The sequence below is a fragment of the Peromyscus leucopus genome, chromosome 19 (genome assembly GCF_004664715.2).
Source record: "Peromyscus leucopus breed LL Stock chromosome 19, UCI_PerLeu_2.1, whole genome shotgun sequence".
NCBI lineage: Eukaryota > Metazoa > Chordata > Mammalia > Rodentia > Cricetidae > Peromyscus > Peromyscus leucopus.
The window spans coordinates 45,321,965-45,610,322 of NC_051079.1; the positions used below are offsets into that span (position 1 = coordinate 45,321,965).

At 41.0% G+C, this 288,358-nt stretch overlaps 1 protein-coding gene and 1 long non-coding RNA gene across 2 annotated transcripts; one reads left to right on the forward strand and one right to left on the reverse strand.

The window, feature by feature from the left end:
• Positions 1 to 13,208: 13,208 nt before the first annotated feature.
• Fbn2 (fibrillin 2) lies at positions 13,209 to 225,001 on the reverse strand. The gene is given in 66 exon segments (XM_028891611.2): positions 13,209 to 15,160; positions 16,957 to 17,131; positions 18,435 to 18,666; positions 23,824 to 23,943; positions 25,482 to 25,610; positions 26,205 to 26,321; positions 28,254 to 28,376; positions 30,030 to 30,155; positions 31,278 to 31,484; positions 32,707 to 32,832; positions 40,911 to 41,042; positions 41,755 to 41,877; positions 42,898 to 43,017; positions 43,665 to 43,790; positions 44,069 to 44,134; positions 45,005 to 45,157; positions 45,778 to 45,903; positions 48,658 to 48,777; positions 49,210 to 49,338; positions 51,225 to 51,341; positions 52,922 to 53,047; positions 53,533 to 53,658; positions 53,852 to 53,977; positions 55,305 to 55,373; positions 58,074 to 58,226; positions 58,817 to 58,942; positions 59,989 to 60,114; positions 60,721 to 60,789; positions 61,472 to 61,633; positions 63,778 to 63,900; positions 64,770 to 64,892; positions 67,852 to 67,977; positions 69,695 to 69,817; positions 72,009 to 72,131; positions 74,559 to 74,573; positions 74,576 to 74,683; positions 75,412 to 75,537; positions 75,689 to 75,811; positions 76,188 to 76,313; positions 78,022 to 78,147; positions 78,929 to 79,057; positions 80,561 to 80,686; positions 81,194 to 81,421; positions 84,138 to 84,263; positions 84,715 to 84,765; positions 85,676 to 85,813; positions 92,557 to 92,676; positions 97,351 to 97,476; positions 100,261 to 100,386; positions 102,351 to 102,404; positions 104,327 to 104,479; positions 108,932 to 109,054; positions 110,699 to 110,821; positions 111,923 to 112,048; positions 112,965 to 113,084; positions 120,004 to 120,141; positions 121,203 to 121,415; positions 122,530 to 122,682; positions 131,933 to 132,058; positions 161,003 to 161,128; positions 170,016 to 170,213; positions 210,249 to 210,344; positions 215,707 to 215,802; positions 218,724 to 218,822; positions 223,383 to 223,465; positions 224,326 to 225,001. Coding segments are annotated over 66 exon segments (8,721 nt in total). The 5' UTR covers positions 224,583 to 225,001; the 3' UTR covers positions 13,209 to 14,785.
• LOC119086274 lies at positions 92,411 to 92,915 on the forward strand. The gene is made up of 2 exons (XR_005089521.1): positions 92,411 to 92,623; positions 92,795 to 92,915. It is a non-coding gene; the product is annotated as an uncharacterized LOC119086274 (long non-coding RNA).
• Positions 225,002 to 288,358: the final 63,357 nt, after the last annotated feature.

Sequence of the window (288,358 nt, forward strand, 5' to 3'; positions counted from 1 at the left end):
TTTTTAATGAACCACTTTGGCTACCGAGGGGTGGACAAACTGGAGGGGCATTTAAAACAGATGCAGAAAGGGTCAAGTTCCTGGGAGGCTACTCCAGTAACTTGAGTGAAAGTGGTTTTTTTGCTACAGCATTGACAATGGAAGGGGTAGGGTGTGGTCACATGCCCATGTGTAATGAAAACAGTGTCCTCATGATGTAATGTAGAGCGTGAGAGAAAGGAGCCAGGATGATGCCTTGAGTTTAGGATTGGATGGTTTCAGAGGCTCCATTCAGACCCCAAACTTCATTGGCATCAGAAACATAATAGGAACAAGCAACAGAATGTTTCTCTGTTTTTGAGACATAGACATAGCAAAGACTCATGAGAAATGGAATGGGCACCAGGATTTGTAAGCAAGTTTACTCATCTGGACCACAGGGCTTAGCTTGAAGAACATAAGAAGTTACACACCCTCTTGGGTTCTCTCCAGCAATTGCTTTTTAGTTGTGTAAATCACTAGATTTCCTTTTTCATGTTGGCTGCTGAAAGCTTAATGCTATATTTAGCTAGTCCGTGTTAAATAATAAAATCCTAAAGTGATTGTCATAAATAGCAAAAACATGAACAACTAATTGCTTATGGGTCAGCTGTTTGAGCTGGGCTTAGTTGAGAGGTTTTTCTCGACTGGTTTTCTTATGTGGCTACTGTCATCTGGTAGCTCAGCTGTCACTGGCTATTGGCTAGGTCAAAGTCTTCAGTGGCTTTGCCTAGTGTTCATCACATGGAGGCTGGGATCCAAGAGAGAGCAAGCAGTAACTGCAAAATCTCATGGACGTCCACCTTTAGAAACTACACAAAGTGACACTGATGCTCAAGACAAATCCACAAGGCATCCTGTTAAGTTTATTTTGGTAGAAAGGGCTACAGAGAACTTGTGATCAGTTTAATCCACCTTATGCGGCGGGGGTGGGGTGGGGGGTTGGGTAGGGGTTGGAGAAGGTGTATAGAAATTGATTATACAAATTTTGCATTAGCTTCACACACACACCAGAGCATTTTGTTTCAGTGTCCGCTTCTTTTTTTTTTTTTTTACATCACCTTGTCCCTTCTAAACACTAGAAAACTATCTCAAAAGTTATTACTTATCACACCATATTATAATTCCACTGGAAAAGTTTCCCTTGATATCTGGGAAATCTTGCCTTAAAGGACTTTCTGTTAAGTTGGAATTACTCTAGGGTTGCAGAGCATCATACAAATTCAAAGTTAGCAGACATTTCAATGAGCCTAGATAGACCTCTACCCCAGAGATATTTTTAATACTCACTCAGTGGAAGGAGAACTCCCCAGTGCATTAAGTGTCAGAGCATCACAGATGTCTTGACCACTTTTGTAGTTCTCTATTCCAGTTTCCTTTCTGTGAATTTCCGGCCTCGAGACAGACCATTGGAAATAACAGAAACTTCCAAGCAAGAGGATTTGGGAAAAAACTCTACCTTGATTTGGGTTTACTTCTTCTCCCAAGTAGCTGGAGACTGGAATAGATCTCAACCATATTGATGGCCTTACTAGCTGGGAGTTGTCATTACCCAGACATGTAAAGACTTCACCTTATGTCTGTCTACTGAGTCAGATTCAAGGAGATCTATTATTTTGCTGAAGACCAGTTTCCTGGGGACTCAGCTGGCTCTGCCTGTCATGGGGGATGCTGCAAAAAGTTCTTTCTCTAATCATTTAGAAGGAAATGTACTTTCGCTTGAAAATATCGTATTAAAATGGCAAGACTTGGATCAGATCAAAGTAAGTCAAACCATGAGCATAAAAAGGGACTCCAGAGACAGGGAGAATAACTACTTCCCTCAATTCTTCCTCCTGATCAACAAGAAGACGCTTGCTTGGCTTACAGAGAGCTCCTGGAGGGATGAGAAGGGCTCACTCGTGGGGCTTCAGTAAGTTTGAAAACCAAGCAGCAAGAGATAATGACGGTGGACACAATTTGACTAAGAAGTGACAGTGGCTTTATCCACTGGCTGTGGAAGGGGTGACAGGTGATTTCATCTCATATACGATGAGACAGTTCCTCAGGATCTGATGTTGATTAGCTATGAGAGGATTCAGGGTGACTCAACTCATTTTTATAGGTAAGAACAATGATGGGGCAGTGCATTTTCTTCCTTGAAAGATCTCCACAAGGCTAACAATGACCGATAGTAAATGCCCAATGATATGTTATGATGCTGTTGAGATGAGAAAAATACTGTTTTCACTCTATGAACAATGTAATAGAAAAGGAATGATGGGAAAAAAAAACTGAGGTTGCAATGATGTATTAAAGTGCAGGACTAGGCTCATAGGTATAGTCCATCAATATTTTATTATGAAAAATCTAGAATCTTCTGATCCATAGTCAGATGTGTTATCTATTGCACCACTAATTGAAAATAAAAAAAATTCTTTGCAGTGAATATCTGTGCCAAGGCTAGTTTTCTTTATGTTGCTTATGATAAAATATCCTACAAAACCCAACTTATGTGAGGAAGCACTTATTTGTCTTAAATTCCAGGTTACAGTCTATCTCTGAGTCACTGCAGAAACTCAGACCACATCACCTCCATAATCAGTAACAGAGAGAAATAAATGCATTCAATCCTATTTGTTTATCTGCTAGCTTTTCCCCTCTCTATTCTGTTTAGGAATCCCCACCTAGGGAATGGTGGGCTTAATCTCCCTATACAAATTAACAATCAGCACAATCCTGCACAGATATGCCCATGACACAACCACAATGATGATGTAGATAATTCATCATTCAGACTTTCCTATCAGGGGGTTCTAAGTTGTATTAACTGAACACCACAGTGCCCACATGTAAAATATTTACCTTTACAATAGAATAAAGCTTGCCTTTATAATGCTTTTTCAAATCTATCAGTCAATTTATCCTTGAACTAACCTATCAAACTATCTTCTATTAAAAACCCTCCATAGAAAGAATATGGCTGGCCAGGCGTTGGTGGCGCATGCCTTTAATCCCAGCACCTGGGAGGCAGAGGCAGGTGGATCTCTGTGAGTTCGAGGCCAGCCTGGGCTACCAAGTGAGTTCCAGGAAAGGCGCAAAGCTACACAGAGAAACCCTGTCTCGAAAAACCAAAAAAGAAAAAAAAAATAATATGGCTTATAGTTGCTAGGAGATGGAGACCAGGTTTAGAAAACAATCAAGAGGAAAGCAGGGGCAGAAAAGAATAATTTCAGGCCACATCATGTCACGGAAGCACTATGACAAGGAGCCCCTTTCTCCCAACCAAGACATTGCAAGTTACTCCAAGTACACTGCAGCTCTGGGAATCAGCTGTTGTAGTCACACCTAGAATGAGTTCACTGCTTTCTGGTGGGTGCAGATGACTGGCTGAGCTTATTAACTATGTGACTATCAGCAGCTTAAACATGCCTAAAATTTCCATGACAGTCCAGTTGAGGCTATGGTATAGTCTACATTAGATACTGAATCCTTCAAAAACTACCTTTCAAATATCCACAAAAAGAATAGGAGGCAGGAAGGGATGGCCAGGTGGATGAGGAAATGGGTAAGTACAGAGATGGGTGAAAAAAAGTAGGCTCGAAGAGCCTGTCCCAAACACACATAGCAGAGCTCTGTAATCTTCAAGACTGTTTCTTCCTCTGTTCCAATGGATCAGATTGTACCACAGTGTTTGGTTTGTAAATTTCTTTGCTGCTTTTGGTGATGAAAGTGACCTTATTGAGAAATAGAATCTTGGTGAACGTAATTAAGATGTAAGTTAAGGGGAAATCAAACCACTCTGGAATGGTGGCTCAGGCTTGCAATGCCAGCATCCAGAAGGCTGAGGTAGGAAGATGTGTTTGGTTTAAAAGAAAAAAAAATGGGCCCCAAAGAGAGTGGAACTATTAGGGGGTGTAGCTTTGTTGGAGGAGGTGTGACCTTGATGGAAGAACTGTGTCACTGGGGGTAGGGCTTTGAGGTCTCTTTTGCTCAAGCTATGCTCAGTGGGACACACAGTTCTTTCTGCTGCTTGTGGATCAAGATGTAGGACTCTCAGTTCCTTCTCCAGTACCATGTCTCCCTGCACGCCACCATTGCCACCCACCATGATGATAATGGACTAAACCTCTGAGCTATAAGTGAGCCCCAATTAAATGTTCTGCTTTATAAGAGTTGTCTCAGTCATGGTGTCTATTCATAGCAACAGAAACCCTAACTAGACAGAAGATCACCAAATTCAAGGCCAGCCTGGGCTGGTGCACTTGAAGCCAGACAAGGCTACAACATGAGACCTGGTCTCAAAACTAACAAAAATGAAGTCACACTGGACTACAGCAGTTCCTTAATCCAATCTGACTGGTGTCATGACCATGACCATGGAGTCAAAAACTGAAGTGTGGGTCATGAGAGTCAACAGATGATCTGGCAAACCAGTCAAGAAGGAGAAGTCTACATTACAGGTTGCTTAGTGAGCATGAGACCCCAACTACCTTGATTTCAGAGTTTAGAACTTCGAGATAATTTATTTCTTTTATTTAAGGCACTTGATTTATGAGACTTTGGCATAGCATCTTAGGAAACTGATGCAGCTTGCTTTCCATGTCCTCTAAACAAGTAATCATGGTCTGTTGAACCCTACTGTGGTAGACTATTTCAAAGCAAAGGTCCACTACAAATTTTACTAGTAGGATATTTGTTGAGTATACATATTACCTGCATATTTATTTGAAATTCTGATAATCATATCTGGTCATTAAAACTAAAAAGGGGCATATTTCAAACAATTTAGGTAATAATAGAAATAGCATGTTTTAGGATCTGTGTTAAATGATTTTAGGTCAAAACACACCTAAACCAAAGATATACATTATAAACTTAAAGTCAATTTACAAAGTATAAGAGTGCAAAATTAAAAGATCTTGAATAGTGATCTTAGTTTAGATAAGTAATTTTAAAATAGATATACAATTTAATTGATTAAAAACAAATATTATCTTATATAATCTTTTAAGTTTACAGCTTTATTCTGACCTTATACTCCTCTTGTCTCTCTCCCTCTCTCTGAATAGTTTCAGTTAGGAAAATGGGAGGAGACTTGGGTTGTCTCCCACTTAGGGTTTTATGTTACATCAGAAGGCGTGACTTCTTGAAGGCTAGTAATCAGGGCAGGGCATAGAAAACACCACTGTCAGCTGGGCGGTGGTGGTGCACGTCTTTAATCCCAGAACTGGGGAGGCAGAGGCAGGTGGATCTCTGTGAGTTCGAGGCCAGCCTGCCCTACAGAGCGAGTTCCAGGACAGGCACCAAAACGACACAGAGAAACCCTGTCTCTGAAAAAAAAAAAAAGAAAGGAAGGAAGGAAGAAAGAAAAGAAAAAAGAAAATACCGCTGTCCATACCGTCTCTCACTGATCCAAGTATGAATTCAAAGGGTGAGTAGGTGACCAGAGGCAGCTGTGGACCCACGGACAGACTACATTCGCAGAAGCCATTTAGGACCTTGAAGGGATGCACAAGTCACTGTCTAATCCTTCATCTACACTCAAAAGAGACGGGAAGCCAGTGAGGGAACTGGATGTTTGCAGATTATGGATGAGATCAACATTATAAAACAGAACTGCTTTTATTATCAACAGCAAAAAGGAACTTATATAAACTTGGGGGGGGACACGGTTGATATCTTCCCTCTGTTTTGTTTTTGTTGTAAAACAAATATGAGGACAAAGTCAGACGCACAATGCAGACAAAAACCAGATTTAAAACAGATGCCAGAAAGCACTTTTTTCCCCCTCCCACTCCGAGAACCATTTGTGTGTAGTGAGGCCAGAAAGACAAAGGAGAAGAGTTAAACTGCCAGGTTGTTGGAGAAATAGTGGACAAATCTGGCATCTGTAAGAGCTGGCTACTTAATATTTGAAAGTAGCCTTGTTTGGCCAAATGCATTTATTCTTTCAAAGAGCTCAGGCAACGCTTCACATACATAATATTCTCAACCAGCCCATTGAACAGTTTAACACAATATTAAAGGGAGACCAAAGAGTGACAGCCTGGAGAGAAATACAATTAAAGTGGCTGACACAGGTACAGTGTTAGATGTATGCCCCTTCTACGAGCTGGGTACTTTCCACCACAGTGGACTATAAATTGAGATTCTTGAGACTGCATGGCTCCTCTCTGCTGTTTTCTTGGTCTTGTGTGAAATGCCAACCACTAGCTCTTGGGTAGCGCAGACTCCACCGCTCTCCAGCATGTGTTTTAGAACAAGGAAGACAGGCTGTGGTTTGCTGTGCAGGGACTGAGCCCATCCTTTTACTCTTAGGCAGTGCCTATCACTAAAGCTGAGATGGGTTTCTTCCGGACAACAAATCGGTGGACTCTGTTTCTTGATCCATTCAGCCAGTCTGTGTCTTTTGACTGGAGAATTGAGTTCATTTATAGTTAAAGTTGTTACTGAAATGCATGAGCTGATGGTGGTCATAGTTGATTTTTGTTTTTGTTGTTTGTGTTCTCAGTGGAACTTTTGTGTTTTAGTAATAATGGCTACTTATTTCTTCTCAGTCTCTTGGATAGGCTCCTTCCTCTCTTCAGCCTGGAATACTGCTTCCTGTATTTTCTTTAGGTTTGGTTTGTTGAGTATAAATATTTTTAGGCTATTTATATTGTGCAAAGCTTTTCTTTCTTCTTCAGCAATATCAGATAATTTTGCTGGGTACATTAGTCTAGGTTGGCCGTTGTGGTATTTTTGGACTTTCAACTCACTGCTCCAGGCTCTTCTGGCTTTCAAAGATTCTATTGAGAAATCAGCAGTTACTCTGATGGGTTTCCTTTTATTTGTGACTTGAGTTTTTCTTCTTGGTCTTTCAATACCCTTTTTTTTGTCCTGTATACTTAATGTTTTAACTATGATATGCTGGGGAGATGGTCTTTTCTGGTCTTGCCTATTTGGTGTTCTGTATGGGTGTATCATTTTGTAGTTTTGGGAAGTTTTCTTCTATGATTTTATGTGGTGTTCCACATTTCCCCTATATTCCTTTCCTGTGTTTTAAGATTCTCTTTTATTTTCAAGTCCTGATAGTCTGTCTTCTGCTGGTTTTATTCTACTTATCTGCCTTTCTTTTGAGTTTTCTAGTTGGGTTATTGGTTCTTTCAGTTCTAGTTAACCTCACTTGAGTCTTCGTCAATGTTTCTATCCATTTACAGAATTCTGTTTTCAGATCCTGGATTGTCTTCATCATTTCCGCTCAGCCTCATGCTTTCTCCTGTATCATTCTGGTGTTTAGTCTCTAAGTTTTTTCCCCTTTAATTTCACTGAGCTTCTTTGGGTCTTCCTTAAACCCCCTGAATTCTTGGATGAAGTTTATGATTTTTCTTTAAATTCTCTATCCTGAGTGTATTTAGATAACATTCATGGGCAAACATTTCTAAAGGACTTGTAGGTTTTGGAGAGGGGATTCTAGCCTGATCTTTCATATTGTTTGTGCTCTTCCAGTGAGATCTGGGCATGTGGACTTTTCGTTGTTTTTGTTGTTAGTTCTGTGTCTGATATGGATAGAGGAGGCTGTGGCAGAATTGAGCCTGTGTGAATGGAGCAGGCCTAGAAGTAGGAAATGGCTTAGGTTAAATGACGTCAGGTGAACACAGGAAAGTGGGATGGTATGCAGGATGTGCATTCTAGTCCAAGCCTGGAGTGAGGGCTTAGATCTGGGAATAGGGAGACTTTGGAGGGGAGGATCAGGCAGAGTCACCTGGCTGGAGCCTGGAGCAGAACATGTAGCATCTTACAGGGCAGAGAGACTGTATGTGGCATAGGTGGGTCCTGTAGGTCAGTGGCAGGCAGGACACATCCTGGAAGGGGTTGGTTGTGGCATAGACAGGGATAGGCAGACTAGATTGGGGCACTGTATGTGAAGTACTTGGGGAGGGTCCATGGGGAAGAAGATCAGGCAGTCTCCCCAGGCTAGACCCTGGAGAAGAATGTCTTTGAGAGGTTTTAAACATGAATATGTTTTACATTTTAGAATTTTGTCATGTGGTACATGTTATATGGTCAGTGTGTTGCTTTGATCCATCCATATGATGTGTAATGGTCAATTTTGAGTAATTGATATCTCACCTCATCTATTGATCATCCTCTGTGGTGAAAAAAAAATCTCACCTTTTATTCCGGGTGGCGCCATGATTCAACTCCCAAGGGCTCTTCTCTTCTTTGTGTTTCAGTAGGCCATGCACAGCACAGTTTCTAACACTTGTTCATACTGCTGTGTCCCCAGAAAACTCTGTGTCATGTATCAAAATCTGCCTCTTCAAGGATGATCTCATTCCCATCATCTCTAGGAAACCTCATCTAGACATGTTGCAATTCATTGACTACTCTTTCCCCAAGATTCTGGGCCATTTGTGCGAGACAGTCAGTATGGCCTTTGAGTAAATACCACTGTGCAGCCATAGATGGTTGTCTTGCTTTTCTAAATTGTTTCAGTCTTGGAAGGAAAATTATTTTGTGTCTGGATTACAGTGAGGTAGCAAATGCCAAATGCTCTTCTGAGCAACTTACTCAAAATAAAACTGTGTAATAGCTCCCTTGCAATAAAGACCAGTGGGCCCATTCCCCTGACTGTAACAGTAACAGTATCAACAGCTTCAGTGGATCAGGGGACCATCATGGAACAAAACTTGTAGTTAGCCTGCTCCAGATGCCCCAGCATTCTATTCTTATTTTGGGAAAGTCCACAGGGCTCCCTAGAAAGGTACAGAAAGGAGTGTGAATCAAGAAAGTCTTTCTAAATTAAAGAAGGTGTTACCAGATGATCCTCAGAAACCTGTTCAGATGTTTTCTGGTAAACTCTCTGTCATGGAATTGCCTACTGTCTGCACAAGATTCAAATCCAGGAGGCAGTCCACATAAAACCGACTGTACAGTCAGAACCTCTCCTTCCTTCAGTCATTATGGAGGGTGATCCACGAAACTGACTGTATAGTCAGAACCTCTCCTTCCTTCATTCATTATGGAGGGTGGTCCATGAAACTGACTGTACAGTCAGAACCTCTCCTTCATTCATTCATTCATTATGGAGGGTGGTCCATGAGACTGACTCTGTATATTCATCATTCTTCCTTCACTGAAAAATTTCTAGACTTGGTTCTGTGAGTTCAGTAGAATGATGAAGACATGTGTGGTCACTGATGGTTAGAAGTTCTAGGTGCTACTCTATAGTCAAGGGTCAAACTTGCCTTAGCTCTGAGGTTCATAAATGCATTGGCCAGGGGGTTAAAAATGCCCTTATCTTTTTTTTACAAGAGTAGGTTGCCTAAGTGCAGGGTGTTTGGATCAGGAAAAAAAGGTAGGCAGGAGGAACCCCTGGGGCAGAAATGTAGGCACCTAGGACAGGTCAACATGCTGCTTTTTCCGACACAGTGTTAGGAATTGGTTGTTCACAGCTCTTACTGTTATTTCGTGTATGAAGCAGTAGTTGTCAGCGGAAGGCTATTCATGTTAGTGTTCGTTACAGTTTGCTCAAAATTCATGTAACATGTTTTCCGTTTCCCTTGGAAAACATTTACACTACATCCTGACATTTAATCTGTGGCCTTAATGGGGGTGACTAATGTAAGCTGTAGGTTCTTGGCAATTTCGAAAGAAAGTCAACTTAATCTACTAATATCTTTTTTAGGCTCACAGGAAAAGGGGGAAAAGACAATTAAGAAACACAAGTAACTAGTGTACTTTCCTTGAGCATTCTTAGTGAAAAGAAGTGTGTATGTGTTTTTAAAATATGAAAGTCTGGTTTAAATAAAACGTTTAACCCTTCGAAAGGCAGGACTTTAATATGCATTTAAAGGTACAGGGTTTGGGGTGGGGTCTGCTGTCTTGCGGCCAATATCTTAGCATGTTAGTGCCTACACAAGTCTCTGGTTTATGAGACACTGGGAGCAGTTATCCAGAGGGTGGGGCAGACAAAGCAAAGGCAGTGTTTAAATCGTGCTTGGAAAACATTTTGGATTCAGCAGAAGCCAAAACCATGGGAACTGGCCTATATCCTCAGGGCTTAAAAGAGATCCAAATAGGCTTACCATAGAGTGGAAGTATGCAGAGCACCAGAGTTTAGCCAGACAACCAGAGTTCTGGTCTCACTTGTGTGTAAATTGGCTGTGCACGCAACTCTTATAAATCTGGGCCTCAGTTCCTTTACCTGTAAATATGAGTAGGTTTCTAGCTCTAGCTTTCATGGTGATAAATCATTCTAACAGGGGTTATTGGTGTGCACGGTCTCTTTACTCACTTTCTTGGGGACTCTGTAGCATGAGGGCTCTGGCTGTGTTTGTGGCTTAGAATTCTGGGCTCTCACCCATAATTCCAATAAACAAGGGGTAGTGTGGCAACTGTAAATGTTGGTGGCAATCTAAATGTTAGGGCATCTAAAAATCTCACAGGTGTGGACCATTTGGGAGACTGGTTCATCCGGGTGCTGAATGTTTGGACAGGATTTACAGTTTAGTGGTTGTATCAGTAGTCAAAGAAACATGCTTAGGAGGAAGTCTTGGATCAGTATGTGGTCTCGTTTATCCTCTAGTGATGGCCAGGGCATGGACGCAGGGTCAGAAAAAGCTGGCCTTCCTGAGTTCCTGCTGCTACCTGCTGGGGCCTCCACAACCAGGAAGCTCCTCTTACCTCATGAAACCCTTGGAGCCACACAGTGAGATCAAATTGGGGAAGTGATCAAGTCTGAGATGTCACACAATTTGTTCCAGGAGGCAGAATTCAATTGTTCTGCCCGATTTAAAGGAGGGTTGCTTGTTTTTGTTGCTGTTTATTACGAGGCCATACTGTCTCAATGGTTGGATTACAGAATGAGTTTTACATTGTATGTTAAGATTCTATTGAAAGGGTTTTTCAAAGACAAAGTCAGCAAAACATACTTCTTATTAAGAAATCATGGATTTGAATGTATTGAGAAAATGAGCATGCTTTAAAAAAAAAAAAAACCCAACCATCATGTAGCAAATGTCTCATTTCCTATGAGGCAACAGCGGGTTTCTTATCTTTCCTTTCATCTTTTCTTGTCTTTAAAAGCTCCTGGAATATGCCAGGGAGTGGTGGTGCACGCCTTTAATCCCAGCACTCAGGAGGCAGAGCCAGGTGAGTTCGAGGCCAGCCAGGTCTACAGAGCGAGAGCCAGGACAAGCACTAAAACTACACAGAGAAACCCTCTCTCGAAAAACAACAAAAAAGTTGCTTCCTTTTAAAAAAAATTTCCTATATTCATTCCCCCCCCCAATAAACTTGTTTTTGAACAGCTTCCAATTAACCTATCAAAGTCCCAAAGATGAGTACATCAGTCTCTTTCCATGGCAGTAGAGGAGAAGAGAAAGAGCTTGCTTGAATAAGTGATGTCGTCCTCCACTGGACTATTGTAAAGCAGGAGCACAGATGAGCCATGAGCAGCATGCAGAGCAGTGGAGTTTTTTGTTTTCTGAAGAGAAAGGAACTTTCATATTTCCCGCATATTCTTAAAAGAGCATGAGTATTTCTGAATGGTCAAGATTCATATGTCAAATGTGTTTCTTTCATTTCAATTTCATAAATTAATTCCATTGTTCCCTAAAATTTTAACGGACTCAATCAAACCAATGTTTCAGAATTTTCAGTTGTGTGTTTCACCTTTAACATGATCTATTCTGCAAACCAAGGTAATTAAAGCCAAATGAAGCCTCAGAGAATGGACAGTGTGATCGGCACTGTCCCCTACCCTAAGATAATAAAAAAGAGTAGCTGTTTGAATTAATTGTCATTGATATGCTTCTCTGAATTAAGTTTAGATGCAAATGCGACTAACGTCCATATGTAAGCTGCAGCAACATGGAAAATAACAGGATAAAAGTCTCAAAAGCTCCAAATCACAAAGCGAGTAGAGAGAGAATCCCTGTCATCTGAAGATCATTATTACCAGTGCAAATAGTCACTGGGTTTGGTTTAGATCCCCGAGTCAACATTATACTTTTATGTAAATTTAAAAAAAAAGAATTAGGCTGAGTAAATTTCTGAGAAAAGTGAGGATGCGAATACAATGTTCTACCTAAACATCCTCAGTGGTGGTGGTTAGTTCTGAGAAAGACGACATCAGTTAAAGTTGTAATAAAGCAGCCAGGGATGCCCATAAGGATCTTCCTTGGTAAAAGCTTTTTGGAATCATTTTCTTCTAGCACATTCTCCAGGCAGCGTGCCTAATGCCTTTTATCTTTTGCATGAAGCTCTCAACTGTGTAGGTTTTCCAACTTCCTCATGAGCAGACTTAAGGTAAACTGAGAGCCTTGTTGCTTGATATCCAGAGCTAGAGTCAAATTTGGTTCCAGGTCATTTGACATTACAGAGCTCACGCTGTACCATTAATAGACGCCAGATGAAGCTGCATGTGCATGTTAAGTTTTAAAGGATGCCCCGAGGCAAATACTTTTCTTATTCCACACAGCTAATTTCTGGTTGGCAAAGAACAGAATTAAAATCAGTCATAATATTCCCTTGTTTTCTTATTCCTTGGATGAAAAATTTAAGCACACAAATCCTACCATGGATTGAATTAACTTGGAGATCTTGGAAACGTGTGTGTGTGTGTGTGTGTGTGTGTGTGTGTGTGTGTGTGTGCACACGAGCGAGTGCCATTTTAACAACATATCAAAGGAGGGTTCAAGTTAAACTCCATTAAGTCTATTCACTTCTCAGCGTATAGTGCACGGCATTGTATAGTGCATGGCATTGTAAGCGACACGCTTTGGGTTGCTTTTGGGTGCAGATGCCACTTGTATTGAGATATGCCGGCTGTTTACTTTTGCTTAAAGTTTTGGCTCCAGTAAACTTTGCTCTTTAAGCTCTTATAGATACTTCAGGATGCTTTATTACGATAGCTTCCACAAATATACTGGTGGAAGAAGTGTAATTCTCTGAGGTCACTGGAAAACCGGGTCCTCGGAAGCTGAGGATTTATGCAGAATTGAACAATCCCCCTGCTTTCATTATATTCTTCCGTGTGAATGTGACACGGAAGCAAACCCTAACTGCTTGCTTGTCGTGTGTGTCACCGAATCCCTTTACTTTCCTGTGGGTGTGCCCTGCCCTCCTTCTAGTTCTTCAGTACATGTCCCTGTAAGCCAAGGCCCCAGTGCCTCCCACAAACGCACCAGCCACTGTAGACTCAGGAAACTCAGCCAGAAAACTACCCCAAAATAAGCTTTATTGCAAGACAAGTGTCATATTTGATACATAGACCTACAAAAACAAACACAACCAAAATCCATAAGTTTTTTCCTCACAAACACTTGATTACAAATTTACATTGTTTTTCTTTTTAGTTATTAAAAACAAACGAACAAAACGAGAAAAGCCCTCAAACACTGAATATAACTGGTTACTACTCTTTGGTCGACACAGGGTGTGAGAGGAATGATTGGCAGTCTGTGTGCACTTTGGCCATTTCACTTAGGAGGTTTCGTCACTGGTCCAGGGATGGGTTCCTGGAGAGAAGAGCATGGAGATGTGCCCTTATTAGTACCTCCTGGTGTAGCATCTTTCCAAATGGCTAAAGCAAACTAAATATCAATTCATTTTACAAAGGTACTTCATACACAATAAGCTATGATAAAATGAGGCATATGGTGTATAACTACAGTATTAATGAAAAATTCTAAAAAAAAACAACATGGGTTAAAAAAAAACAACAACATCAACATATATTCCTTGGCTGCGTGGCATGATTGTTTGCACATATGGCAATCCTGAAATAGCTTGAACATAATAAATGCACCATTGATCTACGACAGCACCAAACGCGACGAGACGCCAGGTGTTCCTATTCACAGGAACAGCGGTTCTTCAGCTGCCTAGGGGACCACAAGTGTGCAGCGCGCCCTGGTAAGAATGAGGTGTTGTGGGCAGCACCTGTGGTTCCTTGAGGTTATGAGAAGGAAATACAGTACAGTTTGGCCTGCAACGCTAACGGTCTCACGAGCAGTCAAGGTATTTTGCTACAGTGGTTTGAGTTTCCTCTACGGTGGCCTGGTGAATCTGGTGATGTGAAATATTGTCACGTGAGCTGCTCTGGCTTTGATCTCCTTTAGATGGGATCAGACGACACGTACGTCTTCTAAATTATTGATTACACTGCCCATTCAGCTCCGTAAGACTTTCTCTCAAATAGTCAGGTGCGTACCAGTTGGAGGGCTGGCAGAGAAACCAAAGGAGACATCTCTGGAATGTACTGGACTTTTTTTTTTTTTTTTTAAAGCACCTCTAAAAGAAATACCTCAAATTTATAAATCTAAAGAAAAACAAGCAAGTTTCCCTTTTTGTTTACATAGTTTGTTCTTTTCTCCATATATTACTGCATTAAAATAAATAAACATCTATATTTTTTTTTAATTAGCAACTATAGCAAAATACCCAAAGTGTTACAGACTGCTAACAGGAAGAAAGCTCACATTATTTTTGTGCATTTAGTGCCATATGCTGATCTCTCGAACATTTAGGTTTTTTTTTTTTAATATATTTTAAAATGAAGTTATATAAAAAATACAGTAACTATGTTTGCCTTTGCACTCAAATCTTTGGCCGTACTGGAGTCTAAGTTATCCCTCCCTGTGAGGGTCAACATCCCAAAGTCTGAATCAGGGAGGAAAGGAACAGAAGTCATTTTTTTTTTTTCCTCTTTTAAAATTAGTCACTGACATTCCAAACACTTCTGAAGGCTGGCAGTGCTGGGATCTGAGCTGGGTGTGGGACCCAAGTCTGCAAAGGGCTAGTACAGCTGAATCTGAAGCCTCATCCTCAGGGCTTCCCCCAGCACCCCTAGGAGGTAGTTATCCTCATTGTATTCCTCCAGTTTCCTAAGCTCCTTCTTCCCATAGAGAGGGATGCTGGTGATTTCCAGTGTGTAAGTGCCGGGGGTGAGCTTCTTCTTGGCTGTGTGCAGGTAGCTGAGCCCATTCCTTTGGTGGATTCGGAAGAGGCCACCGTCATTCCCTTGGGAGATGACGTAACGGATGTGGTTGTTGAGGGGCTCAATGGCAGGTACCAGTTCTAGGATGTGCTCCTTGGAGCCAAGGCCAGAGAGGTTGAACTTCATGTTGACCGGGCTGTCCATGGCGACGCTGCCTAGGCTGATTTGCTCCACCTGGGGAAAGAGCAGGCACACACTTGAGATGGATTTCTACAGGGCACACAGTGGACCCACAAGCCACCTGTGGTCGGGGGTTACAGTCACAGTGGCAGGCTGAGGCTGTTTCCTGTTTGGCCATCAGCTGTCTGTGGAAGAGGTTACTGTAAATAGAGGCGGGGCAAAGCTTCATCCCATGTAAATCTTTCTGACTCTCACCCAGACCCAACAAGATCATTCGAGTTATAGGACTAACTAAGGCCACAGAGAATCCGTCACGTATCTAGCTATTTTGATGAGTTTAAGCACCCCGTGGTGCTTATTAGTAATTTTAAAATGAGAGAGTGGTTTTTCTCTGGTGGTGTGGCCACTCATAGTTTGTCCATGTTTCAGTGCCTATGGGCAGCACAAAGTGTATCCAATGGGGCGTTAGCTAAAGAAGTCGGAAGGGGGATATGTTGTGTTGGGAGGTTCTCTTCAGCGAGCCGGAGGGGGGGAGTGGGGGCCAATAGGATCAGCATGGTCCCACACCCAGGGAAATCATCACCCTCAAGGCTGGGCTCTGAGTTGACTAGGAGCCTTAGTACATGCAGAGTCAGATGCAGAGTGAGCCAAGATGAGTGAGAGCCAGCGGGTAGGGCCCAGATAATATGATCCGAATTTGTCAGTCGGGGTGTGAGGTAGGAATACACTTTAGTTAGACATGCCCCCAAACCATAATGCTTTGATGTGGGTATGTGCTTAAGTGAGGTTGTGGCTACAGTAGCTTAGAGGAACTCATCATTATTTTTAGACAGAATTATGTTTCATGCACCACAATGGGAAGGCTTTATATCTTGATGAATGAGTTGTCATGATTAAACATCTGTTGGATACTTCAGTTTACTGAAAAGGAAATGTGACATTAACTTGTTATTTTAAAATACTACCAGAGATTTTGGGTCTAAATTAATATGGTCCTATAGATAAGGAAAGGTTCTGGGGCCCAGAAAAATAAAGCAAGCTGCCAATTGACATAGCCAGGCAGTTGGTGATGATATTCTTTTGGGGTGGGGTGGGGGCAATTCTCAGCAATATTAATTGAAACTAGAAGTGACTTGTGAAATCATACAGCTTCTGGCCTCAGTGAAAATCACCAACCTCCCTATATGTGGGTTATTAGTCAATGAGTGTTAGGTGTACCTGTCCTGTGAGACCCATTATTGGTGGACGGGCCTGAGGAACAGATCCCAAACCAGGCAGTCTTTGGCCCAGCCTCCTAACTACGCTGCTAAAATGCCCCTGGGAGAGAGAAAAATACCAGAGGCTGCAAAGTCAGACCTCTAGTTCTTTACAAAAGGCAAGTTAACTGGAAAGAAAATTTTATGATGGGCAAGACTTATAAGCACAGAACACGTGACCTGGCTGGCGGACCCACTGAAAAGCTAAAATTGTCAGTGTCTTCTTGTATGTCTGGGATAGAACTGTAAGAATTCAAAATCATTTCAGTTTTGAATAATTTTCAAATAATTATTTCTCAGGTGAGCATCTTCCACTCTGGGGCACAAATACAAACTAAATCAAACTAAATCAAAATGACTTGAAACTGAATCATCGTCTCCCACAGGGCTTTGTGTTTTAGACATCATTCCAACTAATTTTAATTTGCTTATCTTTACCACACTTGACCTGCCAATTGAATGACTAAATGTCCAGATAGACTTCACTGTGCTGGAGCTGAAAGCATATTAATGGCACTGTGACAAGATGTGGATAACCTTTTGCTTTTGTTTTTTGTTTTGGCAAAGCAGGATTTCTACTCCGGATCTACTCACAGCCGAGGCTGGCCCAGGCTCCTGCAAGCTCCTCTTCTGCCTGCCATCTTTCTTGGGGTAGCCATTGATTTTGCATTCGTAGCACGCTTCTGGGGACAGAGCATTTTCCTCATCCACCTCCGTGTCCACCGAGAGGTACTGTCCTTTGTTGAAGCCCATCCCCGAGACACAGTGGCTGTTCGTGAGAAGGAACACTGTTAGACATTATCATCATTAGCCTGGGCAGTCTAAAGATCTTTCAAAACATGGGAACAGCAGAGCAAGCTCTAAACCACTGTTTCTCAACCTGGGGCAGGGGGGGAGGTTTGACCCTTGGGGGGTATCAAATGTCCCTTTCACAGGGGCTGCCTAAGCCAATCAGAAATCACAGATATTTACAGTACAATTCATAACAGTAGCAAAGTTACAGTTATGAAGTAGCAGCAAAAGTAATTGTATGGTTGGGGGTCACCGCAACATGAGGACCTGCATTAAAGGGTCACAGAATTAGGAAGGCTAAGAGAACTGCTCTTAATCACAATACCCGATCACTGTAGTTCTGTCCTTCCCCACACAGAGGGAGAGATTTCTGACTAGCCCTGGGCTTCCTCGGCTTTCAATCCTAATTAGACTGAGCCACTGAAAGGTAGTTTATTAAGGAGGAAAAAGCAGCTCTGAAAGTCAAAACACAATGGTAAGAGAAACTCCATTGCTTCATGAGCCTGAGGCTGCTTCCTACTAAGGAAAAGATCTGTGCTTCAGTCATTGGTGTTTCTGAATCCTATTTTAGTTAGCAAAAAGAGGCAATGCGTCCGCTCTAAAGTGACCTGTGCAAGGCCCAATCTGTTCTGTTCCGTGGGATTGTATGGCTGTCGGGTGGGGGTGGGGGGAGAGACTGGTCCATGTCTCTTAGTGCCTGCCTGATCACCGACTGTGCCTTTCAAAGAAGTTCATCCCTATTCACCCTCTGGGTGGAAGGGTTCATGGGGCTAAGACTCAGCCACAAGTGGTTAAGACCTGAGAAAGTTGAGTCGCCCAAGAGAAGTCAGCCTTAGGGAGAAGGATTGTTCCCTTTCTGGGCAACATAAAACCCGATGCACGAAGAAAGACAAAGTCCTCCCTTCCTTGGGGATTACTGGGTCAGCCCCTGTAGAAATGGGCAGAACAATGCAGGTCGTTTCCACACTGACCTCCCTCTCGCAGTGACATGCAAGCTACATAAGCCTTAATCTGGCCATGGGTTCAGCCATTACAAGGAGCAAAGGGTGACACCACCACGGGAAGGAAGCTCAAGCCTTAGGCTCTCCGCAAAGGAAGCGACCCTATACTTCAGGGTGCCTAAGTCCCAACACTTTCATCTCTCAGGCCTTACACGTTGGTTGTGAGGGTCCCCGCTCCTTCCCCACAGTGGCGGGAAAGCGAGGTGGCTGCCTCCACTCCCCAGACAGAGGGAGAGTCACACCGTGCTGTTGCTGGGGGCCGGCCGCGGGCTGCCTTACCCCTGTCCCACTCTGAAGTACCCCGGCGGGCAGCCGCAGAGGTAGCCGCCTTCCGTGTTGGAGCAGCCGTAGCTGCACGGGTTGTTGGAGGAGGAGCACTCGTTCACGTCGTGGCAGGCGCTGGAGAACTGGTCGAAGGAGAAGCCCGAGGGGCAGGCGCACTTGTAACTGCCCAGGGTGTTGTAGCAGGACGCAGAGCCACAGGCGCTGGGGTTGGAACATTCGTTCTCATCTGTTGGAAGGAAGAAAGCAGGCCTTACACAGGGAACGGGCGGGGCCGGGGAAGATGAGGCTGGGGAGTGGTCTCCCAGGGCCAGTCAGTTTATAGGGGCGATAGATAGCTTAAAAGAAACACTGTTGCGACCGACTTCAAAGCAGCCAGGGAGTTAATTAAAGAAATATTTCAAAAATACATCTTTAGAGGCAAATACCCCCCAAATCCAAACAAAACAACAACTCTCGTCACCCTTTTCTAGTCTATTTGTACTACTTCCGAGTATGCGGGCGGCCCTTAGGGACAGATATTTGCAGCTTACCCAATGAATAATTCTCTTCTTCTCTTAACAAAGGGTTATTTCAAAAGCCTATATTTTAGGCAAATCCAGGGGGAGCAGATTGGCGGTTGCCGGGGTTTGGGGGAGAGAAGAGGCGGGAATAATGGCTGCTAGGTGTGGGGCTTCTCTTGGGGCGGGGCCAAATGAGACTATTGGGGTAGGTGCATTGCATACCCTTGGAAGAACACACCGAAATCATTCAGCTGACACTTAAAAAGGATGAATTTTCTGGTATGTGAATCATGTGGATTTTTTTTTTTGAAAGCTCATTTCTCTATCAGCATTTGTGTCAATGGCCCCTCAGCACTTCCCCACACCTTCATGTCTATGAAACATTCAGAGCCTTTTATGAGAATGTTGGAAAAAAACCCTGCTGTACTATACCGAACTGAGTGGTTTTAACGGCTGTAGAGCCTGCCTGGTGCGGACTGTGCCTTCTGCGAGCGTTGTGTCCCACCCTGAGCCGACACTGAGCCCTTACTGTTAAACGCTCAGCTCTGGCCCGTGGAAGCCCCGCAGGAGTAAGATCACAGGTCTGTTTTCAGTTGCTGTTATCACAGATCCAAGGCCCCATGGTGCTTTTGACTTTGGAAATTATGAGTTTGCTTTTAACTGTTTGGTTGATAGATAGCCCTGGGTTTGACTCCTTTGAGCTTTATTATAACCCAAATTTCACCCTGGGCACAAATCACATCTGGTCCATGGAATTCTTTCCATTCTTGTGACTGTATATGGAGTGTAGAGTGTCTGTGGACATATTTCAGGCCATGTGGGGAAGCAGGCACATCTGTGAGTGTGCGTACCCAGGGAACACGATGGTGATTACAGGGTGTGGGGCAGGGACCTGCAGGGGTTCGGGAGATTTCCTAGATGAAGATGGGGCTCAGCAGAGGCCTCTAGACAGGAAATTGAACTTCGTTTAAGCACAGGATAGAGGCTACTAAAAGGGCAGATAGGAGGTACATTTAATGTAATGAACATAGTTTGAGAATTAAATGAGAGAGCTAAATGTTGAACTATTAAGTCATTGAATATAAAATATGCTCAGATTACCTAATATGTGAAATCCCCTGGCCTTTATTATATGCAGAGAAAATACATAAATTCTCAGTAACTTGGCTCCATGAGACCTGAATGTACCCAGTGTTTCGTTTATCCATTTGAGAGACATGGGGCTGTGCCCCCAAGCTTCATCCACTTTTATAATTAATTCTCACATTAGCATGCAGGATTTCTCTCTTCTAACATAGGATCTAAATTAGATTATAACTTAATGGCATGTTCCCACTATGATTTATTCAGGCATTGTGTTAGGTAGAAAAATTACCAAGAAAGCCAATTAATTGAGTAAATTGAATTTGAACATTCCACTTACAAGAACATTTTAAAACAAGATAATGTTTCTGGAAGCACCATAAGATCTCATATTTATACGCTACAAATATATAGCATGGTGACATTGTATGAATTCAGTTAAGCATGGCCTTGTTTGAGATACACTGTGAATTAAAATGCCTTGCTAGGCTATGTTAGAATTATTTTTTGGAAAGCTTATAATATAGAAAAAATGCAAACTGAAACATTTTCTTCATGTGCAATGTTCATAAGAGTCCCACATTTTCAATTTTAAACAATCACAATAGTCAGTGGCTGAGGTACTCCCGACATCTGGATATCCAATGTCCTAAAACGGTCTCTTGATTCCCTGTGGTAACTCACTGGAAACTTATTAAAGCGAGAGTTTGGATGGAAAGTTTTTTTCAAAATGAACCCTTTCAGGGAACTTTTGCTTTTCTTGAACTGGTGGCAACATGAATAGTATCATAAACTTACAATTTTGTCTACATGACAAGAATCTGGTGCACTGACTGACAGCTGTGACTGTTTCACTCTGAGAAAACTGCTTCAGAGTCTTCTCTATGTGCCCCCACCACTCATAGAGTATTTATACTAGCAGTCACAGATAATCTGGACTATATCATAATTTTATTTTTGCGCTAACAGCTTCCTGGTTGGAGCAATGTCACTCATTTCTGCCATGTATTTGAGCTAAAATTCCAAACTGCGTTAAGGTTTCAAGGCAAGAATAGCATTGGTTTTATTAGAGACCAGCTGAATCCCTGGAAGGATCCAGAACCTTTGAGATCAGTCTCTGTTCTCTACCAAGGGAGGGGCTGCTTAGAGATAACCATTTTAGGAAAGAAAAGCTCCTACACCACTCTTGCAACTGGGGAGACCTGCTTATGTACTTTTGATCCCCTTTATTGGATGGCTTGTTTTTGAGACAGGGTCTCACTGGCTTTGGATTCTCCTGCTTTAGTTTGTGGGTGCTGGGACTGCACGCACATGTCTGTGGCTGAAGTTTTCCTGGTCCTGCTCGGCCCCTGTGGCCCTGCGGCCACTTGGATCCAAGTAAACACAATGAGGCTTATATTAATTAAAATTGCTTGGTCATTAGCTCAGGTTTACTATTGATTAGTTCTTACACTTGAATTAACCCATAATTCTTATTTATGTTTAGCAACATGGCTTGGTACCTTTACTCAGTTCTGTCTTTACATCTTACTTCCTCTGTGTCTGGCTGGTGACTCCTGACTCTTCCCACATTTCTCCTCTCTACTTTTACCTACCGCCTATATGTCCTGCCTGTCTACTGACCAATTAGCATTTTATTTATCAACTAATGAGAGCAATACATTCATAGCATATAGAGCGATATCCACAGCACCTGTCCTCACACCCCATCCTTGAAAAGCATTGCTGCCCTCCTCAAGGTGTTTCTCTCATCAGAAGGCACCCAGGCCTGGGTCTGGATCTGGCAGCCTAGGCTAAAGCACTATACTCAAGGAACTCATGAAAAGGAAACAGGAATGGTAACTTACCATTTCAAACTTCATTCAGTTTCAAACAGAAACTCCAAAGTGACCAAAAGACAGTTTTTGCATTGGATGTTCACAGGTCAAAACTTTAAGAAGTGTAAAAACTTGAATTGATGACTTATACATGTTCTCGTTTCTACTTAAATTCTCTTTAAAACCAAGAATTCGGTGTGAGTTAACTACTAGAGAATGATTCTTTTTGCCTTAAGTTTTGCAGAGCTCATGAGAAGCATGCAGTCCTTACTAAAATGATGGCCGAGTTTAGAAACACCATAATATAATAAAGTTCTACATCATTGCTAATGGTAAAAAAAAAAAAAAAATCACTATTGTCTGTATTCTATAGAGCTTGCCAGGACTTGGCCTCAGTATATGAATGAATATATCAGGCCCTAGGGAATTCTAATATATATATATATAGTAGAATTTATATATATGAATATATATGTATATATATAATAGAAAAAGGAAGTGGATCAAATTTATGAAATAGTTTTGACTGACAACTTAATTCATGGCTTTGGTAATCATTTAAAGATTTAGCCTTACCTTTATTTCCTAGCTGCACGTTTTTAAAGTTTTTTACTAATTTTTTAAGGTAGTATGTAAAACAATGGGCTTCATTTGTGACATTTCCCATCATTATCCCTTGCTCTAGACCACAGGGTATAGAGACTTTCTTCCCCGTGATGGGCATTTCTGGTGTGGCATTTCTGGCCTGGCAGGGGGGCCACAGTCCAGATAAGAACTTCATAGACCTCATGTCCCTTCTGAAACACTTGGGTTTTCTTCTCAGCTCACTGAGCTGTCATTAGAAAATTCTTTTGAGAAGAACATAAAAGATCAAATCAAGTCAGTTCATCACTACACTACTTTTGAACAACATGTGTAGTAGCTTAATTCACTTCAGAGACAAGGAAGCATCCTGCTCGTCTCTAGGGGTGGGGGCGGGGCAGGGCTCCGCTGCCCTTCTGTTTGGCAAGGCGAGCTTCTCCTCTCAAGATGTGCAGCTGTGGAGTGTGTTCAGACACAGCCAAGAAATTGGGCATATGCTAAGTGAGCCTACTCAAGACCAGTAACGGTCTCTTTGATCAGTGGTTTCTCATGAGGAGAATGTCCGTGATTATTATCAATGCAAAGAATAGAACGGAATGCCCGCGTGTTTTCTTTTATAAACATTCTTGTCTGGAGTTGTCAGGCGCATTTGCTGTGACTAGCTGCCTCTTCCATGGTAAAACACCATCACAATGCTTATTAAAGCTGTGTGACAGGAGAGCCCAGATGGCCTGGCCTCAGTTCTTAGGATTCCTAACCAGGCACGGTGGTGCATGCATGCCTGCTATCCCAAGTCCTGGGAAGCAGAGGTTACAGGATCTAGATGAGTTCAAGGCCAGCCTGAGGCTACAGACAAGCCTGGGCTATAGGAAGCCCCGTCTCAAAAAGGAGGGCAAAGGTCCTTTCGATGTATAAGAGGGTAATGGAAGAGTACCTCCACAACCCAAATCTGTCAGATTACTGATGAAAAGCAGCAAAGCATGGCTAACGAACATGCTGCTTTTGATGCCGTCCTCAGAAACCTCACAGTACACCACAAAGTGAAAATGTCTACACCTCTAGTCCATGGGCCTTTCTTTAAAAACTGAAAAAACATGTTCATTATGGATTTTGTCACACGCATAAGTGCAGAATCTAGTAGACTAAAACCCCAGTGTGCATCCATGTTTTTATGCAGATTTCCCCTGTCCAGAGTTGGGGTGGGACGGAAGGAACCCTGGACCCTCCATGTGCTCTGCTCCTGAGCTAACTCTAGCCCTCCCCCACGCCAGCCCCAAACGCCGTTTTTTTTTTTTTTAGGTTCTAGCACACTGCACTACCACTACCACTTCCGTTATTTATTCCGTTGACTCAGACACTGAAGTGAGAAAAGCACGCGCCGGGCCACCAAGGAATGCTCACCGACACACTGATTCCACTGGTAATGCTGCACATATCCCTGGGGGCAGCCGCACCTATAACCTCCCAGGATGTTCTGGCAGCCATGTTGGCACCTGTGGTTTCCATCGCATTCATCAACATCTGCAAGACAACAACCCAAGTCCCGGCTTTACTTTCCCTTGTGAAATGCATTCCTGACACAACCTTTAAGGGAACAAATAAACAAGGCATGGCGTGTCGAGGACGGCTGAGATAAGAAACCACCTTATTCTTAATGTCGTCCACCAGACCATGGCACACCAGTGCTCTGAATAATAGTTTAATTTCAGCAAATCAACCATAGTAACCACAAATATGGTGCATTTTGAATTGATTAGCTCCATATGGTATGATTTAGTTGGTAAATTTGTGTGTGTGTGTGTGTGTGTGTGTGTGTGTGTGCGTGTGTGCGCATTACAGTTTCTGGCTAATTCAAAACTGACTCACATGTAATCCTCATTGTGGGGAAGATAGGAAAACCATGGAGATATCTATAAAGTATAATGGTTTCGCATGCAAAGTTTTTTTTTTTTTTTTTTGTTGGTCAAGACTAATTAGATGCAAATCCTTTTTAAGTATTTGAATATGTTGTTATTTTTAGGCAAGATGTGGTATGATACATATGGAATAATTTCTTTGTTAATATATGCATACACTTTTGGAATGACAACTAAGGCTTTGAAATCTACCCCAAAAGAGTGAAATGAAATTGGCATGTCTGATGTGTGTGTAACAAATTTACATGGATAATTAATAAATGGTATCTTATGTGGATGGGCATGAGCTGAATTCACACATGGCAAGCAGCTGGTAGGTTCAGAATGTTTTCAATGGCTATTGATTTCAAACACAAAAAAAAATTAAAAATTTTTAAAGCAAAAAAAAATGGGCTGAAAAACACACACAAAAGTCCTATAATTCTTACAAAGAGCATGTTTAAAATTCTGAATGTTTCTAGAGTTGAAAGTCACCTATTTCTAGGAATAGCTTTAAAAAGGATGACTGACTCAATAATATAAATTGCAACCCAATATAAAGATGTAAAGGGGATGAGGCATTCAACACTAACATATTCATCTTCCTGAACCTGAGCCCTTGCCAAGGAAACACTGAAGAGTCATGTGATAGTCTTCAGACTGCAGGCAGATTCTCACTTACCTCCCAATCAGCTGTTCCCTTGGATTTTGTAAGAGAAAAACACTTATTTCATGGGATGCACTCAGTATATGAAAAGGGCAACAGCCATCAGCCTCCTGCTCCGGTTATTATTGTTGTGCGTGTATTTGTATATGGTGTGCATGCATGTGCATATGTACGTTCTTATGTGTGCAGGTACGTGTGTATGTGCCGAGAGGTGTGTGTGCATGTTCCTCTAGTGTGCTCCACCTCGGATATTGAGACAGGGCCTTTTGCTGAACTCAGAGAGTGCTGATTCTTGTAGTCTAGCTATCCACCTTGCTCCACAGAACCTACTCTGGCCTCCAGAGCACTGGGATTATAGCAGAGGTACCATGCCTATTTGGCCTTTCCTTGGGTTCTGGGGATCTGAACTCCGGTCCTCAGCCTGACATGGAAATGCTTTATGTATTAGGCCATTTCTACAGCCCTAACATCAAGGGTTCTTGCGCACATGAACTCACCTTCACAGTTCAGCCCAGAGGCGTCCAGAGAGAACCCTCTTTGGCATTCGCAGCTGAAGCTCCCAGGAGTGTTCTGACAGATCCCCTTCGTGCCACAGAGTGAGGGCTGAGACCCACATTCGTTGTTGTCTAGGGAAGCAACAAGATGGAGGGAGAGAGTCAAGCTTCCTGGTGTGTAGTATGTGAACTCAATCTCACTGCGTGAAATACGCGGATAGATACAAGCTCGAGCTTTCAGGATAGGGAGAAAGCATTTTAGACAAAGCTAAATCTGAATTTATTAGCAAGAGTAGCATAAAAAGTGTGTTTTTGCAGTGACTTGAAAACAGGATGTATTTTAGAGTCACTAGAGGCACCACTTTAGATAATACAGACTAAGAATCTTTTAACATGTGCCTTCTAAAGTAAAACTTGAATATTCCAGTGTGGCTATTAGCCTTTAATCCTATTTTATCTGAGCATATGTCACAGCAGTATGGAATATGAAACGGAGGCATTGCCTATGGTACAATGTGTGATCACAGCTGTGCTGACACTGAGGGGGTCATGCTGAAGCACCACACAATGTCCCCACGGCACAAACGCATGTCCAGGCCTCCTTCCCGTGGATGCTGTTCTTGTACGGAAACGTCCCCGTTACCTACGACTTCTTTAGGCCAGGCTGAGCCATAGTTATGCACCTACCCGACATCTGCAAACTACCCCAACTCTGATGTGCCTTACCAATGCAAGCAGTGTGATGCTGGGTGAACCCAGGAGGGCATTTACAGGTGAACCCCCCCAGGGTGTTGACACAGAGGAACTGGCAGTTGTGCTGTTTGGTTTGACATTCATCGAGGTCTGAAATGACAGAGAAATCCAGGGGAATCAGGAGGGCTATCCGCTTACGCATGTGTTCTCACGCATCCACAGGAGCCGTGCATTTTCTATGGGAGCATTTGGTTTACATTTTGGCTCTAGTTTATAAAGGCACACATATGCTTATGAGGAAGGGCTTGAGTGTGCATATTAAATAGTCTAAGTATGGAAGGCTACCAATCAGGACAGGGTGGCTAAAAGTTTTAGGGCAAAGTCTTCTTAAAGTAAGAACTGGATGGCCAAAACATAGCAAGTTCACCCTTTTCAAAGCTAACCTGGAAAAGTAGTCCTGCTTGTACTTAATGTGATTTAGAACACGGATGGCGACTTATTACAGGGAATATTAAATAAAAATAAAACAGAGTTTGGAAATGGAGGAAGGTTTACCAGATCTAAATGGAAACACCGTCACTAACATGAGAGAAGCAAAAACTTCGCCTCTGCTGGGCATGTGGTGCATGACCGTCAAAAAGACAGTAACAAACCCCAAACCAATGCAAAACCAACAAAACCAAACAACCATAAATTTAGAATTGACCTCTGGACTATTCTAATAGAAAACTCAAAATTTGATCTTGGTTTGAGTGAAGCTTAATTTGGAAAAAATACATTCAAACTAAGTTCACTGCACAGTGGAAGGTATGCGTTCCACACATTTTATAAACACCATGCAAAAGTCAGGTCATATGAACCATTTCTCTAAACGGGGTTAAGAAAATTCCAGAACTTGCTACTTTTTATGCACTCATTTCTTAATATAGGTTGGAAATGAAACCTTGCTTCACAGAGAATACAGGTAAACCATCTGCTCAATCCATTAGTGTCGTGCTTAGGATGGTTCGTATAAAATCAAACATGGTATGGCATGGAAGCCATTTTAATGATCAAATTTAGCCTGGTAATTACTTTTAATACACAAAAAGTAATGCACACACTGACTTCCCACCTTTCTACAGTAAATGCAGATGTATGTAAGACTGCTGAGAGATGAAGTCTGAGGTAGACAGCAACAAAAACTCTAATTTCTCATGGTTTGTTGCAATTCTTGCCTCAACATTTTTTTAATTAAAAAGTTACCATATGAATGAATGGATTATGATATTTTCATATACAAACATCATTGTAATTTTCTCAAATTTACCCCCATTATCTCTTCTTGTTTCTCCTTCTTGCCTCTGACCATCTCCCCAAAAGTGTTCTTCAACTTTCAAGTCAGTCATAAACATTTCCTTTTAAATTTTTAGTTTAAAAGTTTTTAAAATTAATATTTTAAGACAGCAGACAATGTAGTAGGTTTGATTATGGCATTTTTACACTTCTTGAAAAAAAAGTCTAGAATCTGTGTATGTCGGAAAACATGATATTTGCATTCCTGAGGTGGGCTTATTTTGCTTAATGTGATGACATCTAGTTCCATTCATTTTCCTTTGGTGTAATTTTGAGTTTCCCGGCTTGGAAAAAAAAAAACCCTCCATTATATGTGTGTGTGTGTGTGTGTGTGTGTGTGTGTGTGTGTGTGTGTGTGTGAACATGTATAGACACTGTGTGTATGTGTGAACATGTGCAGACATTTTGTGTGTGTACATGTATAGACATTGTGTGTGCATGTATGTGTGTATGTGAACATGTGCAGACATTGTGTGTGTGTACATGTACAGACATTGTGTGTGTGTGAACATGTGTAGACATTTTGTGTGTGTGTGCACGCGCGCGCATATGTGTTTAATTTCTAAGGAGTGAAACAGCGTGACTTAGATTTTGAAGTCCCTCTTCCTTCTATAATGGGAGCCCTGGTGCAGCTTCTGTGAAGCAGTGTTTTAACACAGGGGAAGCCTGGCTTACAACTCTGATCGCTAATGTGCAAACGTAACTGAAGAAAGAGACCAGGGCGGCGGCCACTGAGATTCCCCTCACCTTTGCACGTCTTTCCGTCCTCCTGCAGGACGTACCCCCGGGGACAGGAGCACTGGTAACTGCCCTCGGTGTTCTTGCAGATGAAGTTGCACGGTTTTGGAGACTGTGAGCATTCATCGAGGTCTGAGCGGAAGTAACACGAGCATGAGAGCCCTGGTTACAAGAAACGGCCAGCCCCTCTCCCCTCTCCACATTCTTATTTCCACCTTCTGGCTCCTCTGCAACTTTCAGTGGAATCCAGCCCGAGAGAAACGATGCTTAGAGCAGTTTTCTCTAAAGTAGCAGACTGGCTTATGTGGTGATATATTGTGTACCCCAATAAAGCTTACCTGAGGATCAGAGGACAGAGCCAGCCACTAGATTAGACATAGAGAGTCCAGACAGTGGTGGCACACACCCTTAATCCTATCACCTGGGAGGCAGAGACCCATCTGGATCTCTGTGAGTTCAAGTCCACACTCGAAACAGAGCCAGGCAAAGGAATTCCGGACTGTAGAGAGCCCACTGGCTGAGTTACCTTGTTAATCGCTCTTAGACCTGTTACCATTTTCCATTTACTTTGAAGATCAATGTACAGATTGTGGCTACATCTTGTAATGTCTAGACAACTGTCTGGGCTCAAAAAAATTACTCTTCAGATCAATTAGGCTGGATTAGACCTTGGAGGCTTCATCAGTGGAATCTCCCACCTCCAGCCGTGTGAACACTCCTAGTTCTTCTTCATTGTCTCTCCGGTGTGGGTTTAGTCTGAGCCACAGGCTCCCGTTGCTGCCTCTCATGGATGCTCTCTGAGCACTCCATACACCTAGGAGGCTCCCAACACTTTTCCCTCTTTATTTCATTTTATTTTTGGGCCCAGGGTGATGTTCCGTGTGGCCTTTCTACGCTCTCCATTTACAGACTCTCCCTGTTAAGCCGTACTGAAGGTCCTCACAGGGATGAGCCACCTCTTTACTGCCAGGTCTATGACCGCCAGCAGGCCATCTCCGTTTCCTCCACAGAGCTCACTGGATGGATGCCTACTGCATGCAGAAAGCTCTTGGTTAACAACCTACTCCTGGCTACTCCCCTGTCTGCTCGTTCTACTGTGTGAGTCACATGCTTATGAAGGGTCAGTCGGTTGGTTTTTCTTAATGTTTTTACGCCAGGTACTTGTTACTAAAACAGGCAATTTAAGAGGATACAGCCGAAGCTGAGGAAATACCAAGAAACTAAGAAATGTTTGAGAGACAAGGAAAAAAAAAAGCTACTCTCCAGCCTTCTGTTTGCCACCAACATGGATCAGATGATAAAAAAAAAAAATTAAAGAAGAAAAATATGTTGCAAAACAGCCAAAAGACGCTGTAGCGAGACTGCTCCACAAGGAGAGAGTTTACATGATGCCCCGACTTGCTTCTTTTCATGAAAAATTATAGAAATGCATTCTGTTTCACACACACACACACACACACACACACACACACACACACACACATGCACACACCAGATTCACAAGAAAAGTCTATTTTTTTCCACCGACGAAATGCACACTTGTAAATTTTAAATTAAAATAGAAAATGTTGAAAGCGCATGTGTCGATTTTTATGTTTCCCTGACTGCACAGAATTCGAGATGAACTGGACCCTGAATCCCACACAGTTAAGGGAAAGGCAAGAACTCCATCGTTCAGAACAGCATCACCGGCAAGTGTGGCATCCTCCAGGGAGAGCCTCACAGACAAGCGCTTCTGGAGGAAGCAGGGGATCACCAGATGGTGCGCGCGCAGCCTCATCTTACCTACGCAGGCCGTCCCGCTGATGTCGGTGGTATAGCCAACCTTGCAGAAGCAGCGGAAGGTGCCCATGGTGTTGACGCACTGGCCGTTCGTGCAGAGGCTCGGCATCACCTTACACTCGTCGATGTCTGTGCAGGAAGGGAAGAGAGAGGAGAAAGAACAGAAGTCAACGTCTGCACAGTGGAGATGGCCGGAAGTGAGGAGGGACGAAGGGACTGGCGTGAGATGGCAGTGGACACCCACAGAACCTCCAGAGCCCTTTCTCACTGTTCAGGGAACGGCAACGTGGGAGGGGGAGGGGAACAAAACCAACTGAGGAGGGGGGGGGAGACAAACAGGGGAGGGCTGTGCCGCAAGGCACACGCTGGACTGTACATTTTGCGTGCTAAGTGAGAGTTACTACCTTTATATAAATATATATATATATATATATATATATATATATATATAAGGAAGCTACCTCTTTGAAGCATGACTCTTCTGAAATATGTGGTAATTGACTCTATAAATCTACCGGCCTTAGATTCTAAAGGAAGGCTTCTTTCTGTTAGCAGTCAGGCTAACAGAAATGTGAAAAAGTAATCCTATCATAATTCCATCTAAAACACTGCTGCACTTATATGTGCTCTGTACATGAATCACAAGAACATTGTGTAATAATGCGTTATAAAGGTGTGTGTGTGTGTGTGTGTGTGTGTGTGTGTGTGTGTGTGTGTGTGTTTGGAAGCCAGGGGAATCCCCGCAAGTGGGCCAGGCTGGCCGGCCAGGGGACCTTAGGGACCCACCTGTTTTCATCTCCCTACCACTCCTGGCCTTTTAAAATGCAGGTCCTGGGAATTTAACTCATGCCTTCAGGCTTGCAAGGCACTTGACCCAGCCAGCTATCCCTCCAGGCCATGCTTCACAAAACTGAAGAGATCTGTTCCTACATCAAACCCTCAGGAAGACTTTATGATCCTCACTTAGAAGATGAGGAGATAGCAGCACAAGACTATGGTAACAGTAAAGACTGTCCTCCAGAAAATGGCACAGACCTACCTGATCCCAAAGGCCACGGGGGTTAGTAACCTCTGAACTACCCTCGCCTTGTTCAAAGAAATGTTGCTCACCTGAGTGTAGGTAGGGATTCGTTCTATTTTCTGGATACTTCCACTCTAGCAAGTTGAATAGTGAGGATTACCTTTTCACATTTCTTTTAAACTAATTTGGATGTATGAAAACACAATCCCCGAAGCCCCCCAGCATATCACCTCTTCCATCAGTGGCGTATCCTGGCCCATGAGGACATATCTTCTTGTACTGGGCAGTTCCGGGAAGTGGGCAGAGCTCACACTGGTGGCCCCAACCCCGGCCACCGTCACAGCAGCACTCTGACTTCGTGACGAGGTTGCGGCTGCTGGACGCCATTTGGCACATGGTCTGCAACACCTCTGCAAAGCACAGGCCCTGCCGGTTGTCTGCAACAAACACCAGGGAGACCAGAGTCAAGGTCGAGGAGCCGTCAGCCTGGTTCTCAGTGGACACTCAGGCTCTCCTCCTCAGCCACAACCTTCAACACTGAAAGTATTCTTCTTACGTGAGCAGTCTACACTTAGTGATTGTAAGGTCTTGTTGATATTATACCCTCATGATACTTAGACCACCAACAGATGATTAAACCTGACAAAAGTTATACAATATTCATTCTTTTCAATACAGTGAAAGTCATGACTGTCAGGACCCCCAAAGAAAGAAACACCACATACATTTATTTCCTTTTAGATAAAATAATGACAGGTAAGAATTACTGAAAAACAAATTCAAGACTATGTCATGAACGTGGTACTTATTCCATTATTTTCTACAGTGAAAGGACTGAGTACATTATAGACAGTGTATTAATGTAAGTTCAGGGGTTTCTTCTTCAGTATGGCTTAATAAGCCAAGTGTGCTAGTAAAATCGTAATATGAACAGAAAACCGTATTCTTTTTAGGGCATCTTTGCTATTTCTTCAAAGACTCATTACCAGGGAAGGTCTAGATTGGAGACAACAGGACATAAAATACACTATGTTGAGTATAAAAATCTTCCTAGGATTGGAAGCAGCATGTTGATGCACCTCTGATGTCTGGCCCTATCAAGCCACTGACTGGTTGATCGCTCTTCTTTATCTGGTTCCTTCAAATTCGACCATACCCTATTAACTGCAACAGCGCCAGGAATGCCCACACTGCAGCATTGGTTTCTTGTGATGGAGTGCCCATGGGTTTTATATTTCCCCCTAGAAAATACTTTGTAGAACATTTTTCTGGACCATAATATAAAAATTAATCTCCCTTGCACTTTGGAAAGTGGCGTTTGCTTTGCATTAATATTGGCAGAGCCTACCTCACACTGCAAATATTTTCTTTTGGAATTAAGTCATTTCCTCGTGTAAGCCTTACTAAAGTCACATTTTCCATGGAGCTTAATTAATCGTAATTTTGGAAAGACTATTTCAGGTTGTTATTTACATTACATGTGCATGTATGACAGGCATATAAATATATCATTTTAATAGACGTATGCCCGTGGGCAGAGGCATGGAGAGTACTGTGCTTAGGAGGCTCACCAGACAAGAATACATGTGCGGAGCTCTCCTCTGATGACATCATAAACATGTTTTGCTTACCAAAGAAAATATTCCTATACTCGCTTACCGAGGCATTCGGTGCCGGAGGAGCTTGACTGGAATCCTTCATTGCACTCACATCTGTAGCTCCCGATGATGTTAACACAACGTCCATTTTCACAGATACCTGGCTTGGTTCTGCATTCATTTTCATCTTCATAGAAAAAAATAATAATAATATGAGCAATAAGCGGCTTGTAAAACCACACATTTTTTTTAACCTATCTTCCAGTGGTTACACCTTACTTAAAATTCCTTGACAACATACCAGTAAGATGGGATACAACACATCCCATATGACTACGGCATATGACTATGGCACCCTCTGTACCTCGTCCATCGAGGGGGTTCCTTTTTTGTTAAGGTTTCCTTCTTGACCCTACCCCTGTGGAAGAGGGATGGTGTTCTCACAGAGTCACAAGGGAAGGGAGGGCTCTTCCCCGAGACACCGGACCAGCAGGGAAGAATTCTGTGGGAGGGGGACTGAAGTCACGCGGAAGAGGGATGGTCTGTTGAGATGGTGGTAACCAGGGATGAAAGCTTTTTGCATGAAACCACAGGGCCAGCCGTGGTCTCTGAGGGCAGTTGATGGGACAGAGAATGTAGGGAGCAGTGCTCTTTGGCTTGGCAACAGATCGGTAACAAAGACAAACCCAAACTTATTTATAAAAGTTCCTGATATCCTTACTCCGTTTGTACGGCATTTTGTCAATTGTACTGGATGATTTCTCAAAGCTGTTTTCAACATAAGGGGCTCACTCATGACAGCTTCATCTTTTTGATAAATTGCTTCTTTTATACATTTTAGTTTTTTCAGTCTTCAGTTTTCTGACATCTTTTTTTTTGTGTGTTTTCTTTTTATTAACATTTGCCTTGAATAACTTTCCCATCTCTTTATTTTCAAACCATCATCTCACTCTTTGATTTAGGTAGGTTTCTTACAAAAAAAAATCATTTAGCTGAACTTAAAAAGGATTGTAAAAATGCATTTGCCTTTCATCTAGCAATTGAAACCATTTACACTTACGATTGTACTCTTACCTGCCATTTCATATGTTTCAAATTATTTCATATTTACTATGCTGTTGCTCCATCCTCTTAACATCTATCAAGTCAATCTACTTTTTATGCTTTCCTTGCATCTCCAACCCAGGTTTGGAAATTACCATGTTCTTGCCACTCTTCTAAGCAGCGGCCTTTAAATGATTTTAAAATGTTCCTCTCTTGATTTTCTGCCAGAGTCAAGTAGAACTTTGCATCTTTTTGATACTATATATTGGCTCTAGCACCCTGTGCGTGCTAGGTAAACTTTCTACTGCTGGGCTGTTGTCTCTAGGCCCCTTTATATTTTGAGACGAAGTCTTACTAAATTGCCCAGACTGGCTTAACCTGACTCTGTAGTCTAGGATGGATTTGAACTTGCCATCTTCTTGCCTCGGCCTTCTCAGGTCCTACCCCAATGGTGGGATCTGTTCCAAAGTTTTAAACCAGAACTTTGCATGCTTGTGAGAGGCTGTGTTACTACATACATGTAATGGCTGTCTCTTGGATTAGATTATATAGTTTGTTAACTAGTTCAGAGAGGGCACGTGAATATGAAATAAATTCCCAAACAGACTTTTGACGATGCCTTATTTTGATTGTTCTTAAACTCCATTGAGTTTAAAATTTTAGTCCAAGATTATTTCACCTTGAAGAGAATCTAGTTTTTTTTTTTTTTTTTTTTTTTTTTTTCTGGAAGAGCTGAGTATTTATTTGAGTATTTTCATTTTGTTTTTAGTCTTTTGAAACTTACAATGATGCAAATTTATGTAGATAATCAGTTTTAGGGAAAAAAAACCTCATGGAAATTTTAAAGTACCTAAAAAATGATGAGCTAAATTATGAATTTTGCATGTCTTAGTTTGTTGTTTCTAGAATCTGAGGGCTCAGGTCTGCCATCCTAGAACTGATCCTTTCTTTCATGCTATGACTTCTCTCTCTCTCTCTCTCCATACACACACACACACACACACACACACTTTTTTTTTTTTTTTTTTTTTTTTTTGAGACAAGGTTTCTCTGTGTAGCCCTGGCTGTCCCAGAACTTGCTCTGTAGACCACACTGGCCTTGAACTCAGATCTGCCTGCCTCTGTCTCCCCTGCCCCCGCCCCCAGTCTTCCTCCTTTGTACTCTCCTTCCCTTGGTCCCTTGGTGCTGGAATCAAAGGCGTGTGCTGCCACCACCCAGCTTAATGTATTTATATTGATTCATAATTTAACAGCAGAAATTAATTTCTTCAGTAAAGCTTTAGCTGGATGGACTGCCTAACCTAAGCTCTGATATTTGATGGGCCTCAAGTTCTACTGTTACTTTACTGTCACTGGTAATGAGAATTAAAAAAACAAAGAAAAAAAGGGCAAAAACCCGAATTCTCCATCGCTGCCAGACTCTGCAGCTTTCATAGGGTGTGTCTTAGTATGGCCCTCCATCACCCAGGGCGTTTGATTCCCAGCATCCACTGTCTCTCCTTGGACAGTTTCTGCACCAACTACTCCCATTTCCGTGCCCATGACTCTCCCTGTGCTCATGCCCTCTTCCCATTCTGTGTCTAACCCACAGCAGTACCACCCAGAGGGGTGCGGCGCTCCAGACAGTGCTCAATTCATTCATGAGCTGGGCACCACGGAACTTGGGACTTCTGGGGACCATCCCACCACATCATGAGTCTGGGCACCACGGAACTTGGGACTTCTGGGGACCATCCCACTACATCATGAGTCTGGGCATCATGGAACTTGGGACTTCTGGGGACCATCCCACTACATCACGAGTCTGGGCACCACGGAACTTGGGACTTCTGGGGACCATCCCACTACAGTCCCTAGAGCGTCTATGCGGCCGCAGTACTGAGAAGGGTATGTGACTGTCCTACTGGGGACTGCCTTGGACTTCACTCTCAGCTTTTTGTCCCTTTCCACAAGACGAGGCCTTCGCTGTGTTCCAAGGCCAGCACTTCGTTTTGTCTTCCAAAAGACCTCACCGTTCTCCCTTCTTAGGAAATCACACCCAGTAACTTCTACCTCGAAAACCCAAAGCGGAACGCAACACTTCCCAGTCGCACCTGACGACTGCGGTTATGTCACACCGTCACATTCTCTACGGGGGACAAAAGCGGAAGGAAGGCTTCTGTAATGGCCCGTCCCACTTCCGAACCTCTGATTCTTCGCTTTGCGCCCCTGCTCTGTCTCCCTCCACTGACACTTCCTGAAAGGCCACCAAATCCAACTGTCACGTTGCTGTCGGCATCTGACTCTTTTTTTTTTTTTTTTTTTGGTTTTTCGAGACAGGGTTTCTCTGTGTACTTTGCGCTTTCCTGAACTCACTTGTACCAGTTGGCCTCGAACTCACAGAGATCCGCCTGGCTCTGCCTCCCGAGTGCTGGGATTAAAGGCGTGCGCCACCACCGCCCAGCTTGCATCTAACTCTTCTGCTCCGTAACACCTTGCAAAACGGACTCCCTGACTACCTACCCAATGACCAGCTCTCCATATTCTCAGGACAGCACGGCACCCCACAGGGTCTCCTTTCCTGCTGGCCACTCTGTTTCCATTTTCCCGTGGGTTTTCAGCTGCCCTAAATAGTGGAGTTCCCAGAGCTCAGTTGCTGCCCCTTCCCTTCCCTATGACCCCTTCCCAGTGTCCATGCCAATTCCACTTAAATAATACGTATGTCAGCAATTTAAACCTCTGCCTCATGAATGTTTGTATGTGTAATAATACCAGCGGGATGTGAAATATATCCACCTACCTCTGCCTCCTGAGTGCTGGGATTAAAGGTGTGCACCATCACGCTCGGCTAGTTTTCCTTTTTAAAAGGAATTTTATTTATAAACATATTGTGGCTACCTGTCTTCCACTTGATCATTTTATTGACCCATTCTATATCCACATTTCTAATTGTATTTTCTGTCATTTCTATTTTGTGAATACACACACACACACACACACACACACACACACACACACACACACACGTCTTCGAGCACGTGCCGATGTGCGTAGACTGGAGGTCACCCTGGGAATCTCCCTGTTTTGTGCTCTCTTTAGTTTTTGAGACAGATCTCTCACTAAACCTAGCTTCCACCATTTTGGCTGGTCTGGCTAGTCAGCACATCCCGAGAACCCTGCTTCTGCCTCTCTAGTGCTGGGATTCCCAGTGCCCACTGCAGAGCCAGACTCCACCTGGGTGCTGAGAGCTGGACTCGGGTCCTATGCTACACAGTCCGCACTCCATCTCGACTAACCGAGCCATCTTCCCAGCCCTTCGTTTCTACTCTGCTACTTCCAAAGTGATGTTTAACTCCTGTAACAGGTGCAATTCTTTTCTGAGCTTTGCTAGATTACCATTACATTGTCTTTTCTTCTGCATTACAGTAGCTTTTAAACCAAGTTTGGGTCTTTAACAGTCTTTCTCACAGATGATTGAAGTGATTTTTTTCTAAATCATTTTCTCTCTCCCGTTGTCTTAAGTTTATTTATTATCTTGCTCCCTCTCTCCCCTCTACTCTGCACACATGACCTGCATATTTGTGTAAACTGTTTGGCCTTGAATAGGTTTTCTCCAGTTTGACTTTATTTATTTACTTGTTGAAAAAGGTAGCCCAGCAGGTCACTGTGGGAAAGCCGGCATCATCTGTGGTTTCTGTGCACCTATTTCCTTACGAACATCTTCAACGAATCTGTCATGCCTTGTGTCCCTGGGGCACTGCGCTGCATCAGATGACCGTTGCCGTCTGGGTCACACTGCGCACAAAACCTTAGGCTCTCTAGTGACTGCTTTGTCCCTCTGCCCTTGGACTGGTCTCTAGAAAGCTCCACATCTAGACCAGCCTGTTGACAATTAAACAGCATGGTGCCAGTCTATCTCTCACATCTACCTTTCCCCGAGACCATAGAACAACGGAGCCTCCGGGAAAAGGCTGTCACGTCTCTCATTCACTGTGCCCCTGATCTGCTAATCAAGCTTTTGAAAACTGAGATGGTTGGCTAAAGTCTGCAGGAGAACGTGTCACCAGACACCCGTGTTGTGTTTGGAACCTGACACTGTCTAACAGCACCCTTCGAAGTCTGCGGTGACTGGGTCTTTGTTTAAGTCGAGAGAGTCCAGTACTCATCTTCTCCCACGACATTTCGAAAGTCTTCAAGGTTGAGAAGGACATATCTTTATTCCATCATCTTTAAAATAAACTGCCTTCTCCTAAATTTACAGTCTCAGATGCTTATGAATCCATTTTCAACCAAATGTAACGATCTTGGTATATTTTTTCTATTTATTAGGTTTCGGAATTTGTGATTTGTTCAAGAAATGATTGCTTGATTATAATATATTGCAGGATCAAGTTTCCACCTCTGGTTAATTTTATAGTTTTCTTTCTGTTTTCTTCTATGTCCTATACAATGTCCTCAGCTTGCCATGTTTTATATTTTTATTAAAATTGACTTTTTTTTTGAGAAATTTTCTTGGACTCCAAGGTCATGCACATACATTTTTCATTTTTCAAATGACTTTATTTTCCACCCTGAATTTTGCAAATGCTTTTTATTTTTATAATATTATGTTATTTGAATGGGATTTCTAATTGCAAAAATCATACTGCCTGCATCAAATGGACTTTTCCATAGTGTTTTTCTGGTGGTCCAAAAAGCTTTTGTCTACTGTTCCACTACCAGCGTGTTATAATGAAAAGCTTGAGGGTTTGATAAACTTCAAAACCTGATTCTTATGATGTAGCCCAGGCTGGCTTTGAACACGTGGTCCCAAGCACTAGTGTCACAAGCTTGAGCCACTGTGCCAGGCCTTGGGGCTTACATCTTTTATTGTATATTTTAACCACAAAAAGTACAGAATTTTCCCAAAATGCTGCCCATCAACAAGATTATAAAATATTAGGATTAGAGGAGATGCTTTTATTCCCACACCCCCCAAAAAAGAAAATGAGGGACTAAGAATGAAACCCTTTTTGGAGTTATTCAGCTCATTTGCAACAGTTTTATGGGAAGGCTCATCCTGGTGTCTAGACCCTGGCCCCCAGGAAACAGACAGATAAATGGACTGGCATTATAACGAGAGAGCCTGACAGTAATAAAGAATGGGAAATTTCCATGTCAATAAAGCAAAACATATTTCTAGCCAGATAGAATTAGACTAATAGCTTACAGTCTGACTTAAAACAAAGAAAAAGTGTCTCAGGTGCAGTAATCAGGACGGTTATTGCCTCCTTCCCACATGTTAGAATTAGGTCATGTGCTAGATTTGAGGAACACATGTTTTGCCTTAGAAGATTAGGTTAATCCCCTGAATGGATGGATCTTGGATAATAGTGATTTTGAAACAGCCACGGAATAATTAAACACTTAATGTAGGACTTAAAAACAAAACAAACAAACAAAAACCCTGTCATTAAAAAAAAAAAGTTTGCTAAATCACAAGATATTGCACGCTGTAGTGTGGATACTCAATGTTCCCTAAAGGCTGATATGCTGAAGGTTAGCCACCATGCGGTACTAGTGGGTTGTAGTGAAACCTTGAGGAGGTGGAGGTGCCAGGGTCAAGGAATACTTGTTCCCTACAGGGACTATAAGACCCCAGTCCCTGCCTCATTTCTTTGGCTTGGATTTTGTGGTCTTGATGAGCACTTTTCCTCTTGTGACGTAATTCTTGGATGTAAGTTCAAAGTGTGGGGCCATCGGTCAGGGTCTAGAACATCTATAGCTACGAACCAAAACACTCTTTTTCTCTTTAGACATAATCTCAAACATCTTGTTGCCATGACAGAAAGAGACAATGCATATATGTTAGAAATTCATGCAGAATTTAGTAGGGAGCTGCATTTCTATAGGAATTCACTCTTGTCAAAATCAAATATCAGATAGAGATAAAGTCACTCTAGCTTATTAACCTTTAATCTACATATCTTTTTTTGATGGTTAATTCCTGAATCACGATTTCTCTTTTTAAAACTTATCCTATGTATTCATTTGCTTGCAGAAAACATATGACTTTCAATTTCCCATAAAGTGACATGTTTGTTATTTTATATTGCTTCATTCTGTGTGTTTATGGTTATCTCAGTATCTATGTACATACATTTATCATACTCATTTTAACAGCTATGCATTTTCTAGCATGGAATATGCCAAATGGATTTATCTATGTATCCATGATGCATATATTGGTGGTTTCATTCATTTATTTATTTATTTTTTTGTTAGTACAAACAGTACCCTGTTCTACATCCTGTATCTCTTTCCCTGGGGTAGCTTCATTTTTTTAAAAAACTGAACTTTACTGAGGTATAATTTGCATGCCATAAAATTTGTCAGTATACAATTCAATGGTTTTTGGTCAATTACGGGCTGGCGGAACAGTCACCACAATGTAGTCTTCTAACATTTCCATCCCCAAAAGGCATCTCTGGTGTCCACTGGCAGCCTCTCTCTGTTCTAACTTTGAACAACTGTGTGTAGATTCATTCTTAAGAATTCTTATTCTTTATTTTGGTCTTCTTTTTGCAGGAATGGGAAATTATTAATAATGATTGTTTCTCTAAAAATAACTCAGTTGCTCTAGGTAGCGGAGGTTGTAAGGGAGTAGCGGTTCTCAGTTACATAGTCCCTGTTCTCAGGGAGGAGAAAGCTCATGCAGGGAGCTGCTGTGGCTCAGGGGCCCAGATAGCACTTCAGGAAAGAAGGACCTGGATGATGCATGCTTGCACAAGGCAAGACTCGCACGTGTCACGAAGTCATACCTCTATGCCCCGCCCCCTTAAATGTGAATGCACTGAGGCTCAAACATGATGAGCGACCAGGGAAGAGGCAATGTTGCAGCTGGACTGCCCCTTAAGTGCTCCCGTCACTCATGGGAGGACACAGGGGTGAGACTGTTAACCTCAAAGCTTTCATTTTGCTTCAGGAGCAGAGGTATTTCACGGATGTTTTCTATACTTCAAAGTTTGATGTTTTAGACTCACAGAAGCTCACACACAACAAGTGGACACAATTCCCAGCAGCATAAACCACCACTGCACGCTCCAGAGCCTCATGGGCTGCCTTGGACCCTGAGATGGTCAACACTGGCCTAGGCACAATCTGGAAAAGATCTGGCTTCCATTTAGTTTATCTGGGAAGCGGTGTTAGATCTGGCTTGGAGCAAGAGTGCCACTCACACAGAGAGTGCTCTTGGGAGCTTACCTACACAGCCCTCTCCATCGGGCCTGCGGGCCATGCCAGGGGGGCAGATGCACATGAAGGTGCCAATCAGATTCTTACACATCATGCCTCGAGATTCACAGTCGTGTAGCCCTTCGGCACATTCATCCAGATCTAGAAGACATTTGTTAAAATAGGTATCAAAAGGAAAAAGAAAAGTAGAAATAGCACATTCTGTTTAGTGGGCTATACGTTAGTAATTTTCAGTCATTATTTCTGGTCTTCTGATCCATATCATGCTGTCATTTGGTATGACAGAGGAAGAAGTAGCCCAGTCTTCTGAACAGCTGGCTCTAGTCCAGATGTATTACATTCTTAGGAGTGGTCCTTACAGTGAGTTCTGGGAAGGGTAACCTTTGCTTTTAGTAAGAGTCCAGGGGTATGACAACAATGGGGTGCTAAGCCACCACATCCATAGACTTTTAAGTATACTGTTATCCAGGTAAGTGAATGTACAGCAAAGCTGCCACATTTCTTCCTGCCATGCCCTGGAAGAAAACTGCTCAGAAGATGACAATAACCAAAGTATGATACATCTCAATGGGGCAAGTCAAGACAATGACCAAAGTATGATACATCTCCAATGGGGCAAGTCAAGACAATGACCAAAGTATGATACATTCCAATGGGGCAAGTCAAGACAATGACCAAAGTATGATACATCTCAACGGGGCAAGTCAAGACAATGACCAAAGTATTATACATCTCAATGGGGCAAGTCAAGACAATGACCAAAGTATGATACATCTCAATGGGGCAAGTCAAGACAATGACCAAAGTATGATACATCTCAATGGGGCACGTCAAGCTGCGGCTCTTCCCTTACCTTTACACATCTTTTGGTCTTCCCTGAGGGCATAGCCAACTGGGCACGTGCATTCATAAGATCCAAAAGTGTTCATGCAGCGGAAGGCACACAGCAGTGGGTTCTGGGCGCATTCATTGATGTCTGATCAAAGAAATGGGCGCGAGCTCAGCGGGAGACTCTTCATGATATCCGCCCCCTCCTCCCTCCCTCCCCAAATCATTTCTTAACAGAAACACTAGTGTGTTTACTTGCAGATCATATAGGAAGCAACAAGGTAATAAAACTTTCACTTCCGGTATATAAAACACAGTACCTAGCAAACTCCTCTTCCAGCAAGATAACAGCCTAGGCTGGGAGAACTGCAAAGGTTCCCCGAGATTGAGTGATGAGTGAAAACTCAGAGCTGAGAACCCGCAGGAACTAACATTAATCACCATATTGGCTAACCTCCCTCCCTCTTCCTTTCCTCCAGTCTACCCCACAGGTGATCATTATCCTGGCAGTGGCAGTCTAAGAGCTAAATCTCAACTTCTTAATATCCTTTCCAGGGGGCAGGACCTTGAGGCCACCATGGTGCTAAAGGCTGAATGGAATTCTGGAAAGGAGTGCCAGAAAAGAGAAGTGATATACTTTCTTCCTTTCCATGCCCTCGGCCTAGGCTGTTGACTGTGCCACACATATGTGGGGCAAAACTCAGAGGCTAGCTTCTTGGTTCCAAGAGTTGAACTGAAATCTGAGCCTTCACAAGTCCGACCCAGGCTGCCCTTGTGCCTACACCAGTTAACTCTGCTAAGACAAAAAAGCATCAACATTCCTCAAAGCAAGGTAACCGAGCCCAGAATGTATCATTCCCAATATCTAGAGTAGAAACTGAAAAATTAAGCAATACATTGAAAAGCCACAAAATGTGGCAAATGTAACCAGATCTTAAAGAAAGGAAAAATAACAGATGCCAGCCCCGAACCACTCAGGTGCTGCTGCCAACAGACGAGTGTGGAGGACAGTGACAGAGACCACTGCATGAGGTAAAGGACAATGTACTCGTGAAGAAGAGTATAAACAGAAGAAGAACACGGTGACTCAAGATGGCAATAATTCTCTACAACACGTCCTGCATATCGGAGGAAGATAACAGGCCATCCCCAAGGCAGCATGACTTGCCTTCACAGTTCATCATGGGTCCTGGCTCAAAGCCTTCGTTGCAATTGCACTCGAAGCTTCCGATCACGTTGGTGCACGTGCCATTCCCACAGGGGTTGCCAATAGAACACTCGTCAGTGTCTGGAAAACGAGGGAAGGGGTACGGGGTCCTACAGGGTCCCACACACATTCCAAGGATCCTAAGAAAGCACAGTGACCGCCCCCTGGGAACCCCTCCCCCTCGCTGGCCTTGGCCAGCCTTTAAGTGTATAGAGGATCTGAAGGGTCACTGTGCAAGGCTCTGACTCCCAGAGGATAATGCTTTCTGCAATGGTTGCAAATCCAGAGGCTGTATGTGGATGTCTGCCTCAAGAAGAAACGTGCAAAGACATGAAATAAAATGAACAATTCTCCTAGTTAGGCTTTTTTCAATTGAATAATTTTTTTTTTTTGTTTTTTTTTTTTTTTTTTTTTTTTGCTTGTTTTTAATGCTAAGGACCAAACCCAGGCCTTGTGCACACAAGGCATATATAATCTATCATTGGATGACATCCCAGGGCCTTCGAGTTGGTACATTTGGTTAAAGGCAGAGATACTGAGAAACTCAGTTACTTGGTTCACTTGAACCAAGCTGCATGGGAAAATGCAGAAGTAAAGGTACTGTTATTCGCTCATCTTGGTTTTCTAAATCTTAGCACCAACACCACCGAGGCTGCTCGAGCACCCTTTGGGCTCACAGGAGAATAAAACAGGGCTTTCAAACTCCATCAACTAGAGCCAATACTCACCCACACACCGGACTCCAGTATAATCCAGGTTGTAGCCCATTGGACACTCACAACGGAAAGATCCATCGGTGTTGATGCACTGACCGTTTGAGCAAATGCCTGGGCTCTCAAGACACTCATTGACATCTAAAATATAAAAATGCCCATGAACTTTCTCATAATAAAAGATATGCTAATACATCCACATCTACTAAACACACATTTAACATGAATGGAATATAAATCTCTCTTTTGTTAGAAAAATAGATATTTCACACATAAGTACAGTCATATGATACACACATATAATACATGGTCCATAAACTATTACATACATACTTTAAATATAATACACTATCGGACATACTAAAATTAGCATGATTTATAAAACAAATGAAAAAATCCACCTATTTGTCAAAGCTCACCTTCTCGTGTATCATGAAGACTAGGGACTGTCCCATGGCCATATGGACACAGATCCTGGAATGCAACTACAAAGAAACAGGTTTTCCAATTACTGAAGTGCCTCATTTTAAAAACCAGTTAATACTGTACAAATTCATCTTTAACACTTTTCCTCTTTTTTCTTTTCTTTTCTTTTTTCCTGGTCTGCTGTTTGGAAACAGAGTCTGAAACTTGCTACATAGACCAGGCTGGCCTTGTACTCAGAGACTGGCCTGCTTTCTGCCTCCTGAGTGCTGGGAGTAAAGGTGCACACCACTGCACCTGGCCATGTGGCTGTGACTTATTTTTAAAACCAACACTGAGCTTCTCCTAGGAAGTCCAAAAAGGTCCCTGTCCTTTACACACAGAAGCCACCCCTAAGATAAAAATCCACTGCGGGTTGATCTTGCTGGGAATTAAACTCTACAATTCACTGGTGCTGATGGGAAACTGTTGGGCCAAGGTGCTGATTTCACTTCTCAGAATTTAATGTAATCGTCTGAGAATCACAGCCCATGATACTACAGCAACATAGGATTTCACTTATCGCTGTGCATTTATTTTTGGTGGTAGGGAATCAAACTCCCAGCCTTGTAGGCGTTAGGCCTATATTCTCTCGCCAAGATATACGTCTGCACCCCCAACTTGGGACTTGTGGCGTCATGTGACGTTTAATTTCCACCCTCTTCTGGCATCTTCTGCCCCTGCCTCTGTGGTTCAGTCTTCAGAACACAAGTGATGCCAATGCTTTGGAAGGAAAGGTAAGCGGGCAATCTCAGAGTACATGCTGCATGTGTGTAAACGCTGGCGGAGGTCTCGCCAAGCAGCGGCTTCTGGAACAATGGACAGCTCTATCTGAAGGTATAACCTTGCCCTCCACGTAGTCACAGCAGAGTTCTCTCTGCCGTTATTCTCACCTTCATCGTCTTTGGGGCACAGCTCACACGGGTCCCCCCAGCCCTCGCCTGGCATCTTACTGCAACAGCACTTTGCTTTGGTGGTGTTGAAGGCCTTGGGGACAGAACACTTTCCGTTTTCGAAGTTGGTGAAGCAGAAACTCTGACGTGTATCTAATCAGGGAAGCAAATGATGTGGATACAACTGGTTCTGACGGAACATTTCTCACGAGCAGGACACAAGGCACGGGCTAGATCAGTAAGTAGTTAAGACACAGGCCTGGACCGTCTCCACGGGTCATGTTCATTTGCTAGTTTAAATTGATCTGCATATAAAATGTTATTATATCTAAAGTATTTTTACGATGTGTTTAGGGATTTGTAAAATCAGCCTTAGTTGGGAAAATATCCCCACAGTCTCCTTTTTTTTTTCCTTCACTGTCACATTAAAGCTGTCCAAAAACAACGAATTTAAGTTTCAGTAAGTTAAACGTTGCCTGAGGCAACTAGTGTACTGATAAATAACAACCCATGCCAGCAGCAAAATGAAAATGGTAAACCAAGACAATTTCTCTTGTAGCCTAAAATCTAAACATATGTCTGAACAATGTTAACAGAGTGTTCTAAAAGCTGTCCATTTGAGACACTCTTGATAAGCCTGTGTTGTACTTGCAGACTGTCTATTGCTAATAGACAAATATTTTATGTAATGAAGCCCTGGCATGATGGTTGACGGTCCGTGTTCAAACCGTCTAGAGGAGAGTCGTGACGGAGAAGTCAACGCCACAGCTTACCGAAGCATCTCCGTCCATTATCAGACAGGACAAAGCCAGGAGGGCAGATGCACTGGAAGCCCCCTGGGGTGTTGGTGCAGGAACCAAAGAGGCAAATGTTGGGGTCTTCGTCACATTCATTTATATCTGCAGAACAGCAGAGTTTGTTAGTCAAACCAATGTTCTCTTTGATAGCTGAAAATATCTACTTGTCCATACGGCCAACAGCCATTAGTTAATGGATATTTAATAATGGAGTTAGAGATGATGCTGTTTACATAGCTAATTTACTCTTTTAAGATAAATTATTCTTCTTAAAGGTGAAAGATTTCAGCCAGCTACATGCCAGAGCTTCCCACGTCCACCTCCAAGTCCTGACCCTGGATCATTAGGAGTGAGGTTCACTTGCCTACGTGATGTGACCAACTTACATGCCTCAAAGATCCAGGGTGCTCAGACGGCTTCTACTCATGGGCCCCCTCCCAAACGCTTCTTTTGGAAATCCACTAGGGGACACCTCTGGCTTTTTAATGCCCGTACACAATTAGCATGTAGCTAATATCCTGCTCCTCGGCACCTTCTACCCACCCTCAGTTGGCATCCAATTACTTTACACCTCTTCGCCAGCTTTCAGAGGAAGATAATAGTTGCACAACGAACAGGGTTTAAAGAAAGGCAATATAAAAGAAATGAAATCACAGACGCAGGTGCTTCCAATAAGGCAGAGGTTGCTAGGATGCTACAGTGCCTGAAAACATCTGTAATTCTATTCCCATATGGCTCTCTATCGTGTGGCTGATGTGATCACTCCAGACAAGGATGGGCTATGGACACAATGAAGAACTACAATTGATTATGCAAAATGATGGCTCAGTGGGTAGACATGCTCATTGTGCAAGCATGAAGACCTATGTTTAAATCCCCAGACCATATGTTAAAAGCCGGGGTTGGTCACACGTGCTTGTAGCCCCCCGCCCTGGGAAGCAGAGACAGAGGGTCAGGTCACTGCGGCTTGCTGCCTGCCAGGCTCACTCCAGGTTCAGGGAGAGTCTGTCTCAAAGGAACAAGGGGAATGACATCTATACATACATACATGTACACATACACCATATACACCACATACAGACACAAATATACTATACACACACATAACACACACATACTTCCCACCATGTACACATATACTACACACACATATTTATACCCAAATTAGACACAACATAGATACACATATACACATATATCCCCTCCACCACACACATACACATACACACACACACACACATACACACACACTCTAACACACATTCATCACATGCACATATATACCACATACATACTTCTCCCCACATATACATACTCAATACACATCACATACACACATATACACCATTATCCAACATACCCCCATATACCACACACATGCATCAAACACATGTGTTCATACTACACATATAATACACCACATATACATACTTGTATACCACACATATACACACACACACACACACACACACACGTACATTTCACACACATATTCTCCCCATGTATTACCCCCACACATATACCACACACACACACACACACACACACACACAAACCCCCTACATAAACACATATATACTATGTAGCCAATACTGATAGTTTTAAAGGAAGGGATTGATGGACTATAGAATTTCCTTGATACTTTGTTGTGAACTCATCCATATGTACACATACACAAATTAAAAAAAAATCCTCTCCCATATTACCAAAACAAAATTAAAAAATGGCAGATAATCGTAAGCTTTCAAAAAACTTTCTACCAAGATGATTCAACCATGTTCACTATTATTTTGGCTAGGAAAGTAAGATCTAATCTGATAATAAACTGTACACACCAACCAGATACATACTATCTAATCATGTGGTCTGAAATATAACTCGGTTCTATGATGCCAACAGCCCTTTTCCCTCTGTCACTGCCTTGAATATGAACAGCAGAACTATCATCTTTAGGAACATGCCAAGGGTGAGAGAATGAAAAACCTCAAAGACAAACATATCCTTAGCAATCCTTCTGTGCTAGCCAAGTGTCCCCGAGACACTGCTGTTTCTGAATGTCAATCATGCTGTAAAAATGATCCACAAGAAGTGAAATGAAGCGAGCTGTACAAAGGTCACCTCCCTCATGCCTGTCAGGCATTCCGAGGTTGTACAGTGTTCCCCTGTGCCGAAAGCACCAGCAGGAGACATCTGCTGTGGCAAAGGGGGGTTCATAGTTTCTATCTTGACATAACTAAAGCCTTCCCAAGAGGGGACGTGTCAAGAGAATCATCACGGTTTCTGGTTCATATTTTTTTTGTTTGTTTGTTTGTTTTCGAGACAGGGTTTCTTTGTGTAGCTTTGCACCTTTCCTGGAGCTCACTTGGTAGCCCAGGCTGGCCTCGAACTCACAGAGATCCGCCTGGCTCTGCCTCCTGAGTGCTGGGATTAAAGGCGTGCGCCACCAACGCCCGGCTTTCTGGTTCATATTTTCAGGAGCCTGGACACCTTTAGTAACTATTTTAGAATCGTGTGCCAAAGATTACATTGTAGACATTTTAAAAATTCAACGGGTAGTCTCTATTGACATTTAGGACACAGATACTGAGCATAATGAAAAAAAAGCCTTGACTAGCAATATGATTTCTGTCAATGAAAACAAGCCCTCATCCCTAAGCTTTTACTGCCAACACTTGGCAAACCAACCATTTGTGACAGTTCGGTGAAACATGCAGGCAGCTATATGTTTAAGTCCTGAGGCCAGCATGCACACACGGGCTGGGTCTGAGGGTCTGAGGTCTCCGTACAGCCTCTACTAAGCCTATCCCCGCCCTGCCCCCACACACCCCGAGACCTCCGAATGAACTCAAGCCTCACCAATGCAGTTCTCGCTTTTCACTTCATATCCGGGGGGACAGATGCACCTGAATGATCCCTCCAGATTCTGACAGGTCCCAGGAGAACAAGACCCAGGAAGTGCGACACACTCGTTGGTATCTTCGGAGAAAAAGAAGACCCAAAAATGTAACCCAGACACAAGACAATCATTGCAGACTTATCTGTTTGCGGAATGAGTAACACAGATTCCACTCGGGCCCTTTGGTCTGCTGGGTCACCGTGGACAGAGATGCTCTGCACTCCTCCAATATTGTAGATGGTTCTTAGGAGGAAGGCTGCCAATTCTTTTGATTTGTTTCTTCATGTCCTTTTAATGAGACATAGCCTCAAGCACTGTCCCCAATAAAAACTCTCCCTGTGATACATTCCCGGCTGGTGGTTAATACCTTAGACTGAAATAAATGTCCCTGTCACAGGTCCCTGCAGCCCTGTGATTTGGCGATGAAATGTGGATAAGCGAAGTGAGTCTGCGGGGTTCATGCTGTCTCACAGAACAAAAGGCCATCAAGATGACCCTGTTTAGTTTCTTACCGATGCAGTTTTTGCCGTCTGTTGTGAGTTCATAACCTTCATTGCACAGACACTTGAAGGAGCCAATTTCATTGAAGCACCGGCCATTTCTGCACACTTGGCCGAAAAATGAGCTGCACTCGTCTATGTCTGTAAGCAGAGAGCGGTCAGTGTCTCAGCAGGAGCATCTACACCATACCGTTTCACCAGGTGAAACTTAAAAACACGTTTGTTGGCACCCATTTACCAAAGGTCTACACTGTACTTTACTAACAAGCGAAGAAAATGGCACATTTTAAGGACTGAACCACTAAAAGTTCACACAGGGCCTCCTCGCTTTTTAAAAGACATGAGATATAAGTCAGGAAATTTATAAACAGGTAAATTTGATGGTTTAAGGTGAATCTTTGGATTTTTTTTTTTTCTCCAATTGAAAAGTCTTTCTTTTGACAGTGGAGAGGGGAGTATGGATGCAACTTGACTGAATGATTTGCAGATCCTTTACCTGGACACAGGATCCGATGCAAAGCACAGAAGAGTGAGCATACTAGACACAGGAATCCGTCCTGCTAGGAAGTGTAAAATGGCTGACAACATGCACCATTCACAAAGAAGACCGCACGGGCTGGTTTTTCAGGGAAGCCACGGGCTGAACACAAGTGTGTTTTCTGAAGACTGCATTTTGATTATGGCATCAGTGATGCCTCCTGGGTCTCCCTATCTACAACAGCGACTGAGAAGCCAGCAGAAGAACCCACCAAAAGTGGAATAAAATACCCATTTAGCTGCAAATCCTTTTCAGGACTGCAGAATTCCGAAGGATAAGAAGATCAATAGGGAAGCTGGGATAATTAAGAGGTGGAGCTGAGCTGGGGCGATCCTACAGTGGTGGGCGGCCTCCTGGACTCTTCCCTCACACCTGCCAGTCATGAGCTATGGTTGTACAATGCTGCGAAGCACCCCCCAGCACCAGGCTCCTTGCAAACAGGGAATACACAAGTGTGGCCAGTGCTGCCCTTTTCCTTCTGTTTACTCCACTTCCTCAGGGAACTTCTCTGGCATCAATTCCCATATTCTACTGGTATGTCAGGGTGAGGCAAGAGCTGAAATCCTGTATTTAGCACAGGTGTGGTCTGAGGGGCCATCTCAAGACCTGTTCACTGTGCTTTTTTCGTTGGTGGAAGGGAAAGGCATACATGATGGGTTCACAACACGCCCCCACGGTTGGGCGTGTTTGCACATGCCCGGCGGACCTGGACACTTCTGCCTAGCCAGTTCCAGGTCCAAATAGCCATTTCCGGGTCAAGGCGTCTCGAGTGACCAGGATCCGTGACTTTGCATGGTTGTGTAAGAGCGCGCAACTGCAACCATGTGATCTACGCACATGCGTGAAGTTATGCTGACCTGTGCACGCCCAGCCTTTGTAAGCCAGCACCATATTCCCGGCTGCTCTCCTCTTCTTCTTCTTCTTCTCTACACACGTGTCTTTCCCACAGGCCTGGGCACTCGTCTGTCCCTTTCATCTTAATAAAACTCTTGTTAGAGGATTCTGTCGTGTTTCGTGATTTTTCCTCACAGGGTAAGAGCGCCGCGAAATAACTAACAATATAGGCTTTTGGAGCTGATGGATAAGGAAATTTTAAGACATGGACACGGGTATGCTGGTGCTCAAGTGTAAATTAGGAATGAACTCATAAAATCTGTGTGGTGACATGAGGATAACAGAGGGTCTCTCCCCGTCTCACCTAGAGGGGACAAAGCCTAAACTATCAATCAGTCCTGATCCATTTATGGGTGTCTCAATGACCTTTCTCCCTGACAGACAGGATTCTTGAGGAAGGTCTCAAAACAGTAGGCGGCCTTGCGATTGCTGAGGGAAATGAATGGCTGGTGGTGACTAGAGAGTGCTCAGTGGCTTTGCCATCTTCTGGCATGTGTGCGAGTTCAACAACAGAAGTCCTCTGTGCTCTTTGGTTTTATTTCCGTACGTCCCACTGGGATAGAAGAACCAAGGCTGAACCGGGAGGAGGACTTACCGAGGCAATCGTTGTTGTGAGTGAGCTCAAACCCTGGGTAGCACAGACAGTTGTAGGAGCCGACAGTATTCTTACAGGTCCCGTTTCCACACGGATGCCGCTCACACTCATCCACATCTACCAAGAAGAACTCAACTGTTATCTAGAACCAGACAGTCACCTTTAACGTTTCCTCGCTGTCACTACGTCATTAATCCGACTCTTCCCGGGGTAGCGGTAGGGACCCATGTTTATTTGAGGAAGTCAAGAATGTGAAAAAGAGGGAACAAACCCAAACTGCAAACGTCCAAGAGAGAGAACAGTTTAACTTACTGGTCGATACAGTTCTCAGAAGCAATGGGTAGAAAAGACATTGGCAACGAACAGGCTTGCTTATCAAGGATAAAGCATTATTAACACTTGTTCAAGAATTTATAAACCTTAATTTCATAACAAAAACTTTAGTCCCTTGAATAAAGTAATGAAATCCAAATAGGGGTTTACTTAGTTACTTTGTCATGAGCATTCCAAAAATCCTGGTGAGAACAGTTAGCAAGGTCATCTGTGACAGGGGACAGTCACAGGAATGGACACAGCTCCTTAGGAGAACTATGTCCAAGAGGTCTGAGGCTCAGATCTGACTTTATCATGGAAGAATAATATAGGGACATATATTTTAATATAGGGACATATATTTTCCCATATGAATTTCTGAGTCATAAATATCACAGGTTTTTTTTTTTTTGTGGCAGATTATACTCTCTGAGAGAATATAAAGAGAGGCCCCTTTGTCTCCTGTAAGCCAACCTTCCCAGAAAGTCCATGCACATGGGGCCAGAACCCGTGATATACTTTGCATAAACACTAGAGATTTTTTTTTCTTGTCATTCTGGGGCAGCCCATGGTGGGAAAGTGCTCTCAAGGTGCATTGGGTAAACTGAGGCTTCTCCCATATGCTCCTTGTTGCACAGATATTCCATGAAGGGGACGATTTTACATTATTGAAAGCTGATTTTAACACTCCACTAGCAATTATCTTGAATCCCTATAGAGCGGGTGCACAAAAAATCTCCTGGCTTTTCTACACAGAGAACATGCTACTTACAAATAATCACGTTTTAAACTTAGTTTTCCTCCTTCAAATATGAAGCACAGAGAGGAACTTTGGCAGGGGCACAGACCTCTGCTGACATCAGAGTTAAGGCATTCGGTGCAGTTCCAGCCTCAAGGCATCCTGCCCACCTGCCTTTGCAAACATATTAACCAACACTCTCATCAATTAACCAGCCATTATGTTGGTTACTGGGAAATTTTAAAGACTCTGCTTATATTTACGTCTGCAATTATTTTAAGAGCTAAAGCTTAAATGATGCCATTAAATCCCAAGCTATCGTTTGCATAAAAGGATGCATATTTGCATATGCGTTTGTTGTTAATATTGTCATCCTTTCTACGCCATTGCATTTCAAAATGCATTGTGTGGGTAAATGCCACGTAGCCCTGAGTTCCTCTGAATGAACGTCATGCCACATGAACTTCTGGAGCGAAACGTTGAGAATCACTGGGCAGAAGAACCTACTATGGTACGTCCCTGCTTGCAACTTTTACCCCAAAGCCTTAGGCTGTTCAGCATGGCAGAGACATGGTAGCTGCCCTGAGAATCACTGTCCTTAAGACTCGACCTCCTGTCACTCCCTGGATTGGAATATCTTTCTTACCCATGCACATGGTCTGGTCCTGAGAAGCCTTAAAGCCATTGTTGCAGATGCACTGGTAACTCCCTTGCAAATCAACACACAGGCCATGACTGCACACATTAGGAATTTCCAAACATTCATTGCGATCTACAACAGAAAAAGCAAAACAAAATGAAAGAAAAAGACACATGTTATACATATCTGATGTTTATTAAGATTCCTCCATTTTTTCACAGATGCACTTCTCTAACCTGCTATTAATTATTATAGACAGGCTGAGAACGAACCAGAAGAACAGCTGAATCAAAATATGCAGAGCCTTTCAAGTGCCCAAGGCTCTCTTTTCAGTCATGCATTTTTTTTTTTTTTTTTTTTTTTTTTTTTTTTTTTGTAGACTGACTGGGACCTCAAGGATTGTATTTCAGACCAGAGAAGTCCACCAAAGGAACACCGTTTCTCAACAGAATCATCTGAAAGTTACGGTGGAAGTGTTTCAGCATGACGACACAGATTGAGTTAGACAGTCTTTCTAGAATCATCCTTAAAGTATTCTGTGGGGAGAAAGGAAGGAACCCCTCGAGAACAGGGAACCCAGGGACTGCTGTGCTGGTGACTGCTAGCCCCTTGCTTACCTACACAGGCCCCGTTGGGAGAGAGTTTGAAGCCAGCGGCACACTCGCAGCGGTAGCTGCCGGGGCTGTTGATGCAGTCTGCATTGCGCTGGCAGAGGTTGTCGCCGTTGCTGCACTCGTCGATGTCTGGAAAGGCAATGGGGTCCAGGTAAGCAAGTCTTTTCACTACCGCTCTGGGATCAGATTCAGTCCACCAACGTCCACACTCAACTCTTAACCGCTGCCGAAGAGGTGGTACAAAACCCAGAGGCCCACCTAAAAGCCACTTAGGCAGAGACAGCAAAGTCTCTGGAGGACGGACACAGACGTCCCAGGTTACCTTCGCAGACCAAGAGCAGGTCATTGTAGCTGAAGCCTGTCGGGCATTCGCAGCGGAAACTGCCGATCTGGTTAATGCACACACCGTTTGCACAGATGCCTGGAATCTCTTTGCATTCGTCGATGTCTGAAATCGAATGGATTTGGTAAAATGCATGTGTTTCTGCTAAACATATTTACCATCTTACCTGAAAACAATGCCATGGGTAGCCTGAAGTAAAAAGATGTACTCTCTGTTCAAGTCAGACGCAAACTGGCATGAATGGTCTTATAACTTATGAAGAACTAGAGACCGCAGTTCCAGTTTAGAGACCATTAGTTCCTCTAAAGAGCTTTGGAAAGATGGAGGTGGATGGCAAACCAAACACAGAAAGTGATTTTATGTGGTAATAAATCAAGGGCATCTCTTAAGGAATCAAGACCCACCCACCAGTTGTGTCAGGTGACCCCAACAGCTGCCATTCATCGGAGAAAGCTATGTTCCCTTAAGTTAATGTATTTTGTTACACACACACACACACACACACACACACACACACACACACACACACAAAGTAGATTCCTTCAAAGAGACTTAAAATTATATTGCTTAAACTAGGAAGGAAAAAATAGAGTTCACAACTGAAATTCCACTCAGAAGGAAGCAATTTATCTGAAAAGGAATTCTGTACATTCATAATGAGATCAAATGAAAGGGATGGTATTAAAATATACAACAAAAACCTTAAGATGTATTTTTGAAAATAGTAACTAGCAGTTAAAATAAGATGAAGGGGGGTATAGAGAGGGGTGGTTCAGTGGGTTAGTGCTTGCCATGTGAGCATAAGGACCCGAGTTCAGATCCCTAACGTCCACATAAAAGTTGGACACAGTGGCATGCATCTGTAACCCCAGGGCTGAGAGGGGAGGGATCAGAGATGAGTGGATCCCTGGAGCTCCTGGCCAGCTTGCTTAGCTGAGTAAGAGACCTTTAGGTTCAGTGAGAGAGCCTGTCTCAGGAAATAATGTGGAAAGTGTTGAGGGAAGACATCAGGTATCAGTCTCTGGCCTTTAGAAATACTGGCACACAAATGCATATGCACCCACACAAACACATCTGAGGCAATCCACCCCCACAAACACAAAATAAGGTTTAGACTTGTAAGACAATATGCATGGCAAGAGAAATTTGATTTTTTTGCATGGTATGCATGGGATTTGATTGTCAAGTAATCATCATAATTAAATTGCTAGGCAATGCTGATGAAATATAATACTATCATTAACACTTGATCATAGTCTGCAAGCATGGTTTCTTGATTAATTAATTAACTAATCACATTAGCCTGGAATCCAGATTATTAGATTTTGTGTTACTGTTACATTGTGAGACACTTGCGTACAAACTGTGACATATAAATGCATATGTTTACATATGTATGTGTGCATCACAAATATAATGGGAATAAACTCACCAACGGCTTTCCCTGTGTGGATGTCAAAGGTGAATCCGGGAATATTTCCACATATAGTTTTAAAGTCAGCTTTAAAACAGAAACAAAGACAGGCACTCTTAACATTCTCAGACACATTCAAATTAACTTTACACCATAATTTTCATACCATGATTATACCATAATTTATACCATCATTTTCAGCAAAAAGAGCATTTTCATAATATTCACAACCAGTCTTTCAAATTGTAATTGTATACATTTGCTAATAACATCTGCTTCTGCAAACGATCTGGGCATCCTCTATCATTGCCATCTCTGTCATCAACTTTTCATTGACTGATAGCAGGAGAAAGTAAGCAAAGTACGAAAGAAGACAAAATTTCTTTGGCAATTAAATTATTTCCCCCTTGTGATACAAAGGGTGTTAATAATGGTTCAATTCGGGCTTCTTAGGGGGCTCAGCTGTGGAAGTTCTCATGGAGTAAGCCTGACACCTGAGCTGGATCCCTGGAGTTCTCATCCAAGTGTGAGGAGAGAACCAACTTCACAAAGCTGTCTTCTGACCTACACACACACACACACACACACACACACACACACACACTAATAAGTAGAAATTTGAAATCGTAACAAAAATATCCAATTGATAAAGATTGAGAAACTGAATTTAAAGAGGCCACGATTGCACAAGGCACAGATGTGCAGAGAGGTTGTGCAGGGAGACACGGGCTAGAGGTGGCCCAAGAGTGAGGCCCGAATTTTGTTCCGTTTTTTTGTTTTTTTTTTAATGGTCTACCTATTGGGCAGTGAAATCTGAGAAATAAAATAGAGACTACGAGGGCTCTTTCCTATGACTCACCAAACCAACAGAAATGTAAAGAAACACCGATTTGTTAGAGCAAAGTGTTTTGGATGGCGGTCATGACGCAAGTGTGTGACTGAGACTGTAGTGGTAAAATGCATATGGCACGCGACTCTCGGTGACATCAGTGTGAGGGTTTTGTGGTTTTCTTCCATCAGTAAACACAGAGTTTTCCATTCATTGTTTTCTAATAGCTTGGTCACCTTCAGATATGCATCTTTATTTATCTCTCTCTCATCCATCTACCCATCGATCCATCCACCTCCCTATCATCCATCTATCTATCCATCCATCCATCCATCCATCTACCTACCTATCTACTCACCCATCCATCCATCCACCTATCCATTTAATCTATCTATCTATCTATCTATCTATCTATCTATCTATCTATCTATCTACCTACCTACCTACCTACCTATCATCTATCTAACTACCTAACTACCTACTTACCTTCCTACCCCACCCATTTATCTGTCTTCCTATCTGTCTCTAGCTGTCGTCACTCATCTTAGTTCTTAGTTCGGAGACGCCCCTGCCCAGCTCACCCTTTGAACACTTGGCCTCTGGCTTTTTAACCGAGGTTGCAGTGTTTGAGGCTGATGGAGCATTCAGCGGCTGGGCATGCCTGGTGCAATCAGTCTGGAAGGGTTGGTCTTTAAAGGTCACATCTGCTTCTGCCTCCTGCCTCTGTCCCCTGCCTCCTGGTCTACCCTCGGTGAACAAGCTGGAACCTCAAGCCCCCCTCCCCCTGCTACCCTGGGCCAAACTGCTCCACTCAACTTTCCCTGCCGTGATGGGTCCTGACTTTTGGAACACAGGAGACAAAATACATCTGTCATCCCCGAGACGGGTCCGTCAGGTGTTCGTCACGTGATGAGGAAAGTGACACACTGCTGGATTTGAGTCCCTGTACCACCTGTCCACACCTCCTCCCTGAATTCATTTTAGCATCCTCTTAAAAAATGTTTGACCGTGTGCCGAGTCAGTATTTGGTAACCAATGCACATCCTGCCTCCTATTGGTTCTCTGAGGTCAGCTTTCAGGATCTGTAACTATGAAAAATTTTTATTCTCTAGGCCTCATAGGGTCTAGACGAAGAATAATTTAAAGACAAATGGTTGCTATTCTTGTCTCTGTGAGGTTTCTTTTTTTTTTTTTTCCTTTCAATGGAATTTGCACTTGTGAAAAATCCTTCCATGAAAGGCTGGAGACATGTTCTTCTGGGTCCCATTCCCAGCATGCACGTGGCACATCACAACCATCTATAATTCCCAATTCCTGGAGATTCGGTGCCCTCCTCTGGCCTCTGCAGGCACCAGGCACAGATACATACAAAGGAAAACATCTGTACACATACAATAATAACATAATTTAAAATGTATTGTCCTGTAAAGATCCCTTCTGTGTTGTGGGAGGAGCTACACAAGGAACACATTAACAAGCTGGTTTCTGCAGTCTTTTCATGAAATTCCTTTTTAAACGTATTTTTCAAGCAACGTTTCTTCAGCAAATACTTTTTTAAACCTATTTTTCAAGATGTAATTTAAACAATTATTACTGAAGTTGCTAGCTTTTAAGTTACATTACCAAAATACTACACCTTCTATGATAAACCCAGTGACAAACAGTAGTTGCTCAATAAATTCACTTGATGAATAAATAAATGGCCAGTCTTATTTGATGGTGGTTGCATGTAGACCAATGCTATAAATTCTAGCAACGGTGCTTGCCTCCTTTTGAGATTTGGAGCTTATGCGGCTTATGTCTCAAGAGTTGGTGTTTGGCTCAGGTCATTTGGGAAATGAAGCCATAGCATGCATGCTTTGGGGATCTCTGGAACTGAGCCCCTCAGGCTATAGTCACACACACTGTGACTGTGTGTCAGACAAAGCCTCGAGCGGAGCGTGAACTGTGTTACCTACCTGTTCCTGGCGTAGGGCACGGCTCACAAGGTTTGTTCCAGGCTTTGCCGACATTGTATGTACAGCAGCACATCCTCTTGGTCACGTTAAAAGGTAACTCGTTTTCACAAGTGGTCCCATTATAGCTTCGGTAGCAAAAGCTTTTCCTCATGTCTACATGGAGAGAAATGGGTCAGCTGGGCATCGGGAGCAGTGAGACCAGGGTGCTTGGTCAGCTGACTTTCCTGAGGTGATACAACTCTGGAAAAGGTCTGTCTTGTTCAGCTATCTTAACTCTCTGGACTGCTCCATCATTTCCAGATGGACAGCCTCTGCTTTTAGGCAAGGCATTTATGGGCAAATGAGCATGCATTTCCTCTTCTACTAAACTATCCATTTAATTAACAACATTAATTTAATTGAAAAAATAATTAAGTATTGAAATTTAAATATCCCCTTGTCTATACAAAGTGCATTTTATATACATGGAGAATCAAAATTATCCAAGATCTGTAACTCCAATGCTCCTTTTTTTAAAACCTCAGATTTACAGACTATGTAACCATGTGGTGGAAGATTAAAAGCTTGAGGGACAGCAGCAGTTCATAGGACTCTGACACACTTCCTCACTCATAACGATTACTCATTCACTAAATTACATTTCCGGGGGCTCTGAACAGTAAGTAATTCTGAGAAGAGAGGTGTCCTGGCTGCAATGCCAGCAGCCTGGACTCCCGCAGTGCATCTCGGCGATGGCTACTGACCCATGCAGTTGTGCCCGCCGTTGACTTGCATGTACTCGGGTGGGCAGATGCAAGTGTAATTCCCCAGGGTGTTGTAGCAGGTGCCAGGTCCACACACGCCGGGGTGGGCAAAACATTCGTCAATATCTAGAGGAGGTGAGAATGTCCAGGAGTTAGGTTGGCTCTATGAGTGTATATAGTATAGTTTACTGAACAGACGGCAGGTGATTCCCTAATTCCGTGTTTATAAGATTCAGAAATAAAAAATACCCTCAAAGGATGTGTTTACATTTACACGCCACAAGAACGTATTTCTTAAAAAGAACAACAAAAGATAAAAAGCTCCCAATCCTAAAAATTCTGAACTATATATAAAAAAAAATCGCCTCATGCCTGTATACATTTGGGGAAATTCACATTCTTCAAGAGGAATTTCTTTGAAGTCTGCTTTTTCCTTATGCCATTCAAATTAAATTTTAACAGCAACTTTAAACTGAGTGTAGGCTATGTGATCCTTCTTTCAAATTAGAAGTCCCCTCAAAGGTTCTCAATGGAGGGTAGGTCACATTTCAGATGCCTTTGGCTAGTAAGTTCAAAACTAAAGGCTGTAATGAAATAATGTTTCATTCTTAATGTTCAGTTTTAGAAACAGTCCCTCATCCGACACACCAACGCTGAAGTTATACTGCTAGCCAGAACTTGAAGCAATAAGGACAAGGATGGACCTCGCCTCCAGAGGCAAGACGGTTCCCTAAAAATAAAATTATAACTGCCATGTGACAAAGGGGAGGGAGAAAGAATCCATACAACATTTCAACGTCTTTATATTATATCCAACGTTCAGAAATTAGTGACCAATATTGATTTGCAGTCACATTTACGTTTACAGGTTCCTACTTAAATTGATTGTCAACATTTACATGTAACTAACTTCATCTTCAAAATTCCATTTTCAATTATTCTTAGCCAATCATCTTACTCTTTTTTTTTTTTTTTTTTTTTTTTTTTTTTTTTTTTTTTTTTTAGTAAATCATTGCAGAGGAACTGCAAACTGAGTTCATCACTATACAAAGGACCAACATTGTTATGAAAAGATGAAAGCTATCAGTCTCAACAGAGCCCTATGGTAGGATGCAGGGTCCAGGGCCATGAGAGGCGACACTGTGGCAGGGAATAGCACCAGTTTCCCTCACCTTCACAGATGCGGGTCTCCTCACTGAGGTAGTAGCCCTGTGGGCACTCACACTGGAAACTCCCAAAAGTGTTGATACAGTTCCCGCCCTGGCAGAGCCCGGGCAACTCCTGACATTCGTCAATGTCTACAAGAGGAGACAGTCCATTAACAACAAACATCACGACCAAAGAGTCAGTATTTGCAGCTTTCAAACATGACGGCTCTTCTGGACCACAGACATCTGTGCACCTAACGGGGAGGCCGGTAAGTGCTGCATTTCTTCTGACTGAGATTCTCTTGCCTTTGTTGCTGTTTGCTGAGGAGAGTAATGGAAGCAAGCTGCGTGTAATTTGTTGGGGACAATGTAACACAAAGTTTCTCTGCATAACAACTGTACGCCAGATGCCGGCAATGGATGGCTACTCCTCAGTTAAATTGTTGCATGCGGATGACTACTTCTCAGTTAAATTGTTGCATGCGGATGACTACTTCTCAGTTAAATTGTTGCATGCGGATGGATACTTCTCAGTTAAATTGTTGCATGCAGATGGATACTTCTCAGCTAAATTGTTGCATGTGGATGGATACTTCTCAGTTAAATTGTTGCTTCACGTGTGTGACAGACTGTCTACCTGCAATTCCACCCTAGAATCCTGCTGGCCTGGCTTCACACTGACTTTTGTACCCGCTTCCCTCTAAACTAGGACATTTACCTTATTAAAAATGACATGACAACTAGGGATGAACTCACCCTCTAAGATGATCGTGATGGGGTTTGGTCTAAAGCCTTCACCTCCAGGACACAGGGTATAATATTCAGCTGGGGGAGGGGGGAGGAAAACAAAGTTTGATTCTTGGATCGCAGTGGTAAAAACAATCAGCAAACATTCAGCAACTGCCAAACTCAAATCCTCAGGGGATGTCCACGTGTCCTTTCAAATGCATGTGCAATAATGTATATCACATTTTACTCCCAAATATCATTACTTCATCAATGACAATGCAGTGGGATAACAAAAACCTTTTTTTTTGTTGTTTTTATTTTAAAGAAAACACTTCCTTTTAGATAATTCATATCACAAATGACTTGGCAAGTCAATAAAAAACGTCAGGAGTCTATGACACAAAGGCTTGGGTTTTGAGCATATCAGAACACATGTTTCCATTTAAAGTGCCCTGTGACTGACTTCAGGATACACTCCACCTATGGGCTTGAACTAACAACCTCCGAGAAGACCCGGGAGTGGTCTTCATGTGTGATACCATGGAGAATTGACATTATCACCATTTAGATAAAAAAAAATTTTTTTTAGAGAAACATAATGAAAAAATATAGGAAGAAAGGAACTGAAATTCCTTTTCTATAAAAACATTCTTGGCAGATTTCAGCAGAACCACTGACAACAGTCCAAAGACCCCCCCCCCTCCAAGAATGCAATAGCAACTTGTTTCTATCCTGGACTAGGAATGTTCCATTCCTCTTCTCCCGGTTCCATACTTACTGCTATTTACAGGGGGACACGTCTCGCAGGGGTTTCCCCAGGCCTTCCCCAGGGAGCAGCAGCAGGAGGAGCGACTGACGCCCACCCCGATCTCTGTGTTGCAGGACAGACTCCCATCTCCTCGAGGACCAAACTTCAAGTAACAGTTGCCCACGCGGTTGTCTGCAGAACAACAGAAGAGCTTAAAGTGGTCCTTGCTATGGAGAGAACCCCTCAGGAAGGCGTTTGAAAGACTAAGTTCAAGATTTTGCACACTGATGTGGAGGGCACATCCTAGTCCCCTGCACAATACACTCCTTTGCTTTTAAACTTCTCAGAAGATTGAGTCAACCACAAGACATGATGACAGATGGTGGTCACTAGAAACCATAGACCGTTTTCCATATATCCAGGGAATAAACAACACAGGGAGGCATTCCTTATTTGGGGGTACTCTGGACATTTCAAATAAGGTGAACATAATAAGACTGGGCAGAACTAATCTGTATCTTGAGTTTGTAAAGACGTGGAAACATACCTAGGAGAAGTTAACTAAGCTTGGGACATGTTAACAATCTCATTCTGCTCCTTTCATCTGCATCCCCCAATGGCTTGACTTCAATCTTCACAGCAACATTCGCAGATTGTCAAAAGGTTGTCAAACTAAACTCTTCAGCCACAGGTTCCAGTGACCGGGAAGACCGTCTCATCTCTGTAGTTACCATCTTGAACCACAGCTTTAAACAGTATTTTCTTTTTCCCTCGAGTGATCTCAAGTTCAGAATTCTCTCTCACCTTTCTTCTGAGTTCTAAACCTTTCTGCTTATTTTTTCTCAAGTATTATTAGTTATTTCCAAGTTAACACTTCCAAAAAATTAAACTGGATACTCTTTGTTCCCCATACAGATCTGTTCTACTTGTCCTTGAGTCTTAGGGGTTTTCAGTCTATGGAAGTTTCCACTTTTCTCAGCTGTCCAGGCTTGCTGCCATTTCGGGTATCTTACTCTCATTCCTTTTTCATACCAGTAATAACAAGGCTTGATAACTTTATCTTCAAAATGTATCTGGCAACTGACGTCACTGATGCCTTTCCCCCTTGGTCTGAATTCCAGACACCAGCATCTTCTTTAACCTAGACTACTACAATGGCCTCCTAACTCATCTCTTAGCTTCGATCCTCGGCCCAGGTCCAGTCTGTCTTGGCCTTTGGAGCCAGAGTAATCCTTCCGAAAGAACTGCTTTAGGCCAGGTCACCCCTAAGAGGTCTCATCCTAACCAGAGTGTTCTGAAAGTCTTTATGAGTCCACAAAGTACCTTTCACTTTCAGCTGCCTACAGCGCAACCATCTGGCTGCCTCTCACTGTTACACTGAGATATTTTCATTTGTTTCTGATGCCAAACCTTCGGTGCAGAGAACTGAGTTAGCTCATGGTCTCTCCCTTGCTAGCTCTGAATTCCTTTGGCATCCCTTCCTTCCTCATCCCCCCTTTTACCTTTATACTCCCTTCCTGTCTTGTCCTACTTGACTGTTCAAATTCCCAGCTAGTAGCTTTTGCATGTGTTCTCATAAAACAGTTTTAATGCACTAATTTAAAACTTAGATAAATGACTTTTTTGTCATGCAAAACACTGACTTTCAGCATCTAATTGCACTTGCTTTGTGGAGCAACTGTGTATGAGTTCTACGATGTCCAAATGCTTATATTTCTCGTTTATCTGTTTTGAGATATGGCTTTATTCTGCAGCACAGATCAGACTCCAATGTGCAATCCTCCTGACTCAGCTTCCTGAGAGTTTTGGATTGCATTTAAAAAATCTGTACAGTTTGTTAAATCGGTTTCTAAGTCTGTGTCACCACAAGTAATATAATGAACATCTTATGTATATAAACACATCATTGAAAGAGTCAGTACGTCAACATCGTAGGCATATAAAATTGGTATAGAAATTTATGGTTCATAGATCCTTCAGAAGTAAAGAGCACTGTCCTTTATTATCTGCATTCAATGGTTCCTCTTCAATGTTTTAAAATAATTTTTAATGGAGTTTATAGAAAATAAAAATCTATACTGAAAAAAATTATCACTTATTTTAGTAAGGATTTGGTCCCTGCTAACTCAAATATCTACTTCCCCCTTTCTTGGTTTTGTACTCCAAACTGCCCTTCAGATTATAAACTTAGAATCATCTAGAGTGTCTCTTAAGTGAACAGGCTGTTTTTCTTTAAATGAATTATATCAAATACACATTACAGTTAACTACCAAGAGAATCTAAACATTCAGCTTTGTCCAGATGACTCTATATATTTCATTTATCTTTCACTTACCAACACAACCCACGCCAGTGGGGTTCAGCTGAAAGTCAGGTGGGCAGTTACACTCATAGCGACCAGGCGTGTTCACACATAGGCCGTTGACACAGTTTATGGGATCTGCACACTCATCAATATCTATGAACATGTAAGATGCCCATGTTAACATCTTTACTTCTACATATGAAGTGCTAGTTTAAGGAATTGGGTGGACCTTTTCCCCAAGTTATTAAAGATTGTTGTAGAAGACTCAGCAAAATGAAAATAAAAGATTCAATATAAACAAAACAGGTTCTGTAATGGTGCAGATTTTATATGTGTATGTTTGTATATGTGTGTGTGTGCGTGTGTGCGTGTGTGCGCGCGCGCGTGTGTGTGTGTGTGTGTGTGTGTGTGTGTGTGTGTGTATTTTTGAGTGTGTAGGGGGAGATAATAGGGTTATACTTTATAGTCCTGACTGGTCTGAAATTTACTATGTAGACCAGAAAGGCCTGGAACTCATAGAAAATGACATTTTCAACAATGCCACTTAATATCCTAATATATATGCAATAATCAAATTTTGCAATTCTGAGGAAGAAAAATTACCTGCTTAAGAAAAACCAAGAATCCAGTGAGAAGCTCCGCAGGCTCAGAATTGCTATCCAGCCTGTGTAGAGGTTCACCGTATGCTTTGGGTCTGGTTAATTTTGTTATATGATGGTTTTTATTTGCAAGAATTGTTTATAATACATTTTGTTAAAAATTAAGGAAAAATGAAATATATGTACAAATTCACATATGTTCCCACATGTATATGAATACTTACTGGTTTTGTATTAAATAATGAAGTTGTTTATCTAAATGCAAATAAATTCCATAGTAGAAAGCAAATGTATCAGAATGTACTTTTTCTTTTTTGCAAACATGCACAGCCTAATGTACATGTCAGTTTTGAAAAGTTTATGTAGTTAGCCTAGAACATTAATGCCAAGCAATGAGAACACAGTTGCCCTGACTCACAATACCTGTGCAGTTTCCTCCTGTCCTGTCCAGCTCGTAACCATCATCACAGATACAGTGAAACATCCCAGGCAAATTGTTGCAGGTTCCAAAGACACAGATGTTTTGGAAAGAGCATTCATCAATATCTGAGGACATGAAAAATAAGGTCACCTCTTGTTGACAAAGATATTTAAAGTGTTTAACATGGAACAATGGATTTTTCTAAATTCTAAGATATTTATGAGCAGTAATCTTTTTTCTTTCTTTTTTTTTTTAACTTCGTCTTTGGCTAGATAAACAGTCCAAATGGTAAGTAAGACTTGCTTAATCTATAGTATAAGATATAAAACAAATCCTATTTTGGTTCAATGGGTGTCTTATACCTTTTCCCCTTTCTGCAGTGCTAGGAATATGACATAGAGACCCATGCATGTGAGCCAAGGGCTTTACCACTGCGCTACACCCTAGACCCAAATGTCTAATGTTATAACTGTTTTGGATTACAATATACTCTAATAGCAAGTGTCAGCTTAGGTAGTGTAAGTAGAATACAAAAATTAAATGCAAACTCATCAAATTAGTGAAATTTTAAAAAGCAAAAACAAAGGAAAGATTCTACCTAATTCATACAAACATTATGTAGTTTGTAATTGGCATACTGAAATATAAAATGACATAACACTACATATTAAATATATTGGTAAAAGTCTTTAACACTTAATTTTAGTTCATTTTATAATGTGACTTATTACCATAAAATCATTTATAAACATGTATACTGTTCCTTATACCATGAAATAACATGATCCATACCCATAAATTTCTCTCTATTTTGCTAAAATACAGCTACTAACAGACCTGGAGGGGTGGCTCAGTAGTTCAGAGCGCACACTGCTCTTCCAGAAGACCTGAGTTTGATTCCTCATAGCCACATTCAACGGCTCACAACCATCTGCAAATCCAGCTTCAGGAACTTGATACCCTCTTCTGGGCTCCATGAGCACTCACATTCACACGTACACATGCCACCCTACTCCACAACACACATACCCTTGTAAAATCTTAACATAAAATATTTGTACTAAAATCAGAAACTCAGTTTATAAAACCATTTCATGAGGCTGCAGTCAAAGGGCAATAAATACAAAGTAGTCACACTTTACAAGTGAAAACAAGGCACAGAAACAGTAGAGGCAGAATTGCAGAAATAATGTACTTGCACCCACAAAAAGAAGGTGGACACTTTAATATGTAAATTGTCCAGTACTGTGAGAATGAAGCCCACATGTAACATGTAGGTTAGACTAGAAAAGTCATTCTTTTTTAAGAAAACAATTCTTTAAAAATGATTCTTAAAAATTACATTTATTTATTTATTTATTTATTTATTTATTTATTTATTTAGTGTGTGTGTGTGCGTGTGTACATCACAGCTTACATGTGGATGGCAGAGGGTGATTTGTGGATATTAGCCCTCTTTCTCCACCATGTGGGTCCCGGGACAGACCTCATGTCATCAGGCTTGGTGGCAAGCACCTTCCCTTGCTGAGTCATTGAGCAGGCTCTGTAGGTAAGTCATTTCAAACACTACCTTGCAACAGTTGTATCTTAAATTTAAGAGGGTCTCCTGGCCATTTAAAATAGTTACACTCCTTTGCTTTTAATTATCGTAGGTCTAAGGGGCTGTTCAAATTATGTTAAATGTTCAGCTAATATTCAAATGTGCGTTGCCCTTTGTTGGGACAAGAGAGCTGTCTTCTAAGGAAAGAGAGCAAAGGTTTCTTCATGTAGGTTGCAAATAAACTGTTGGTAGTCTGCCAATGGAGAGAGAATGGCCTCATCTTTGCGAGCACACATTTCACTCTTAAATGAATGACCAAAAGCTTCCCATTTATACTAATGCAGCAGTTGTGTAAGACAGGATGAAAACACAGCCTTTATATTACTGGTGCTCAACAATTCTAATGATACAGAATGCACTGGTAACAGATCAAAAAAGAATGTCATCTTCCCCTAGGGCCTTCATCGACCACCATGCACAGATGCAATCCACACTGCAGACTAGTTACTCAGACATCACTGTCTCTCAGGCGTAATTTCTCTCTTAAGGTCTACTTTCTGATGGTGGGGTGGGGTGAGGTTTCGCTGTGAGTCTCCCCAGTACAATTTGTCTGGGTCTGGTTGATATTGGTGTGTGTGTGTGTGTGTGTGTGTGTGTGTCTGTGCTGGTACTCGCCATTTCTTTCACACTACAGTAGGGAAAGGGACTGAGATTTGTTTCATTTTATCATCTTTGCCTGAGAGTTAGCTTGACGGGTTGGAGGAGAAGGAAGAGGAGGAGCCAGATTTGGAGTTGAGGGAGTCACTTTTTTAAGAAAAAAATTTGTAGCATTTCTATGAATGGCAAATTTGGTTGAAGTTCCATGGTCTCACAACAAAACTAAATTCTTTTCATTCTTCAATCATATTGTATTTCCTATAGCATGCTGATGGCCCAAACTACGTGTACGTGTACTATGAATTGAATCTCTAACTTGAGAGAAAATCCATTCCCCCCACCCAGACAGATAGCATACCAGACACAAAGCCCCATTTTTAGGAGAGAGATGATGTATTTCCCCCCCTCTTGAGCAGAGGTAAACAAGTCCTTGGTGGACTTAGGAGGCTTCTAGTCTCAGACATACACATCGCAGACTTAAACAGGAAAGGAAATGCCAGAAACAATCTGCTTTGACTTTACTAAGTGTAATAAATACAGATGGCTGAGGGGGGCAATAGATCACCATTTAAAAACTGAAGAGGTGTGTCATATGTCATTCATTTAGTGACACAAAAGGGAAAAAAAAAGAAACAGTTTTTTAAAAAAGGAATAAGCTAAATTTCCAACTATTGGATCTTAGCCAGAAATATTTCATAAGAGATGAAAGCCAGCCTTCCTCATTATTCATTCCACAAAATAATCCATGCTCAAACGGGCGGCTTTTATATGTGCAGCGTGCACTGTGTGTATTCTGCTTCCAGGTGGAGCCCGTTCCAGCCTTTTCCGTGGTTTCATTTGCTGTAGCTGATCCAACTTGAAAACGAATTGGAAGCCTGGCGACCCACCTTGGCAGGACCTGCTGTCTGAGGCTGGGGTGAAGCCCATTTCGCACTCGCAGCGGTAAGCTCCCGGCACGTTCAGGCACTGGCCATTCTCACAAAGGTTTATGTTCTCTGCACACTCGTCAACGTCTGCAGGGTAAAAAGACATCCCTGTGAAGTTCCAAATTTCATGACACATGTATGTCCTTGCTCGGAAATGAAATCGGTTTTAGTGGCTGGAGTTGGTGTTCATTAATATGAAGCAAGGATTAATCCCATTCATAGAGTTAGCGTCTGAGGCCTGGAGATGGAAGCTCCCCTAACTTACACCCCGACACTCAGCTATAATGTAGATTGATGGGGTTTCTTTCAGTTCTCTTTAATACCCACTGATGAATTAGTATTCAAAGCAGTATTAGTAGATATGACCAAGAGCTCTGGAATTACGTTCATTCATTTGAAAGCACAGCAACGCACTGCCCTGTTTCCCTAGCTGAGGCATCTTGAAGGAAATTGGAGACACCATGGAAACAAAGCTTCCTCCTTACTACTAAAGTCTCACTAAAATTACACAGACAGACACTTTTCAAAGACCTTCAAGGTGATTTACTTAACTCTATAAAGCAGAAAAGGGGAGGAGGGCAGATGTCAGCATGCCCTGAGCCAGGTGCTGTGGCGGTCTCCAGGCACGCAGTTTCCATCGAGTTCACTAGAAAGATCTGGGCTGAGAGCAGCCAAAAGAGCTGCAAGGGTCCCACTGAGCCCCACTGTGATTGCAGACGTGTTTTCCTGCACGTCTTTCTTTGACACTACATCACAGGCAAAGTCCGGGAAATATAGAATAGCCAAGACTCTAAAGAGAGGGAGTCTAAGTCGGCACTGTGTGTGAATAATTATAGACTTAGTCTTAGGAGTTTAAAGTGTGAATGAGTATCAGCTGAGAGACACCTCGCTTGTAAAGTGAAAAGTGATTTTATTGCCCAAAAGGATGATCTAGTCTTGCACATGGGTCTAATGAGACAAGGCGTCATCCTTGAGCCCTGGGGAGCAGCAGGAGTGAAATAGCAACCGGTGTGTACTAACTCTTAGTGATGCTCTTAGTGATGCTGACTCTTAGTGATGCTGACTCTTAGTGATGCTGACCCTTTTAGTGATGCTGACTCTTAGTGATGCTGACTCTTAGTGATGCTGACCCTTTTAGTGATGCTGACTCTTACTGATGTTGACTCTTAGTGATGCTGACTCTTAGTGCTGCTGACTCTTAGCGGCGCTTTCCTAAGTTCTTTGCTTCTGTCATTCCATTTAATCCTTTTGAAACTGTGAGGAAAGCTAGTAAAACTCCGAGGAAGATAATAAGCACCTCCGGTGATATAACTTAGAAAGAGATACTATGCATCCCATCTTCAAGAACTGAGAAGTTCCCCCCACATCATCCATTTAGTGATTAAAAAAAAAATGCTGCTGTGGTCACTATGCCTATTCTAAAATGAGAAGAGCTGAGGTCAGCCAGGCTACTCATGGACTTAGGTTTATAGTAGAGTAGGCAGCATATACACTGTGAACCCAGGTACCTTATCCAAAGCCCGCATTTTCCTGATCAGCACTTTATCAAGTAGTAAGAGTTAACAGTAGTCTTTTATAGGACAGGAAGAGATATGTCATTACTTTAGAACACCAACCAATACTCTGAAAGCGTTTTCAGGCTTCTGTATTTAATGGATGAAAGGGTGTGTGCTCACTCATAAGTCAAGTAGAAGCACAGATAGAATCATTTCAGTCTTCTTCATAGTTTTTTTAAAACTTTCGGAAAGCATGTTTGGTGTCCTGAGATGGACCTAACAGAGCACTGCTCAGGCCTGTTACTCACCTGAGCAAGTGAAGCCATCCCCTGTGAAGCCCTCAGAGCAGGCACATCGGTAGGAGCCCGGGGTGTTGACACACTGAGCGTTTATGCTGCATTGGTGGGTTCCGTTCGAGCACTCATCCAGATCTGCGTGAGGAGTGAGCACAAGAAAGAAGATGACGGACAGAGATGGGACATTCTAATGCACGGGGAGGCTGTGACTTGTCAAATCCATGAGCTTGCCCCAACCGACTTTGTGTTGGTTTATCTGGAAGAACACTGCTCTATATCCCCAAGATTTTAGGTTCATAATCCAAAATGTTCATGTCATAACGGTGGCCCCAGCTACCAATTCAAGCAAGAATTGTGTGAAGTGTTCATAAAACAAAGGAAAACAGGAGTCAGATTCACTCTGACCTCCACCTCAGGTGGCTCTTTCTACTGGTTCTCTTATCGTGGTACGTGGCTCTGTTTGGGAGGTAGCCCCGATCTTCACAAGAGAGAAGCAGCATGGGGTTCTAAATGTATTTTATAAGAAGGGAAGAGAGGCGTGTTTCTTGAGCTCCTGGAATTAACAGCCTATTGGAAAGGACGGGTGTCAAACACAGAAAAGAAAGAAGTATGTATTTTGCTATGAACTATGAAAAAATGTTACAGATATAACCTAGTTGGAAATGCAGGGATTGAGGCAGATCCCATCGAAGAGGTAACTTTTAATCAACTCCAGACCTCCTCCTACAAGGATGGAGGAGCAGAACTTCACGGAGTAGAAAAAGGACAGAGGGTGTTTCTCAGAGAGTGGCACAGACAGGACCACCGGAGAGAAAACCTACAGAATGTGGCATTAAAGGCAGGTGGAGGGGCACAACCTGGGGGCCAGGGCCGTGGAAGGCGAAGCCAGAAAATGCTGCAGAGACTTGAAAACCACGGAGAGGAAGCAGGTTTCTCCTAAATGTAAAGAGGCTGGAGATTTCTAGGACTGCTAGCTGAAGTTACTAACTAAGTTGCAGGAGGGTCAGGGAGGGAACCCGGGGGGGAGGAAAAAAGAGAAAGGGAAGAGAGAGAGGGGTCAGAAGGGGGGAAAGGAGAGGGAGAGGGGGAGATTGAGAGGGAAGAGGGTGAGAGAAGAGGAGGAAGAGAGGGGACAGGGGTGCCAGGAGGAGAGAGGGAAGGAAGGAAATGACTGAGAATGATGGACCGCTGGTGACTGATCTCATCCTGGGACTGTCAGTCTTGTGACGGCTGGCCAGACCGACAGACGGACATGAAGCTGCACCTAAAATGGAAACTGAGAGAAAACCAGAAGGCACATGGGACAAGAACGATGGGAACAAGGCCAGGCCTGCCTGTTAGGCCGTGAGATGGACGCTGGTGGACATCACTGGCCTGGAAACAGGCCTGCAGTCGACCGGAGGAAACCGACACAGGTTGTTACCCAGCAAAGTCATTTGGAAACTATGATTACGTACATTCAGTAATTGGCTTTAAATATTTGACAAGTATGAAACATTTGGCCAGATAGGCAAGCCTTACTTAAATTAATTTACATTATTGGTAAGAGATAGTAAAGTTTTTTTTTTTTATTATTTAATTCTTACTAGGGGTCTATAAGCTTTAATGAGAAGTCATCATGGGAATCTCAGATGGTTTTTCTTCTTTTTCTATTTTAAATTGACCTGGGTAATTCTTACCAGCTGGAAATAGTCTTTATTGTCACAGCATGGACATATTAAACAGCTTTATGAATGACACCCAGAGTATAATCCAGTCCCCTGCCTCAGGGCTATATAATATTATTAGGCTTGGGCTCAAGAGGAACTCGGGGGGAAAAAGAGTTCTCTAGTCTCTTTTTCAAGTTAGACTTCTTGGGATTCAACAAAACACTCAGCTTTGCCTGTGAGGACAATTCTAACACTAAGCCATCCACTGGCTCCCGTCTTGAGGCCATGTGAAAAGCCCCTTTGTTCCACCATTGGTTTCCCTGGCTTTCAAATCGCACTGATTACTCTAGGAAAAGACTGGGAAAACACATTAGCCGTTTTTCATGTTACAGCTGTTTAGATCACTGGCTGCACATCAAATAATTTTTTTACTGAGCAACATGCATGGAAAGGCAGATGCCAGAGCATCCTGTTGTAATTTGACCATTTATATTAAAGCTAAGGAAACACTCAGGCAGGAATTATCCCTGCCACCAAAGACAGCTTTGATTTACGAGAGAGTAAATAAAAAGTGAAGAGGATGTTCCCGCTGGAGTATGTCGGCGAACACGTGTGCAAGGAAGAGCCGCTAAGAACGCTGGCCCCCAGAGAAGGGTCTTTCTTGTTTGCGAACTCACCAATACATTTGATGCCGTTCCCCACCCAGCCTTCTCGGCAGCTGCATTTGAAGCTCCCGGGGACATTCAGACAGGAGGCGTGCATGTCACAGTTGTGGGCACCGATTTCACACTCGTCCACGTCTGAGAAACCAGAGTCGGAAAGGAAAAGATAAAGCATGAGCTAATTAGGTCTGCTTCCAGTGTGTTTCTGAAAAGACGACAATTTAGGGTGAACACGGGGCTTTCCAGAGAAAGCACTAACACCGCCTTTGTCTTTCATTCGTTTCTCACTCAGGTAAGATGTAAAACTTCGTGATCGTGACCCAACAAGCCCTTCTCTATACAAGAGCTTGCTGGCCACTTCCTGCTGGAACGGGACATTGAAGCTGTTGTCCCCTGGGGACGTGAGTGGCAGCCCCCACGTGCTGCCAAGGCCCAGACAAAACTCTGTGGGAAGGGTATGGAGACACACGTTTCAAGAGAGGTTTTTGAGAAAGGCTGTGCTGTTCCTTCCAATTAACATTTATCACATACTTTTCATGAAGATAAGAATGAGCTTGATGTTAAAAAAAAAAAAATCCATCCTTCATTTTACAAGTCAATGCCCCAATGTAGTTCAGGGGCAAAAGGTTTGCTTGCTTATCTGTAAGCACCTAGGATTAACTCTCCCCCATCTCTCTCTCTCTCTCTCTCTCTCTCTCTCTCTCTCTCTCTCTCTCTCTCTCTCTCTCTCACACACACACACACACACACACACACACTGCTACATTCATATTTAGAGTTTCTGTAAACTGTCACTTACGTGTGCCCTTTTGCTTTTTATTTCTTATCTAAGAATATGTGAAGAATGTTCTCTTCTAAACATTCCTGGAAGGGGACCAATGCTTACGAGTGTGTGTTTCTGTTCACAGATATTCCACAGAGACACATATGTGTGATCTATTCAGATATATACAGTCATGTGCAGCCTAATGACAGTTTGGTCAGCTGCACACCATTGACGGTGGCCCTATAAGCTGATAACGCCTAGACTTGCAGCTGTGCTGGAATAGGTATGTTTTTTTGATTTAGCATGCTGGTAAATTCATCTAAGGACGCATTTCTTGCGACGTATCCCTATTGCAAAGCAATACACATGTGTGTGAATATGTGCATACATAACACGTACACTTGTACTATGCACAACTATGTATATTTGGTTTCCAAAACTTTCTAGACTATGATTCATCTGTTCTAGCAGCTCAATGACTTCAAGCTGCCACCGTTGAACTGATACTGTGCACACATGACTGGCTTCTATCACCTTTACTAGGGGTAAAGTCCTGCCCTCATCCCTCTTCCTCTCTGCCTTTTCCTGGATGGTCAGCTAAAGCGTTTCCTGCAGCCTGAGCTCCTCAATGCTGTCTTGAACAAAATGCCATACTGAAGCATTATTCTAATTAATCTTATCAATAAAAAACCAGGAGTCAAATATCGGGGTAAACATCTGAAAGTTCAGAGCAGCAGGGGAGCAGCCACAGTCGCTTCGCCCCTTTCCAGTTCCTCCAAACAAAAGGATTCAGATCCTCTCTTAGCCCCACCTTACTACTTCCTGTCTCCTCTTTCTACAGTCCTCCAAACCTCTATGGTTAGCTAGTGGCTAGCTCTGCCCTCTAACTCTAAGCAAGCTTTATTTGTCAGAACACAATCAAAATATCACACAACACCACATGGGGACCTTAAAGTGAACATCAGGAGACAACTCGCCAGACCTTATCATGACGTTTCCTAGTCCTATCTGTATGCAAAGGGAGAAAAATAAACAGCAAAAAGAGGAGTCAGAAGATAAAGTGCATGGGTTAAGCAAGAACAGTGAAGAGAGAGAGAGGGGTGGGAGAGAGAGAGAGAGAGAGAGAGAGAGAGAGAGAGAGAGAGAGAGAGAGAGAGAGAGAGAGAGAAGAAAGCATGGCATGGGGGTAAGACAGTAAAAGTCTAAATAGGATCTAAGTGCATTACCAGTTTCACATTGAGAATCAAATGAACACTTGGATGCTTTAGGACAGTGGTTGTTAACCTGTGGGCCACACTCCCTTTTGTGGTAGGATGGCCCTTTCATGGGGGTTGCCTAAGACTATCGGAAAACACAGCTATTTACATCACGATTCATAACAGTAGCAAAATTACAGGTACGAAGGAGCAACAAAAATAATTGTATGGTTGGGGGCCACACCACATGAGGAACCGCATTAAAGGGTCACAGCATGAGGAAGGTTGAGAACCACTGCTGTGACTTTCCCTTCTTTACGTGGCCCCTCCATTTGGGCTGTACTCAAGCTGAGCACCTGAACGACGATGTTACAAGATCCACCAGAAGCAGGGCAGGCTTGACCCCACTGCTTCCTCCTTACTGGGTGGCTCAGTCAGAGATAAGGCAAGGTATAGCTAAGAGCAAGTTACTCATCACACGGCAGTCACAGCCCGGTGGACCGGCCCTAGGATGCATGGGTCCCGGGATGGTGAACGCTGAAATGATGTCAGCTTTTGAAACCCGTGAGGCCGAAGTCTAGCAGACATGGGGTTGAGTCCTACCTGTGCATCCTGTGGTCCCTTCTTCACCGAATAGCCCAGCTGACAGTGGCAGATGAAAGAGCCCTTTGTGTTCTCACATTCCCCAAACATGCAGATGTTGGGATTCAAGTCACATTCATTCACATCTGGAAAAGACATTTTCCGGTTACTGTTGTTCATCACCGTAATTTAAAAGCCACCTTTTAAGCTGAATAGTATAGTACTGAAATAAACAGATAAAACTTAAAATACAGCTCCCTTGAAAGATTCGTGTTGCAGGTAAGTACCTACCTGCCTTTAAGAACTTCTTAATTCTTCTTTTTCACATTTTATGGTTTTAGCAAAATGGCTCAGATTTTCAAAGAAACAGTGAAACAAGTCTTCTTTCCGTGTATGTGTGTTGATACACATGTATCAGACTCTCATTTGCTGGGGAGGGAGTGCTGTGACATGCTGTCTTCTGGACATGACATGGTTATCGAATGCATGAACTCACAGCAGCCATGGTTACCATGCAAGATCAACCCAACTAAAATTGGACCACTGGCGTGGTAGGTGATTTCCAGGTCCTGGCCCCGACGGAGGAGGAGTGGTCAGTGGAAAGTGAGGGAGGGAAAACCATTCTTTTTGAAGGGTGTGACCACTGGTAGGGTTCCTAAGCTCCTGTGGATGGCCCTACACCTATGCACATAAGGGGGGCACTAACTGGACTCAATGGGTGATAAAAAGAAACAAACCTGAAGCTGAGCGAGAGACACATATGAGGAGATATGGGAAGAGAGGAAGACGGAGGCAGACATTCTATTTCACTCAGGTATGATGGCCTCAATAATAGAGAACAATAAAAACATTATCACTTGCTCCTGATACCCACCGATGCATGTTTTCATGTCCATTGAAGCCATGAAGCCATCATAACAGAGGCAGCGATACTCCCCAGGAATGTTGGTGCACTGACCACCATCGCAGACATCAGGGTGATCTTCACATTCATCAATATCTGACGACGCAAAGTTAATGGTCAGTGAGAGCAAGAATGTTTTTCATTGGTCTCAAATAAAATGTCTCCATTCAGCTCTACTTGATACAGTCTGGAGCCACATTTCTAATAGAAGAATCATAGCATGCATATATTTTTATCTTTTCTGTACCTGCACACGATCTCCCATCAGGCATCAGTGCATACCCCTCACTACAGCTGCATTCGTAGCTCCCTTCTGAATTGGTGCACTGGGTGTCGCAGCCTCCATTCATTATCATACATTCATCGATATCTGTGTAGACATTACAAGCACATTAAGCGCCAAATTTACATCCATGCAAAGGAATGGTTACTGCATCTTCTTTTTAAACAGATAATATATGACTAGCTTTAAATTTGTCTTTATATTGTTGGTACTGATTTAGGATTACACCATTGATATAATCCCTTTCACTTCCTTTTATATAGCATTCTGTTTAGTTCACTGTCTGAGGAGGAAAGAACCCAGAAATATAACAGCTATGAAGTTTGGAGCACTTTTTATGAAAAGACCAGTGAGTTTTCTGCAAAGCCAACAAACCATCTGGCTCCTGCTTACATTCATTTATAGTACAAAGGATTCCCATAGGCTTTAGGATATAGTGCAGACCTGTGTGGCCCACTCTTACCTGTACAGCCCTGGCGGTCTGGCGTGGCCTGGTACCCAGGACTGCAAGAACACTGGTAGGTTCCAATCATGTTCACACATTTGCCATTTCTACAGAGATTGTCGCTCAAGGAGCACTCATTAATATCTAGAAAAGACAAACAGAATTATGCTTTACACCACAGCAAACTTAGAAGAGCCTTTAAGAGATGGCTTCACCAAAGAGGTGTCGCCCGAGTGGGAAACAGGACAATCTGGGATGTTTGGTAAAAATGCTGGTCTCTATTCCCTTATTGCTGACACAACAACTTTCTGCTGTGTTGGAAGCATTCCCTTCTCTGTCTATAGTTTCCAAAATGGAACTGCATGTTCTACTAGCCCTTGAAATGTGTATAATATGACTGAGCAATTGTATGTATTTAATTTTAATTACAATTAGATAGCCACATGTAGCTAGTCATTGCCACCACAAAGTACACAGACATATTGTATGCCATAAGTAAATCTCATTGTTCTTTACTTTATGGGTTTACACTGGTGTGCCCACATAGTCTTCAAAAGCTGTTCAGGTGCTGCCTACAGAACTTGGATTATCCTGAAGGAAGATGCCGGTTCCAGAGAACAGAGTCATGGCAGTTAAGATCTCATATGTTTGTGTTCATCAAGCTGTTTATGTGCCTGGCTATGTGGATCTTCAGCCTGCCACTGTTAATTTAAAACAATCTGGCCTTTAAAAGATGGACAAATGCCTTAAAAAAAAAAACTCATGCAAAAATATGTGGAATACATCATAAAGTTCCCAGAGAATACCCTGTGACAACAGAGTGATCCATTTCCATATGCAAAATACTCATCAGAAGGAATATAAGTTAAGACTCAGTGACCACTGGATATAATGAGAAATTATCTCAGACTCACACAACAACCTAGAAGAATATGCTACATAGATTTATGGTTATAGTCATTGAGTATACATATCACAAAACATTTATTTTATAATACATATTGCCCTTTTGAGGGGCCGTTTTCTCAGCTGTAGGGCTGGTGAACTCTAAGCTGTTACAGATAGACTCAGGAACAGGTTCCCGAATCACTATATTGCAGCACGTCCAGCCATGAATTCTTCAGTCCCCAGTGTAAAGTCATTTTTTTTGCACTGTTACTAAAATAAAAATATCTAAAAGTTTAAATTCACCCTACTGAAAAATGTCTGTTTTGCTTAAGGTTCATTTCATGTACCGGCAGAGAAATCTATCTGGCTTATAAATAAAGGTGTGTGCGTTGGTGAGCTGTGCTCAAACAGTTCTGAGGAAAAGGTGTGCTGAGGAAGGTGCTTCCTGGCTAAGCCGGTGCAGGACAGCACATGTACTAGACATGTACTAGACATGTACTAGACATGGTAACCCTGTGTGGATTTCAAGGGAACAGCTGAAGTGGGAAATGCCTCCAGCACTCTGCTGTGATCTCTGCCGTCATTCTGGACTTGATGCTAGCGGAAGACCTTGAGGTGTGAGGTGTCAAGGGAGCTCTCACGGCCTTATGTGGGTGGGTGTGTAGACCTGGGTGAGGTGTGGACTCTGACACACTAGTCGAATGGGTGTGTGGACAGAAAAACAACCAGGAGGTGTCCTGGGCAGCTCACTCACCACCCTTTCTGGACAACGGAACCTATGAACCTTGCATAGAGGTCTTTCCATGGAAGGGAGCCCAAGTGCCCAACATTCTAGAAACTAGATATGGGGAATTGGGATATCCAGGTTGACATGAGCCACAAAAGTCATAGATCCATTAGAACTGACTCGATCTTTACCCATTGTGCTCACTGGATTTCTATACAAAGGGGAAAAAAAACTCACCCACACAGTCCTCACGGGACGGTGACAGCTCATGCCCCAGGGGGCAGTCACACTGAAAGCTGCCCTCAGTGTTCACACAGGTGCCACCCCTACAAAGGAGAGGGTTACGTTCACATTCGTCAATGTCTGAAAGGTAAAAACGTGAGATCCATTAAAGAACTCGGAGGAAAATATATTTACATATACAGTATGGGAGAAGGGACAGTAGGAGGCAGGTGTGTGGCTCAAACATAAAGACACATCCAAACAGAAGAGGGATAAGTCTCACTTGTTATTTCAATATGAAAAACATGAAACTTCTGCTCTCAATACAGCAAACCCCTGGAAAATTTTCATGTACAAAATAATCTGGATCATACAACATTTACTTTTATATCTCCATAGGCTAAGGGTTCATAGGTTGTTGTCAGTCAATTCAGTGTTTGTAGCTTGAATCTAAGATTCCTAAAAGATTACAGTAAGGAGGGCCTAATCTGTGGCCTGTGGCTGCATGCAGCCCGTGAGTGCAGACCAGTACATTATGGACAACAATGCTCTTTTGTAACGGGAAAAGGTTGAACCCATGAGAGTGGCAACATCTTATGTGGTAAGTTCTATAAGTCACTCATAGTGGCCTAAACATTTTTCAGTTTCACAACTACAAGGCATAGCTCTCATGGGACTGGCAAGCCAGAACATAAATCGGGGGTCACCACAATGTTATCGATTAAAAAAAAATTGATCCCGGGTAGTCTGTGTGTTGCTTCCAGTTCAAGGAAGGAATTTTTGTCTGTCCCTGACAGCTCTCAGTCCTCAGCAAACTTCCGGTCAAGGGTGCTGCCGCAGCTCTGAAGGCAGCCGAGGTGCAACAGACTGGCCTGCACCAGGCTGCTTTCCTAGCCAGCCAGGGGGGTCTGACCCAGCTTACCCATGCAATTCTTCATCATCATGAAGCCGCTCTCGTATCCTTCAAAGCACTCGCATTCGAAGCTGCCCGGGGTGTTCACACAGATGCCACTCCCGCAGAGGTCAGGAGAGATCCTGCACTCATCGATGTCTACTCCCCACGTTCAAGAAAAGGAGAAAAATACAGAAGGAGAATAAGAGGGTGCTGGAGCGACGGGGCTTTCCACGGGAGGGTGCCGCACTTTTGAGACTCGGGGAAACCAGGGCTGAGAGAAGGAAGAAATGTTCTGAGGAGATCGGGTGGAGGGGACGTCTCCTTCCTAAGGCACATTCCTTTTTCCAACTGCCAAAACTGTCATGGTCAACCGGCAGGTGGGGCCTGGGTGTCTTTGAGTTCTGAAATGTGGCTTAGTTGTAGTGATGGAGAATGGACCCAGCCACTCCCCTGTATGATCCGAGTGGGGAGGCCGCGTGCTCACACGGGAGGAAGGCCCAGCAATGTGCAGAGACAGTTCATTCTGCTACCCCAGCCAAGGCAGCATGTGGCCATGGAACGCTAATGCCGAGAGGGTCGGCTGGCTGGCATCCAAGGCAGACCCAGCACACCCCTCAAGTCAGAGTGTGCGGACACAGCTGGTTCGTGGAGTGAACCCACATATGATCTGTGCTGCCCTTGGAAGACAAGTGCTTACTTACCAAGTTTTAAAAGATAAAGAGAAATTATGTGTTGTGTTTCTCTCACACAGTAATAATATCTGTACTCTCCAAAAGTTCTTGAGAACTCCCTCACACCTGTAATGCATTTTCAGTACCGAAGTCGGATCTACATTAAATATGTTTAAGAAAACATGAGCCATTAAAAAAAAGTCACAATGAATGAAATGTTTCTGCCACTGTCTTATTTTATTTTAAAATATTTGCTAATGCGTCGAGTCTCTGACTGTCCTGGAGTACTCTGTATAGACCAGGAACTCACAGATATTCCCCAGCCTCCGCCTGCCAAAGGCTGGCATGGAGGTACACGCCAGCACACCAGGCTCATTGTGACTTTGGATGAGCTGAAATTTGAAGTCTTGCTGTGTGATCACTGGACAACTTCTGCATTTCTGGTCAAGCCTTTGTAATCCATTGCATGCCACCAAACAGAAACATTTCTAAATTCATCTCTTTTCAATCTCACGGGGTTAAGAATGCTGTTTGCAGGGGTTGGGGATTTAGCTCAGTGGTAGAGCACTTGCCTAGCAAGCGCAAGGCCCTGGGTTCGGTCCTTAGCTCCAGAAAATAAAAAAAAAGAATGCTGTTTGCAGAGGAGGAAAGCAAGTCAAAACATGTCTATCACAAACTAAAACAATTACTAGAATATTCTTCAGGTTGAAATAACAGACACAAACTCTTAATGGCTATATTCTTTAGTCCTCATATATTTTGAAGATCATATTTTCACATCAAAACAACGGCATTTTGGGCTATTTTGTAGCTCTCAAAAGAACTGGCTTTTAAGTTCAGTAAAAGAAAATAATAATAGTGTGTGTGTGAGAGAGGGGGGAGTAGAAAGAGAGAGAGATTCTCATTGAGAAGATGGGCTTTTGAAGGCAGTGTACTCACTGTAAAGGCAAGAAAGCGAGGTTTCATTAATGGAGAAAACCCATCTTACCGGTACAGTTCCTCTCCTCCATGTCCAGGGCGAAGCCATTATTGCAACGGCACTTGAAGCTTCCAATTGTGTTTCTGCACTTCCCATAGGTGCACATCCCGGGAAAGGCTTTGCACTCGTTGATATCTGCAAACACAGCGAGGCCCAACTGTGGAGCTGGTTGGCAGGAATGAGTCCCCCCATTGCCTTAACTTAAAAGTCTATCTCCATAGACAATAATCGTGCAGCTACGGACAGGGACCGCTCCTGGGGTCTGGAATGACTACAGAGATGGTAAGGGAAACGTTTCCACTGTTGAAGAGGTTCTTCACCCTCAACTGAGCCTCCCTCCTGTATACCTAGCGGTTGCTTATGAAGAACAGTGGGGGCAGAGATCTCTCTGCTACTGAGGACATGGGCAGGGCTACCTCTCCTCACGCTCTGTCAAAGAAAATACAGGACAGTAGAAGGAGAGGAAGAGAATGATTAGCATTCTGTTTTCCCAGCTTTCTACCAATACTGTCTTTTGCATGTAATTTAGAGTTTCGGTCCTTAGGCTGACCACAAATCACAGGCTGAAAACAAAACCCCTTCTCAAAGAGTGCAGAGAGTGCCCTGGAATGTGTGATGGGCCAGGGACCAGCTCGCAGTTACCTTTGTAAAACGGACGCCCCGTGAGGATGTCCCCTCTGTTAGCAAAGCCTGGGCCCCGGGGGCACAGGGTCTCATATTCCTTGGTGCCAGGTTTGGGGCATTCTTCACACTCTGTGCCCCAAGCTGCCCCAACTGCACAGCAGCAGGCGTCCATGCGGAATTTCCCAGGAACGGGGTGGACGCATTCATCCTCATCCCATGTCAGAAAGCACTGTTCCACGCGGATATCTGCACCGACAAGCAGAGTCTGAGCCTAGGTCGGGAGATTCATTCAACATCCCTATCCCACATCTGTTCAGTGACTCTCACACTGGGGGCCTCAGGCTACCTGGACTTAGCTAAAACTGCACATCTCCTAAAGGATTCTTTCCTCATCAATGGCAGTGCTGTGTGAAGCCCGACTCAAGAAAGCAGTCAGTGCATGATGGTGGGCCTGGAGACAGACTGAAAATGAGAAACCAGTCTGTCACCACCTTGAATGGTCTCCATAGTAACAGTCATTTAGCGGGAGTGAAGGTGGGTTCTTAGCAGATTATTTAACTCTCACAAGGAATCCTGAAACACTCTCCTGAGGACATGGCTCTTCCATGTCCTAGCCCACGATCATGGTCTTGCATTTTCCTTATCAGAAAAAAATAATTTCAGTGGTGGCCCCTTCTTTTTCATCTGCTTAAAGTCATCTTACAGGAGTCCTGTTAGGGTCTAGCATTGGTCAGCTGCTTCACTGCTGCACCCCATTTGAAACTTGGCAAAAATCTACTGAGTCTGCTTGACTAAAACATTATGTTTTTACTTCAAATGGGTTTTGTTCTGTTGTTACAAATTGTGGATCTGGGTTTTCTCCTGAACTAGGTAGAACCATCTTCACCATGAAGGGGCCAAATTATTTATTTAAATGAATGAGCATTTTCCAAACTGTATGTTAATGCCCAGCTTGAGTGATTCAGGGACTCAGCACAGTGATGAACAGCCACACGACAGGGTGAGATAGTACCATAGGTCTATGGACAACATGCTCATGTGCTGGTCAACAGAAAGATGGCAGAACTCCAGTCACACACTGCTTAATGACAGAAAGGAATAACAGGTTCAGAGAAAAATTTTCTTAGCTAAACAAAATGATATTTGTGGCAAAAGCATTCTGAGACGTGACATCATGAGTGAACTTGAAACCTGGTTCACAAGGGGAAGGTCTTCCCTGATGGAGAGGTCACCATGGCAAAAAGACAAGTTTACTGAGTCAGTTATTGTTGGTCCTGAGTCTTCCGAGCTCTCAACCAAACCATATCTGCGTCCGTCTTTAACCTTGAGTTACATACATTTCCCAGAATCGAAACTGAGAAGAAGCATTTTATAAGAGCAAGCACGGTAAAGTTTCATTTTGAGTCTTCCATGCAGGGTGTCTACATGAACATGAAAGTCACACACTACACCGCTTCCCCGAGTCTAATGACAGAACTTCCCAAATACTGGTCTCTGAGTTGACTTGACCCAACACGGCCACTAGGGAAGGAAGGATCTTTATAAGATGTGAAGGATTTAGTTAGGTCCAGCTATGAAAATATTGAGGTCCAGCAATCAAAAACCCCCTTTTGGCACTCCAGTTAACATGCCCAGTTAAAATAAACCAACTCATCCTAACACAGGGTTCCCATTTTCCACCTATAAACTGCCATTTGTCTATGGGTCATGTCTATCTCCTCTCTATCCAGAGGCCTCCAGGTCAAATATTCCTTCTCCCTCTCCCTCCCCCCTTTCTCCCCTCTCCCTTGTCTCTTAGCCCCTATCTTTGTTCCTCAGGGGCAAATAAATCTCCTTTGAGCTGAGAACTTGGTCTTGGTGTGTCTTGTGCCAACTCTAGTCCTTTCAAAAACTTTAAGCCGGCGTGTGGCGCACGCTTAATCCAGCACTGGAGCAAGCCAGCGGATCTCTGTGAATTCAGCAGCTGGCTACAATGAGTCCAGGAAAAGGCGCAAAGCTACACAGAGAAACCCTGTCTCGAAAAAAAAAAAAAAAAAAAAAAAAAAAAAAAAAACCAAAAAACAAAACTTTACTACTCCACAGCTAATTGGGAAAAGTTATCTTTAAAAGAAAAAGTTTTGGTTACATATAACACAAAATAAATGAAAGCTTCTCTTTCCATAATGAAATTCAAATTCTGTCAGCTATGGCATCGATAAAGACTAAGGTGAAACCACCATCACCACAGTGTTGACAAGGAGTCTGAGCATTTTAGATCTTTAGAAAACAAAGCATTAAGAAAATGTGCAGCTGGGTGGGTGGTGGCACACGCCTTTAAACCCAGCACTTGGGAGGCAGAGGCAGACAGATCTTTGTGAGTTTGAGGCCCAGCCTGGTCCAGCCTGGCCTCTAGAGTGAGTTCCAGGACAGCCAAAGCTACTCAGAGAAAGCTCATTTTGAAAAAACAAAACAAAAAAACAAACCCAAGAACAAAAAAAAAAACAAAAAACAAAAAAAACAAATAAATAAATAAATAAATTCCTTTTAAAAGAAGAAGGAGAAAATTTGCACTTTAATGGTGGTAGAGGAGGGAGCAGTATGATTGACATACCTTTATCCCTCCCTTCCTCCTTTTATCTGGAAAGTACGGTTGCAGTGAGCTGGTACATGCTAACTTTTAAAATTCTAGGTTAAAATATGTCTAGTTTCCTTTTGTGAATATAGTGAGAGTAACTCAACTTGTCTAAAGTATCAGAAACTAAAGCTTAAATGACAGTTTTTTCTTTTTTCTTGTAAAAGTATGTTTTAAACAGAAACTATTTTAATAAAGCACATATTTTAATATCTTGGAGTGATTTTCCCCTCAAACTGTATCTCATTTAAAGCAAATTTCTCCAGTACAGACTCTGGTTTTGGACTGGCCCAGAGGACAAGTCCATGATGGTTAACTTCATGCATGTAGACAGGAAAGCATGCATCTTACCCAAACACACACGGCCCGTTCCATCCAGCGTAAGGCCTTCAGGGCATTCACAGTGGAAAGAGCCTTTGCTGTTGACACAGCGTCCATTTGGACAGACGCCAGGAAACACCTCGCATTCATTAACATCTGTGGGGAAATGCAGTAAGCAGAAGGGTAAAGACGTTACTAATAGAAAAAGCAGGTGTAGCCTCATTTCCTGTGTAGAGTATTCAATCTGCAACAGCATGGTGTGGATTATTACTTTAGTTAAAGCAAAAATATTCCACAGCGCAGCCACCAGCTTTCCTGGGCACCAGCTGTGCAGACGGCCACAGCCATGCTGTCCATAAAAGTGCAGCCCAGACATGCTCCTTTGCCAGCTGTTCTGGGCCTTGAAGGCTGGGGACTTCCTTGGGAACTGTAGAAAGAGGAGAAATGGGAACCTCAAAGCTATTTCCTAAGAGCACTGTGTTGATTACACTGAGTGTATTTTAATTGAAATTTCAAGGGTCTGGAAAAGAGTGACTAGCTCCTTGAGAGGGAATGGGAATTCTGAGCTCTTCTTTAAGGACTTGTTTCACTCAAGAATCACACCCACCTTCACAAGTCACACCTTTGATCCTGGCAAACCCTCTTGGGCAAGCTGCATCTGGAAGCACAACAGGGCAGAATTTTACTTCGTTACAGAAGAAGAATACATTTGTCAGGCTCAGTATGAAGGAATTAAAACTTGAAGCTGGGTCACCCAGGCCAAGGGACCAGTTGTCTCCAATTCAGAAAACTCCCCACTTGCTGTGCTGCTGACACCATCCCTGTTGACCCAGACTGAAATGATTTCCCCGTCAATTGCTCTCTGCTCAAACTGACAAATGAATTAAAAGCAAACAAATCAAAGCCTCAAGGACAAGGCCATCCTGTCCCCCGGGACACATCCAAACGAGGACACCACGTTTGAGCCAATTCTCTTTCCACATCTAAGAGACTTAGGTGGTCTGCTCACACTTAATGGAAAACGCAAATATAAATTTCTAAAGAATGAATTTCACCTGTGCTGTGGATATCACTCTGTATAAACAAAATGCTGATTGGCCAGTAGCCAGGTAGGAAGTATAGGCAGGATAAGCAGAGAAGAGAATTCTGGGAAGTGGAAGGCTGAGGCAGAGAGACGCTGCCAGCCTCCACAATGAGAAGCAGATGTTAAGATACCGTTAAGCCATGAGCCACGTGGCAACTTATAGATTAATAGAAACAGAGTTGATTTAAGATATAAGAACAGTTAGCAAGAAGCCTGCCAAGGCTATACAGTTTATAAGTAATATAAGTCTCTGTGTGTTTACTTGGTTGGGTCTGAGCAGCTGTGGAACTGGCTGGTGAGAGAGATTTGTCCTGACCTTGGGCCAGGCAAGACCAGAAAAACTCAGCTACACACCTAGGAAGACAATTTTGGAGAGACTACAACATAGTGGTCTTCCTCACTAAAGATACACTGTGAGAAGGAATGTCTGTTGACCCAGATGACATTCTAATCAACAGGTCTGGGGGCCTGGTCAGGCTCCTACCTAGCTCACAGCGCTCACAGGGACTCCCCCAGGCAGCTCCAAGAGTGGCACAGCATTCGGATTTCAGGGTGGCCCCATTAATGTTCACTTCACAGCGGTTGTCCTGGATGTTGAGCCAGCATGTCCCTTTCAAGCTGTCTGAAAAGGAAGAGGAGAGGTTGGGAAGCTCTTATCTCGTAAGAAAATGAACTCTGTGTACACCAAAGGGATTTGTTACAGTGTAAAAAGGATACAAGAATATTAATTCTTGAAATCATTTTTACATCATATTCTTTGAGCGTATGAACATGTGCCTGCATTTAAATATGGCAAAAATCAAATATTGAACTGCACTATCCCACACGATGTGGCCGTTTGTACAATTGTATCTGCTAATAAGCTCTAGAGAAATAATCACTATTGCCCAAGGGTTTATTCTGGTACTAGGAGTATGGTGCATTGCCATGATAATACCATAACACAGGTGGAGTGAGACAATCTTTATGATACGTGCTTTGATAGTTAAGAACAAATATATGTTGTTTCTATTCTTCCCTCATTCTTCACCGAACAAGGCCATCAAGATCTACATTCTATTTGAGAAGATCCAATATTCCCCTAACTGAAGACATTTATTTGATGACTAGCTTGGAAAAAACAATCTTAAAAAACAAAACAAAACAAAGATAACAAACATATGATAATAACACATAAAATAAATCCACCAGTCATCCCTGGGTCATACCAGGGCTGCTTTCTTTTAGTATTTTGTCCTGTGTGCTTATGTGTAATTTTAGCTCTACCTTAAAAACTAACACGTTTATTTATCATCAATGACTTGAGGGCACAGAGCAATATAAAGACAATATAAAAATGTCCTAGCAATCTGACCACCTGAGATAGCCACTCCCAAGTTTTAAAATGTTTCCATATCTCATTTAACTTTTCCTTTTTAAACAGTGACATCTTCGTGAGCTACCACGGGCATCTTGCTTTTGAGTCCACGTGTGCTGTAGGGTATGGCCAGTGGTGAGTGGAGCTTTTGATACAACAACAGACTTTAGTTGAACAAGGAGTAAATGACAACTGATTCTGAAGTAGTGGCAACGAATTTATTTCAAGTGATAGGGCCAGTATTGACTGCCTATACAACTACATGCTTAATTTTCTTTGTAGAACTGTGGCTCTCAGTTGAGTGTGCATGACATTGGCAATATTCCTGATTAATTGCAGATGCATAGCTCTGGGTGTACAGCTAAGAAATCTGCATTCTTGATCATCTCAGATGATTCGATTCTGATAACAAACACTAGAACATATTTGATAGAAATTCCCACCACACCCCCATGGTCAGGCATGGTCAAGCATGCCCAGCAGGACAATCAGTCATTTCCAGTTCATACGTCCTGCGTGACCCATGACCCCGTGGCTGAGTGGTTGGGTAAAGCATGCAGTGCAACCACATGATCTATGCACATGTGTGGAGTAGCCACGCGTGTGTGCAGGTGTGGCTTGGCCTTTAAAAGCTGGCCCTCATGTTCCCCTGCCCCCTTCACACACGTGTCCTTCCAGGAGGCCTGATCACTTCTATCCTTTTCTCTTCATCTTAATAAAACTCTTGTTAGTGGATTCTGTCATGTTTCATGACTTTTCCTCTCAGTGTAAGAGCGCCGCTAAAAAAATAACAATAGTGCTGCACACAATTGAGGAATATCAAAGTATATTCCCATAGAACTTATTGCAATCTCATTTAATTCTATGTGCAAAGCTTTACTTCTAAATTCAACAATAAAATATAAACAAAAGTGACTTCATAAACACAGAGAGGGAACTATGAGAGAATGATGATGCCTGGGCATATCACAAGAAGTTGATATGGCCTAAATCCTGTGGGGGTAGAGATTAAACTAAAGCAACAATTCTTTCCTTGACCTAATACAAAAAGTTGTGGGCAAGAGTGTGGGAGGAGCTGGGTGAGGATGTAGGAGGAATTGAGTGTGGGCGGAACTGGATGAGAGTGTAGGAGGAGCTGAGGGCCTGGGAGGAACTGAGGGTCTGGGAGCAGCTGAGGGTCTGGGAGGAGCTGAGGGTGCTGGAAGAGCTAGGTGTGGGTATGGGAGGATCTGAGGGTGTGGGAGGAGCTGGGTGAAGGTGTAGGAGGAGCTGAGGGTGTTGGAGTAGCTGCATGAGGGTGATGGAGGAGCTGCTGGTGTTGGAAGAGCTAGGTGTGGGTGTGTGGGAGGAGCTAGGCAGTTGCTGTGCTTTTTCCTATGGGGCAAGTTTTGGTTTGGGAAAAATCTCTATGTACTCCAGAAAGACTGACACATGAGCCAGCATCTGTCCCTTCTCCAATGAAACACTCTTTACAGGTTTATACTTGTAAGTGCCATGACACAAAGAAAACAGACCCTTCCAGAAGATGGAATTTAAATCTTCAATTATCCATATAACAACTGGTTTATCGCTCTGGCTTTTGTTATTCAGAGTAAGATAAACTGTGATAGCAATTGCTACTATTCACAGGGCTAGCAACCAGAGTCATTCCAGACCCTCTTTACTTACTCAGTATACCTAAGGCCAATCAAGTATTTGGGTGCCGGCATCAAGATTCAAGTCAGTGAAGTCAGATTCTAGGCCCTCACCATGCAATACTTCACTTCTTAGGGTGGCACTGTGCACTAAGACGCAGGTTAGGGACTCGCTGATACTCTCCCTCATGATTTTTGCATCTACACAGATATATAGGTATAGAGATTTGATTATGGGTTAATTAAAATCTCTGAATAAAATAAATCAGGTTTAACATCGTGGGAGGAAGGAAAGACAGACAGACAGAGAGACTTTATTCAGGATGCTCAGAGAAGCACCAACTCTGACAGCTTAATAGAAACAGGAAGAGGACAAGACACAGAACCTGGATGAGGACCATTCTAGCCACAGCGATCAAGAACAGTGGGTGCATGCTGGACATGCATGAGCGAAGGCCAGTGTGGCTCAGGGTGGAGGGCAGCAGGCAGGGCTGTAGGGGATGGGCACAGGAGGAGGGGGTCATGAAAGTGACCAAAGCTTTGGCAAGGATGGCCGCCCTTGCTCTGAAGAAATGGAGGAGCCACCGTGTTTACAACTCCAGTTCCCACAAAGGAATGTCATGCTGACTTCTCTCTCCAAGGATAAGCTGAGGCCAGTGCAGAAATACTGTAGGCAACATGTTTGGGAGTAAAAGGAAAATGGAATCAATAGTATTAAGAGGAGAACTGGACAACAAAGATTAAGCTTCTTCACGGGAAAGGAAATGGTCACCAGAGTGAGAACTAGACTACAGAAGGGAGAAATCTTTACCCGCTCTGCATCACACAGGGTTTAAAATCCAGTACACACATAAATTTACAAAAGTTACCCCTCTCCCCTGGAAAAAAAAAATCCCAAGTCATCAAATGAATACACGGACTAACGCACTGAACAGTTAGTTCTCAAAGAAGAAATACAAACAGCCAATAAACACTTCGAAATGTGTTCAACAGCCCTAGCCACCAGGGAAGTGCAAATGTAAACTGCTTTGACATTCCATCTCACCCTAGTCAGAACGGCTATCATCAAGAAGGCTAAAGACAGCACAGGCTGGCCAGGGTGTGGGAAAGAGGGACCTTGTCCACTGTCACCAGGAGTGGAACTTAGCACAGGACCACTCAAAATCAGTGTGGAGGCTTCTCAAGAAACTGAAAACGGAATTACAACAGATGACTCAGTAATATCACTCCTTGGTATACGCCCAAAGGACAAAAGACTGGGTCAACATATGACAGCGATACCTACACATCCGTGTTTATAGCTTCACAACTCATAAACACCAAGAAATGGAACCAGGTTAGATGTGCATCTACATACAAACACATACAGAAAATATGTCCGTAGACATAATGGAATCTTGGGTAGTCATGAAGAAAAATCAAATGATGACTTTCATAGGAAAATTGACCCAACTGGAAATGGCTATGTTAAGTGAAAATAAGCAAGACTCAGAATGACAAATATTGTATGTAGAACATAGATTTAAATCTCTCTCTGTGTGTGTTCTTGTGGGTATTCATACATACATGTTTGCATATCACAACTAGAAAGGGGATGATGAGTGGAGAATAAGAGATTTTTAAGGGAGGTAGCAAATAGACACAATAATGGAATATATATACATTAGGAAAGCTGAAAGGGTACCAATTAGGGAAAGAGAATGAATTGGTTTGTGTAGAGACAGTCACAGACGGGGCCTAATGGAGGAGGACAGGGTGGTGATGAATCAGAACTCAGTAAAACAGGATGTGTGTGTGTGAAGATGCTGTGATGAAATCTATTACTACGGGAAGCTAACCTAAAAGAATTAATTTTAAAATCAGAGGGGAAATAATGGGTGGAGGATGAAAAGTGGCTGAAATACGGGTAACCAGGAAACAAAATCAATAGATCCTGTTTATAGATTCAACGGAAAGCTTGAGAGTAAGGGATCAGGGCTAAGGAGGAGAATTTGGGAGTGACAATTGAGAGAATGGAGCTGCCATTGGCCAAGATAAATATGTGTCCAGGAAACAGAGCTGAGTTAGAAAATCAGAACCTGGTTTTAGACATGTTCTGTTGAGATGTCACGAGACATCCCAATGGAAAAGTTGCAGCCGGGTGGAAACATAGGCTTGGAATTCATGGAAAGGTGAGGATGGATCCACAGAATTGAGAAACAGGGGTGAGTGCACACAGGGAGGCCAAGAGATTAAGGACCAACTGGTGATATACTTCAGGTTGGATGTCAGGTGGGTAAAAATGACACAGCAAAAGATATTTTAAAAAAAGAAGTCAGGAAATAGTTGCACTTGGGATGCCCACAATGCAGATCCTGAGAGAGCGAGTGACAGACTTCTTTGCTAATAGTCTACCATAAGGAATAGACCTGGCATCCAATAGCGGGAAAGCTGCTGTTCTTTTATGTCCCTGGGAGTTAGGGACATAAGGCCAGAGTGCATGCAGACCCAGGACGAAGACAAGGGACATAGGTCTGGATTATATGGCACTATGGCACTAGAGCTGTACCACCCAGGAAAAGTGAATCAAGTGTGTTGTTCTGTCAAGGTTAACAACACTAACCAGAATACGATAGTCTTTTAAACACTTACAAAACCACTTAGGATCATCTTTGGTATATCGATGGATTAACTCGAACTCTGCAACTATTCTTAGTATACAATGAAGTCCCAGATGCTCTTAACTTCAAATTAGTAACCAAAAAGTAGAATATTCATTCCTTAATGACTTAGACCTTGTGACTAGAAGTGGTGGGGTAGTCACTGATTAGAGTCACTGACAGCCCCATTGAAAACACATTCAAGGCAGGTTGGAGAGGTGTCTCAGTGGGTAAGCATGCTTGCCAACAAGCCTGGTGAGTTCTATTCCTGGGATTCACATGGTGGCAAGAGAAAACCAACGGAAACACATTTTATCATAACGAATGAAAAACTTAAGACACTGGCCCGGGAAATGTGGTGGTGTTTAGTTGTTGGCAAATGGAAGAATGATTTAATGATTTGGGAATAGGACGTCTTTGTTTCATTAATAACTATAAGGACAAAAGGCCAGGATGATAAAAGTCTGTATAATGAATCAGAAAGGAAGATGTCTTTGATGCTCAAGTGGCATACAGATCGCTTTCTCAGACTATTAATTAACTGATGCTGAGTTCATTTCCTTTATATAATATAAATAATTCCATCTTAGTTGTAAATCGTGCCTTAGCAAAAATATTTCTGCTTTACAGATCTAGTACCCATACCTCCAAACACTAGTAATTAGGTTTAAAAAAAATGAAGCCCTACCCCAGGTGTGTGGCAACTGATTTTTGAAAGGAAAGCTGAGCAGTGCTAAGATTTCAGTGGCCATGTTTCACTAGGAAATGAACACATGACTCCAAAGAGGGTTCCATTGATAATCTGGGTCTTGGTCATTTCGAATTAAAAACAAGTAGGTACGCTAGCATCCAACTCTCTATGGAGACAATGATAAAAATACTTGTGTCTTTACTTAACTATTAAATCACTAATGCATTTTGGCTAGACAACAAACAAGGACTAGCCCATTTATATGACACCATGGAAAGCTCCCTTTAAAGGTGGATGTTAGGTATCCATGGGGACTGTGGCATGCTGCTAGATGTACAGAGAAATGTCTGGGGCAGACTTTCCCTGACACATGACATTTTTTCCTAGATCAGACTATCTTGCTCTGTATACATTCTGTGTCATTACCAAGACCTGGTCTTAAGCAGGCATGGTGGCTCATGCCTGCAATCTCAGGATCTTTGAAGCTGAGACAGAGGAATTGTGAATTCCCAATCAGCCAGCTCTGAATCAGGTCCTAGGCCAGGCTGGACTATACATCAAAAACTTATCTTGGAACAAAACTTGGAATAAAAGAACTGGCCTTAGACATTTTGAGTCATAGTATTATCCCTAGAGATTTTCCAAAGCAAAAGAACACTTATCTTCTTTTCTCTGGAGCCTATCAACTTGTGATGGATGAGAGAAAGGAAAATACTAAACTCCCTCTGTGTGTTCATGTTTAAAAATCTTCAAATTCTTGTTCTGTGAACTGAATCCAAATCCCATCATGTCTTTGATTACGAAAGAAGGTTTAAAGATCTGTGACAGGATTCAACTGTACCCGTGCCTAAAGCATTTGAAGGGTACAACGAAATGTGTATGTAGAGAAGCGCGTACAACCACAGCGTCACGTATCTATTGACGTGAAAAGGGGGGCGTTCTAGAATGGAACAGCCTGCCTAACTTCTGTTCTTGTTCTGTTTCCACCACAGGAAGGCTGAGGTGTGGGAAGACCTTCCCAGGGACTCCCTGTAGGAATCTCACCGATGCAGACGAATCCCGTGGAGCTGAGCTTGCTGCCGGGCGAACACTCACAATGGAAGGAGCCGAGGTTGTTCCTGCAGGCCCCATTGACACATGGGTTGCTCTCACATTCATTTACATCTACAATGCAGAAGGAAAAGATTCCGTTAGAGCTGCCATGGGTTTCTGGAAAATATTATCCCAGCAAGCCTCGCTATGCCAGAATGTCTGGTAAACTTGGCTCTTATACTTTTAATAGGGATCTACAAGGCCTGAAGTGAATGGGGAACGAAGACATGTGGTCTACAGCGTAGATGCACATCTACATGACTAAAGACTCGGTAGGACCATCAGGAACAGCCTATTTGGAAAAGGGTTCAGTATGTGTTCCTTCTATGACTCTAAGTACATAGAGTTGATTTGGTTAGCTCCTTAATAGGCTGTAATCGTTTGGCATAACAAAGGCTGACTGTTTTTTGTCTCTCATAGTTCTGTGAAGCTTGAAGAGAAAAGCATGCCAACATTGGCTTTAATTCTGAACTCCTAGAGGGAAATCAGGAAACAGGGACTGGGATATTCATCCTGGCTCCAGAATTTTCCCCAGTCACTATCCACCGTTCTTTCTTGAGCCCTTTACAGTTACATGAATTACTTTGGTAAGGCATAAATTAGGAAAACTAGAGCTGGGGTAGGGTGGGGGAATTGTTCAGTGGCAGAGCACATAACTTGGGCCCTAAATCTAATCTCTAGAACCATTAAAAATAGAAAGAAAGTACTAGCTTTGATTGCACTCAGTAGGACTCCAATGATTACGGCTCTCAGTCTTAAGTCAAATGATATACTAGTAATGTAAGTAAGTCTTGTTGATGTCAAAAGCAAATAGAATCATAGTACTCCTACGTTTTCAAGAGGCGTCTAAGAAATTCTCAAAGTTATAAAGTTAAATACCTTAACACGTGAGTTAATAAAAGGTAAACATGGGTTAAAATATGAACAATAACATCAAGGAGACTTTCCATTCAATCCAGTTACTCAGCTACAAAAGCTGCCACTCAATCCCATCTCTCCTTGCTTAAGTACTCCAAACATAGCAATGTACGTCAATACTTTTAGGTTAAATAATAGGGACTCTGAAATCCCAAGGAGACATGCCCTTCAATACCTATCTTTGGATTTAGTATAGACACTTTTTTATTTAAAATATTGGAGAAGATTTGTAAGTAAAGCTAGAAGGCTCTAATGCTTGATCCCGATTAACTCAAGTAAATATAAATAAACTAGTCCTGAAAGGGGCAGGCTCAGAGCTGAACTGCCAGCCAATGGGTTAAAAATATCAACTCAAAAATCTATGTACAAAGACCAAAGATGTGCTAACATGGGAGGGAGAAAGCTCATGCCAGCTTAAACCCTAAACAAAGAACTATAGGCAAGTAAGGAATGTTGAGAGCAGGGAAGATCCCCCAATTGGTTATTCAGTAGCAAGTGGTCAACCCTAAAAACATATCCATACAAGTAACATTATGTGGACTGAGCAGGTTAGATTTATATATTTAGACTCACATATGTAACAACAACTAGAGAAACAGAGGCCATGAACTTGAAAGATGAGTGCATGGGAAGAGTGGGAGAGAGAGAAGAGATGAGGAGAGAATTATATAATTATATTTTAATTAAAAAAACCTGTGCAGAGAGCAATTACCGCCACTTCAGAATGTCTGAAGATGTGCGCAGGTATTAATTTAGCTCTTGAACTATAAATTTTTTGGGGAAATATGAGTGCATTTTGCTTTCAGGTTGCTTGCAATGGAAAAAGATTTCTTAAAAGAGAAATGCAAGTATTTATAATACACTAATTCAAATGGAAGGTTTTTTAATGAAAGCAAATATTCTACAATATTGAAATCCTTTCATGAAAATGTAAGCGCACACACACACACATACAAAAAAATACTAGGGAGAGCGGGAAGTAGGCATTCCATCAGAGGACAGTCCACATTTAATTCTCCAATTAATTTATTTGTGAGAAGACTCCCCCCAAAGATAAAGTGCTGATACCATAGTTTTACAAATATCCATTTTGAATTAAGCAATGGCCAACTCAAAAACATGTCCAGCAACAACTACAAATATCAACTATTTAGTTTTCCCTTAAATACAATGTTTTTATGGCATAAATGTCATGGAACCAGAAATTGAAACAGTTCACTGTACATTTCTGGAAATGAACTTCAAAGCACATCTGGTTTACATTTAACTAGTTATGTCACTGGGAACACAATCTAAACCACAGTACTTGATGTCAAAATTTTAACATTCGCAGACTCTCTAAGCTCAAGCAAAATGAAATAATTTTTTTGTAACCTCAGCCTAAAAAATACAGAGGAACTTCCTGCTTATTGGTACTGTTGTTTATTATATATTTAAATTAATCTATTGAAAACATAAACTACAAATAGAATGAGTGAACAGAGAAAATACATATACAGAAAGCTGAAATTTGCAAAGAACCCAGTCCTAATTCTCTGTCTAGTCCTTGGAAATTAATAAGGAAGACTAGAGTGGATAGAGCTCAGGCTGACAAATTGACTGTGCCCAATGGTAGAGGTAGGGATGCCAAGGAGACAAGAGATGAGTGACTTCTGGTCTGCACATACGTAGTCGTGAGGAAAACTTTAAATGAAACGCAAATAATTTAACAATGGGTAAAAAAGTTATTTGGGAAAGTTTCCTGTGTAAATCATTTTAATTTTTTTTTTTTTAAATTTCACCAACATCGTAAGGTTGGAGCCCAAATATTTTTCTATCGTTTCATTTTTATTCATACACCATGAACGTCTTTCCTGTGAATAACAGATAAAGGTCATTTCCATTCAAAGGAAGGACTAAGGTTTATTAAGAACAAGTGCCCCTTGAACAAAGTAAGTCAAGAAGTTTCTCCACCATTCCTTGTTGACTGATTTGCCACTGAAGTGCCTTAAAATTTATGTGACCATCCAACATTTTGCTACTAAATGTCATTTGGTCTTTTACATGCTTGTTAGTTTACCTATCGGTACCTTTCAACACTGTCTTACTTGTTTTGACAATTCAGGGTACATACCACAGAACCAGAGCCCAGCCATGTAGTTCCCACTCTTTTGCTCATGTGATCACCAGAGGTTATAGTTGCATATGACAGATGGGAAACCAGACCTTAATCATCAATAGCTCTGAGTTAATCAAGATGGCATTTCATCTACTCTTGCTTTTTAAGTTTCCTGGAATTTAGACAAACTTACCTTTTTAATAGAGAACTGAATTGGTAAAATGGATAAATGCAGCAGCAGAAGAAGGAATACCCACGAAAAACACAAATGCTAGAAACTCCCTATTTCATCCCTCTGAAAAAAAACAATATAGGCAAATCTACTAGACAATCTTTTCTCGGAGAATGTTGAAGAACAATGAGTGTGAGGAGTGAGAATGGAAGCCAGAAAATCGAAAATGTCACACGTATAGTTGAGGTGCCTGAGCTGAGTTTACCAACAAATGCCCCTCACTCTTAGGGAACCTCTAGCCATCTGTGAAGAGAAGCCAAGTACTCCAATCTGGGACGGATGGGTGTGTCCTGTCAGACAATAAGGGAAACAATTACCTCAGCTAAGTTTAGGAAAATGTGATTTTATGTAAATGGTTATCCACCCCCTCCTTGGTTAATTACTGTTCTTCAGGCGTCCCTCCGACTCAATCCAAACTTAGTACTGTGCTTTGCAATTGCATTCCACTGGCTTCAGCGGAGACATTTGTGTTCTGGCATCTTGTTCAATAGTCCTAACTTGCTTCTGTCCACAAGAATGCTTTGAAGTTAAAGAAGAAGATGAGGAGAGAATGCTAACATCTTTTCTTTTCTTTTTTGGCTATAATATAGTGCTATTGCATTTTTCCTGGGTGTGGAGTCATTAAGGAACAATTACGCCCCCAGAAAAGGAAAGGGTCATTCTGCATTAATTAATATTAACTTTCTTAAAACAAGCTACTATTTGGAAGCAGTAACTGGATTCAAGCATAGGATAGGAATCCTCCACAGGTCCACCTCGTAGAAACTAAAGGACGAAATGAACGGTAGTGAAGAGACAGACTATTCTGAAACAGAACTCTGATTAAGATATCAAATCATCACTGAATGCACTTATTAACAGCCTGAGCCTCACTGAAAACAGAGACCTCCTCCACCATTTAATTTGTTCAAGCAACTTGCCCCGCAGAAACTCATGGCATAAAAGAAGAAGTTTTAAAATCCTGACCTAATTTGGGTCTATAAACCCAAATGATAGCCTTCAACTTGTCAAATGGAAAGGATAATTTTCATAGACTACATATTTCCGTGAGGACTTTGTTTCACATCGGTTCCAAACATGTTCCTGGGTTGACACTGTGAACCATCCATTTCATAATGAAGAGGCTGGCAGCTGAGTGCTTTTGGAATGTAGGTTTGTAGGTTAATGTGTCACAGTGATTTTTTTTTTAAAGGGTAAACCAAGTGAACAAAATTAAATATTTTATTTTAACAAGTAAAATAACATGGCTCTTTGTGTTAGTTTTTCCAAGTGCTTGTTGATATTCTATGTGAACAGAACAAACCAACAGTGTTTACAAATTGTGTTTATGTGAATACCTTTTCCAGAACTTCCAAATCAGTGGACAGAGATCATAAAACAGGGAAGATATTCACACACGTGTTTTGACGACACCCCCTCGCTGTGACTGCTGTTGATATAGCTTGAGAGGCTTCCTGGGCGCGGACATGCCAAGTGAAGGAAGACAGACAGCCCTTACCTTCGCAGGTCTCCGTCTCCGTCCGGAACACATAGCCAGGGGGACAGGTGCAGCTGTAACTTCCCGGGGTGTTTCTGCACAGGCCATTGTCACACAGCAGTCTGTTTACCAAGCACTCATCAATGTCTGCAAGCAGTCAGCGGAAGACAGGAGGTGGGAATGGTTAAAGGCATATCACACGGACCACCTACGTTTTATTTTTATTGGGTTTTGTCCCCCACTCTCCTCTCTGGCTCCGTATCTTTATGCCACACTAGAGCAAATATACCCATGCTATTCACACAGTACATTCTTACACTGGTGGATGCTTTTAAAGATCTTCTGAAATCCTTTGGCAATATGTAAGACATAGCCAGGGCTCTTTCTTTCTTTTTCTTCAGTTACCTTTTTTTTTTCCCCTAAATGGGATTATGTTAGGTTTATTTTTACATTTAAAGCACTGATAAAATATATGAGAAAGTTAAACTCATTTGCCAGTAAACTTATATATAATAAGAATATGGTATTTTTCATTTTTTTTTTTTCTGGTTACAATTCCAAGAATGCGTTAAGTGTTGGTTAAGGAAAACATTCCCATTGTGTTTTCAGCGAAGGAAGAAGAGTTACTAGGGGAACACTGTTGATGCATTTTGTACATTCCTCTCGCCATCCGGCGTGGCCCAGAGAAGAGGGTTTAAAACCTGCAGTTGGTTCAAAAGTTCACCTCAACTTTATCTCACTTTATTTTATTTGGAACAGATCTCACCGTGTAGCTCAGGCTGGCATCAAATTCACTCACTGTGGGCTGAGATTATAGGCAACGACTGTTTATCAGCAAGCAGAGTTACCAAGAGGAAGAAATAGTAACTATACTTGGGGATAAGGAGGGCCTTTGGCTTCACGTTACACGTTTCATCTTGCACACAGCTGCCCCCCTTTGTCAGAGGACATGGTGTCACCCTGACGATACTGAAAATGGGGATCAGAAAATGATTTCACATATCACCGCCATCGGTAGTTTTTATCTTTCCCCACTCTGGATGCAATGTTTTGCTCTGATTCCGACTTTTTAACTGATTTAACTGAGAATTGTCTAAACCCAGTCACTTTTCGTTAGGGTGTGGCCCCCCGTAGGTTGACCGAGCTCGAGTGAGTGGTGATACATGTATGCTTATATGTGCGGCCCAAATCGGACTCAACTGGTCATTTTTTTTAAAGGGATGAAGTTGGAAGGGGTGGGAGAGTAGAAGATGGAGAGGTGGGTGTAGAAGGCGCTGGGGGAGAGGCAGGAGATGTATGATGAAAATGCTTTGTGTGCACATATGAACTTCTCAAAAAAAAATCAGACACACATTAAAAAAAAAATCTAATCCCAATGAGGTCACATACTGTGTTACTAAGGTTGAGGATGTTGATGTATGTTTACTGAGGGACACAGTTCAATTCCATGAGAAATGGGTAAGAAAGTGGTAAGTCAAACACTTGATAAGACTTACATGTTTTTTATGTTATCTCTGGGTGTGTGTTTGTCTGCATGCATGCGTGCACACAATGTCTGTGGAGAGCAACAGAGGGCATCACATTTCCTGACAACTGGGGTCACAGATAGTTATGAACCACCATGTGGGTGCTGGGAACTGAATCCTGGTCCACGGGGAGGGCAGCCAATGCTCTCAACTGCTGCAACATCTCTCCAATTCCTCCATCTATAAATTTTAACAAGCATTACATGTATGTAAAGTGTCCGAGCTGAGTTCTGAGTGGGAATGTTCACAAAATTTTTCTTGGTTTTAAAAGGGCCCCACCCACACGCTCATTTGGAAGTGCCCTTGCTTCTGCTGAATAAAAGATGGCTTGGTTTGTATTTATTTATTTATTGAGACAGGATTTCCAGCCTGGCTGGTCTGGGACTATGACAGCTGTTGAACTTGAATTCCTGATCCTCTGACTCCCAAATTCTGGGATTATGGGTGGGCCGCCACCCTTGGTTTATGTAGTGCTGAGGATTGAACCCATGGCTTCCATAGTTCTAGGCAAGCTCCTAGCCACGGTCCCAAACTCCTGGCTCATCTGCATGCTTTTAGAACTGTTCAGTGACCTTTGGCTGGTACCCTTTCCTGTATGTGTACAATCTATTTAAGTAGATAATAATAAGAAAGCAATTTAAGTCCATCTGTATACATCTTAAACTCAAGATCAAATGGGTATGTTAAGTAATAAAACCATTAGCAGAAACACAGAATATTAAGTTTCCTACTCATAACCATCAACTGCTGGCTTGTAAAAGGCATTATAGATAATTTGTAAGTATTCTATATAATGATAGCTCCAATAATTCTCATTTTATGAAAATGACTCAATTGTTCTTCCAGACAGTGTTGATTCTATCCAGTCTCTTAAATATATAAACTAATAAAGCACTGGACTGGAGGCATCCTGATCGTCCTCCTTTTCCTTCTGCTGAATATAAGTTACACATGAGGTTTTTATTTACATAGTTTTTATAAGTTAGTTATTTCAGCTATCATATTTAGGCATGCAGCAGCAACTAGCGGTTTTTTGATAAGGTCAAGGTTCTGCCAACCTGGAACACTGCACTTTCCCAACTTATCATTATCAAGGGTATTAGCTTTTGAAGTCCACGCCTCACTGAAAACATTTAGGATTAAGATAACTACAGAGAAGCAGGGGGTGAATAATTCAGTCATATTCACTCATTTGGGAAAAGATTATCTAAATACACAAGTACCCCAACAGGTTGGATGCTGTGTTGTGGAACTCAATTCTAATACTTTTGTATCAATGTACAATACAAAGGCAATAAGAGAAGCTAGGGAATTTCTAGTTTTCATCATTAATGGCTGTTTCTTCTCTTACCCATGGAATTAAAGAATGTGAGTGGCTCTTGTCCATATACCACCAGGAACTTACCAATGCAGTTTCTTCCAGAAGTATCTGGCTCATAGCCACTATTGCAGTTACAGCGGTAGCTTCCCCTCAAGTTTTCACAGATCCCATTGGCACAAATGTCAGGGTCCAAAGCACACTCGTTGATATCTGCAGGAAATATAGCATGCTTAACACCTACAGACACCTGTTTGTTGACAAATGAGGGTCTAATAAGGAGCGTTTGATGCCTGGAGTATCTAACCTTGAAAACCTACAATTTGCCTTTTAGAAAGAAAAAGGAAAGATAATAAGAAAATAAAACTGAAGGACACAAGACACTTCACTGGTAAGTCAAGAGAAAAAAAAATGAAAGGAGTTGGCAGCACCTAAATAATTAAGTCATGTAGTATGTCTATATTTTCGACAAAATTAATAAAGAACATTTATAGGCTGTTGGCTCAAAATCTAAAGGAAAACTCAATTTAATGGGTATTATAGCCATCTAATTAAAACACAGAGATTTATTAGGAAGGCCTGTATGATTTTATAGTCACAGGATGTTCTTGCTTTCTTCTCATATTTAGCATTTATTTAAATAATAGGACACAGTGCTTCTCATTGTTCATGCGTTAGAATGAATCCAGAAAACACTCCAACACAGCTACTTGACAACACAATGCTTTATAATAAGCCAGGGACATGACAACTGCCATGCTGCCCAGGGACAGTGGCACTTGGACTCCAGTGAAGCAAACATACAGTTCCCAACAGGCAGGGGTCTCTGGTAGGAGGTCACTGACAGGGAAGAAACCAAAACAAAAATAAAACAAAATAACAACAACAAAATACTGTGGTACAAAACTCCCATTTTCTTCACTGTGATCCAATTCTGATGATTGTTTATAGGAACTGGAAAGGATCAGGCAGCCAGAACTTGCCTATAATTCTAGCACCTGGGACAGGGAAGGAGAATCAGGAAGTAAAGGCCAGCCTGGGCTTCGAGCACTGTCTTAAAAAAGAAAAAAGAAAAAAAAAATAGGAACTAAAAGGAACTCCTTAGAAACTCTCTGATTATTTACCTAACTTTTCATTTTATATTTGGGAAAAATATCCCAGTAAAATTCTGCCTCTTTCTTTGATTTCAGATATTTAAAACTCACCAACAGTGCCTGAAGATTTACAAACTCCTCAAACACAGCCACAAGCCTATACACATGCAAACACAGATGCACTTGCTTCTCTGTCAGGGTTTTGTTAAAAGATAATGCCAAATTTGAAATAAGAAAACTTGAATAAATTTTACTTCTGCAGTTAGACTGAAACATGTTGGTGGTTTTTCAGCATAAACCATCTTAGTTATTTTGGGACAGTATATTTCAGACCTGATCAACATCAAATATCCTTAAAGATGGGTATTTTTCTAGCTCTATCTGTATAATTATTTGGTGTAGTGCTGTCTTCAATAAAATCATGGGCATGGTGCTGTGGGATGTCTATCTGTACCCTGTGAATATATGTTGTTCCCACTGGTTAATAAATAGGCTTCTGTGGTCTATGGCAAGGCAGCTTGGAGTCAGGTGGGAAATCCAAGGAGACAGGAAAGAGAAAGGTGGGATGAGAGAGATGAGAGCCTCCTGCCGAAGGAGCAACAAGATGCCAGCAGACCAATAATGTCATGGCCACGTGGCAAAACACAGATTAATAGGAATAGATAGAGTTAAGTTATAAGAGCTAGCTAGCAAAAAGCCTGAGCCATAGACCAAACAGTTTGTAATTAATAGTAAGCCCCCGAGTAATTATTTTATAAGTGGCTACAGGACCATGGGTGGAAGAGATTCCTCCAGACCGCAAGGCCAGGCAAGACCGGAGAAAATTCCAAATACAATGCGGCTTGGTAGTAAGGTTCTCAGTGAAGTACTTTTAATGAATAAATATCTACCTGTAATGAAAAGTTGCCACATGTGAAATGCCATTTAACGTCATCTAAGTTAACAACTATTTCTCCGGAAGATGGTTCACCCTCTCATTCTCCATCTGTGTACCTTCACGGTAAATATAGCCATATTCATATGCTGATCAGAGTTATATATTTATATTTTACAGTCGTGAGACTGAGCGTTGAGCAGAATTACCTCTTCCATCCACGGTGATACCCACTCCACTGCTACAGAGGCCATGGAACTCAGCTGTGGGAACAAAACAAACAGAAATGTTAAGCCATGCCCACTCCACAAGTCATTAATATAACGATGGAAATAGGAAATTTAAAACAGGCTTACTCCACACTCGGTCATTAACATAACAATTTTATGTAAATTCACTTTAATACTAAAAAAAATCACTGTTTTCTAGAACATAATTATTTCAAGAATTCTAAAAATCATAGAAAAGTCTAAGTAGTAGAATTGCTTGTAACCATGGTTCAGGATGATCTCGATACATTGATAAATGTTAGAATACTTTTCACATGCAACTTTAATCTAAGACATGTCATCATATTGTTTTTGTCTTTTTTCCTCCATGATAACATGACAAGGGTCAAAACTTACATCATCATGTTTACCCAATACCAGGTAGTCTCCATTTTAGAACTAATAATCTACTTGTCCTAATACCACCAACTAGAAACGTTTTTTCCTTCTTACAAGAGAGAAAACTGAAGAAGAGTAACACAGTAGTTTGTCCAAAGTCACTAAGATGAGCAGAGTAACAGGCTTGGGTCCTGAGAATTGTCACAGACATGTCATGTCAATGCCCCATTTACTGGAGCATCAGTATTTTATTCACAGAGATATGGAGGGACTCAATTTCTGTATCAGTCTCTTACTGATGTAGTTGGGTCTTTCCAACTTGGCGAAACTTAGACAAGTAATGATAACTTGAGCTGTGCTATCTGAATAATTAATTTTTTTAGAAGTAAAACTTCTCTGAGTGAATGCTTCTTTTGAGGTTAGCATCCCTTCCCTGTTCCTAGAATACTCATCCATCTGCTATTTGAAAGTATTTGTTTTGGCATAGCTTCCCATCACAGGAAAAATTAATTGCCTGTAGCTTCCTCAATCTGGCAAATAAAATTGTCATCTCATTATAATTTTAATAGGAGACTTTTTTCTTTCACATGGAAAGCTACCATTTATGTTCTCCCTTGCAAAACTCTGTGTGTACTACACTTTTTTCAGCAGAGCATTTTGACTTTCCTTACTAATTAATTTATGTTCCTTGAAGAGTAAAGGATGATATAGGAAATGCTTTCCTTCAGTTTAAATCTGTGTTTTGATACCTGATATGTAGTTTAGTATATTTTATTTCCCCTCTTTAATAAAAAAGAAAATGTCATATTCAGTAATTCAAGATGTATCAAATATTTTTCCAAGGTTTGAACAAGCCATTTAAGACTTTCAACAGAACTCAAAGCACATCAACTTTGTCAGAAGTTTTCTCCCATCTTCCACACAGAAAGAGAACTATAAGCATCTCTCTCCTCACTGCCCCAGGTAACTGCTGCTTCGGCCTTTGTGCTTTTCCTGCTTTCTGTTCCTGACCCTTTTTGGTGCTGATCATACTACATTGTAATTCATGTTTGCTGCCTGTGATCTCAAGTATCTTCAACCTGAAGAAGAAGTAGCAGCAGGGAATTTATTTTTGAACCCTCTGTGCTTACTTATATATCACAGAGGCTCATTGAATGCGTGAATGAACAAGAGTCAACTTGGATGGACCTTGGGCTTGACATTATAAGGTATTAAGATTTTTCAAAAGTCAATCAGATTGTCTTGTATACTATAAATTCAATAATGGCAAGTGCATATCAAGGTATTTTATATTCTCAATAACAACACTGACCAAGGGAACTGAGGGTAACACTTGAATATAAAATCTGTGCCACAATCACAGTTGCATGAGCAAATAGTTGCTGTTCACTGTGATGATTGTGGGTCCAGCGAAAGCATGCACACATTCTGCAAATTCTGACCACACGCCTCACAGACCGATGCAAACTCGGCTTTTTCTCCTTCGATTCAGAGTAAGGACAACACACTTCAGAGTGAATATGATCTATGGGCAAATTCTACTACTGAGCTTCTAGTTTCTTACTACAAGGGAATACCTGAATTTTTAGCAGGGCAAGGCTGGCAGGGCTCTCCAAAGCCGTAGTCGGGATTAGCACAGCAGCACTCAGACTTGGTCACTGCTCCGGGGAAAGGACGCACACACACTCCCTTCTTGATTCCGCCATAGCAGGTACTACGCATGTGAGTGTCTACCGGAAACAGACGCATGATAAGAGAGACAGAGAATGTAAAATGGAAAGCTTCTTTAACCTAAGAGGTGACTACATTGGGGACTTCCAGAGAACACCTGCCACTCCCTCTTACTCATCTTTAGCCTCTTCAAAGTTGGGAAATGAACAAATACGCTTGTAGACTAAGGGGACGACTAAAAACATGCCAACAACCGCGGTCCCCAGCTCCACCCTGTGACACACAGGTACCCACCTTCCCACCTATTCTTACAGGTCTTCATTGGGTAAGGATATAGAGACAGTTAAAAGCACCACCTTGAGCTTTAATCTTGGAGTTGTCCTAGCCTCAGCCTGGCACTTAACTCTTGTTTCTGCTGGAGCAGTTCTAAGGAGCAGTGAGGATAAAGTGCTTTGAAATGATTAGAGCGTTGTCTAGCAGACTGCTTGCTTTGACCTTTAAAATGAGGACATCTTTCTTTTCAACTCTCAGGATGCTGGTGGTGACCATGTTTTTGTCTTTGATGCTCAACTAATAGTTAGGGGAAAAAAATGAGCTGAGTATGGCGGCGCTCAACTCTAATCCCAGCACTCAGGAGGCATGATCTCCGTGAGTTTGAGGCTAGCCTGGTCTACAGAGTGAGTTCTAGGCCAGCTACATAGTGAAACCCTGTTTCAAATTGGAAGAAAAAGACAAGGGACCACTGTCTCTGGCACTGTATTGGGTGGCTATGCAAACAAGATCTCATGAAACAGTCAGGTCACCAACTCTAGAGCCAAGGAAGAATATGTAAATAGGTCAAAGTCACAAGCCCAGGCTGGGATTGACTGTAGGCTGTGTGGCTTCCAAGGTAACTCCTCTTGCCACTGTACCCATCCATGCCCCTAAAAACCTCACTCTGCTTGATTCTCTCATTCCTGAGCCTTATGAAATATATTACGGCTTTATGAGGCAGTACATAATGAACTATTTAAAAAAAAATAGACTATCTTAAAAGTCAGAGAAGCAGCATAGTTTCTTAGTAGTAGAGCATGGTAATTTCATCAGGGAATAGCCCCCATTATAAGTATCTCAAATTGTTCACAAGTTGTTGGAAATGATTGTAACTATTTCTTAGAGGGTGTCTTCTAATGTTTTCTTAGGTCCTAGCAGTTTTGACCATGAAAGGAATCAGACTTACAGCTCTGTTAAACAAGGAGATGTTTGTGTTTTCACATGGAATAGGGCCCCAAGTTTATCATCACCATAACCCCGAGGAACACAGCCTGGATTTACAATAGGATTTCTGTCAGGGTTCTAGAGATTACCGATAATCTTGCAAGAGATCAGAGTATGGTCAAAGTAACTGCTGTTTTCAGGACAAGAACATACAATGGACAGTTTTCAAAAGCAAGTTGACTGGGCTGGGGAGAGGGTTCAGTGGCTTAAAGTGCTTTCTGCTTTTGTGGAGGACCCAGGTTCAGTTCCTAGAACACACATGGAAAATCACAACCACCTATAACTCCAGTTCCAGGGATCTGACACTTTCTCTGCACATACATGGTGCACATAAACTCACCCAGGTACACATACATGAGGGTAAAAATAATAAATGAATAAACTTAAATTAGTAAAAAAAATAAAAGCAAGTAGACAGAAAGCTGTGGAACCAATTACAGGAGCAATATTTAATCAACAGAGCTAATGAGGAAAAGGGTTTCTGGGAGGTGATGTGTCCTGTCCAACACTACATACCTGGTAGATAACAGAACCAGTGAAGAAAAGAACGTAACTTTTTAGAAACAAAAATGCTGGTGTTTGGAAACATGATGCAATGTTCTAAAGCTAGTGTTTAAAAAAGGCTGCTGAAAAAGAAAATTTAGCTGAAAAATTTCTAAAAGCAAGGCAAATTTTGAGATCCCATCCTGAAGATAGAAAGAAATTAATAACTGATTAATAACTGATCCTTCATATCTGTCCAACATCAAGAATATCTATCTATCTATCTATCTATCTATCTATCTATCTATCTATCTATCTATCTATCTATCTATCTATCTATCTATCTTTATCTATTTATCTCTCTATCTAATGCTTAAAAGAACAGTTATTAAAAGAGGGGTTTTGTGCATAATCTGGGTTATAAATTGAGGTTCTTCTTCTTTAAATCTGTTCAAGACTTAAAGAGTCCCATGGTATCCCTGGAAGGACTTTTCAATCAGTCCTGATTGGGAGGTATAACAGGCAAGTCCAGGGCCATGATGTGTGCTGGGTGAGTAGGAACAGATGGTGGCAGTGTGAGCCTCGGGTCACAGTGGGCAGTGGATAGGATGTCTTTGGGGTGGGTCACATAAAGAGAGGGCCTTTGTAGCAAGCACACAGGAAGAAGGTGGCTGTAAATGTTTGCAAAGACGGGAAATCTTGAAGCCACCCTAGGGCAGTTCCAGTACCACAAAGAATTCTAACTTCCACCGGGCCGGCCTCTCTCCCTGCACTCCAAAACCCTCCCTCCCTGAAGAGTGGAGCTTGGAAGGGAATTTGTTATTTAAAACCCAGCTAGGAATATTAATTAATATATGCTAGTGAACATTCTAATTTCTAAATTCAGATTATTCTCATTATATAAAATCTTCATAGAATTTTCTTGTTACCTAAAAGTTAAGTTATAGAATAGACGGAGTTTTCTTCCTTCATTACAGGATCCATTTTGTCTACTGAAAAAAAAAAAAACCTAAAAAATAAAATTTAAAAGGATGGGGAAGGTATGGAAACATAAGTTTTGTCTGTTTGTGAATCATGGTTCTTCAGTACGCTAATTAAAACCATAGCTTAATTTTATGAAAGTTAAAAAAACTCAATTATTATAGAAACAAAGATATAAATAAGAAACCTAAGTTAAAGAGCCAATTCAAATAACTCATGGGAGTGACTTCTTCCTAACATAGTAGGGAATGGTTCCCATTGTTTATTGGGTGGACTGAAGAAATCTACCACAGTATGAGAATAGCAATATATAATTTCCCACTCAAACAATGTGCTCTTATTTTAAAAAGCTGAAATCCATGAGGAAAAATTTCACAAAGGCATTCCAATGATTTCTGATGTGTTCCCTGAATGTGGATAAAAGAAAGAATCCTTGGATTTGAACCTCAATTTCATGAAAAATATTCATAAATTGGCTGCTTGAAATAAAAATCATCTCTCCTTCCTAAACCAGCTCACTTTAGATTTCAATGGAATCACGTAAGTGTAGACAAAATGCAACTAAGTGTTTTAAGGCAACTGAAAATACTTCAGCTCTCCGCACAGGAAGGAGCTACATTCTTCTGGCTGCTATATTTGAAATTCCCCTGGATAAGTTGCTGACAACCTGCAGGCTGAAATGCAGCCTGGGCTGGACACAGGATGAGTCTGAGAGAACAGATGATTTCCATCTGCCGGCCCTTCCCTGTCTCTCCTAACCCCTCCTGAGATTCAAGAGTTAGAAGTAAAGTATTAACAACTAGGGCTAAAGAATTTCCTTTCTCTCAAAAATACACTTTCAAACCAGCCTTGCCGTTTTCCTGCCTAAGCTGAAAATCAGAGGGTGCAAAACGACCAGCTCATCCTTCAGCTTCACAGAAGCACTCGGAAGGGAAAACCCCGTGAATGTGCTTTTCCTAACTTCTCCACTCCCAGTATCACTGCAGCACGGTGGCTTAGGTCTCGAGGTGCCCACAGCATCTTACACATTCTTGCCTGCCTTTTGAAAGGCACTGCATGATCATTTTGATTCATTTTCATGGCATCCATTCAGCAGATATTTCCAAAGGAATTCAGAATGGCTTACAGTAAAATGTACATTCAGTCTCCTATTTTCCCTTTAGTAGTTGATTGTGGTGAGGAATAAACTTAAAAACTTGAGGCTTTAGAAATCAGTACACTTCTACTGAACAAGTCACTTACGATTCAAGCTTTGTTCAGATAAAAGTAAGAGTTTACATGAATGTAACTATAATCATATCTGTTATTAATAATAACACGAATGCCCACTGAATTCAAGACTCTGTTTCTTTGTATATCATCAGAAGCTTTGAAAGGAGACTGTGTGGGGGTCTCATTTTTATAATAGTTATATTAAGATACAATGCACAAGCTATAGAATTTACCCATCGAAACTACGTTTTAAGAGCACTCACAATTGGATTTTAGAACATTTGCATGTCCTTCAGTTATCATTTTCTTCCCCTGCCACCCCGTCCTTTCTGCTATAAGCCATCACAATGAATGAATGCAGACTGGCCTATCCTGGGCCCTTCCTATAAATGACACCATACACAATATGGCCTTTTTGAAATGGATCCCTTTCACTTGGCATATGGTTAAGCCTTCCCTGTGTTTCAGCATGCATTCGGTTGTGGTTGAGTATCACTATTCCTCTATGTAGATATATCCTATTTTATGTTTTCAGAGATCACTTGGGACCATCGGGCCATTACAGAATGCTCACTTACCAACACATACACGTCCATCCACTCCCACAGCCAGGCCAGGGGGACAGTCACAGCGGAAGGATCCCTCCTTGTTGATGCAGTGCCCGTTCATGCAAATGCCTGGGGTCTGGCATTCGTCAACATCTGCCCAAAGGGGGACAGAAGCTGGTCCATTACAGAGTAGTAGACAGTGCTGGCTGAACTGGTCTATCCTACCAGCCTTTCAACTGAGTAACTTGCAGGAAAATATATAAAAATGGCAACTGACCAACTATAAAAATATAGTCCTCTCAAGCACATTTTGTAGAAGGCAGAATAAGAGCTGCTGCACGCATTGAGGAAAAGAGTCTAATAATGTCTATTGTTTATTGGATTACCTTGTTTACTACTAATAATATTTAATTCAAATTAAGTGAAGTAAAATATACAAATCTATGATCAATTTTTGCAATATTTTTCCACACAGAAATAGATGTTTTTTGACATTAATCTCAACATTTCATTAACAAAATAAGCTGAGATATTCCTTGATATCTTCAGTTTTCTGGCATTTATCGCATGCTGCCAATATGAAGTGGCATTCTCAACAGCAGAAACACACCTCAGACACAGAACTGAGAAGTGATGGCCATTTCAAGTCATCTAGAGTCTGACATTTGTAGTGAGAAAATTGATGAAAAATAATTTCCAGAAGAGAAATTCCCACAGAGGAAGCCAAAGTCATCTATATACATGCATTTAAATTTGCTAGGAAACCCTGAAACCATGAAGTTCCAGACTGTCATGCAATGCTGCATGATGAAATGCATGATGTCATGCAATGCAGAGAAATGCTGGTCACCTATCCTGTGTTAAATCTCAGTCAAAGATATCTGATACCTGAGAGATTAGGTCAAAGCAATAGCTTTTCCACTTCATCCTGTATTCCCTTTCTTTTCTTTTCTTTTTCTATTTTTTTCCAAAGTCAAAGTTACTTGTTACACATGAACTTAGTCCTACTTTGTATCCCTACTGTCCTGGAATTTCAGTGAAATCACAGGAATTGGTAGCAAATCTTATTTTATTCCGGTAGATTGGTGAAATTGGAGGCAGAAAGCATTCATTGAGTTGATTTCCTCTAAGGTAGGAAACCGAAGTAAAAATAAAAGGTTGCTTCCAAGATGAAACAAAGTGCTGCTTGTGAGTATGAACATCATACAGTGTCACAGATTTCCAGGAGGACTCTAATTTGATTATTAAAATTATCACTAGAATTCGGTCACCAAAATGGCTTCATAAACAAAATGGCTAACGAAAACATTCAAATTATGTCTTCACTTAATTAAATTAAGATTATAAAATCATGATGTGTTTCCTAACAACCTGTAGATTAGTGCTATGGAAAAGATGTGATACTGTGTCAAAAAAAAATGTGACCCTGGAAAATCCAAGCCTGGGAATATATATATAAATGACGATTTTTCAAGGTTTCTGCTTACTCTTATTCATTTAGCCAACAAGCCACAAGAAATTATTCCGTATTGCTTTCTTCAGACTTGATAAAATCAATCTACCACACCCTTAGTGTCTCCTATACCATTGTTACTTTGCAAAGATGTTATTGTTTCTCACTTCACAGTGTATCTTTCCCCAGGAAGCTTTAGACATCTATCTGCCTTGCTGATCTGGCAGGAGATGTGAAAAACATGAAATTGAAGGAAGGAAAATGGAATTATTCCTGCATGACCCACAGACCAGGAAAGGATGGTTCCAATCACGGCGACTCTCTTATCTCAGAGCGGTACATACCTGTGCAGTAGCGGCCGTTTGGTGCCAGAACAAAGCCTGGCTTGCATATGCATTTGAAGCTACCGTCCTCATTGATGCACATTCCATTCAAACACATGTTGGTAGTTGTGCATTCATCATGGTCTGCGGCAGAAGACAGAGTGACTTGGACCCCTGGCCTCAAAAGAACCGTCTCTCTCTCTCTCTCTCTCTCTCTCTCTCTCTCTCTCTCTCTCTCTCTCTCTCTCTCTCCCTCCTTCCATGATCTCCAGTCGAAACCACCTCACAGACGAATCCTGTCCTTGTGGGTCCTATTTCACTTTTTTTGCCTCATTTAGCTTTTACTTTGAAATTATGATAGCGTGACATCATTTCTCCCTTCCTCTGCCTCTCTCCAAACCCTCTCATGTACCTTCTTTGCTGTCTTTCACATTCATGGCCTCTTTCCCACTGGTTGCTGAACACATAAACACAACCTGCTCGGTCTGTATAATGTGGCCTGTGTGGAAGTGTTTTCAGGACTGGGCATTTGTTCACTTCACCTTTCAAAACAAGAAAGCCTCATGTGTGAAGACAATGGTGTGTGGAGACCGGAAGGGAGCTTCCATATGAATGGAAAGGCAAGGAATACATCTTACGTTTAGTTGCCTTTGAAACCATATAAACATCAGTGTTGCTTTGTTTTCTTGAAAAGGTAACAAGGTTTTGGTGGGCGTTAGGTTAGCAATGGAATTAATGGTAAGCCTCATTGCTGGAGAAGTGACCTGGGCTTCCCTTAGTGAATGTGCGAGTTCCACATCTCTTTTGGCATCTATTGCTCAGCCAAGCATGCCAGCCAAAGACAACCAGCATGCCAAGCATGCCAATTGGTGACTGTGGATACCAACATTGCTGTATTCTCCCAAATTCAGAAGGAGGCTGCCTCTTCTCTATCCTATCAGTGTTATGACCCTAGCATCTAAAATACAGCACACTGCCGAGGAATAACTGTTACTTATACTTAAATATGTACTGCATAGGAAAAAGATGAGCAGTCATAAATCATGAGTTGTTGTGACATTACTAATTAGCTATCGCTTTTCTCCTATACTCAATGTTAAATGCATCTGTATTTTATTTACCTAAGTTACGTGACCAGCTTTCTTTCACCCATGAGGTGTGGAAGCCTTTGTAAAAATCATCTATGTGGTTCTAAATCAAAGGACTATCCTCTAAAAACCGTCTTTTTAGAAACAAATTCCATACCGACACAGTTTTTCCCATCTGTGGTTAACTCAAAGCCAGCATTGCAAATGCACTGGAAACTTCCGTCAGTGTTCACGCAGCGGCCATTTTTACAAAGAACTCCATTCTGGATGCACTCATCGATATCTGAGGTGATTAAAGAGAGCCAGACAGTGTTCCTCTGTAGTGCTTGTCAATGAAAACAGTAAGACAATGCATGCCACTTGAAATACTCTCTGTGTTTTCACACATGATACCCAAGATTGTGTTGCTTTCTCAGCAACATTTTCGTCCCTCACTAGCTTTTCTTCTTACACAGAAAGTGTGAGCAATTCTACAGACCAGATAGTAGGTGAAGAGGGAGCAAAAGCAAGAAGGAAATGGGGTGCAGTGAGCTTAGGAGTGGGGAGGAGAAGGCTGGAATTATGGATGCAGCCATTTGGGGCATAATGGACGAAGACCTGAAAAGTCGGAACCCGAAGTCAGGGTAGTGAAAGAGGCTGCAGGGTTCCTGGGTGAAGAGCAACATAATAATTGCAGGAGAGAGTCGATTCAGACAACCAAGTGACCGTGGGGGAGGAGGAAATGAAAAGACAAGTGAAGCTGTCTGGTAAATGGATTCTGAGATGAGTCAGCAGTGAGGTAGGTTTTGGATGATGATGGTGGCGGCTGAAGCGATGAGGCTGTGACTACAGACAAGGCGTGATGTGGTGTTGGATTGTGAGTGGGGCTCAAAGAAAACAGTCGTTGAAAAGGACTATAAATCTGAAGCTCAGTGAAGGGGAAATGCTGGCATTGCCGGGAGGAAGGAAGCTGTGCTGTCGAGGCAAAGAAGGCAGACTACAGGTTTCTGAAGCCAGATAACTACATTGCCTGGGTTATACGTGCACACACAGTGCTTATGTTTAAAGGGAGATTCTCCAAGGGCATTATAAAACAAACCCACACCGTAACAGCGCCTAAGTAATTCGTGTCTCTATTTAAATAAGTTTCCTTTGACTTCGACAGCCTTGCTGACTCGATTTCATTGCCCTGTTCTCTGTGTGCAGAAACCCTGCTTTACCAATGCATGCTTGCTTCGTAGGAGTCCTCTGGAATCCAGCGTGACATTTACAGTAATAGGATCCAGGTGTGTTAACACAATCTCCATTAGTGCAGGGATTTGATGTGCATTCGTCAACATCTGTGAGGAGCAAAAGAAACCATTACAGACGTCACTCAATTTGTAGAAATGTTTGTTTAAAGTGCATTTAGCCTCCCCAAACTTGAGAGAGGGCCAGCCCGTGGTAATAGTCTAAATAGTGGAGTATTTATAAATGAATGGAAATTCCTTTCTTCAAATATACAGTCCAATGTGAAGATTTACAAAAATAATACTTATTGGAGAGTACTAGAGAATTTGCTTTAATTAGGAAATAATGATTTTTTTTTTCCAACTGGAATAATGCCCAGTGATTAAGGGCACAGGCCTTGAAAAGCAACAATGTGAGTTCCAACAGACTATAACACTCAGTAACTACAGCAATCTAGGTAAGATAATAGCTTAAGGCCTTAGACAATGTCATGAGAACATGAATGGTTTCTAAAGATACACATGCACGCACGCACGCACACATGCACGCACGCACACACACGTACACATACACGCACACATATGAACACTACATGTGGTCAATACTGTTAGTTTTAAAGACTGGACTATGGACTTTCTTTGTTACTGTGTTGTGGACTCATCTATATAAGCACAACTACGTATTCACCGAGGCTTTATTTTGTAGTTTAAAAAACCATAAAGTACGCAGACAATGAAAACTGATTAAAAAATCTATTTCCCCCCCATTAACTTCAGATTTTGTGCAGGCCTTAAAGTTGGCACTGAGGATTTTTCTCACAGAAAATAAAATCTGATGCAATTACTCTCTGATTTGAAAGACAAGAAAGCTGAAGGTTTCATGTAAGGTCTCCTAAGGATCAATTAAATGTGACTCCATTACAGAGCTTTGGGTGTATAAAACCAAGGACTAGACTGACAATTCAGACCAGGGAAATCACTTGTGCCAGTGGAAGCTGAATTTGTCTTCCCTTAGCAATGCTCACTAAATAACATAATGAACGCTGGCAAGTCAAAAAGCTGGTGTCATGGTTAGCTATCACAGGTACACGGAAAAAGCCGTTAGCCTTGCAATTTTGGTTAAACTGGAGAAAGCTACAAGGTCATCAACTCGCAGGGTGACCGTTTCAATAAAGAGACTGCTCTTTCCACAGATGTTCCTGCCCCAGGACTGCACTCCCTCAAACACACCAGCCTCGTTTATATAAACTTTCAGAGGGAGTGCAATTAAACCCTTTCTGGTAAAAAGAAGTGGGGGCGGGGGGCAGCAAAACAAAACCTCACGGTGAATAAAATGAAGACAACAGAGTATAACAGGATTAAATGCTTTTTCGATTCATGTAAAGGCCCTTGCAGCCCATTAAGACTCACTTACATTGACACTTTGGGTTGATAACATCAATGCTACTGAGCCAAAGGAATGAAGCAGAACGGGAAAGAGAGAGTTCAGAGCATTAGCAAGCACGTAAGGCACAATGAGCACTTTCCACTGTGCAGTGATTCTCCAGTCTGCACTGTGGAAAACCGCTTCATTTATCCAGACGGACATTACTGAAGTCCAACTATTAAACAGGATCCACAGATGGATCTTGATGGAAGTCCCACTGTAAAACTGCTTACATGAAGCATTTGAGAGACCACACACCTAACACCCTCTTTCCAGGTAATGGTCTGGGAAGCCACGGCAAACTGGAAGAGTCTACAGTGTCACATCAGCATTTCTTTCTCCCTTAAGGACCTATACCCATGGCTTATTGTTGCCATGACGACTCTTCTGACCACCCTGCCATTCAGTGATACAAGAGCTATCTCCTTAGTCTTCAAGGGTCCAGCCAACAGACAGGCTGTATCTGTTCATTTATTTTTATTTTTTCATTGGCAAATTTATCAAGTTGCTTTATAATTCCAAGTGCCTTTTAAACCTCATTTGTTGCTTTTTTGTTTGTTTAACAGGATTATGATTTTGGTTTGTTTTGTTTTTGAGGCAGGGTTTCTCTATATATAGCCTTGGCTGTCCTGAAACTCACTCTGTAGACCAGGCTGGCCTCAAACTCAGAGATCTGTCTGTTTCTCCTGGGTGCTGGGATTAAAGGCATGCACCATCATGCCCAGTTGAATTGTGATATTTAACTGAATCATTTTTATCTATTTTTTATAGTTCTGGGGATCAAATTCATGGCCTTATGCATGCAGACAAGCACTTCATCATTAAGCTCCACCCGGAGCTGCTAGAGATTTGGCTTTAGGACAACCACAAGTCACTATCACTGTCTTCTGAATCATGCATTTTCTGTCTCTTCTCTATTATGTGTCTCACACTCCAGTAATGCAAAGTGACCACATTTATCTTTCTTAAAGGGGCAGAGGTAAACAACTACCATAGTCACTACACTGTGGCTTTTTCTAAGACTCCATTAAGAACTGAGTAATATTAAGAAGAATTCATGGGAATCTTAGACTCCTAAAACAAAGGAAAGAATTGTGAAAGTATTGATTATTGAAGTTGTTGAATTTTCAGACACGATTTGAGTTTAAAAGTTTATCCTTGAAAAAAATATTTTATATATCAGTTTAGAAAATACTTAATTTGAAGAGCTCTGTATTACCCATGGCAGAAAAGGAATGCATTTATTTCCTATTTTCCTATCATGAAATGATATGAAGTAAAATGATTTTAACAACCGTGTGAATCAGACAGGCACTAGGAGGCATTACAGAATTTCATGGTAAGAGTCAAACAAGAAAATAAGAGGAACATGATGAATAAATGTAACTGCTTTCAGGCTATGAGGGTAATTCTCCAAGAGGCAAAAAGGGCCAAAGGTTGTTTTTTTTTTTTTTTTTTTAAATGTTTAACATAGTGATTTCTTTATGCTTTAGCAAGTATCTAACAGAAGTTCCTAAATATAAATGGCAATTTGTCACACCTCAAAACACTGGCACATTTTAAGGAGGCACCATTCTTATTCTGACTACTAGGAATATTAAATATTAGTTAACTATTCAGTCAGTTTTTTTTCTAAAATGCTAATTTGTTCACGAACTCCAAATGATTAAAAGCTGACACCAGAAAGAGAATAGTAGGTTTAGAAAGACCAAAAACTTATGTTTTTCCTGAAAATGTGCCTGTGTGCATTATAATAGTGTGAAAGAGAACCTTGATGGGGTTTTTCATTGTTGATGGATTGAACGATGATATCTGTCTATACTGTAAATGTGTATATCTGGGCAAACTGTAGAAGATCTAGGTTCCCCTAACATATTAAACCATGAGGATATATAATTCCAACACCACATTAGGCAGTGGTGATAAAAAGTATGACAAGAATCCTTCCTTCCTGGGGCTTAACACATCAGGCCTTCAACGTTAAACTTGAAACAAAACTCATCTCCTGGGCATCTGGCTGAGTGTGGTTTATGGACCATCTTTGGGTGAGGTGAGCAACACTCATGCCAATGGCTTTCTGAGGGATGAAGTTCAAGGAGTGTCATCTGCAAAGAGAAGTCAACTTGGACAAATCAAAGCCTTTAGCAAGGCTCTATCTGGCCTTTCTAGGCGTGAGTCTAAAGATGGGCAAACAGGCACATCAGTGACTCTTATCTAAAAGTATAGTATATTTCTACAGATCATGACCATGTGCTTCAGGACTCAAGACCTGGAAGCCCAAATGAGGAACCTAAACAACATGTTCAGATGGAATTTTCAGTATCTGTACAACACCATCTGGAGTGGGTTGTGTTTGTCTCCAGTAGCTCAGAACTTAGCAGGGAAGAGGAGATGTGCTGATTATGGCATTCCTTAACCCCTCCAAGGAAATTCTGATTTATCTAGCTCCCAAGGGAGCAGCTCCTGTGGAACCTGCTTCTGAGTCGGAGATCTCTCATTGTCTTCCTTTCCACCGTCATTGTCACATGACTCTAAATCAAATAGATAGAATGTAGGGACTCAGCCCTTCTGCGACTACCTTTTAAGTCTGTGAGAAAATGACTTCTAGCCAAGCATGGTAGCAAATGCCATTAATCACAGCACTCGGGAGGCAGAGGCAGGTGGAGCTTTATGAGCTTGAGGCCAGCCTGGTCAAAATAGTGAGTTCCAGGAATAGCCAGAGGTACACAGTGAGACTCTGTCATAAAAAAGATGGAAAACAAAAAAGAAAGAAAATGTGTGTGTGTGTGTGTGTGTGTGTGTGTGTGTGTGTGAGAGAGAGAGAGAGAGAGAGAGAGAGAGAGAGAGAGAGAGAGAGAGAGAGAGAATGAGAGAATGAGAGAATGGTCTCTGAGTTCATACATGGCTCAGGACCAAGTTGAGGATTCTCTATAATAACCACTGTCAAAATCTAGTGTAAGGGTTCCTGGAGCCACTGAGATTTCAGGATCATGATGAAAAAGTTTTTGCACAATAACTTGAAGATGCCACTGCCTTCTTCACTGTGTGGACATTTTCAGTGACAGGGCAAAGCAATGCTTATGCCTGAGCTCAAATGAAAGCCACATTGCCAAGGACACACAGCGCAGTAGAGCAAAGACAAGCCATATTGAACAAAGAGTATCATTTGTGACAGTAAAAACTGACCATACTAAATCCTGAGCTGTGAGTACACTTGCTAAAATCTCTGAGGAAAGTAACACCTATGACACACCTTTGCTGACTGAAGGACCACAATGGTCTCAGAAAAAAATGGCGGTAACAGTCTTTGTAAGCCATGTTTTGTCACAGAATACTATTGTTACTTGAAGATGAGCTCACATGAAAATTACAGTTCTTCAAATGTGTGAGTATGTAAGACATTTTCTTGACAAAGAAAAACAAGACCCTGTCCCTTTAAGGAAACAAAAAAAAAGTCTAGTTGATGTTAAAGCTAAAATCCCAGGCTTAAAGTGGCAAAATTAAAAAGAAATATGGCCAATTTTTTAAAATTTAACAGAGTTTCTAATGAGCCTGAAGGTGTAATATCAAATGTGTTTTTTGTTTTTAAATAATGGTGAAATATCTTGACTATGGAACAACTTGTAACACAGAGAGCCATTATGGCCATTATATTTCTGGTTACACCTGATGTACACTTCAAAATTCACCCAACATACAAAACAGGCCATTGGACTCAGCAAAGCACTCAGTTTGTCGATGTTTCCACTTTGCAGGCAAGCTCTAAGAATTACTGCTTACTAGCTTTGAATAGGATAGCAGAAAAGATCCACAATTATCTAACAACAACAAAAAAAAAAACCCTTCAAGTCATCCCTCTCCTTTCTCAATTATTTGTATGACTTAAAATTGAGTTTATTGTATTTTCAGCTATAACAACTTATCACAGCTGACTAATACAGACACAGAGAATCTTGCTTTTCATTTTTACTTTAGAAAATATTCTTTCATTTATTTTAGAATACATAATTTTTATATATGTGGTACTTACATTAGTATGGCTATTTAAATTTGCTTTAAAATTTATATTTATATCAAATTACGTGTGTGTATACATCTGTGTGAATGTGTGTGTGTGTCTGTGTGTGTGTGTGTGTGTGTATGTGTGCATGTGTGTGTCTGTATGAATGTCTGTCACCTGTATATGAGTGGTTGTAGAGGATTGAAGAGGGTGTCAGATCCCCTGGGACTGGCATTGTAGACAGACTGGAAGCCCCTTGACAAGAATGCTGGGCACCAAATGCAGGCCCTCTGCAAAAGTAGGAAGTACTCTAAACTGCTGAGACATCTCTCCAGCTCCTGTCATTATATTATCAAAGATTTTATTTATGGCTATTCTCTGTGTGTCCATTCATGTGTGCAGGTGTGTGTAGAAGCCAGAGGTTGACACCTGTGGTGGTTTGAGTGAAAATGGCCCCCACAGGCCCATAGGGAGTGGCACTATTAGGAGGTGTGGCCTTGTGGGAGGAAGTGTGTCACTAGGGGCGGGCTTTGAGGTTCTAGAAGTTCAAACCAGGTCCAGTGTCACTCTCTCTTCCCACTGCCTGCATATCCAGATCTAGAACTCTTAGCTACCTCTCTAGGACCATGTCTGCCTGCATGCCACCATGCTTCCTGCCATGATGATGATGGACTAAACCTCTGTAAGCCAGCCCTACTTAAATGTTTTCCTTTATAAGAGTTGCCGTGGTCATGGTGTCTCTTCACAGCAATAGAAACCTTACTAAGACAACATCCCTGTCTTCCACAATTACTCTCCTCCTTCTTCTTCTTCTTATTTTTACTTTGGAGAGACAGGAAATCTTCCTGAACCTGAATGTCCCTGACTGGCTAGACTCATTGCTCAATAGGTCTCAGGGATCCTCCTGTGTCTGCCTCCCCATTGCTGGGGTTACAAGCCCATACTCCTCTGAACTCTACTTCTCATACTTATACAGTTAACACTTTACCTGCTGAGTCATCCCCACAGCCCTCTGTATTTGTTAGGCAGAGGCAGGTGGATCTGCGTGGAGTTTGAAGCCATTTTGGTCTACATAGTGAGTTCTAGGACAGCCAGGACTACAGAGTTTGCCTACATACCAGGACTCATACCTTGTCTCAAAAAACTAAAAGAAGGAAGAGGAGGAAGAATTAGTTAACGATTACAGTCATATAGTCATAGCCAGCACTTTTTAAGAGTTTATATCATCCAGGGACCAAAATATTTGCAAATTTATAGTTAGCACTCGTCACTTCCAAAGGACTGATGACTGCTGTTTTCAAAATACATTCCCTTTAAAAACTTAATTCAGAGTAGGATAATCAACTCTATAAAGAAAGGAGAGTCAAATTATATTTAGGGAAAGAGAGAACGGGGAATTCTTCACAAGATTTAGGTCAACAACCAGTTAAGGGGTCCTGGGATATAGACAGCATAGACAGCGGCATGCACACCAGAGAGACAGCACACAAATTAGTTTTACTTCAACCGACCTTTAAAAAAAAAATCACATTCTGTTCCATTTGTTCTCATAGTCTAGCAGCTAGGTGAAAAACTCAGGAAGGGTGAAGGAATTTCGAACTTACCTATGCAATCTCCATTTGCATCCTGCTTATAGCCCATGTTGCATTCACATCTGTAGCTAGAGACAGTAGGTATGCAGCGTCCATTCAAACACAGGTTGGCATGGTGCTTACATATGTCTATTGTCTGGTTGAGAATTGCTACGGAAAATTATGAGGTAATCAGACTTGGCTGTCACAACACGCATTATTTACTTGAACTGATTTTTTTTAGAAGTTTAATATAAATTAATTAAGTGTATATCAGAAGCCTGCATTACCCTGTATTTTATTGTATTACATTTTCCATTTTGGAGGTGTTTGAAATGTGTGTGTTTGTGTTTGTGTTTGTGTTTGTGTGTGTGTGTGTGTGTGTGTGTGTGTGTACTTTGTTCATAGTCATTCTCTGTTACTCTCACATTTTTATTAAATTTTAATATGGAAGATCTTAAAAAACAAATACTTGAGACACATGGCCACAAGTTGTGCTTGTTAAGTCACACATCTGGAAATTCTGCTCATGTCTTTTTTTAAAAAAATTTCAGGAATGTTCTACCATACATTTGAGAGTGCTCCATTTCTTTTTCTTTTTTGGTGACTTGCTGAATATTTAGATGTAGCAAATAGGCAGTGTGCCAGAAAGAATAAACATAACACCGTGGGACATTATTAAATATTATTATCAAGAACAGAGCTTTTAAAGAGCAAGCTTAAATGTCAAGAAATGGACGCCAACTCTGGTCTGAAGCCCACACTTCTCAATTTCAAGCAATTTGACAACAATGGCAAAGCATAAGGGAAGAGAGATGTGTGCATTAGGCTATCTGGAGAGGCTCCGTTTAGGGCTGGCTTTATCTCATCTCAGATACGGTGTTGGAAAATAATCCAAGCAGCACATGAGTAGGGCATTGGAACAGGCTAGATGAATGAGAATCCAAAACATGCTTCCAGTGACATCATATAGGATGGTTTTGGACTCTCATTTGTATTTTCAAAGAGCCTAGGTCACATGCATTCTTTTGTTCCAATTTATCAAAAGGGTTGAAGAACAGATGAAATGCTTTCCTATCACATTTTCTTAAATTTAGTATTAGTGTACTTTAGATACACACAGACGTGCAAGCACACACACACACACACACACACACACACACACACGTTTGTTAATGTAGTATCACTTGAGGCTGATAACTCAGGAATCTATAGGACATGTGAGCACTTACTTAGTCCAGTGATGATGGGTCCCTGTCCCCCTGCACCTACTCCAGCTCCACCAACACCAGGAGAAAAGCCATTGCCTCCAGGGATGGGGAGGAAGCCTGTTCCTCCTGGGCCATAGCCATTCCCATTGCCCCCAGGGCCTCCAGGTCTAGAAACTGAACTCCCGGGAACACCGCCCATTGGAAGGCCATCCAGGCACAGTCTGCGATATTCCTCTATAAGAAAAAAAAAAAAAAAGAGTGTGGTTAAACACAGAGTTCTTGCTGCATCATAAAAGCAGTTGTCATAGATCATTTTTAGTTTACTTTTTCTATACAATATGAGTAACAAGATTATTTTCTTGTTAAATAGTTTCAATGTTGTATATTAACAAGAACAAGGCATGGGTGTTTCAAAAATATTTAAAATTCACGTTCCTCATTATTTTAACTAACTTACACAAAGGGCCCTTTGTGTATACTTTTTACTTTACACCCTAAGGATAACTCACAACATTCTAGGCATAATTGTTATTGCAAGAAGTCTACTTGAGCAGGTGGGAACCTTTAGGTAACTCATTCTACATGTTGGGTTTTCCTTGAATTCTCATCAGGATTGTGTCCGCCCAAATTTGTATCTGTTTTCTTCATTTTTAAGGAATTATATATTAAGATAGGTTCGGAATAATGTTTTTAAAATAAATTCTAGCACTAGACAGTATCCAGGTAGCCTTCAAATCTTTACTTAGTTGCGTGGGTATCAAAACCGAATAAGAGGCAAGGCTATAGCAACTGCCTTATTTTGCTAATTATTCTCGGAATTAGGGCAGCATGTTAGAGATCAAGCTTGGGAGTGTATTATGGCTTCATGTTTTTGAAGGAATGAAGAATGTGTCTCATTTTTTTTTCTCTGTAACTGCATATATAATATGCCTTTATAAGTAAATTTCAGGAGCTTTAATTATTTTTGAGTTTTAGAGTTCCACATGGAAAAGATAACAGAAAATGTCAACATATTTATTTGTGGAGCCTTAATCATGCTTTCCTGTTTGTGCTCTATCTAACAAGAGGACCTTTTTGTGCATCCTAAGGGGATTTTTTTTACAATAGAAACTCACTGATAAGGCACAGGATATGAGAGGGATTAATTCTCAGGTCACGAGAGAGGAAAGAAATGATTCTAAAGGACTGATAAGCTACAAGGTGACGGCAATCCAAACACACACATGATTTTCTTCAAGAAGAAGGGCAGAGAGCACTTTACTGTCTCTTTAACGTGGTAAAATTTTAACTTCACCATGTTACTGTCTTAATACTGTTGGTGCCAAGGTGACAGCAGCCTGACACTCACCAGAACCTCTGACAGGACAGGCCTCAGGAAGGGTCCCGACGCCCCAGCAGCGGCCGGGCTCACAGCAACACTGGGCTTTTGCCATTCGGCCTGGGAGTTCTTGTGCACAGCGGCCATTCACCAGGCCGGAGAAGCACGTGCCTGTCCTCTGATCTGAAGACGCAAAGGGAAAACAGAAGACATGGCGAAGTTACCTCGGGTTCCTACAGCAACCATTTGCCATGTTAGGCGGATACAGGAGAGGTGAATTGCATTGACTTAATCCTTCTTATTCCAGCTCATTCCCTTGTCTTTTAATTTTTACACATCTGGTCATTGCTTGATTCATGGATTCAGCAAAGATTTCTTCAAATACTGATTCTGTGATATTTTTCTTGAATATGAAAGAAAGACATGCAAATCTGAGGCAAGCTTCAGTGATAAGCCAAACAGGTCCGGTGCTGGATGAACAGTGACAACTTAACCCCATTCTTCACAACCTTGTTTGGACTTGATCAAAACACTTTTTTAAACAAGAAAAGAATGGGGATTGTGTCATGTAGCCGAGGCTGGCCTAGAGCTTTCTATGTATTTCAGGCCAGTATCAAACTTGACCTACACATGTTCTGCTGTGTACTACTGAGATCTATGTAGCTATGTGCTTCACAACAACATCTAACTGATGGAGATGCTGATTTAAAGATCAATCAGGAGCCAGGTCGTGGTGGCACATGCCTTTAATCCTAGCACTCGGGAGGCAAAGCCATGTGGATCTGATTCGAGGCCAGCCTGGTCTACAGAGTGAGATCCAGGACAGGCACTAAAAAACTACACAGAGAAACCCTGTCTCGAAAAAAAAAAAAACAAAAAAAACAAAAACAAAACAAAAGGATCAATCAGAAGCCACCACAGAGGCCGACGTCTGAGTACATGGGATGCTACCGTAAAAAGAACAGGGTCCCAATTGACAAAAGAAGAAGAAATTGCAGAGGCCACTGTCACAGGAGCCCTAAGGTCACCATGAAAGGACTTGAATGGGATTTGAACGCAGTGTTGTGAGGGTTTGTGGCTGTGATGGTTTGAATTAGAGAAAAGATAATGGCTGACATTTTTAAGATCTTGACTGTGGTGGGAACTATCAGGAGAGAAGGAGGAGCCATTCAGGTGAGCAATGACTTTGATGAGGGCAGTAGCCAGGGCCATGCTGTGAATAGGTGTTGCTCTGATTGGTTGATAAATAAAGCTGTTTGGCCAATGGTGAGGCAGAATAAGATTAGGCGGGACATTCCAACTAAAGAGAGAGAAGAAAGGAGATTAGGAGAGACACCAGCCTGCCACTCAAGGAGCAACAAGATGCCTGCAGACATGTAGTGCCACAGACATGTGGCAACATATAGATTAATAGAAACTGGTTAAGTTAAGTAATAAGAGAGGGGGATCTGTGGTTGGTATGTAAATGAATAGAAAATTTCTTAATAATAATAAAAAAGAAAAAAGTATCATTGTGTTTGGCAATTCAGATATGGTAAGGCATGGTATGCTATCTGGAGGATTTGGGGTACAAAAGTAACAAATCAAATTTGAGTCTACTAGAGGTCACTTTGTCAGCTGAACTGAGACAGAATCAGGGTGGCAGGTAACACAGGAAGACAAGTTTTAGTGGTCACAAAAGACGGTCAACTCACAATCACAAAGAGATCATCAGCAAACTTGATGTACAATTACCCGAATGAAAAAGTTATGTCCAGTTAATTATGTGCACTGACATCTGATCAAGATCCTTTGTCAAACAAATAAACAAACAAAAAAGCACCCAGGGTTATAAATAGACAGCTCAGGCAGCCCTAGAGCGTACTGTGGAGCCCAAGGCAGCTTCGTGAAACCATCCTTCCCCAGCCTCTGAAGTGCTAGATTATGGATGTTTACCACCGTGCCTGGTTATCAAGATGTATTCAAAGACATTTTCTCCATGACTGAAAAAAAATACAGAACAATACACAGGAGCATCACACCAATGATGCAAACAGAGAGGGAGAATCAGTTTTCTCCACGGACAAGCTTCTTGACAAGCTATCCAGTCTCAAGTGGTCAATCCTAAACACAAATAAATACAAGCAACACTAAATGGACTCAATATGCTGCACACACATGCATATATGTAACAATACTAATTAAAGAAAAAGAGGTCATCAATCTGAGGGGGCCATGGGGGGAGTTGGAGGAGAAGGAAGAAGAGATAAAAATGGTGTAAATACAGTGCTCATGAAATTATAAAAAAAAATCATTGCAAATAATTCCAATCATATATACAGCTGACATTCTTGGCATTAATTACATAGTCTAACATAAATACACCATTTCCGCGAATGGTCCATAGTAATCTCGGATGGCTTCCAAGCCAGCTTGAAACAAATGAGTTGGCTTTCAGATAGCCAGCAGGAAGTGAAATGTATCCCTTTGATTTCCAATAGAGGCTCAGCTCGCTGCAAAGCAAAGCACCGGATCTGCTGTATGCATGTATGCTTACAGCCATGGGAGACACTAAAAATCTTAGGAGCTGGGTTTGAACAGTTTGTAGCTGGGAGTAATAGCCCAGGTTAATTTCTATTGTAAAGTGAGTCATGGGAACACATTTTAAAATATTCATTCTAGGAGCCAAAGTCCATATGCTTAGCTCCAGTTGATTGTTGTACTTCTCATGAACAAGATGTAAATTAAGATAAGTAAGCCCTGAACTCTTAAAAATAATCTCTCGAACTATAGAATAGAACCAATGTTACAAGGTAGGATGGAAACATGAAATTTGGCAAGTCTTCTGCCCGAAGAGCTTGTGGCATGTTTGAAAACAAAACCAAAATCACAGCCTTGAGTCAGGAGACCTAGATTTACTTCCATAACTGTATTTAACTCTTCTTACTCATGGAGTGCAGCTGGTGGGAAAATGAAATAAAACAATAGGCCCCCTGGCCAAGTGGTAGAATGTCTACCTCAAATGTCCCTCTTAATGAAATTATCCTGAAGAGTACCAAAAAACGTATGGATAAACATCACCCTGCTGACATGAAAGCCAAGATGAAAAGGAGCCCCCAAATGAAGTGAAGATGGGCGTCTTGGGAATTAAGTGTGCAGTTGGGTTTCACTTTTCAGCTTCTATTAAACTACAGATTTGCCAAACCTCTGTTACAGCTTCACAAGGCACAAAGCATCCAGAACAGGAAGTCTAGATCCCACCCACCATGGTGTGACTAGGTGCCTCGAAGACTAGTGTCCTGAGGGCATGATTGACAGAGTGAGGGAAGTGAGGAAACATGCTGGAGCTGTGGGAGAAGGAAGCAGCTGCCTCTTGAGAATTTATAATCATAGACTCTGCGCACACACCTTTAATCCTATCACTCGGGAGGCAGAGATCCATCTAGATCTCTATGAGTTCAAGGCCACACTGGGAACAGAGCCAGGCAGTGGTGGCACACACCTTTAATTCCAGCACTTGAGATCTCATGTCTTTGCTTGGGAAGGACACACGCCTTTAATCCCAGGAAGTGATGGTAGGAAGCAGAAAGGTATATAAGGCATGAGGACCAGGAACTAGAGGCTTTTAAGCAGTTCAATTGAGACCATCAGGGGTGAGGTCTCAGAGGCTTTCAGTCTGAGGATTTGTGGAAACAGGATCTGCTGAGGAGTTGGTGAGGTGAAGTTGGCTTTGGCTTGTCCTGTCTCTCTGATCTTTCAGAATTCACCCCAATGTCTGGCTCTGGGTTTTTCTATTAAGACCTTTTAAGATTCGTGTTACTCACTAGTCTACAGTTTGGAAATCTCAAGCTAGTGTTGTAACATGCACCTAGGATACTAGGCCATCTGTGAGAGGGCAGAGGCAGAGAGGGAGGACTATAAAGAAAATAATAACTGTTTTCACAAACAACATGATTACTCTCCTCTAATAACAGCATAGAGATGGCAGACTCAGTTCTAATCCCTTGAATCAAAACACACAGAATATTCTAACATGAGGTACAGAACAGTGGCATCCATGGTTCAGGTCCACAAAAAGATATACTGTAAAGGAAGCCAGTTCAGTTCGGTCCAGTGTGTGTCTGTAATTCCATGGTCCTTACAAAGTGCCACAGGAAAGCATTTTATCAAGAGAGAAGACATTCAGAGGAGCTCTGTCAGAAATGAAAGCTGCCCAGGAACATTATTCCTTGAAGCAAGGACTTATTGGGGCCAAAGTCAAAGAAAATCCATAATAACAGCGTCCTAACACCTAGTGTGCACTCAACTAGACTGACATGTTGTAAGTAAGAAGAGTACATTGTCTGCTTGTCTAGGCATCACCATACTTGTTAAATTCCCAAGCAGGCTTTGTATGTCTTATTTACCACTGTTCCCAGAAAGAGGAAACAATTGACCTCCTCTGAATAAAATATAAATCTTTATTGAAACAAACTCGTGGTACGATCATCAGAATGTGCCTCATGGTTTGGCATTTAGTCTAAATTTGGTTGAAGAGAACTAGCGACCAATGACAGAGTGTGATGGACGATGAATTCTTAGTTAGATTTGGGGATGGCAACCTAACGTATGTATATCCGTGTTGAGTGATCTCTACTCATTAAAACACAGAGCAGAGAATGTTGGCCCTGGTCAGAACACTCATGACAGTTGGTGTCCTGACACTGGATAAACATCCACATCTCTGATGGCCTAGCTCCAGCTTGGGTTATTGTGGATTAACTCCACAGAGCTGTCTTGTCCCAGGATACTTTTATGCAAACTACCTGTTAACATTATTCAATAGGAACTGAAGTAAGAGCAAAGGAAGAAATTGAACCACAGTGGGAACCAAGTTCACTGCTTCCCTTGAGGTAGTTAAGGTTCCTCCTTGTCTCATTTCATCTTTGGGCCCTCTTTCTTAATCATTGGTTTGCTTTTATACAGCTGTGAACTAGTTACCACACTAGTCATCCTTGACCTGCCATCTAGCTTTTATAAAGAAAAAATCTTTAGGTATTTCAGGTTCTTCCTCAAGTGTTTTCTTGCAAATGTACCAGAAATTAGCACAAAACATAACACAGAGTGCTACACCTTATACATACCATTGCTACATGCTGCATTCTGAGTTTTAAAGAGCATTCGATAGCCATCAAACTAGGTCACTGAATAATGATCTTTCCTTTGACTGACAGAGGACTCCTGGCCCATTGATTTTCATGTCTTAGCCTGCTTTGAACTCTTGATGGACCCTCATTACATTCAGGATCTACCTGCAGTCAACTCTAGCATCAGACTTAGTCTCAACCCATCCTTTTAATTTTATTGCCAACCAGTCTCTTACTCAGTTCTTTCCCAACTAAGCTCTGCTCAGTGTCTCCTGAGCCCATATGGGACACTTTCAGCACCCAGTTGCTCACAGCATTCCCTTGTTTGGCCAATCTTATTCCTCCCATGGGTCTAGCTCTACGCACTTACTAAAGATCTACACTGGTGCTCAGCTCCTTGAGGATTTTCCTTTCAATGGTGTGCGTGCGTGCGTGCGTGCGTGCATGCGTGCATGTGTGTTGCACATGTGTGTGGGGGTACAGGTGCATGAGTGTGAACATATGGATGGAAGCTCAAAATTGATAATGAGTGCCTTCCTTGGTTGCCTCCACTTTTTTGAGCAGAGTTTCTCACTGAACCTGGGGATGGCTATTTCTGGCTAGTCTGACTAACCTGTTTACTCAGGGATCTCCTGTTTCTGCCCTCTGAGTGCTGGGATTACATACAGCTATCACACCTGCCTGGCTTCTATGTGGGTTGTGGGGAGCTAATCTCTGGTCCTCATGCTTGCAGAGCAAGTACTTAATTCATGGAGGTGTCCCTCCAGTGTTTTCCTTTAGCGTTTTAACTTTATCAACATTTAAACCATTTTTTTGTTATTATTCTGTACGTGTGGTGGTTAGAAGACAACTGGGTGGACTTGGTTCTCTCCTCCCATCTTTATGTGGGTTCTGGGGATCAAACTCAGGTCACAAGGTTTGCATAAGTACTTTACTTCTGGGCCATCTTGCCAGCGTTAGTCTTTTCTTTTACTTAATAGTACACATTACTATGAAAGTATTTAGCAGTGAGTTACTTCCTCCCTCAAATGTTCTCTCTCTCTCTCTCTCTCTCTCTCTCTCTCTCTCTCTCTCTCTCTCTCTCTCACACACACACACACACACACACACACACACACACACACACTTCACACTGTATTTTCAGGTTTGTATCCTCAGGACATTCCAGGTGACACCATGTAACAAAAATGTGTAAAGCTGGAGGAAAATGCATTAGAATGTTTTGTCACAACATGACTTTCTGCAAGAGTTTCTAATCTCTTTTTTCTAAACTTTTCTTGCCTCTGATGGCCTGGCCCTAGCCAGTCCCTGTTGAGGGCGGATGCTAGCTAAGCCGTGTGAGCACAAAGAGTCAGCCAGCCTCCTTAGCCTGCATCCAGCCTGCTCTCTGCGGCTTAAACATTCATTACTTATTACTCCTTGTGCCAGTCATTCTTCAGTGCCTGGATTAAATTGTGGAAATTGGGTATTAATGATGCCCGAGGGGAGCAAATTCCAAAATGACATAAGGTTCATTAAATAACACTATGAAAATGCTTTTAAGGAAAAGACTATTGGCGACACGACACTTTAACTCTTTTTAGAGGTGGCATATGTTAGTTTCTACATTAAAGTTTTTTATCCTGGATTTAAAAAAAAATTAACACACTAGGTAAAATTAAGTTAGGATTTATCTTCCTAATTTAGCATTAATGAAATGGGAGGGCTAAACTATTTGAAAATTAAAATGACTAGCGAAACTCTTCTCTTGTCTGTGGGAGAAAAAGGCTCGGTCTCCTGACGCTTTCTACTGTGCTTTAGGCCCAGCATCCTGACTCTGGCAGTTTTCCTATGACCCTGGAGGAGAGCCGTGTTAACTAGGACAAGGCAGCAGGGCCGATGCAGCAAGCGTCGCTCTCAGAACAGAGCTGCGATAGCATGAAGCTGCCTACTAAAGACTGTTCTGAGTTCGTCCCCGCTCAACATCATGAGCAGGTGCACTGTGCACTTACAAAACGAACAACCGAGGGGCATCCATATCTTCATGACGTAAGAGTCTATCATAAGTAAATTCAATCTAAGAAAATAGACACTCAAGATTTTTAAAACTCAAAAACCTCTTACATGTTAAAATGCTGTATTTGTTTTTTCTCTCATACATGGAAACATATACTTATTCAAAATATAATGTGTGTATTTTTTTAATTAAGCTGTTTACTTAACTTTAGCACTAGCTTTGTAGTTTCTGGGAGTCATTTTTCACTTTTCTATTTTTGGGGTGCCCTCCCTCTGTCCACTGGGATAGAATGTTTCCTCTTAAATGAGGGGGATTTCTGGAGGCTCAGGACTCAGCATCTGGAGTCAACCTGTGAAGTATCCAGGACCATGAGTCAGTCCTGCATCATCGTGTCCATCAGACAGCCAAATGACACAAAGACGTCATCGACCAAATGAGACTCCTACACCTACTATCATCCCATTCACACATTTGGTGGCTTTCCCATTCATTCAAATGCACTGACTCCAGGAAATGCATATGATGACGTATGACAGGAAGCCTGAGATCCATGAGGCCGACTAAGTCAGGAGCCCAAAGTCTGGCTGGTGGGAAGAGCAGGGACACCTGTGAGAGGACAATAGACCCCCCCAGCTACGGGACGTGGGTCTTGTAGGAGGGGCTCATTCATGAGGGGCTCATTCATTTCATCTAAGAAGAAAATTGAGATTACGTAGGAGTGGCTGTTAAAAAACATTCCCAATTTAATCCTCAAAGAATGAGTGAGCTTTGATGAGTACGGAAAAGAAAAAACACAATAATACAGAGGTGTCTGTAGGCAAACAAGGCAATGCTACCACACTTCACGACGAGAGATGTGCATGTAAGGTCAGACAGAGGTGGTTACAGATGAGCCCTGAATAGGAGCTCAGTGAAGACATGCAAGAGACAAATAAGCTATTATTAATTTACTGGGGAAACAAAGAGAAGAAAGATAATGAGTCCATAAACCTTGTGGTGAAGTGTAGACATATCTACCATTCCTTGTTTCTTTTAATAATAACAGTGAGCATAATGGGACTATTCTATTGACTACTTTCTTTAATGGAGGTGGAGAGAGACCAGCCACTTGCCTGAGTCCTAACAGATCTGCAGGTGAGACTGAGGGTGTGCAGTGCCTCCCACGTCATGTACAACTGGTGATAGCTGTGACTGTCACTGTCATTGACATGTCTATCCTGTGATCCTATTATCTGTGATAACAGCCCTCCGATGGCAGGACATACACCTTTCATACTCACTGATGGATGGCCATAGTTAGTTTAGTGCCTGGTAGATAAGATATTCACCAAATGGTTTCAAGCCATAGTCCTTTATTGATGGTATGAGATTTTGAGTTTATCTTCCTAACTCTGTAGTTCTAGATCGTAAACTGATTTACTTGGTACTTTGACTAATCCATAGCGCCCCCGCCCTCCCCAGGGAGCTACTGATACATTAACTGCCAGACTGGGGGAAAGCCTCATTATCCCACTTGTTCCTTTCACTGGACCATGAAACTCTGTTCTTTGGGCACTAGACTAATTTCTCTAATTCATCATTACATAAATCTTGAGTGTTGCTATAGAGATTGTACATCCTTTTCCCTCTCTTTGCAGCTAGTATTAGCTCAATATTGGAACTGACCAGGATGAATACTCAAGGCAAGGAATGAGAAGATAACTATAACATGATTGTACATCAAAGGGCATTTCATAATCTCTGGGCTCACACAACAGAAGCCTAAGGCATGCTTCCTGATGGATGACCTACACCATGGCTGCAAAGTACATCTTCATCTTTTTAAACAGGGCAGACTGTGTAAATATATTTGGCTTTAATTTGAATACACTTGAAACACAAAATTAGGGGTGCCAGCTCCTCCTTTGTAATAAGTACTTTTTACCAGAATAAACAAGCTTAAGTAAATAAGATGCTCTCTGTGTTCATGATTCATAGCAACAAAAGAATCTTTAATTACTATATTCCAGTTCCCCAAGCAGATTTTACATCTTTCTTGTGCTGTGCCTGCAATGCTGGGCAACAGTTACATCCTGACCAAATCTTCCTTCAAAAAATGATTTTGACAACATAAAACTAAGCCAGATGGCTCCCGAAAGCAAAGACTTTACAAACAGTACCTGGTCTATCAATCCTCCCATGATGCTAAATACTGCTAAGGCTGTAGAACAACCCTTTCATCCATTTTTCCCAATGGTTTTATAATCGTTACCATCTTCATACCTGTTCGGGCTGTCTGGTCATTATAAAGAAGCTGCGCATGCGTATTGTACCTTCGAAACACAAGGCTTACCGATGCACCGAGAGCCATCTGTGGAGGTTACGAAGCCACGTGGACAGACACAAAAATAGCTTCCCACGGTGTTGGAACAGTCACCGGTTTCACAGACCCCAGGAACCACACTGCACTCATCGATGTCTAATCAAGGGGAGATAATTGAGAAAGGCCTTCATTAAACAAAAGGATTTAAAAACTATGAGAGCACTCATGGTTGATTAGGTCAGATCATGTAACCCTGAAGATACTCTTGTTTCAGGCCCTAAGGAATTTCTCACACATATCTATGGGAACTGACTTGGAAGTAGCCTCCCAGGACAGCAAAACAAGGCCAACTAAAGCAAAACTCTATATAAGCCCTTTCCCCTCAGATGCAACTTAAATTGCAAATAAGATTTCAACGTCTTAGTTCTGAATTATCCTTCTGGAGCCCTTCAAAAAAGCACATATACAATTACCTTTTAAATATGGAATAATTAAATACAAACATAGCTAATTTTAACAACCATCATCGAAACTAACAGAGGGTATCGGATTATTTTTTTCCTATTTGGCTTTAGGATATGCTGATGGTAGGTGCATTTGGATGTGGGTACATTTGACATTCTGGGAATAACTTCAATTTGAAACAATGTACAGCTGTGGCAAAGAGACAGCGTGAGAGGTGCCTGGCAGGACCCACTTTTCCTACTGCTACTCTTTGTGGGTATCCCCTGCTTAATCCCGGGAATGGACTGCTTCCTTTCGCGGCGGGGTCTGCTTTTTCTTAAATTGATCTAAAGCAAGAGAGTCTCTATAAGCTTTCCGGTACTTCCCTTTTTAATCCCATGAGCAGAGAGAGGTAGAAAGTCAAACAAAACTTCAGTTAGGCACACTAGGAGCTGAATGTTAATCCCTTTTACAAAGGAAATGCGCCCTGGGAGAAAACCCAGGCAGGGATACCCAACTGCTGGCATTGTTAGCAAAGACAATTGCATTGGTGTAGTAAAGACCACTGAATAGAGGAAGCAATTATAAAAGTCGTAAACATAATTACTTAAAATCAAAGTAAATGGGAACTTTTTGTTTCTTTTATGTTCTTGTCCTCTTGTGCTGTATACATTCTTTTGAGAATGTCTCAATTTGCAAGACAGGGAAAATAACTGCATTTTAATTATAAATGAGAGGGAAAACATTTGCACTCCATAATTATACCTCTCCCCCTGAGCTCCAGGGATCACTGCAAAAGAAGGGGTAGAAAGACTGTCAGGGGTAGTGAACTTTCATGGTCAAGCAGGATTCCCTGGGTCTGGCAGTACACAGAAAGTTCCCATGAACTCACAGGGGCTGTAACAGCATGCGCACAGCATGCCCTAAGCCAAAGCTAGCCCAAATCCCAGCATGCAGAAGGGAGGCAGACATTAGGGCCCACCCTTAGCTGAGGAGTGGTTGAAGACTGATGGTGGCCAGAGGAGGGGGAGCCAGCTTTCCTTAGGGATGTGGTCCCTGAGAAGCTAGCCTGAGTAGCAGGTCCTACCTACATCAGTACACACATGGGCAGCACAAAGGAGACTCAGTGTTAAAAACAGAGCAGCTGAAGGGGGGGGGGGGGCGTGGGAGTAGTGAGGGAGAAAGAGAAAGAGCTAGAGGGGAGATAATGGGGACATTTGATCAGACACATCACAGACAGCTGTGAGATTCTCAAACAATCAGAAAGCAATTAAAACTATGAAATGGAAAATATAAGAAATAAACGATTCAAAGTTTTAAACAAAAACACATAAAGTCACCCATCTCTTTTAGATATCCCTCTATTGATGCACTCATTACTTTTTGCCCATTCATTCCGACTAATCATCAGGTTTAATGAGCTGCATCACGAAGCAACCATTAGATTTTTTTTTTTTTAAATCTCCTTTGTATATTCTTCAAAAAGAAGGTGGACATTCAGACGTCCTCTAAACTATTATCTTCATTTGAGATTCAACAGCTGCTGACGGACAGAGGCACAAATCCACACCTACCAATCCCCCTGGGAGATCAGAATTCTAACACAAATTGCCTACACAAATGAGGAGCAAATGTGTGATGTGGTAACAGCACTCCCATCAGCCTTCATCCAGCAAAATGAAACCATGTGTGCAAATTAGGACCTGTTGCATCCTGTGCGGCCATCTTCATGCACACGGTGCTTTCGTACAATGGAGAGCAGCACAGAGATGAAGCAGGAACAGTTAGACCGCAAACAACAAGTATCACCATAAATGGCCTCCTCCCAAGGAAGACAGAACAGAGAACAGCATGATGTGGAGCAGGCGGCACAAATGGAAGACTGAACATGCATCCTGTTCTCTTCATTGTCCAAAACAGCAACAGTCCAAGAGTTTGGGTAGTTTAGAATTAATGAAAATTCTCAAATATTATAAGATCTCATGGCCTTCATTTGAATACTAACTTTTATTTGTAAGTATTTCCTAATAAAGGATCATTTTTTTTTTTTTTTGTCCAAAACTGAAATGTGAAAGATGTTTGACATTTGGTGGGGGGCAGGTATTTTTGAAATATCTGGATATAGAAATACATGCTGTTTCCTGTTGTGATACAACACAGGCCAAAAAAAGAACAACTTGGGGCAAAAAGTTGTTTGTTTCATTTTACAGCTTATAGTCCATCACTGAGGGAAGACAAGGCAGGAACTCAAGGAAGGAACCCGGAGACAGGCACTGGAGCAGAGGCCATGGAATAGTGTGGTGATGCAATATTACAAAAATATCTCTTCCATTCAAAGAAAAGAGACTGGAACTTTTGCTGGAGCTCATAGTCAAACTTAATATACCTTCAGGTCACTTGAGATTTAAGACTGCTATCTTACTGTGTACTCAAACAGTTTGCTTAACTTACTTTTAAGAGGACAATGTAACAGCCATACTTACATGCCTTGGGTTTCCTATGCAATCAACTTTTACAACCTAAGCTAATGCATAGCTGTAACCTTAAATTATATACTCTTCAATACCCTTGACCCAAATAATGTGTGTGCACCATTTGCTGAAAGCAGCAAACACAGAAGCTGAAAGCAATTTTCTAAAATCTAACATATAAAGTTGAAAGCAAGCATCTATGGATATTGGCTTGTAAATGATGCTTGTTATCTGGGTCAGCTGGGATCAATGGTAGCCAGTGACTTAATCCCCTCTAAAACTCAATTATAGATTTCTGTAAAGTATCCTCTTCCTTCCCCATGTGATGCTTCCTGTACAGTTCAATAAAGACAGAGCAAAGCCCCATGTGAGGGACAGACACAGATACTACAGGCAGACACAGGGACAGACACAGGCACAGATCCAGACTCATACAACAGACAGACAGGAGACAGGAGACACCGGGAGCATGAGGTGGAGGATCCAAGTCTGGATGCACACTTGGTTAAATGACTCCAAAGTGGGCTGCTTTTCTTCCCTTAGTTCAACATCAGTGTATCGTTGGGGACTCAGAGATGAGCCTTCTCCCCATGGCTTGCTCAGTGTGCCTTTTTCTACCACCTTGAAACGCCTGCCCAAGGATAGTACCACCCACAGTGGGCAGGATTCTCTCACATCAATCAACTAAGAAAATGCCCCACTGACTTGCTCATAGGCCATTCCTCAAATGCAGTGTCCTCTTCCTGGTTGACTCTAATTTTGTTAAGTTGATAAAAAAAAAAAAAAAAAAAAAAAAACCTAAGCAGCATACCATGACATTGAGTTTTTAGGTTTTCTATGAAAACATTCATTTTACAAAATCTCTGTGTATTTAGAATGAGATAGAAACCTTAAAAGGTTAAGTTCAAAATAGATACATGCCACAAACAGTGTCAGGAGGCTGAGGGTTCTGTATAAAGAAAATGATTTTTTTCCCCAAATAGCCTTAGGCAAGTTACTCTTCAAATTGTAAGAATTAAAGAGATAGGTTTAAACAAAACAATACAAAAGTAACAACAAACAAACAGAAACATGATGGTCCAGACATTTTGCATTTCGCCTGGTATTTAATCATCTAATAAAATTTAGCATTGACATTTATGTTCAGTGGACTACATGCACATAGCTCTCTTACTCATTTGTTTCTTCAGGACCCTATGTTAGAATCAGATTTGAAAGGAGGCCCTATATCAATGAACATCACATACTGCCTTAGTATAGACAAGCGTATCTAAGGGTGCCAGGTCTATTCAAAGGAAAAAGGAAAGCCTTTTCTGCATGTCTATTATGCTTCTTCCCCCACATCGTCTTGAACATTTTGAATTTTTAAATTGTGCTCGCTTTGGTTTTCAGAATAAAAGCCAAAGCTCTAAAGATGATGCTCCAGGATTCGGCTTCTGTTCTACCAACTGCGCCTTTTACCTCCACGTTTCCCGGATGTCCTTGCTCATGCAAGTCCCAGCCTTCATCTGTGCTATTTCAGACTCACTCACACCCTTCTACTTCCTGGTACTTAGTAGCGTTTCATGAAGAAACAATATTGCAGGATGCCTGAATTTAGGCAAGAAGAAGGAGGAGGAGAAGGAGAAGAAGAAGGAAGGAGGAGGAGGAGGAGGAGGAGGAGGAGGAGGAGGAGGAGGAGGAGAAGGAGAAGGAGGAGAAGGAGGAGGAGAAGGAGAAGAAGAAAACAGTCAATAAGAAATCAGGACAGAAGAACAGAACTCTGTCACTGGGAAGAAATGGCAGACATATACCTTGATTTATAAGATAGATGGTGTAGAATGATGGAGGGAGGGTGGAACATGAGGAAGGTTAGGTTTGAGAGAAGTAGACTCATGATCCACCCTAAGTTCCAGATGCGTCCTTTCACGGTTTGTCATTAACTGTGCAGCTTGGATTAGATGGAACAAATGGATGGGATTTCAAAAGGTGAAATAAACAGGGCTGAATTTAAAGAGGTGTTGAAAACCATCAACACCTCAGGGAAACTGCTGAGGAGAAGAGATGGAAGTCCAGGAATAAAAGAGCAGGATCTGAGAGGATCTGAGAGGACGGGGACCAGGGGCGAGAAGAGGGGCCTGGAAGACATAAGGGGCACTGGAGTGTACATGGAGTTGATGAGTCTGAACACAGGGCTTAAAGGAGGGGGGAGAGGGTCTAGAGAAAACATCTGATGGATTTCTGATTGCGAAGCCACATAAGCTTGTATTCTTGTGGGTCTTACTCTTAGCAGGATATGGTGCTAACTAAGTGAGCAGAGTGATCACAGACAGCACTGCTTTCTAAGAACACTGCCCGAGGAGATGCTCTGTTGTAACAGGGACATGGCATCCTCAAAAGCCCGCCATGAGCACCTGCTCCAGAAAACGTAGCGTGAATAAAACACGTGTTTTTTGTTTATAAAATACTGCTAGGATACTTCCTACCCACCAGTGCCAATAACCTGTGTACATTGGGTACAACCTTTTCTTGTTATATTCTTGTTTTTGTTATATACTGAGCTTCTATTTATTAAGGTACATTGGTGGACTGAAGGAAAAATCCATGAGCTGGGATGTGATGTACAGCCAATTGCTATATATTTCAGTCCGAATAGGGCAATGACAGAGTGTGATAAAATGAATTCTAAATGGAAAACTCCTGCTTGGTTTCTCCTTCTTAGGTTTTTAGGGGACAACATATACGAACTGCACTGAGTTTCGTAGTAGATGAGGGGCTTAACTGAGAAAAACTTCACATACTTTACACTTCACACATTCACCTTATAAAATCCTACTGGATTTTTCTAAATATAGTGCAGGGGCTACATGACCATCACTGTAACTTATTTTTATGACACCTTTACCCCTTCCCAGCCAATTCCACTCCACTATTAATCATTCCTCATGGCCTCCTGTAAGGCCCAGGTAATCATTAATACAGACTCTGTCTTAAGACAACTGACTGCTTTACACAGCCCATGCAAATGAGATCAGAAAGTATGCAGTCTTCGGGGAAATGTGGCTTCCACGTAGTTTGACATTTGCTAGGCTGCTCCATGCTGTGGTGTTTCAGCATTTTGTTCCTTTGAGTTGCTGGATGCAGTATGCAACTTATCATCCATTGTGGGCATGTGGGTGATTTACGCTTGGGTGCTAGAGGACACAAAGCTGTCATTAACATAAAGTCTAATGAGTCATGAAGATCAACTGTCTTCAAAGCGGCAATCATCCTTTAGACTTCCACTAACAGTGTATGAGCACTCCAGTTTCTCCACATCGTTACCTACATTTATTATTCTCCTTTTTTGTTTGTTGCAGTGGTTTTTTTTTTTGGGGGGGGGTTGCATTTTTTTTTTTTTAAGTAGAGCTGGAGTGTTATCACACTGCATTTCTCTAAGGATATCCTGCTGGTATTTTCATGTTGTGCTCATCAACCTTTTCTGTATCATGTGTAAAATGTATTTAATGCCTTTGCCCACTTCAAAAACTGGACATTTTATTATTGAGTTTTGTGGCAGCTTGTGAGAATGGCTTCTATAGGCTCATATGTTAGAGTACTTGGTACTCTGTTAGTGGAACCCTTTGGAAAAGATTAGGAGGTGTGGTCTTCTAGGAGGAGGTGTGTCATTGGGTGGGCTTTGAGGCATCATTCCCAGCATGCTCTCCACCTTCTGCTTGCACATCAGCAATATTAAGCCTTCCAACTTATAAAAGTACAATGTATTTCCATTTATTTAGATCTTAATTGACTTCAGTGATATTTATAGTTTTCAGAATGCTAATCTTTTGATTCCATTTCCATTTCTTTCTTTCTGATCTTATTAATTAATGGAATTCTTTTAATTTTGCTTTCAGGATGCTCACTGTCAATGTATAGAAAATTTGTTTGTATATTGGTCCCGAACTGCAGCAATGCTAAAGCAATATACCAGCTCTAATATCTTTTTAGAGTTCACTGCAGCCTCTTTAGGGGATACCTCCTTTCATTTAGGTGGTAGTTAATGTTAATCTGCTAAGCACATCATCCACAAAACAGACACAGTAGTCCTCCTGTTGAGGCCGGGTGTGCCCTGCTCTTACTGTGTAAAGTGGTGGTTTTCAGTTTGTGACTCATCCTGAAACACTCATCTCACAAGCAGCTCCTGACTACATTTTGAGGATGGGAAATTACTGTGAGCCCGGGTACATTCACACACACACACACACACACACACACACACACACACACACACACTACCTGTCCAGTACCACCCATGCAGCAGAGACTGATACATGACTTACTATTGCCACCTAGATAAATCATCATGATAAATTGAGACTGCACCGCCACATGAGCATACTAAAACCATATCATGGAGAGCAGGGTCAAGAACTTATCCAATACATTGGACTCATGAAAGGGTAAAACTCTCACCTGGACCCCATAAAGAGGTAAATACCCACACTAAGATGGTGACATCAGTCACCTCTTCAACCCCTGACCTGTCGTCATGTGTGTACATCAAGGAGCAACAGGCAGAGAACTCCCCGTTCAGCTAGACCCCATTATGGCTGCAACCTACCCTGCTGGCTTCTGCTCATCCTCTTGTTCACACCTCTGGATGTGCTGCTCATCTACCTGTCTGTCTGTTCTGCCTATTGACCAGGTCTTGCCCTTTTACCTGTAGTTGGTTTGGGTTTTTTAATCTTATCAACACATACTCTGCATTTTTATCAGCCTACTTCTTAAACCTCTTAAAACTGTTCCATAGCCTCTTTATCTTGTTTTCATTTTGTATCCCATGTAAATACATGTGCATACACATACACATGCACACACAAACACACACACAAGTGTGACGCATGATCTCTAAGAGTTAATGTTAGTAACTAAAAATGGAATAAAGGAATGTGTTCCTCTTAATCATATTACAAAGGAAATAAGAATAATCAGGCAGATTGTTGCCTCTGGAACATCTATACTTTGTAAACTTATTGTTACTCAATAAATTTTGATACATGGAAAGCCACAGGTGTATTTGTCTATGATTCTGGCATGGCTGACTGACAACACCACACTTACACACGGCTCCATGTTCTGTGATTTCAGTTGGCTACGCTCAAACAGTCCAAAAATATTAAATGGAAGACAGAACATCGTGTACATTCTGAGTGGTGTGATAAAAGTTTTCATCTTACTTAGGTTTCAAACATCCCCTTTACTGAGCACATCCACACTGTATACATTCTCCTGAACTGCCCCCTTGACGCTCTCCTCTGTTTTCAAGAACCCTCTAAGTTTCTTAATATTGTGCTAACATGAGTACTGCACCTAACTATCATGCCTCATGTGTAAGTTAAACTTCACAACAAACATGTATGCATGTACTTAAATGTGTATAGGAAAAACACTATATAAGCATATGTAAAGAGATAGCTGGTTAACCAGTTAGTAAGACAGAAATAGACATATACTAACTATATCTTCTGGCATCCACAGGATTTCTGGGATGTGTCCTTTGAAGTCAAGGAACGACTGTTGTAGTTTTCTTCTGCTGTTCTAGTTAATGTCCTTGGCTACTTTTCTTACCTAATTGCCCTGGCTACAGCCTCTACTACAACTGAGCAGAAATGCAAGTGGATTCCCCCACCCCCTGCTGTTGGGGAAAGATTCTTTTGGCATCTAAGAAGATGTCAGCTGTAACTTTACACAGATGTTCTTGATCAAGGTGGGGAAACTCCTTTCAATAAATTCCTAATTTGTAGATCTTTTTGATCAGGAAGTGACACTAGAGATTTTGGTTTCTGTTGTTTTTTTTTATGTTTTCCTGCATCTTCTGTGGTGATCACGATCTTAATCTACTCTCATATACTACATGGATTTATGTGAAGATGCTGGGCCAACCTTGCATTCTTGGGACAGATCTTCACTGATGGTGATGTGTAACTGCTGATCCATGGAGGAAGATCTTATAACGGAAAATAGAACATAATTATTTTTACACAGGGCCTTTTTCTTTTCCTTATTTCAACATTTTTAAACAATGGAGACTTTTTAAACTTAAATTCCTGTTTTGCTAGGAGAAATCCCACCAGAATTCTTACTAGATATTTTGAAGTCTTTGACATTTTTTTCATGCCATTCCATGCTAAAGTCAGCTTTCTAAATTTATCTATTTAGGATAGAATCCTACTCATTACATTGTTACTATAACAATAAAAGATGGCACATTGATTTCTCAAAACCATCCAGCTAGTTAGCATGAAATTACTTTCTCTTACATATACTGTATTTATGAGACATTTGGAAAAACACAATCCCTATTAAAGACAGGAAATTCAGTTACATGGTTTCTAAATGATCACTGTTGTACCTTTAGCTCTAATTCACAGATAATAGCTTTAGTTATCAATATATCATCTATGTTTTGTGGAAAAGGGTTAAAAGAGATGAGTGTTTAAACAAACACAGAGACTTTAGTTTCTTCATGCTGAGCTTTCTTAAAAGGCAAAATATTTCAGGCAATTTTTTGGATAAAAATAATAACTGAAATGATACTACATTTAACAAGCCTTCTAGTTCATTTCTTTAAACAATGAAAACAATCAATTAGACACATGTTATTTATTCACAAACTCAAGAAGTTACTGCTGATTAAAAGTCTTTGATTTGTCACATACCAAGAACTAATTATGCACGGTCTGTAACTGCCAGGAATTTGCAATCTGCTAAGAAGATGGATATAAAACAAAGCAGAAGATGATTGAGTGCCCTGGAAGACAACATGTTATAGTAGTTTTCTAATTCAATGCAGTTGTGAAGCTCAGAACAAGTACTTGAAGTCATAGTATCTGAAAAGGGACCTTAAAGAATGTGAGAAAGCCATCACCTGTATAGGAAGAAACAAGAGGGTTTTTCCCAGCTAGGGAACAGAGAGAGCCAAAGTATGAAGGGAGCTTCTTGGGTGAGGAATGAAGTTTCCTGTGAGCTGAGGTTATTTATCTAGAAGATAAAACCAGAAAGTAAAGAAAAAGACCTAGAATACTTTGCTGTCTGTGTTTTGTAGCAAAGAGAGGCAACTAGAAAGTGGGGTAGAGGCTGACCAGAGGTCCACTGCTGGTGAAGGAGACATTCCAGTGCTGGTAAGGATGGGACAGAGTTCCTAGTGTGGACAGGGGCAGTATAGATCATCAAGCTTTAGGTAATGAGATCAGGACAAAGGCAAGATTGCCCTGCACATAAGAAGGAAGGGTAAGAGAAAGACACAGCAAATTTCATTAGTGATCTGGAATTAATAAACCAGTAAAGCAAGATAGAATGATGTTTTAAGGGAAACAATGCCCTCTTCATGAACACTTTGAGTTACAGTATCTTGAAACAGTTGAACTTTGGGAGGTGATTGTCAGCCAAGGACATAGGAGGATAAAGCCAATGAGATAGATAAAATCAGTGGGATGGAAGTTAGAAAGCAGAGAAAGGAGGACACAATAGAGGCAAGATGATAAAGAGGTTCTGCTAAGTCCTATATCAAAGCCTGTAAAGAAACAACTCAATGGCACACCCCTCAAGTCCCCTGCTGCTTTGAGAGCCTCCTTCATCTTTCCTGCTTTCTAAATTAAAAACTGTAGCTTTTGCTTTGCTTCCTCCTTATTCCCTTACTGGCATGAACACAGAGTTTGAGCATGAGACAGTGTTTCAGCTTGACTTGTGATGACCATTGAATGTTCAACATTGATTGATGGCTCTGAGTCATGCACACCTGGGCTGAGAAATGCTTCATTGTTCTTAAGATGTACATTCCTGGGTTATCAAATCTTAAATCCAATATAATAATAAGTACCACACTCAGGGAAATGGACTGAAAATGCTACCATACATGGCTAGCCTTTAAAATGGAAATGGATAGACAAATGACTCAGTGGGTAATGTACTTCCACATAAGCATGAGGGTCTGTGCTCAGATTTCCAGTACCCATTTAAATAAGAGGACACAAAAGAAAAAGGCTGTCAAACTATATCAAGATAAGGCAGGAAAGTCCTTCAAAATTCTTGCTTGATGGAAGAGTCTGCCAGATATTCTAGGTCTGTAGGCCAAAGATTGGATGCCCCAATGTTATAGAGAAACTTTGGGTGACTGTCCAGGTAGCTAGGTGACTCTGTTGTTTCTATATTTTTGGAAGCTGCTTGCAATTCACTTTGTTTATTCAGGTAATATTATATTCTTCTGAGGTCTTTGATGGAGTTGAAGACTAAATAGTTATAATTATATTTTTTCTTGATTATTACAGAAAGTAAATTAAGTACAAAACTTTGGATAGATAGAATAAATAATGGAGCATTTTCTTTGAAATTACCAAATACAAATGGACTAGATATTGTAAATGTAATTCTTACCTGATAATTGTTCTTACTGTATATAGTTTTACTATGTTAGAGTTAAAACTGTTTCCTTTTTTATTTAGACAAAAAGAGGGAAATGTTGTGAGATATTTGATTACACTGTGTGAAGATATGTCACTGTGATTGGTTTAATAAAAAGCTGAATGGCCAGAAGCTCAGCAGGATTTTATGGGCAAAGAGGATGGTGGGAGGAAGAAGGGTGGAGTTGTGAGGAGATGCCAGAGGATACAGTACAAGTAGCAGGGACTTCACAAAGTAAAGGCAACTGAGCAATGTAAAAGATGGTAGATTAAAAGATATGGGTTAATTTGAGTTATAAGAACTAGTTTGAAACAAGCCTAAGATATCATCTGAGCTTTCATAATTAATAAGAAATCTCCATGTCATGATTTGAGAGCTGGCTAGTGGGACAGAGGCTCACTACAAATAGTGGTCAGTGTTGGTGCATGCATTTCCACATAAAACTTGAGAGATGTAAAAAAAAAAAAAAATAGAGCCAAACACAGTTTCCTACTCTTACAGTCATTTATATCGGCCTTGGTACAGAGATGTATCTCCTGGCCACTGTCTATGGGCTTGAGCTGCCATGAACTAAGATGCATGGTAGGTTAAGATTTTGCTCATGCAGACAGAAAGGATTACAGATATGCAGTAAAATGGATTCAGATGGAAAAAAAACTTCTCAACAGGTTACAGTGTGTTTAACAATGTGTATAGACATAAGGGGGAAAAAGTATAGACAGTCATAAAAATAAATAAATAGTTTAAAAATAATAAAAATTTCTAAAAAAAGAGTAAAGTAATAATAATAAGCCACATAGAGATTGGAAATACACAGGGAGTCTGGATCCTGTATATTATTCTGTTATTTCTGAATTTTTTGATTGTTGATAAGCAAACAACAGCTGCTGGGAGACATGGGATTGTGAAAGAGACTGCTGAAATAAACTAGTCTAGAAACTTTAAGAATGCCTTAATCTTAAAATGGAACTCATAAAAAATGCAATGCTTTGGGGAAGAGATTATGCTTTTGTTTCCACAGGAAATGAAAGGCTGCGGATTCATTCGATCATGGTTCATAGAGATCAGATTTGATTGGGAAAGAACCTCTGAAATATTCTGGTTACAGACATAAAGAAATAAATCAAAAATAATGTCAAGACAGGTGACATATATTTTACTCGCTCAAACATAAAACAAAAAATCATCCTTGGCTGGCTTGTGTACAACACACAGTCTATACTTGTGTTAATGCAGATATGCACGTTATCTTTGAAAGTTTATGTGTTTTCAAAGCAAGGGGACCAGACACCAATGAAAACAAGAAGCCCAGGCATCCAGCCTTTCAGAGTGCCTCTGTTGCAGTTTTCTCAGAGTTCTTCATCTAGAACAGCTTCAAGGCTGCTGATTGAGATGGTCCTGTCTCAAAGTCTATTCTAGCCAGGACTTGACCATTATCCTGAATTTCTCAGGGTCCCCCACAGATACCAGCTCCCCCAAACAGCAGGAAACAGTTTAGAGAACACTATGCCCACATTCCCAAGATGTAGGATGGTTGGTTTTAGTTCATTCAGTGGGTTATGCATATTTGTCATTGCTTAGGGGGAGTTAGTTACAAGTTGTTATTGGTAATGTTCAGGAAAAGAGCTGAACAAAGGAGATTAGATTCAGAATCTTGTCCTAAAAAGAAAAAGGGGGATAGAGAAATGATAGAATAAAAGGGTAGATTATTGCATCTATTTTTAACCTAAAAAAGCGACTATTAGTCTTAAAAATTATACATTGATATGAATTTCTATATATTGATACAAATTTAAGGTTGTTTTTGTTATACTGTATATATGTTTCTACTTTTGTTTAAGGTATTACTGCATATTGATACAAATTTAAGGTTATTTTGTTAGAACATACTGTATATACATTTCTACTCCTGTTTAAGGTATTTTACCTATGCAGGTTATTTTAAAATGTAATGTAAATTTCTAGTCCTTGAAAGTTATTATTAGAAACTATTTAGGATAATGAAGAAAAACAGGTTAGTAGTTAATCATCTCACAATCAAAGTCGTATGTTTTCAAGGTCAAACAGAGATATAGTTTAGATAGACAGTGTCTTCAAACACTTCAGAGTTCTACAGAATATGGCACTTAATATGTTTAATAACCTTTTATGAAATAGATTGCTCCTGGCAGCACCAATCTACTTCAAAAAATGATGATGGGCATCAAAGAACATCCATATGGAGTTTGCTTCCATTGTGGCAAAGCTAGACACTAGGCAAGAAACTGCTCTCGCCTTGACTGCTGACAGTATGCTATACAAACTAGACAAGCAGGACACACAGGAAAGTTACTGGTGAACTTTGCCAAGACAATCCTTCAAAATTCCTGCTTTATAAAACAGTCTGTCAGGTATTCTAGACCTGTAGGCTGAAGATTGGATGCTCCACCGTTGTAGAGGAACTTTGGGTGACTGTCCAAGTAGCCAGATGTCTCTGTCATTTCTCTAATTTTGGAAGTTGCCTGCAATGCACTTTGTTTATTCAGGTAATATTATATCCTTCTGAGGTCTTTGATGGAGTTGAAGACTACATATTGTTAAATTTTTCCTTAGTTATGATAGAAGATAAATTAGGTACAAAACTTTAGACTCACCAAGATAGGATAAATAATGGAGTATTTTCTTTGAAATTGCCAAATACAAATGAACTGGACATTGTAAATGTAATTCTTACCTGATAATTGTTCTTATTGTATATAGTTTTACTATGTTAGAGCTAAAACCGTTTCCTTTTTATTTAGACAAAAAGAGGGAAATGTTGTGAGATTTTTGATTACACTGTGTAAAGATATGTCACTATGATTGCTTTAATAAAAAGATGAACAGCCAATAGCTAAGTAGAATTTTATGGGCAGAGAGGATGCTGAGAAGAAGAGCAGAGTCCTGAGGAGATGCCAGAGGATGCAGAACAAGCAGCATGGGCTTTCCAATGTAAAGGTAACTGAGCAATGTAAAAGGAGGTAGAGTAAATGATATGAGTTAATTTAATTATAAGCCTAAAGCTAGCTATCGGCCAAGATTTCACAATTAGTAATAAGTCTTCATGTCATTATTTGTGAGCTGGTGGCCTAAAGAAAAATCCACCTCCAAATGTGCTCAGGAGTCACATGCACAAACTGTTGGATATGTAGATCTTGATTTCCACTCAAGCACAGTAAGCACTATGTATGCCCCCCTGTCCAATTCCAAACATGTAGTACTGACAGAAACCATGTGAAGACAAAAGGGTATATGAGATAAACATTTTCCTAGACCTGCAATAGCATATCAAAGTGATGAGTTGAGCTGAGACCAAGGACTTGCTAAATTTCTTCTCTGGAAGGTAGCAGTGGCGACCAAAAGAACAGGACTATACCTGTGAACAGGATGGTATGATAGTGTGAGAGCAGAAATAGTGCCTGGTGGAAGGAGATCTCAGAAAGAAATGGACCAACAGGATCTCCCTCTGAAAGTGAGAGATGAACAAATAGGTAAGCAGGCCAACAATACCTGAGCTGGAGGAAAAGACTAGGTAAGAGCAAAGTAAGTAAATGTGTCTGAAATAAATGTGAGGGAACAAATGAGGCCTGGGAATATAAACAGAGAAGAAGCTGGATGACCACAAATTCCAAAATCCTATATAAAAAAGTTGGAGAGTGATAGCAGTTGCTGGAAGATGAAAGGGAAGGGCATTCTCCTAGGATGTAGAGAACACTAGGGACTGTGTGGAAAGTGCCATAGTCTACAGCTTGACATCAATATCTTATGTTGTTTCAGGGCTATGCTGCAATATCAGTCTATCTATCTATCTATCTATCTATCTATCTATCTATCTATCTATCAATCATCTATCTAACTATAACATCATCTATCTATCTATCTAATCTATTTATCATCTGTCTGTCTATCTATCTATCATCTACTTATCTAATTATATCATCATCATCATCACCATTTCTCTCTCTCTCTCTCTAATTTCTTGACCCCTCTTTTCTATTGCTGTCAGCCTATGAAAGTGCTTTTAAAATGATCTTTGTATGTTAACATAAATGGATGCTAGTGGAGCTTTTTTTACAAAGAGTTTTGTGTCCACCCACTATGAATAATAGCATTTGTGCAATGTAATAAATGGTTCCCTGTTGGCCTGAAATCAGTGTTGCATTTTCCTGGACACCAGTTTGGAGTAATTCAGGCATAAAGAACTGGCAGCAAGAGGCAATGCCATTATGATGTTTTGTGGCATTGTGAGAACACCCAGGAAACTATTTCCACTTCAAAATACATAAAAGTCACTAAAAACATAGTTAAGCAACATGAACTTTAGTTTTTGGTATATATTCCAAAATTATTTCCTTGGAGAGTACAGCCACTTATCAATAGTGGTTAACTGCCTCCTCCTTTTCCCCCTGAACCAATGTTTTGCTCAGGGTGAAATATTTTGTTATCCTTTGTTAATCCAAACTTAATACACATGGGAAACAACATTACATTTAGAACATGGACTTCTAAGATAAACCAAACCAATTATAATTTATAACTTTGAAATACTGATGACTCAACATGGTGAAATCATATATGTGTAGAACAGCACCTCTAACAGCAGAATGGAGCCCTATTAAATTCTCTTCCAACATCTTTTTTGATTTTTATTCCCACTATCAGCTCTGGAGATCAAACAGAGCCCAACACCTGCTTAGTAAGCATTCTGCCACAGATCCCTATTCCCAGCAGACTCTCAATAATTCTTTGCTCCAACTCTCTCCACCTTTCACCATTTCCTTTAAATTTTCAAGGAAAAGAAGATGAATTGAATGCCTCCCTTTAAGGTTGGATTAAAAACTAAAATTTCACAAATGTGAAAGTCAGGAAATTCCAAAGTTAAATTTACTGTAACCATTTGGACTTGGCAAAGTTCCAGGAATTCAGTACTTTGCACTCCTGTTCTCATTAGTAAGCAGTACGTAAAACTTTGATATTTAAAAAGCATTTTGGCAATATACTGTCAGAAAACTAAAGAAGTTGATCATTTCTCCTTAAGAGAATACATTTAAGAGTAATTTATTTTTATCTTCCATATAAATGGTCTCAAGTAAAATTGGACCTAGTTCTGCATTCCACTGTAGCAGTATGACATCATGAGTGTTAAGCTCCCTCTGTGCTTTTCATACAGTCTAGAAAGAAAATGAATTTAATGAAATCTCTATGCTCACTCACTAATATACATAGTACATAGGATGCCTACAAAGAAATATGACCTTCAAATTGGTAGAACTGTATTTTCTTAGTTGTGCTTGATTTTGAAAATTCTCCTAACAGGTTATGTTGTTTAAAGTCTGGTTTACTTTTTAACGCAGTGGTGCATGGCTGGAGAGGCAGGCTGGAACAAGAGAACTTGCCCCAAATGAGCAAGGCCCTGTTTTCAATCTCCAGCACTTCAGAAAAGCAGCTGTTCATTTATTGTATGATATAAACACTGTCTGTATACATATGGGAGCGGATTGTGTAACTGAATATACTAGTATGGAAGGGCCACTCTTCAAGGTCACTCTATAGTACAGTGCATACTTTGACCTTCATAGAGAAGTGGTAGAATCACAAAAATTGCTGGAGTCATTTTCTAGCATTTTCTGTGGAAAAGGACAAAAATCAAAATGGCTGACTCTGTGGCCCACTAGTTGCACAGAGGATCTTCAACAGCCTCTCACTCTAACTATCCTGATGTAGACACACCCATCCTGCATTCTTGGATGACCACCTTCTGCTGCAGGAAACGATCCTTGGTGGCTTACCCATAAGGAATGCATCTGGACTTCATTTTCACAGAACTTAAACACTGCACAGACTTCAGTGAGTCTGAATCACCTTCACGGTGAAGGTTCCCTGTTCCTTCTATCACTCTCCCCAAAATACGCACCTCTCAGTGTCCTCTTAAAAACCTCAGGTGTGCCCCAGTCTCTGCTTGACAATGGCCCCTACCCAGGATGACACAAAACAGGGTATGTTTGTGAGCCACACTTTATTCCTTCACACTCTCAGATCTTGGCTCAAAGAGCTGCATCTTAGTGACTTTTATAATTACTAATATAAAACGTTATGACATCACTACTTGATAAACACTCTGCTTTGTTTTTTTTCTGAGGATTTGATTGGGTTTAGTTCCATAGGTTTCCTTGCCTCTCATCTCCCCTTTGACTCTAACACAGTGTAGTGGTATTGTGTTCCCCAAAATATTGTGCACCCTAATAAACTTATCTGGGGTCAGAAAATAGAACAGCCACTAAATACAGAGGCCAGAAAATGGTGGCACTCACACCTTTAATCCTAGCATTTCAGAGGCAGAAATCTATCTGGATCTCTGTGAGTTCAAGGCCACATTGGAAATAGCCAGGCATGGTGACTCACGCCTTTAATCCCAGGGAGTGATGGTAGAAAGCAGAAAGGTATATAAGGCGTGAGGACCAGAAACTAGAAGCTTTTGGCTGGTTAAGCTTTTAGGCTTTGAGCAGCACAGTTCAGCTGAGATTCATTTGGATAAGGACTCAGAGGCTTCCAGTGTGAGGAAACAGGATCAGCTGAGGAACTGGTGAGGTGAGTTAGCTGTGGCTTGTTCTGCTCCTCTGAACTTCCAGCATTCACCGCAATAACTGGCCTCGGGTTTGATTTTATTAATAAGCCCTGTTAAGATTCATGTTGCAACACAGCGTTCACAGGAGCAAGGATTCGTATCTCCTTGGTTCCAGTCTCTATCCTTGTGGTCTGCAACGGTGGTTCTCAACCCTCCTTATGCTGCAAAACTTTAATACAGTTCCTCATGATGTGGTGACCCCCGACCATAAAATTACTTCATTGTTACTTCATAACTGCAACTATGCTACTGTTATGAACCGTAATGTAAATATCTGACATGCAGGATACCTGATACTCTGTCGTGACCCACAGGTTGAGAACCAATAGTCTAGAAGACCAGTAATCACTTAAAAATTACACTCCTGAATGAATGATTCTGGCATTAGTGTCCATTTTGGTGGAGGGCATAAGGCTTACTGCACCTTCTATTTTGAGGAAACTCAAAATTGAGCTCGCTACCTTCTCACCAACACCACCAGGAAAACCTCTCCTGTCTATCCATTATAACTATTTAAGGGGAGAGTAAGTGCCATTTGCCTGTGACATCTGTCACTCCAGGTATTTGAAGACACTCAACTACAAGAACCCTGAGCATTAATTACCTTACCATTTTTTCCATCGTTTATAAAAGGAGGTGAGCACACACGAGCACTGTTGAAACACCACTGGGTTGTAGCAGTTGATCTAGCAAAGCATAATTTCACAATCACTGCCTCACTCTTCATACATTTAGTTATAGCAGTCTCAAATCTGCATTGCTGTGATTTGTGTGAAACTGACCTGGGTGTGGGGAGTTGAACCGGCCAAGACCAGGCAGGAATTAACTGGTCACCTGAAATCCTGTTCTACCTTCCCTCACCACATCATTGCTCTCAGAGGTTTTTTCAGACTGTGCAAACGGATGCTCCAATAGGTCAGTTATGATGTCTTTGAAAATTTTTGCTAGCTTGTAAAAGCCTACTTACTAGGCGCTGTTGCTGAATGTACCTGTTGAAATGATATATCAAAACTCTCAATAAAAATACTGTTATTTTATGACACACATTGAAATCGTGGACAGGAAAGTCAAGCATGATGACTCTACCAAGGTTGAGACTTCAATGTGCTGGTGTTGGCACAGCTCCTACTGTCTTGATGTGTGGACACTTGACTTTGTGCTACAGGAGCTCCGTTCTCCTCCCTCCCCGTGTGCATTCTGAATAATTCTTCACACTTAAGTGATCATTTCTTTCTACATGCTTCCTCTTACTTGGGAATAAAATTATTAAAATAAAATTATGACAGTAGTTTAAAATGTGATCTGCCTCTCTCTCTCTCTCTCTCTGTGTGTGTGTGTGTGTGTGTGTGTGTGTGTGTGTGTGTTGTGTGTGCATGCATGCTTGCAGGTGCGTATGTATGTAGAGAACAGAGGTCAAAGTCAAGTATTTCCCCCTATTCTCTATCCCAGTCATTGTCATCATCGTCCACTTTTTCTCTTTTCCTTCCTTCCTTCCTTCCTTCCTTCCTTCTTTCTTCTGAGACAGGGCTTTTACTGAGCTGACTGACTCAAGTGACCAGCCAGAATGCTCCAGGGACCTCCTGTCTCAACATCCCAGCCCTGGGGTTACAGACACTGGCTGCCACCCCCAAGTATCTTATTTTGGTGCTAGGAATCTGAATTCAGACATGTTACCCACTGACTTATCTCATCAGCTCAGATCTACATGTTTGATCTACACGTTTGACTCACAACCCAGAACAAAGTCCGTTCTTACACCCTAAAGGTTAACTTTTTTTGCTGAATAGTTTCATTCTTTGTATATACACTTATTTCAGCAGATTTATGGTCATAACCATGACGTCACCCATTGAGTCTCAAATCAAGAACTCATGGGGGCTTGTGAGATGACCCCGTGTGTAAAGGTACTTGCTGCCAAGCCTGACAATTTGAGTTTGAACTCCAGGACCCACCCATGCTGTGCAAGGAAAGAACCAATATTTGTTAACTGGTTCTTTGACTCCTCCATGTGCCATGGTGTACACACACTAAATAAGTAAACATACAAAGGTAATAAAAAAATGAAAGAACTTCTCTATACTTCCACTGAGAATTATGTCTGTAGCGTCTTTCCATAAACCATTTTACTTAGTTTGAAATTAAGAAGTTCATGAGCTTCCATGAGCTCCCCATACACTCCCGCTGCTGGCTCACTAAAGGCTGGCAACTCCATTGCCAAGGTGGCAGCCAAGTTACCGAACAGCCATGGAAGTCGTCTGTGGGAAAACTGGGAAGGTTTGTAATAGGACTTCGGTCAGCATGCTGAGCAGTCACACAGTCTCCCCCCCCCCTTAGCCTGCGGCTCTGCTGTCCCTCTGGAGTCCCTATCACCCCCACCGCACCCCTACCCAGCTGAGGCAGGCGGATCTCTGCGAGCTCGAGGCCAGCCTGGTCTACAGAGCGAGTTCCAGGACAGGTACCAAAACTACACAGAGAAACCCTGTCTCATAAACCAAAGGAGAGGGAAAGCAAGCCCCATTCTAAAAAAAGCCCCTCCCTCTGCTCTTTCTTTTTCCACTTTTCCTCCCATGAGGCGTGCACCCTTGGACCCCCTCTTTCTCTTCCTCTCTCCTTTCTGTCTATCTTCCCCATAAACTCTTTCTGCGTGGATGCAGCGCCTGGGTATGAACGACTTTCCACGTGCTGCCTCCCCGCCCCCGCCCCGCCCCCGCCCCGCCCCTCATCTGCCCGGCACGTTTGTCTGCACACGCGGGATACCCCCGGGGGTCCCCTCTGCACAATAATTCATAACAGGAAGGGCATCCAAAGGTCAGCCTGATAACCCCACTGCTCGTTGCCATTTCTAGATGGTTTATGGGAGAACAGGTGCTTCCAATTTCCGGTTTTGATATAATCCCCATTTTCCAAATGATTTTTTTTTTCTAAACTTCAGTCCAATATATATGTATCATAAAAAGCAGAATTTTTAGGTCATAGAAGTTTTACTATCAATTTGTCTGAGTACAAATAATTATTCCTACTTTTAAATAGTTTATTAATATACTTAGATGGTTCAAAGAATGTCAAAACCAAACCAAACCCAACCATCGGTTAGGGCACTAAATGAAAAGATCCCATTCTTTTTTCAAGCCAAGCAATTTCTACGTTTTGGGATACTGAATGAGAATTCCCTCTGGTCCTTCCAATGATATTCTATGCAGAAACAAGCAAATACATACATAAAACTGACCTGGACCAGCAGGTCTTTCTTTAGGGTGATGGCAGGAAGGTGAGAAGATAGAAAAGCTGGTGTACAGGGGTCTTGTAGAGCCTACGTCTTATGCCCAGTGCGTTTATTAAGAACAGCATCCTATATACTATTTTTGCAAGAAAAATAAGACAGAGTCAGTAAAAAGCCTTCCTACAATGGGAGGAAATCAGTTGATTAGAGAATTAATCAAACAGTATTGCACAAGAAGATCACAGATCTCAAGGGCATCAGAGACCAAGCCCACAGCAGCTTTGGGACTAGTAACCACAGCCCCTACAGGGTGGGAAGAGTAGGGGTCTCAGGATCCAAAGCCACAGCTTCCCCAAGGCCCTGGCCTCAGGCCATTCCTGCCTCTGCGAAGCATATTCCTGGTTTTAGACGAGGATTTATGTTCCTTCTCTATAATCAGGGCCTCAGGGAAAGCCTCAGTTTGGTCTAGCCCTCAACAGAAACATTTTATCATTTATATGTACATGTTTTACAACTTGCTTTTGTCAAGGGAAACACATCTTTAAAAACATTTACATAAACATGTAAGGCAACCACAATTTTTTAAAAGGTCATCATTTCCTACTTTGTGCTTTATACCTATCAGTCTACTACTGAATATATTCTTTACTGTATTTTGTCATTACAGACAGGAAGACATAATCTTATGCCCATCATTGTTTAACGATGAATATAGTTTGGATAATATTTTAGGATTAAAATCAATCGATTAAATGGTAAATACATTTGTATTCTGGTAGTCAAAAATACTCCTGATATATTTTGTCAGGAATTTATGATCTTGTCTACAACCTAACACCTTTAGTGAAACAGTTTTCATTGGAATTTTATTTTGTCATGGATTATAGGTTAAAAAAAGTTATCTCAGTACTGATTTACATATTTTTATTCTATTGAGGAAAAATATGTTTAAAAATAGCAGTCAAATAACAATTGCCCATATCAACAGTGAAGTCAGATCTTTGATCTTTTTATTAAAAATATTCTTATTGATTCGGAGAATTTCTTTACATATTTTGAAAAATCTGTCTATATCCATGCTAAGAAAAGCTACTTTTTTCAGTTTTTTGTATGTCTTTTATTCATGTTTGGGTGTTTTTCTCTTTTATTAGCATGGAATTTATTTTCTTTTATAGACTAGAATTTACCAACTCATTCCTCTACAGGTTCAGGGGTGACAGAATGCTGGAGAATGCCTTCTTGGACCTAGGACTACACAACATGTGGCATTCCAACCTAGTGCTTTTCAAATTTGATATCCAGTTATCTCAAAATCATTCATTGTATACTAGATCACCTCCCTTACTGAGTACATGATATACATCTGTTTTGTGTTACTGGACTGTCTTCGTTGAATGTCTCTTTGCTGTTGGCAATCAAGGAGAAAATAACCGGGAAACAGTCACCTGATGGTCAGTGTGCATGAGTGACGTGTGACTCCACCATCCACCAGATCTCTCCTGTAACCCCCTAACTTCCTCTCCCTTTCTTACTCAATTCTTACATCAGAATATATGTCACCTTAGATGGGGGACAGAGAAGCCAACGATGTGTAAAAACAACCTTCTGATTGAAGGTTTAAGGGTTCTTAGACTTTGAGGAGAATCCTTCAGAGAAACTTTCTGGTTTAAAAAAAAAAATAAGGCCTGGGACTCTGTTTATCAGCCCAGAAGGCCAATGATACAAATATTATAGTAAATGTTTTATATTTTTTAATCATATTTTAGTGTCCAAGGGGTGATCTGCCTTCCTAGTGCTGGCATTAAAGGCACTGTCAGGCTGGGTGGTGGTGGCGCACGCCTTTAATCTCAGCACTTGGGAGCAGAGCCAGGCGGATCTCTGTGAGTTCGAGCCAGCCTGGCTACCAAGTGAGTCCCAGGAAAGGCGCAAAGCTACACAGAGAAACCCTGTCTCGGAAAAATAAAAAATAAAAAAATAAAGGCACTGTCACCTGACCCGTTCATTCCCCGCTAAATGCACTCTTTTTTCACAACTATTTCTCCAGAGTGCTGCTCTCGACCCCTTCCAGGAACAAGGGAATTATTTCAGTTCTACTCCCTTAGCCTGGACTCCTGGCTTTCCTAGACCTACTGAAGTTCTGGAGTCTGGGTAAGTGGATTAGTTCAGTGCGGTGGTACAGAATAAATCACAGTTTAATGAATATAGAATATATCGGAAAACTGACTGGCTGAGTATAGAAGTACATCATCCAGAGAGGCAGCAGAACACATTTCAGTGGGAAGCAAGCTTCCTAAAGAAGTAGGCCTGTGAGCCACTCTCCTGAAAAACACCTGTACACTGGCTGTGTAGCGATGCTTCAAATGCCCAGTCTGAGTACCGCATCTGGAGTAACAACAGAGCTCCAGGTCACATACATTTGTCACCATCAGTGACATGGGAATGCTTCTTATGAAGGCCAAAATGAAGACTGAAGGATTCAGTCTCATGTTTTCTGTGTTCATTAGATTAAGGCTGAGATGGTATCTTTTCCATTCATGAAGCTTCCTGACTCCATAGCCAGTGACTTGGACCACAAAACTGCATCTAATTCTGACCTAGTTAGATATTCCAGAGTCCTGTCACAAACTGAGAAAAGGCTGAACTGCTTGGCTACCGCTCAATAGAGTCCTCTACTGTGCTATGCCTCTCCGGCACCCACCTGCCTGACAACCCTGACAAGAACAAGCTGGATCTCAGTAATGTCACATTGAGTCACATGACCTCTGTGCCTCGGTGTTTTCAGTTGTGAAATAGATTGGTGCCAGTAGGCCACCCTCCTGCTCTGTTGTGATTGTTCAGGACAGCAGCCAGTGTACACTGGGTTATCTCATTGTCCCAGTATTGCCAGAGGTTATAGGAAGTGCACAGGGAACGTGAGCCGTTATTATTACTACATGTAGTCTGCTGGCAGACTCAGGCATGAAAAAAAAAAAATAACTAACTTAAAACATGGTGGAATAAGCGGCAGAGGGAAGTATTTTTTTATTATGGGGCCAGGAAATTGGTCTGGATACGGCAGCCTCAACTTCCATATTCAACAGAGGGACTCTATCTGTTTCAACCTCAAAGTTCTAAGCTTTCGGAAGGATTTAAGAGACGTTGGTTTTCACCATCATTTCCATTGATGACCCCAAGGTTTCATCAGCTCCCACTGCTAACAACTGTGTTCCCTCACTATCTGTTTCGTACACAGGCTTCACTCTAAGACATAGCTGGAGCATTTATTCTTTGTTCTAAAATTAATTTACTTTCGGAAATGTGAGTAAAAGCAAATGATTTTTCATCCTACCATAGAGAATTGATCGCCCCAGGTTTATCAATGCAGAGCCGCAGTAGTAGCAAAGGACACCATGCCAACACGTTCTGCGAATTTCCCAAGCACAGATAAAATATATTTGGTGTCTTCAGACTCCAAATGACAAAATGCTATACATCGAGGCCAAAGACTCTTAGGGATAAATTTTTTAAAAAGCGTCTGACACATTGAGAGCCACTAGAAGGAAGGACTGCGGTGCAGCTTTCTTGCCTGCACATTGCGCCATGACAGAACAAATGTCTCAGGGATGTTAGAGAAGGTGCCGTGGAAAAGAGGGAGAGACAGGCTCGGACATCTGGCACCCACTCGTCTCCACGCATGCACAGAACAAAGCAACCCGGCATCGCGTGTTTGCAGAAAGAAGGCTGAACAGTGTCAGTGGTACGTCACCGTACTGAGCGGGTAAGTGGCTGAACCAACCTACTCTTTGGATGTGAAAGCATCATTTACTCCACTGAAGAATCATTTGTCTGCTGTCTGACCGAATTAGGAAATTAGATTTTGGAAGCAAACTGGCTCAGGAGAAGTAAGCATGGCCACAGCGGCTATCATCAAGAAGTTTACAGAACTGGGCCCCTAAGCAAAGAGAAGGGAGACATGACTATCTTTCGACACACACAAACAGGTATGGTTGTATACTTCTTCCAGATCTGGGTTGAGATCTGGGGCTCCATCAGTAGTCTACACTGAGCAGGAGAGGGGAAACCAGTCGCAAAGCAGAAACATACCAGACCACCTCTATAAAACCCAACAGACTCCATGAAGGCACCAAGGATCAGGTGTCAAACACTGAAGAGATGCAGTCTGTCTGCACCCTGGATCAGAACATAAGCTATTCATGCTCAAATTCCTATGATGAGCAGATCAGAGCTTTCACAGTCACGAAGGAGGATGTTCTGATCAGTGAGCAGATATCGGAGCCATTTTTCCTTCACAGAGAGTAAAGGTTCCCTAACCTCGGGATGATGGGTCAACCCAAAGGGACAACAACACAGAAGATAAAAGCAACATGCCACATTTAATGTTTATCTTGATCTCCCAGTGGCAGACACAACAAAAATGAAATCATTAAAAAAAAAATGGAGGTGGGTATGGTTGTACTCTCCAATAATCCCAGACTCTGAAAGGGGAGACAGGGAGACTGGAGCAAGGTTAAGGCTGGCTGAGCGATACAGTGAGTTCTAGGCATCCAGGGCTGTATGGTGAGATCCTGTCTCCAAATCAATCAATCAATCAAACAATGAAAGAATAAATAAATAAATAAATAAATAAATAAATAAAATAAATATTTTTAAAGGGAACCGGAAGATGGTATAATGAAGGAAAAAACTGCTGTGGATAATGTTTTATATAAATAAAACACTGATTGGCCAGTAGCAAGGCAGGAAGTATAGGCAGGACAAGGAGAGAGGAGAATTCTGGGAAGTGGAAGGCTAAGTCAGAGAGAGACACTGCCAGCCGCTGCCATGACAAGAAGCATGTGAAGATGCCGGTAAGCCACGAACCACGTGGCAAGGTATAGATTTATAGAAATGGGTTAATTTAAGATATAAGAACAGTTAGCAAGAAGCCTGCCATGGCCATACAGTTTGTAAATAGCATAAGCGTCTGTGTGTTTATTTTGTAAGTGGGTTGTCAGACTGCCGGGGCTTGGTGGGACCCGGAGAGAAAACTCCAGCTACAAACTTCTGCGTGGTGAATTTCCTCTTTCCAAACATGGTTTGATCCTAGTCTCATACTTCACCTCCTTTGTGGATACGAACTCAGGTCAAACAGATCACTATTCTACAGACTTCGGTTCCTGCTCATCAACATTTATTGGTAAGGAGACTGCCAAGTATATCAGGAATAGGTCTCGGGTCTGGAACACAGTCGTGAAGAATGATTTCTGTCCTCAGGAATCTTATTCAAGCATTTGAAAGACAGAGTCAACAAACACATGCAAAGTGCAGTGACATCACAATTCCCAAAATTCACAGCCCAGTGTTGTGGCTTCCTACTAAGAATCCCATCACCCCAGTGGCTCAGACTCAACCATGCTTTGTCCTCTTAGTTTTGAGCAGACAGAGGAACTTAAATATTAAGAAGTTTCTTTTACATGAACAAAAGCATGGAATTTCATATAGTAAAAACAGGAAGGGCATAATTTAAAAATAAATCTGCCCGTACTCCATTTTACATTTTTAACACTGAAATGTAAATACCTTGGTTTTGATAATAAAAAGCAGCTGCTGTGGATGTGCTTTTATTTAGAACACCCATCAATTTGAACTTAGGACAACACAATATTAAACCATATGCGAGTATAATTCAAAATCCGATATTGTGTACAGCCACAGCTCTGGTATTTCAAGGTACGCTTTGATACCAATTGAATTAAATAATTTTCTGTAAGTACTACTTGCTCTTTTATATACAGGAACAGTATTACCCAAAGCAAATTGATAATAGCCACTTTTAAGACATATCTAAATAAATATGCCTTATAAACAAGTAAAGTTTTCACAAAAACCTATGGGTTCAATTCCTAATCAGCCCTTGTTCCAATTCCTCCATTCCCACAAATCACAAATACTAAATCATATAATTCTTTCTGGGCAATGTTTAAATGGAGTTGGCTGCCTGGACAGGATGTAAGCCAAGACATGACTGAATTCGGGGCCCCGGGTGGTGCCTATGTTATATCAATAACTCCCATTCCCAAAGAACCAGGCAAGCGGGAATAAAGGGCAGCCCTGTCCTCCCCGGAGCTCTGTCTTGGCTCCACATGCTCTTTTGAGGAAATGTGATGGAGAAAAGACTTCTCCCATTTTCAACTAAAAAGAAAGTCATTGTTTGAAGTGTAACGGAAATGTCACAACCACTAGAATCAGCCAGTGGGCTGAGCCTTCTTACTTATAATCAAAGACTGGCTTTTCTCCCCTCACTCTTGGATAGAGTTTGGAGTTTATTCCAGAAATTAAAAATAGAGGGGAGTGAAGGGGAAAAAAAAAAAGCGAGCAATAGGATAAACTCCCCCAAAAACCTAGGCGGGAAAATGGAAATAACAGCACCCTTTTTGTAGAACATTCAATGTTTGGTTGTTTTCTGGTGCTGATTCAGATAATTTCCCTCATTTTGCAAGTATATTTTTTTAACCTTTCTATTTCAAGGACACCGATGATCAATATTGTATTGAAGTACTTGAATATTATTAAGAACAGTGTCGGAGAAAATTCATTTGGCCCTTAAAATAACCAACTACCTTCTTCCAACCTTCCTGTTGGGAGGAACACGAAAGGAATTAGCTGGCAACAGTGTTAACTGTGTGAGACCGTAAAGATGAGTGCAGACTGACTCTAAATAAGTAGAAGGACATGGGAAAGAGGGACCGGTGCTAGCCAGCAACGCACAGTAGTGTGGTTGTCAGGAGTGAAGCAGTAGTAGTCTTGATGCCCACACGCTAGCTCCTACTTCCCAGCACTGCTCAGATTCCCACGTGCAGTGTACAGTTAAGCACTTCATTTTTCCCTTTCCCATTTTCTTGTCTATATAGATGGGCATGCTTCTCCTCGATAACTGGTCAACATAAAATAAACAAACTACTGCCTTTTATAAAAGGCAAAAAGGGGAAATCTTAACTAGAGTAAACGAGGCTACTTTTTTACAGCTAACTAGAGCAATGATATGTTACTGTCTTTAGAAACTCCCTTTGGGCTAGATGGTGGCTCGGTGGATAACAAGCTGGCTGTATAAGCCTGAGGATCTGAGTTCAGATCTTCAGACTTCATCTATAGGCTCGCGGGGTAGCATTTCTGTAACCCCAGGGCTCTCATAGTGAGACAGAAGGCAGAGCTAGGAGAATCCAAGAGACCTGCCTGAAACCAGACGGACGATGAAGACAGTCACCTGAAGCTGTCCTCTAGCCCTCATACACATACCATGGCATATACACACCAAAGCATGGGCACACCTGTCCCCACACACAGGAGCATGTACATACATACACATAGATTAGGCACATGTGCGTGCGCGCACGCACACACACACACACACACACACACACACACACACACACTAAAATTACCTGTGATGGAATAAATTGATTAAAGTAGGGCAATGGCTGAAAAGTTTCAGTACTGCTGAAAGCATTCTAAAAATATACATGATCCTTGAAGCTACATGCATTTAGACATTTCTTAAGTTTTGTAATCATGACACAGACTTTATCACAGCTAAATTAGAACAGGAAATTTACTAGAAACAAATTCACAGATGAAATGAAAACCTACCTTATGAAAGAAATTATACGAAGCTAAATGACTCTCACTTTTACGACTTCACAGCTATTGAGATCAACCAAATGCAAAATGTTCACTTCCCTTTTGCAGGTCAAATCCTTAAGGCTACGATATATGCTCCCCAAGCAAATGCTATAGGCTACACCTGCACTTCCATAGTAAGACAAAGACTCATGCTTTCTGTCATTAGTTTTAGCAATTCCTAATGCAGTTTCTTCTTCTTGGATTCAAGGTCAGCAGCCAGGCTTGCACCTGTTCACTCTCACCTTCGCATTTCTGAGTTGTCTCACTCTGCTTGTGACCAGCAGGGCATCTGCATTCGAAAGAGCCCACTGTGTTGACACAGTTCCCCCCTTGGCACAATCCTGGGATCGCCTGGCATTCGTCAACATCTGCAAGGAGAAAACATTTTGAGCATACACCAAACTGACTTGCAGGCTCTATCAGTATTTTTCTTTTATGTCCGGGGGGAAAATGTTGCTCTCAAGACGTCAGGGTGAGGGAGGCAGCCCCTCCGCATGCCTGTTACTTAACTTACATAGACAGTACCAGGTATGCCACGTGAGTCTTCTGGAGAGCTACTGTGCTGTTCTGGAGTGAGGAGAATCTACAGATTTGGTGTGCCACAGAATGCAGGGCAGCAAAATGTTTATATCACAAAAAGAGTAAGTTCTCTGACCAGTGATCTAAGTTTTTATATTCATACATTCTAAAAGCACTAATTAAATGTGAAGTGAGTAAATTCAAGAGACTATGACAAAATATAAAACAAAAAGCTATACAGATAGATAATTACTGTGAAATTTGGGTGTCTGGGAATATAAGTAAAATTGATGTATCTTGTCAGTACTAATCACAGACATAAGAAAAAAAATGATTTACTGATATAAGCACTGATAATGAACACATCACCACAGAGTCTATAAAGATGAAAACGATCCAAAAAATGAATGGTAGAAATTCAATAATTAAGGTGAAATACACAAGTCTGTCGAAAGGTACAAATGCCAAGGCTTACTCAAGAACAAACATATTGAGTATATAAAGTATTTCTGTTAAAGTAATTTCATTCACAGTTTAATATATTTACACAAAGAACACCTCAGGCCTCAGGGGATGCACCACTGAAGCCTATTAACGATTTAAGAGAAAAAAAATGACAGAAATTTCATTCAAATTCTTACAGCACAACGATGTGACACTGTCCTGTTGATGGGACTTTAAAAAACATCTGTCTGGCATCAAAGCCAGACCAATACATTACCAAAAGAAACACAAATAAAAAGAAGAAAATTGAAAATCTCTCTCCAGGACAGGTACACAAAATTTTAATGAGTCGAGCTTAGTAATACATTAAAATTAGTGTAACAGGGCCAGAAGAGGTTTATCCCAAGAATTTAAGGTTTTCTTAAAAGTAGAATGAAATATTAATCAATATAGTTCATCATATTAACAAATAAAAGAAGAAAAGCCATCACCAACCTACAGATTTAGAAAAACAAGTAACAGAATTCACCTCTAATTCATGATTCTAAAATCCTCCCTAAAGCAATATAACTCCTTTAATCTGACTAGTCACATGTGAAAAACAAAAACTATGGTTAACAAGATAGGTAGAGATTTTCAATGATCCTTTGTTGAGAGTGTTTGAAAGTCATGCCCTCCCTTGCCTGTTTATTTCCTTGAGACAGGATCTTGCTATATAAACCAGGCTGGCTTGGACACACTATATGGAGCCAAGGCTGACCTCATGCTCTACCACATCCATTAAAATTTTCACTTTTATATCTGTGTAAATTTGACTTAACTTCTTTACAAGAAACAATGATATAACTGAGTAGATTTGTATGTTAAACTTTACACATAAAATAAAAACATAAAAAGCTGTAAAAATTTGCTACAGTCAGTTAAAACTGAAAGTCTAGTCAAACTGATAAATGACACATATTTCATTATAAGGTTAAAAAATACCGTGCCCTTGTCACATACATTTAAAATACAGAAGCACAGAACACCAGAGAAACAACAATTCATAAATGTGCAGTCCTTTCCTTAAAGGAGACTTTTATTCACATATCCATATAAAGTCATTGTCTGTGTATTTAACAAAAATAAGACACTGGGTGTGGTGGTGCATGCCTTTAATCTTAGAACTCAGGAAGAAGAGGCAAGTGGCACTCTGTGAGTTCGAACCCAGTCTGGTCTATATAATGAGTTTAATGTCAGCCAGTGCTTAATTGTGAGATCTGAAAAGAAAGGGTAAGGCTATACTTCATGTGGCCTGTGTCTCTTTTGTATAAAAGCATGTTAGAGTTTCTTGTTACTTTTAGTAAACCCACAAACAAGGTACCCTTTGTGTTTAGGAATTAGAGACTTCGAGCTTACAAAAGACAGCATGCTTTTAACGTCTGTCTATAAAATTAGTGAAAACAGTCCAAAGAAAGTTTGTATTAAAATTAAATCTCAGGGCATTTTAAAGACTCCCTAGTTCAAATGAAAGTCAACTGGGAAGTAAAATAAAGGACATGAAGTTAGATACTGAAAAACTTCAAGCAGTGAAGCATCACTATTCCAAAAGGTCCTACACTCCAATCTGTGACACAGAACAGGAGAAAACACCTCTGGGGACTTCTTTTCCTGGAAGATACATCAGAGGAAGGGTATCGTAAAGGAAGCTGAAGTGTGAGGCCAGATTAGAATCCTTTAACACTGTTCATAAAATCTCGGCCTACACAGGGGATCTTCAGCAATTTTTCAAAGAGTGGAGCACTCTGACATGACAGTATTCACTGTGTAGCTGTTTAGAATGCATTTTCCTAGAAGGAAAAAGAAGTCCTTCATTTAGGAAGCTTCCTAGACTTTACAACTATACAGTTTTAGTTTTAGATTTTTACAGAAAAAGCAACCACCACTTATCATTTTTATAGTTGCTATAAATAATACCTTTAAAAATAATGCCCCATAGCATCAGATATTTTATACCTGTCTATTTTAAAATAGTTTGCAGCAATTGTCAATTTTCATATCTTGGTGTGTTCATTACACACCGATCTTCTCACATTTAAAGTTGATGCAATGAAACCCAGTACTTTTGTAGTGAGTAAGCAAAATTACTGGTGTGGATTTCATTGTACAGTAGGGAGATTTTATATTAAAAGTTTATAACCTTATTTATTCTCCTTCCTCATTTTAGTGTTGTTAATTATATGCCCTTCATTGGGGAAAATTAAGACATCTTATTTTGAAATGGTGAAAAGCTTTAAAAGGGATTTACAATAATAATACAAAGAATAACACAATTTTACAATAATAACACAAAGAATATTTTAAACAAAGATTTGTAACCTTCAACAAAATTCTTAATTTTCCTAAGTCATTTAGAGTTAGGTCTAGATCTCATGACTCTGTTCCCCCAATACTGATTTCTCTATAAAATCGCTCAATTGAACCAGGCATGGGAGCTCATACCCCAGATCTTAGCCCTTTGGGAGGCTAAAAGGAGGAGGAGCAAAAGTTAGTGGGATTAAGGGTGAGAACTTGTTTCAAAATTTAAAAAAAAAAAAAAGCTCTCATAGAACTATACATGTGTCTTATAGGCAGGCAAGGCTAGCCATCGAAAGGAAAGAGGGAATTGTAAGGAAGTGAAACTGAAAAAATTAATTTAGAAATGTACACTAGCACTGTCTGCAAAAATAAGAGGCAAGCCCAGATTCCCAATTAGAGCTTCAAAATCTCAGCCACACAACAGCTAACAATGAATTCTCCACTACCCACACAGTGCCAATGTGTTTCTGTCCATTCTGTCAGTTCAGGCTCATTCCACTCATTTCTTCAAATGCTGGATTATTGCAAATCACATGCAAAGACTGTACAGAATTAAGTTAAATCTTTTGAGACTCAAGCCTTACCACTTCAGTGTTTTCTATTGAAGTTACAAATAAGATATGTTGAAAAAAAGATATGTTAATTGCAGTTTATGAAAATTCACTCTCCAATTTCTCCAAAGACTCTTGTCCTAAACGGACAAATTCATTATAAAAACTAGCATTCAGTGGCACACTTTTAGTTCACGCCCAAATATGGAAAAATGTAGTATAGACTTATAACACAGCATGTTTATAGGTTTGGGGCCAAGGAGAGAAAAACAATTATATTTGATAATTTTTTTATTTGTTTAATTTTTCTGTCACTAAAATAAGTTCAATTAAATTTTTTATGTGTTTTGTCTGCAGTTATGGACATGTTCATCCCATGTCTGTGGAGGCCAGCAGAGGGAGTTGCCTCCCCTGGAACTGGAGTTACTGATGGGTGCTGGGAACTGAATCTGAGTTCTCTGCAAGAGCAGACAGTATTGTAACTTGCTGGACCATCTCTCCAGCTCTAATGTTGCTGTTACTATTACTAATTCTATCAACATCACCTCTCTCTCTCTCTCTCTCTCTCTCTCTCTCTCTCTCTCTCTCTCTCTCTCTCTCTGTGTGTGTGCAGGCTGTATGTCGGTAGAGTTGTGGGAGTCAGAAGACAACTTTCAGGAGTCATTTCTCTCCTTCTAATGTGAGTTCCAGGAACCTAACTCAGGAAAGCACTTTTACACAGTGAGGCTTTCCTGCCATCCTAGATCATTTTTTTAAATGAAATTCTTATTTTTATGTTCTGTATATATTCATGCCAATAACTTTTATTTCCATAAAGGCATGTGTCAGGCCTTAACCACGACAATTGAATAATTGGTTTATGTCTCTCTGAAGTCTTAGATACATGAGATTTCTCGGCAACTACTCGCCATGGTTTGGTTCAGCCACACTCTCCATTCATGAGTGACATGAGAATTCGAACACTAAATGGTCACAATAACAAGCTCATAATGGCAGTATACTACCTGCTTACATCCAATCTTATAACAAAAAAAGAGCAGAGAACGTTTCTGTCTCAGTGTGCTTCATCCAGCAGATGCCACCATTTTAGACACTAAAGTGAGCAACCCAGCGGAGAACTTGGCATTTCCTCATTATGTTGCTCACATCATTCCACTGGCAGCAACTCCGTAGTTCCCACACACTTCCCACATCTTCATTCTGCCTCCATGGCCTTAGCCTCCATCACACATCACCTGAACTTTTGCTAGGGCTGTGGAGCTCATTTCATGTCTTCCTCCCTCAGTCCCTGTACTTGATTCTCTACAGAGCAATGAAGGAAATCTCACCCAAGTTCAGATGAGAGCAGATTATCATGAAAAAGATCGATGGGCACAAACTTTGCCCTCACAGTGTCTTGCTCTATGAGTCATTCTAAAGACATGCAAGACAATGTGTGTGTGGGGGGGATTTCCTTATTTTAACGATCAAAGGAGACGGGGAAATGACTCAGTTGGTCCAGTGCTTCCTGGAGAGATGACTCAGTTGGTCAAGAGCTTATGCGGGAAGATGGCTCAATTGGTCAAGTGTTTACAGGGGTGGGTGGGGCTCACAGTTGGCGAAGTGCTTAATGGGGGGGAATGGCTATGTTTATCAAATTCTTACTGGGGGGATGATTCAGCTGACATGTTAATTATTGCATTACTTATGTATTAATATAACTAAAGATTTAAAGTAGATACATTCATTTACAAGTATTAATTCTTAAGTAAAACACCACTTCTAATTAGGAAATATGTGCCATATATGTAGATAAAACGAAAATTATAAGAAAATACTACATGCATGCAAATAACTGTTTACATAGGATATAAATCTCATAAATATTCCTGGAAGGATTTAATTCAACTATCAAAATTTTGCATTCACTTGTTTTATGATAGCTTAAATGTAAAGGGTGACAGGACCTAACTTTGGTCACAGTGCAATATAAAGTGGAGATGGCACACCACTAAGCGTGAGATGAAAGATAGGGATAACACACCACTAAGTTTTTATAGAGGACAAGAACTCACTCTGCTTTCAGCATTAAAGAAGCCAGAGATTGCTAAGCACCCCAAGAACACACACCAGTCCCTGCTTATCTAGGTATAGAATATTAACAAAGACACAGCTAAAACTTAAAAAATAAAACAAAACAAAAATCTTGCTGTTTTCCTCACAGATTAAGTTTCCTAAAGTATCATCTTAATTTTCTGTTGCTTCTCATTTCCCACAGCTATTGTGTTTGGTACAACCACGATGCTGCATTCTTTCTGAAGTCATGGACCAATTAAAACTGTAACAGCTGCAGGGTAACCAACTTTCAGAGATGGCCTGCCTTGGTTAGGATGATCAGTGTTTTGGAGTCAGCATTAAGCGATTTTTAATGTCTTCTACGCAGCTGACATTTGTTTTTAACTTTATAAAATTCCAACCATCCTATAAAGTGACTGGCCAAAATTACAAAAAATAAACAAGTGTGACATGTATATCAGTGTGTCATTTTTAATGTCCCACCTCTCCCAAACTAATTTGGCATAAGTATTCCGGAAACAATCCAGGAACAAGAGAAAATGAAATCATAGGAAGATGTAGCTTAAACACCTTCTAAACGGAGGATTACCACATGTCCAGGAACTTCCAGACCACGCTGTGATCTTGAGACTAGGCAGAACGTCTCCTCTGGCTTTTCCAGACATCTTAACCATGTGTTAAGTTTCATTTTGCTCCCGTTACTGTGCTAATCCGTTAGAGTTTCGAGGCAAATGATGTCCAAAACTTAACCTCTGCTGCATAAGCAAAACCAAGCGAGTAAGCCTCGAGACAGTGCTTACTCCTAACTACAGAATCTGAACATGGAGGACACATCTCTTACACAGTCGTGCTCTGAAATATGAGGCCTCCGGCAGAACACCGAAGGAAAAAAGACATGCCCACACAGATGACGAGGTTTAATAATTTGGTGTGCCTTGCCTGAATGACGTTTTAACCTGAACGATTTCTTTCCTTGAAATATGACGTTTAGAAATATTTAAATCCTGTAACCATTTCTTGGCTCAAAGAGTGTTTACTGCCTTTGCTGTATGTACACTCACACCAGGCACCGTCTTAGATTCATCCCCACACCCCTCAAGCTCACTAGTGAATTAAATGATTTCTGCCTTTGCGCAGATTATATTCTACAGGCAGGGAATCAAGCCCGGGACAAAGTGTCTTAGAAGTTGAAAGGTGATGTAGAATAAAAAAAGGGGGGGCATTATTATATAGTATCTATGTAATGGATTATCTTATTTTCAGTAGTTATCTATGCCTATGGTGTTCTATGTACACCAATTTTGGAAGTCTCTAGAGAACAATAAATACTATCAAGAGTGAATTATAGTACATCTACACACAAAGGAAACACTCGGGCTAATGAGTGTTCATAAGAAACGTAGAGGAGTTTCCTATTTGTAATAAAGAATATTAAGATCATCACTTAACACAGCTTTCATCCTTGAGGTCTTACTCGTAATAGTTACTAAAAAGCCGTGTAAGTCCACAACTGACATGGCTTTCATTATTGGTAAGTTCTCACTTTCTACTCTGGGGAGTTGTGCTGCTATCTCCTCTGTGTCCCTGTAGCTCTGTTTTGAAAATCACTATGACAGACACAGTGATTAATCTGTGATTCATTAACACCAGTATAATCACAGGTTGCCTTAACTGAACTGCTACGGTTGTTCTTAGAGTTTGGAGTATCAGCACACACGGGATGCCTTGGGGATGGGACACAACTCTAAACACAAAGTTCATTTACGCTTCCCGTGCTTGAACACAGAGCTTCGTGATAATTTTACTCAATATTTTAACAATTTTGTGCATTTTAAAAAAGATTTCTTTCTTTCTTTGTTCGTATATGTGTGCTTCTGTGTGCCTTCCAGATGAATGCAGGTACCTATGGACACTAGAGAGTGCATTGGATGCCTGGAGCTCAAGGTACAGGCAACGATGAGACTCCCAATATAAATTTATGGAACCAAATTAGTTTCTTCTGCAAGAGCAGCAAATACTTTTGACTGTTGAGCCATTTCGTCAGGCCTCGATTCTGTGCATTTTGACAGCAGCTTCCCATGTGAGGTCACAGTGGAGCTTTTCCCCTTATGGCATCGTGTCAGCATTCAAAATGTTCTTGGTTTGGGGAGCCTTTCAGAATTTGGATTTTTTCAATTTAGAGGTGCTATGCCCACACCCTTTAATAACAACACTACAAAACTGGCAAAAATCTTTGGAGGCTACTGTTTGTTTTTTAATTTACCAAATTGCTCACAGTTTATTGTGCAGTGAGCTAAGGTTGCATGTGCTTTCTCAGTTGTAATTATGACATAGAGGAGGACACCGGTCTGCTTATGAAGCTCTGACACTTACTCAGTGGAGCTGAAGGCATCTTCACTTCTGACATGCTCACTGACTTTAGCCTGAACCTTCAGCTCTAACCTTGTACATGATTTCCTTATAATAAGTACGTCTAACTCCCATGTCTCAAATAGAAGCAACACCATTTCTATCAATAATACAAAAGCCGTCTCTACACCCATTCAACAACTTACTAGAGAGAGTATTTCTAAGTTCTAAAAATGGATTTAGTACCTATGACATCAGAGATGTAGCTAATGATGGCAAGGGCTCTGTTGGCTAAAAAGGAGTGGAACTAACTAGTAAGTACAGGACCATTCTAGGTACTTGGGTTGGACTCGGTGGCTGTAGGAGCCTCTGGCCTCAGATCTGCCCTTGACACATGTACCAGCGCCACTTATGAGGTGTGGGAGTCCCTGGATATTACCTGGAGAGAAAGACATCATGAACGATCAGGAGAGAAGAAATCACTTCCTCCAGGAGAACTGTGTGTGTAGTACAACGTAGATACAAAAGACTGCCATCAGAATAAAGACACAGAGCAGCTTATTCTCTCACTGTATCGGATATTTTAAGAAGTAGTTTTTAAAAATTATTTTACACTGGGCGGCAGTGGCTCATGCCCTTAATCCCAGCACTTGGGAGGCAGAGGCAGGCGGATCTCTGTGAGTTTGAGGCTAGCCTGGTCTACAGAGTGAGATCCAGGACAGGCACCAAAACTACACAGAGAAACCCTGTCTCAGAAAAAACAAAACAAAACAAAACAAAAGTTATTTTATTTTTCATCTTCTTCTCTATTAATGTTAAAAACGGAAACTTTCCATTGGGTGACTAAAATATAAATTATAAATATAAACTATCTCTAGTCAGACTTCTGAGCAGGATCCACCATGGCAATGGGTACTGTTTTCAAGGTTCCCACACACAGTTTCAGGTTTCCCGACTCCTATCAAAGAGATGATACTTGTGGTAAACACGGCTGACTCACCTTGACAGGCTCCTGTGCGAATGTTGGGAATGAAGCCCCGGCGGCAGGGCTGAGGCTGGGCTGGACACATCTCACAGGGATGACCCCAGGCTCGTCCAATGGTGGCACAGCACAGTGTCTTCGTGCAGACGATGCCCGTCAGCTGCCCCTGGCACATCTGATTATTGACTTGTGTGAAACACGGGCCTGTCCTGTAATCTAGAATGAGACGGAAGGAAAGACAGCTTTAATGATCACGAGCTAGTCTAAGACCCCGCTACCAAAGACAGAAACCAGAAACTTCCTTCTGAGCAAAGCATCTAAAGACAGAAGAGCTGTGAGTTTCATTGAAAATTTATAATTTTCCAATCATGAGACATGTATTCAGAGACCACAGTGATTTCTGCACTGGGCATTGCCATCCGATGGCTCATGGCACCCAGATGTGCTTTCTTGGCTTAGATGATTTTAAAGAATTTCAATTGTAGTCAACATTGCAAAAATGGGAAATTTCACAAGAAACTTGTATTTCAGGCTTTTCTTGAATAAAACAAAACAAAACTGGAAGTTCTAGCTGTGCAAAACCCAATATGTCACATGGCATGATAAGATGAAGAGTTTGTCTTCCTAGGACCCTCCCACTTTAATCCCAACCATTAGTATGTATTCAAAAGCCTCACATGGGCCCTGAAGGCATTGCCATTAACGATTACTCCTTCTTATCCTCTGAGGATTTTCTTTTCAGACTAAGTGGTCAAGAGTTTAGAAAGCCAAAGTAACCAGATGAAGATGCGTTATGCTTATCAAAAATATATTGGGGCAGTCTAAACAATGCATGGTTAGGTCGAATAAGCTGACATCTATCTCTCTATCACTTTGTAGCTTAGCTTAGAAATGCTAAGAAAGCCCTGAGGTCATGAATTCTTTACAGGCAAGGTAATGTTGGTTTCTCTTTGCTCTCTATCAGATGACTGTTGTCTTACACTGCTATAGATGATGACCAATCTGAGTAAATGCATGGCAATTGCATGATTCATAAGCATCCTTAAGACCTTCCTATGAGGTCAGGACTCTTACACCTCCAAGTGTAAGGTCCAGGGTCCAGCTATCTTGGTGTCAACTTTATCAACTTTATATATCAACTTTATATCCCACCCTTAGGCCAACACAGACTCAGTCTATTTAACAAAAGGTTCAAGAGATCCACAGGCATCTCAAAACTTGAGGGCTGGACCAGGCTGTAGGCAACTCAGAGGCTGGCTCTGGGTGTTTCTAGTCTACTTTCTTCAGGCTGTAAATATAATTCAATAAACATTCTGGGTAACCAGTAAACATTCTTGTAGACAGAATGGAACTACCAATAAGAGCCATTGAGTGTTACTGGTGTTGAAGCTTAAGAGGCCCCCTGGCATTAGGATCAGGATCCATCCCTCGTACATGAGCTGGTTTTTTTGGAGGAACACCTAAAAAGGTGTCCTATGGTGGGACACCTTGCATATCCTTGATGCAAGTGGAGGGGTTTGGACCTGCCTCTACTGAATGTACCAAGCTCTGCTGACTCCCCATGGGAGACCTTGCCTTGTTGGAGGAGGGACTGGGGAGTGGGTTGAGGGGGGGGAGGGAGGCAGGAGAGGAGGGAGGAGAGGGGGAATATGTGATTGGTATGTAAAATGAATAAAAAAACCCTCAATAAATAAATTAATAGATAAATAATGTTATGCTAATTTAAAAAAAGAAATGGAAGAGAAGTTAGTTTCCTAATGACCAACTGGTATAATGGCTCCCATTAGCCCTGGAAGTAAGAACACATGCAAAAACATTTCTTTCCAGAAAGACTGCAGCTCATCGTTGGCTACTTCTTGGGAATAAAAGCTGACCCTCAGGCTTTTGTTGCAAAGATTCGTGGTATGAGTCTTATGAAAAACTGCTACTGTGGAAGTCAACCTTGGATAACAATCTGACATTTGGAATGACATGTAGGATGTAGGATAGCATATAAAGACGGCACATCGTCAAACAAAACTTAAAACTGCATGAAACAGTGATTAATGAAAAAGGAGGATTCCTCGAACTAAAGAAGTGGGTATTTTAAAAGTTCAGTGTACTTAGAGAACTAATATAAAGATAAGTAAATTCAATGTAATGAAATAAAATCTAGAGCGGGTATTTTGGCACAAGTTCTTAAAGTTCTCAACTTAACTTCCACAAAAGGAGCTTATTTTAATTCCCTCTTAAGAAGAGCAGATGTACTGGCTGCAGCTGAATCTTGAAGAAAAATCTTTTATGTATATGGAAAGCTATACCAATCTTATGAATAAGCATTTTCCAGGTCATAACTTTTAAAAAATCTTCATAAAACCCACATTTTGCCATTTTAAATATTGGGTTTGCAAGTTTTCAATTATATCAAGTTCAGAACGTGTTGGAAAACTCCATTTCTTACCAAAAGACATTAAAATTATGAGTTCTTGAGATACATGCATAAATACTTATCTTCAAATACTTTAAAATTTTCAGATCCCAGCCGGGCAGTGGTGGCACACGCCTTTAATCCCAGCACTTGGGAGGCAGAGGCAGGTGGATCTGTGAGTTCGAGACCATCCTGGGCTACCAAGTGAGTTTTTCAGATCCCCAGGGGAAAAGCCCCTCTGGGCCTTCCTCTAACCCATCCTCCTCAAGCAAACCAACTGGACAGAAAACTCATCCCTTTATCTCACCACAGCACCTTCTTAAAATGCTGGCCTCTGAGCATATTCTCAGTGGACACAGCAGCTATGTGTCTTTGTAAATGACCTTTCTGGTGGAAAGCACTGATGCAGGCAACCTTAGGCTCCCTTCTAACAATAGATTTCATCTATCTCTCTCCTATTCTTTACACTTTCTTCTGCACCAAATATGCAACATGTTTCTATCTCACTTAAATAGCTGTAAAGTTTACATTTGCATTTTTAGCTCTACATGTAGCAACTGTCAATAGCCAAAGCAAGAAGGATGTTGCATATGGGAAAAGAATTTAAATTCTTGGTCAGATTAAAGTATGCTGTCCCTAAATTCTACTTGTGCATTGGCTATGAGCAAGAATCTGATAAATGCCTTGCTTGTTGATCATGTATTCTCTTTATGAAAGTTTCACTGTAGCAAAATATTACTGTACACCCCAGTAAGCATTAGGAGTCAAGGATGGGAGCAAAGTACAGACATGTTTCATCAACTTGGTTGTGATGGGGCCAATGGATGGGAACTGGTAACTTCTTCCTTGAGGTATGACCAATAAATTTATTTTAAAAAAAATTAGTCTGCGAAATATAAATATTGCTTTTTTATTTTCTAATATCTCAGTGAAATACTACTGTTTAAGAACTTGTTTTAGGCCATTTCATTTATTTACTCTTTAAATGTATTATCTTATTTTTTTCTTATTGCATGTGTGCAACTGCATGATGCGTGAGGGGAGAGGTGTGTGTGTGCCACGGCTCACCTGTGGAGGTGAGAAGAAATCTTTGAGGAGTCAACTGTCTCCTCCCTACTTTATCTGTGTTCCAGAGATCAAACTCAGGCCAGCAGTCTTTCAGCTTGGAGAAGCAAACATCTTTAATGGCTGAACCATCTCCCTGGCTCTTTATTTCATGCCTTTTGAACATTAGGAAAATTAGCAAGCTCATAAAAAAATTTGGCAACTCCCTGAATTTCTTTCCTCCACAGACAACTTAATTAAGGTATACGTTACATGTCATAAAATTATCTGTCTGAAATACACAATTAGATGATTTGCGGTACATTTATAGAAATGCACAACTATTATCACAATCCAGTTCTGGAACATTTCTGTTACTTCTGCAACATTCCTTCTGTCGATTGCCAGCCCAATCCCAGACAACTGCTCTCCAAGCCCTGTCACTACCAATGTGCATTTTCAGGACAACTCATATAAATCAATGACATCATAGGCTAAATTAAGTGTGAAGCCCGAGTCTGTAGATGAGAATTATCCTTAGAGAAGTAAGGCAAAGCACTCTAGAACATGATGGAGGATGGCTAAGATGTAGAAATGTAAGCATGTATCACGACAGAGGAGATGAGGAATAAGATTAACCAAGGCGAAGTGGGTATGAAAGAGTCACATGATTACCTAGTATCTTGTAACCATATTTAAAAATAAAATTTATATTTTTTAAAAAAGGAGTTTGATGGGAGCTACCTTGAATAACCTGAAAAAGCTGTTCACAGAAGCTGTGGTCTATTAAACTCCAATGCCACAGGTGGGGATACCTCTGAGTTGTTGATCAAGGAAGTCCCAGGGGCTCCAAAAAAATACACGTTCTTGCTATTCCTTTTGGTTACCCATCAGAGGTAGACGAGGAGACCTAGTACTGAAGACACTACACATCCTGGATGTGTGATACGCAGAAGATGACCAGGACGGAGCTGGAAGCTTCCTCCCTCCCAGGTAGCTTTCATTGTGCCAGAAGAGGCTACTGAGGGAGAAGAGGTACCAATGCTCTCAGTTTTCTGTGAACACTATGACCAATCAACTAAATAAGTAAGGTATGCCTTAAAGGGCACTATGGTTATGGGGATAATCATTTGCTTTCCAATTGGATTTGAGACCCACTCTATAGAAGGAAAGACAGACCTTGTACTAGAAACCTGGACAAAACCCCATGGTGAGGGAGATCATAAGCCTTAAGGGGGAACTGAATACTGATGTTTATCTAGATTGATATAGCATCAGGCTGCCCTGTAACTATGTATGCTTACCCCCAGATAAATGCCACTCTCAGGTTTATTCAGACCACTGAACAGTGATGAACAGAGATTCCTGGTTGCACAAGTTCTTCTGTGTAAGTAAAGGATAAATGCTCTACCCTAACAAAGAAATCTATTCCATCCTCACTAAGGCTCAGAGAACATTGCCCAATAGGGGACATGGCAGAAAGAATGCAAGTTAGAAAACAAAGAAAACAAAAATCTGTGCAACAACATCTTTTGGCAAAGACAGAGCTAGGGATGCTTGCACTCGGTCCATATAAGGTGGTGCCACCAACATTAAGGCATGGATGGAGGAGGGATTCAGAAGGCACTAACCCTTACTGCTGAACTATAGTTTTACCTACAGATTGAAGGACAGTGCATGTAACTCCCTCAGTCATGTACTCACTAAGGCCCCCCCCCCCCCATCAAGCTCAGGTGGTTCCAACCCAACTGTCACACAGACGGCTCTGATTAAACTAAATGGGGTTATGAAACCAAACCAAAAGTCGTGAGTCTGGGACTTGTGGGTGAGGGGTTCATTTTGAGAGAGAGAGGAGGGAGGTAAGAAAGGCCGGAAGGGGGAGAATAATCAGAAGTGCGTTTATGAAATTATCAAATAACAAAATTAATCAATTAAAAAAGTCCCGGGAAGTCAACGATAGATGATGGGCTGGGGAGAGGGCTCGGGTGGTAAAGTGCCTGATGGACAGGTCCAAGTACCCGAGGTCTGGTCTGCAGCGCTCACATAAAAAACTGGTGTGGTTGCATGCATCGGTAGATCTGTAACCCTGGTGAAGGTGGGGACAAAAACTATAGGAACCTAGAGTTTGTTAGCCCGCCAGTATAGCCAATCAGTGAGCACCAGGTTCAGTGAGAGACCAGGTCTTCAAAAATAAAGCAGACAGGTGGTGTGAAGGGGGAAAATGGGAAAAAAACAAGTAGAGGGATGGGAAGATGAAGAAGAAGAAACAACACTAAGGATGTTTGATATAGCATCAAGGAATCATTATTTTGTATGTCCCTAAAATTACACATTATATATATATATATGTGTGTGTGTGTGTGTGTGTGTGTGTGTGTGTGTGTGTATACTCTTTCTCCCTCTCTCTGTCTGTCTCTCTGTCTCTGTCTCTGTCTCTGTCTCTCTCTCTCTCTCTCTCTCTCTCTCTCACACACACACACACACCTTAAATGAAATTATGCAACCTAGCATGACAATACTCCCTACGAGAGCCATAGATTATTAAAAAAAAAAAAAAGTACCAGGTATGAGAAGCTTTCCTTAAATTGTTGGTTAAGATGGTCCACGTGAATATAAGCTATTGCTGCTGTCCCTGATCGCCTCTCAGAGGTGAAGATACCATACACTTCAGACACAGTACTTCTGATCTGACAGGCTCCTCCCTGAGAACTAGCTTTCACTGGACCGGAAAATACTATGCAAGATGCCAAAGGAGGGGGGCAATCACAGTCCTATCCTGCTGTGAACTACAAGAATTACCAACACAGCAATAGTGGCACTCACATCTTGGTGGTAACCAACAACTATCTAATTGGACTGAAGGCCCCTTCAGCGTGGTGAAGGAAATCATGCCTGGTGCTAGAAAGTCATCCAACTACCCAGTGCTAGTGAGGTGATGGATCTCAGTGGACAATCTACTATAGCCACTTTCCTAAACCAGCACAGTTCCTAACTGTGTTCTCAATACTTATTAGACCCACAGATAACTGTAGTTCTCAACCTTCACCAAAGAAGCTTCTCTTTATAGCAGAAAATCACTACTGGTCATAATGCAAAAGTCAATGGATTGGATCATGGGGATCCCAGCCCCTAGAGATACATTTATAACACAGCTCTGGCACCTAAAGACTAGGGAGTATGCAGAAGGTAGTGTGTGTGGGGTGGAGGCATAAGAGCCAGAGGACCAAGAAGACTGCTGTGGGAAATGATAATGAAGATATTGCAATCATGATATTGCAACAACATGACTACCTACACGAGACCTGAACAAATCAATAGACATGCTGATGTGTAAGTGGGAAATCTCACCCCTAGACAAAGAAGAACTACAGGCAACAATGAAGGACAATTAGTGTCTCCCAAGAATAAGCCCCCTAAATGACTACCCAGTAAAAAATGGTCAGCCCTGATATCATACACACAAGCAACAAAAATGGACTTAGCAGGTGTGTTTATATATATATATATATATATATATATATACAAATATATATATATATATATATAATATATATAATGTTACAGTAGTAATCAAAGGAAAAACCCCATTAATTTGAGAGGGAGTGGGGCAGAGGACACTGGAGGGGTTGGAAGGAGGAAAGGGAAGGGAAGAAGGGATATAACTATATTTTAATTGAATATATATATTCAATTCAATTCAATTGGATATAATTATATTTTAATTGAAACAAAATGTAACTTTTTTTTCCCCCGAGACAGGGTTTCTCTGTGTAGCTTTGCGCCTTTCCTGGGACTCACTGGTAGTCCAGCTGGCCTCGAACTCACAGAGATCGCTGGCTCTGCTCCGAGTGCTGGATAAAGTGCACCGCCTCCGCCGCCCCGCAAAATGTAACTTTTTAAAAGATAAAGTGTTTCTGGTTCCAAGTCCACACACACTTTAAGTCACACATGCATACACACACACACACACACAGCATTGGCTGCCTTAGGATCATTATATGAGGTTAAAAATTAAAATTAAATTGAGACAAGATTCATATACTAAAAGATACAATGAAATACAAAGAAGCAGCAAAATCTTCTGGAAACACAAGAGCTTTTCAAAAATAGACAAAGCAACTAAGGGAAAAAAGGGAAAACAAATTATTGCTTTCATATGTAGATATATAATTCTGTGTTATATAAATAGAAAACATAATAGATTTATTTATTAATTTATTATGATAAATTTGTTAATTTATGATAAATCTTTGCTTACAATCACACAATTATTAGAATGACACCAATAGATTCCAGAGCTTTCTACTAAACATCATGTCTGTAACAGTCTGTGAAACCGAAAGCTGTCACTGCCCTTGTGTAGAGTTTTGGGTAAAGGAGCTGAGGGCCACCCAAGAAAGGAGCTTTCTGTGCTGTTTTAAAAGGGATGATTGTTTTTCCAACTAGAGGTCTATGACATGAAATTGATCATTTTAGAGGAACAAAGGGCACTAGCTCTAAAATCACACAGCACCGTGGTTTGCCAGCACGCACAGCTCTGTGGCTGAAAGTGGCAGCCAGTAGCCACATGTGGCTTCCTCAATTTCAGCTTAAAATACAAGTGACATAAAACAAACGTTCAGTTCTTCAGTCACACTCGCCACATGTCAAGGGCTCAGAGGCCGCACGGTGGTTAGTGGCTACCAAACTGGAAAGCACAAGAATTTACATCATCCCAGAATGTTCTATCTACATATGCTCCTGTGGTTATCTCCCTAGACCACAGAGAAATGGAAATTAAAACAGCACTTGGTACAATGGCTCTATACTGGGCAGTGTGTCTGAAGACACATGGATTCAGGTTAAAAAATGCAATGAAATGTGGCAACATTCAGACCTTACCTGTCAATCAGCATCAAAAGCTCTCTAATGAAGAGCTTTGGACTCTAGCAACTCTGTAATAATGCTTTTTTATTGTCGTGTGGGTAGGAAAAACCAGGGACATGTGAACAAAGGACGAAGAACGCACATGTGCCAACCATGAAGTATGTGCAGAGCATGGGTGCACTACTGTGAACACTCCTGTTCGGGGCACAAATAGCTCTTTTACTGATGGTCACAGTAGATTTACACAGGTTAAGCAAAACTGCCCAAAGCGCCATAGTTGGTGCTAAAGTGAAGCAGATTTTGAATGAGCAATGGTATCTCACATAAAATCTCTGCTCCCATTTTCAAGATTTTATGTGTACATGTTCATATCTATGCATGCATGTGGAGACCAGAAGTCAGTGTTGGGTGTTTTTCTCAGTCACTCTCCACATCACCTTTTGAGGCAGTCTCCTGCTGAACCAGGGACTCTGATTCTAGTAGACTGGCTATCAAGGGATCCTTCTGCCTCTGCCTCCTCAGCTCTGGCAGTACAGCCACCTGCCTCCATGTCAGGCTTTTTCCTGCAGGTGTTGCCAATCCAACTTAGGTCCCCATGCTTGCGCACAGTGAGTACTTTATATTGGCTGAGCCCTGTCCCCACCCCCAAATCCATATTCTCAATTCTCACACTCTCTCTTCCATTTCTCAGCATCTTTGACTATCATGGCAAGAGTTTGTTCTGCACTTGATCAAGAGCCTTTGCTTTGAGTTAAATGCATTTTTGTGCCCATCTATTCCATCTCATATTTTAGGACTGTAAGGTCTTTTTTTTCTGTCAGCAAATTAGCTTGGTTTACTCAATGCTTCACTGGGTTCTTTGATTTGTGTCCCAGGAGCCACCATGTCTAAGACCTCTCAGCCACTGCCCGGATATAGTTGTTTCGCAGCCGCTGTTAGTATCGCATCCTTCTCAGCTACAGACATTCTCTTTCAGCGAGTCCTCTCCGGCGTTACAGCACAGGCCACTCATGTCCTTATCAGCGGCAGCTCTGCTGATCTTCTCTGCATGGGTGGAGTTAAGGAAGTGCTAGTTCAGTGCTGAAAGAGGTTATGGTGATGATGCTGAGTGGACGACAGAAATGGCTAGCCTAGTGCCCAAGGAGCCAGACATGCTGTCTACAGAAGATAACACTGAACTGCTCAGTTTAACCCCAGTTTTTAATATGGATAACCCCAAACTTTCAGCCCCTCATAGATGGAACATACAAAACATTTTTAAGCACTGTAACAGATGACTTAAATTCTAATCACTTTCTGTAACTTTTAGATATGGAACACCCTAGAAACAAAGAGGTTTGATTACAGATCAACAGATGAGGAACTGAAGTCTGCAAAGTTTGAGTAACTAGTCTTGTCAGGAAGATTTAAAAATGAGAGCCTGGTCCTCCTGGCTCAGCGTCCTCTGTCTCCAACATTAAATGGTACCAGACTCCTACAAGCAATGACTCTAAGGTGTCAAGCCTGTCTCTGACCTGATTCTTGATTTTCATGACCAAATACACCTGGATGAGATTCAGGGTAGAGTGTAATTCAGCATTTCTCAGCGTGTAGTCAGTGGCTTATCAGTTACACAAAACATTAAAAATAGTTTCTCAGAAAAGGATTCTGTAGTCAAGCATCAGAAAATATATTAGAATTCAAGAAAACTGGCTCCTTTCTCTGTAGATATGACTCCACAACCTTCAGGAGTGCTTAATGTACTCATGCGCATATTAACTGGCAAGAGAGGGCTATAGTAGGCAGTCTTCAAAATTTATTTGCTCATAAAAAAGTTTTATATAGAAGCATTCCTGAAGACCAGTGTGGGGTGAAATATATTTTGGCAAACACTTATCTAACCTTCTCACCATGTAAGCCCCTGTCATATCCTCAAATGTGGCAGCCCAAAATAGATTTAGTGAAAGGATACCTTTTGTGTGACTGGCTTTCATCCAGATAACATCATGGTCCTCATAAATATCCCGGGGAATGTCAGAATCTGTGCCATGCTGTGATACCCAAACTCTCTGCAGCGGCTCCCACACTACTGCCCAAATTGCTAACGGTGCTGAGAGTGTTTGTAAATGGCCACAGTACCAAGGCTCTTCTGTTTTCCTTGTGTTGTTCTTCTATCTACTAAAGCTCACATCTAAGGCCTAAAATGTAATTCATACATTTCTCTACAAGATTTTGCAAGCAATGCAAATGGTATTGAGATTTTCAAGCAGTTTAATTGCTTCTCCTTAACCCCGATAAGCAAGGTACTACATTCTGCTCCTCTGTATAGGAGCACCAAGCACAATGCCTGGGAATGGGGGAGGGGCTGTCTGGCAGTTCTAGAACCCAAGCTTTCAGCAACAACCTGCCTGTGATCTTAAATGAGTTCGCTTCCCTCCATTTCTCTATTTGTAAAATTAACTCCTTATAACAAGAGAGCTTGAACAGAGCAGAAGCTGTGGATGTGTGCATGTGAGGACAAACCTTCATGCTGGACCCGGTGTCCAGCTTGCAATAAATACACACTACCTGGCGCCTGTTCTTATGGCTATGGCCACTAAGAATGTAACATCTCAGGCCACTCTGATTTGCAAACCACTTCCCTCTTTAGCTTTTTCACGCCACAGCAGTGACGTTGTAAGGTGAAAAAAAGTCTATGCAAACCTTACCGTGGCTTTGAACCTCCTAATTACATATGGATAAAGTGTTCTCGTTTAGGAAAGCTGTAAGAAACCACTTCTATGGATAGCAGGGTCCTCCCAAGAAACAATATACCTCCTTTCAGAGTGGGTCTCTCCACTCTTCAAATTCTCCCTTCCCCAAAGTTCACTTTAGAATCAAAGCCAGGATTCACAGCCTGAAAACTAATACTGGGAAACCAGGAATAAATTACTTTGCAGAGAGAAATACCAGATGCATAGAAATGTTTTGCAAGGCAAAAGAACCTTCCCTCATTTTTTCTTTTCACCTCTCCAAAAAGTACAATGGGCAAACATAAAGACATAGGAACTGTCGGTGTCCATGGTCTGCCGAAGAGAGCACTTTTGGTTCCTGGCTCTCACCCAGTCTTGCTCCCAACAGTGCTGCTCTAACCTGGACAGGCCACAGCCAGGGTGTTCTGATTATCCCGGAGGTTATCTGCTCAGATTATCTCCCTGCAGCTTCTCTGGCCTCTCTTGTGAGAGGCCACCCCACCTAGTGATGCACATGGAAGAAAATCTAGTTGGGTATCCATGTTTCCAAATGTTGCTAACATTCCAGAGATACAACATCTCATACTCAATCAATTTTTAAAACGTCTATTCGGGTTTTAGATTGCTCATAGGAGTACTTCTAGCTGTCCTCAAAATTGAGAAAAGTGTGATTCTTATTAAACTGTAGTATCTATTTACCTATCAATCTATATATTACCTATCTGTGTATTGTATATCATCTATGTATCTGTGCATCCATTTTCTGTCAATCATCTATCATTTATCAATTATGTATCATTTATCCACCACCTATCAATCATCTATCATTTATCCATCACCTATCATCTATTATCTTTCTTATCAATCAACCATTTACTATCTTCTCCCCTTATTTAGTAAACAACATCAATTTATTATTGGAAAAAAATCTTTGAACTTATAATCACACACACCATGTTTTCATTTTTGGTATGTAAGGCTTTTGTCTATTTTCCTTCCAGTGATTTAGAAAACTATCCCAATTCTCCAGTAACTGCAGACAACTTTGTTTCCTATACAGACAGAAAATATCAAGACCTATAAGGTGGACTTCCTTAAATGATCATACCTTTTAGGAGCAAAATCAAACGCTACACATAAAAAGAACTCTAACCAAACTGGAGCAAAAAATTGAACATCTAAAGGTCCACTGAACTGTTCCTAACACTTTTTGCAACCTAAATTTCAAGGATTCCTACATCTCCCAAAGCTCACACTCAAAATAAATCCTGAGCTGTGTGGATACATCTGACTTATCTTAGGTCCAAAGCTTCTTTTCAACTGGGAGAGATTTCCACTGTGTGACTCTTGGTGGGAGAATCATCCAAAGCCACACACTGGCATATTTTTCTCAGCACAAGAGGACAATGGAGCCAGCAAGGCGCAGAGGAAGGACCTGGGTGGATTTCCTGCCTCCCTTCCTCGGCACCCAGTCTCCACTCTCGTCCTGTCCTGTGACATGGTCAGCACCCTTACAACATTCCTCTTGCTACTATCTTTAATTACAGAGGCTAAATTCTTATCTCTGGAAGATTTTTTTTTTTTTTTTTTTTTTTGTCAACTGAGAACTCAAACTGAAGTATGTGTCGACTTACAGACAATGGAAATTTTTAAAGTTTAAAATGTTAGTTACAACTTTGAAACTTCATAATTTTTTTCTCTTTCTAATTTTGTAGTTAGGGGGTGGCATTTACAAGTAGCAGCCATTTTCTGCCTTTGTGTCTGGATTTTGATTAGAAGTTTAAGCATAGCTACACTAGTTGTATTCTCCAGTGGAGTTCCAAATTTTAATCTTCCCCACATCTCCCACAATGTTGGGATGCTCAAAGGGTCTTAGCCATCATTAGGCCATTTAAAGAGGCTTAACCCTTGCAGAGGCCTTTGCACATGCTGGAATCCTTCACAGACACTTCTCTGTCTCCAGCACACTGATTTGTCTGGAAGACACAGACATGAGCTTTCCAAAGATAAGAACCAAAGATCCAGTGGGATGTACTGGCTTGAGGTTGATGGGAGTAAAAATGACTTTGTGAAAGAAAGTATTCAAGAAGGCACAGAGGCAACAGACTCTAGCCAGAAATGAGAGATGATCCTTTAAACCACCGAAGGCTGGCTGATGTTTCAACCTGGAAGATGCTGCCCATCCAAATGCACTCTCTTTTTGTTTGTTTGTTTTTTCCTTGAGACAGGGTTTCTCTGTGTAGATTTGGTGCCTTTCCTGGAACTCACTCTGTAGCCCAGGCTGGCCTGGAACTCACAGAGATCTATCTGCCTCTGCCTCCCGAGTGTGGGGATTAAAGGCGAGCGCTGCTACCACCACCTGGCCCAAATGCACTTTCTTAATAGACACAGGAAAACTTAGAATCTTCCCATTTCCAAATCCTGAATTCCCACTAAGTCTATGTGAAAACCTTAATGAAATACTTAGGGCAGGTAAGTCTATGAGCACATAAAATATAATGACTTTGAATGCCAAATAGTGTTCCAGGCTCTGAAAAATTGACTGCATTGGGGGTGATCAGAAAAATCTTAATATTTTATATGAATCAATGCCTCAACATTTTAAGTAAAAATGTCTGGAAAAATTTAAGTATGTAGTAATACTTCTCAAAAATCATAATCTTTATAGAGTAGACAAGTCCGGCTGCCAGAAGAGGCTCCATGATTGCATTTCAATCTTGCAGTGGTATCTGACTCAAGTGTGGGGACATAACATTTTTCACTGCAATGGAGGCTGGAGACCGACTGGGCTATCTAACACACTGCTGAGGATGAATGGGCAAGGGCAGGGGCAGGGTTGAGACTGTTCAACGAAGAAGTCCATTTCTCCTGGTTTTGTTGATGCTGTTTCAGATTTCCACAGAATTACAGCTTTCACAATCTTGTACGTGTTCATTTGAAAGTATATTTGGTTTTAACAACACTTTCTCTCTCAGTAACAACATGGATAACTAAGGACTATTGAAACTGTGCTGTAATTATTAAGCTCACTAGCAATATCCCATATTTGAACACATGGCAATGAGGTGTCACTTACTTCTAAGCAGAAATCCTAAAAGGGCCACAATAAAAGCTGAAATATTTTGTGGGGAAAAAAAAAAACAACTCAGCACTTCCCAAATGTAAAGTCTAGTAACGACACAGGCTGGGGTCACATATCAAGGGGAAGCACACTTAACTAGTGTGTGTGGAGTCCTGGCTTTAAGATCTAGTACTTCTGCTGCACCAGAAGGCGCTTAGGTGCCCTGTGCATGTGTAACATTCACTATTTCTAGTAAGGAAGAAAAGTTAGGAATGAAAAGAAAATACAAATTATTATATCGATAAAGTGTTACTCATAAAGGACAGAAAGGAGGAAAAAATGATCAGAAGCCATTTTCATTTTTAGAGAGAGAGAGATAGAGAAAGAGAGACAGAGAGAGAGACAGAGAGTGTGTGTGTGTGTGTGTGTGTGTGTGTGTGTGTGCGCATGTGTGTGTTGTATGTACATGCGGTGTATTTGCATGTATGTGTCTGGGGTTGCATGCATCTGTGCACACACCCTGTCCTGCTGTATCCTCTCCATCATATTCCTTTCATATGGAGTCTTTCACTGAACCTGCAGCTTGGCTAGCAGCCAGCAGGCCACAGTCATCCTCCTGTCTCAGGCTTCCACAACCCTGGGACTACATGCACCGGGGACTAACTAACTATACATGTCTTTTTGTGTGGGTGCTGAGGGATCGAACTCAGGTCCTGGTGACTACGCAGAGAGCGCTCTGATCCACGGATCCATCTCCTGAACCCCGGCATGCCGTGCTTTTGAAGTCCTAAGTCTGATACTGAAGTCCACCTTCATAAGAACAGAGTTGTCTTGAGCCAATCATATTTTTCAGGACTGAATCCAATCAGTAATTAACATATATGACTTACTTAGAGACATTCCTCGGTGTTTAACTGCAAGACAATAAACATGTATCTCCTGGAATCATGTATTTAAAAAGTCACATTGAGAATGTTATACTATCCACTCTAAAGTCCCTTACCCCAGAGTTTTTATCTGAAGACCTCTTTCTCTGCTAGGGGCTGTCACAGACAAGTCAACTTGGAGAAAATAAACGAACAAACCATGGTTGTTCTTAAAACCCAATACACTTAATATCAAGTTAAGACACTCCCCACTTAAAAAAAAAAGCCATAAATTAAAATTCCATATATCTGCATACAAACAAAAATTCGAAGAACAGAAAAAAAGACCTCTTCTGAAAAATAGTGAAAAATGCAATGATAAATATTAGAAAACTATACTCATAGTAGCTACCAACACTACATAGTATTTTCATGGGTGGCATAAAAGTGTCCAGGATAATGCTAGTAGATATTCAGTTATGTAGAGAACTATTACAACAGTCCAGTGCCTTTCCTTGTCTTAAATCATTCAAGCACATTGAATTCTCTCCAAACTTAAAGTCGTTCCTATGAAGACTCCTTTAAAAGAAACTTCTTTCTCTAACTCTTAAAATGACCAGGACCCTAAAAGGTCCAGTTCCCTACAATGTCCAGGTCCCTAAAGACAATGGCCAGGTCCTTTCATTCTTCTGGCTTGTCTTCTGGTTCTTAATGCTGCCTGTCAAACCCAACTTGCCCTTTTTTCAGAAAAGAAACAAATCTCTGTCCCTTCTGAAGATATAACTATAGCGTGTGGCATGCATAGCCTATAAAACAAGGATGTAAGTGTTGTGCTGGCCATTCTAGTCACTATGCATGTGATGGTTACCTCCTTTCCTTGTCCCAGTATCTATGGAGGTGAAAATGAGAGAGCCTTTTTTCTCCCCACATCTCTGAGTTGCTATGATGATCAAAGCTCCCACCAACCTCCATTGGATATTTGGAAAAACTGAAATTAACCCTTGCTGACTAAGTAAACTAAATAGCAGTCTTACAATTGGTTGGTACTCCAGCTCTCATAGACTCATAGATCGTGGGTCAAAAGCCCACATGGGGTCACGTTATTGAATGTAGGGGTTGCAAAAAAAAAAAAAAAAAAAAAAAAAAAAAAAAAAAAAAAAAAAAAAAACCAATCAGACAATGGTAAAAAGCTTCTGAACATGCAATGACCAAAAAGGAATTCAGAACCACACCTGTAACAAATCCGAGGTTAGTCTCCCAGCGCTGGCCCATGTTGTCCTACAGACTTCACTGCAGTCTTGTTTCTTGGCATACCACATGTACACCTCACACTGCACATGCCAGCATGCTCACCATGACTGCCTGATATATATATATACCTGGGCTCAAATCTGGCCCCTCTCAATGTGACAAACTGCAGTTTTCACTGTGCCGCACATGTTACAGACTGAGTGGTCTGATTATAGAAAATGCAGACAGAATGCTTCCCAACTGTCACTTCTCAGCACGTGTCTACTAGTATAATGGGTTGTATTATGTTAGAACGTTGGGTTCTTAAAACTGCTGTATGAGTAGCTGATTCTGACTTTCATGAAAATTCATTACATTAATTTCAGTTTGGATTAGGACAGAGTTTCTAACAATTTCTGAAATGGCTACATACTTATTTCTGCTGTTTTCTAGTACATATTCAGTGGTGCTCAAATATCAATCCTGAAAAACATTGAAGATGCTTTATGTTTTATAGTATCAAATATTCATTGAGCTGCTATATAATTATTCATGTAAAATAAACAAATACACCATCTCATCTGCAAATTAGTTTTCATCTTTAATAAATAGAAAAAAATAATGTATGTCAAAGAACCATTTAAAAATAAATTTCCTGGAAAACAGAGAGATGGCTTAAGCAGTTAACAGTACTTGCTTCTCTTGCAGAGGACCTGGGTTCAGTTCCCAGCACCCATCTGGTGGTTAAAACCTGTCTGTAACTCCAGTTCTTGGGAGCATCTGACGCTCTGCTTTGGCCTCCATGGGCACTGAATGCACATGCTGCATTTAGTACACACAGACAATACACATAAAATTAAGTCAGTTTTAAATTGTTTATGATTTATTAAGTTAAAATTTTATTTGTACACCTAGTTTTTATTGCTATGTTCTCTTGGTCACATAAACATTTCTTGGGTGAAAAGCAGTTGAGAGTAGAAATAGTGGACGAATCCCTGGCCAGAAGCACCCCAATTAACAGAGGAGGTCTTAGATCAAATGACATATTCTCACATTAAAATGTCTTAAGCAATTATTTGAAATTTCTTCAATCAAATGTATCAGAAATCTCTTTATTTCCATCAGAAAAATATATCATTGCTCGTGTGTTTGTGTGTGTGTGTGTGTGTGTGTGTGTACAGCACCTTACTAGTGAGGTCTTGCAGAATGAATAAATGCTCACTTTATTAAAATAGCGTAGAGACCTTATAATTCTGAAACATAGTATTCTTAAGTAAAGAAATAGAAATAGTAACCAAATATTAAACACACAGGACACTTTAAAAACACACAAAAAGTCCCAAACTTGAATAACTACACGAAACACAAGCTATGTTGTAAATAGTGACACAGCCACTTCCACAGAAGACCACTGTGAAAGGAAGTTTCTTGACTTCTAACAAAGATGCTTAGATAACCTCAGATGCACTTTGCATAAAAAGTGATGTGGACTTGAACTACACAAAATACAAAAAGTAACAAGAGTTAGAAAAAAGGTATTGTGTTGAAGCTGTAAGGAATGTGGACACTAGGTTTGGGTCTTTACTTTCTTCTGGCAAAAAAAGCACATGTTTCAGTTATGTTTGTGACTACTTTATTTCCCACGTAGCTTCTGTTGGCAGGACAAAAAACAACAACAAAAAAAAACTTAAAGAGTTCACACTTCAATAAATCCAGACTCAAAATTCTATTATGAAGATGAATCTTAAACTGGCATCCACCAAACCCTAAACCACAAGGCTCAACTGTCTGCATTGGAGGACGGAGGCAGATTGTACTAACATTGTTTGTCAGGCCCATTACTTTAGCCAATGGCTAGAGATCTATCAAGGGCTGTTGATGAGCTTTGACTTTACATAATTTCTTTAAATCACAGAAATCTTAACTTTCATCTCTTTTAATTTAAAATACTGTTTTATTTCTATTCTATTTGAAAAATTTTAATGTGTCCAGGCAATGTTTGCCTCCATGTTCATAAAGTTAAAAATCCTGATTTTTTCTGGTAAATGTAGTTATATATGTTTGTCATGAACTCACAAATAAGTAATAGCAGAATGATTTTTAAAAGAAAAAATGGATTTTTTTGGTAATGAGATTATTAACAAGTACGAAATACTTGTACATATCAGGCCCTGTTACATCTGCTTTCTGAGAAGGCTTTACCTCACTGATGAGGTAGGTGTGATTGCTACAAATAATGGGCACATATAGAAGCCTTCAGAAGTCAGTGTTAGATCCAAATATTGTGTGCAGTTAGTTATCAGTTACAATTCATAACCAGAGAAACAATAGGCATAAGCTATAGTAAGAAGATATAGATTCTAGAAGGAAGTGTACCTGAGTGAATAACTTAATGTTATCAATCACTTATGTGATGTCAATTTGGTGAAATGGCTAATGGAGAAAGCCTTAAAAGAATAGATGCTCACTGAAGAGAGAGACTGGCACCAAGGTGTTGTGGCATATGCCTATTCCTCCAGCACATAGAAGTTTTATAAGTTCAAGGTGAGATGGACAACACTGCTTCTTAAATTAAAAACTCACCATGAGGTAGGAATATCAATCAGCACTTGTCTAGCATCGTGATAGGCTGGGCTCGATCCTCAGTATAAAATTAAAATAAAATAGGATAGCAGAGATTTTTTATTATATTTTCCCATAATTTCAATAATTTTCTGGTAATGCTTTGCATTTTCTAAGTTCTGTTTATTGGACGTATACTATTCTTTAAATCAGAAAACTAAGTAGTGAGGACCTGAGTTCAAACCCCCAGAACTCCCATCAAAACAGGACATGGTGGTGTGTAAATACTTTACTCACTGAACCAGGACCCAGCCTTTCTGGTCTTTAACAACATTAAGTTATTTCTCTTATAGATGCTCCCAAATGAGCGGAACATTGAGAAAAAATGCAGCAACAAATACAGAGGAAAATAGAAAAGTCCCTAATAAAGAAACGAACTTGTCTCCATTTTTTAAAAGGCGAAACCCCAACCACAAGTGTTTTTCAAACAGAGCCATGATTATTAAAAAATACAGTCTGTGGGGGAATTAAGGAGAGAGTTTTGACAAAATACCTTTGAGAAGTGTCTTTGTCTCAATTCTCCATAGAAAGCATGGCTATTTTTATAAATTTTATCTATAACATACACGTCTCTTCAGTTATTGTCATAATTTTAAAGTTTCCCTTCTTCTAAAATCAGTTAGATATTTTGAAAATCATGCTCAATGACAACAGGCATGGCTTCTCTCCATCTCAGAAATGCTCAGACTCATCTATAACGATGTAGTAAAAAAAATGCCATTAAATAATGTTCATTCTCTTCCTTCCAGAATTATTCATGCTATTTGCAGTTTATCACCCACTCTAACCCAGGTGTTAGCTTCCCCCACCCTCCACCCCCACACACAAGGGCATAGTTGTATTGGCAAAATGGCTGAGTGGATAAAAGCAATGACTGTGCCTGCTTCCCCTGCTGCAGGACCCATGGTGGAAGGAGAGATCTGACTTCTGAGAATTGTCTGAGCACAAACACACTGTGGATTCTTTTTACACCTACCTCATCTACACCCCCTCTAAAATGGCATTGTCTTTTAGTCAGCGTGAGAACCACCTCCTCTTTCAATAACCAATAGTTGATCATTTCTAATAAATGCATGTCAGGGAGTCTAAATTATAGGCACCTAATCTACGCTTAGAGGCAGCTTAAAAAAAAAACAAAAAACAAAAACAAACAAACAAACAAACAAAAAAAACACCCTAGTACCATTTCCATTGTTAGAGACTTTTAGCCTACATTCATGGGGTGAACGTTTTGCTAAAATATATAAATATTAATTGGTATGTAAGAAAAATTCATATACTTGATGAAACAACTCAAATGTAAATGTAAATATTTTTTAAATATAAAAAGTATCCATACCACAGCAAAGTTACACAATGAAATACATACAAAGCAAGCAAGGAAGATAACCTGGCCCACTGTGCTCTGGGTGAGCACTATATAGCTTTACCGTCATCAGCAGCACAGAGCTGGCAATACAGGATAAATAAAACCTGGGCACTGGCCTTCTAAAGCAGTACATGAAAAAATAAACTGACACATCTAAAAATATCAAGTGTTGTACAGTAAGTGAGAAGAGAAGGTGGGGGCGGGCAGCTGCCTCTCAGCCTTCATGGAAACCTGGCGCTGGGAAATCCAGCAGGCAGTATCAAGTTCAAAGGCAGAAGAGTGAATGGGGAGAACAAAATCAGTTCCCTGTGGCTGGGATGGGGCATACTTCGGTATTGTGGAATAATCATTTCATGCACTGGGAAGATGTGTTACTCGGATTGGTTTAATAAAAAGCTGAATGGCCACTAGCTAGGGAGGATTTTTAGGGAAGAGAGGTTGCTGGGAAGAAGAGACACCAGGGATGCAGAGCAAGCAGCATGGACATTACAAAGTAAGGTAACGAGTCACATAAAAGAATGTAGATGAGTCGGGCAGTGGTGGCGCACGCCTTTAATCCCAGCACTCGGGAGGCAGAGCCAGGCGGATCTCTGTGAGTTCGAGGCCAGCCTGGGCTACCAAGTGAGCTCCAGGAAAGGCGCAAAGCTACGCAGAGAAACCCTGTCTCAAAAAAACCAAAAAAAAAAAAGTAGATGAAAAGATAAGGGTTAGTTTAAGTTGTATGAGCTAGTTAGAAACAAGCCTAAGCTATCGGCCAAGCTTTCATAATTAATAAGTTTCCATGTCGTGATTTGGGAGCTGGCTGGAGGGACAGAGAAAGACTTGCTACACTTCAGTGTCGGGATGGTTAGGAAAACCTTCAGATATGAAGGAAAAGGAGTGAAAATGATAACAGAAAACAATGACTGAGCATACTCCATATGCCAGACATCAAGTGCACACTTGACATATACCATTTTGTCAATACTTCCTAACACCCTTGATGCTTACTATCCCCACAATGAGGGCGATGGGGTACACTCATTCACAAAGGCCTTCTCTATCAAGTTCAGAAATGACTATCATTTCTAAGGTGAGTATTTATGCAAATTTCTTAACTTGGAAGCATACAGACAAGGTGGTAGATACTGGATCGATAACGGTAAAAACAGTCTGGGGGAAGGAAGAGCACTGAATTCAGGCATCAGCATTGCACTGCTCACAAGGGTGAGCGAGCATCCCAGTGATGCTTCAAAGGCAGAATAGACGAGACTCAGTAACAGCTGTCTGAGCTGTGGCGTGAGCATCCGGTGTTACTGCGAGGATCTTGATTTAGGTGACGGGATGATCCTGTCTCCCACTAGGGATATGCAGAGACACCAGAGCTCTAGGGAAAGCCAGCAGGTGCAGTGTGACGTGCCACAGCAGAGTGTCAGTGGAGCAGCCCGACAACCTCGCCCGGTTGTGCAGTGTAGGTTGAGACTCAGTTACAGTTGGAGACAAAGAGATTTCAGTGCAGTGGATAAAGAGGGCAACAGACATTATGCGAGACTGTGAACATTCCAGTGTGGAATAATGACATTAAAAAAAAAATAAAGAGATGCTTTGTTTAATTAGATGTCAGATAGGAAGCTGACAAATTAGAAAAATAATTTAAAGATAAATTTATATACACAGAAAAAAATTACAGAAAGAAGACAGAAGCTTTGTTGACCTGGTCCCCACTAAAACAATTATTAAAACCTTCACACAACAGCCATTTTAAGTCTGTGAGTATTGTCCTATGGGCAACAAAGCAAACCAGTTAATATTTCTTCAAGAAAGTCTCTGAAATCTCAGTAGCAGCAAGAGTCTGTGTTCCTGGGAGCCACATCCCCTTCCTCCTTCTGATGCGCTGGCTTAGGACCATGAAGCTCTCCATAGAGGCAAGAACAGCAGGAAGGATAGAGAGCCCTCCTCTCCAGTCTCAGTCAAGGGCTGAGTCTTGTCTGGACAGCAGGAAGGTAGGCTAAGACTATTTAGTGTCCTTGGCTAGGTGTTGCAGGGGCTCACTTACAGGGACAGATAGGTGAGCAGGTCTGGTAGACTGATCGCTACTCTGGCAATCAGGCCAAGAACACTAGGGCAGATACTGCTGGTGTACCAGCCTGAGGCAGAGGTTCCCAGTGAGGACTGGCAAGCTGAGAAGATGCAGACCACTGTCTCCAGCTCCAATCCTGAGGAACCACTCAGAAATTTTGCCCACAAGAACTGACTATATTTGAAATCTCACATAGGTCATGTTAAGAAAGAACTATGACTGCTTTTGAAAATGGAGATTTTCAGAGTTTTTCTGAGTAAGCAGGAGGATGCAGGTAGCTTTATGAGTTCAGTGGGTGAAACCACAGCCCAATTAGTTATCCAGAAGAACCACAGGAAAAAAAATATCCCTAAGGTCCTCAAAGCCTGGACTCAAAAAAACTGCAAAGGGGCCTGAATTGAAATGGATCAGCCCATGGAGCAATGTAGGCCCTAAGACATTATAGAAAACAATGAAGTAATTAGCGAGCAATTAGTGGAACCCCAGGATGCAGATGCCTGTGATATCAATAGAAGCAGACAGCTTAACAGAGATCTGAGAAAGGGGGAGTCAAAGAAAGCCTTGCTAAAACCACTAGCACCCCAGGGCAACTGAGCATGCTCAGAACTTGTTCTCTGAGAAACAAAGGCAAAGCATTCAGCTGCAAGGAAAAGTTAACTCATTTAATAACTAGTTCTCCAAAGTTGCAGGATACAAAATCAATGCATGAAAATCAATTATATTTCAAAAAAATAGCAATAAATGATGAAAAATAGAATTAAGAAAAGAATTTCATTTACCTGGGGAAAATGCTAACTGGAGAAATGTCAACACTTAATATTCTGAAACTTACAGAACATTGTTGAGGTCTTTTTAAAAAGATTAATTAGAAAAACATTTATTGGAAGGAACAAAGATCAACTTTAACAATTTTCTTGACCTAACTAGAATTACCTGGGGAGAGGGAACTTCAAATGAGGAATTACACCACCCCCCACATCGGATTGACCTGTGAGCATGTCTAGAGGGGATTATCTTGATTAATGATTGATGTAGGAGGGTCCGGTCCATTGTAGGCAGTGGTCAAAGGTTATATAATAAAGCCCGCTTAGTAAGCCAGTAAGAAGTGTTCCTCCATGGTCCCTACTTCAGCTCCTGCATTAATTTTTCTTGATGAAGGACTCTCATCTGTAAAATATAATAAACCCTTTCCTGCACAAGTTGCTTTTCGGTCATGCCTTTACCACAGCCATAAAGAAGCAAACTAGCTTGAACAAACCAAAGTAATTTACGATTATCAAACATCTTTTCAAAAATGTCTTCAACAAAGGTGAGTCAGGTCAAGAAAGATGCTTTGAGCTATACTTTCTGGCAAATGAATACTCAGAAGTGCCAGGACAACTTTCTGGAATACCAAATGCTAGTCTTAGGAAAATTTAGTATATGACACATGATCAGATCCACAATCTTTGGAGATTTGTGGATCAAATTCTCCTGGGTCACTATGATTTATCATATCAGTTTCTGAGATCTGGTCTGGTAATCTCAACAAATCCAACCCCACATGAATGAAGACCAAAGCAGTGAGATCCAATAGTTTATTCTAACTGCTAAATAGTATTCAAATAACTATGTTCCAGATTTGTTTTAGTGGCCTCCTAAGGTAGGAACAATATATTCCCAGCTTTGGGATGAGTGACTCACAAGATGGTCATCTGATTTCCCATCATGCAGATCACTGGCATTGAAGTACCTCCTATAAGAAGGAACTGTCCTGTAGTTCAAGGTGACTTTGTGCTAGAGAATATTAAAGCCATATTTCAAGATCCACTGCAATCAGACTTTTTAAACAAATCAGAAATTTCCACAGAGCTTCTAACAAAATGATTGGATAAACATGTTTTATAATTTTAGTAATTAAATAGTATTGTAAAAATTAGATATCTGTATTACACAAGAAACTGACTTCTTTCTATTTGCCAAAGTGTACTATGGGAAGTAAATCCAAATCTAGAGTCCTCAATCCCTACAGCCATGCTTCCTTCTCTGATGCACTTAGACCACTGTCCGGAGAAGAGACAGGGCACACACACACAGTAGTGGGAACACACAAAGCAAGGCATATTGGTCTTCTCTGGGGACTCCACAAATGCAATCCAATCTGGAGATCACCTCCTCAAAGTAGTCCCTACACAGCTCCACAGGGCCTAGAAATTAATAGAGGGTCTTGCTAGGGACAACTGCAAAATCTTATATATTCTCATGGTCACATTTAATGTGCAAACAGGGAAAAAAAGAAAGAGAAAAACAGAGGGGGGAATAAGGTCCAAATACCACAACAGCATCAGGGCTTTAATTAGTGAATATTTAGTCTTTCCATCAAGATGTCCCGAAGACCTTCATTTCTTCAGTTCCTTCAGAACTTTTTGATGAGCTAGTTTGGAGTCTCACTTAGTTCTGAAGTGAGCTTTTTCCTTCAAGTGCCTAAGCCACAGGCTCCAAGCTATCTTTTTCTTTCTTCCTTTCTTTTTTTCAAGACTTTACACTCTACCTCCTTCACAAACATTATTTATGTAACCAAATGAAATCCATCATGTTCCTCTGGTCTCGTTCCAAACGTACTTACTTAGCTTTGCAAAATCATCAACAGCAAGAAGTATATCATTTTTTTAAAAAAATCATTAAAGTGACGACAGTATTCTAAAAGAGGAGGTATTATAAAAGATAACATGAGAAACAATAAGTATGTATTCTTTCATGCATCTTCCTACAGTCCACACTGTCTTACTAAACCCTCCAAATTCCTCATGGAATTATTGGATAACACACAGTTCAACTACAGCAAGATATGTGAGACGCTTGTCTCAAACAACTGAGATTATTCTTTTAAAAATCTAGAGAAAGCTTTCCATTTTGTACACACAATTTTTTACGTTTATCTGGCCTACTTCTAGTCTATGTCATCCTACCCAAGCTGATGTATGAAGCCATCTAACTCTGGGCTCTTTTTTTCTTTTTCTTTTTGCTCTCTCTCTCTCTCTCTCTCTCTCTCTCTCTCTCTCTCTCTCTCTCTCTCTCTGTCTCTGAGCTTCTGATGAGGTCATTAGGATTTAAAAATAGAAGACATGGAGAAATACTAGATAAAATTAGACTACTTTCAAAACCCATTTTGCTGTATGAGAGGGAGGCACACAACTATTCTCATAATATAATTTGAAGATTTATTTATATTATTATGATTCAACTTAGGCTTAAAAGTGAATATCATCCTAAATGGCTTCATTTGGGACTCTGCAAAAGAAAAGTAAGTATTGGATCCTGGAAAAAATTTTAAGCAATGATTTGTAAACTTTTTATTTAGTTACCAAAAAAAAAAAAAAAAAAAAAAGCACTCTGAGGCACTTTAAAAGGACCACATGTAAGGTAGTATTTCACAATCAACGAACTATATAATGGGATTACTTTGGGGGCTTGGAACCACTGATGGTTAGGTATGCTTGGGTCCCACTGCTTATTTGACTGAATACATGGGATGTCTGTGCCAATATTTTAAAGCTCTGTGGTGTCTGTCTTCCTGGTATCACTGCAACTGAGCACTGAATCAGAACTTCCAGGGAGCTGGCATGGGAACATATGTTTTGGTCAAAATATCCAGATCATTCTCATGACCGAGAAACAGCAAACACATCTTCATTTTCCAAACAACAATTTTACTTACAAGTTTAAGGAACACAATAAACTGTTAAATTCTGATTAAAGCCTCTACTGTAATGTTCAGAACTTAATTCTTTTCCTTTTGAGATGAAAATGGTCTTGTTCAAGACAGGAATGTGCCTTGTGTGCTATTTCTAAATCAGATGAAAACACGCAACTTGGCCCATATGGAAGAAGTTTGCATGCATTAAACTGTGACATTAAGTATGGTCATGGGAAACATGTGTAACCCCCTGAAGATGAGGCACCCATGGAACTGGGGTTCCTGGTTCCATTAGATGTACCTAATGCATTGCCATAATCTTACTTATAGATATCAGATATAGAAACACAAACTATATCTTATAAGAAGTACCTACCCTTGGCTTTCTATACAGCTTTAGATAGATTTCCAAGTCAAAAATTTCCTGTGATGTCAATGCCTTAGAAAAAACAGCAAATTGAAAACATATCACAGACTCTTCCCTTTCCCATAGAAACTATGAACAACAACAACAGCTCAACAGACGTCAAAACCAACAACCAAGCAAAGATTATCAACAGTACCTAAAGAAGGAAACAGTCCCAGAGGGTATCACAATGACCGTCTAGGATTGACACAGAAGGGCTTTGTAAACCTTCCCCTGCAAATAATACAGGAGACGAGGGTAGATGTTCAAAATCCTGAGAAAGTTCATTAATTCTCCATAGAGAGCTGTATTTCTCTAGTTTATGAACTAGAGAAAATGTGTAGGAGTAGAGGTCCTGCTACCAATATAGCATCACATGGGAAGGAAAGGCCAAAGCCCCAGCCAGCTCCAGCCAGTGTGATCACTACCAGATGGGAGGAAGTTATGGAAGATGTAATGATTATCGCCACATAGGGCCGATTATCTCCAGCATTAAACAGAAGAGAATAAATGAGGAATGTGAGGGTGACAGTCTCAGGAGGGCAGGAGACTGGGTGAAGCCCTTTACAACAACATGGGGAGAAAGGACCTGTTCTGGAAAGGGCTGGAGGAATTCTGAAACCAAGCAAACAGAGTCTCCTCACAGCCAAGGATGCTACCAGGCCTTGCACCTGAGATGGGGGTGGGCAGGCACTACTGGAAGAATGTCTTTGAAAAGACAGAGTGATCTGGACATGGGTGATGTGGAGGATACAGAGTACAGAGCTCAAATCCTTCCTCCAAACTACCAAAGCCCAGCTGAGGTCCTCTTCTGTCCCCCAGGGCTCAGATCACCAAGAACCTGAAACACCTGGGCCTCCAACAGGAGCTACAGAATGCAAACAAGGTTCAGGTGATGTTTAAATGGAGACGAGAAAACTTATCTCCTTTGTCTAATTACCACAAATAGAAACTCTGGACAGGGCTTCCTGTTTTGTAGGAAGAGGGATAAGGGACACGGCTGGAAGTATGCAGCATATTAAAATTCTCTTTATTTACCCCGAGGCACAGAGTAGGCTAAGAGAGCAAGACTGTTCCATTACTGGGAGGAAAGAAAGTAACCTGGAAACAAGACCAAAAGCAGACAGGAGTTCTTTGCACTCCAGAGGTCTCTGTCAAGAACTAATTAAGGAAATGAGTTGAAGATCTGGAGAGACAGCTCAGCAGTTAAGACCATTTGCAGAGGACCTGGGTTTGGTTCCCAGCACCCACATGGTGTCTCATAAACATCCCTAACTCCCATTTCAGGGATCTGATGTCTTCTTTTGACCTCTGCTGGCATCAGGCATGCATGTGGCACAGATAAGTACACGCAGGTAAAACACTCATACACATAAAGTTAAAAAAAAAAAAAAAAGAAAAAAGAAAAAAAAAGACTTTAAAAAAGAAAATGAACTGACTAATAAAAGAGTGCTATCTAGGTAATAAAACTTAAAAGCAAAATGGGAAAACTGCAAAGTTAAAGAAACTGAAGACAAAAAGCAGATTATAAAACAACTGATGAAAAGAACTGACAGTTTTTTTTAATGACTTACTGAAAAGATTTAAACAATTATAGAGCAGATAACAGATTAAGTTTATTGATAAATATCAATTTAACTGGAGTGGAGGACCTAAAGTTGAGCTCAAAGATAAAATCTCCATACATTTCCAGACAGATATTGTTCCAGATCAACTGATCATTAAAACTTGTGCAATAAAGAAGAAATATTGTACATCATTAAAAAGTCAAAATATTCAATCTTGTAGAAAAAAAATAGGACATTAAAAAACATAAGGATAGATACAGACTTCCTCATGACAGTCACTGACAGAAAGCCCATAGAACGATGGTACTATGCCCATAGAAATGAGTGAGAAATGTGTCAACTTCCAAAATGAAACACATACCACTTGGAATTCAAACATGAGACAATAGGTCCACACTCTCTACAGTGAGAAAGTGCTCATGAGCCGATCTCGGGGAAGCTACTCCATCATAAAATATAATTGGCCAACCACATAGTGAAAAAAGGAACACCACAGTTATCTTGCAGTTCAACAGCAAAATTCTCCTTCAAATGATTCAAGAATTACAAAGAAAAGTTATTTATTCACACGGTTAATGATAAGTATTGGATCCCTGGTAATCGGGTATTCTCCGCGTATGCAATAAGCCAAACCCAGCCGAGTTAGTAAGGCCCGGTTTAACAAACAGAGCAAAGCAACCACCATGTGACTCTCTGAAAGGCCAAAGAGAAAACTGCAAGGCAGGTCTTGTGACCAGGTCTTAAATACCCTGTGGGCGTGGTCTTGAGGAGCCCTGCGGGAGGAACTGGCCCTTGGCGGGTTTTCTGAGAGGCAGGGTCTGGAATGGGAGGCATGAGACCAGAGCAGATTCCCAACAGTTCTAAGGCTATTTAATATTTTTCTTTGGTCTGAAATCTCTCTTTAAGACTTTACAGTGGTGATGTTTACATCTTTTGTGTCTTAAAAATGATTTATTTCATTTTCCTTTTTGAAAGCTATTTTTCTAAGTCTGCATGGGTTTGTGTGTAACGGCAGGGCTATGACCATCTTCTCACTTGCGCTCTCTCCAAGCAGACACTCTCTGGCCTCAGCATCCTTACCTCATTCCTCGGTATAAAAATGCATCTCTTTCCCCTCTGGCTGCTAGAGCAATTTTCTCAATATCCTTCCATTTTTAGAAATTTGATTATGATGTTCCTTGATATTTTTAAATGTTTCTTTTCTTAGGGTTCATTGGTGTTCTTGATCTTGTCAGTTTACAATATTAAAAAAAGTTTGGAAATTTTCAACTATTATTTTTCTTTTATTGAGTCCTCTGACAACTCTAATTGCATAGACTTCATTTTCTAGGATTTGGCACAAAGCTCAGTATTTTACCTTTACATTTGATGGCCTCAGTCTCTGTAATTGATTTTAATATTTTCTCTTCATGGGTCTTCAGCTTCACTAATATTTTCATCTACAATACCTAATTTCCTATGAATCTTATCCATTTAGCTCAATGACTAAATATTCTGTTTGATTTACACACTGCTGTGGTAGGATAAATGTTGTAGAATATTATTTTTAGGTGTGTCTTGTCTTTATGCTGCATTTGTTTAACTCTGTGAAGCTGTGTTACTGTGCCTGTCTAAAACACCTGATGGTCTAATGAAGAGCCGATCAGCCAATAATAAGGCAGGAAAGAGGATAGGCAGGGCTGGCAGGCAGAGAGAATATATAGAAGGAGAAACCTGGGAGAAAAAATAAAGGAAGGAACCAGAGAAGGAGGAGGACATCAGGGCCAGCCACCCAGCTACCCAGCCAGCAATGGAGTAAGAAGGAAAGGTATACAAAAACAGAGAAAGGTAAAAGCTCAGAGGCAAAAGACAGACGGGTTAATTTAAAATTAAGAAAAGCTGGCAAGAAACAAGCCAAGCTAAGGCCAGGCATTCATAATTAAGAATAAGACTCCATGTGTGATTTATTTGGGAGTTGGGTGGTGGGTCCCTCCAGAAGAGCAAAAACAAACAACAACATATTGCCAATATTTTCTCTAGCTTTAAGGACAAACAAAATACCCCAGAAGCAATCTTTACACTGTCCAGTCTACAACTCTAACATTTGTTATCAGTTCTAGGGGATTCTGATTTCATCATGATCATCCCCTATTACTTCCTCACAGGAAACTTTTAGTAGTTAGTAACTTAATAGATACCAGGTATTGTCAGCAACTTTCTGACTATTTGGAACTTTGGTAATCACATAAATAATTCTGAATTTAGAAATGGATATTTGATCCTCTTAAGTATTTACCTTTCAGAGTCACCAGCTAGGACCAGAAGAAAATTTGTTCTATGGCTGACTACTCTCTTTGATTTCTTAATACCCTGTTCCTTAAATACTTTCCTGAGTATGAAAATCAATACCTCAAGCTGGGCGGTGGTGGCGTACGCCTTTAATTCCAGCACTTGGAAGGCAGAGGCAGGCGGATCTCTTTAAGTTCCAGGCCAGCCTGGTCTACAAAGCGAGTTTCAGGACAGACTCTAAAGCTACACAGAGAAACCCTATATCAAAAAAAAAAAAAAAAAAAAAAAAAAAAAAAATCAATACCTCAGAAACTATGTGACTTTACATCTTAGACTGAGGGAAGAGAACATTCTCAGACAGGTGCTCGAAATGTTATTCATTTTGATGCTCTTGGGTTGATCCTTCTCCAGCTTTAGGGTGACTGCTCCTCTCATGACCTCATGTTTTACAGAGAGAGTAAATGATGTGATCATGTATGTACATCCCACTTCTTTATATATGTGCGACTCCTCTCTAGTGTTTTGTCCTAAGAATTCTGGCCATCATGGTCTCCTGGAATCTCAGCTGCGTTACCTCACCTTAGGGAGTCTATGAGGCTGGGCCTGTGTTCTTTCTAACTGTAATACAACACGGTAAACCCCAGCAGTTAACTGGGAAAGTCAGATAGCTCATACCGTCCATTCATTTTTCTTTCTCTCACCTCATGGCAGGGAGAAGAACAAGGCTGTTCACCTCATGACATGGAGGAAGAAGAGAAAAAGATCCTCCTCCAAAAGCCATCAGGTCATGAATCCACCAATGGATTCTCCTGATGGAAGTTGAAGACCTCACAATCCCAGTCTTCCACACATAGAAGACCTACTGAACAGAGCTCCACTGAGAATAAAGACATTATGAGTTTTTAGGGACATTTATAAGTCAAACCATAAAACTTGGTGTCCAATATTTTTGAAAACTGTCTCAAATATTTTACTTTTTCCTGTGTTTTCAATCAGGAGGGTCAATATGGCCTTTGTTTATCCTGGTTGAAATCAAAGTCTCAATTTTGTTTTAAGATGATGAATTTTGAACATGTCGAGCCAGTACAAAAACAAACTTTGAGTATATGAGTTCAGAAGTATAATCTGAAATTTATATGCTAAAAATAAATTCATTTATGCCAGAGAGTAAAATAATTAAATGCCAGCCCACCACTGGCTTCATGTGTTTTCATTCATTTCAGTAAGACATCCCTGTTATCCTTATACAAACTGACTGGTAGGCACCATGTATTTCTAGGGAGATGGCCTATGTGCTTCATCTGAAGGTGTGATTAAACGTGTGCATTCATAGGCTATGCCTATGTTCAAATCCTCCTTTATTTTCACCTACTAGCTTGATGGATTTGATTAAATTACCTTGTTTCCGCTATGCACCACTTTTTGGTTTTTTGTAAGAAAAAATTTAAAAATACCGTCTTTGGGCCTGAGGAGACGACACAGTGGGTAGGTACAGTGATCACTACCCAAGAATAATGACAGGAGTTCAGGTCCACATCATCCACATAAAAGTCACATGTAGTGGTGTGTGTATGTACACCCCATGCTAGGGCAGAAACAAGGAGATCCAGGCAGTCCAGCCAATATGTGAGCTCCAAATTCAGTGGGAGATCGCGTTTCCAAAATCTAAGGTAGAAGAGTGTTGGAGGACGCCACCCAGCGTCAACCTCAGGCTTTTAAATAACATACACTCAAAGGTGAGCATACCACCATACCCACCATAATTAAATTTTTTAATTAAATTAAAAGATGCTTTCTTCATATTATTACAATGAAATACTTTAAAGTATCTATCAAAGCAAATGTTCAATAACTATCATTTCTGAATATGACATGATTTTCTACTTAATATTTATGCTAACAATCTAACTTAGGCACACATACATCCTACTTCAGTGAGTGTATTATATAAACTTAATACTGGATTGCTACACTCCAACTGATACATGTGCATCCTCCTAATTCTTTTTTGCTCTCTCTCTCACTTCCCAGCCTACATTCTGTCTTGTCACCCAGACTGACCTTTGTGGGGAACTACTTTCAGGTCCAAAAGTCACTCACTTCCCCCCAATGCAGACTGACTAAAGAACAGCCTTTTGCTTGTGGCTTTCCAGACGCTGTACATTCAGATCCAAGTTTTTTTTTTTTTCCTTCCAGCCTTGTCCTGTCTTTCATTGACTGTGTATTATGGCCACTCAAGATAAATGAGGGCCCGAGGACGTTTACAGACCCTTACTAAGCACTTCTTGTCTGGTTTCTGCAGTTTGGAATCCCACAGGCTCACAGTGCGGCTGCGGTGTGGCTTCTCTTGTACCGCACCACATGAAACCCAAAGAGCACAAGGGCGAGTGGAGAGGAAAATGCTCTGCTGTTGAGAGACTCGCAGCCAAGTAGATACGCACACAGAACACGAGGATCAGCGCAGCTACTCCCCAGAACTTGGGTAAATGGCAGACAGAATGAAAGGGGTACATGTCTAATTGTCACAGATAAAGAAGCGTAGAAGTGACGGCTTTGCAGATTAATGGGTTCCTGAACTGTCCAAAGACCTCTCTTGTGAATATCTTAGAACCATATTCTATACATAGGGAACAGACAAACTTTAAAGGGGTCAAATAAAAAAAAAAACACTGAAAGTAATTAATAAATTTGGGGTAAAAAAAAATGTCAAAACAGGACATACAGGGTCTGATCATCCAACTGTATAATAAGCAAGTTAGTGAGAATGCTACAGAAGAATTTTTTTTTTTTGTTTTTGTTTTAGGAGACAGGGTTTCTCCGTGTAGTTTTGGTTTGGTGCTTGTCCTGGATCTTGCTCTGTAGCCCAGGCTGGCCTCGAACTTAGAGATCCACCTGGCTCTGCCTCCCGAGTGCTGGGACTAAAGGCGTTGCGCCACCACCGTCCAGTACTACAGAAGATTTCTAGTCAACCTTATATTGTCACAAAATGACTATGAGGAAACGGATGTTGCTTACAATTCATGTAACCTGAACCACAGCAAGAAGCGAGGGCCAAGAAGCCTAAACCATTCACATACACACATACACACACACACAAACACACACACACACACACACACCCATCAAGAACATTTCCAAGTGTGCATATCCTTAACTGGTTTCATGTTTTTTTTCTTTTATAGCTATAGCACCTGTTCTGTGCCAAACACTGGCTGGAAACTTCCTCAATTAACACTCTTTCCAAGAAGATGAGGTGCTTCCAAAAGTTTCCATTTATTCCAAGTCCCCCTGGAGTAAGAGTAGCATTAAAATTGGTTCTCCCATTTGAAACTTAAGTTTGATTAAGTAACTGCCACACAGGTCTTTTTGATGATTTGGAGTCATTAAAATTATCCATATCATCATCTATGGGATGCCGGGCATTACATGATTGTCATTTAATTATCACGGACACTCCCTGTCTGTGTAGCATCAGATGTCAGAGAGGGCAGGCAATGCCACCCCAGGGGAATATTAACCTTTGAATCTGTACTGCACCCAGCCTTCCTAAAACACAATAAATAATAGTGGGTGTCAGCTGTGTAGGAGGCACACGGATCACACGTCAGGTTTTACAATTTTTAATCGTCCCAATCACTCTATGAGTAAACTACAAGGCTACATTCACTTCTACATTTGCTTTGGATATTTGGGTAAAAACTGTGTTTGTCATATAACACGTGCCCACCTCTACACAGATGTATTCAATCCCTGTCAACAAACTCCTAGATAGCAATATTTTATTGCAATTAAGTTTTATGAGTTTATATATATGATATGGCAGCTTTGCATAGTTTCCAGACCTGGTAATTTCTAATGTCATCTGATCTGATGTCGAAGTAGGCAAATAACTTATTCAGTGGATACAAACAGAGAGGCTTAAGTTAAGAACAAAGAGGTGGAAGCCAGGGTCTTTTCTAGTTGAAACTTTTCAGGAAATGATTTTCTCCCAAACCCAAGTCTTCCCTTGATAGACTTTGTCTTCTTAATGGCATTCAAGATAAAGATGTCATCTGGGCTAGTGCCAAGACGTAAAGTTCTCACAGATCTGGTATTTCTCTGATGCCCATTTAAGGCTAAGTTTAGCTTAGAGGGTGCAAGGTTATAAAATGGTCTCTTAATGTCTGTACCAGAACAGAAATGCATGTAGGTGCACTGGTGAGATGCATCTGCTCACTTACTCATAAGCATATGTGGGTTTAACATTTATATTCGATAATATGTCTTCTTTACAATTTCCATTCTACTAAATCTTCAGTGTGAAAGGAAAGGGTAATGCACTTCCAAAAACATAAAAAGCTGGCTTAGTTCACTACAATAATCATAACTGGTTGTGGAACTTAAATAGTGTTATAATAAGATGAGCCATAATATCATTTATAATATCACCGTAGGGGATAGTCTGATGGCATTTTACATTATATTTGCATTGCGGGCAAGGGAGCTATTCTAATTCCCTACAGTTGAGAAGCATCTCTGGGCTCATTACTTCTTTCCATTCCTATTATGGAATCTACCATAGGCACTGTATCTTTGTGTTTAGAGAGGATTTCCAGTTCTGGTCCTTATATACACACAGCTAGATTCTTCTAAATAGGACATACAGTATTTCTTCACAACTAGATTTCCAAGTACTCAATAGTTGATAAGTTCTTAACAAATATTTGAGGGAGTAAAGGTTAAACATGCTAAATAAATGTAATTTAGTTGCAGTCACATATTCTAATTTATGGCTGAAAAGGTAAAAAGGAATAGATACCAAAAGCATGAGAAAAATACACATTTATAATATTTTAGAAAAATAAAGGATTTTCCAAACACACTAAACAAGGAACCAGCCACAATAAAGCTTTTCCACGGAAATGAGCAGAATGCATCAAAGTCTCTGTTGTTCCGTCCAATGACAGAAGACAGTCTGCCCAGACACCTATGATGGAGGGACTAAGGCTGGGGTCTTGAGTTGGACTGCCATCGTGTGCCCTCTCATTTTCATAATCTCAGTGCTACAGGCTGGACCTGGGCCAAGCTTCCTCGTCTGTGAGACTGGGAGACGGCTTTACAACGAAGACTGGCTTGGGACAGACAATGCAGACTCATACCCACCCCAGCAGTACACAGGGCAGCCCTAACAGATGGTGGCACGTTTAACAGTGCCAAAGGAGAAGGGCAGCATGAGAGTGCTTCAGATCGCAGAGGAGCAGATTCTAGTAAGAAGGGCAAGGTCTTACTCTTTGAAAATACTTTGTGTTCAATAGGAAGAAGAGACTCAACTTATTTAGTAACTAGACAGTACTTAACCTTGAGCTTCGGGATTATGAATAGCTGAAATTTCTCCTCTCATCTCATATTCTTCTCTAAATTATTTTATATTATACACATATTACTGTTAATTACAAAATAAAATAAAGTACAGTTTAAATAAAAAGTATTGCTGTAGACATTTCTTGAAAGTATCAGATCTATTGCCCACAGATGTCTGTAGGGTACCAGTTTATTTCTTCCACCACATATTTGATATTTCTGCTCATATTATTTAGTCTCTGTGTTACTAGAATACTGTAGAAACTCACCATGCATCCATTATAATACATTCCAAGTCCTGGAAATCAACATAGGTTAACAAGTATATGAGTTCTTTACAACTTGGGTTTTGTCTATGTAACTCCCCAAATCCAAAGAAACTCCAAGACAGCTCTCTTCTTGTTTTTGAGAATACAGACAAGGTCCAAGTGCTTTCATGACTATCATTATTACTTGTTTCTTGACATGTGAGGGACTGAACAAGCATGCAGACAATTCAAACCTCTTTAATAAGACTTGAAGTTGAGTCTAGGTGGCGGTGGCACACACCTTTAATCCCAGAACTAGGGAGGCAGAGGCAGGCAGATCTCTGTGAGCTCGAGACCAGCCTGGTCTACAAAGCGAGATTCAGGACAGGCACCAAAACTACACAGAAAAACCCTGTCTTGAAAAACCAAAAAAAAAAAAAAAAAAGACTTGAAGTTGCAATCATGCATGTCTACTCTAGTGGTGACTGTGTTAAATGTGTTGAAGAAGGTGCTGGTGTCACATTCATACCGAACCAGATAATATGGGATATGTACACTCATTTTTTTTTTTTTTTTTTTCTTAAGACAAGGTCTCTCTGCATAGCCCTGGCTGTTCTAGAGCTTGCATTATAGACCAGGGCGGCCTCTAACTCAGAGATCTGCCTGCCTCTGCCTTCCAAGGGCTGGGATTAAAGACATGCGGCACCATCATCCAGCTGTGTGTGCATACTTTAAATGTGCAGGTTAGGTAAGACAGAAACAGTGTAGTATTCGTGGTCATTCAGGACATTGACAAGGAAAGCCCTGCAAGAATGAGAGCCTTGTGGCTCCAGGGCTCCAGGAAATACCAGAGTACTCTGTCTCAGCATCCTTTTGAATAATGAGTTCACACATCTATCTCTACAACTGTATGATTTTATGAGAACTGCCCAAACACAGAACTGATTCTACATCATTTTCCCTAAAGGCTTGAAAGTTTTGCTATTACAACCAGTACCTCTAGCAACTTGGTCTCACAATCCTATGTCTTTGCAAATGAATACCTTAGAAGGATTTTTCTTGAAAACACTGATAAGTTCAAAAAGCAATCCTGTAGTCCCTCTTTTTAAAAAGCACCTTGTTTTAGTAGTTTGGGGAAGACTTAAATTTTAAAGACAATGTCACTAGGTATCAGGGTATTTGAAGTTTTATAGAATTAAATGCTTTTCTAAGAAAAATATTTTTTACATGACAAAAATAATCTGTAGTCACAGTTTATGTGTAACTAAAAGGGTGGAGCATATATTTTTACCAGATGCTCTTCAGAGAAGCTACAGGGGAAATTTAATCATTAAATAAGCATTCACTGAAGTCAAAGAAATTTTGAAACGAGACTGTGGGCAGACCACATCAGGAATTAAATAATCATTTTAGTGTGTCTAAACATCCTTTATGTAGACTCACTTATTTCCTCTCTGCCTCCTTGAAATTTCTGTTGAGGAGTAACAAGCTGCTTTCCGTACGGGGGACACTGAGGCCTGCTACATAATGCTCAGGTCTGTTTCTGCTTTTTCTCAGGTGCATGGGAAGTAAAAATTTTTTTCATCTATTTCGTGAAAGAAGCAAAAATAATTGAACACTTTTATGTGCTTCAGACACAGCTGAGCTATCTGCGTTTTACAGTCAGCATGTGACTACAAGGCCTCTCTCTTTCTGCTAACTATAAAAGGTCATTGTGTGTATCATAAAGACGAGCGACTCCAGAGTTTCAGCTTACAGCTCCAAGACTCAAGTTAAATAGCTTAATCATGCCAGTCATTAGCTACCCTCAGTCTTTGCCTGAGTCCAGAGAGCAGTCTGCCAGAACCCGGAGAGCTGGAAAAGCAGGCCTGCTCTATGCGACCCCTGAGCCCAGGAGGCTAGTTTAAAGGAAAATTATATGTATTCTACATTAAGGAGGAGAAATGCCCTTGGCTTTATGAAACTCTTTTTTTCCCTTATATAATAAAGAACATGTATTCTGAAATCAGTAATTGAGCAAAAACATCAACTTTAACTATAACCAGGCAAATTAGCCTATTTACTCAACATCAATGGGCCACTCCTCTTGTATATAGTAGTTACAATAGTTGTTAAGAGAGATTATGAACTCTAATCTTATAAAAATTATTATGTACATGTAAAAATTCTACTGAAAAAAAATGCGACCTTGAAATGCTAAAGTTCACGGTGGCAATTTAGGAGTGTAAATTCCTCACTGCTTTCTTGAAAGAAATGAAGCTCTTGTACTTTCATTACTGAAGAGTGGTAATGAAAAACAATTTTCAGCAAGTTTTTAAGGTCAATTCATTAACTGATTAATTTTATAATTTCTTCTGAAAACATGCTACTGTACATGTAAAATGTCCATAACTCTACCAGAGTCCCGTCTAGTGAATGAGTAACTGTTGGAGAATAGTGATGTAATGCCTGGAAGCCTGGCCTGAAAGGACACAACCAACTCTGTGCTACTCAGGAACTAACTTTGAAATCTGCTTTGATGAAAGAGCTGTGGAATTTATGTGAACGGCAGAAAACAGCGAGCTTCTTTTCCATTGGTCCTGATTGTGTCTGCATTTTTTAAGTTTATCGTCTTCTATTCTAGGGTCTTTAAAACACATCGTTTAGGAAGTCTGTATTATTTCATTCCGATCAATTTGTGCTAACATTTCACAATTCATTTTCCTTTTCCCAATAAGAACATCTGGTAAAAGCTTTAAAATTCATCCTAAGACTAATGATAGACTTTGTCATCTGTGGAATGTACTTTAGTCCCAAGAAGTTTCTATTACATTAGGAATAGCATAAGTATCTCAATGTGCATACACACAGACATATGTTAAAAGTTGGCATACGTCTAACTTCTCATACTTCACCATTCTTATGCTCAAGGCTTACCCTGAATACCAATATGACATTTTTGTGAGGATAATCAGTTTAGGCTTTAGGGTTTTTTTTTTTGGGGGGGGTGTTTTGTTTTGTTGTTGTTTTGAGGCAGGGTGTCTTTGTGTAGCTTTGGAGCCTATCCTGGAACTCGCTCTACAGACCAGGCCGGCCTGGAACTCACAGAGATCCGCCTGCCTCTGCCTCCTGTGTGCTGGGATTGAAGATATGCGCCACCACACCTGGTGAGTTTAGGTTTTGAAGTACAGGTTATCTTCACAACTCCAAGAATTCTTTGCATATATACTTGTAATATTTCGTTGACATTAACTCCATAGACTTTAGTTTTCCAATAAAGTGCTATGTAACTTTAGATACCACCACAAGCCCAGGGAAAATAACTTGAAGATGTACATAACAATGGGATAATGTAATGTTACTTTTAACCTAAACTTACATTTACTCTCTTGGCTCGGTGCTAAGTAAGTTATTACATTTGACGAGGTTTCACTTCTTTTGTGGACTGTGGCCACACTTGGTATCAGGCTTTACGGCTAAGTTTCGAGAGCATCAATGCTGGCTGTTCTCAGTAGCTAATAGGAAACAGGTTTAATTGCTATTGGAATTACCGTGAGCTGCTTTCAGGCCGGCTTTAAGGACTGTTTATAGAGGCGCAGTGGTCAGCGCAGGATGCTTGCTTAAAGCAGCCATTCCTTCAACCCTTTTTTTGTCTTGACCAAGGGAAGTTCTGCTGGGTTCAGATACCCAGCCATCTTTTGCTCGTGGCTTTGGGAAGGGTTTACCTTATACCATGCTGTAGGAACGGGTGCTGAATCCAGAGCCAACATCATAACGCTATCCTCTGTCATGGACTATTGTGCAGAACTCAAGCTTAATCCCACCAGCAGGAAATATCTCTGAAGACTATAACTGACCAAGAAACAGTTAAAGAGAGGCTTCTCTCTATAGATGGATCCAGAAATTATGTTGCCTTAGTAATGACGACAGTCCTTATACAATCACAAAACAATAACAAAACACTCCAAAACCCACCAGAGTAAGAGCAAACAGAAGCACACAGGAGTGCAGAGCTAAGAGGAATGGAGTAAGACACTGAAAGCCTTGATCACATCTGACATGAAGCCCCCTAGTTCTGGACTTGTATCACGGAATATAGCGTGTGTGTTTATTATTATGGCAATTTGTGTCAGATTTTGTGGGGTTTAGCTAGGAACATATTGGCATTATTATTTTTTTTTTTTTTTTTTTTTTTTTTTTTTTTACAGCAGAGGGGGTACTCCCAATAGTGTCTAGAAAATAAATGAAGTACATGATGATAATCTGCCAGGAGTCAGTCAGCATCACCCTGAAGCTATTGCTTCTGAAGTGGCTTCTCAGACTCAAATCATCATAATGAAAATCACTGAATGCTTCTGGTTCTGATAGGGCTGCTCCAAATTTTACAATTCTAACTCCCGGCACATAAAAAAAAAATACAGTTCATTAAAATAACTACCACAGAATGGCAAAAAGCATGAGTACATCGTTGGTGGGGTATTACAGAATAGACTTTGCAAACAGAAGTCCCCCAGTCTCTTGTCCCCCTTACCTCTCTCACACTGTGGCCCCGTGAATCCATAGACACAAGCACATCGGTTGGGGCCGATGCAACGCCCACCATTCTGGCATCCATTTTCACAGACAGCTGCACACAAAACATTAAGAAACAGCTCATTAAACAGCACGTCTCCAAGCACAGCGAAATCCTGAAATGATGTGGCCAAGAAAACATTTTATATCAAACTGCTTGCTCTAAAATGGGAGCGAATGAGTCTACTGAATCACTACATCAGAGATGCTTCAACAATTCATAGATCTTATTATTAAACATTTATTATTAAGATTTTTTTCTTTATCAGATTCACGAGGACTGGCTGGTTCTGATGCCCACAAAAGTCAGAAGATCACTATTCAATATTCTACTACCTGTTCCTCTGGGACATCAGGGGCAAAACACATTGATGTCCCCTCCAAGTGAGGTATGTATCAAAAAACAAGAAGTTCAATTAGTAGACAGAAGTAGGCTGAAGGTGCAGCCACTTAGTTATTTCCTTGCCCATCATCTTTGTCCAGAGAGCATGGGGTGATTTCTGCTCTGCCAATCATAGCAAGAGGACACATACTTGCACAGAAAAGATTTTCTCCATCCTAAAGCATCATATGTGTCAATGACTTCAGGGTTACTTGTTGCAGTCACACTTTGATACTATGTGCTATATGAACCTCAGGGTTAGCTGTTGGGTCACACTTTGATACTATATGCTATATGAATCTCAGGGTTACTGTTACAGTTACACTTTGATACTATATGCCATATGATCCTCAGGGTTAGCTGTTGTGGTCACACTTTGATACTATATGCTATATGAATCTCAGGGTTAGCTGCTGCAGTCACCTTTTGCTCAACAGCATGATGCTATATGGCTCTGGAGGAGTGTGTCTCCCTAGGAGGCATGTCTTCTGCTTCCTTACCCATCCCACGGTATGTTTCTAAGTAGAACTTCTGACCCACCATTGCCTTGAAACATGGGGCAGGCTAAAAAAAAATGTTAGAGGAGTCAATACAAAGGACAGGACAGGCAGAAGGAAGCCCATGAGGGTTGCGAGACAGACTGGGGGTGGACAGAAAAGTCAAAGAGAACAGGAATTTCCCAGAGATCTCTAAGGAGTGTGGAATTCTTGGAATTCGTTGCCAGGATTGGAAAGCTCAATTGTAAACCGTTAACTAGATTTGGATCTAGGATTTCCCAACTGACCAACGCATATATCTTGTGGAAGGAAACCCTAATTGAATGTGATTAATGAAAATGTAAGGAATCTTCTTTCAATGGTATCAAGTGGAAGGAAATTGGAATGAAAGCCACTTTCCCAGCCACATCTTGTTACTGTACCAGCCTTTGGAAAAGACACAGATGGGCTGGGGAGTTGGCTCAGCCAGGAATGGACTTGCACGCAAGTATGAGGGCCAGAGTTTGGACTTCAGTATCCATACAAAAAGTTTGGTGCCTCTGTAATCCTGGCACGGGGGAGACAGAGACAGGCAGATTCCTGGAGCTCCCTGGCCAGCCAGCCTACCTGAATGGTAGCTCCAGCTTCAGTGAGACGTCCCCCCTCCCCTAATAAATAAAATGAACTACTGAGAGAGGCAATCTGATCATCTCCATCCTCCAAATGCATGTATATCTCAACACTCCCCTGACGGACAAAGACACAAATGGAAAGAATCTGTCTGCCCCTGACTGGAACCTATAAGCAGAAGGAGGCTGCTTCTCTTGAGTTTCCCAAACCCAGACAAGAGGACAGTACTGATGAAGGTTCAGCTCCTCCTTCCGAGGATAGCCACTTACTTCGTAACCCTAATCTAATTTGTCTGTGCTAGACTACCATGTCCTTTCATCTGCATAATGTGTCTAGAGGTTCAGAAAGTAAAGTTATTGTTCATAAAATATTTATGAGAACATGCGACATGGGTGAGCACCCATTTTAAAATGAGTTAGCAGATAGTTCTGACATTTCTAGTTCCAGATTTCTAACACTGTGAATATTGATATGGATCCTGTGAACGTAAAGTCTGGGACCCAGTGCACTGCCAGTCATTTGCTCCTGTTCCTGTCAATCACAGAAGAAGACCAGTTAGCTGGCCAAGCACTGTGGTTACTGATGCAACCTCACCCCATACCAGCCCTTCCCAGCACCTTTTCTACCACTTTGCCAGGCAGATGGGTATCCTAAGCAATGAGTCCTATCCTCCATTCCAGCCTTCCAACTTCCCTGATCTTCAGCATGCCTGCTCCTAACAGCTGGTGGTTCCCCGACCACCATATTGTGAGGATTAAGTAAACCTGTGTGAAAAGCCAAAGGCTTTTTTTATACTCTTGGAGCAGTGGACTATTTGATTTTGTTTGTTTTGAGATAGGGTCTCCTTTTGTAGTCTTGACTAGCCTCAAATTCACAGAGATCTGCCTCTCTCTCCTCCCAAGTGCCAAAATTAAGAGCATGTGCACCACACATGGCTTCTTTTCTGTACTCTAACTGCTGTTTGTTTTTTTTTTTCTGTGAAATACGCATGAATTGGTGACTTGTTTTCCAATATCCAAAGATTGTACTAAAGAGCAACAACAGAAGAGAACCACCCTGCTATGATGGAGTCCAATCCCCTCCTCTCCTTACTTTAATGCTAGTCTTCATGATGGTTGACTGGGAGTTCTCACATTGCTAATCATGAGTAGGGGTGTCCCCTCTCTCAGAAGAGGCCCTCAGAGTGCAACCACTTCTCAGCCTTTCTCTGTGATTTTTGGTCCTGTATGCAGCCCTGAGTGGAGGTCTTCTCATATTCAAGATGAGAGTTCCCAAGGACTGTAATGGGAGTGTTGGTGATCACCTAGGGGATTGCTCATTTCCTGGGATGGATGAAGAACCAGACATCTCAGAAAGAGGGAAGACTGAGCTACTGAGAAAGCCAAACGATTCCTTCTGGATGAGAGGGGCCCTAAGACTAGGAGTCTGCTGAACAGACTCTGGGCTAGGTGTTCAAAACACGGGGATCCTGGTTCATTCCTTTCCCCTCACTGGTTCTGTTTAGATAATGGTCCCATGCAGGTTCTGCCTGCAATGTCTTTTGAGAATAAGAAGCCACCATTACAGGGATCTGGCTTTCCCATCTATCCTCTAAATCTCTCTTAGAAACACAAACCCTTTCATTTACATGTTGCCTGTAGTCATCTTCACACAGTGGCAGAGTTCAGTGTTTGCAACAGAGAAAGCAAGCATTGAAACATGTATTATCTAATCTTTGAGCTGGCCTATTCCTGCCTTTACCAGAATATTTTGGTTTGAACTGAATAGTTTTCTTGAGATTGTCTTACACCTGTATAGCCTTAATTGGGAAGCTACATTTCTACCTAGAAGGCAGTATTAAAAATAATTAGGACAACTGCTATGTGCTACTGCTTCAAATCTATTAGAGTGGTTTTAATTAAGGAAGAGAAAGAAAATGCCAGGTATTGGCAAGGTAAGCCCTTCTGCTTTCCTGTCAGGCATAACAGTGCATCTGTAACAGAAAACAGGACAGCTCTTCCTCAAACACTCGAAAAACAGAGCATCCCAATGTCTCCCACTCCACTGCTAAGTATGTATATAAAAGAATGGGAACCAGGACTCAAAACAGTTATTTGCAAAAAATGGTGTTGGAAATAGCATTACTCACAATAGCCAAAAGATGAATTAATATAAATGTTCGTGAACAGCTGCATAAACAGTGATACACACACACACACACACACACACACACACACACACACACAGTGGGGGAGGGAGAAAGAGGGAAACAGAAGGAGAGGGAGAGAGAGAGGGAGAGAGAGGGAGAGAGAGAGAGAGAGAGAGGGGGGGGAGAGAGATCCTGACAGTAGTAATCTTTAAGAGGAAGCAATTCTGATACATGATATAGCCTGGATAAAACATGAGTTTATCAGGCTAAGTAACCTGAAAAGGACCAGTGAAGAAAGGACAAATACTGCATTTATATGTCCTTATTATTACACTTGTATAAAGTACCTAGAGCAATCAAAAGCATAAAGATAGAATGGCGGGTGCCAGGGCTTGGGGTGGGAAGGAAGTGAGGACCATGACTTCCTGGGTGTAGAGCTCCAGTTTTACAGCACAGACATCTGAAGACGGGGAAGTGATGTCTGCCCTGGAACGTTAATGGATTAATGCCACCGAACTGGAGCTTAAAAGTTTTAAGACGATAAATGCCATGTTATACATGTTTATCACCATGAAGAAACATTTTAAACTGTAACAAAGATAAATAACATAATTAAAAGCAGACACCCACGTACACTTCACATTGGTTCTTCCATGTTGGAAGTAGATAAGCAGTTCTTAGGGAAGCCCAGAAGTCTAGACTCACATGAAATGTGAATGAAGTAACATGGATGATCTTTCTCGACATGATTCAACATTTTCTAATGCTGTGTTCTTCACATGTACTTAAGATTATGTTAATTTCGGTTGGGCCAGGCAGTGCAGGACTGTACATCTCAACTCCTGGGGAGGCTGAGGCTGGAGGATCACAAGTTCTAGGCCAGTGTGGGCCAGATGGTGAGTTCAAACAAAGCCTGGGTAATTTCAAGTGAGGTCCTGTCTCAAATTAAAAAGTAAAGAGGGCCTGAGCTCCATCTCGGCTATGGAAAGCTTGCCTATCATGCACGAAGCCTCAGACTCATGCTCAGGACTGCAAATTAAAGTAACCCAGCAAACAAAAACATTGTAAGTACTCATGAAAGTGTCACAATTTGGTGAACATTAACCAAATGTATTCCCCAGAGATGTGTCACAGCCCAGGAGCTACACTCTACACCCCTCTCCAAACAGGACTATTCCCTTATCATGGTGTGATTCTCTCCAGGGAAGACAGTTTTATTAACTGGCACAGAGATAGAGCACAGTACCATCCTGCTGGCTTGGCAGATGCAAGGCCCTGATGGTAATTTCCAGTACTGCAAGTGGGCAAAATCTTTGCTAAATGCCTCTTCCTTCACAGTGATGTCTAAACTTTTCAAATATTCCTGCAATCCTGTGTTCTGGTACTAAATGGATTTGAATAAATGTTAATGTGTGAAATTGGCTCTCATGGGGTTAATTTTGAACAATTCTTAAAAATTGTATGTATGGAGGGGGCGGGGTAAAGGGAGCTGTAGAATTTCCCAGTATCTTTTACTGTTTTTTTCAGGAACATATCTGTGTTCTGTGGTGTAAATACCCATGATAAATGTCAAACTTGATAGCACATCACTAGTGCTCCACATTAACATCATAAGGCACAAAAGTTACTAAGTTGGAAGAATTCCTCCAGGCTAAATTTGTAACAATTACTTGTGAACTATGATAAAAACTCTCTCTTCCAATGACCATCCATGAGCTTTGCAAGAACTTCCATTCTGACCAGAACGAAATGGCCACTAAGTCACATTGTTTATAAATAAGTTGTTCCTAAGGTTTCTTACGTTGTCCACAGTAAGTCCCGATGTATCCCTTCTGGCACTGGCAATGGTCCTCAGCACAGGTCCCACCGTTCATGCATCTCACGCTACACTGTTGGACTGTGAAGAACACAAGAAAAGTACACATGTCAATCACCAAATTATACAGTCTATAGACTACATGTCTAACCTGATGATAAATATATTCTAGGTAGCCTACTGATACAAATGTTATAATCCAATAAGTGTTTATCATTTGTTATTGAGTTCAACATATAGATATATCTCTTACCACATGTGACTTATTATATATTTAAATAAACTACCATTCCAGTGTCAAAGGAAATCCCTAAAGATGTCAATGGCATAGTTTAGGGCAGACGGGAGACACTCATATCCACTTATACAGCAGGGTCTATGTGCCTGCTGCCATGATGGATTTGGAGTCAGTCCTCGTGGAAGCTTAGAGACAGACCAAATCGGTTTAAAATGCTTCAAGGTAATTATAAATAGCAAATGTATAATTATATAATTTGTAAAGTGTATGGAGAAAAATAGTAAGGAGGAGAATGGTCCAGATTCAGTAGGAACTTAGATACAGCATGCAGAAAAAAAATATCACTCTGACGTGATGTTTAGGCTTAGCTTTGAAAAAAAAACGAGAACCAGCCAGGCATGGGCAGTAGCAAGAAGCAGCTCCTGAAGGATCAGAACCCATCAACCTAAAGACTTTAGGATGCAGAAGGTGCAGAAGGTATCGTGGAGAGGCAGGCAAGGCCAACCAGATAAGGTGGGGCCCCTTGCCCACCAAAGGGTTAAGTATGTCCCAATCGCAGATGGAAGGAAGGGATGCAGTAAAAGTGAAGAGATTTGATTTTAAAAGATGAACTGCTGTGTGAATGGGGAACTTGAGGATGCCAGGAAGATGGGAGTCTGGAGGAAAGATGAGGATGGCTTGAAGCACGTGGCAAGCAAAAGGTGGAGTTGGAATATATTGTCTAGCAGAGCCCGCATATTTAAAGAGTTACAAGGAGAAAGAAAAGCTGCAGTTGTATAAACACTGGGTGGGTGACATGGCCACCTGCTGAGGCAGAAAGCAGCTGTGGCCACATAGACTGTGGTCAGCAATGAACTAAGAATTTCCTTTTGGAGGTGAGCTGTAACTGAGGAATGACACCCAGGTTAACTTCTGGCTTCCATATGCACACACACAGGCACACATGTGTAAGAGAAAGTGTTCCAGGAAGTTAGTGATAAATCGTGCTAAAAAGCTTTAGCAAGTTCAAGCAGGATGAAGGTTAGAAGGGTTAGAAAAGTTCCTGATGGAAAGAAACTAGCTGTTCTCTAAAGGCCAAATGAATGTGTGGCTGCCTGACTAAGCCAGGTTCCATGTAAGCATTCCCCGTGCAGGCCTGGACATTAAGAAGCAGCATTGCTTTTGTTTATGTGTTGTTGCCAAGGGTGGGTGTGAGCAAACAGAGACTAAGATAATAAAGACCTGAGGAAGGGTCTCTGGCAGAAAATCTGGCAGGGGAAATGTGCTCCTGAAGGCACTTGACATCCTTGTGAGTTTGAATGCTAAGTCTGAAATCACTGGGAAAACACAGACTATTAAAAACAATGATCCCAGAGGTTTGGGTCAGTGGTCCATCAGAAGACAAACACGTTGGTGTGCCTAGTTTGACTCTTATTCCTGAATCAGACGGGTTCTACATTATCCTTGTTTAGCAAAAACCTCTGGAGGGAACCATTAAAATGTAACAAGTTCATGCTCATTTTAGGAAGATTTAAAGCCTTTGTTTAGCTATTGAGCAGTTAAATAAACTATCATTTCTGTCTTGTGCTAATGTGATCTTAAACACTCGCACAGAAGGTTAATCTTGGCCTTTGGAGTCCCACAATTTTCTAGAGTCATGAAAAAAATACATTCTTAGTCTACTTGTTATAGTTACCTTCATGGAATTGTTGGGAATTAATATGTGCAGCAAAGTGAGTTAGCACATATAAAGTATTTGGTCAGTATTTCAGTAAATACCTGTGGTCTTTCTAATCTTCTCTCCCCATAGTTAAGACACAAAAAGAACAGAGGCTGCCAGTTACATACAACAAAACAAAACAAAACAAAACAAAACAAAACAAAAACCAATAAATATAGGCTAGCATTTGGGAGGACAGGGTGAGCAAGCCTTAGTCAGGACACTCAAGTCTGTATTGCCTTGGGTAGGTGAGCTGGTTAGATTTTTGTCATTTTGACACAAACTAGAGTCATCTAGAAGAAATGGCTCATTTGACTACCCATAGTGAAGTTTATTGGACATTTTCCTGATTAATGATTGATGTGGAAGGGCCCAGTCCACTATGGGCAATACCACCTAGGCAAGTAGTCCTGGATGGTAAAGAAGGTAGATGAGAAAGCCGTGTAAGCAAGCCAGTGAGCAGCATTCCGCCACGGTCTCCACTTCAGTTCCTGACTCTAGCTCCCTGGCTTCAGTGCCTACCCTGACCTCCCTTGGTGATGGGCTCTGGCCTGGGAGCTGTAAGATGAAACAAACCCTTTCTTCCCCCCCAAGTTGCTTCTGGTCATGATGTTTATCACAGCGGCAGATATCAAAGTAGGGCAGTAGGTTAGTTAATACATATGTGCCTCACTTTCCTCCTCTGCAAAATGGAATCATATCAGTATCAAATAAATGTCAATGAGAGGATTATAATAAGAATTATAATAATAAATAATGTAAACAATTCACGCAGAATGCTGCGCACAATGAAAGCTCAGGAAGTTATAGTTATAACAAAGCATTACTTCATGGACTCCTACCCATCCCACCACCTAGACACATCTTCTGTTGTCAATTAGCTACGCGTGCCAACAACTCTTGCACCAAGAGTTCAAAAATTCTTGCATCTCAGTTCAAAAATTTAACACAGGTCTGATTAGTGAGAACAACCACCAATCTGTATCTTCTTCAAGGAGGACCCTTGCCACTGGTTCACAGGCTTACAGAAAATTCAGCGCATAGAGCCATCGAGAGGCAACATACTTGATTTTGCTCCGCAGGTCGGGGATATTTGTCCACTGGAGCAAGTACACATGTTGGGGCGGGAACAAAATCCATCTCCGCAACTGTTCCGGCAAATGGCTGCAGAGAGCACAACACAAGTGGGAATGAGTGACAGCAGCCTCCACCATGTTGCAAAGCCAGAAGGCAGTATCTTAAAACCACAGGTCTGGAAAACCAGGGTATGATTAATGTTGCAAAACATCTGACTTTCAGTACATAATAAAACCACCCAATGGAGATATGGGACGAAGTGTTACAGTTTCCTCGTGATGATGTACAAACAAATGAAGCTCTTTTAAAATGCTATAATACCAATTGACGCCAATTCTTTAACTTGATTATCAATACAAGTTGCTTTTTTTTTTTCTTCTATTCAAAACTGGTAACTTTTGAATTCAGGACTCACCGAAGGAGGCAGTCTTGATCCCAGGGTACTGGCAGTGGTGAGGAAACCCAGAGAGACTGAACATCTTAGAAAATAAAACCCACTGCTCAAGAATGTGAAATGGGTAGACAGAGACTCCAGTCCCTAATGAGCTGGCCAAACGTCGGGTTCCCTGCACATTCCATCCCTGCTGGCTCCTGCCCTGCCCTGCCATCAATCTTCAGCCCCTTCATGACTCCTCTCCTTTTTCCAGTCTTTCCTCTGCCGTATTATCACAAACTAAAACACTCCTGCTGCTCTAAAAAGCCATTCTGATGGGGGGCTGGGGACTGAAGCTTCCTACAGCTGTGACTTCCAGTGAATATTCGGGTCATCGAAGCCAAGTTTAGGCTCACTGACACAGCACATACCACAGCCACTCAAAATCGACAGTCAAGCGCCTTGGAATGGGAACTCTCTCCCAAATTTAGTCAGGCCATTAAGGAGCTGAAAGATTTATCTCTATCTCCCTAGTTGAATTCCCTCTTTGAGCATGAAGGCGGTGTGCTGATTTGATCTGTCTCTGGATGCAAGAAATGAGAGAAGGGTCTGGGAATGGCCTGAAACAGCATGCAAATGCAGCAATGTGCATAGGATCTTTTGCTGGAGAGAGGTCTTGGAGCTTTCAAAGAGACTTGGGACCCCTATAATGTGAGGCCCGCACTCTACAGGAGCAAACCAACCTGGTAATTTTTTCCTTTTCTATGATCTCCCTTTAGCATCTGCATAATATGGACAGTGTCTCAACTAGTTGTCCTGAATGAAAATATTGTAAAAATATTATGGTCTTAAGATTTTTTTTTTTAAAAAAAAAAGGCAAGAAAATGCCTTCCACCGTAGAATTAATACTTCAAATATATTGGTTTCTGACCACCGATAGTTTTCCTATGTCAAATGTTAATTAAAATACAGTTTTATTTCAAGGGTCCCTCTTTCTTAGCTGGCAGGTGAATCTGGGCTTAAATGTAGCAGCCCCATTTAGGTCTCAAACCATAAGAAGGTTTGAGGGGCTGGAGCCTGGACATTCTCAGGCAGTGACTTATCTGTTGAGGCTTCAGTGTGTCCCTGACACAGGCCAGGAGGAAGCAAGTCTGAAGAACTCCTCCCTCTGTATGCTCACTTCAGTCTGGGGTCTCATTACAACTTCATTTTAACTGAAGTGGTGAATCCTGGGAATGCTGGAAGGAGCGGGAGAAAGGTTGTACATCCATACTGGGAGTCTGGTGACATGAGGAGAAGCTGCATGGGCTGGTACTTAACACTTGTGGCACATACATAAGAGGTATGAAGTTGCGTTCTCACTCTGCCAATGATCCACTGTGAGCACAGAAAATACTCAAAACATCCCTGGGTTCAGTTTTCTCATTAGAAACATAAATGAAAAGAATTACATTGGAAGGGTCTAATGTGTTTTTTCCCCCCATTGGCAAATGCTGTGATGCCAAGCCGATCCCACTCCATTGTTTTCCCACTGATCAAAACACTATTGCGGTACTTTCTCCATAAATAAATGCATAAGCAAACTCTTCTTCCATTATTTCATGTTCTTAGATGATTTTTTTAAAAAAGAAAGCTATAAAATAGGTTTGGAAACAAACATGGAAATTTGGAAGTACTTCAGTGACGTTTCAAGCCACAATTAAGATAATAACAGTTGGGCATGATGTCTCAGGCCTGTAATTGCAGTGCTTGGATGGCTGAGAGAAAGCCTGGGAGTTCAAGGCCAACCTGAGCAACACAGTTCCATGACAGCAGACTAACTAGAGATCCTGTCTTTAAACAATGAATAATAAGTGACCACAATGAAGTAGAGAACAAAATCATAATGCATCATGCTTTTTAAGGAATAGACGTTTCTTTACTGTCTTCTTTGCGTGAAGCCTGGTAAGAGGCAAACATTAAACCTTACAGCTTGTTCTGCATAGAAGGACAGTGGAGATGTAACATATGAGAAAACGGATCACGGGTCTTCACATTATTATCATCATTATTTTGTGAATTGCCTCAGGATTTGTCTTTGCTTCCTGGTGAAATCTAAGTAAATTCAACAAAGAAATATTTGTTACCAAGAATTTGGGGAATTAAAAATTCCTGGTTTTACGTCTACAATGGTTTTAGTTTCCGTATTTCTCCACCTATGACCTTTGTAGGATACAAAAACAGCAGAATTACTGAATTTAATGCACCTGAACTAGGTGAGGCTCACGCGGCAGGGACGGTACCACAGTTGTACTGCACACGCTTCCTGCTGATTTTGTGTACAAGTCCACACATTTTAGACTCTCAAGTATGCAAATTATTTTCCTAAGATGTTAATTAACAAATACTACTTAGACATACCAGACATAAATATCATAAATATTTATTGGAGATAGAAAGATAATGTTAAGGTTTGCTTCACGTGTCTCCTTAGCGCCCAAATATTTCAAATAGAAGACATGTGGGCGACCATACTCACTGTGAGGTGCTCAAAGCTGATCTTTAAAGACGGAAACGGCACGATGATTGTCAAAGACCCAAAGTATTTAAATTGGACACTCACTGGGCCATGCCTAAGTTACAGCTGCAGCTATGCTGGGAGGCTTTGCTCTCCGCAGTCCCCATTCCTTACTGATCCAATAAAACCTGACTCTATAGATTTTCAACACGTACCGTAAACCTATCCCCTCTCCTCGGCTGCTCTCCAACTCAATAATGGCAGTCACATTCATTACATTTAGTGAGTCAGACTTTCCACAGTGCCTAAGTCATTCCCAGCTAGTGTGGCAGGTGTGTGGTGAGTGACGTTAGCTGTTTGTTTCAAGAGTCTGTGGATCCCAATAGCGTGAGGCAGCCACAGAAACACCCCAGTGGCCGGGAAGAGTAATGCACCTTCTATAAATACTTCACATAGGACTTGCTGTGTGGGAGAGAAGGCAAGTGACCATCGTTCTTTTTTCTATCCCTCATAAAACCAAAGGTCTATACATACATGGGTTTATTTAAAATATTTATGAATCAATCACTTAAAAGGACACAGTAGCTGCTTCTTATTTTTGTTTCATTACTAGAGGTTGTGGGATTTTTGAATAGGAGAGAGAGAGAGAGAGAGAGAGAGCGCTAATCTTTACAATAAAACTTCAGATTTCTGTTTTTTGAAAGAACTTCACAGAAATAGCATTTAGGGTCTGTCTCAAACCCACAAAACCAATAAATATAGAGTCGGAGATGCCACTATACCCACAGTACCCCTTGGCTAGGACAGCTTGCCCTTTTTCTGTTCACAGTGGCATAATTATCTTTCCCTTGGGGAACACCAAGGTCAGCCTAAAGTCATTTATGGGCTGTAAATGCATGTGCTGTCTGTGACCTGGCTGTCCTCCAGAGTGGACAAACGTGGCCGGGCTACATAAACATGCAGGGAAAGACCTATCATACTTCACCCCACAAGCCTGTGAAGTAAGACCTCTCAGAGTCCTTGATCGTAACACTGGAAACTAATGAGTTTAGAACTTGGAGACCGGCATATATACTCTGGAAGCTGAAAAAAGTAGCCTGAACCTTTAAGTTCTGATGCACAGACCTTTTCAAGGTGTAAGAGTCATATCTGAGAAAACATACTGTCCACTGTAAGATTTGGCATGGGGAAATTCAAAGTTTAACTGTCCCCTCACAAAAAATGGGGGGGGGAATCTACAACTTAAATTAATTCTCTTGAAAACAAAACAAAAAACCTGTTAACTTTCAGTCAATTAAAAAAAAAAATCTGTGAGAGTATTCCTTTTAAATCTTCGCCATGTGGCTGCTGAGGGCAAACCAGAGATGAGGAAGTAGGATAAAGGTCTAAGATTGATCTTCTGATGGCCCAAACCTAGGAGTCCAATAGTGAACTTTGTAACACTGCGGTCTTAGCTGGAATTTTTAAAGGAAAGGTGATGTCGCGTCATCTAGGGAATAGCTTTAACACAAAGCCCTCCTTTTGTATCAATACACACAAATGGTAAAACAAACCATCTAAGCATTCTAAACCCTTTATCCACGTCTTCCTCCCAAGTTTCCCTTAATGAAGTCTTCAGCTGATGCGACTTCCTCCCTGCCACTGAGCTCTCATTACCACGGTTCTGTGACCAATGGCTTTGTATGAGCAACTGGGTGTTCAAACACTGCATGTAAGGTCAGCCCTGTAACAGAGCTGTGCAAGCTGCCCTCAACTGTGGGCCCTGGCAAACACTCACGGACAATGCATTGATTTCCTCCCGGGAGCGTCTTCCATCCAGGGCAGCAATAAGAGTGGAATCTAGAGCCGCACACATTGGGCCTGCAGGGAACAAACACGGTGATGTCCACGTAAGGATGGGTGCAGCAGCACACACAAAAAGATCTTCCTAAGCAAAGCCTGAGCGAGTAGGTATCAGGACAAGGAACAAAAATCAAACCCCCCTTCAAATTCTTTGGGCTTTGGGAAGCAGATGTGGAAGTATGGGTAGACTTTAGAATGGGGGAGGGTCCAGAACATCTAAACATCCCCTCTCATCTGCCCCCCCCCCCCTGCTTGACTTTTTAAACAGAGAGAAGAAACAAGAGACACATAATTTGCTACTATTCTAGAGTCTGGATGCTGAGAACAAAAGGAACACTGCGTTCAGAAATCCTTGCCCTGTTCCCAGATCCATCCCTCCTTGATCAACTGTTGTCTCTGGCCCCTAAGTGTCAAGGAAGGCGACTTGGAACGCGGAGCGCTGGATCTGGCGATGATCACCAGCAACTGCTCCCGCACACGTCCTCAAACAAAAGGCTCTAGAGCTGCGCCCCCGACGGTGGGGGAGCAGGCAAGACTCCGGGGGGCCCTGCTCAGGGCAGACCCGGGCCCCGCTTTCAGTCTGACACTGGGACCCTTTCTCAGCGCCACAGACGTTGCTTAGGCTCTGCCATCCACACCCTGAGGCCCGCTCCCACCGCCAAACAGCCGAAGCCCCCTAGGGAGGGCTTTCCACGGAGCAATTGAGGCTTTCCCGGAGGAAAACGAAGGGCGCTCCTGGAGCTCTTGGGGTCTTTAAGTGTCCTAGTGGATGGGGACTGCCGCTCTACCCGCCAGCGCGACAGTCAGGGAGGGTGTGCAGTAGAAGGCAGGGAAGCTGAGGTCCCCCGCACAAGCCAGCCACCCCGCCGCCCACCTACCCTCGGAGGATGTCCTGCTGTCCTCGCCTGCGGACGCGGCTCGCCGCTACCGCACCCTCGTCCCGGTACTCGGGCGCCGCCGCGAAGCCGCCTTCGGAGCCCGCTACCGCGGCCCGGACCTGTTGCGGGGGCGGCTGGGGTCGGAGCGTCTTAGGTGGCGGAGGCTGGGGCTGACCCGCTGTGCCCTGCGCCCAGAGCGCCACGCAACCCAGCCACACGAAATAGGGCTGGAGACACGACCGCCGCCGTCTCCCCATCGCCGGCGCCAAGAGCACAGGGACCGAGGCCCGCGGAGAGAGGGGCTGTCGAAGACCAAATCCGCGAGGCCCGGAAAAAGAAAAAAAAAAAAGTCAGGGTCTGTCTGACCAGCCCTTCGTCAGCTCGCGGGACTCGCTTGGGTGGCGGTGCCCTGGTGGATGGAGCGGGATGCAGCGAGCGTCAGCTCCTGACCCGCAGCGTGCGGAGCGCGGGCTCTAGCGCTGGGGGCAGCGAGGCGCGGCGGCGATGCAGCCGGTAGTCCGGCGAGGTCCACGTTGCATCCCCCGGGCCACTGCCCCGAGCGACTCCAGGACCGCCAGCGGGTGGGGGCGGGAAATTACAAAAGTAACCCGAGCAGCCGCGGCATAAAGTTACAAAGAAAGCGGACCTCACAAGGGAAAAAAAAAAAAAAAAAAAAAGGCGGGGGGGGGGGGGGGTGCAAGAGGCTGAGCGGATTCCCGTGCGCTCCGGGCACAGATCCTGGAAAGCTGCAGAAGTCACCCAAAGGAAGCAGGCGAGCGAACAAAAGTCACCCCCAAAAGAAGAGGAGGGTCTCCTCGGGGCTCGTTTGGCGTCCTTTGGGGGCAGCTAGGCGCGGGCGGCGGCTGCACAGCCCGGCGGAGGTGCGCGGGGGCCCAGGCGGAACGGCTGGCGGGAGGGAGGGCAGGAGGCTGGACGCCGGGGAAGATGCCGCGGAGGAGGGCGCGGCGCCGGGGTTTTAGAGGCCCGGCGGGGCGCGGGGCGGGACAGCGGGCGGCGGCTGTCAGAGGGGGCCGGGGCGCAGCGGTCCACACGTGGAGTGCAGCCGGGACGGAGGGGCCAGCGGCGCGGGGTGGGCGGGGACAATGTTACGGGGCGATCTCCGGCAGAGACCAGGGGAGCGAGCGCTGGGGGGAAGGGGAAGAGGCAGGAAGGGGGGCAGGGCGAAGGGAGTGGAGGAGATTGAGATTGGGTAGAAGTCTGTGTGCTGGGGCGGGGGCGGGCGCGGGGGGGGGTGCGTAGTTTGAGCGCCCAGTCTAGGTTGGAAGCGGGGCTTCGGATGAGGGATTGGCGAGCCGGGGTGCCAGAGGAAATGAGAGGGGGATGGGGGAGGTGAGGGCGAGGAGAGAAGTGGGAAAGGGGAGGGAGAGGAGGGGGCCAGGGCCCGCTGGAGGGGCGAGGCGAGGCGGCCAGGCTTCCCGTGCCGCTCCTTGGCCGCTAGCTCTGTTTTGACTGCCTTACAAAGCAAGCAGACGGCGGGGGAGGGGGCAGCCAGCGACCAGGTTTGGGGAGAGACCCCGCAGGGGCCCCTGCCTCTCCTCCTGAGAGCTCCGGGGTCTCGAGGACTGGAGACAAGGAAACCCGAGAGTGCTACTGAACTTCCCCGTGGGACAGAGACCGCATGGTAGAAAATGGGACCCAGTTCTCCTTCAGGGACCGAGACTCTGACCCGAGGTGGGGGGCATTCGCAGTTGGCCAGAGACAGACCCTTACAATGGATATCAGCTTCTGTCCTGTCCTAGGATTCTAGGCCCTTCGGAGCGCCCTGCTACTCCTACCAGGAACACCATCAATCGGTAGAACAAACGGGCTGGACGTTTCCAGATTGAGCTACATCCTCAGTGTACAGAAGGAATTCATATCATGGCAAGGAGCCTCGGGCACGCGCTGGCGCCACAGTCACAAGGAGTCCTTAGAGGAGATGTGCTCAGGTGTGACCCCTGGCAGAACTCTGCCTGGGTCCTTAAGCAGGAATGTTGTTGGGAGGTCAGTTGGCAGAGTGGCTGGTAAATGGGACTGGGGCGTGGCTTTAGTTTTTGTCCTCGACCCCTTCTGATTAATGATTAAACCTAGCGATTGGTGCGATGAATGGTCTGTAAATTTAGGGTGTCTCTCCCTCAGCTTCTGGGGTCTTTTGTGGCCCTGCTTTCAGGAGGGAGGTGTCTATGAAGCCCTTGCCATCTCTTAGTGGAATTGATGGGACAGGGGACCACACACCTCTGAAAACTAGGAATGAGCTAGCAGTTTAGGAAGGGTTCTTGAGAACAGTATCTGACTGATTCCAGCCCAGAAACCCTTGCTTGAAAAGAAATGAGTGTGCATCCTTGTTTTTCCTAGCCTGGATTGTCCAGATGTGCTATTTGACAGCCAAAAATTCTTGGAGAATTGGCACACCTCCCTCCTTTATTTCCCCAGTGTAGCTGTAGTTGGCAGACAAAGACTCTCAGGTAGTAACCCTTCTAGCAACTACATAGAGCAGGAGGAAAAAGCAGGAGTCACACGGTTTGGGGGAAGAGACACAGGAAGCAACAGAAGTCTTCTTCTTCTTCTTTTTTTTTCTTTTTCTTTTTCCTGCATTTTGAGTCAAATAATTGTTTAAAGAGCTAAATAAATAATCTCAGAAGTTAAAGTGGCATTGTAATCTTACCCTGTGAATTTTCGTTTAATACTTAAACGACTTTATATTTCATTCCTGCTTCTTGCATTAAGCCCAAGCATTCTAAAATCGCATGTGTCTTCACTCTTTGACTCCATAATACCACTTTTAGGAGCCTGCATAAAAATACTCGGAGAAATGCAAAATGATGGCTCCTGGAGGCTATTCATGGCAGCATTGTTGTAACAGCAAAGGACGTAGACATTTCACCAGTGAAGAATTGGCTGCATGCACGCTCAACTCGTTTTATGGATTACTCTGAAAATATAAGGAAAATTAGTAAGGAGCGCTGTGTGTCCTCGGGAGTGATGTCTAGCAAAGAGAGTTGTGGGGACGTCAGCAAGGTGTTGGTAAAACGGGTCATTTATTGAGTCACAAAGTAGGATACACACTACCAGGAACTAGGGAGGGAGAGAATAGTGAGCCATTGTTCTGCGGTTGCACAGTTTCTATTCCAGATTGTGACAAAGTTCTAAAGGGAGATGGTAGTGATGGCTGCACTTTGGGAGCAAGCCATCCTATTTAATCAAAATGATCAAAATGTAATCAAAATGATTAAAATGGCATATTTATATTATATACCATTTTTACTATAATTATTTCAAACGAAAGACCTATGATTTCACGTTGAATGCTGCCTTTTGTCGGTGTGTTTGTGCTGTGCATTGTCTTGTAATAGAAGCCTGAATCAAGTCTAACAGCGATGACTTATGGGGAAATGAGAATGTAGGAGAAAGTCTAGAGGAAGCTACACATACTCTTGTAGTTTTGAAACTATATGTTTTATGTGATTAAAATAATTGAATTTTAAAGGAACTAAAAGCAAAGTAAAATAAACTGGTTACATTTACAGCCTAGCCACAGAGTAAGCAGTTAGTCAAAAATCATATTTTGAACAGTAAGTTTCTAGTGAGATATAAATTAGGAATGAAAGACACATAAAGAAGTCTAAAATTTCATTCAGTGGGAACAATGTGTGAAGAAAAAGGAAGAAAGGTGGGTTAAAGCTGTGTGAGCCTGAACTCAACCCCAGGACTCACGTAAAAGACCAGGTGGAGTGGTGCACATCTGTAATCACAGCACTTCTATGTCAAGATGAGAGGGAAAGGTGAAAGAACCATCCAGAAACTCAGAGCTAGGTAGCCTAGTGAACACAGCAGCAGAGCATGGAGAAAGTCTCTGCCTTCATGGGTGGAAAGGTGAAAACCAACTCTAAAAAGTTTTCTGTGACCCCACAATGCACTGTGGTGTGTGCACACATGTATAGTCACGAAATTGTTATGTATTAATGATTTATTTTTCATTTTGAATGGGGAGTTACGGGCATATTTGACTATATATTTAAGTAATATAGTTATTAATATTATACCAACTAAAATGTTTTTTGGTGATAAAATGTGATGTTTCAAAATTGATTTAAACCTCTTGGGAAAAATAAAATGAAGACTGGGTTTTGAAAATATGGGTTAGGTGTAATCTTCTCTATACCTCTTGCTGAACATACTTAAGCTAACACCCTATGGGGAAAGAGGAATCAGTATGCCCAGGAAGTCTGGAAACAGTGGGAAGAAGGCAGGCTGTCTAGTGAGCTTGAGACCTGTGGAATTATGTGGAAGTGGGTGCCTCATGCATGCCTGCCTGGTGCTGGGGAAGCTGGCAGCTTGAAAATACTAACATCACAGACTAAGGAAAGCCTCTAAAAACACCTGTCATCTCCAGCAGAAGGGATGAAAGTGGGTGGCCTAGCAGGACCAGAAGAACCTCTTAGAGAACAGCTGTTCTACCACTAAGACATAGAATCAACTGTGGTTGTCCCACACATACCCGGACAGAAGGCAGATGGGAAACTGACCCTCATACTCTACCAAAGTGACCCTCCCACCTCCTACACAGCATCGGAGAAGATCCTGTGGAGAGTGTGACTGCCAATCCTCCCGTGCAGTAAGGAGCCAGCATGTCACCTTGTCAGTAGAGAAGCTGGACTTCAGACCTGTTCGCCAGAGAAACAAAACCAACAGTAGTATCTATGTGGATATGCATTTACCAGAGGGCTGGCTTACAGAACCACAGACTGAAAAGCCTCTTCTGCCAGCTGAAAATCCAGAGAACTCAACAGCCTGACTCATCCCAGGAAGCCAGATGCCACAGAACCAGGGAGACCAAAGTAAAGTCTCTGTTTGAGGTTAAAGGCTTGAGAACCTGGAAGGATTCCTATTGCCGGACTAGAATGAAATGTTTAAAAAAAAAAAAAAAAAAAAAAAAAACCAAAGAGACCAGTGTTCAATTACTTGTGTCTTAGTTGTGTTTCTTGTTGCTGTGATAGAAAATACCCCGACGAAAAGAGCTCAAGAGAGAAAGGACTGACGTGAATTGCAAGTCCAGGCTATAATCTGAGTGGGGAGGTCAAGGTGGCGGGAACTTCAAGCAGCTGGTCATATCACATTCACAATCGAGCAGAGAGCAATGAATGCATGCATGCATGCACGCTAGTGTTGAACTTGCATTCTCCTTTTCATTTAGTCCAAGGTTCAGCCCATGAAATGATGCCTCTCACATTCAGGGTGGGTGTTCTCACCTCAATGAACCCAGTTAAGAAAGTTCCCCCTAGACAACATGCCCATGGGTGAACTTGATCTAGACAATCTTGAATTGAGACTTCTTTCCCCAGTGAGTCTAGGTCAGTGGTTCCCAACCTGTGGGTCATGACCCCATTGGGGGTCACACATCAGATATTCTGCACACCAGATATTTACATAATGATTCATAACAGTAGCAGAATGAAGTAGCATTCAAATAATCTTATGTTTGGGGTCACCACAACATGAGGAACTGTATTAAAGGGTCACTGCATTAGGAAGGTTGAGGACCAGTGGTGTAGATTGTATCAGGTTGATAGCACTAACCACCACAAGCTGGAAAAATTTGTACCTTGCTTCAGAAGGAAGAGCCAGAAGTGTCAGCTCCTCTTTCTTCTGTTTCCTGTGCCTTGGGTACCCAGCTAATGAAGTGGTGCTCTGCCACACTGAATCTACTCACTCAGCCCACAGACTCCCACGCTAGGAATTTCTTCAGTAAACAATTCACAGACACAAGCAGAAGTCATGCTCTGCCAGTTTTCTAGACATCCCTCCACCGATCCATTCACATTGACATCATCCAAAACAACAACATCATCATCAACAACAACAACAAAAAAAAAAAACAAAAATCATCATGCATCCAGTCTCTCTGTAATGAGATGCCCCTATCTTATTGGATGGTATGTAAGAAGCTGTAGTAGAGAGAGGATCGTGACTGTGTGGATACCCACACTATGGCACCATCCTGGGGAACAGAAGTACGGTGCCACTGTCCTTCCCAGCTAGGGGCTATGAATAAACTACAGAGAGAAGTATGTGTTCCACTCTTGTTTGGTGATGATAGTGTGTTCCTCTTCGTGAAGAGTGTTAACAGACTCGGTGTGGAAATAGGACTTCCACCACTACCAAGCAGTAGTGAGGGAGTTCACTCTTTATGGCCTGCCAGTGTGATGCCAGGAAGGTAGCTGAAATAGAAGGTTTAAACATATAAAAGTCTCATAACACAAAGACCAAAGTGTCTAAGACTCAACTGAGAATCACTCCCCTTGCAAAACCCAAGAAATTGTGAACACAAATGAGAAAGGAAAATCCGTATACACCAGCACCAAGATGGCATGGATGCTGGATTTGTCTGACAGTATTTTTAAAGTAGCCATGATAAAAATGCTTCAGTGAGTACTTGTGAGCACAGATAAAAAGAAAGGAGCAAGAAAGAAAGAAATGAAAAATTTGGAACTGAAAAATACAGCAATAAAAATGCAATAAGTTGTGTTATTTATTTGCAATGGTGGAGATTGAAGCTAGGCAAGCAGCTTACCACTCGGCTATCTTTAGCCTCTTTCCAATTATTATTATTACTATTACTATTATTGAGATATAATCTTGCTGAGTTGCTCACGCCCAGGAACCAGCACTCAATGAACTTGCAGTTTGAAGAACAGAATTACTGAAACTAAAAATTTAGAGAAAATCAGTTGAATATTAAAGCATGGGGGGTCCAGAAGAAAAGAAAACTAAATCATTATCAGAATGTCAAGAGAAGAGAGAACAGTGTTAAACTGCCTGAGGAAATAATGTCTAAAATTTTCCAACATGTGGCAATGGATAGATACACACAGATTCAAGAATCCTAGTAAATCATAAACACAATAAACCCAAATAAATTGATGTTGAGATTCATCACAAAATAACTAAAATCAATCATAAAAATACCTTGAATTCAGCCTGAGAATTGACTTTGTACATTGGAGAAAAGCAATTGAGTAACAGCTATAGGCGTTGGTTTTTCTCCAGAAGTGACCGAGAGGGGAGAAATTGTCCACCTAAAATCCTACACCTGAGTAAGACATTTTCAGATGAAGAGCAAGAAAGAAGTTTTCTCTAGAAAGCCTACTGTAAAATAATGGCCAAAGGAAGTTCTCTAGCCAAGAAGGACATGATGAGAGGGACTCTAGACACACTGAGAAGAAAGAACAGTAGCCGATAGATACAGGGGGAAAGATGGGTGAATGCAGTAAGCTTTATTTATTTTTCTAATTTTATCACATTATTTATGTGTTCTCAATGTGTGTGTAAGAAGTGCTTAGGAGAGGTACAGAACAAACAGAAGAGCATCCAGGCAACTGCAGGACATTGGGATCTCGTGAGTGCACTGTGATAAGACAAAGTGGAGACCCAAGCCACCTTTGTGACAAGGCAATCACTCTGTAATTGCATGGTAGTGCTTACCCAAATCCTCACCTGTCAATTTCATAGTTTTTATATTGTATCTGAGAAGTAGGTATTGGGGGAATCTGGGTAAAGAGTAGGTAGGATCTCTTCCCTGTCTTTTCAACTTTCTGTAAATTTATGCTTGAAAGAAAATGGTACCCGAGAGATGGTTTAATATTTGTTGCTGAGTCTGAAGAACTGAATTTGGCCCCCAGGACTCGTATTGTGGAAGGAGGATAACAGTTTCCATAGGTTGACCTCTGGCCTCCTCAGGCATGTCCATCATGGCATGTAAACCCCCAGACCATCATCATCCCACACATGATAAATAAATAAATAAATAAATAAATAAATAAATAAATAAATAAATAAAATATAATATACTATTGGGATTATATCGCCAGCAATCCATGGAGTCTGCTTAATGATCAAAAGGAATTTATTTGGGGGGTTAACTCACAAGACAGAATAAAGAAATTTGTTGCAAGATCCTGGGAGGGTGAGACATGGTCCAACACTGTTCTCCGGAGAGCTCTGTTCTGGTCAGTCCCAACATCCAAAATCACATGGCAGGGAAGAGCGAGCCATGTACGTGCATCCCAGGTCTTAAGGGTCCCTGATTGGCTATGCCCCAGGTCCATGTACCTCAAGGTCATAGGCAGGTGTAACAGTTACCTACTACCTCACGAGGGGTGGTGCTTCAGGGCATGGCTCAAATAGCTCCTACTACAATATACATAGAAACACTTTTTAAATTAGTGACTCAAACTTGCCCCCCTTTTTATTTCAATGTAAAACAGAGACATTGCTTCCAATTAGATTAAAATTTACTTAATAGATGAAATAAAATCTTGGTAATTGTTAGAGCTGTGAACAGGCCTTTATCAGAAATTGATGGGTCTGATGGGCAGAAATCCCCAAAGGACAAAGACTGGACTGAACTCCAGCACCAATCAACTAGATCTAGTTGAATTTTATATTATAGTTTATCTAAAAGTCACACAATGCTCCTTCTTCCGAAGAACATGTGAATTATTTACCATGGTAGTCACTTTTGGCAATAAAACATACGTTGCCAAATTCTTAGAGAATAGAAATTAAAGTATACCATAAGACTACCAATTAAAGTTGAAATCAATAAACAGAAAGATAGGAGGAAATGCCATAGATAGGAAATAATATTTTTCCAAACAGCTCCCATATAAAAATGTCTCAAGAAATTAAAAAAAACACTATACTAAATTAAAATGGAAGTCAAATTTATTGATCTCTTTGTACATCATTGAAACAGCACTTAGAGGGAAATTTTAGAATCTATAGTATATATTAGGGAAGAAGAAATATTTAACATTGATAATCTAAACTTTCACATTAGGAACGTAGAAGAGAAGAGTAAGTTAAATCCCAAGAAAATATGATAAAAGAAATAAAAATTAGAGCAGATATAAATAAATCAATGACAGGAAAGTGATAGAGAAAATTAATACCGAAGTTTGGTTATTGAAAAGGGCAAATAAAATGGATAACTTTATCGCAAAGCTAGGGAGAAAAAGACGCACATCATTATATTAAGTGAAAGAACCGTAACTGCTTACCTATGTACATCAAAAGAATAATAAACACACAGTATAAACAATTATGATACTAATGTGCTAACTTAAGTGGAGTGGAATAATGGCTTGTGGGTCATGGATTACCAGTATTCACACTGGATGAATAACCTTGAATTAGGACTGTTAGAATCCTAAGACTGTTACAGATATAGAAGTGGTAGTTAGTAGTTTTCCAAAGGTCATTTCCAGGTTTGGGCGGTACTGTCTAAAGTTCACTGGACTTTCACCAAACATTTGAGGGACAAATGATATCAGCATTCTACAAATCTCCCCTAGAAAATGGAAACATATGGAAAAATTTCCACCTCATTCTGTGGTACCGCCATTCCTCTAATGTCAAAGCCAGAGAAATTTCAAGAACAGAAAATTACAGACAAATGATGAACACAGTCCCAAACCCCTCCCCCCGCCCCCCAAAAATACTAGCAAATCGAATCTAACAATGCATAAGAGGAGTTGTACACTGTGATCTGTGGGCAGTGGCTCTAGGAGTGAAAGGCTCACTTAACGTTTACGAATTAGCATACTATGTCACTTGAAGAAGAAAACTTGGGAGCTGGGGAGATGGTTCAGTAGGTAAGAGCACTTGCTGTGCAAGAATGAGGACCTGAGTTCGGATCCCCAGCACCCATGTGCCCAGGTGAGGCCATGACACTTGCAATCCCCAAACTGTGAAGACAGGAGGATACTTAGGGCTTTCTGGCTGCCATTCTAGCTCAAGGTTGAGAAATGCTCTGTCTCAAGAGAATAAAGTGGAGAGGACTCTGTGTCCTCCTCTGGTCTCTGCACATGCATGAATGTGCACACCTCTGCACACTAGTACATATGCTACATGTACCCACCACCCCCATGCTTCTTCTTCTTCTTCTTCTTCTTCTTCTTCTTCTTCTTCTTCTTCTTCTTCTTCTTCTTCTTCTTCTTCTTCTTCTTCTTCTTCTCCTTCTTCTTCTTCTAAAGAAGCAAACTCTTGGTCATAGCAAACCAATAACCATGCAGAATAAAAAGCATTTAAAAGCCACCAACTAGAGATAGAAATTTTTTCAGCTTGATGAAAGACGGCTGCAAAAACCTTGTGGCTAACATACTTAATGATCAGAACTGAATTCTTTCTCATTGGAACATTCAGATCAGAACTGCTTCAAAACTGGAGCAAGGCAAAGTTGGCTTCTCTCATTCCTAGTCAACACTGTACTGTAAAAAGACAAAATATGGATGCAAAACTTAAGTATTAGGAGAATCTTTAAAACTGTAAATGTTTGCAGGTAACTGGATTGTGTATATAGGGAATACTAAAAAAAGAAAACACCAACAAAAATACTGGAGTTAATAACCAGTTTCAGCCAGTTGTCTTCTTATATATGACTAATGAACTGTTGTTAATCTGAGGAAAGGATGCTTAGATATAATTATAATGAATTTGCACAACATTAACAGAAGAAAAATGATAAAGACCAGAAGAGAGAGAGATCTAAAGAGTTAGAGAAAAGCTGTCTGTCCAGCAATGAGCCTTCAATATCTAGAAGTTATCTATAGATAGGTTCCCTGCAATCACAGATAAGCCCTCTGCTACTTCATCTGTGGATACTGACTCAGTAATTCTTAAGTTTCCATGGAAATTCAAGGCAATGATGAAAGAAACAGCCATAGGATTGTCACCATACAGTTTCAGGAATTACTGAAGGGGTCACAGCCATCCAGACAATACAGCACAGGACACAAAGTATTGACCATGCACTTATTTCTAAATTGGTGTTTTCACATTTTTAAAAAGTTTTTTTTTTATAGTCAAAAGTTATTTGATGCTGTGGATATTGTTCTGTATAAATAAAACACTGATTGGCCAGTGGCCAGGCAGCAAGTATAGGTGGGACAAGGAGAGAGGAGAATTCTGGGAACTGAAAGGCTGAGTCAGGGAGACACTGCCAGCCGCCGCCATGACAAGCAGCATGTGAAGATTCTGATAAGCCATGAGCCATGTGGCAAGGTATAGATTTATAGAAATGGTTAATTTAAGATATAAGAACTAGATAACAAGAAACCTACTGCGGCCATACAGTGTGTAAATAATATAAGCATCTGTGTGTTTATTTTATAAGTGGACTGTCGGACTGCAGGGGCTTGGCAGGACCTGGAGAGAAGCTCTCCAGCTACAAATGGTGACCAATGGCTCGAGTTTCTACCTTAAACCTGAGAATATTTAATAAGCAATTCTAAACAGAGCTAAAACCAGGTTCTTGCTTCATGTCTCATACTGGCAGCTAGACGCTGCAAAACTCATGTTTGAGCTACTGGCGGGTTCCTGGCACTTGCTCTTGACCTGCAGTATGGCGGGAATGAGGCATCTACAAGTGGCACATTATGCTGCTGCTGTGTGGTAGATTTAGCCTTTGCTAGTATTAAAAAAAAAAATGTTTCTGGGCTACATGCTACTTGGATAAAAGCATAGACCCAGGATGGCTTCCAGAACTGGCAGTAAATGTACCATGTTGGGAAGCTGAGGTGGGCAGACCCAGCAGCCACAGCAGCCATTTAAGTCTTACAAATGCTGCAGTTTAAAGCAATAGATTCACAATAAGACAGATTCAGATGAAATAGTTTACAATGTGTATAAAATATATGTAGGCTTGAAAGAGACAAAAAGGGTGATATGTAGTTATATAAACAAATACATAGTTTTAAAAAATAAAGTCTTTAAAGAGATAGTAAAATTAATATAAAAAATAAGCCATGTAAAAGTGAATATCACACAGAGAATCTGGATCATGTTCTCTTTGATATTTTTAACTGCAGAAAAACATTTGATTGTAAAAGCTGTTGAGTTAAACAAAAATGTATATTTTAAAGGTACCTTGACTTCAAAATTTGGATGTAAGGATATGTTGCTTTGGAAAGGAGGCTCTGCTTTTGTTTTCACAGAAAGCAAGAGGCTATTGATTTGTTCCAGATTAAGATACATCAGGTTTGATCAGCCAAGACCACCTGAAAGGTCTCCAACGACACCAAGGCCCACATGATCCAACATCCAGAACCATTTCAGGGCAACTGACTCAGACGATACACCCTCACGGACTACTCCATAATCCAAAAATTTTCTTTGTGTCACCATAAGATACAGTATCCCCTTCCAGCAGGAAGTAGTAAGAAAATCTATGCCCAAATTCCCAAATATACCAAGCTGGCTTTGGAGATGGAATTGGCTCTTTCCCTCTCTAAACCCAGGCATATTGCTAAAAAAAAAGGTTAAGAGATTCTTACATCCCAAATCAGAAGAGCCCTCTGGTGTGGGACAGAGAAAAATTGATTTTTTATTTAAATCAGGTTGATTATAAATGCGATCTCTTTCTAAAGACGAAAAGGGGATATGATATAGATATGATAGGATGAAAGGGTAAATCAATGAACCTACTTTTAAAGAGCAACTTGTTTAAAATGTTTTACATTGGTATAGAATTTAGTTTGTTGATACAAGTTTAAAGTTAATTTTGTTATACTGTGTGTATATTTCTATTCTTGTTTAAGGTGTTATGTTTGTACAGCTCATTTAAAAATGTAATGGATTGGCTGGGCGGTGGTGGCACACGCCTTTAATCCCAGCACTTGGGAGGCAGAGCCAGGCAGATCTCTGTGAGTTCGAGGCCAGCCTGGGCTACCAAGTAAGCTCCAGGAAAGGCGCAAAGCTACACAAAGAAACCCTGTCTCGAAAAACCAAAGAAAAAAAAAATGTAATGGATAATTAAAAAATATATTAATAATTAGTCATCTATGATAATCGTACTCGTAGCCATGTTAGTTAAGTCTTCTAGGTATACATAGATATATTTCAGATAAATAGGTAATCTTCAAACACTTCCTAGACCTATAGAATATGCCATTTCAAATATTTAAAAAATTTAGACTTTCTGGACAGTGAGACATGTCTGCTCCTGGCAGCACCGATTTACTTCAGAGAGGAGAATGGGCATCAAAAACACTTCATATGGAGTTTATCTTCACCTTGGCAAAAATAGCCATTTGGACAAGAAACTGTTCTTGCCTGGACTGCATGATCAACTGGATATACAAGACCCATAAAAAGGTGACCACTGAACTTTGCTTGACAAAATGGTCCTTCAAGTTCCTGCTTCACAGAGGAAACTGCCAGACATTCCACAGGACACTAAAAAAAAGTGACTGAGAGACTCTAGGCCTGTGGGCCGAAGACAGATGCCCCAACTTTACAAGAGAATTTTGATTGACTGTCCAGGCTGCCAGCTGTCTCTGTCTACCCTGCAAGACTCCCAAAAGCTGCTTGCATCCTTCTTCCATTTCTCAGGTAGCATTATATCCTTCTGAGGTCTTTGATATAGTTGAAGCTAGATAGTTACAATTTTCCTTAGTTATGATAAAAGATAAGTTAGATATAAAACCTTAGACTCACAAATATAAGATAGATAGGGTATCTTCTTTAATTTTGCCAAATAAACTAGTTATTATAAATAGACTAGATATTATAACTGTAATTCTTGCTTGGTAATTGTTTTGTTATCTGTAATTTTACTATGTGAAAGTTAAAAACCTTCCTTTTTTAAAAAAAATGAAAGAAAAGGGGAAGTGCTGTGGATATCGTTCTGTATAAATAAAACATTGATTGGCCAGTGGCCAGGCAGGAAGTATTGGCGGGACAAGGAGAGAGGAGAATTCTGGAAAGTGGAAGGCTGAGTCAGGGAGACACCGCCAGCCACCACCATGACAAGCAGCATGTAAGATGCCAATAAGCCACAAGCCATGTGGCAAGGCATAGATTTATAGAAATGGGTTAATTTAAGATATAAGAACAGTTAGCAAGAAGCCTACCATGGCCATACAGTTTGTAAATAATATAAGCATCTGTGTGTTTATTTTATAAGTGGACTGTGGGACTGCAGGGACTTGGTGAGACCTGGAGAGAAAACTCCAGCTACAATTTGAGACTTGATTACTTCTTGTACCCCCTCTCACTGATAACCACAAACTACCCACATATAGGTTTTACAATTTACTAATTCTCTGCTACCCAAAGAAGTAATTTATACTTGGTCATTTTATCCTGGAAAGCACATTTTAATTTCCTGATTTTTTTCTTCAACTTTCATGTCCAGATGCTCACATTTCTCTTTAATTGCTCAATAAGTGTACACTATGATTTCTTCATAAACCCAACCTTAGGTAATTGCTACTTTTTTGATATGCAGTGTGTTTATTATCTTTAATTTCATTTTTGAATTTGAAGTAGCTAAAGAAAGGGTATACAACTTTAATACCATGACATATTTTTGTATTTGTGACTACTAATTTCTAGTAATCTTGAAACATCTTCAGGGATTATGGCCTGTCCTCTACATATTCATGTAACTAACTGAATATTATCTGTTGCATTACATGGTGTTGGTCCTTTTAAATGCTCCATAAGGGCTTTAAAACAAAAGTATATGTGCACACTCTTGATATACAAATTGGGATATCTGTTGACTAACTTATAACAATTACATAATTCAGTCTCTCTGTTAGCTTTTTTTCTATCTACAGCTAATCTATTCTGACTTTACTGAGGCAAGTTAAAATTTACTGCTGATACTGTACATGACTCCAAACTTACTCTTCTGTGGTCTTGAGTTATTTTTACTATAAACTCTCACATCTTTGTCTGTTTGAAACAAGGATCTCTCTTTTTCACCAGGCTGGCCTGGTATTCACTATGTAGCCCAGGCTTTATAGCAAACTTTTCAATCTATTTCCTAAGTGTTGGGGTGACAGGCATGAACCACACTTGGCCTAACACATACAGTTTGGGTAACTGTAGCCCGACAGTAAATTGCATGCCTTATAGTCATGCAATGGACTACTATCGCACATAACATTTGCTTTAATTGAGTCCCTGTGACACTGATACTTATGTCTCAGATTTTACTTTGTTCTATCATTTGTTTCTTCCTTATTTAAACGGTCATTTAGTTCTGGGGCTGCTTTTTTGTGTTTTGTGTTCAAGTCCTCCTCCCCCTCCTCCTTCCCCTCCTCCTTCTTTACTGAACTTGATAATCTTTATGTGAATACATTCTCCATCTATGAGGTATCAAAATATTATTAGTTTTAAATTTTATCTGGTTTCATTTTATATTTTGGTTTTAAACATTTATTTTTTGTGTCCACAGATTTTCTTGCCAGTTTCTCTCCTTTCTCTCTTTCTCTCTCTCTCTCTCTCTCTCTCTCTCTCTCTCTCTCTCTCTCTCTCTCTCTCTCTGTGTGTGTGTGTGTATGTGAAAGAGAGAGAGAAAGAGAGAGAGAGAGAGACTCTGTCTTATCATCGTAACAGCTATTAACAACCTCACTGGAACAGCTGTGCTTACTCACAAGAGACCCTCAAGACTGAGCCTGTTGACATTCCCTCAAAAAGGGAGTGCCTGCTAAGGGCCTGTAGACTTTCATCTGAGATTTCAGCCTCCTGGGCCTGCACCTCCCTACCAGCTGTATGGATTTCTGCCTTGGCTGTATGTGGTCTACTGTTGCCAAGAGCAAACTGAGTGGGGGCTTCATCATTTATGTAGCTATGGGTGAGCTGTCAACCATGTTGGGCCGTGACTTTTCAAGTGATGTAACTGCTTTGAGGTCCCCTGTGCTGTGGAAGTAACCCCTAACCCATGCTCTAGTAAGTCACCCCAATAAACTCCTTGGTTCCCTGTATTGTAATTTGGTGTGCCATTGTTACTTTGCAGACAGCTGAAACTTTTGATTTTTGGTTTAGCTATCAAGTGTAAGCTTCCCATGATTTGCAAGGTGCATGTCTTGTTTTCAGACGTGACTATGGAGACATTCCTCAGTATGTATATTTTTCTAGCCACAACTTCTCATTATAGCAGCTTTAGACAATATTGATTGATGTCGCCATGAAAAGTCAAATAATTGGTGCTTTCCTACTTATGTTGCATACTATAATATAGTATAATGTCATTTACTAATTTATTCACTTTTAAATGGTCATTGATAAATCATTAATAGAGTAAGAAAATGAATAAAAAAGGAATTTCTTCAAGTTTTGGCTTGTTTCAATTTATTTTCATAACTTATAATTTACCAGGGCAACAGCCCCTTTTCTTAATGATGAATTTTACCTCAGTTCCTTATTATATATTTATCTCACCATCCTCCTCCTCCATCATCATCATCATCATCATTCTAGTTCCAGAAAACACACATGACTAGTGAACCAAACCATATATCTTTCACCGAGCTGTACCTCAGCCCTTTTGTTCCATATTCAAATTACTTCTGAGTTTCAATGCACAGTATTGGAGAATGGCTTGTGCCTTCCCTTAGCTGTTGGGACATCAGATGAACAGTTACTCAGGACTTTGGGTGCAGCTGTAGGTAAGGATGTAGCCTACCTACTTTCATCTTTTAACCACATTCAACCTGCTTTTTTTTTCTTCCTTGGATATGTTTGTACTATTGTTGATACTTTACAAATTTATCTAAGATCTGTCCTGTCCTAGTAGATACTGTCATTTATTCTTTTATTTCTGGAATATAGTATTATGCTGCATCTACAGATTTGGTTGTTGCTTTTTTTTCAGGAAATTGAATGTTTTGTTGTTCTACCTTTGGGTATCTTCTGGACTTTGTGCGCAATGTTCCTTATTTCAGTGGTAGATGATGTGTTTGCCCGGCCTGTTAGCTGAGGCACTGCCTTCCATAGCTTTATCTCTTTCTATGCTGGTTGTTGTTATCTCAAAACCTCCTTCTCTGTTGGTGATCTGATTATCAGCCAAGTCTGATTGCTTAATGTAGTCAGAGAGCAACAGGCGGTGGTGGCGCACGCCTTTAATCCCAGCACTCGGGAGACAGAGCCAGGCGGATCTCTGTGAGTTCGAGGCCAGCCTGGGCTACCAAGTGAGTTCCAGGAAAGGTGCAAAGCTACACAGAGAAACCCTGTCTCGAAAAAAAAAAAAAATGTAGTCAGAGAGATGCTCATGTTTGATTTGGTTTTGCTTCTTAATATATGTTTTAGGTTCTTAGGTCGGACGTTTTTAGTTTATGGTCATTTATCACCTCTTTTATTTTTAAACATATTTGAACTTTGTATGTGAAAACTGAAGCGAGAGAATTCAACTTACAAATTAGTAATGTATTACAAAAGTGCTAATTATACCTGTGTTGCTACAATTATGCTCGACCATAATGGAGAGTCTGTTTGCACACACAGGCAGTGCTAAGTGAACTCCCTGAGTTTAAAAAAAAAAAAAAAAAAAAAAAAGAGCCACAAATTTGGAGGGAAAAGTGATGGGGAATAAGAGAGGAACTAGCGGGGAGAGAAGGGAGTGGACTCTATCAAAATATATTCCACATGCCTGTATGAATTCTTTTTTTTTTTCTAATTTTTTTTTTCAAGACAAGAGTTTCTCTGTGTAACCTTGCACCTATCCCGGAACTCACTCTGTAACCCAGGCTGGCCTCAAACTCACAGAGATCCGCCTGGCTGTGCTCTGTGCTGGGATTAAAGTCGTGCCCCACCACCATCCGGCCCTGTATGAATTCTTAAATTTAAAAAATTCCTTATTTTTAAAAGATTCTTTCTTATTGGGTTCTTGTTGTCATGACTTCCTAGGGGAAGTCCATCTGAATTTTCCATTATCTCTCTTCTAGATAATTGCCATCTGTAGCCTGCAGCATGTCCCTTACTGGGTACCCACACTGCCCTGTGACAGTGTCCTCACCACTCACTTTACTCTGCACAGGAACGTACCCAGCATAAAGCAACTTGCCGAGACTCTTAGAAGCTAACAGTGACTCATGCTATTCTTTTTCGTTTCCTACCAGCAAAAAGATAATTGAACTTCCTGTCTTCATTGGGTCTCTACTGCTGTGATAAATATTATGATCAAAAGCAACTTGGGGAGAAATGAGTTTATTTCATCCTGCAGCTTACAGTCCATTATCCTGGAAAGTCAGGCTAAGAATTCCAGGCAGGAACCTGGAGATAGAAACTAAGTAAAGGCCATAGAAGAATGCTGCTTACTGGCTTGTTCCCCATGGCTCGCTCAGCTTGCTTTCTTCTACAACCCAGGACCACCTTCCTAGGTCGGCACCCCCCATAGTGGTTTGGGCCCTCCCATGTTATAGTTGGTTGTTTTTACTCTTTTTATTCTCACTCTTTGCTCTTTGCCTCTTTGGGGGGGATGCCACCCAGCTCCCAAATAAATCACACATGGAGGCTTATTCCTAATTATAAATGCCAGGGCTGTGGTAGTATTGTGTTCCCCCAAAATATTGTACACCTTAATAAACTTATCTGGGGTTAGAGACAGAACAGCCACTAGATACAAAGGCTAGAAAGTAGTGGCACTCACACCTTTAATCCTAGCATTCTAGAGGCAGAAATCCATCTGTTCAAGGATACAGCCAAGCATGGTGACTTACGCCTTTAATCCCAGAAAGCGAGCCTTTAATCCCAGGGAGTGGTAGTAGAAAGGTATATAAGGCTTGAGAATCCGAAACTAGAAGCATTTGGCTGGTTAAGCTTTCAGGCTTTCGAGGAGTACAGTTCAACTGAGAGCCATTGGAATGAGGACACAGAAGCTTCCAGTCTGAGGAAACAAGACCAGCTGAGAACCTGGCCAGGTGAGGTTAGCCATGGCTTGTTCTGTCTCTCTGAACTTCTAGTGTTCACCCCAATACCTGGCCCGGATTTGTTTTATTAATAAGGATTCATGCTACAGGGGCCTTAGCTTGACTTATTTCTAGCCAGCTTTCCTTAACTTAAATTATCCCATCTATCTTTTGCCTTTCTCTATTTCTGTATATCTTTTTTTCCTTCTTATTCTGTGTCTGGCTGTGTGGCTGGGTGTCTGGGCCCCTGGATTCCTCCTCTGCTCCTTTTCTACTTCCTTGATCTTCTCAGATTTCTCCTCCCATTTGTTCTCTCTGCCTGCCAGCCCCTCATATCCTTTCTCCTGCCTTGCTATTGGCTGTTCAGCTCTTTATTAGACCAATCAGGTGTTTTAGGCAGGCAAACGAACACAACTTCAGAGTTAAACAAATGCAATGTAAAAGAATACAACACATCTTTGCATCATTAAAACAAATGTTCCACAGCATAAACAAATGTAACACATTTTAAAATAATGTTCTGCAACACCATATCAATCATTAATCAAGAAAATGCCCCCACAAACTTGCCAATCTGATGAAGAAATTTTTCTCAATTGAGATTCCCTCTTCCCAGATGATTGTAGCTTATGTCAAGTCAAAACAAAGGATCAGCACACTTCTGGTATTTTTCCCTATATAGGCATAACTTTGGTCTATTGGGTGAGTTCAAGCTATGGTTGAAGGTCTTATTATAATTAAAATTTTCTTCCACATATTTTGCTTATCATGCATGTGTTCCAGGGTCAAACTAGAAATTATATTTTACAACAGAGTTGAGATGAGTTAGTTCAAGAAACTTCTCTCTTCTACCTTCCCTTCCCCTCCCCTCCCATCTCCTCCCTTCCCTTCCCCTCTTCTTCCCTTCCCTTCCCCTCCCTTCCCTTCCCTTCCCTTTCCTCCTCTTCCCCTCCTCTCCATTTGGGGTTGAACATTTTGAATTGTATGTCATGAAATTCTGCCCTTCCTTTTGACTGCACTGGAGGAGTTTTGACTAGTTTCTCCTCTTTGTTATTCTCTCGGTACAGTTGGGAATAGGGGAGTTTCAGATGTTTTCATTCTACCATCTCAACTTGGAAGTCTGTATGAGTACTTTAAATAAATTTTAATCAAAGCAATACAAACAAATGGTCACAAATCAAATCATGCAAAAATATTTTGTTAAGAAACAACTGAACCCAGCTCCAGGGTGGCTGAACTCAACCTCACTCCCCATAGGCATCTTTCTTTTCCTCTGTAAATGGAGGGAGCAATTATATACTGTGAAGTGTACATGTTATAAGTGTATAGTTTGGTGCACTGTGATGATGGCCCAAAGCACTCTACCTCTTTCTGTTAACATATAGACTATTTCAATCACTAGGGGAAGATTCCTCAGTAAATCGCTCCACCTCTATCCGGGTGGCATACTATGTATGTATTATTGTACTGTATGTAGTTTGCCTCAAGTAGATCATATAAATGTCATATGAATTGATTCATACAATATGTTCTCATAGTTTTTCCCACAGTATGAAGTCATAACTCATCATACTGTAGCAATTGTCAATTTATTCCTTATTACTGTGCAGTATCCCATTACCTGTTTTGCTTAGTAACCATACTGTGAGAGCATTTCAACTATGTTTATTCAAATATGTTTATTCATATTATAATTTCTCTATTCATTTGATGGTGGACATGTAAGCTTTTTTTTTTTCAGCTTAGAGTTACTGGGATTTTGATCAGAATGACAATTAATTTGTAGATGGGGTTTAGACAAGTGAACATCTCATCAGTACTCAACGTTTGAAACATTGAATCACAGACACAGAACAACTCTTACTAGGTCTTTGTTGAGTTCTTTTAGTCATATAATCATTAATATTTTGTTAAGTTTATCATAAGTATTATAATATCCCTTGGTACAGTGGAGAATAGCCTTATAATTCTACTTTCCTTTTTCTTGTTCAATGTGGTAGTCAATTTTATGTGTTCACTGGGTATTTTTATAATTAAACTGACCTCCTGTTTAGGTGTTGTAATGGAGGCATTTTGTAGATTTAGCATCTACAATAATAACTTTCAGAAAGGAGATTATCTTTGCTAATCTTGGCGGGCCTGATCCCATCAGTTGAAAGGCCTCAAGAGTAGAACTGAACTTTCTCAAAGGGAGAAGACATCCTACCGACTACAGAAGCTTCCTTTTCCTTGAATCTCCAGCTTGCCTTCCTGACAACCTACCCCATGGATTTACTTACCTACCCAGCCTAGACTACCACTCGAGCCTAATCCTCACTGTACATTTATTTATATAGTCTTCCTCACTTACACCCATCCTACTTTACATACAGTCACTTTCCCTCCCACATCCCATCCCCATCCCACCCAAATGAATAAGTGAATGTAAAAATAAATAAGCAAACAAAAAATATGTTGAACACTAAAGATAGGAGGCAGGTCTATATTGTTCCTCTCAAGCACTATAAGAACAGAACTTTAAAGAAACTTAAAAATAAAACAACTACAATTTACTGATAAACACCAGCTTATCGATAAATCCACTAAAATGATGTTTATATATAATATAGGATGGTTTATAGAAAAAGAAAGTTGCCTATTGCATATATTCACCAAAGGTAGACTTTCAAGAAGTAATTTCCTTTGGAGCGAATGTATTTAACAGGGTCACTTACATTTCCCTACATAGTTAAGTGGGAATCCATTCTACATTGGAACAAACAAATCTTAGGTATAAAGGGTGGGCACATCCAAGAATCTTAAATGTGCTATTGCAGTTGGCTTCAAAAATCAACCCCATAAATTGTCTAATATAGTCTAAAGATGTGAAATTTGAACCTGAATGACTCCCGTAACTATTTCAGGGGGAGACGGGAAGGTTAAAAACAAAAAAGTGGGCTTGTCAAAAAAGATACCTAAGACAAGTCCTAGTAAATCCCAAAGTTTAAAGGAAAAACTAAAGAGGCAAGTGTCTTGGAATCTTTCTATCACTTGCACATACCATAGGGTTTCCTAGATAAATAGCTTTCTAGAATAACCTGTGTTCCTTTAGGAAAAGTGCCAAGCACCTGGTTTACTTGCTGGTCATTTTTAAAGCAGAGCAAGTGGACTTTATGAGAATAATGGAGATTTTTATTGGTTATATTTAAATGGTTTAAAGAAAAATTAAATAAAGTTCTGACATATTGTGCTAATGTCAGAGCCAAAAACTAGCTGGAAAGGGAACAGAAAGATAAAAATAATAAATAGTTCACTTTAGACATTTAAAGTTTTGTTGCAAGTTTTGCTTTCTTTAAGGAGACCAGTTGACTTAGAAGTGGAAACTATGCAGTTTCCTGGTCAATGTTTTAGTAAAATGAACTTAAAGCTACAGTACATGAAACATTGAAAAGAGGTATCCTTAAAAAATTTTTTTTACTTTTGTTTCTACCAGCTGCAGGAAGATACTAAAACTAAGGTTTCATCTATTTCTGTAGAAATGAAAATTTAACAGGTAAGCAATCTGACAGAAATAGTAACAATTATATTCCCACTTAATGTAATCATTTAGATTCTGAATGAAAGGTTGATTTCATATTAGGAAGTCTTTTACTATATTAATAAACAAATAGACAGAATATAAAAGATTCTTTGTTTTCTGTATTTGGAGTTAAACCCAAGCCCTTATGCATGGAAGCATAAATCTGAGCTAAGAGCCGTAGCCCCAGTCCAAAGGAGCTTGTTTTTTTTTCATTTGATGATCATTGCTTATTGTTAATGTTCTCATAAAATTGCAGTACACATATATAATTAGATAAATAACAGAGCTGTGAAACTTGCTATATATTGTCCTCAAAATTAGTATTATTTCGATAATATAGGGATGAGGATTTTAAATAGTTGTTTCTTAAAAATTAAATGATGAATCAATTTGTTGGCACATCAAGAAATAAAAAATATAAAACATATATCTTTTCATCAGTATGTTTCAAGTTTTTCTATATTTTTAAGAATTTCATATTTTTCTCATAAAATACAATCATGTCTACCCCCTCTTTTCTCTCTTCTAAATATCACCATATAGGATGATTATAAATCCCTCTTAACTTCGTGTCTTTTTAAATATTTTAGTTTTTTAAACCCACAAAATTCACTTAGTGTTGCCCATATGTGCACGAGTGTCGGGCCATCCAATGGATTGTGGAAAATTGCCAGTAATGACCTCAAAAGTTAGAAGTTAAGCAAACATCTTCCTTTCCCAGGAACCATCCAATGCCAATAGCTTCTCAGTAAGGGGTGTGGCCTCTAAATCATCTACCCCATCCATAGCAGGAGTCTGGCTTGATTTTTTTTCCTGGTTTTTTTGAAACAGGGTTTCTCCTTGTAGTTTTGGTGCCTGTCTTGGATCTCGCTCTATAGACCAGGCTGGCCTCCAATTCACAGAGATCTGCCTGGCTCTGCCTCCCTAGTGCCGGCATTAAAGGTGTGTGCCACCACTGACTGACTGGCTTGATCTTATATACAGGTCTTGTGCAGGTACACACAGGTGCTGGGAGTTCGTGATTGGCATAGTCCTGCCGTGTCCAAAGGTAGCATTTCACAGCACTCGTTGACATCTGCTTTCTCCCACACTCTTCCTTTCTCCTCTTCTTCAGTATTCCCTGAGCCATAGTAGTGGAGGGATGACTATAGATGTCTTGTTTAGATCTGGGCGATCTATCTCTTATTCTCAGCACTATGACTAGTATACAGCTCTCCATGGACTACTGCCCACAACAAAATGAACCTTCTATATGGTCAAGGTTGAGAGCGACCCAGGTCTGTCAGTGCTATGAGTTGGGTGGAAAGTGAAGTCTAGGTGCCAGTATAATTTGTAAATAGGTTTATAAATATTATTTGATTCAGTAAACAATTTAATATTCACATACGGAAGAAATAAAACATTTTTTTTAGAAATTCATTTTCACTAATATACAAAATAGAAATTACATGTAAAATTTTTTCTGAGGGTGTCCAGTAGAAGGTCACAAAAGTAGTCCCTCCCTCCTCACCTCTGGTTTTCCATTTTCTGTCAGTCCTCACCCTTGGCAAAGCTGGTACCTTTGTGTTTGCACTGTCAATCTCTAAAACCATGAACTACATATATACATATATAATATATACATATATATAAACAATATATGCATGTATATATGTATGTAAATAAAGATTCGGGTGTTTTGGTATAGGAGAAAAAAGCACACTAGCACATCAGTGCAATTATCAAAGTTCATTAAGAGTCATAGATAGGATAAATACAATGAATGTTTACTCTCGAATTACCCACAATTCATTTGTTCTGTCTTATTTTCTTGTTCTGTCTCTTCTACAAAAACATCACATTCTACCTGGGCCAGAAGTGGCCAAGGACTGTCTTTAAGAAAAAAAGCAGATTCTCTCTTTCTTGCTTACCTCAGTGATTATCTCAGGAAATTATCTCCTGCAGAGGGCACATATTTTACTAGATACTTCCCAGAAAGAGAATATTGATCATCCCTACACATGGACACCAGAGCGGTACCTGACACCAAACTGAGTTTTGGGAAACTGATGATGAGCTGAATAAATAACAGTTATGCTTCTAGTAAAGCTCTTCAAATGAAAATCCGAATGTGAGAAGAACAGCAATGCCAAGGAAAATCACAGGGAAATGAGAAGCCTGGGTAAGCAATGCCTTCAGCCATCTGCTCTGGCCATTTGACATTTATGACTCCTAGCATGCCTTGAACTTTTGTAGATTTTGATAATTCCCTTGCTGTGAAGCTGGTCAACATAGAAACAAAACTAGTTTGTGTAGACAAATTGCTAAACTGCCTCATTAATAAAAATTAAAAAAAAAATCCAGAGCCAGAAATTGGGGTTAAAACCTGAGAGATCAGAGGAATAGGAAAAACCACAGACAACCTCACCTCACCAACACCTCACTTTCCAAAGAGACCTACTTTCTGTACACCCACACCTATAAGCCTTTCTGTTCCGCAATCTCACTTCCTCTCTCTGCCCAGATACATCACTTCCTGCCTGTCTGTACAGACCTCCAGACCTTTATGGTTAGTGCTGGGATTAAAGGAGTGCGTCACCATGCCTATCTCTGTTCCCCAGTGTGGCCTTGAACTCACAGAGATCTGGGTAGATCTCTGCCTCCTGAATGCTTGGATAAAAGGCATGTGCTACCATTGCCTGACTTCTATGTTTAATATAGCGGCTGGCTTTTTCCTCTGATCCTCAGATAAGCTTTATTAGGGTGCACAATATTTTGAGGGATACAATATATTCCCACAAGTTTGCTCCTCTTGAGTTTGTTTCAAACATAGAGAAATAGAATGTCAGTGGTCCAGCACACTCACAGATGGATACAGAAGTGCAGAGGCAGGGGCAGAGTGGAGGTAACTGTCCAGCCGGTAACTTGGACATCATTTTGTTCTGAATGAGGCAGTGATGAGAAAACCAGGAACCCAGATACCACTCAGAGCCCTCCAAGAGGCAGAGCTCTGTCTCTGCAGTCTTTCTAGAAGATTAAGGACGAGTAGCATCAGTGCTGGCAAATATTAAACACACCGAGAATCTGAAAATACATGTCGGGGGGGGGGAGAATGCAAAGTGAGATGGAGAGATGACCAGTTGCCAGGTCCGTTTTGAGGTCTGCTGCAGTCAGAAGGAGCTGGCAAGAAGCACTGGTAAGGAATGAGGTGGGAAGGAAAGTGAGACTCCAGTTACAGGAGTAAAAGTCGAGAGCACTGTGTGAGAAAGAGTGAGGGATCAAGTGTTCTCAAGGCTTCTGTTGAGTAATAGGAAATGTTTAAATGAGTATGAGTAAAATGAACTAATGGGGGAGGGGGGAGTGTGGGAATGAGTACTTTTTATGAGTTAATCTTGAGAAGCCAGCATTGGAAATGGGTTTAAATGAAATAATTTCCAATGATATTCTGCTAGACTCATAGATCAGGGCCTAGCCCAATTGTCATCAGACGGGCGTCATTCAGCAACGGATGGGAGCAGATACAGAGATCCACAGCCAAACACTAGGCAGAGCCAGGGGGATCCAGCAGAAGATGGGGAGGAAAGGGGGGAGGACATTGAGAACATGGCCCACAGAATCAACTAAGCAAGGCTCATAGGGCTCAAAGAGATTGTAGTGATAAACACAGAGACCCTATATGGGCCTTAGCTAGGTCCTCTGCATATACCTTGTGGCTGTATCGCTTGGTGTTCTTGTGGGACTCCCAACAATGGGAGTGGGTAGTGTCTCTGACTCTTTTGCCTGTGCTTGAGACCCTTTCTTCCTACTGGTTTGCCTTGTACAGCCTTGATATGACAGTTTGTGCTTAGTCTTACTGTATCTTGTAAGGCCATGCTCATGGGATATATCTGGGAGGCTTGGGTTTATTTGTTTGTTTTTGAAGGGAAAGAGAGAAGGAGTTGATCTGGGGGAAAGGAGAAGTGGGGGACTGAGAAGAGTAGAAGGAGGAAAAACTGTGGTTGGGATGTAAAGTGTGAGAGAAGAATAAAAGTAAAAAAGAGAAGAATGAATAGGGGCCTCTGTTGGTGTTGCAGCTTGGGTAGAGGAAGATCCCATAGGCTTCTTCTGTTTACTGTGCATAAAGAACGAGTTGGTCAGTGAGCACCACACAGCTGTAGCTTTTACAGATACCAGAAGGAAGTCCATGGAGACAGAGGTGCTTATTGGCTCCACTGGAATTAGCTTACCCAGAGGAAAAATGAAAGCTCTGGAGAAGGCACATGGTGGTAGTAGTAGATGTACAAAGGGAAAGGACCTGAATGTGATGGGTCGGAGGGTCAGAACTGGGTGCCTACTAAGCAAGACATTCAAGAAACATCACCAGGGAAAATTCTTGTGATAAAGATTCTGACTACTTAACTATTCTGACTACTACTCAGAATCTTCAAGTGATTCTGTCTTGAGCAGCCCTTCAGAGAATAAAAGGACTACTTCCATCACTACTTCCAGAATTGCATGAAAAGTTGAGGTTCCTCTACTCAATGTACCTCCCCATGGGAGGGTATGTATGTAAAATTGGTATGTAAAAATCAATAAATTTTTTTCTTAATTAAAAAAAAGTTACATGAACCACAGAAAATGAAATGAGTGTTCAGTTCAAAGGGGATATATACAGTTCAATTTGCTTGCTGTCCTTAATCACAAAGTCGTCTCCTCACAATGTTATCCACTGCTATACACTTCAGATACTCAAAATTCCTTGGTAAAATATAGAGGAAAAAGTTCTGACTTTACAATGCAAGAGGCTGGCATGCATTTATCAAGTGTATCCTATCCATCTCACACCAGGTCTCTAGAAAGATCCTAGAAATCATCAATGTTCCCCGTGGCTTGTATCATACAAGTAGTAGGGAGCAGGTTCCCTTAAAGAATGATAACACAGCAAAGTGGGAATAATCATAACCTTTCCTGTAGGCCCTATGTTTCAAATAATGGTTTTCTATTTAAATTAAAAGAGTAATTACATCATGGGCTTTATAATATATGTAGATGAAAATATGCGACAAAAATAACACTAAGAGTTGGGCATGTTGGCTCACATCCATAATGCCAGCACTTAGAAAGTTGAGGAGGAAGAATGACTGTGAGTTACGGGCCAGCCTGGGCTATAGAGCAAGGTCTCAAAAATAGTAGGTGGGGGAGCTCTTTTTTTTAAATGTAGGAAAGCCAAGAGCCTGTTTCCTGTTGGCTTGCATGAGTTCTTTGAAGTCCCACAGGGACAAGAAAAAGCAGCAGAGACAGATGCTGTACAGACGGTGGCTTGCTGTCACAGCAGTGTCACACAGCTGAGGGATTACATACATGTCTTATAGCATCCAGAAGCAGCCTCCTCATTCTGGAGAGAAAAGAGAAATGTTACCTCATCCTTTGCTTGCTCGCCACAAACACAACCCTAAAACATGGCCCAGGAAAATAGATAGGGTTGCATTCTTGCCATATGTAAGACATTCAGGACTCATGGCAAGTTGCTGTTTGCAACATACTGGTGCCTACAGTTAGAAGGGTTGTGTTCCTTCACAACTCAGGTTGAAACAATCTCCAATATGGCCCTATTGAGAGGAAGGACCCTTGGGAAATGATTGGATGATGAAGGCTTCACCCTCGTGAATGGGATTACTACTCTTTTAACGGAGGCTTCAGACAGCCCCTGGTCTATTTGGTTCTTCTGCACATGGCCCTTTCTGCTGTGGGAAGGTGCTGTAAGAACTGCTCTATGAAGCAGGGAGCTATACTTCAGCAAACATTGCATTGTCCTGAGTCTTGATCTCAGATTTCTCAGTCTCTGGACCTTCATAATCACAGTATTACCATCTTCTCCAAAATATTTGCATGTATTTATATAGAGATATATTTACTTTTTTTCTACAAAAAAGATAGGTCTAAAAATTATATCCATTCTATACTATTTTTAGGCTCATTTTTTTCTGCTTCCTACTTTCTAACTGTCCCAAACCTTAAGGTATGGAAACAATTCTAAGATATTTTTTATATTTGTTTACAGAGTTTCACATGCATGTTTAGAGTACACAGATTATTGATGGGAGAGAGATTCACCTATCGTTTTGGACCTAAGGCTCAGTGTGAACAAAACAATAATTCACTGTTGTCTTTCTTGTGGTTTTTGATATTATGTGGCTTTTGATATTCTATCTCTCTTCCATGGATTGCATCAGTCTCTTTAGTGGCTTGCTGGTATAGCAAGATTGGATGATTACAACACAAAACAAAACAAAAAAAAATGAAGTATACAAGCCATTGGAAGTCAGAAATACTAGCACCGTGAGGGATTTCACAGAGGAGCCCCATGAGAAGGAGGCAGAGTTCAGAGCCGAAAGTTGAACAGCATGAGTAATGAGGCTGGTGTGATCTGTCTTAAATATATTTACACATTTATGAAATGTAAGCTTGGATCACGTAGTGTCCATAAATTAAACAGCCAACAAGATTCCAAGATGAAGTCATTTTATTACATAGGAAAGTTTAATTTATCAACTTCAAGATCCCAGAACACTTATACTGTCTTTTGAGCTTTCTGAATTCATTTGCTTGTTTTGGTGTTTGGCCCAATGAAAGATATCTCAGGAGATCATATTTTATAAGTGAATGCAAATATATGAAGCAACTTGATGGTCTGGAGTTTATATTTAAACAAATTTGTGTTACCCTGGCTTAATGCTGTCCCCCATGATGCAGACAAGTCATATTTTTATTAAAGAAAACAGACAAAAGCCTGTCTCAGAAGTGCCGAAACTGGAAATGGGGAGTCGCTTGAATCTATAGAATCAGCACTGTTAATTCCACACAGATGTCTTGGTGCATTCTTGTAAATTTTCAGACTGAAAAGGAAGTTAGTTACACCCTACCCTTTAACAGCCTAGGCGAAAATACTTCAAATATTCTACGTATGTTTTATTAACACCAAAAAAAGGCAAAAGATGAAGTAATCATCACTTTGAGCTTAATATTTTACTATTAATAAAAACCAACACATGCACTTAACAGGCAGTGCATAAGCTCTTCTCAATGCCAATCTCCACATTTAAATGCATAAAAATTCAGTTTGTGTTTTCAAATAGTGATTGGGGGAACAATGTGTGGAAAAAATTTTATTTATTTCTAGCACACTGAGTAGTGTGGCTGTCATGTGTTTGGGCGTAGTCTTAAGCATAGGGGATGGATGCAATTGTTCTTTATAAACACTGTAAGGGTAAAGACATCATTTGAGAGAATTATACACTGGCAAGTGTTGGATGGTTTGGATCACTTTTAGTGTCTCTATATTCTCCAGATCATGTTCAGATGGACCACTAGGTCAGCAGCTCTTGGTTTGATACTGAAGAAGCTGTTATATTTTCCTAGCAGAGATAAATGTATAGCGTGAATGTTTATCTTTCTCTTCTCCCATCCAAGTACTAAACAGGTCTGACCCTATTTTACTTCCCTGATCAGACAAGATTGGACACATTTGGAGTGGTAGTCATAGATTGATCTTTCTCTTCTAACATCCTCCTACCCACAAAACATAGCTACTCTCAAAGCTTTCTTAATAGATAACCATTACTAGATGTATGTATATTGCCCAGGCTATAAAGAATGCTCATCTTCCTTGATTCAATCTGTGTGGTTTTTTTTTTTTTTAATTTTCCGATTTAAAAAAAAATCTAGGCTCAAAAAAGCTAAAGAGCTAACCATAAGTCACTTGGCTAGAAAGTGTCAACAATAGATTCTGAATCTGGAATTATTCCTGATGACTTATGTGCCAGCAATACTCCAGTGGTTAGGATGTGGGATTTCCCTAATATTCACTTATTAATCAGTTAACATCTAAAGGCAACGGAAACTTGGCATTTCTTGCTATGAAGAAAAGTATCGAGTCCATTTAGACCTAGAGAAGGAAGAAATGCTTTTAATGGAACTTAGTGATGATGAGGGCAGATGACTGAGTGGTGTTAAACATTTTTAGGCAAGTGTAGCTTGCAAGTATTCGAAGACAAGCCATGAACACACATGGTCCAGTTCTAGGACTGTCACAATGGCCTGTGTTATACACTAATGTATAAAATAATGCTAAAGGAGCTAGGAGAGATACATATTTTCATTGTATAGCTTGCATAGGAGTTTCTCAACAGGAAGGGGAGATTTTTTTTGAGCACATGTGTTTAGAGTGGAGAGACACAGGCAGTGAACTTTCTTACAAGGTGCCTAAAACATAGCTTCAGTAGTTGAGATCAGTTGGAGCTATTGAGTATGGGGCTGATTTGTGGCTTGTAAACCCCATCCAGATGTGACCTGCCAACAGAAGTCAAAGTTATTACTAGCCCCCTGGCTGACTCTGGAGGTCTAGGTGTATGAATCAGTATCCTACCTGGGGACTCCTTGCAGAGAAAGATGCTGGAGGAGACGTGGAATGTGTTGGTACCTTGCATCCAGCCTGGGCACATTGACAGCTACCACTCATTTGACTTGATATCACCCTGCCCTTTGTGCTCTTCAAGAAGATACATACAGAAGAAACAGTGTGAATAAGATATGTGCAATCAAACTGAGGCTTCCTCTGCACTTTGAAAGGTTAAAATGTCCCATCATTTCTCTTGGTTTGGTCAAGAAGTTAGAGTGAGCACACAATGCATTTGATGACCGGATGCAGTGGTCTGCTTCCATTTCCATCATTCTCCATCACCCAGGGTCAGGCATTTGAAGGAAAGGAGCTTCCTGTTGCTGTATGTAGATACAAATTGGAAGTATGGGGGGTGGCTTTTTCTTTTTTGCTAAAGTGCAAAGCTTTCATGCGAAGGCTGGAACCAAGAATCTGATGCCAAATGTTGCCTCTTTTTCTTTTTCTAGATGCTGTTGTCATCTCCCAGTTGACAGCAGGTATACTTGTCCAGGCTTCTCATCTCTAAAGGCTGACAGCTGGATGAGCAGTTTCACAGTCACATATGTTAGTATGTCAGGGATTAGGAGGATGGGTGGACAAGCAGAGATCAGTAGGGAAGAACTTAGGTGTCATGAGAAATCAGTATAGTCTCTATAAACAAGTACAGGATTTGAGGAGGAGAGAATGGCAATGTTTCATCCTTAAGTTGGTGACTAACTCTTATTCTGCTAAATCTTCTAGACAGGCTTTTGGTGAGCAGGTGAGAGCCAGCATGTAGAGTATCCTCTGACAAAAGTATACATGGAAATAACCAGAAGGGCTGAGAGATACAGAGATGTGGCATGTACCTTGGGCAGCCAAGCTTTGGTAGACATTGCATTAGCCAGATGTTCTGGAGAGAAACAGCTGGCACATTGATGGTAGAGTAATTTTAAGAGTTTAGGAATGGGAGGACTCAGATCTGAGAAGATGACTCAGTAAAGCACTTGCTTTGCAAAGCATTCGAACTCGTGTTCAGATCCCCGGTATTTACATATAAGCCAGGAGTGGAGCAGTGAGACAGTTGATGACAATCAGATCCCCGTTGATTGCTAGATAGCCCATTTGGTTAAATCAGTGGGCTCTAGGTTCAGTGAAAGACCCTATTTTTGTTGTTGTTGTTGTTGTTTCAAGACAGGGTTTCTCCGTGTAGTTTTGGTACCTGTCCTGAATCTCACTCTGTAGATCAGGCTGGCCTCAAACTCACAGAGATCCACCTGACTCTACCTCCAGAGTGCTGGGATTAAAGGCATGTACCACCATTGCCCAGCGAGAGACCCTATTTCAAATAATAAGGTTGAAAGAGACTAAGACACCTGATGTCAACCTCTAGCACATGCACATACACACATTTCTATATGCACCTACAACATATGCAGCATACATGCACCAAAGAAAATAATTTGTTAATTGTGATATAGGCAACATATAATGAAATCATATCAGAGCAGGCAGATTTCTACTTTAGTAAGAAAAAGACATTGTCTCTTTTCTAAATCTTGGGGAAGGCTTGGTTTTCAAAATTCAAAGCCAATAAGACATTGATGAAGGGATTGCTCTTTCAAAGTAGATAAACCTCCGTGCTGGGGTAAAGGCAACCCAGAGGCACCATGCAGAGCAGGGGTGGAGAGAATTCAATCTCTGACCCTGATGCACTTTCCCCCTGGAACTTGCCATGTACTATGTGATAAACCAGTGAGGAAGATGGTTATTACGTGGCAACCTGCTGTGACTCAGGTTGAGTGGGTGCAGAGGAAAGATGGACATGGGCAAGGGGAAGCAGAAGGCCAGTGTCTGGAGCTCCATGACACACTGACCTTTGAAATGTTTAGAACATGTAGCTATATAATCAGAACATAAGCCACTGTTCCATACTTCCATGAACATGTCAGTAGAAGATTTCCATCGAGTGCCAGTGTTCATTAAACCTGTGTGTGTGTGTGGGGGGCATGGTATTTGATGGAATACTTTATGAACTTCAGTTTCAGGCATGTGCCATAGGCTGTTTAGTCAATAGAATTCAGTTTAACGTAGTTATCTATATTTGGCAGGTATTAGTTAGACAACAGTGTTTTATTTAAGAAATGAAAAAGCACTTGCTATGCAAACTTGATGACCTCAGTTCCATTCCCCAAACCCACTGACGTCCACATTTGTTTGCCATGTAGGCACACACATTAATGCTTGCACACACACACACACACACACACACACACACACACACACACAAATTTAAAAGGAAATTATTTTGTTTTATTCTTGAGGTTTAATATAATGAAAAATCTCTCAAAGTCACTTTCTATCAATAGGAAAATGAAGAGAAAGCATCAGGTTCAAGTTCATGACTGGAATGTTTCACAGCTAGTTCTCAGCACCCAACACAATGCTTTGCACAGAATAGACATGGGGTTTGTTAAATGGAAATAAACTTATCAGTTATTATGTAGACTAGAAGCAGTGCCTGCTTCTTAAGAGAAGCCAAGGGGAGCACTCACCTCTGTGGAAGCAGCTTTCACAGTCTGTATCCCCCTCAGCCACGCGGCAGGTGAGCAGTCATTAACATCTGTCATTCATAACACCAGGACTGTCCAGAAGCAGCAGGAGAGACCTTACAGACCTACAGAGAGCCAAGAAAATGTGTCTTACTGCTTGAAACTCTAGCTATCTCATCCCTCCCAGACTAATGAAAATCTCAGGCATTTACGATGCATTCTCCCATTGATAAACAGCATCCTTCATTGCACAGACAGAAGTCTTCATGATGACTTTGTTATAGAGCATAATTTTTATTATCATATAAAATATAATAAATTCAACAATTCAGACTGTACCTCACTAGGGTGGCAGTTGGTCTTATTTGTTACTATATCATTCCAGGTGATATTACTGGTTTTTGTTTGTTTGTTTTTTTTCTTTTAAAGATAGGGTCTCATGCAGCCCAGGCTGACCTTGACTTCTGATCCTTCTGCCTCCAGCCCTGTGTGCTGAGATTACAGGCAAGAACCACCATGCTTCGCTTTGAAGCTGTGTTTTATTAATGGTCTGGTTTGTGAACTATAGCAAGGCTTTGAATATTCTCTGACAAAAGCTTCCCACTTTGTATGTGTGTGTGTGTGTGTGTGTGTTTCCACCATCTCTTTTTCATCATCTACATTTGTCTCTGTATTTCTGCCAAATTGTTTGATGCTGTGTTTGAAACTGACCTACATACTTATGAATCCATTCTCCTGTTATCTTTGTGTCAAATGCTATATGAAGCAATAAATCAACCTATGTGAACATGTTATACAATCTACAAACATCTTAACTTGTTTTCCTGTTAATCATAAAGATTTCATATATCACTGCCTAAGGACTAATTTTTCAAGTATGCTCAGAGTACATTCTTCTTGCGGCTGACTTGCCAGATGATGTTAGTAACTGTATTTTTGGGAACTTACTCATTCTTTGCGATTGCTTTATTGACTCTTGGTGTTCAATTTATTCCCCTCTGGAGGAAAGTAGTCATGTTAGATCAAGTGCTAAATCAAAGTTTTATTTGCATGACTATCTTTTGATGTTCCTAAGCTGTCTCTCTTGACAAACTGTCTTGGTCTTACCTGTAGGTGATCTTATTTCCTTGACCAAATTGTGCTAAATATTCATTGGATAATAAAATAATGTCTTCTTTGAAAGCAACAGTTTCACTAGCTCCTTCTGACCATGAAACTCAGCGTTGGGTTTCTCCCATCTTTTATATAATTCCATTTATTCACGGAAAACATAAACCCATTCTCCTGATCTAAGTCACGAGTAACTGAGTCATTAAGTGACTAGTTTAATTTGTAAAGTACATGGTATCTTAAAATTCATAGCAAACTTTCAGGAAAGGTCATACAGAGCCAAAGGAATTTTAATAATAATAATAATAATAATAATAATAATAATAATAATAATAAAACACAGCTGGAGGCATCAGACATCAGATTATTTGACCTCAAACCCACAACGGAGTCATTGTGGAAAAGCCAACATGGAACAAAACAGAGGAAAATTTCTAGTTTCATTTTTCTTGCTGTGATAAAATACCATGGCAAATGGCAACTTTCTGAAGAAAGTGTTTATTTGGTCCCCAATTCTAGGTTACAGTCCATCACATCAGGAAAGTCAAGGCAGGAATTCAAGCGTCTTGTCCACCACTTCCAGAGTCAAGAGCAAAGAGAGAGTAAGCATCTTCACATTCCTTCTCTCTTATACAGCATTGCTTAGGGAATAGCGCCACCATTATGGGGTGGGTCTTCTTACATCAAGCAATTAAGGTGCTCTGTCCAGACATGATCATAGCCCAATTTAATCTATGTAATTCCTCATGATACTCTCTTTCTAAGTGATTTTAGGTCATGTCAAGTTACTACTTAAAACTAGCCAGCACATGTGGCAAAAGAATATACTGTTTAACAAACAGCCTATTCAATGAATGGTGCTGGGAAGACTGGATAATCACCTGCACAAAAACAAAATTAGGTCCTGTCTTTCGCCTCACTCAAAATAACATTCAAAGCCCATTAAAGACTGATTTAAAAATCTTCTGAAATTGCTATACGAAACAGTCATGCAAGCCTTCCAGATCATAGATATGGACAAGAATTTTCTGCATAGAAGCCCAACAGTTTGTAAAATTATCCCAAGATTGAAAAACAAGAATACATGAAATTAAAAAGCTCTATACGGCAAAATAAATCATTATATCAGCAGAGTGGACAGAGAGTACAGAATAAGAGAAACATCTTTGCCAGTTAAGGGGAGATAAGGTCTTAATATTAGACTATATGAATACATTTAATATTAGGCTATATTAAGAACTACAAAAATGAAATAATAACATGAACAAAACCTCAAATAAATGGGCCAGTTATCTGAACAACAGGTAATTTTAAAAAGAAGAACTACAAATGCCCAATAAATATCTTTAAATTTGTTTAACAACATTAACCACCAGGAAAATGCCAATCAAAAATACTTTGAAATTCCAACTCTCCCCAGTCAGAATGCTCAAGTGAATGTGAGGAAAGAAAGATGTACATTTATTTATGCTGTGGTGAATATAAACTGGTATAACTCATTTGGAAGTCAGTCTGGAGGTTTCTCAAATATATATACAGACAGAACTACCATATGACCCAGCTATACCATTCTGGAGCATGTAACTTAAGGACTCCACATTCTATCAGAGAGATACTAGCATATTCATGTTTATTCTTACTTACTCTATTCCCAATCACATGAAACATACCTACATGTCTATCAACAGATGACTGGATAACAAAATTTGTAGTACATACGCACAATGGAATTTTATCCAACTGTGAAGAAAACTGAAATTATGAAATGTGGAAGAAAATGGATGCAGCTGGAAAATACTATTGAATGAGGCAATGAAAGATTAGCAAAATAGATACTACATGTTCTTTCATGTGACTCGTGGCTCCTAATTTTTATATATGTCTATTTATGTGGGACTAAGTTGGGTAGATGCCAGGAAACTAGAAAGGGAAGCATGCAAAGAGAGGGGGGAAAAAGAGGCTTCGAGGAAGGAAGGGGATAGATAGTAATAGAATACATAGATGGAAATAGAAAGGGGGCAATGGAGGTGTGAGGTACATATGGTGATCAGGGACAGGGAGCTGGGGAAAGAGAATGTGGAGGGATCTAGAAAATATGGGAAAATGTTGTAAAGAAACTTCTGGCTTTGAATGCTACCTCAAACATAAACAAAAATGTAAACTGTTATAGGAGCTTTCAGCTCTGACCTATAAAACCTTGGAAGCTGTCACTCCCATCTTTGCATGAAGAAAAATGTTTGGTAAATTGAAAGCCAGAGTTTCCTTGGACCCATTAGAGAACTGAGGTTACGGAGAAAATTGTCATTGTGAAATCAAGGCAACTGGATACAAAGCATCATAGTGGAGATGAGCTTATCCAGAGCAGAAACCACTGTAGCAATAAACTGATTACAACACTGCAGAGGTTATCTTGAGTAGATGGTGGCTAAGTGTGAACTAGCTTAAGAACAAAAAACTTCCTGGGACTCAATCCTTAGGCATGCCCAGATTGTTGCAAAACCTTCCTCTGGCAACTCTGGTTCTCATGATGAAGGGTCAAGAAGTCTTTTCATGTTTGCGGCTGAAGCATAACCATATAGAAAAACAGTGTTCTGTAGAGTCCTGTCCAGGGGAAAAGGCTCCAGCGGGGCCTTAACTGACCTGTGTAGGACAGTCAGCCAAGTCCACAGCTTGGGGGTGTAGGCCCATTCAAAATGTGAAAATCCACGATGGGATTATAGAATACTTCCCCCTCTACACCTTGCACCCACATTAACAGGGCCCCAGACAGTCAAAATATATGATGCAAAAGCTGATAGGGCTACAAAGAAAAATAGACAAATCTGTGATTTAGTTGGATATGTCAACGCTTCTTTTCTCTCCAGCGAGCTGAACTTTGGTTAGGATGTAGTTGAACATAATACCACCATTAATCAACTGTATCTAATGGGCAATTATAGAATACATCACTCAGGAACAGAAAATTTCCCTTTTCTTCCTAAACTTGGAACATTCAACTTGGAACAGTCAGCCATACAGACAATGTTCTGGGTCAGTAGCCATTATCTCACAAATTTAGACAATAGAAATCATAGAAAGTTAATTAACATCACAATGGAGTTAAAATAGAAATCTACAACCAAAAATGTTTAGCTACTAGGAAATTAGATGACTCAGTGAGTCTAAATAACACATGTGCAGAAGAGATCTCAACAGACAGAAAATATTTTGAACTAAATAAAAAAGAAAAAGCAGAACTTAAAATTTGAGGAGCACTGTGAGGATAGTCTATTATTGAGGGAATTTGATTATATTGAATGCATTTTGGCAAAAGGGGGAAGAAATAAAGTCAACAATTTATTATTTTATCCATGGAAGCTAGAATCAAGAGCATTTAAAGGTACAGTTAATAGACCCTGTTACCTAATATACTATTTATTATCCTTGATAAGCAGCCAATACTGCTTGATATACAAGATGGGTCTGAAACTTATTGTAGTCTCAAAATTAATGACATGCTCAAAACAAATAACATGAACAAACCCATGTCCATTGATGACATTTTCTAAAAGATATAGAAGTCTATGCTCGCTAGTTTTTATGTCAATTTGACACAGGCTAGATATATTCAGAAGAGGCGATCTCAACTGAGAAAACGTTTCCAGACCTATACCATAGGAGGTAGTGCCACTTTTGGGTAGGTGGTCCTGGAAGGTATTAGGAAGCTTTTCAGCAAGTTTTAAAGAACAAGGCAGTAAGCAGCACTCCTATATGGCCTCTGCATCAGTTCCTTCCTTCGGGTTCCTGCTTAGAGTTCTTGCCTTGACTTTCCTGGATGAAAGACTATAAGCTGTAAGATGAAACAAACTCTTTCTTTCCTGAGTTGATTTTAGTCATAATTTTTTAGTTCTTAAATCACAACAATAGAAACATTAAGACAGAGCCTATTAAAAGAGTTTCCAATATCTGAAACTGAAAAATTTGAGCAACAAAATAAAATAGCTTTGGATTATAGCTTAAATTATAAAACAAACATCTATGATTCCACAAGCCCATGAATAAATTAACAGGGGAGAGAATGTAACTCTTCATACATACAAGTTTTCGCAGATTGCATAATTGTTCCAGTTGAAAGGAAGGAAAAGAGAAATACCTGCTCCCTTGGAGTTTGCTGTACATAGTGATGTCCTTGCGGAGAGTGAAGTGGGAAAAGTTGAAGAACAAAAAGACTAACTTTCCAGTGAAGAAACTTCACAAGCGCCCTTAAGCCAGATGAAACATCAGTAGTCACAACTCATCTTGAAGTTATGTAAAATAAATAAAAATTGATAAGTGTGACACTTTATCACTGTGACTTTGTCTCTGAATAATGTTAACTTAGCTCAGTTTAATGGCAAAAACACCAGGTTCCTATAAAGGGCATCCAACAACACAACTACTCAGTATTCCTTAAAATTATCAGTCATGAAGACTGCCGCAGGTCTATGGTCATTCATTTATTATTAGTGACTTTAAGACTGGCATGCTTGCCACACCAGGCGATGAGATTCGTGTAGAGGTGTTGCCAAACGTCCACTGAAATCCTGACATTTCCTGGTATTTTTAGAATTATGATTAACTTGCCATCAAAGCCCACAGGAACCACTGAATGGGGCTAATATAAAGTCCCTGTTCTATTTTTTTAAAGGAACCTATTGGTTACCCCCAAGAAGAAAGACTGCTACAGTCAAAGGGTGCTTATTATGGTTTATATTGATTGTGTATTTGATTGGATCTAGAGTCAACTAGGGTATGCCACAGAGATTTCCAATTTGGACAGAAGATCATGGGTTCTCCATGAAACTTCCAGGCTTTTCTTAGACTCTTCCTGTATCCTCCTCATCATCTTCTACAAGATTCCCCAAGCCTTCTGTCCAGTGTTGTAGATGTATAAAAAACTTAACTCATGGTCAGATGTTATCATCATTTTGACCAGTCATGAGTCTCCATAGCAGCTTCTGTCTACTCCAAAAAGAACCTTCTTTGCTGAGGGATAAGAGCTAACTACACCACCCTGTTAGTCTAAGGAAAAACATTTAGAATACAGTTGGAAGCAATGTTGGTTTACCAAGATGGCAGTAGTAGATTCTCTTCTAGGACCATACCAGGCACGGCTCTAGGTTATTCTACTTTATATAATATTTTCTATCTATTTACATGCAAATTCATGATTTCATTTTATTATAGCTGAATATAATTCCATCTATCTGCACCATGTTTTCATTATCTGTCCGTCAGTTGAAAAATGACCTGATTGGTTTTTTGTCAACTTGGCACAAGCTACAGTCATTTGGGAAAAGGAACACCAATTGAGGAAATGTCGCCATCAGATTGGCCTGTAGATATACTTGTGGGACATTTTACTAATTAAGGATTGAGGAAGGATGGCCCAGCCCTCTGTAGGCAGTGCCACCACTGGGCATGAGTATGCCCTGGGTTGTACAACAAGTCAAGATGAGCAAGCCATGGGGAGCAAAGCCAGTAAGCAGCATTCCTCCCTGGCCTCTATTTTAGTTCTTGTCCTGAGGTTCCTGCCTTGTTCCTATCCTGACTCCCTCAGCGATTGAGTGTGAACTGAAAGTTGTAAGATGAAGTAATCCCATTCCTCCCCAAGTTGTTTTTGGTCATGGTGTTTGTCACAGCAATAGAAACTCTAAATGAAAGGCAGGGTACCTAGGCTGATCCTAACTCCTAACTATTGTAAATAGATTGGCAGGGAACAGTGTGAGCAAGTATCTCTGTAGTAGGATATCGGCTCCTTTGGGCATATGCAAGGAGTGGTATAGCTGGGCCATATTATAAATCTATTTTAGGTTTTTGAGTAGTCTCAGCACTGATTTCCATAGTCATTGGACCAGGTTGTAATCCCATCAACAGTGAATAAGGGTTCCCTCTTACCCACATCATTGCCAGGACTTGTTCTCAGTTATTTTGTTTTCCTAGCCATTCTGATGGGGATAAGATGAAATCTCCAAGTTTAAATGTGCATTTTCCTGATTGCTAAGGATGTTGATCACTTTTAAAGCTATTTAATACCCTCCTTCTATGTAACATTCAAAAAATTTCAATCCAGATAGTAGAAAGCAGTAGTACAAAATATATTTGAAAAATGGGGGAACATAAATTACAAGTCTATAACATTAATTTTTATAATAATAAAAATCATTTAGCTTCAGAATCTAGGGAATACATCCCACCACTTAACAAATGGTCCATGTATTCTAGTTATCCGCCTACCCAGTGTATGAATGAGTGCTAAGCACTGACAACAAGCAGGTAGATTCAGATGCCTCAGTGCTGATGCTGTGCATACCTTTTTTTTCTTTGCTGGCTTCTGAAATCACTTTTAAATCACTATTAAAATAGATTTATATTGCATTCTCACTTCACTTACCTCCCTCCAGCCGCCTCTCCCAGGGACTCATCCTCCAACTCTTTCCATAACCCCATTCTTAAATTTGATTATTATAAATTGATTATGATTATTGTTACATATATATATCCACAAATATATCAATGCACCCTCAAGTGTCCATTTTCATGTTTGTTTATATATGGTTTAGGTCTAACCACTTTGTGTTGGATAATCAATAAGAAGGCACATCCCAGAGAGAAGATAATTCTCCCTCTTCCAGCAGTCATTTATTGTCCATAGTTCATTCTCTGGTGATAAGACCTTATGGCATTTTCTTCCTTCCACGTTTATGCAGCCAGTTCTAGGAGAGACTGTTTCACAGCAGACTTCCTGGTATTCTGGCTCTTAAAATCTTTCCGCCCCCATTTCTACAATGTCCCCTGAGCCATAGATGCAGCAACTATGATGTAGATGCATCTATTGGGCCAGAACTTCCATTGGTCTTGGCATTGTGTCCAGTTGTGGCTTTCTGTCATTGTCTCAATTTGTTGTAAATAGGAGCTTTCTGTTGGTTTGTGTTTGGATGAGGGGTGGTAGCTACACTTATCTGTGGGCACAAGGGTAAGATTTAGAATGTAGTAACGAATTACGATGTCTAGCAAAGTGGCAGTAGTAGGTTTTTCCCTAATGCCCATGACCTCACTAGCCCCAGGAAGTTGTTTATGTTTCTAGTACCAGTCATGATTTCCTTCCTGTCGAGTGGGCCTGAAGTCTCATTAGACAGTTGTGGTTTATCACTGACATGTGAGCACCACTTATAGCATCTTTGTGGATATCTTTTGATGCTGATATTGCTGTTTTTCATAGGTATCACAGCTGGGTAGGACTATTCATTTCTTCCATCCTTTAGCAGCTTGCATAGTATGTTCTGGTACTATGGAAGCTGGACCATGGGAAGGAGCTTTTCAGGTTAGACCCAGCTCAAATCACCAGAGACAGTAGCCTAAGTGTGTCATGTCTTCAGCAACCAGGGCTTCACTTCAACCTCTGAGAGGCTATTGTTTTGGATGTCACTTGGGCTATGTTGACCAAGCAGAGGAAAGGAGACATCTCATGCCTAGTCTCATGCCTAGTACTGGGGAATCTTAGTCTGTGGCTCTTGTGGGAAGAATTGTCAGGCCAAGGGGCTTAACTTCCTTATAGATGTGTGTGTGTGTGTGTGTGTGTGTGTGTGTGTGTGTGTGTGTGTGTGTTTGTGTGTGTGTTCATGTATCACGTATACATGATTCCTTGAGATTTTATCAAACAACTTTGGTGTTATTTGTCCCTCATCCCTCTTTCTCCTCTGTATTTTATTTCTTCTTTGGCGAACTCTGTTAGAATTCATATCCTATTTTTTTTTTTTTTACTGGATAGTCTGTTTCCTTTATTCTTTTTTTTTTTTTTTTACTTTCTTTATATATGAATCTCCTCCCAGATGGGCATCTGGCAGACTCTCACCCCATAATGTTTCCTCTTCACTCAGTAGATTGCTTTCAGAAGTTTTTAAGTTATGATGCCCTATTTGTCAGTTTTTGCCTTTAATTCCTGAGCTAATTTTCCTACTCAGAAAATCCTTTCCTGCACCTGCATGTTGCAGGGAGACTGGCATGTTTTCTCCTAGTGCTTTCAACATTTCAGGTTTCGCACTGAGATCTTTGATTCACTTAAAATTGATTTTGATACAGGGCAATGGTCATGAGTCTAATTTCGTTCAAATACATTTGGACATCCAGTTTTCCAAGCACCATTTGTTGAATGCTGCCCTTGCTCCAGTGTGTATTTTTGGCATCTTTGCCAAATATCAAATGATTTTTGTTATGTGCATTTGTGTTTAGATCTTCTATTCTGTTCCATTGACCTACATATCTTTTTGTGTGCCAGTACCATATTGCTTTTATTACTATGTCTTTGTAATATAGCTTGAATCCTTCTAGTGTTTTTTTTTTTTTCTAGATTGGTTTGGTATTCTGGGTATTTTGTGGTTACATATGGATTCTAGGACATTTTTTGTTATGGGGATTTTTGTTGGTGTTCTATTGAATCTGTAGATTCCTTTTGATAAATGATAAAACAGTATCAATTTTACTAATCCATGAGCATGGGCAGGGGCTCTTTCTATATTGTAGTGCCTCTCTCAACACCTTTCTTAAGAAATTTAAAGTTTTATTGTAGATATCTAGGGTGGTTTGAAAGAAAATGGCCCCCACAAAGGGAGTGGCACTATTAGGTGGTGTGGCCTTGTTGGAAGGATGTCACCGTGTCAGCCAACTTTGAGGTTTCTTTTGTTCAAGCTTCCCTCAGTGTGACTGTCAGTCAACTTCCTGTTGTGTGCAAGATGTAGCACTCTGAGCTCCGGCACCATGTCTGCCTGCAAACCACCATGCTCTCTGTCATGAGGATAACTGAACCCCTGAAACTGTAAGCAAGTCAGTAAGCAGCTTCCTCCATGGCCTCTGCATCAGCTCCTGCCTCTGGCATTCTGCCCTGTTTGAGTTCCTATCCTGACTTCCCTCAGTGATGAACAGCAATTCTGAAGTGTAAGCCTAATAAATCCTCTCTCCCCCAACTTCGTTTTTGTCATGGTGTTTCATCCCAGCAATAGAAACCCTAACGAAGACAGTTTCTTTCACTTCCTTGCTTGCGTTTATTCCTAGACACTTTTAGAGGTGGTTGGGATTGCAAGTGTTCTCATGATCTCCTTCTCAGCCTGCTGGTCATTGGTTTACAGCACGGTTACAGATTTTTGTTACTTGAGTTTGTAGTCTGACACTTTCTTCTCTCCCCTGTTCTTGTCCATCTCTGCATCTAATTCAGATTCCAAGATGAGATATCTATTAGTCATGTTCTGAGTAGTTCCCATACTTCAGTGACTACTAGCATTGGGAGTCAGTTTCTCCAAATAGGAGGATGTTTCTTAGTCATAAAGGTAAGGAAAGGACTCTAGGTAGAAAAAAACAAAAACAAAAACAAAAAACAGATGTCCACAAGATTCGATCAGTCATCTACCAGCATGTTCTTTCTCTCTCTCTCTGTCTGTCTCTCTCTTTCTCTAGAAATTAAAATAACCTCACTAATAAAATGACTCCATTACACACATAAAAATTATCTCAATGACACACTGTAGACCAACTTAACAATGACGCTTTAGAGCGGTAGCTTCCAGCCCAGGATCTCTATGATCCATCATGAACCTTGTTCCTGCAGCTGGTCACGAAGTATTAGCAGCTCTTTTAATGCATTTCCCTCATGGCCTTTTATGAGATGGTGCCGCTGTTTTCACTGTTGTTTTTCTAAACATCTCTTAGGCAGTGTTTATCTGGGACCATTTACATGGGACTGTTACTAGCCTTTATCAATGGTGAGAGATCTGTTTGAGCAAACCATTAGCCAGCGCAGAGGCAGAAATGCAGAAACTTTTCTCTAGGTATTTTTTTTCCTGTCAAGTGTGAGCTGTTAAGCTGTGACTCAAAAGTCTTCCCACAGAAAGAACTATCTTTTAAGATCACATCTCTTAACTGGGAACATAACTCAGTAGCAGCCTGTATTAGTATTAGCTGCGAGGGAAAACCACCCAAATGCCAAACCAGTTCCCCTTGTAGCAGACTATCACACTCAAGGATTTATTCTCCTACTCATTTGAAATCAACTTCAGAGTTATCAGATTCTTTTGTATCTAGATGTGACTATGTCTTAACAGATTGAACATAAAGAGCAGCAGAGGCCATTGCATTTCAGTAATATTTGTGTTTCACTTTCAACCTCTTTCCCTCAGTGCTACCCCATGAACTCTAAGAATGAGGATGCCCTAAGGATGGAAAAGACACACATAGGAAACACTATAGATCTTTGGTCTTTATGGGAATAAATGCCATCATTAAGGAAAACTCATATTGAATTGTCATGTGAGCAAGAACTCAACATCTGTGGTGTTAAATGCACAGAACTTTGGCAGGTATATGTTCTGTGGGTAAGCTTCAGAACACTCAGTGCTAAGACCTTCCATTCGGCCTTTTCTTCCATGGTGGCATTGGCATCATGGGTCAGTGAGCCATTCCCAGGGTTCTGCCAGTGGCCATTTAAGAATATAGTGCTACTTTATAAAAATAACAGTTGGGCCACTTGTTCCATTGGCCTTGGGCATGGTCTTCATTTTATCCCACGATGCCAGGAATCTCATTCCAATCAGGACACATTGGTTTTGTGGGTTACTGGAATCAAAATTACCAAGAACTCAGTATCCCAAACTACCTAAAAGTTTTTGGCATTTATTTCTCCTCTTTTCCACGTGTTCTGTACCCTGTGTTCTTCTGTGGAAGGGTGGAAAGAAGCATTAGAGAAGCTTTGTGTTGAGTTACAGTGGAGCTTTCCCCTGTCTTTATCCCCAGGTTTCTAAGTATGGAGAACTGATTCAGAGGCCATAACTGTGTTTTGTGAGTGCCTGAAGCTAGGTGTCCCGAGTGTTGTAGGCAACACAGATCTACTAAGTTGTTACCACCGTTAGTTATATTTTGGTAGCTGTATAAGCAATAAGTTCTGACTGGAGGTCTCTGTTCCTCAGAAGCTGGACATGCAGGACCTCACTGAAACCTGCTTGGCTTTGCTGACTTGCTGTTAATTAGCATGGCAACCGTGTATGTTGCTCTGTTAATACATGCCAGCAATATTTAGCAGCTACTATCATTTAACTCCATGGAGTCTGTGTTCTGCTGGCCATTAATTATTTTCAGTTAATTATTTGATAATAAAGGTAAATTTTGTACATTTTCCTATTATCTGAACTTGGATGTCCCAGAGTTCCCTTCACAGTTGCTGATATCAGAAAGGGCCATTATGATGACTGTGCACCTATCTCAGAAGATAGACATTTTAGACAAAATAGTTGCATTTATAACTAACATAATTAGAAATATGAGAAATTTATATTTAAAACTCATTAATGATCTGCAATAAAATTATTCAATTAACTAGCATAAATGAACTCTTCTACACCCCAGACTTCCACAAACAAGAAAAAGCCTCGCAGGATGTTGGTGGCACATGCCTTTAATCCCAGTAATCGGGACGCAGTGTCAGGCTGATCTCTGTGAGTTCGAGGCCAGCCTGCTGGTCTGCAGAATGAGATCCAGGATAGGCACCAAAACTACACAGAGAAACCCTGTCTCGAAAAACCAAACCAAAAAAAAAAAAAAAAAACAAAAACAAAAAACAAAAAACAAAAACAAAAAATACAAAAAACAAAAAAAAACAAACCCTCATTTATATGGTTTGTACAGCTTTTAAAAGTTAAGCAATTCAGCGTCTATGTTCTCTAAGGTTTTGAGTAAAATCTAATATTTCAAGAGGTCATGAACAGAATATCCTGGTACTTTCTTCCGTGCTCATGCATACCCTACTACAAGATGCACAGTGGGGGCACCGTTGAAGCCTCAGTAAAGTCTGAGATAAATCTGAGTGCCCATATTGTCCTTTAAATCAAGTAAGGACATTGCCATATGTTGAGAGTCAAAGGTTAGGGAAAGAATGATGGCCTTGGAGACATCGGTAAATGATTAAAACAGTTGCTTTGGGAAATGGAAATGTGTTAGATGGGTAAAGTGTCTACAGAGTGGCAGTGACCTTTCCCTCTCACATAGCAGAAGCGATATACTGGGGCTGAAGAGATGGCTTGGCTGTGAAGAGCACATACTGCTTTTCTAGAAGACCCATGTGGGGTGGCTCACAAGTCATCTGCGTGTTACTCCAGCTCCAGGGGATCTAATACTTTCTTTGGGCCTCTTCAGGCTCTGTACTCTCTCACACACCCCGTATGCAGACATACACATCATTAAAAGGAAAACTTTTTAAAAAAGGAGATAATGAACTTGATTAGAATTGAAGCCAAAGTAACATGAGGTCTATGTTCCTTCTGGCAGGATCACACTGCCTGCCATGGGTAAATTTAGACTACTCCAGTGATATTTTGTAAATAATTTTTTTTTCTTCATACATTTAATGGGTATGTAATAATGTAACTTAAACAAACATCCTTGTACATGGAATATTCAGAGAAAAGGGGGATGGCAGCAGGAACTGCTTGAAATACCTGTTGGTAAAACACAAAAGCCTTATATAAATTCAGACAAAATAGCTTGTACCCATGCAGTGTGCAAAACCATAGATTCTGCATGTTTTATTTGGTCAGAACTGTGAAATTTAAAAGATTATTGCTGCTTTTGTTATTTTTTTTAAAGTTTACCCAATGGGTCAAATATGGCAAGGGTCTTTGTATAGTCTTTTTACACTTAATTTCAGGCATCTTAGCAATTAAAATAAAAACTTTATTGCTCACCACATCATATGAGTGAATAAGTCAGCCTAAGTTGAAATTCATGTGTAAACTCAACCACATGGGGCAAACCATGCTGTGTCTTTCTGCACTGAAGGTATCAACATGCATCAACATTACAGGAAACTTCCCTTTTCCTGTGAATGATCATCCAGTACTGCAATAAAGGAATCCCACCATGAGGCATGAAGAAAATAATGACACACCTCACATCCTGCTTCCCACTGCTCCATGATTCCAGAAAGGGTTTTTCAGTCAAAATTTCCTCCTCAGCCTTAAATAATAAGATCATAACAGAGAGATAAAGCCAAAATTAGAATTTAGAGCCCCGAAATACCAAGAACTAATGGATTTCCCATTTCCCATCAAGCATTTTAACTATTGCTCAGTGGCTCCCAGGGAATATTACTTTCCTTCTAGTTTCATATGAAATATAAATAATAAGAATAATTTAGGAAACTTCTCCCCAGAATCTGGTCTTAACTCATCTTAACATTCACAAAAAATTATGTAACTACCAGACTTTGAAGGACAAATGGAGCTTTTATACACCTTTTATGTTTTAGAAAAAAATAAAAGTTCCAATCATAAGATTAGGTCACAAAAAGAACATTGTAATATCAGGATTGAAATAATTCTATTCATAATTTCCTAACTTTCATCAATATTTTATATTAAGTTTGAAAAAATGTTATATAATCTTTCTAATAGCATATTCTGTATTGGTAATACATTTCTAGAATTTGAAATGTAAGACTGAGTCAGCATCTATCATGTATAACTTTTTGGGACACTTAGAGTTTTTACTCCTGTCTTCATAGTTAACAAAATTTGAGGATAGAAACATATATTGTTATAAAAATCTACATATTGGTGAAATTTCTGTTGTTACAATGCTTCTGTAACAGTTCTAGGAGGGAATTATTCCCAATTTATGTTCTTAACACAAAGAAATCAGTTCAGAATTCCGACAGTCTCATTGTACCCTGTAACTTCTACCATGTATATTTTAAGCATGCATGTTAGCAGTGTTAATATTAATAAAGTTAATTATTTCACACCCATCTTTTAAAGATATGAAATAATCAACACACATGTGTATATAATTAGACATACAGGTAAATACACTTGCTTATAAGAAATACCATCAATGATGCTAGTAAAAGTAGCCATCTTGCAAAATGGAATCTGATGATGCAGTTGCAAACATCTCATGCTCTTCAGTTGCATGATTTTTCTACCTGGAACTCCATGAGAATATACAGAATCACCACAGCTTGTCATTTCTCCCTGTTTTGCAGACGATGAAGAAGATAGATTCGGAGACTCCACATTTTAGAGCAGTCTAGATTCAAGTGTGCTTTCTCCTTATGGCAAGGTGTGCTTGCACATCTCCATTTTAGACAGAAAATACTGCATCAGAATACAATGTTGACTGTCTGGGTCACTTAGGCACAAACAAATGTAAGTTCTCATGTTCCAAATGGCAAAAGGAGAAAAAGAAGACAAAACAAGGGATTTTTTTTTAACCATCAATGTAGACTGAATGCATATCATGTCTCTCCTACAAGAGGCAGAGTAAGAGAGCCAAGAAAGTGCTTCCTGTCACTACATAGACACACCAAACTAACTTCACAAGACCTACAGAAGTGAGGTGAGATCTCACAGTGCTTTTCAAGAAAGCATGGGGAGATGGCTTTCCAGTATCACCTTTCCCAGCTCTAAGTAAGCCCAGGATGGAAAGCAGCTTTTTCCTGGGAAGAAGGAAAAATGATTAAATCTAGGTTGTAGATCTGAAATCCAAAACCAGGTTCAGTTTGATAAAGCTCAATAACCCTACCACCAGGTGGATACAACTCTCCATGAGCCACTTGATCTGCGTTGGGTCAGATGGCTGACTCTAGTTACCACCTTCCCTCCAATGCTGGTTGGCAGAGCAAGGAGGAAGGCTCCACTCAGAAGGGAATGGGTATGGAAGCTAGTGCAATGCTTGGTCTTGAAGCTCAGTGAGAGATTCAGCACTGGTAGAAAGTGAGTCCCCGCCAGGCAGTGGTGGTGCATGCCTTTAATCCCAGCACTCGGGAGGCAGAGCCAGGCAGATATCTGTAACTTTGAGGCCAGCCTGGTCTGCAGAGTGAGATCCAGGACTGGCACCAAAACTACACAGAGAAACCCCATCTCAAAAAAAAAAAAAAAAAAAAAAAAAAAAAAAAAAAAAAAAAAGTTGAGTCTCCATAAGCAGGTCAAAGAAAAGATCACAGATGGAATCATACAGATCAGCCCTGGCATCAGATACCTGTATTCTGTTGCAGATTTGAGTTTTTGCCACATTATTTTCAGCCTTGTAGTTAACTTGGGACATGTGCTCTTAAGACTGTAAAGGCCTCTGTGTCTGGGAGACTCCAATATAAGAATGCTTATCATTAGCTTTGGTGAACAAGAGGCTGGCTCCATCATCTATCCTCTCTAGTTATCACCAGACTAGGGCTCATATGGATCTCAAGTGCTGCTCTGGTACCAGGTGTAGATCTGCACCCCCACTATAGAATAAGATGATATGGGACATATTACCACCATATAACGGGATTGCCCTGATACTGTAAAGGTCCTTGCAGATGTAGAACTCAGGAGTGACCAGTTATAGAGCCTAGGTGCTAAAGTAATTTTTTAAAAGGATTACAACCTTGCTTTCCCACTATTGTGAAAAAAAAAATACCTAAAAAAAATAGCAACTTAAGGTGTGAGGGATTTATTTGGGTTCATTGTGTCAAGTTTCAGGTCAGAAGTCACTTGGCTTTTGTTTGCAGGCCTGTGATGATGTGAAGCATCATGGTGGGTGTGTATGGGGAAACGAGGACAAGGAGAGGGCTTATAAAACACTATGGTGGTTTGAATGAGAAGCGGCCTCCATAGGCTAACATATTTTAAACATTGGTTTAGAACAGTGGTTCCCAACCTGTGGGTGGCAACCCCTTTGGGGGTTTCATATTCGATATCCTGCATATCAGGTATTTACATTACAGTTCATAATAGTAGCAAAGTTATAGTTATGAAGTAGCAACAAAATAATTTTATGGTTGTGGGTCACTACAACATGAGGAACCATATTAAAGGATGGCAGTGGGAGGAAGGTTGAGAACCACTGATTTAGGAGATAAGGCCACCTTGCTGGAGGAAGTCTATTATGGGGGCGGGCTTTAAGAGTGTATAGCCTCACCCTACCTCCGGTTTGCTTTCACTGCTTTCTGCATCTGGTTAAAGATTAAAGACATCATCACCTAGATTCCAGCTAGAGCTGCCTGCTGCCATGTATTTCCCTTCTGGAACTGTAAGTGGAAACAAACTAAAAAAGTTGGCTTTTTATAGATACATTATCATGTCAACAAAAAAGTAATGAACATAACTGTAGCTAGAGTTTTTCTGTGTCCCAGCCTGCTGGTGGTCAGGACAAATTCTCTCATCCGCCAGTCCCGCAGTCACTCAGACCCAAGTAAAACACACAGAGGCTTATGTTACTTACAAATTGTATGGCATTAGCTCAAGCTTATTACTGACTAGCTCTTACACTTTAATTAACCCGTAATTCTTATTTATGTTTAGCCACATGTCTTAGTACCTTTTCCCAGTTCTGCATTCACATCTTGCTTCTCATGGCTGCAGCTGGCATCTCCTGACTCAGCCTTCTTGTTCCCAGAATTCTCCTCTCCCTTTGTCCTGCCTATACTTCCTGCCTGGCTACTGGCCAATCAGCACTTTATTTATTAACCAATCAGAGTAACACATTCACAGCATACAAATATCCACAGCACCTAACACTAGCCCTCAATAGCTCATTAAGCTGTGAATGTATCAAATATGTAAAATAACCAGAAAAAATAATAAGGAATGCATCAAAGTATAATACAGGGACTAGGGAGATGACTCGTTTGGTAATTAATTGCTACACAAGCAGGATGACCTGAATTAGGATCCCTGAACCCACATTAAAAGCCAGGTGCATGATGGGCGATGATGGTACATGCCTTTAATCCCAGCACTTTGTTTGGAGGCAGAGCCAGGCGGATCTCTGTGAGTTCCAAGCCAGTTTGGTCTGCAGAGTGAGATCCAGGACAGGCACCAAAACTACACAGAGAAACCCTGTCTCGAAAACAAAAAACAAAACAAAACAAAACAGCCAGGTGCAGTGGCACAAATCTATGCTATTATTGCTATGGAACCAGAAGATGGAGGACCCCAGGGCTTTGTTGGCCAATCAGTGGGGATGAGTTGGTGAGATCCAAGTTCAGCAAGAAACCATGTCTTAGTCATTTTTCCTGTTGGTGTGATAAATTACCCTCCAAAACAACATAAGGAAAGAGGGCTTATTTGGGCTTGCAGCCCAAGTGAGACAGTCAAGGTGGCAGAGTATGAAGCAGCTTGTCACACTGCCATCTCAGTCAGGAAGAAGTCAGTGATGGCACTTGTGCTCAGCTCCTCTCCTTCTTCTTGAAGCCTCAGAACAAGCCTGGGGATTGGTGCTGCTCTCCTCTAAGGTGGGTTTTCCCATCTTGATAACCCAATCATGACAGTCCCTCATAAGCATGCCCAGAGGCTCACCTATGTAAGTAATCCCACACAGGTGTGCCTGGAGGCTTGTCTCTCAAGTGATTGTAGATTCTATAAGTTGACAATTGACATTAATCACAATCTCAAAATTTAATGTGGAGCACACTAGAGAAAGACACTAGACACTGGCCTCTGTTCTACACATATATCCATCTGTGTGCTCAGCTCTACATACACAAACACACACAAGTAGGTATAAGCACATATGCCACACATGCAATAATCAATTCACTGAAAAAAAAAACCAACCTCAAGTGTTAATTATTTAACTGTAAAGTAGTAGGAGCAGGGACTACAAGAACAATCATGCGACTAGCAATATAGTGGCCTCTGTAGGAAATTACATGTCCATAAACACTATTGAATAAATTCTGCAGTTAAAAGATGTGCACCTAAGTGTATATAAAACAAGGTCCAACTATACATTCCTATGAGAAACTCACTTCAGCTTTAAGGTTACACATAAAATTAAAGATGAGATAGTCCATTCCATGTACATAGAATCTAAAATAAAAATGATCAATAATTCTTAGATCAGATAAAATAGACTGTAAATCAAAAGAAGTTAAAAGAGAGAGAGAGAGAGAGAGAGAGAGAGAGAGAGAGAGAGAGAGAGAGAAAGGAGATTCTTGTTTAATTCTGTCAGTTAAGTAAGAGGAAACAACAGTTCTGAACATACAAACTCCCAATATTAAAGTAATATTAATAGACTGAATGGGCACGACAGACAATAACAATCCCCATTGATATATCCTTGAGACAGACTTTAACAAAGAAACAAATCAAGCTATGTCCTATACTACATGGTAGTAGCAGACATCTACAGAAAAATTCCACCCAATAATTCTGACATTTTTTTTATCAGCACATGGAAGCTTCAAGACAGATCGTATAAAGGTCACAGAGAAAGTATCAACAAGTTTAACAATAATGGAAATCATGCTATCTTCTTTTTTTTTAACCACAATGGACTATAGCTAGAAATTAATAATAAGCAAAACTTTGGAAATAATATGACCATATGGAAATTAAACAGCTTACTTTTGAACAGCCAGAGTATCTAAGAAAATTTAAGAAATAAGATTTAAAAATGGCTTTAAACAAATAAAACAGAGAACCAATGTACTGGCTGGTTTAGTGTGTCAACTTGACACAAGCTAGAGTCTTCAGAGAGGAAGCAGGCACAGTTGAGGAAATGCCTCCACAAGATCCAGCTGTAAGGCATTTTCTCAATTAGTGATCAGTGGTTGAGGCTCCAGGCCATGGTTGGTGTTGCCATTTCTGGGCTGGTGGTCTTAGGTTTTATAAGAAAGTAGGCTGAGTAAGCCAGGGGAAGCATGCCAGTAAGCAGCTCCCCTCCATGGTCTTTGCATCATTTTATGCCTCCAGGTTTCATCCCTGCCTGAGTTCCTGTTCTGACTTCCTTCAATGATGGACTCTGATCTGGAAATATAAGCCAAATAAACCCTTTCCTCCCCAACTTGCTTTTTCTGGTAATGGTATTTTGTGGCAGCAATAGAAACCCTAACTAAGACACCCAACATATCAACATCTATGCAATAGAACAATAACAGTTTAAGGAGGGGAATGTATAACAGTCTTCATGAAAGAAGGGAGAATGTCCTCAAATACATCTTAAGGAGCAAGGAAAACACAAATAAATACATGACAAGTCGCAAGATTGAATTATTACTAAAAGGTCCCTGTCTTAACTAGGGGTTTCTATTGCTGTGAAGGGACTCCATGACCACAGCAATGCTTATAAAAGAAAACATTTCATTGGGTGGCTTACAGTTTCAGAAGTTTAGTCCATTATCATGGTGGGACATGATGGCATACAGGTAGACATGGTGCAGAAGAAGGATCTGAGAGTGGAGAAGGAGCTACATTTTCATCCACAGACAACAGGAAGTGAGCTGTCTGTCACACTGAGCATAGCTTGAGCCAAGGAGACCTTGAGGCCCACCGCACAGTGACACACTTCTGCTTACAAGGCCATACCTACTCCAACAAAGCAACACCTACTAATAGTGCCTCTCCCTTTGGGGGTCATTTTTTTTTTTCCAAATCATTACAGTCTCCATTTAGAAAATCTCAAATAGATGGCTTCATTGTTAAACTCTACTGGCTATTTTTAGAAAGCTCATTCTAATCATCCTTACTCCAAACAAATAAAAGAAGAAAAGGGAATTCTTGCTAAAAACATTTTCAGAGAAAGCATTACTCTGATACTAAAAATAGATAATGAAATGATAGAAAGTGAGAGAGTGAGCACACATGCATGTGAGACAGACTACAGGGTAATGTGTTTGATGAACATAGATGCAAAAATCCTAAACAAAATGCTAGCAAACCAAAATCTTAAAAAGTTATTCAGGACTGGGGTAAAGGGCTATTGTGTAAGTATAAGAACCCAAATTTAGATCTCAAGAAGCTATGGAGAGCCTATAGTAGTACATAGTTGTCACCTCACAACTTGTACAGTGAGTAGCAGTTGGTGATACTTCTTCAGGAAGTCATGGTTCAGCTAACCTATCCTACACAGTAGTGAATAAGAGGTCTCTGCCTTAAACAAGGTGGAAGGTGAGTACCAACACTTCAGATTGTTCTCTGACCTCTACTCTTGTGCTGTGACCTGCCTGTGTCCTTCCAGCTAAAACACATACACAAACACGGAAACCAAATATAAAAATATTCACATGATCAAGTGAGGTTCATCCTAGAAATGAATTCAATATAGGCACAGACTTTGGATTGGTTCATATACTTCACTTAGAGGCCTGGATAGTTATACTGTATCTACACTTGATCTTAGCCAAAAGGCCAAGAAGCTGTAGTTATACTGTTCTTACAGAGAGACGGAGCACAGGAGAAGGAAGGCAGGGACTCTGGAGGGATGCCCAAGATGGCGATTAATTTCAGGTACAGCGCTCCTTTGCTTTAATAACGTAACGTCAGTTAAATTTTGTTGAATCTGGCTTGGAGGGGATGGGTGGCCAGAACAATGCTCTATTTCCGGTGTTAGATTTAGCTCTCCAGAGGGAGTTTGCATTATCTGCTCTGTGTAAGTCACTGACTGTTGAGGAGAAATGTTCCCTTTAGCAATGCTGGGCACGAGTCCACTTGGAATCGAAAAAGACTGGAGAAAGAAAAGACAAAAACTTCATTTGGCTATTGTAAAAGGAAAGGGGAGAGATTTTTAAACTTGACTAAATCAGGAGACGTTAACACTCCATAGCAAAGACAAAATCCCTTTCTGTATAGTTCCTGAATACTAAAGAAAGGATAGTTGTGTGGCAAGTTTATACAGTACTTCACTTTGGGCCCTGATTCACAAAGTGCTCTCTGTGGATATTTTCTCCATTGTCTTGCTAAATAGAAGACTTGTTTCTGTGTTCTTTGCAAAATTTAATGAAGTTTCCTCTGAAGCAGGTAATTTGAGAATGCTATCGGAGCCCCCCTGGAATCTGCTGGGGGAGAAGGGGAGTCAGGCTTCCATGAGATTTGAATGGGGGTTGGCTATCCTCTTTGAATGGCTATTCAGAGACATCTACAGCAGGGAAAGACTTTGGGGCTCCATGGACCCCTGAAATAGCATGCAAAGCTGATGCCTTTGTTAAACAGAGATACCTGATGGTTCTTGGTAGGGTTGGGGGCTCAGTCACATATCCTGTGATAAACTCCTTTCTCTTTTCTCTCACTTATGGCAGCTTATAGGGGAAACTTTGACATCTGTATTAGTCACAGTCTGCTAAAGGAACAGAACTAATGAGATGAATACATGCTTACAATGTATTGAACTTATTAAGTCAGATTTAAAATAGTACCAAGAGCAGAGTCAGACCTGAGAGGAATTACTTGGTGCTTGAGGCTGTGTACCTCATTAGTCAGAATAGTCCCAAGTGGCTGCCTGTCACTGGGGATGAGGCCAACAAACAGGTCGTTAGTTGTTCGGTCTCTGAGGCTGGTGCCTCGGCAGTCCACATCTGATGCTGGAAGCTCTGAAGTTTCCCAAATAGCTGCTTGTCTCCTCTAGTCCTTGATGAAAGCTTGGTAACATTGTTTCTGATATTAGGGAAGGAGTCCTCAGCAGCAACGACTGGGCAGATGAATCTGGCAGCAAAGAGAGGGCCAAGCTAGCAAAAGGAGACATGATCTGCCTTCCGCCAGACTCTTTATTTGGACTGCTAATCAGGCAGTGCCTGCCCCAGTAGGGTGGGTTCTTCCCTATTGACCAAAGCAATCAGAATACTTCTTCAGGTACTGCTCCCACTCAGGTGATGCCAATTTATGACAAGTTGACGTTTTATCATACAAGTGTCTGGCTTTTTTTTTTTTGACATGTCAGACTCCTGGCTGTAGGCAGAAAGGGCCTGTTGTAACAGAACTAGCTGTGTGTTCTTATCTCTTTTCGGATAGACTAGCCCCCACACTGTGGCTGTCTTTCTTCTACAGGACTGAGGATAGTTTTGCCTTAATAGGCTTGGCATTGAAAATAATAGAAATAGCCCTCTAATTTAAAGTAGGAACCTGGAACAGATAGGCTGTGGGAACACAGGCCATGTCTCTACTCAGACATGGTCTGGTCTATACAGTGCCCCAGGATTGACCTCCACTGATGACCTCTAAGACAATAAAGCTCAGTGGGCACTTAGATCCTTAATCTGTCACCTCAGTTTCCCTGCATTTTAAAAGAAACTAGGAAAGATAAAATCACGGAAGATAACTTTATTTACAGTTTGGCCAAACTGATGGGGAATAAAATTTTAATTTCCCCCATATCATACCTGTGGCATCTTAGAGTTCACAGAAAGTCATAAAGCAGAGTAGGACCCACATAAATTTGACTATGAAATAGGATACCTGATTCTCTGTTGGTGCAGGGGGCCTGGGCTTCAGGTTGCCTTCACTCTGTTATGGAGGCAAAATTTCTTCTTCTTCTTCTTCTTCTTCTTCTTCTTCTTCTTCTTCTTCTTCTTCTTCTTCTTCTCTCTCCTCCTCTCCTCCTCCTTCTCCTTTGTCTTCATCTTCTTCTCCTCCTCCTCCTCCTTATTATTATTATTATTATTATTATTATTATTATTATTATTATTAAAATCCAGGCCAGTAAGATGGAGTCTTAAAGATCCCAGATATTTGAAAGAGAATAGAATTGGGCTTTGTAGGATATAAGATCTCCATCTATTCCAGGCCTTCTAGAGTTCCTTATTCTTGACTCTGTTCCTCGCACAGGTGGAGAGAGAAGAGAGAAGCCTTTTGTATTTTCCTTTCCTAGAGTTTGAAAAACCAAAGTGAAGTCCAGTCTAATATCTCTGGTTCTGTTTATTGCTTTACTTCTGTACAGTGCCACTTCAGAACTTATTCACTCAGCACATGTTGCGATATTAAATATTATCAATAATCTCCTTCAGGAAAGGAAATGTGATTAGAAATGTGGCAATACTAGTATGACTTACTGAGGCATCAGAACCAGGTAGGATCCTTTGTTTGGTCTATAACTGGCCAGGGGCCTTCCACTGGCACCTGAGGCTTTCTTCCTTCCCTGTGTGTTTCCATTCACGTTGCTGTCTGCCAGCATCTCAGCTGGCTGGGATCCTCTGCCCAATGGGGTCACTCAATCCCTCATTCCCCAGGGAACTAAGATTTTACTGGTTCTGCCTGAATGGGTTGCCAGAGCCTTTGTCTAACTTTTACCAGTGGATAACAGAAATGTGAGAAAGTGTTCTGTTTATTTTGTTCTCTGCCCTACAGTAACAATTTGGTTTTTCCTTGAGAAAAAAGATTAGTCAAGCCAGACTAAAACACTCCATTCAACCTGCATCTTCATAGCTCCAGAAAGAGGAAATGGCCTACCTCAGGTTCATTTCCATTAGATACTGGAAACACTCTGGTTTATTTTTCTGTTATCAACACAGAGTGTGTAACTAGGTGGATGGTATTATCTTTCTAGTCCTTCATTTCTATATGCATACAATTCAGTTGGGGAAAAACAGAATCATTTACTGTTTGCTTGTTCAGAACTGTTAGTATATCACAGAGCTTACTATTAATGCTCAAGGTTATTCATCGAACATGATGACTTCAATCTACATTCATTTGCCCTCTCTATCTCTTTATAGGCCCAGTAGACCCTAGATCATGAGCACATAATAAAACCATTGTATTCACTGGAAATTTCTAGTATAAATGTTTTGATAGGGGTAACAGTGTGCAGGATTCCACAACATGACTCACTTTGGAGCAGGCAATATATTAATATACTCATAGATGTTATTATATAGCTAGTACTAGCATCCTACATTCTCAAGAATTAGCATTGGCTCTTGGGAATTGCTTTGTATTTCTTGAAATGTTTAGGAAATTTTATTCCTAAAAATACAATTAACTTGATAGGTGCCCAAAGTCATCAAGTCAGTTAGTCACTGTTCTGGCTAGTTTTGTGTCAACTTCACACAAGCTAGAGTCATTTTTAAAGAGAGAACCTCAATCGAGAAAATGCCCCTACCAGATTGGGCAAGCTTGTGTATATATTCTTGATTAATGATTGAGGTAGGAGGGCCCAGCTCACTGAGGTCAATGTTACCCAGAACTGGTCCTCCTGGGTGCTGTAAGATGTGGGTGCCACAGAGGCTCCTAGTAAGACCTTGTTCAGACTCAGGATTCAGACAAGGACACAGTGGCCTGGCAGGACACCAAAGGGGAGGACAGGTATTGACCCAGAGTCCTTCTGAAGCTATCCTGTGTCTCTGTCTGTCTTATCATCTCCTTCTGTCTTTCTATCTAATACTTCCTCATTCCTTTCTCCTCCCCTCAAGAACCCTTCAAAAGGTGGGAGATGGTCTCCCACAATAAGACAGCAGACTGAGCAAGCCTGAGGAGCAAGTCTGTAAGCAGCACTCCTCCTTCATAGCTGTGCATCAGTGCCTGTCTCCAGGATCCTGCCTTGATGACACCTGAGGATGATTGACTACAAAGCTACAAGCTATAAGATAAAACAAACGCTTTACTTTCCAAGCTGCTTTTGGTCATGGCGTTTTATCACAGCAATAGAAACTCTAACTAAGACAGTCACCAAAATCAGAATTTGAATTCTAGAACACAAGCCCTCGTCCCTGTGCAATGCCCCTCTCCCTAGATTTGCCATTTGTGATGTTGTTGCCCTTTTCTTTTCCCTTTGGGCTATGATGGTCTTCATTGGAGCAATTTTTTGTATCTTTTTAAGTGACTTTGTTCTAGAAACTAGATAAAATACCAGAAATGTAATTTCTATATTGGTGGTATTCTTCACTAAATTCACTTTTTATTTATTTATTGATTGATTGATTTTTACTCTTGCAAGTACAATTTCAGTGGGTCGTTCATCTATTCCAATTGTGCAAACCATAGTTGACAAACCATTTTTAAAAGTATCTAGGTTGGAGGCTGATGAAATGTCTCAACAGGTAAAGGCATTTGTTGCAAAAGCCTATGGCCTGTGTTCAATTCCTGGAACCCACATAAATGTGGAAGGAGGGAACCAGTTCTTGAAAGTTGTCCTCTAGCCTCCACACATACCCCTATGACACTTACCATGCCCCTATAATGAACACATACACAGAAATAATAATAAATAATAATATAAACATACATACATGTGTTAGAACATTCTAATAACTAAAGCCACTAAGCCTCCTCTCCAATTGTGGATTAAATCCCACATCATAGGCATATCACTGCAATACAGAAGCCAATCCATCAAGAGTTTCACTTATTAGCATCTCTACTATGGTTTAAATTTGAAATGTTCCTTTCATTGACTCATGTGCTGAGTGATTATTGCACAACTTTTGGTGCTATTTTAGGAAGTGGTAGATGTGTTAGAAGGTGGGGCCTACTAGCAGCTCACTGAGCGTTTGCCTTTTGTAGGGTATTTGGTCTCTGGAGACTTCCTTTCTCTAGTCTCTGCTTCTGGCTACCATGATGTGAGGAAGTTGCTTTGCTGTACAACCCCCTGTTCTGGCCACACCTCAACAGAGGCTCACAGCAATGGAGCTAGCTGATTGTATACTGAAAACTTGGGATACATAATTGGAGGTAAATCCTCAAATTGTACTTTTCAGGGAATTATCCATCAGGATCAAGGCTAAATCACATAGAATATGATTTTGGCATCAGGAAGGGTTGTGACTATTCCTCATGATGTGGTTCAGAAGTCTTTGGAATTGGCTTCTAGGAGGAATTTGGAGGAGTTTGGAGATGACAACTAGAAATCCTTGGAATAGTATAAGCAGAGTTTAATGAGCAACTCTTTCTGGAGCTTAAGAGCCTAAAATGCCTGTAAGAATGAAAACTCAATACACTCGTGAGGATTCACATTGGAACCAAAGTTTCTACTAGGAATTGAACTCATAGCTATTCATGTTACATTCTGAGAAATAGCTTATGCACATAACATTTATTTCCTTTGCTTAAAGACTTGGGGCTAATTATCCTGGTAGAGAAAATTTCAAGGCCGCCCAACCTCCAGGCTGCTGTGTGATGGACATTGTGGTTGACTTTAGCCAGCTTTACAGTGAGTAGGGGAACAGAAAACTTTATTGGAAGGCTTGACTATATTCTTGCCAGGTTGTTGTGGAATATTATTTTAAGATGTGTTACATTTGTTTATGGCATGAAACATTTGGTTAATGATGCAAAGTTATGTTGCATTTGTTTAACTCTGTGAAGCTGTGTCAACTTGCCTGTCTAAAACACCTGATTGGTCTAATAAATGGTCAACAGCAAGGCAGGAGAAAGGATAGGTGGGGCTGGCAGGCAGACAGAATAAATAGAAGGAGACCTAGGAGGCAAAGGGAAGATCAAGAGAACAAGGAGAGGAGGACTGTAGGGGCTAGCCACCCAGCTGCACAGCCAGTCATGGAGTAAGAATGAAAGTAAGATATACAGAAGCAAAAAAAAGGAAAAAGACCTGGGGCAAAAGGTGGATGGGATAATTTAAGTTAAGAAAAGCTGGCTAGAAACAAACAAGCCAAGATGGACATTTTATAAGAAATAATAGGCCTCTGTGGACTCCCCCACCCCCTGCCAAAAGCAAAAGAGTAAAAGAAAACAACAACATCAGCTATTTGGTCATTCATTGCCTGACACAGTAACTGATGCAGTGTCTAGATATTTTAGCATGCATACACCTGGAACTGGATATTTGTTTATAGTCGTTGAATTTTAGCTAATTTTCAAAACTGGTGAGTTTTGTCCAGTTAAACTCTAGAGAAGCATAGAGAGCTATCACCCTCATTGATAGTTCTGCTGTGTCTCTTTCCAGTCTTGCCAAAGGATCCCTCAACTCTGGAGTCGGATGTCATTCTGATTATTTACTCCTCATATACTTCATGTAAATATAAGCATATAGTATTTATGCCCTTGAGACACTATTCTTCAAGCTACACAATGCTTTAAGGTTCATTCATGATGTTCCTCATTTTTTTAATTATTGGATGATTGTTTTAGTTGAAGTTCTTTGTGAAGTAGAGGTAAAGGCAGGAGATAAACATTCAGTAAAAGGAAGGATCCTGAGAACTACTTGGGACATTCCTCCCTTGTCAGGGCACCAATCCTGTTCACGAGGCTCCACCTATATAGATTAATTTATTTTCAAAGGTTTTATCATTTAGTGACATCATTCTGGGCTTAGATGTTAACATACTCCATATGGAGACTCTTCAAACTGTCATGTTTGCCTGATACTAGGGACAGGAAGGAGGACTGAGTCTGAGGAGTCCAGTACTCTGCGTAATGTCATAGGCAGTCCAACAAGGAGTTCTCAGACAGAGTTGCCATTTTGAGCTACTCACAAAGAGAAGCCAAGAGAGTACATGGTGGATCCAGGATGGAGGTACTGGGGCTATTTGTTTTTATAAGAAGTTTACAGATCATTTCTCATCGTGGTTGTATGATATTGATATTTTTCTTCTATCAGTAACAGGAGGAAACTCCAGTCACTTCAAATGTTGATTAACATCTATTGCTCTTAATCCTTACTGTTCTCTATGTTTTGGTGTGTATATTTCATTTTGATTTTCACCTCTCTGATGTTTAATACTTTTTTTTCATGTGCCTTTCCTGTCTGAAGATTATTTCTTAGCCTACTACTATATAGAACACACTTTCCATAGGCCAAACAATTTATCTGAGGAATCTCCCCAAATTTTCCTTCAACATCTCTAGTGCAATCACATGCTTTTGTATCTCACAATTTTGTGAGAACAGGGAGGCATCTTTGTTTCCTATGCAGTTGACTGCTGACACTGACAAAGGTAGGAGACTCCCCTTTGATTGGGCATCTGACTGGTATTTGGTGCAGTCCTCACTGAGAGGCTTAGCCGAGATCCTTCTCCAGTGGCTCCCATATCAGCCACTTTTCATGGCTTCTTAGGTAGCCCTAGACCCGAATTTCAAGAAGGAACATTCTAAAAGAGTAAATCCTCTAGGGCTAGCCCTTCTCAAGGAAAGCTCTGTTGAGTGAATGAATGTCAGTGTGTCCCACTGGCTAAGGCTTGTTACGTGGCTAGTCCTAGTGGCACATATACCTACAAATGAATGAATCCTAGGGCCGTTGGGAAGGTTGGTGCTGGAGATCCTTAGAAGTCCATCACAAGTTCCCTTAAATGTTCTTTGATTTCAGTGTGCTGAAATAGTGTTTCTGTCTTGATCAACCAGGGGACCCTTCTTGTGCTGATTCAATTTTGTCATCTGACGCAAACTAGAGTCACCCAGGGAGAGAAAACCTCAATTGCCTATATCAGCTTGTCCCACGGGCAAGCCTGTGGGACATTTCCTCGATTGATGATTGATGTGGGAGGGGCAATCCCATGTAGGTGGTGCCACACCCAAGTAAGTGGTCCAAGGTCATAGAAAAATGCAAGACGAGCAAGCCACAGGGAACAAACCAGAAAGCAGATTTCCAATATGGCTCTTTCCTCTGCTCCTGATTGATTTTTTTTTTCCCCTGAATTCTCAGTGATGGACTGTGATGAAGGACATGAAAGCCAAATAAGCCATTTTCTCTCCAACTTGCTTTGGCTCATGATGTTTATCACAGCAACAGAAAGCAAACTCCTGTTCATTTTTGCTTTTTAAGCAACAAAAGGACACATCTGCAATGCTAATTTCAATCTTTTAAAAAGTCTGCCTTCTTGATTTTCAGTCTTCAATTTTGCAAGAAAGGTCTAAAAAATGAACAAGGACATTTACATGCATTTTAAACAAACACAAATTTAATCACAAGAAAAATGAGGTGGGTATTAGGGTAGGAGGTCTTATCTTGATTCTATTTTGACTTACATATATATTTAAATTACTTCAGATAAAAACCAACATTTTGGTTTTTCTATTAGTATTTTAACATTTTTACTTCTAAAACACTTAAGATACCCAGAAGGTGTTAGTTTGGGAAAATAATGCCCTTTTATTCTCTTTAATTAAATGGGATTTCCCCATGTTTGAAATGTTTTCATTGTGTCAGTTATTTGGACTGCTATTAAAAAATTACCCACTAGGTTACATGAATAATGAAAGTCTAACTCTGTCAGTTCTGAATGCTGTAAGGCTGAGGCAGGGTGCTGGTGTTCTTACATTCTGGTGAGGGTCTTTCTCCAGGCTGAAAACAAATAACTTCTAATTTCATAGAAGAAATGAAGCCAAGAATTATCTGGGATCTGCCTTCCCTGTAAGGACACTAATCCTGTTCATGAGGCACCACCCTGATGACCTGATTTCTTTTCAAAGCTTCTACCACCTAATGACATCATTCTGGAAGTTAGATATTAATATTCAAACTTAGGAAGAGAACAAAATATTTATTTCATAGCCATGTTGGTATCAATTAAATTATTTCTCTGGAATCTTTTCGCACAAAAAAATCACATATTCATACTATAGAGATCTGAAGCCTGTATGGTGTAAGCATAACCTCTTGGCTAGCTCCAAGTTTCGACCTCAAACGAAAATGAATTAAAACATGAATCACTACAGTCTTTAAGAAATTAATTAGCTAGTGTGGAAATTATCAGTAAGTTATAGTTGGAAATCTAGGGTAGAAGCAGTTGTTTACTCTGGCCAACCCAAGTCAGTATCAAGGATGTACTGCTAACAATCCATCATTCTCCTCCATGTGTGAGCATTTTAATTAGTGTTTCACAGTACAGTGGCATATGGAAGCCAGCTGATTCAATACTTTCTTAGGAATGCAACAGAATTCTTACAAACTTTGTTTTTCTGTTATTTTTGGAAAATCACTAGAATATGGAAAAATTTGGCCTTTTCTGTTATAATTTTTACTCTCCAACTTCTGGAGAAACTACCTGGGCCCAGAAAAATATATTAGAAATATCCTAACTCATAGGGTGGTCGGTTTTCCTTTC